Raw genomic sequence first — 288,358 nt, forward strand, 5'->3', positions numbered from 1 at the left:
AGTCTAGCGTGTATAAATACAGTGTATAGTACGGTGTATTATTCAGTTCGAACGTAAACACAAATATGGCTGGCGAAGGAGATGGGGGGAGAAACGAGATATGTTAATGAGTACAATTCCGTCTGTCTGTTCAGTTAAGGAATTGGGCGATTGGTGTGAATGTGATTTATGGGTTGTGATTTCTGAATAAATTGATGAAAACAGACAAGTGAATAATTCAGTAATGTTTCAACTGTGGCAAATTTGCCTCGGTGGCAAGGTGATATGTGTATGTATATTTCATTGCAGTCGATGAATTGAGGAAACATTGTATGTTTCTATGCTTTAATACTCCCACACACTCTAACAGCGAGAATGAACTGCCTTCGGCCTGATAAAGTTTTTCTATTTTATGATTTATAGATCTGTTACACACATCCCATTTGCAGTCCAGCGGTTCACTTCGTGAATTAATTGTGGACAATTTACTGTTCCTTTTTTACTTGACTGACGACTCGAGTAAGAAGATCAAACGAACTGTGGTGAGCGTTCAATGTTTTTAAAATGAAACAGTAAAATTGAAGTTCCGTTCAGTTTAGATAGAGTTGCAGGAAATCGACATTTTTCTGTGACTGATAATTTGCAAGCTCAAGGAAATTGGTTTGGAACTAAGTTATAAAAAAAAGCAACATTGCCTTCTTAGGATCGACTTCAAAACAATGCAATGATGAAGTCTTCGAAATGTTTTGAAGACGTATGCCCTGGAATAAAAGAAATACAAAAATTAGCTGAATTTCTTCTAGAATATCCTCTAATGGAGGAAGTATCTGCTTTCAACAAAAAAGTCAATCGTCTGGAATTTCTGACGAACATATTAAGAGTAATTGATCCTTTACGTAGCCTACATTTAGGCGGAAAATATTCTTTTTTTTTGATGATTTCTCTGAATCAAAATAACATTTTGAAAAAATTAACCGTTTAAGCACGCAAAAAATGGGTTACTTTTACGGAAAAATGGGTTTGTGCGTGATAACTTATCCTACCTGGGGAAACCTGTGCAGATTATGTAAATTTATAACTTATCACCCACAAACCAATTCCTCTAAAAGTAACACATTTTTTTCGCGCTCTAATGGTTTTACTTAAAAAAAAAATTGATTCAGATAAATCATTAAAAAACGAATATTTTTCCGCCTAAATGTAGGCTACAAATTTGCAAAGTGTCCATTGCTCTTGGCATGGACACTCAGCTAAAATTAAAGTCTACATTTGAACGTTTCGTATTAGTATTTTCGCTAATCTTTTCGAAAGAGTTCTTTTTTCGAAAAATGTAAGACGATGCCTTTCAATTCAAAATTGTTTGTGAGGCAGTTTGACCATTTCTGATGAAACATAACAGTTTACCTAAATTTGCATAAAGGTGTGTGTTGTTTTGGGATGTGTTTCTTATTGGAAATTCCTTGGATTATTAACTATAAACTTCCACTAGGTTGGTTCCTAAATTTTGGGATGACAGATGATTCCTCTGGCACTTCCTAACTTCCATCGGGTTTTTTGATGGATTTGGGTTATTTTCGACATGAGAGCGGTGTTCCAGTGTTTGTTCCTAAATCTTGAGATGACAGATGATTCCTCTGGCACTTCCTACCTTCCATCGGTATTTTTGATGGATTTGGGTTATTTTCGACATAAGTCAGGCGTTCCAAGGTTGGTTCCTAAATTTTGGGACGATAGATGATTTGGGTTATTTTCGATATAAGTGAGGTGTTCCAAGATTGGTTTCCAGATTTTAAGACTCAGACTGATTCTCTAGAATTTTTAATTTCCATAAGGTTTTTTGATGTTGTCGAAATTACAAACTTACAAAAGTAGTGATATCAGCAAAAAAAACTCTTATAACGTAAATGTGACGCAAGTCTTTTATCTTACTTACAAAATAACTGACATCGCTGAGAGTGACGCATTGTACGCCGTACACAAAAGTTTTATCAACAAAAAATTGACCCAAGAAATTTATGAAAGAAAATTCTACATAAACAAATTTGCGTCACAAGTGGCAGATGTTGAGGAACCCATTGTTAGGAAAATGGTTGAAAAATCTACTGGAAGAATTGCTGACATCTTTGAAAAATGCGCATGCTGTTAACCTGTCACATTTTCATCTGTTATCGATTACGACGAGACATATAATGAAAAGCTCCTTATGGTTATAATAGCAAAATATATGTTAAGAAAATTGAAGTACAAGATTTGAAATCAACCGAATACTTTGATCGATGGAAGTAATAGACCCGATAATAATACCGGTCATATGCTTGCCGTCTGTAACAGATTAAGAATTGGAAAACAATTGAGTTTCAAACAAAATTTTTAGACCCGTACGAAGTACTGGGGTCTTATGGGTTTACGCATACGTTTGTAACACGTCGAATTGGACTCCCTGAGTAAGGGGAAACCTATTGTGGTTGTCTAGAGATGCCAAATCCGCGAAAAAAAAAATGTCCGTCTGTCCGTCTGTCCGTCTGTCCGTCTGTCTGCACGATAACTTGAGTAAAACGCATCCGATTTTGAAAATTCTTTTTTTTCCCGTTTGGTAATGTCAAAAGACAGGCTAAGTTCGAAGATGAGTGATTTTGGATCGACCCCTCCCGAGCTGTGGCCCAATAAGTGCTTTACGGTTTTTCGAAGATATCTCCGGACATTTAAACGTTAAACTTGTAAGTGATACGTCAAATAAAAGGTATTTACAATACCGATCGACAAAAAAAAAGTTTATGGAAATCGGATGACCGACTCGTGAGTTAGACCCCTTGGTGTGGAACAGGCACAGGGCGGCAAGCAGTTTTTGCTTGTAGGTCGGCCACATTTGAACATATTTCGTCTGTTTTATTAGATAGGTATTGACCGTACCAATCAGGGGAAAAAAAATTTATGAAATTATGTTCTCCGGAGCGTGAGCTAGGTCTCTTGGAGTGAGCTCTTATCTGGCTACTCGGAAGTACAGTGAACGTGGTGTATTTTGACAATATCTCGAGTAAATTTTGACCGAATTTCATGAATTTTTTTTTGTTTGAAAGGTATTAACGAATGTAAAGCGTCGGTACTTTTTCCGGTCTCCTAACAAAATGGCTGCCGGCGGCCATATTGGATTTTAGTAAAATAGAAATATCTTGGGAAAAATGATACTTAGAGAGTTTCTGTTAACATGGAAATAATTTGTTATGTGTGTGGGGTTTCAGGGATTCCATATACGGACATCTATATATACCTATATACAGCTATATTGAGCTATATACAGGCATATAGAGCTATATAATAGCATATATTTATCTGTGAAATGTTTATTTATAGTGAAATATAGTTAAATATAGCGGTATATAGCTGTTTAAATAGGAATTTATGAAATTTGTCTTCGTACGGGGCTGTCTATATTGCCTCCGGCAATTTAGTTGTATATGATAACAAGGCAAAGAGTGGATAATGTAAGTGATTTTAAAGGGAATAGTTTTTCAGCAGAGAAGAAAATGAAGTAAGAGAAATGAAGAGTTTCACATTAAAGGCTTTTGATACGAATAGGTGTTTCGTACGGGTCGGCGTTAGCTATGTTTTTTTATTTTTTATCGATGGAGAACCTAATTATAAGACACTTTGTCTCGTATCATATGCCAAAAAAAGTTTAAACTTTTTTTATAAATCATTTTGAAAGTCACTGATAACACGAAAATTCGAATCGAAATACAAAATTTTTTGATGACATACTGTATTTCTATTCGAATTTTCGTGTTTTTAGTGACTTTCAAAATGATTTATAAAAAAAGTTTAAACTTTTTTTGGCATATGATACGAGACAAAGTGTCTTATAATTAGGTTCTCCATCGATAAAAAATAAAAAAAAATTGTTTGGAACTTAATTGTCTTATGACATTCAGCTAAGAGGGGTTTACAACATAACATTTTGTCCACCCTGATCACCTTTTCTGTGCATAAATGAATGAATAGAGAAAGATACGGGAAAATGTTTTTTTCTTCTGAAAATACAAAATAGTCCCTGATAGTCCTGCTACAAACATCGCCCACAAATTACTCTTTCTCGTCTTAAGTAATAAATTCGAATCTCACTATATTTCTTTTACCAATTCATAATTTCAGCTTATTTAGCAATTTGCAAAAGTTTTTATTGAAGCGGAACGTAGAAATTTATAATAACTTGCCCGATGCATAAAATAAACCGCCAAGAAAGAAAGTTTTTTTTCTTCTTCTGCAACGAAAGTTTTTTTTCTGAGAAGAAACTGTAGTCTGATTTGCACAGCTTTTGACAAGTTTTTTAATAATTTGTACATAGCTTTGCTAGAACTAAAATCAATAGAATCATGAACGACTGGTGGTTGTGGTCTTTCAGACCCGTACGATACCTTTTGACTGATCTCAGTTGTTTGACAGGGTGGTGTGACCCAGTGTCGATTTAGAACATTATGTGGGAAGTACAACAACGAAAATGATAGCGAATGGTTTCTGCGACTGTTTCGATTTGCGAAAAGTACATATTATGCAGTTCACAAATGTCACTGTCTCATCAAGTCATCGCGACAGTCTCGAATAGATGACTAACCTATAAGAAGTAGGTCATACCTTTTTGCATGGAAAAATCCAGCGAATTATAAATCAAATGAAAGTAAACTTCGTCAACCGACATGCGGGTGTCTGTGGTGAGCTACCATAAAGCTGGATTTTGAGAGCAATGGATCTTTTGCAAATTTGTAGCCTACATTTAGGTGGAAAAATATCATTTTTTTGAAGATTTCTACAAACCATTTCTTTTTTTGAAGAAAAAAAAACCATTGCAGCCCGCAAAAATGTGTTACTTTTAAGGGAAAAATTGGTTTGTGGTTGATGACACTTGGAGAAACCTGTGTAGATTGCGTAAAATGTAATCTGCACAGGTTTCTCGGGTCCGAGGTTATGACTGACAAACCAATTTTTCATCCAAAAGTAGCCTATTTTTGCGTGCTTTAATTGTTTCTTTTTCAAAAAAAAGATTTGATTCTGAAAAATAGTCGAAAAACGAAAATTTTTGTCGCCTAAATGTATACTACAAATTTAAAAAAAGAGTCCATTGCTCTTAACCAACAATGAAGCAAAAGTATCAAGCTCAAAACACGCGAGACATCGAAAACGTGTTTCGATCAAAATTTTGTTTTATTCTTAACGAAACTGCAACAATGAGAATTTTGATTGAAACACGTTTTCGATGTCTCGTGTCTTTTGCGCTCCAGTGTTGTGCAATAGCGAATAAAGAATGAAATGTCAAATGCTCACATGCGAGGTGTTTGGTTCTAAATTAGAGACACCGAAATAAATGGTCGAATCTACATCTACCAACATTGAACGAAACGTTATACATCATTTTCGTTATACTTGTCAACGTACTTTAGTTTTCGTTAAGTTGTCACCAACCTCAATCAATTGATATAAACCAAGACTGTATACTTTGGGGAGGTCACGCAGATGCAGATACGCGGGTTACACGTTTCATACAAACAATTCACCACGCCATACAAATTCAATTTTGGTGAATTTGTTTGTATGGAAAAGGTGTGTTCCCGCGTATCTAATAAAATGACGATCTGCGTGACCTCCCCAAAGTATACAGCCTTGATGTAAACTGCGTGCAAATCGCTCGTTCAAATCATGTCTGACAGCTGAGATATCACAATTACGATTGCGACAGGTGTTTGCAGAGAGATGATAATATGGTGTCAATTGGCCTATTATCCTCATTCTGGGTGTTTGGTGACAGCGCCATTGCTTGTGGGCGTTACAATGCGTTGTAACAGAGGAACCTTAAATATGAGCCGGCCTCAGTTTGTGAATAGATTTTACGTGGCTCAGGTTTTTTTCCAGAGAGGTGCTAATATAACGACTGGGTCGTTTCGACATATCGAATGATTTTCAATTTGGTCGAGAGAAGATTTATTGAATTCAAACGAGCCATCAGAACAGTCGGAGCGTTTGCTGCGACTGAGCCCCGTACAAACCCGTATATCTATTGCGTACGTGACCCTAGTGCGTCTGTCACCCTACTTTGACCGTAAGCCTATGCGGTCGTAGTTAAAGTAAAATTATTATGTAATGTGTACATCTTAGAAATTGCGCATAGCGCAATTACGAAGCCCCGTACGGCGTTCCTTTCAAATAAAACAAAAATTTCAAATAGCCCTAAAATTTTAATTTATTGAGTATAAATACACATAGGGCCTAGTATCGGCCTCAGTCCGAGGATCCAATTTTTTTTTTTCAACTACATTCTATTCGGCCTTTGATTACTTTCCAAATGAAACAAAAAATACGGAAAACGGATGAAATTTGCTCGAGTTATATGTAAAATACACATAGGGCCCTAGTAGCGGCCTTAGTCCGAGGACCCAAATTTAATTTTTTTTCAACAACATTCTATTCGGCCTTTGATTACCTTCCAAATGAAACAAAAATTACGAAAAACGGATGAAATTTGCTCGAGTTATATGTAAAATACACATAGGGCCCTAGTAGCGGCCTTAGTCCAAGGACCCAAATTTAATTTTTTTTTCAACAACATTCTATTCGGTGTTCGATTATCTTTCAAATGAAACAAAAATTACGAAAAACGGATGAAATTTACTCGAGTTGTATGTAGAATACGCATAGGGCCCTAGTAGCGGCCTTAGTCCGAGGACCCAAATTTATTTTTTTTTTCAACAACATTCTATTCGGCCTTTGATTACCTTCCAAATGACACACAAATTACGAAAAACGGATGAAATTTACTCGAGTTCAATGTAAAATACACATAGGGCCCTAGTAGTGGCCTTAGTCCAAGGACCCAAATTTAATTTTTTTTGAACAACATTCTATTCGGCCTTTGATTACCTTCCAAATGAAACAAAAATTACGAAAAAAGGATGAAATTTGCTCGAGTTATATGTAAAATACACATAGGGCCCTAGTAGCGGCCTTAGTCCAAGGACCCAAATTTAATTTTTTTTTCAACAACATTCTATTCGGTGTTCGATTATCTTTCAAATGGAACAAAAATTACGAAAAACGGATGAAATTTACTCGAGTTGTATGTAAAATACGCATAGGGCCCTAGTAGCGGCCTTAGTCCGAGGACCCAAATTTATTTTTTTTTCAACAACATTCTATTCGGCCTTTGATTACCTTCCAAATGACACAAAAATTACGAAAAACGAATGAAATTTACTTGAGTTCTATGTAAAATACACATAGGGCCCTAGGAGATGTTCACTTCTAAGGCCCTAACTCACGGTCCACACACCCGATTTAAAAAAACTTTTTTTTCCTGGATTGATATTGACAATACCTATCATTTGCCATGTCATTTACATTTCCATCGTTTATTTTGCCATAAATATCACCAAAAGACCTTAAATCACTTAGGTGGCCCTAACTCACGAAGGGCCGACCCGAATATGCCCATCTTCGAACTTAGCCTCACTATTTTGACTATCTTTCAGGAAAAAAAAAATGAAATCGGATTTGATTTACTCAAGATATCGACGTGACGGACAGACGGCCCAAATTTTTATTGCGGATTCGTCATCTATGAACATAGGCAAACACTTTGCCCTTACCGTCTGCTTCGAATTCCATCAATTACACACGGCATCGTAATCCTATAAGCCCCTTCGTACTTCGTACGGGGCTAAAAACCAGCTGTCGTTCGACATATTCCTTCTATCCGTCGAAACGGCGTCCCAGTCATCATAATATCGTTTCTTTGGTTTTTTCGCTCTTGAAGAGAGTGACAGAAGGAGAAGTTCACACAGAAAAAAAACGGTTCGTCCGGGTCTCTTCAACTTCAGATGCTGTGAAGCTCAACTCTTTTTTTTTCTGCTATACACTTTTGTCGATTCAAAACCAGAATATAAGAGTCAGATCATAATTCTGAACAAACAATAGGATATCCATAAAAAATATCTATAAAGATATTATCCCTTTATTGTTACAGTTTCCACCAACGAGAAATCTCTGCCAAACATAGAAACGGAAGTTTGTGTATAAAAAAACGGAAATAAGATTATACAATAAAAAAAGGGATTTTCATGTGTATGGGAATTATATGGGTAGAGAAGAGGATTCCAACTGTTTGTTGTACTTTGTAAAAAAGGGAATATCGTCGTCATGTTCGAAGGTAAATATTTTCGCTTTATGATTACAATTATGTTCTAGTCGAAATGTTAAATGCCTTACACACATTTAACCTGGGACAAAAGACATATTAAGTATATTAGGAGTGTATTTTATGTTACAAAATCCCGGTAGCAAACTCAGTAAGCTTTATATACATTTGGAAAAAAAGCGGGGAATGGTTGTAAGTAAAACAATTGAAACTTTTATATTTCCTTTGCAATTTCTAAGAGATGGGAAAACCTCGACGAAAAACTTATAAACTTTCTCAAGTATTGTAAATTGTAATTTATGCATTGAACAAGTTCATATAATCCGCATTTCGTTAAAATATTTTATTTCCTTCTTTTGGAAAAGCACTTAGGGAAAGACGTTGGTATAACTTGAAAGAAATTTTTTTTTCTTGTGCCTTGTGACTCTCATTACATTGTCAATCAAATGGCATATTCTGTGCACTAAGTAGTAGTACAATGTTTCCGAAAATGTTCGGACTCAATTTCCAATTTGAAGAGCAATGAACCATTTGAAAATTTGTAGTCTACATTTAGGCGGGAAAATGTTCGTTTCTTGATAATTTCTCTGAACCAAAATCTGGTTTTTAAAAGTGAAACCATAAAAGCCCACAAAAATGTGTTTCTTTTAAAGGAAAAATTGGTTTGACAGTCGTAACCCACTTGGAGAAACCTGTGCAGATTACACAAATTTACTCAGTCTGCTAAGGTTTCTCCAAGTTGTCACCCACAAACCAATTTTTTCTTTCAATTTAACTCATTATTGCGTGCTTTTGGTTTTACTTTTCCAAAAAAAAAAAAAAAGATTTTGAACCAAAGAAATCATCAAAAAATGAATTTTTTCCGCCTATATGTAGGTTGTGACTGCTGGTATCAGTAGTAGGTCTATCACATCTGTCAAATCGTAGATTTTGCTTTAGCTCTATTCCACCAACAGAAATGAGGAAAATTAACGTTTTTTGTGACTAATTCGATTATATGTTTTCAATTGACGTTTAAAACGTCACTTTGACAGATGGGATAGACAACTTTTGATCAGAGTAGTCACAGCTCTTTTCGATCAAAAACGGTCGTGAACACAGTTAACTTTCAGAGGACTACCTGAGCGGCAAAACTTAAGAGCAACGAACCATTTGAAAATGTATAGCCTACATTTCGGCGGAAAAATATTGGTTTTTTGATGATTTCACCGAACCAAAATCTTTTTTTGAAAAAGTTTTATGGTTTTTAGTGCGAAAAAATGTGTTACTTTTAAAGGAAACAATGGTTTGAAGGTAATAACTTATTCCACTTGAATAAACCTGTGGAAATTACACAAATTTACACAATCTGCAAAGGTTAAGTGTTACCAGGTATCACCCACAAACCCATTTTTCCATTAGAAGTAACACATTTTTGCGTGATTTAATGGTTTTACTTTTTCAAAAAAAGATTTTGGTTCACAGAAATCATCAAAAAAACAAATATTTCATATTGGCTTTTGTAAAAAGAAAATTTTCTATTCATTCTGCCTGAATCTGTCTTTCAGTAAACATCACGGTTTGTATAACTGCTTCTGTTCCACACCAAAAATTGGAATTTCTAACAGGTTATGGGCCCTGATAGGGGATAAGGCCGTGTCAAGGTGTGTTTGGGCCGTGTAGACTAGAAGTAAAGAGGAAGAAACAATAAAAAAAGACGACACGACATGAAAACGGATTATGATTTGTAATGTGAAGCAAAAGAAAGAAAGAACGTTGACGACAGGAATGAAAAATGGACCAAAGTTTGAATTGCGATTGAAGCACGAGCAATGATTGAAGAACAAACGATCATATGTTATTTACGGCAACGACCGTTGCAAAGTTTAATTGAAACTGAATTTAAGCAACAGAGCTTGAGCGGAATTTAAAGATTACATGTCGAGTTCCTGCAACATAATTTGAGCAGATGAAGAAGAAGATGATGAACAAGCAGAAAAACATGATAAGAAAGATGAAGAAGAAGGAGATGATGAACAAGAAGAAAAACAAGATAAGAAAAGTGAAGAATAAATGGTTGGTATACAGAAGAAAACGATTATGACGATATTCCAGAGAAAAAGAAGTTGTAGAAGAAGAACAAATACAATAATGAAGAAGAAGACGACATATAAGGTTTCATCGAGTTTTTGTTGTTGCTTTTCAGGAAAACATTTTTATTTTGAGTGCTTGAATCTATGAGAATGAGAAGAAGTGTTGAAGTAGTAGACTTATCATTCTCATAAATTCTAAATGGCTTAAATCAATCACAATGGCTTTTACGAAAAGCATTTTTTTTAAATTCCTTTCTACTGTTTCTAATGATTCTTTTAACCCCGCGTTCCGGCTACGCAGCGAGTTCGGGCTATTATACTACAAAACCCACATGAACTTACCCATTTTCGAAGTTTTCGTTTTCATAGAGAAAAAGTCCAAAATGGCGATTGAATGTGTTTCCTGCAACTTCTTTACCTGAGAAGACGGTATTAGCCACGTATTAGAGTTCCTCTGAAAGCTCCTTGCACCAGAGCTGTTAGAATTAAAGTTCTCCGAAAAATCTCGGCCTCGCACGGACCACAGTCTACTCTCAAATTAGATAGAATGATAACGCAAAAGTTTATGATTTTAAAATGTCATTTTATTATTTTTTTAATTCTTTCTTGTTGTTGTCCATTTTTGGTCGGCCATTTTACTTTGACGGCCAACGCGAGTGATACTTTAACGTTACTAGTAGTGTTAGATTTTGAATATTTACAGATAAATGGATTTTTGGTTGGTTTCTTTTTCTTCTTTTCTTTTGATAATTATTTTCTACATTCATTTCACATGAAAGATTTGTATTTTACAAAATTGATCCTCTTTTTATATAATTTTTCTTAAACAAAATTCGAGTTAAATTTAGTTAATTGTTTGCAAATACGTTTGCGACGAGACGGTGACGGGAAACGATCGGTATGTAAACACAATTTTAAGAAATTTCGAACAGACTTTCAATATTGATGACACTCCACGTGCCACTGTTGTAGGGGCTAACATTTGACAGTTGTCAAAATGTCAGGATTCGGTATAATCCAAGCAAATGCGTTAAGCAAAGTCGCAACTTTTTTTAAAACAATTTTCTTTCATCGATATCTCGCATCTTTTTACATAAATTTAATGTCAACAGAATTTGTGTCTAAGTTTGACGTTTTGCCAGCCGGTCTCACTCACCGTTTATACGTTCTAATGCGAGTTTCATAGTTCTACGAAGTAGCGTGGTACTAGTGAAACCATACAAATTTAAGCATAATTAATGTCATTGAATGAATGAAGCAGCTGATAAAACAGCTGAAACAAATGTAGACACAAAGTCAGTTGACATTACCTGCATTTCGAATGATTTTTTCTGAGATTTAGAAATTTGCCCCTAAGGCTCGTCATAGGGATATGACAGGCCAATTTCCCGAAAATGTATGGAATATTTTATCACAAAAATTCACCGAAAAAATTCAAAGAAACTCACCCATGATGCTTTCCATTGTATTCGTGGATAGTCTCTTCAGGTCGCCAAGGCATATTTTAACACTAAAACACATTTTACTCGATGCAAAAACAAAATTTTGTTTTTTGTTTTGTCGCGACAAAAACACACATTTCGACACAACTGCGACGCTTCGCTATTGTAAGTACTCGGACATTTTATGAAAATCATCAGTTTCCGAGAGCTCAGCGGACATTCTTTCAACGATGGGAGAGCAGTTATTACAATTGTAACCTCTTGTAAGACGGCACTGAGCGTAAATAAATGTTCGTTCAGATTTCACACTTCTTTAGTAAGGTAACAAGGCTAACAAGGTGGGATAATTAGACTTAGCGAAGTCTTGTTAGTGCAGTCTTACGATCGGTTGTAATTTGATTAATTGTTCTCCCATAATATCCGTTGAGCTATCGTAAACCTTTGAAACTGTTCGATGAGCATTATTAAATGTTTACGCTACCCTTTCGAATGAAAATATTTTACCGCCGAACTGAACACTGAAAGTATTCATTCTAGTACTTATAATAGCGGAGTGTCACAGTTATGTCAAAATATGTGTTTTTGTCGCGACAAAAAAAAACGATTGATTTTTGCATCCAGTAAAAAACGTTTTAGTGTTCAAATATGCCTTGGCGACCTAAAGAGACTATGCACAAATACAATGGAAAGCATCAGAGGTGAGTTTCTTTGAATTTTTTCGGTGAATTTTTTTGATAAAATTTTCCATACATTTTCAGCAAACTGTCCTGTCATATCCCTATTACGGGCCGTAAGACCAGGTCAAAGCGGTTTACTATCGCAATGTTTACAATGTTCCTTTAACGTGTGGCCTTATTGTTTTCAAGACTATTTATGAAGCATTGGCCGTTATTTATCATATTGATTGTTTCCCGCAGCTCCTTCGACGGTGTACAGGGATCGGAAAACAGAATTTAACTAGTTTCACTTTTTAATATAACTTTTCCATTTACAGATATATTTTCTTTTCAAGTTTTTTTTTGTTAAATTATTTATTTTTTTAATAAATTTTTATTTGGTTTTTTTTAAATATATTTTCTTTAGTATAACGTGACTAATCGCATATTGTTCTTCTTCTTCCAATTTATTATATGTACACTTTAAGTGAATTTCTTTTAATAATTTACTTCTATATATTTTTCAGTCAGTCTTTTCATTTATCGATCAATATTTTTTTTATTTTTTGCTTTATTTCATTTTCATTTTGACATTTATCTAAGTATATTCTATCCCATATATCATATATATGTACACAACAGTTGCGATGCACTTCAAAAACAACAAAAAAAGGATAAACTTTCCACCGGATAACGGAAAAGATTAAGAGCGCTCACCCCTTGGCAAAATTCTAGCCTACATCTGTGCGCAAAAATTTTGATGATTTCTATGAACGAAAATCTTTTTTTGAAAAAGTAAAACCATTTAAACATGCAAAAATGTGTTACTTTTAAAGGAAAAATTCGTTTGTAAGTCATAACTTTACCCGCTTGGAGAAACCCTTGAAAAATGTGCATTTTACACATTTTGTAAAGGTTTCTCCAAGTGGGATAACTTATCACCCATAAACCAATTTTTCCGTTAAAAGTAACACATTTTTGCATGCTATAATGGTTTTACTTTTTCAAAAAAAGATTTTCGTTCAGAGAAATCATCAAAAAACGAAAATTTTTGCGCACAAATGTAGGCTAGAATTTTGACAAGGGGTGAGCGCTCTTAAGAGCAATGAAACATTTGCAAATTTCTAGCCTACATTTAGGCGAAAAAATATTCGTTTTTCAACGATTTCTCTGAACCAAAATCTTTTTTTTAAAGTAAAACCAGTGTAGTACCCGGACTATAGTTAATGTCAAAGACAGAATAAATCTCTCACTCTCTATCTCTCTCTACATGTTAAGAGGAATCACCACTTGGCTAAATTGTAGCCTACATTTCTGCGTTTTTTATTATTTGATCGGCGATATCTTTAAAAAGAAAATGTTTTTCAAAAATGTGGAACCATTATTTTCTGTAAAAGTATGTTAGCTTTAAAAGAAAAATATTTTTTTAGCTATAGTTTTATGTGCTCCGAGAAAATCGTGCAGATTATGCAAATATGGCTAAAAAAATATTTTTCATTTAAAGCTAACATACTTTTACAGAAAATAATGGTTCCACATTTTTGAAAAACTTTTTCTTTTTAAAGATATCGCCGATCAAATAATAAAAAAACGCAGAAATGTAGGCTACAATTTAGCCAAGTGGTGATTCCTCTTAAACATACTTAGTATACAACTTAAGGTTGAATAAAGATTCATTCATAATTGCACTAAATAAAGCACGCAAAAATGTGTTACTTTTAAAGGAAAAATTGTGGGTGATAACTTAACCTCAATTGCAGATTACATAAATTTACACAATCTGCAAAGGTGTAAGCTCCAAGTGGTAAAAGTTATCACCCCGCAACCAGTTTTTCCCTTGAAAGAAATACATTTTTGCGTGCTCCAATGGCTTTATTTTTTCAAAAAACAGATTTTGGTTCCGAGAAATCAACAAAAAACGAAAAAAAATCACCTAAATGTAGGCTACAAATTTGCAAAGGGACTAACTAGCTTACCACTCGGTTTCGGAATTCTTTATTTAATAAGTTCAATGGGCAGATATTCGTAAATTTCGTTGAAATTTTTTTTTTTTCGAAAAGACAGTTCTCTAAGGATTTCCAAGGATTTTCGCAGGACTTTTTTACTGCTTCAAGGAGGTCTTTCAATTTCAAGGCCAGGTAAAAGTGCCTTCCATCGCATGTAAACATTGCGATAGTAATTCGCTTTAAACTGGCCTTAATGGATTTATTGAGCTTGTTTAAGGATTTTCTATGAATACGCAGATTTTCTATGAATTTGAGGATTTTATTTCATAAAATTTTGAAAGATTTTCTTTTGGCTGACAAAGGATTTTTTTATGATTGTTTGTCCATCGGAAAAGGTAGTGAAGTCCTTGATAGTAATGGACCCTTTTTGCAAATTTGTAGCCTACATTTAGGCGGGAAACTATTTGCTTTTTGATAATTTCTATGAACAAAAATATTTTCTTGAAAAAGTAAAATATATTTAAGCACGCAAAATGGACTAATTTTAAAAGAAAAATGGGTTTGTTTGTGATAACTGGTCCCACTCGGAGATACCTTTGTAGATTGTGTGAATTTACGTAATCTGCACAGGTTTCTCTAAGTTATTACCCACAAACCAATTTTTCTTTTAAAAGAACACATTTTTGCGCGCTTTAATGGTTTCACCTTTTCAGAAAAAGATTTTCGTTCAGACCAGTCATCAAAAAAAGAAATGTAGGCTACAAATTTGGAAAGGGTCCATTGCTATCAACAGTTGTTTAACATTTTACAGCAGCCACACGACTTTTGCTTTTCTATTTCACAAATAGTAGAAAATCCGAATTGATGTCAAAATATATGTCAATTGAGACAAATGAAGGATGGAATTGAGAAATTAAATTTTTGTTAAACGTCCTGAAATGCCTGAAAAATTGAAGAAAAAAAAAATAGAAGAATCGTTTCTTCACGTAATTTATATTGGGACAGTAAATTCGTTGAAAAATTGAGTAAAACATGTTGCTAAACCAACCGTACGTTAGTCTCGCTTTTCATCCCCAAATTTATTGCAAAAAATTGTTTTCGTAAAAATTGAAAACTGGCAACTCTAATAAACGAACAATTAATGGTCAAAATACTGTGCCGTAGTTAAGTCGTTCACAAAACGGATTTCCACAATTATCTGGAAATCAACGTGAAAATAAATTATGAGAAAAAATGACGAATTTTAACCTGAAGGACTAATCACCAAAATTGTTTTTATTTCAATGGAACGTCAAATAGACGAGTTTGTTTTCGAATAGAGACGTGTAATTCACTGACAGATTAAGTTGACATTCAAAGTGAATTTCGATAATTTCGCTGGAAACTTATTCGACTGTTTTGTTTGCTGCGTCCTTTTTTAACGTTACAATTCGTGACGCAAACTTCTTCTTTTTTTCAATAACACATCTGATGTTTATTAGAAATGGTCTGAATATGTCATATTGTCATCGAGACCTTGAACTAAGTTTAATTCTATTCACACGCTGAGAACAGTCTCAATTCACGTCATGTAAAATTAGCTCAATCAATTTATGGAGACCTTGGCAGTAGATGGAACATCGAAGATTTGAAACGCGAAAGAGACCTAATTCAAATTATTCTTTTGTTCTCCTGTCAAGTTTGACAGTAAAACAAAAGGAAAATTTGAATTAGGTCTCTTTCGCGTTGCTATGTGTACCTACAGTTAGAAAGTTGAACATTATCGTTCACCGTTTAACTTCTCAATCGGATGGAAACAAATAAACAAAAATCAGGAGCACAGTTGCATATTTTATGGAAACCACGGCTGACAAAGCAAATTCTCTGTCTGGTTAACATCACAATTCGGTTATTGCATAAAGAACTCTCTCTCTCTCTCTCTCTCAATATAAAATGTCCGGGCAACCGTGAAAATCATTTGAAGTTTTTAACGTTGTTATCGTTCAAATGGAAGCTGAACGAAAATGAGCGCACAATTTAATACGAAAACAGTTAAAAAGTAAATTTTCAAACTTTTACCAACTTCAATCAATCTTCGCTTCGGTTCCGATAAAGATCCATTCCACAGCGATCTTGTTCCCTCCCATTTAATGTTTCGACAACATGAGAGAAATAAACTACACCAGCGACAAGAATTTACTTATATTTTTAGCTTTACGGGATAAATACCATCAGATTTCGGATAATTTCTCGTTTTGTTCGTGAAAGTTTGAACGTTTTGCTATTGAATGAGCAATAAAAGTTTGGGCCCCCTAAAATGCCCAGATATTTAAATTGTGATTTCTAATAAACTGTTGTGTCAAGATGCATCTTGATAATGTCATTGTGTGAAAATAATCTAAATTCGAAATCGAATCGAGCCACGGATTGAATAACAAAACATTTGTAAATTACTGTACTTAACAGTGACACTGTACAGTAACCAGTGTCTTCACAGCCTAACTACATGTAGACAACTTTGAAGCCATTTTCCCTGGCCAATAGGTTTGTTCCAAGGTCATTTCGAAATGTCAAATTTCGTCTCAGCGTAAATTGATCTATAAGGCCCACGATGTGTATTGTGACGCTCAGCCGACGGCTTCGGATCACAATTTACCGACCTAGGAACTACTAAATCACTTTTCACTCTATTATGGGCCCTGTTTCTCGATTGAAACATTTTTGTGACATCCTCATAGTCTTCTATCTTCCCTATCCTAGAACTATTGAACTGCAAGAAGCTAAGCCGTTTCTTTCCGATTCCCTTCTGAATTCTATTCCATTAAGGTGACAGCACGTTAGTTCAAAAGAAAACACCATCGCAAACAACATGGGACAAAGAAAAATCAGATAGGGCGCACGGTGCCAATTTTCGACACAAGAACTTGGACTACATACAACAAAGTTCGACAAAGTTGTTTCCGAATTAAAGAATTACGCTGCAGCATCAAATGTATTCTCGTTTATTCTCTGTAAATATCGCTCAAAAAAAGGGAATCCCCTGTTTTCGTGAGTCTTGGCTACTGATATATAAACCCAATTTCAAAGACGATAGTATCTTTGATTGGTCTAGTCAATATCATTTGACATGTAGAATTTCAAGGATGTGGTACTGAAACTTGACAGTATGTCATACAACTGTAAAACACTGTAAAAAACCATTACTATGAGGTTAAATTTATGAAAATGACAACTTATTTGACATTTCAAACGACATTGGCAATGATCTATACCTTTCATTTGACGTATTGGTCACAAATATTGAATCGCCACTTCATGTACTTCTCTGTTTCCCGTCAGAAAACAGCGGGAAAATTTAAAAGTTTTACATTGTTTACATCTCTTTTGGGTGCCCAAATAACTTTCTGCCGTAAAAATTATCAAAACTCAACGGGAAATGCTACAAAACAGGGCCAGAAGTTTGCAGTCAAGTTTAACAATGTTTTCGCTTTGTTTTACCTGTTTTGTGCCAGCTTTTCAACCAATACATTCAGATGTCAAAAGAAAGGTATTTGACGTGACGAATCAAAATATCCAATTTTTGTAAAATCTGGTTTGTACACAAAAATAGCTATTGTTTCATCTATTAAAACATAGGTGTCGCTGGTAGTTGACATTTTAGAATCTCGATTTTTACTAATGCATGTGACGTATTCAGCATTTTTGGTTATTTCGTAGAGATATATTACGGTCGATAGAGCTGACTAGTTTGAACCAACAGCAGACACTAATGATTTAAGACCAGGAAAACCCCGATGAACTATGTCTCACACGGGAGTCGAACCCGTGACATATCCACGCTCAACCCATTGAGCTACATGGACAACCCAGGATATGTCAAACGATAAATATTGACTAGATGAATCAGAAAAATTTTTGTCTTTGGAAATTGGATTCGTAGCCAGGAATCAGAAAAACAGCGAATTTCCTTTTTCTTGTGGAATTTTCTTCCGTAAATCTTCAGATGCAATAGTTAACTATGTAAAAGTTGGTGTTGTCACAATTTGAGTGTTTAAAAGTCTTTGAAGTGTACACTTTTCCTGTTTTCCCGCATATCCGAGGTCCCCTTGCGAAAGTTAATTATCAAAAGAATTGAGATGCGAGAAAGCAAGCAAAGTAGGAAAATATGCAGTAAAATTAGAGCGAAAACATCCGGAGATTCGCTTGAGAAACTAGTGGAAAACAGGCAAAACAAAATAAAATCTTTGTTTCGGTAAATTGACTTCAAACTTCCTTCGCTGTTTTGAAGCACTTCCCGTTGAGTCACGACGACATGATTACGCTAGAAAATTAGTTAGGCACGCAAAACAGAGGTAAAAAACGTAAAAGTCAAAAAAAGTTGTAAGTTGGGTCTCAAAACTGTCAGCATATATGCCTGTTTCCCCATGTTTTCCGACGGGAAACAGGCAAATACGCCGACTGTTTTGAAACGCAACATTTCAGAAAAATATGAATATGAATATGGTGTTTTGCGTGGCCACCTATCTTTCTAGTGTAGTCACGTTGTCGCGACCCAATGGGAACTGCTTCAAAACGGCGTTGGAAGTTTGAAGTCAAATTCCCAAAACAAAGATTTTGTTTTGTTTTGCCTGTTTTTCACTTGCCTTTGATGTTTCTGGATGTTTTAGCTCAAAAATCGTGTGAAAGGTATTGACGAGACGAGACGAAACAGAAAATCGGGTTTGTATACCAATAGCAAGAGGGTAGAAAGCAAGCCAAACTGCATATTTTCCTACTTTTCCTGTTTTCCCGCATCTCCCCGTAAAATTAACCGAAAATATTCTTCTTGTAATGGTCAAGTTTCGCATGGGGCATACTGCTACGTAATGGTCAACTTTCACGTGGGGTAGGTAATAAAAGCTCATTGTGCCTGACTTCTTAACACAATTACGAAAATTGTGAAAGCGAGTCTCAACCGAAACCGAACGGTGTGCGCGAAGAGAACTGTTCTTCATTTAAACTGAATTAATTCCCTCACCGCCGATTTCCATTTAAAATATTAGATGTAACAATTAGTGCTTGTGATGGGGATTTTACGCAAAAGGGAAAGGGAAAACGAAAACGATTTTTTTTTTCTTTTTTCTTTTTGGTCCTAGAAACACTTGAACACTTACATTTTATGTGTGTAACGGTTACAGTCGTTTACATACGAACCCGATTATACATTTATAAATATATCTTACGTACTTACTGAATATTTTTCCATATTTGTTTGTTTTGTGTGTCTGGGTTGTAGTTGAGTATATAAAATTCTTGTTGTACAAGCTACAAGCTACACCGGGGAGAAGATTGCTAATTTTTTTGTTTTTCTCTTTTTTACATTTTCACGTTCAAAATTCAAACAGTTTTTTGGTTTTCGTCGTTCACTGTCCATTCCAGATTTTCATTCTCTCGCACCGCTCATTTTTCTCTCTCTCTCTCTCAATTTTATTTTTCGTATACACCGCACTCGCATCTCTGCTATCGTCACACACGCAACTCATCCATTGGATTCTGGCACGTCCCCGAATTGTTACTGTTTTTGACACAACTTTTCTTCTGCAACGTACCGCAATTGCCGCCGATAATCTGCAATGCATGGGCCGGATGCAGTTGATTATCGGACATTGGTTTCATGTGTTTTGGCGGTAACGGTGCTCGTTGCGGCATATCGGCGAATTCGGGTGGCGGCATCTGATGATGCTGCAAGGCATGATGATGACCTAATATCGTGGCCGGATCACTTTTCGAGTGTATGGTCAAATTTTCCAGTTCGCCGCAAATGTTGTTCGGCATTTGGCCGTTTTCGTTGCGTTTTTTGACGCCGCGTGGTTCATTTAAACGAGTTTTGTCGCGTTGATAATATACACCGGCAAAGATTAACACATTTAAAATTAGTAAGCTACAACCGATTGCTATTGTTACACTAAGTGCCGTACTGTACGCGGCAAAACCATCTTCTTGATTTTGATTGTTGGCTTGATGGAGTTCGTCATTCTGTTCCGCGTCTAAACTGGACACTTTGTGTTGTTGATTGGATTTAGAGCCATTGTTGGAAGACGACGTTAGATTCAGCAAAGAGAACACTTGCGTTGTGAATATCGACACATTCGAGGACTGCGGTTCCCGTTTCAGTGGTGGATTCAGCGGTTTCACAGTTGCTACAGGTAATGGTGGTTCATCGTCTTCGAGTTGATGGTGTGAACTGGGCACATCATCACTGCCGGGCTTGTGTAGATCAGGAACCAAATTCAACCAAAACGACAGTCGATGGGCGCGATAGTGGTTTTTCAGCTTCGGTTTGGTATCTGTCCGAGAAGTAAAGACATTTTCATTCATTGTAAACAATAGTCGTACGCTGGCAGGGTATCTAATCGGTCAAAAATACATTCAGTGTGCAAACGACTCACCTAAATTCAAATATTTCTTGTGAACACTTTCGTACGGTGTCCACTCGATATTCTTGAAACGATTTCGTTCTTGTCGGCCGCCGTGTTCCGGCTCGGGTGGCTCATTCGGATTTCTGCAATCAATTCGAAATGTTTCAGTGAACATCAGACTTTAGATGTGGTGATGAACTCTCGGCTTACCCGCTTTTGACAAAGTTCGACCAGTACAGCATCACGGCTTCGGACAGCGATATCTCCGACTTTGTGTAGTTTCGCGGAAACTGGTTGAACCCTCCGACTAGTGGCGCACCAAAAACGTAAGGCAAATCCTCGCCGTGAATACATCCTTGACGCTGTACGGTTGGAAATGAATGATTGATTTGAGTTAGTAGTCTGGGGTCTTTGATTCAGTCATTCATTGATTGATTTGGGTTAGTAGTCTGGGGTCTTATGACGAAGAAAAGCGTTCTGCTCGATTTAGAACTTTTTTGATTTTTGACGACGGAATATGATTAAACCATTCAGAGTCTGGTCCAACCATAAAACAATAATCGGTTTTGACGGAGATGTTCCACCTTTAATTTTTACACTAAAGATCGATTTTTACCGTTACTTACCGGTTCAAAACACCCAAGAAAAAAATGCAGTCCGGAAAGTTTCGCCCCCAACCATATCCCATCGACAAAAATCAAAAAAGTTCCGAATCGAACAGGGTGACATAAAAACCCGAACTATAGGGTGACAGTTTCAAAATCGTTTAGACTACGGGCCATACGAACATGGCTGCCAACATATCAACGAAAATAACTGTCAACTCGCTTGCAAAGATTTTGTCGCTGTGTAGTATGTCAGGGACTACTTTCGGGACACTTTTGTAGAAAAAACGGGAAAAGATGAAAAAACCAAAGTAATGTCGCCCTGAGTCTGTTGCAGTAATGACCTAGGTCGTGATGCATCTTCGGTTCGAAATTTCCCGCCAAAGTTGAATAATTTTTCGTTGGTAACAGAATTTTGACTTTGGACGGCCACAAAATTAATTAAAATTAATGTTTTCTTTCAAATTTACAGTTAGAAGCAGTGAAATATCAGCGTGAATTGCTACAGCTTTTTTCCAGCTGATCCACCCATACAATCAAAAACAGCTGTAATAAATTCATGCTGAAATTTCACTGCCTCTGACTGTACGTAGTGTTATACTAAAATAAACTTTTGTCCCAGTCGCTTGAGTTAATGCGCTCGCTTTACGATTTGATTTTTCTTTTCTTTATCTCATATGTTTCACGTGGAAAACTATGGAAAAAATTTCTTCAGTGCGACGTGAACAACCTTATTTTCTACACTCAAATGAGATGAGAAGATGACGTTATGTTGACGCTCTCTCTATCTCTCCCTCTCTCTGACGACAGTTCAGGTAAGAAAATTGTTATTTTCTCACCTCTTGTATCACCCACGGACACCAACAAGAGTTTTTTTTCACCATTTTGTTTTGATTTTCAAAAATAATGAAACAAATTGACAGATAGATGCTAATTTATAACGACTGGGACGTCGTTTCGACGGATAGAGGGAATATATCGAATGACAGTGACAGCTGACCCAGTCGTCACATTACCATCTCTGCAAATTGATGTGTTTGTTTCGAACTTTCGCTCTTTTTCCAATTTCCTATTTTCTCCCCTTGGTAAACAAAGTACCCATTTTATGGAAAAATGATTAGGGTACTCGACCGGTTATGGACAACTGTGTGCTTTTCGGATTAAATTCATTTTTTTAAATTAATCCATCCTGTACACAATAGTTATTGGGAGTGGCGGGAATCGTTAATAATTTTTACGTGGCTCGTCATTACGATTCTGTGAAAGTTCGCCGAAGGAGGAAATTTTGCAGATTTTAGCAGACTTCGGGAACTCAATCATTTTTATTAAATCGAAAAACTGGTTTTATATTGTTTTTAGATCATGCCTAGCATTCCCAGTACTAGTCTGATTAAATTTCTGACTTGCAAAAGAGGACAAATTTTCGGTGGAAACTGAAACTAGTAGCCACTGTTGCGGAATATCCAAAAACGTTTTCACCGTTAAAAGTTTGGAAACTGAACGTGCAACGTAATAGCGACGAAAAAAAAACTTTTTTGAACCAATTTTACAAATGACATAACTTTCACCTCAGTTTTAAAATATCATTTTCAAGAAAATTCGGAAAAATTGCGGGAAAATGGAAAATTCTGCAAATATTTGCACTAAAAAAAACTTTGAGCCTTCAGCTTTCGTTTGAGACCAATATCACCTGTGTAGCTTCGATTGCCGCTACACATAAATTCATCAAAGTGACCTCTTCATCGAAAACTTCAACCGGATGTAGATGGCGCTAGAGGTCACTTTTTCAAAGTCTCCTAATCGTTCCCCAAATGTATATTTGTCAATGGTAAAAAAATTCACGCTTCTATACCAAAATGCACCAAAATACAGCTAGTGAGCCCCAATAATACGACAAGTCCGAAAGAAGTAAATTTTTGTCGAAACTTTCACAGGTGTGAGCACATAAGTTCAGTTTTCATTTCTTAATACCGGCATGGGGGATCGTACCTATCGTTTTAATGACGAGCCACTGTAAAAATTATTAACGATTCCCGCAACTCCCTACTATTCAACGACGATGCTGTTAATGAAAATGTGCTGTACATAAGAAAACATTTTTCAAATGCAACATCATGGACGTCTATATATATAGTTCCGTATTATACATATACACGACCACGTTCTCGATTACTGGCTGCTGCTGCACAGATATTTTCATTTAATTTTCTTAACCCATCTTCATCATCATCATCGTCATTATCATCATTATAGCCGGATTAAACTTTTAAACACCGCATTTAATTGCTAATAAGAGTATACGAACGTGTGTGTATTATTCTCGAGTCACTACAGACCGAAACGAAAGAATAAAGTTTCGCATTCGTATGTTCACCCAGCCCAGACATTGGCTGGAAATGAAGATAAAGCACATTTCGTATTAACGTTTTTATGAAAGTCTCCAGACAAATCATATTAAAACTCATAATTCCTTAGCACTCGTACGCCATATATATTGCACAAAATGGTTCGGACCAAACGTACAGTAATTTCGAAATCTGATACCCTGCACCTAAACTGCAGATTGTTTTCTTGGCAATTTAGTTTTTATTTATTCTTTGCGAGTAATACCAGAGTTATACCGAATGAATATAGTAAATAGGACGAAAAATTTTCGAAGAAAGAAAATGTCTAAGTTAGCACGAGGAGAGTTAATTCAATTATTGTTTATCAACTTAAATATTCAATTGCTAGTCACGCTCCTTCCTACCACCCCCCGAAAAACTCTTATGTGTGCATTTCACGATCAACTTCCTCAATCTGCAGAAATGTTTTTTTTTTGTGCACGACGGGTGCTCCGGGTGGAACGATAAGACGGAAATTATGATAGACTTACCTGAGGAAAATCACCAAACTTTGTTTGATAATCAAAAACGTACAGAAAGGAATTTCTATGATCAGCCGAATGCAGGTCAACTGTCTGTGCAGCCGGTGCGACAACCTGGGCGTCGCTCAACGCTTCCAGTGTTTCATCCCTATAAAATGTAAAGCAAATAATGAATCAGAAAATAGTCGTTTGCGACCGGATGAGCTGTGAGCGAGGGGTAAACCACTAGCCGGAAGAAAGTCCACAAATTTCACGCTAATTTCAAAGTCGAGGTACGAAACAACTTTGCACTATGGACGACTTAATTTGCTATTTCAATTTCAAACGGTTACAGTCACGGTGTCCATGAAATGAGTTTCAATTTTTACATATCGAGTTTGGTAAGAGCAATGAACCCTTTGGAAATTTGTCGCACGTAAACATGTGTTTCTTCTAAACGAAAAATTGGTTTGACCTTGGCGAAACCTGTGCAGATTGTGTAAATTTTTGTAATATGTACAGAATACAATTAAAGATTTTGGTTCTGAGAAGTCATCGAGAAACGAATATTTTTCCGCCCAGATGTAGGCTACAAATTTGCAAAAAGGATCCATTGCTCTTAATGACAACTTTCACTGACAAGACAGTTGTGACTGCTGGTATCAGCAGTAGGTCTATTCCATCTGTCAAAGTGACATTTTAAACGTCAAATGAAAATAAATTTGCGAAATGGTCACCAAATCGAAGATTTTGCTTAAAGTATAGTTTCCACTTAAAAAGAGCACTCCGTTTAGCCTCCGTCTGCATGACAGTTGTAAAATAGAACAAAAGAACTGTCACGCAAACGGAGTGGAAATTGAATTTATTTCAATTTTTTACTCCGTTTACGTGACAGGTCCTTTGTTCTATTTTACAACTGTCATGTAGACGGAGGCTAAACGGAGTGCTCTTTTTAAGTGGAAACTATACTTAACGGTTTTTGTGACTAATTCGAATATCTGTTTTCGTTTGACGATTAATACGTCACTTTGACAGATGGGATAGACAACTTTTGATCAGAGCAGTCACAGCTCTTATCGATCCAAATCGATCGTGAACCTCACCGTTAATTTTCAGAGGACCAACTGAGCGACAAACCTTAAGAGCAATGGACCCTTTGGCTATATTGTAGCCTACATTTTGACGATTTTTTATGATTTCTCTGAAATGTGTTTCTGTTAAAGGAAAAATTAGTTTGTTAGTCATAACTTAACCCCCTTGGAGAAACCTTTGCAGATTCTTATGTAATCTGCACATATTTCTTCAAGTAGGACCAGTTATCACCCAGAAACCAATTTTTCCGTTAAAAGTAACACATTTCTGCGTGCTTCAATGGTTTTAGTTTTTCCAAAAAAGGTTTTCGTTTTGACCAATCATCAAACGAATATTTTTCCGCCTGAATGTAGGCTACAAATTTGCAAAGAGTCCATTGCTCTTAAAAAGACATCGATGCTTTGCTGAAAAGCATACATTTGGGCGTTTTTTTTAAAATACTAGATTTTAATTTACTTCTGATGATATATGGATATCTGGTGGAATAAAAACTTTTTCAAAAATATAGGACCGCAATAACGACCACGAATGTGTTAGCTGTCAACAGAAAATTGAGCTGAGGAGTTTATGAAAATTCTTAGAGCTGGTGCAACAACTACAACCAAAACTAATTTTCATATTTAAAGCTAACACATTCGTGGTCGTTATTGCGGTCGTACATTTCTCAAAAAGGATTCTGATGAAAAGCTATCATCAAAAATGAAATTCAAGACCCACAAATGTAGGCTACAATTTTAGCCAGGTAGCGATGCCTCTTAACAGATTCGGCTTTTTTGGGTCAAAAGAAACAATTTCTTGTGCGTGAACAGCAGGGAGCGTGACGAGCGCTCTTGAAAATTATGATGAAGATGGTTCGTTTATTCGTCAATTTTCAAACATTTCTGCAGGATGCCACAAAATCTTGCAAATGAAGGGTTTTGTATGTGCAATTTGGAGACTCACTGGCCATTTAGAGAGCGACGTACAGTGTCAAAATTGACAGCATTCTTTTGTTCTAATGTCAATTTTGACATTATACGTTGGCCATACGTCGCTCTCTAAATGGCCAGTCAGCATTGATTGACATTACAACAAATGTATGAAAAAGGACTCAGAAATCGCCATCTTCGTCAATATTTTCAAAGGCGCCCGTCGCGCCCTCTACTGTTCGAACGAAAGTTTTTTGTTTTGACACAGAAAATTAAATCCTTTGAGAAATATGTGATTTGCACAAGTTTTCAATTAAATTCCATTCAGAACATCATGAACCGTATCGACCAGCACAATCCTGAGATATCTAATAGTGGTTTCCCCTCAGATTTGTGTAAAAATGTATCTCCAAACGAGATACTTGTAACAAAAAAATGAAAAAAAAAAATTCAAAAGATTATTTCAATCGTACCTAATGTTAATCGGATGCTGAACAGGACGTTCCCAATCTGTGTACTCGTTAACGATGGTAGCCAAAATTTCATTCAAATGATAGCTGTAGGTATTCCGTACGTATGTTTTCAGAATTTTCGATCGTCGTTCGGCTTCGATGCCATACTGAACGTCTTCCGAATTAAATGCAAAATATGCCTCAGCGCGCGTTACACCAACCAAAAAATCGTACCTACACATGACAATTGTTTTTTCGGTTATGTAAGAGGGCATATGAATGAATATACAGAGGTGAAACCCGAAGCGAACGAAAAGGAATAAATTTCCAAATATAAATAAGATAATGTCACGTAGGAATAACGAATTGTTATTGATTTTGTCGGGTCTTTTTAGAGTAAAGAAGACTGTGAAAATTTTCCACACGACAACATTCTCGGTGGATGTAATTTCATAATTTTTTCTTTTCTTTTCTATGTGCGTCTTCTGCGTGCGTAGCGTGGATGAATATGTATAACTTGAAGGAATTATAAATTAAAATTTAAGGAAAAGCAATCATCTTTTTGAAATTCGCGTACAAGGTGGTACTGATAACGTTTGTCTGCTAACTTTAGTTCAAAAATTCATAGTAATATAACAGGTGGCAATTGACACGAATTTTAGTACCTGTCAGTGCTATGTCCATGCTTTTTGCAATGAAAATACATTACACGAGAAATACGTGTCGTAATTCTTCCATTCAACTTTAGGCATGAAAGCCAGATGGGACGAAGACAAGGCCTTAGATTTATAACAACAAATCAACTCACTGCAGCCACACATAGCAACGCAAATGACATCGAAAACCGAAAAATCTGAATTAGGTCTTTTTTGTATTGCAATGTAATCTTCACCGAAACAGACCTAAACATTTCAATTAGGTCTACTTTGCGTTGCAATGTCATTTTCACCGAAAGAGACCTAAACATTTGAATTAGGTCTACTTTGCGTTACGATGTCATTTTCATCGAAATAGACCTAAATATTTGAATTAGGTCTCGTTTGCATTGCAAGGTAATTTTCACCAAAAGAAACCTAAACATTTGAATTAGGTCTCGTATGCATTGCAATAATTTTCACTCAAATAGACCTAAACTTCTGAATTAGGTCTCCTTTGCGTTACAATGTAATTTTCACCGAAAGAGACCTAAACATCTGAATTAGGTCTCCTTTGCGTTGTAATGTAATTTTCGCTGAAATAAACCTAAAAAATCTGAATTAGGTCTCATCTGCGTTGCAATGTAATTTTCACCGAAAAAGACCTAAACATCTGAATCACCTATCCTGTCAAGTTTGAATCAGGTCTCCGACAACAAGACAACGATTTCAGTAGATATTTTGCTTGTGAAAATAGAAATACGTGACCTGCTGCAAAAGCTCTTTAAGTCGTTCATCTTTCCCACATTCTATTTTTCGTTCAAGCAATAAATGAGCGATGTGTATCATATTCAAGTTACCATTTTTGGTTGTCATTGCACTCACGTGTGAGTCGATGTATTATGGGACATTATCTGTGTACGTACCAGTATAAGTACTTATACAAAAGGTATACCCTGTGTGTGTGTTACACACGGATTCTTTTCGTATTATGACTCAGGAGTAATTGGATTTGTATATACAAAACATTTATGTTTGTGCGGTTTGTTTAGATTGGATGATACGATACCAATATTACAATTTGGAGAGTTCGTTATAATGGAAAATTATAAAATTTCGGCTTACCTTGATAATTTATTTATGGAAGTTTTGCGAAGTAGAACGGAATTGATTGTATTTAGGGTATTAAGTGGATGGTGGGTTTGGGTTTTCGGCGTTGGTACACCATAGTCATAGTGTCCGGTATCTTGTGGAACGATTTCGTCTGTATCTGAATAGTGGAAGAAATGTCATTAGTTTAGAAAAATGGAATTTGATACTGATCAAATCTTAGTCTGTGGGACGGATTTTCTCTATGCTTTTTCGAAGTTTTAGAGCTTCAACTCCGCAAGACTTTTTCTCTCAAACCTATGAGCCTAACTGTAGCCAGTTAGAATTATGGTTTATATCTGTAACCATACCATCGTACTGGTATGCCAATCGAAGCAGCTAAAATTTCGAATATTGCCTGCGAGACAGGATCTATTCATTGGAGGGATAAACGATTTGAACAAATCGATATAGAGTTTGGCTATTTCGACCATCGGAGATGATGGGAGAAAAAGTCATCGAGGGGTCTGCATCTACAATTCCCAAGAATTCAAGTTAAATTGATGAGAGAAGGACGTAAGATTCGAGTGTGTGGTTTCGTCTCTTAGTTCGAGAAACAAGATGGGAGTATCACGGATGAGTGTTCAAAATACCATGAATCAAGTAAAATCCTCGAAATATCTCAGTTTTTCGGTTGGGAATCGGAAAGAGTAGTCTGATTCTAGGAACCAACCAACGGTTGTTTCCATAATCCCATTAGAGAGCCACATATGAAGAACGGATTGTAAAATTCGTCAAAACGCCTAAGTTCTTGAGCTGGGAATCGGAAAGAGTAGTCTGATTCTAGGAACCAACCCAAGGTTGTTTACATAATCCCACTAAAGAGCCGCGTGAGAAGAAAGAATTGTTAAATTCCTCGAAATGTCAGAGTCCTTGAGCTGGGAATCGGAAAGAGTTGTCTGATTCTAGGAACCAACCTACAGGTGTTTTCACAATCCCTTCTAAATGTCCACATGAGAAGGAAGAATTGTTAAATTCCTCGAAATGTCAGAGTTCTTGAGCTGTGAGTCGGAAAGAGTAGTCTGATTCTAGGAACCAACCTACAGGTGCTTTCTATCAATCCCACTAAATGTTCACTCGATAAGAAAGAATTGGTAAATTCCACCAAATGTCTGAGTTCTTGAGCTGGGAATCGGAAAAGTAGTCTGATTCTAGGAAGCAACCTACAGGTGTTTTCACAATCCCTTCTAAATGTCCACATGAGAAGGAAGAATTGTTAAATTCCTCGAAATGTCAGAGTTCTTGAGCTGTGAGTCGGAAAGAGTAGTCTGATTCTAGGAACCAACCTACAGGTGTTTTCACAATCCCACTAAAGATCGATATGAGAAGAAAGAATTGCTAAATTCCTTGATACTCCTCAGTTCTTGAGCTGGGAATCGGGAAGAGTGCTTCGCCATAAATCATTGTGGAGAGTGGTCCACCATAAAAACGAGAAGCTAAAAAATCCATAACATCCAATACATACCTATAACAACACCATCCACACTCGGTCCAAACGCGTTACCGAAATCGGGCGGTCGAATGGGAGTGGACAGTAAGGCCTCGAGGGGACGCTCACGCAAACACTTCATAAGATGTGAATATGGCAGTTCCGGCGAACAATTAACATGATGGGAAACAATGGCCGCATAATGAGCTGGATCGCTCACTAATGACCATGGTGCCAGTCCGGATCCCGACATCAGCATAGCACGATGGAACAGCATTCCTGCGTGGGGGTGGTGAAAAGAACCAACGATAAACAACACAATGAAAATGAGCGCAAAATGTATAATATAAATGGAACAATATTATATGCATGCCGGTTCATCCGTTGACCATGTTCTATGCTAATTCGACGTGTGCATAACTACTTCCATAATTATTATCGTAACTGATATTTGGCTTATGGATCGTCATATATGTGTGTATGGATGGTACCAAATGAAGTCCACCGAGAGTGTGCAGTGTGCAATCTCTATATATATATTTGAGTGTATCGCTTCCACACACACATATAATATAATGGTCCTCATAACAAAAATAACAAAACCGTAGATATAGTTGGACAGCGATGAAACATCCATGTGGGAAATATGTGGATGACTTTAACGAAATTGTATTTTGCATGCATTAGATAAACCACAAAACGCTTTTATTATGTATGAATTGTCGTACCAGAGATATAAAATAATATTTAGGGAAAATGTTCCACTGAATGGGCGCAAAATGGGGTCCGGTGCTAGCATTCATGTCCAGAGTTGCTTGTATTTATACACTTATTGTTAGAGTGTAGCAAAGTACCGCACACACAACTTTATATGCTAATAATACACCATGACAATAAGTGTACACTGCCGTAGAGAGACGGGTTAAATTTTTAATCACATCAATTCGTTTGTTTAGTCCTTTTCTGGGAGACATAGTCTCCGTGTGCTGTATGTTATAACTTACTGTTCCATCGAAACGGCGGGAGCTGCGGGAATCTACAGTTCTTACCAGTGAAACTTAAAATATAATTCTATCATAACCCCATTGGTACATCAGTGAGATTCGAAAAATATCTCGCAAAAAAATCTAAACCCACACCATCTGTAACTAAGAAAAGAATGCATCCATTTCTGCCATTGGTGACGAAAGTAAATTGGAATCCAATCGAGGGATGAATTGACAGCTGAGAGCTGTAATAGGTTCGTTTTTGATTAATTTCGTTCAATTTCGTTGAATAAAAAGTGAAAAGTGAACGACAGTCAAAAGCGAACCGATTACAGCTGTCATCTGTCAATTCCAGACGATCTAGTCTTTTTTTCGAACTGAAAAGGTCTATTCTTGTTGTGCATGTTCCCTCTTTTTCGGATTGTAGATTTTTGAATAAATCTTTTAAGAGCCAAAACGCATAGAAACTTTATGTTTCGAAGTGAGAGTTCATTTTTGACATTTGAAAAATTTCGTCATAACCTCAACTGAAAACGTGTACTGTACACAAAACTTGTCCATACACTCGCGGAATTTTGAGAACCGCCACATTTTCTGTTTCGTGGTTTACTGGTTTTTTTGTGAATTTTGCATGTGTTTTTATATGGAGAAATCAGAAACTCAAGTAAAACACAGAAACAGAAAATGTGTCGGTTTTCAAAATTCCGCGAGTGTAAGCAATTAATTTTGGATAATATTACAGTAAAGCGTACAGTTCACGATTTCAGTTGACGTTATGACAAAATTTTTCAAATGTCAAAAATGACAACATCAAAAAAATTTCAATGTCAAAACAGTCACTTCGAAACAGAAAATTTCGATGTAGTTTGGTTCTTAGTTCAAAAAAGACTAGATCGTGTGGATGGATGAATTGACAGCTGACAGCTGTAATCGATTTGTTTTTGAATACTCGAATAGTTCGTTCACTTTCGTTGAATAAAAAGGGAAAAATGAACTGTCAGGTGTCAATTCATCCCTCCAGTCCATCTAGTCTTTTTTCGTTCTGAAAAGGTCTATTTATTTTTGTCCACTGAATTGTTTCTTGATACAACCTTTTTGACCGTAAGGCGTCATCAATTCTCATAATTGTTTGTGAAATTGTCGAAACGAATTGAATAAATTGTGAAAATTCTGTGATTGTTTGTACTTGAGCGTCGAAACACGCAAACACACTTTGTTCAAACATTCCGGAAATGCAGCAAAATGAAGCGACGTTACATTGATTCTTTTAGCAATCAACGAACACTGTTGGGCAGCACTGTTATGATGACAGCACCGAATTACAATAATTTTTGACGTTTTTTGTATTGATTGCCGGAAGGCAAATAGTGTCAAAGAAAGGCCATTTTTATTCATATATTTACAGCACGTTTGTCAAACTACGTTTGCGTGTTTCGACGCGTTCATGTGCACATTATCACAGTTTTATGGTTTTAATAGGTGATACGACGAGCAGATACAAATACTAGAATTTTGAACCCTCACTGCAATCACTAATTGAACATTTAACGATGGCTAAGTTCAAACTGAGACAATAGATCTGTTGCAAGTACTGTCAAACGTCATAATCTCAACGCTTTTCCATACATTTTGTCTTCATTTTGTTTGGGTATGTTGTCTGTGGATGACGTATAACATTTCGTTGTTGCACTTGGAACAGACCTATAAAACGACGAATCTCCATAGAACGTCACAAATGTCAAAAATGGATGTGTTCCATTCTTCATTACAATTGGTTCAAGTTTTGATTTTTGGCGTTTGTTCAATTTTTGAGCATGAGTCAAAAGTTACGTAGAATTCTATTTCAAAATGTAGTTCATTCAATATGTGCGAAACTGTGATTTCCCGCACTTCTCCCGGTATATATTCATTTCGGAGTTTGAGTTTTTTTTTTCTTTCTCAAAACAGTATGGGTCGTTCGGTATGCTCGAAATGTCCTTCACTGCCATACTGGTGCACATATAATATGTTAGTTTAATGAATATTACAATGTCGAACACATGTGGTATTAACTTTTTGATGTTCGACTTAGGTGTATGTTGTAACACACTGTGTTAGGTATATATCTGGTAACACACCTAATATGTCTCGTTTCCATAAAATATCATATTGGATGCTCATGTATAATAAAGTGTCTAAATATTGAAGTTGTAATAGTTTCATGCATAATATATGAAGTGAAATGTGGAAACCCGAAAACCATTTTCACAATCATTTCAACCTCCTTTTCTGTTATGAGTGTGTGCTTGGAAACGACGACAGAAAATTGGTAGTTGGAAAATGCAGCGTAGCATTTCTGCATGTAGTTATCTTCTAATAATGTGATATTAAATGTGCACTGGCATTCCACATCCAATATAACCAGATCTCGTGGAATTTTAGTTCGTATTTGATTTTTAATTTATCCTTGAAGGATCTCATCGACGTTGAGTGAAAATATTTCCTAGTTAGAAGAATGTATCCCAAGATGAGGGGTGGATAAACTAGGTAATCAACTGTCGACCAAAAAAATATAGAAAATTTTGGAAAATCCTTTCATCAGAAGATCTTCAAGAATCCAAAAAATCCTTCGAAATTCAACAAATTCTTACAAATTTAAGATGAAAAAATCCCTAACCATCTACCATCCAGCAAAAAATTGTGAAGAAAATCCCCTAAAATCCTTCAAAATCCCCAGAAGCCTTTTCTTCCGAATCCATTATCAAAAAATGCCCACTTATCAAAGATATTGAATCTATATACCGAGATTAATGTCGACCGAAAAAAATCCTTAGAAAACTTTGGAAAACTAAAATCCTTTCAAGAAAATTCTGTAAATCCGAAAAAATCCTTGGAAATTAATTCTTCAAAATATAAATCGAGAAAAATCCTTAAACATCGATTGAAATCCGTGAAAATCTCGCAAATATGGTGAAGAAAATACTCCGAAAGCGGGCGTGACGCAAGTGACGGGATTTACGGGATTTTTGGGAATTTAGGGAATTTTTGGGAATTTTGTGAATTAATTCCCAAAAATTCCCTAAAATTTCCAAAAAATTTCTTTTCTTTGCATTTTTATAATTAAATGCTTGTAAAAGATCAGGAAAAGTTCAAAAACCTTTAAAAACTATGAACAAGCAAAGAAAAATTGGATTTTTTTTGGAATTTTAGTGAACTTTTGAGAATGGGTTCCCAAATATTATGCTCTGAAGGATATAATTCTTGTCGATGTACTCACACCAGCCAGGGCGTATACTCTACTTGTAGGTCTCTCCAAAGCCGACATTAGTACAACACTACAACAATTTAAGAGCAATCTACACTCCGACCCCCTATGAAATACATTTTTGATGATAACTTTTTATTCGAATTATTTTTGAAAAAAGTGGCCTCATCGTTTGGTGCCAGAACATATAAGGTTTCGATAGCCACTGGAATTGTCCAGATTGATGTAGTGTACTGAGAAAAGACTCAAAACTCCTAAAATTTGTGTTTTTTGTGATATTTTTTGGACTTTTGAGTTTTCTCGGCGTAGACTGCATCAATTTTGACAATAAACCGCGAGCCTCAGTCCATATTATTTTTATTTCAATTAACACATCAAAAACACACTGAAAATGTATATTGATATTGGAAAAGTGGAATTTGAAATTCTCAATTTCAGTTTAAAAAGCCGCTCCAATTTTCAAAAAATCTCGCGCTTGAAAAAAAAAACAATTTCGTGACTTAACAAATTGGGATGTTTTATTTGTTGACAGTTTGTTTTAATTGTGATCACCGAGATAACCAAAAAAAACCAACACTAACAAACAAAATATTCCTATCAGCTGTCAGCTTTTTAATTAATTTCTATAAAAAAACTAAAAAGTTTTTATAACAAAACTAAACTTTTATTAAAAAAGGCTCGCGGTTTATTCTGGTGGCTATCGAAACTTTATATGTTGTGGCACCAAACGATGAAACCACTTTTTTCAAAAAATATTCTAATAAGAAGTTATCATCAATGTTTTTCATAGAAGGTCGGAGTGTAGCCGCAAAAAGGTTTTCACATGACATGCTTTCACCTTTGAACACTTTAACCGAAAATTTAAAAAAATGTTCGAAAAAAATGAAAGATACGATTCTCTAGAATTGAAGACTCCTATCACCTCCTATCACTCCTTAAAATCGGAGACCACTTATTCCGCTATCACCGTCACCTCCAGTTTTGGCGATATGCCGCTTAAGCTCAATTTACTGAATATATTATATTCAATATGTTCTGAAATATTTGTTGTTTTTTTTGGGGAATTTTTGGGAATTTTAGGGAATTTTTGAGAATTTTTGGGAATTTTGGGAATTTAGAGAATTAATTCCCAAATATTAGGCTCTGATAGAGAACCCTTGGAAATCCAACAACTTCCTCAAGATGTTAGTCGGAACAAAATCCTCCTAAAATCTTTAAAAATCCTCAAAGGCTTTTCTTACGATAAAGAAACAAATGTCCAATCTTTCAAGATATTAGATCACTGTAATGAGCCAAATATCCCAAGAAAATAATGAAAAAGTAAAATCGTTTGATCAGAAAATCTAAGAAAATCATCAGGAAACTGAAGAAAATGATGGGAATCCGAGAAAATCCTTGGAAATCCAACAAGTTCCTCAAAATATCAGTCGAACAATCCTTAAACATCGATGAAAGTCCTTGAAAATCTAAACGATTTTCTTCCGATCTTCCAATCTTCCACAATAATAAATCTCGAAAATTCTCATCTGAGCTTAGCTTCCATTCTACCACAGAAAAATACAGCACTGTGTGAGCTCCATTGTTCGTGTGTGCGTAAGTATGTATATGTGTATGTTTCTGACACAGAAAACGTGTGTTAGATGTGGTTTTCGAATTTTCCACAATTCAAATTCCATTTATAAACTTCAATACCGTAACTTTTCCGAAAATTATTTCAATATAATTTTGCATAATTAACTTATATAACGGAAAACCAGACACTCTCTCGCACAACGTACAATCGAAATGTGTCAAGTTATTCTAAAGTGAATTGAAGTGTGGCTAAGTTACGTATATCTATAGATAACGTAATGGTATAGATGAAAATAAATTATCGAGGAAAATTGATATGAAAGTCGATTTGCAATGATTTCAATAGGAAATGACACAAATTGAAATTAAATTGTTCGTCGGGTGGTCCTTTCTGGAAGTTGATGACATTTATTAATTTCGATCCAGAAATGTATATTGCGGATGTATATGCACACACACATGTTGCTGATTTTCTAGAAATTGCGTTAATTCACATTTACACCTCGGTGTGGTGCTATGAGACAGTTCAGCCTGATGTCCAGGCAAAATTTATTACTCTCGCCCCATAATCATTATTTTGGGCTAATAAATATAAAATCGAAGAAAACTGACAGCTCGTTATACAAGAAAAATCTAGCTATTCATTTGTTAATCCACACACAATAACCAACTCTTTGGGTGGGTCAGGTTCGAGAAGAAATTTATGAGATAATTTACTAGCACATTCGGCACGAAATTCTTTATCCTTTTTTTAAGGTCATTGAAATACGTTGGAAAATACCCAAGACAGCGGCATCAATTGCACGGAAATATTTATTTCTGGGAATAATTCAGAGCGGCGCTGTAAGATTCTTCTCCCTTTGTTACAGTGTTTTATCTAAAAAAAAAATAGTGTAAATCCGCTGGAAACTGTCCAAGTAGTCGTGGCATCATGTAGATTTTATTCGACAGAGGACATGGTATTAAGAGACAATTCTTTTGGTATTAGAAAATTCGATCAAAGTGAACACGTAACGCACATGATTCTACGCTGTGAGACCCTCTTTTCCAATAAAATAATTAAAAATCAATGAAAATCGAGGAAAAAGGTGAAGAAAATCCTCCTAAAGTAATACAACATTTGGAATAAGGTTTTCAAAGTCATATCTGTTATCAACTCTCTACCTCGGTTTTTATAAGTTAGTCACTGTCAATTTGGCGAATACGTGACATTTCTACCGTGTGATTATGGTCCCGGACGATTCTATCGCTCAGAAGACGAAAAAATGTATTTCTGAGTAATGTTATCACGAAGAGACAATGTCAACTTCTGTGCGATAAAATCGTCTTTTGGGTGATAATATTAACTTCTATGCGATGATATCATCTTCTCATCGATAATATCATCTTCCGGACGATAATATCATCTTCTGGACGACTATATCGTCTTCTGAGCGATAATATCGTCTTATGGGCGATAATATTGTCTCATGGGCGATAATATTGTCTCATGGGCGATAATATTGTCTCATGGGCGATAATATAAACTTCTATGCGATAATACCAACTTCCAGGCGAGCGCACTAACTTTTAGGCGACAATATGTTCTGGTCTATAAAATTATCTCCTAGGCGATAATATCCTTAAAAATCATGTCCGGAGCGACAGCGGAGGACTTGACGCAGTCTAACTTCCAAAAAAAGAACGAAGGAACGCGGCAACTATATATAGGCGAGAATTTAAGTTTCTTTCCTTTGGCCTGTATCACCACAAATCCTATTCTTTCTTCGCGCTTCAAATACGAGCAAAACGAGCTATCACTCGACTATGTAACTTTAAAATTGCCGGAGATACATCGTTTTGAAGTTGGTCATTTCGATAGAAAATGCACCAAATTAACGTTTTTCAAACAATCAAAATCTTTCAACTTACTCTGTCTGTATGTTTCTATCTATCTGTCTATCTGTCTATCTATCGACGGTCGATCTCGGAAACTAGTCAGCCAATCTCCATGAAATTTTGCAGGAACCTCAGGGTGGGCATAAAAATGAAAATGTGACACGCCATTACCCCAGAAAAAACCAGAATTTTGTTTTATTGGCCTCGAAGTGGTTTCTGAGTGTGGTTTTCGAGGGTCGGGAACGCGTTTTCGGCTGTAGCTTAGCTGTATTGAAACCTACAGAGGCGTGCGACCCATCATATGAAAGGTATTCGTAACACGATTCGAACAAAAAAATAATTAAAAAAATCGGGGCAGATTCGTTTGAGCTAGAGTGATTAGAGTGACCAAATTTTGAGCTACTCGAGCGTAGGATGAAAGGACTAATATTTTTTTGGGTTATGAGAGATAGAGAATTACTTTCTTCGGCAAAGTCTCAGAGTTTTACGAGTAGACCAGAGGGCATATTTGAAAAATGTCGAAAGTTGGAAATGGGTGGGTCAATTGGGGTTTTGGAGATATTTCTTGAATGGTGGCAGATAGAGAATTACTTTCGTTAAATTTTCGATTTTCGCCAAATTTTCTATTTTCGTCAAATTTTCAAATTTCGTCAAATTTTCAAATTTCGTCAAATTTTCAAATTTCGTCAAATTTTCAAATTTCGTCAAATTTTCAAATTTCGTCAAATTTTCAAATTTCGTCAAATTTTCAAATTTCGTCAAATTTTCAAATTTCGTCAAATTTTCAAATTTCGTCAAATTTTCGAATTTTCTTGCTGGTCTGTTCCTGAACATTTTCCACTTTGCGACGCAGATTTTTTTGGTAAAATTTTGGTTGTTTACAGTCTAAATTTTTTTTGGTAAAAATTATTTGGCAGATGATGAGAAAACCTAAGCCAGCTTGTTTGAACTAAAATTGGGTGTAAAATTTAATTTTTGCGTAACGAAGCTGAAAGCGTCAACTCTAGCGATATCATTCATTGTAGAAATTGTATTTCAAAGACTGCGTCACACTTTTCTCGAAGAGATTTTTGTTGGGATTGTCTTATGGGCGATAATATTGTCTTATGGGCGATTATATAAACTTCTAGGCGATAATACCAACTTCCAGACGAGCGCACTAACTTTTAGGCGACAATATGTTCTGGTCTATAAAATTATCTCCTAGGCGATAATATCCTTAAAAATTGTAAAATGCATAATCTAACGCCACGAGTAACATCGTATTTCTATGTTATCATTATTTGTTGCAAGAATAACAATCCAACCGAATTAACTCAATAAAGCCATCTTAACAACAAAATGATTTCCATAAAAAATTATTGCACATCGGAATCGTGACTTTATGCTTCTTAAGAAATCTTTTCGCAAAGTTTTTTCTTCTCCTTTATCGGTCTCCCACTTAGAGAACATAGGTGGGTATATCGATTTTGTCATTTTAATGTTACTTCGATTGTAAAAACCATTATAAAGCAATCGATCATACAATCAACCCGACATATAGATATTGTGCGAAAGCTATGCTCCAGCTCAGTTATTGAATTCATAAAACAACACACAAAAAATCTATATAAGCGAGAATAGAGTCAACAATAGGCGACCGGATCTAATGTACATTTAATGGAATATGCTTGTTACTTTAATGTATTGTACGTACGTATGGAAAATCTGATTTTAAAAATGCTCTGAGTATTTTTCTTTTAAATGTATTTGAATAACAAACCGCACAACAGCCACGGTAAACTGTTGTGTCAGGTGGCAAGATAATGTTATTATAAAAGGGAATTCGAAAATTTAAATTGACTGCGAATAACGGATGCCATAATTAACCGTAAGTGCAAACCATCACCGATATGGTTCGTTTTGTGATGACACTGGTTGCATACTTCGTGTAGCTGTGCAATGTACATTGAACAGTGAAGGTAATATCTCGAACCATCTCTGTTTCCGCATGTATACTCCTAAGTTTAAAAAATTGTAGATTACATTTTGGATGCTGCGAAAGCCATCTTCTTGGCGATAATATCAATTTCAAGGCGATCATAACATCTTCTGGGCCATAATATCAACTTCAAGGCGATAATATCAACTTCTAGACGATAAGGGTAGCTGTCAAAACACTGTCACAGAAGAATTTTTTCTTTTCTTGTGGGAAGTGTCAAATGAAGAAGAAATCTTTTGTGTAAAGTTGAATTCACAGTGATCCGTTTTGCCTCCGTTTTCCAGCCGTTTACTTGACAATTGGAATGAATACAATGTAAAAGTCATCTGAAAAATAGAAACGTCATGTAAACGGAAGGCTTAAAATTTTTAAATAAACGTGTAAGTTAACATCCAGGTTTTTTTCATAAGTGAGTTGGGGGAGGGAAATGCTATTCAAGTAAACAAGTTTTAGCAAAATCCCCTTAGCTGTTCTTGAGAACCAGCACCAACGTCAGCCAGGGCTTGTGGAACAGTGAGGACTTAAGATTTACATTGGAATTGGTAGAGGGACAAATTCTAAGATTTACAGTGTAAAAATTATGGCTCTCGCTAATTGCTTCATTGAGCAATAGTAGCTAAAAGTTAAAATTTCACCATTTTAAAAGACTGATATCTCCTTTGCGAAGCAACCGAGGAAGCCTTTAAATGGTGATCCCAGACTAGTTTTGCAAACCCTATTGAACAACAAAAAAATTATTTTTGAATCAAAGCTTTCTGTTACATTTTCAGAAATTGCACTTTGAGGCTACCCTCGGTGAACTTTGAACGCTTCAATACCTTACTAGTATGAGTATTTTCCGTCATTGTGGTTGCTTATATGGTAGCTTAGAGTCTCAGCTTTACAACGATACCAAATATGGCATACTTTATGCTGCACAATAAATATTGATGAAAAAGTTTTGATCGAGATCGCTCCACTCGCAAATCAGGAGCGATTCATTTCTCGGATGTCAAATAAGTGACCTAACACACTGAATGAAAATGAACTCAAATGAACACTGGCCATAATTCAGATAATTCAGGTTCAAGCGCTTCTGTCTGTATTTACTCTGTCGTGACTTACCCCTGGACTTACCCTGTATAGCTATCCGTTTAAGTGACAGTTTGTTCAAATAATAGAAAAGATGCGGATTTTTCATTGTTTTAAACTAACTGTCAAGTAAACGGAGTGCTACACGGCGAAGTGCGATTACAGCTTAAGTCTTTTGACAGCTCCTGCAAGTTCTTTATTCAAATCAATTTCAAAACATTAGGTTTTTGTATAACTGCTTTTATCTTCATCACCAATTGGAACCTCTAACAGGTTATGGGCCCAGATCGGGAGTAAGGCAGTGGAGAATAGAAAACCGAATGTTTCTAAATTGAAGGAATTACTAGTAATTTCTGTCGGATAAAGAATTGGAAAATGAAAATACCGAATCTGATTCTTACAAAAAATATTTTTTTTGATACCAACATTGAAAATGATACTTTCGCCCCGCATATGAGGGGCGAAAGTAAAAAAATGCATCCCACGGGGAGAAAGTACTTAACGAAGAGCGAACGCAACTGAACGAACAGCGAAAGTGACTGACGTCACAGAAAATGAGAGAAATGAGTCGAGTTGTCAACAAAATCCGCTCATATTATGCAGAATACTTTGATCAAAATTGTAAACACTGTGCGCCAGTGTTCTTATTGAAATTAGCATACAAAGTTGATACTTTTTGTTACTGAATGATTTGTTAGTTATATCTTAATTTTTGTGTGTGTTATTGTTGTGATGGCTAAATTATTAAATTTTTCATATACCCCCGCATTTTCTGGCTAAATGCCTTTTTATTTCAACATTTTGTTGCGATGTTTGCGATACGTATCAATTTTCAATGTTGGTATCAAAAAAAATAGTATGAACGACTCGGGGCAAAAGTAAAACAAGGCATCAGAACAGTCGGAGCGTTTGCTGCGACTTAGCCCCGTACAACCCGTAATCCTATTTCGTCCGCAACCATAATACGTCCGTAGCCCTAATAAGCCCGGAACCCTAATACGTCTACAACCCTCTAATGCGCCTGTTACCAAAATGCAAGTCAAGTTGGGCATGGTCAAATTTACTAAAAGTGTTCATTTTTAAAATTGCGCATAGCGCAATTACGAAAGCCCGTACGAAGTACCTCTCAAATAAAACCAACAATTTACGACAATATTTTAGAAACCCAAAATTTTTTGCCAACTTTCCATTGGGTATTCAATTACCTCTCAAATGAAACAAAAACTAGCAAAATTGGATGAGATTTACTCGATTTATGTGCAAAAAACACTTAGGGCCGAGTAGCGGCCTTAGTGCAAGGGCCCAAATTTGAAACTTTTTTTTGCCATCATTCTATTCGGCATTCAATTATCTCTCAAATGAAACAAAAACTAGCAAAATTGGATGAGATTTACTCGATTTATGTGCAAAAAACACTTAGGGCCGAGTAGCGGCCTTAGTCCAAGGGCCCAAATTTGAAACTTTTTTCGCCACGTTCTTTTCGGTATTCAATTACCTTCCATAAAAAACTAAATCTAGCAAAATCGGATGAGATTTACTCGATTTATGTGCAAAAAACACTTAGGGCCGAGTAACGACCTTTGAGCCCTCCCAACAAGCCCACGTTACATCTTACCCAAAAACAATGTTCAGCAACGTTGTTCTACTCGTCAATACCTTTCATTTGATATATCACAAGCAGCTATTGCGTGCGTATTTCGGTAGATATCGTCGAAAGACTGAAAAACACCTATAGGGCCCTAGCTCTGGAGGGGCCGACCCTACCATGCCCATTTTCGAACTTGACCTTACTTTTGTCGATACCAATCGGGGAAAAAAAGAATTTTGAAAAAAGGTTGTGATTTACTCTAGCTAGAGGGGTCACGGACGGACGGACGGACGGACGGACGGACATTTTTTTTATTGCGGATTCGTCATCTATGAACATAACCAAATGCTTTGCCCTTACTGTCTGCTTCCAATTCGACGTGTTACAAACGGCATATTAATCTTATAAGCCCCCAGTACTTCGTACGGGGCTAAAAATTCAACCGTGTGCGAGAGTTGGAGCCCGCGCCGAAGGCAAGGGCTCTAATCGCACAGGTCATTCAATGTACTATTACGTTCATTCTGATGTTACACGCATCACGTTAGCACTTTATTTCGTTGATATTGGTTGTGTTGAAAATAATTTGGCATCTATTTTTTTGTCAGCAAATTTATTCTTTTTTTCTGCAAATTTATTTTTTTTAGCAGCAAATTTAATCTTTTTTATCAGCAAATTTAGTGTTTTGTATCAGCAAAATTAGTCTTATTTTCAGCAAACTTATTAGTACTCGAACAGCATCTTTATTGCTTTCTGAGCAGCAATATTACTGACTTTAAGCAGCAAAAATAATTCTTTTGCAGCAAATCCCTGGCAGCAAATTTATTACTTTGTAGTCAGCAAATTTATTGTTTTGTAATATGCACTTTTAATGCCTTCGAACAGCAAAATTAATACCTCGAAGTTATTGCTTTTTGTCAGCAAATTTATTAGTGTTTCAATTGCAAATTTATTTTTTTATAAGTAGGAAAATTACTATCTTCAATCAGCATATGTCCCGCAGTAGGACATATAAAATTATATCACTAACACCACTAACACGAAAACGTCAACTCAACAAGCGACGAAAAATAGAACTTTCCGTTGCCTTTATTGCGAAAAACGTTGTACACAACTCGGTGATAGATCTTTTAGGCACACGATGTGTATTGTCACGCTCGACCTGCGGTATCGAGTGACAATCTACACACCTAGTGCCTAAAAAAGCATTTATCCCTCGGTTTGAATGGGGCTTCGTAATTTCGCTATGCGTAATTTCTAGGATGCACACCTTTCATAATAATTTCACTTTAACTAAGTTTACGGACCGCTCGGCGTGTTAAAACGCTCTTTATGGGCAATGAATTACACAGACTAATTATTAGACGATGCGAGAGAAAAAAAATTAACTCCTAAGTTACCGACACCGTTCCGGCGCCCGGCTCGCATTGCGGCCCTCCGCTTCGCTCCGGGGCAATGGGCCGGATCGCTCGGCGTGTTAAAACGCTTTTTAAGTGCAATGAAAATTGGTATCCATTTCGTAAAAAGAAATGAATTGTCCGTGTAGTGTCAATAACTATTTACGTTGACGTAAGACGTGAAATAGTAATTTCTGCAGCTAGTTGCGAAAAGTGGTAGTTTGTGTCACTAGATGTAATGTTATCAAACGTGCGAAGCGAGCGAAGCATGTGACAAAAACTACCACTTTCACAACGTGTTGCATACAACGTTTTCTGCAACCAGCTGCGAAAAATGAACTTTTGAAAATTGTTACACTGCGATTATATATCTCAATAGCCGAATGGTTAGAGGTGTTGCTCGATAAGCATTGGGTTTTGGTGTCCATTTCACCACTAGTGACGAAAAGCATATATGAAAATCCATTTCACCAAAAATAGATAAAAAATAGCTAAAATAAACAATTAATTTTGCTTATGACAAGAAATAAATCTGCTGACAAAAGTAGAATAAATTTGCTGTTGCAAATCAATAGAATTGCTGTTAAAAAATAGCTAAAATAAACAATTAATTTTGCTGATGACGAATAAATAAATTTGTTGACAAAAGTATTAACTTTGCTGATAGAAATGAATAAATTTGCTGCTAAAAAATAGCTAAAAAAATATTTAATTTTGCAGATTGCAAAAAAATAAATGTGCTGACAAAATAAGATTAAATTTGCTGCTTCAAAAAAATAAATTTGCAGACGAAGAATTAAATTTGGTCACAATAGCAATAAATTTGCTGAACTAAAAGAATAAATTTGCTGATAAAAAAAATAATTTTGCTGCAAAAAAAGAATAATTTTGCTGACAAAAAAAGATTTCCCAAAATAATTTACGTTGAAGTTAATTGCGGCTTATCAACTTTCGGCACCCTGGACTTTACTTAAATCGTCGAGGAATGCCTCCAAATAAATTTCTAAAAATCTAGAATTCCGTTTTGGATTTTTAGAAATTTAGAAATGTGTGGTTATGACGGTTTCTATTGGTATCATCGGATTCAATATTTTTACAAATGGCACCAATCTGTCGAAGCGACGTCCAAGTCGCAAACTTTTCATCTCTCTGCATTGTCCACACCGTCCACCCATTCATCTAGTCTTTTTCCATACCATCTAGTCTTTCTTCGAACTAAAAAGTTCTACGTTTCGTCAGGCATTTTTGTGGAAAGTACATCAATTTCGTCGCTTTAAGCCGTTCCATAAAAATATCCATGCTCTTTAAAGTGTAAGCCCCACAAATAACGTTCGTGTAAGCTCAGCTGTACGGTGGGCTGTTTTCTTTCGTATTAATATTGGGTAAGAAAACCAAACAGCCAGCCGACCATCAGACGGGAAACCAGTGTATATAAATGCTGTGTTGGTGTTTATGTTGTGTGATGGCAAAGGTACACAAGAAAATGCTAATTAATTTAATGCAAATTTATGGAGGCAAAAGTATCGTTAACCTCCGGATGATAACCGAAAAAACAAAACTCACATACAGCCTCATCTGTATGCGGTTTAATTTTTCAGAACTCATTTACACATTTTGCAATGTAAAATTTTCGGTATTGTAGTATATACACAATGTACCTACTTGAAACCACTTGCAGTAGTATTACATATTATAAAATGATATAAATATTCTAGTACTACACTACGTTTACGTATACAATATATATACCATCACAGCATTATCAAACAAATACCCCAGGTAATACGTTTTTCCAAACCAAACTAATGCAAATTTGGATACGATAATTTTCGGTTGCGATGTTTTGTGTCTGTGTATTGTATATTTTGTGATGTTGCTTTTCGGAAAATAATGGGTTTTCAGGGCTGATGCGGAAACTAGATTCATTCAATGAACAGAGCGCAAAAAAAAAATGATTTCCTCATGCTTCGTATTTGAATAACCAGTTAATAAATTATGATTGAACCGGCTGGTTGTTATAATTTTATTATAGCTGTTGGCTAAATCCAACAAACTCCCCACAATCCGTCCCACTAGCTGAGAGTAAATGGACAAAAGGATTTACGAACAATCATTACCGAAACGATTAGCCGGTAAATGGAGATTGTATACATTCATTCCAGGAATTTAATCGATGGCTCTATATGTATTGTATTGAGCAATTATCTAATGTTTGAACAAATCTGTGCGTCAGTATTGTCACACAGAGAATTTCATTGTCTCTTGTCTTTATTTGGTCAAAGAACGATTCGTTGAAAGGAGGTAAGAAAAAACGGACTTTTCTACAGACTGTTTCAGTTGGGGGAAAAGACTAGATGAACCGGGTGGTCAATGTCATCATTTGCATACAAAAATATTGCAGTACTGAACCGATTTTTTACTGCGTTCACTTTCGACATATTCTTTGTATGTAAATGATGACATTGACCAACCGGTTCACGTAGTCTTTTTCCCACCTCCTGAAATAAGAAAGTGACAGCAATAGAAGTGACAACAACAAGTAGAAAATTTTGTAAGAAAATGTTAGTCGACTTTCATGCGTCTTTATGGTTAAATCTGTACTCGAACCATGAAAGCTGGAAAAATTTGGTCACTTTTAGAGTATGTTGGGCAGCTGGAAATATTTGGTGACTTTTGGGGTAGCTGATTTTCAACAAATTTTCGATTTTCGTCAAATTTTCTATTTTCGTCAAATTTTCGATTTTCATCAATTTTTCGATTTTAGTCAATTTTTTTTCAAATTATAAAATTTCGTTAAAGTTCGTGAAATTTTGCCAAATTTTGTGAAATTTCGTCATATTTTCGATTTTAGTCAAATTGTTGATCTAAAACTTCCAAGACGAGTGCTACACCAACAAAATCTCTACGAGAAAAGTGCGACAGAGTCTTTGTAGTACAATTTCTAAAATGAATGATATCGCTAGAGTAGACGCTTTCAGCTTCGTTACGCAAAAATTAAATTTTTTAATTGGGTTCAAACAAGCTTCGAAAAGAAAATTGACTGAAAACAACAAACATTTTACCGAAAAAATCTGCGTCTCATGTGACAGAGGATCAGATCTCCAAGAAAATTTATCTTATTTATGATGAGAAAAACTAAGCCAGCTTGTTTGAACTAAAATTGGGTGTAAAATTTAATTTTTGCGTAACGAAGTTGAAAGCGTCAACTCTAGCGATATCATTCATTTTAGAAATTGTACTTCAAAGACTGCGTCACACTTTTCTCGAAGAGATTTTTGTTGGGATATCAGTCGTGTTAAGAGTTTTAGAACACTGCTTTTTATAACAGTTTATAACAGAAAATCGAAAATTTGACGAAAATCGAAAATTTGACGAAATTCGAAAATTTAACGAAATTTAACGAAAGTTGAAAATTTGACGAAATTCGAAAATTTGACGAAATTCGAAAATTTTACGAAAATCGAAAATTTGACGAAATTCGAAAATTTGACGAAATTCGAAAATTTGACGAAATTCGAAAATTTGACGAAATTCGAAAATTTGACGAAGAAAGTAATTCTCTATCTGCCACCATTCAAGAAATATCTCCAAAACCCCAATTGACCCACCCATTTCCAACTTTCGACATTTTTCACAAATGCCCCTCTGTTCTACTCGTAAAACTCTGAGACTTTGCCGAAGAAAGTAACTCTCTATCTCTCATAATCGCAAAAATATTAGTCCTTTCATCCTACGCTCGAGTAGCTCAAAATTTGGTCACTCTAATCACTCTAGCTCAAACGAATCTGACCCGATTTTTTAAATTATTTTTTTGTTCGAATCGTGTTACGAATACCTTTCATTTGATGGGTCGCACGCCTCTGTAGGTTTCAATACAGCTAAGCTACAGCCGAAAACGCGTTCCCGACCCTCGAAAACCACACTCAGAAACCACTTCGAGGTCAATAAAACAAAATTCTGGTTTTTCCTGGGGTAATGGCGTATCACATTTTCATTTTTATGCCCACCCTGAGGTTCCTGCAAAATTTCATGGAGATTGGCTGACTAGTTTCCGAGATCGTCCGTCGATAGATAGATAGAAACATACAGAGTAAGTTGAAAGATTTTGATTGTTTGGGAAAAGTCAATTTGGTGTATTTTGTATGAAAAGTGACCAATTTCAAAACGATGTATCTACGGTAATTTTAAAGCTACATAGTCGAGTGATAGCTCGTTTTGCTCGTATTTGAAGCGCGAATAAGATAGAATAGGATTTGTGGTGATACAGGCCAAAGGAAAGAAACTTAAATTCTCGCCTATATATAGTTGCCGCGTCTCAAAAAATTTTCTTCGTTCTTTTTTTGGAAGTTAGACTGCGTCAAGTCCTCCGCTAACTGCGTCACGCCTTTCTCGTAGAGATTTTGTTGGGTTCATTCTTTGTGCTCTATCTGGTGAAATAATTTCAGTCTGGTAAATAACCATGAAATGTCATTAGTGAAGTTACTTCACCCCAGAACGATCTATTTCGCTGACATAAGTCATTTTATAACGAAATGTGTAGTTTCCAACCAGCTAAACTACGTATCACCAACCGAAATAAAACGCCCTTGCTATAGTAGTAGTAGTAGGACATTATTCGTAATTCGTAATTAGAGACATGAATTGTATGTATAGTAAATTATGCATCGTTACAGCATCACTTTGTAGCACCGATTATACTTTCCGTACAATTATATTAAATTCTAATTAAACTCCTAAGAACGAACCCCCATAAATTCCATTTACGTAATTATAATCAGAGTTCGGGTAAAATGTTCTGATGGTACGCTCTCTCTTCCCGTCTCTGTACACAAATGTGTTACAGTGTCAATATTAAAATATATATTCTCCTAAACGTGCGCCTCTTCCGTTTCCATATCGTTCGTAACACAGAACAACATGTTATATATACATCTCTGGCTGTGTACACAAACAATGTTTTTTTTTTCTTCTGCCGTTACATATCAGTATCTAACGGGTTTCTAAACTTATCTATACGTACACATACACATCCTCAATATACAACTTCATATAAACTGAGCTCATAAAATTTACCTTCTGGCACCGCACTTGATGTAATAAGAAAATGAACACATGCCGAACCGGTCCCATGACCGGCTAATGTTGTTCGTAAAGGATCACCACCAAAAGCTCCGATATTCTCTTGAAGCCAATGTAATGCAGCGATAATGTCCATCAGTCCATAATTGGCTGGAGATTTAGAGTATCGATCGGTGTTTGCGTTCAGGAAACCTGGAGAGAACGAAAAGAAATGTTTCGGTTAGATAAATAATGAACATTTAATGAATATTTAATCCAATTATTTTGCCATTTAAAAGCGTTTGAAATTTATCAAAAAATTTCACATCATCAATTTGTTGGTTGGATTGGAATACTCTCTCTAGCAACCAAAATCTCTTAAAAAAATTGAATTAGGGGGTAAGATAAGTTTGAGAAAATTTGCTTCTTGATATAAGTGAACCGACTCTGCTTGGTTATATGGCTTAAAGTGAACAGACTCGCGAATCGTAAGGAAGTAGCAGCGTTTAACTAGAGTCTTTACCACCTTAATAAATGTAGTTTGTTGCTAGAGAGGGTATTATGGATTGGCAAAAATTATGTGTCAATTGACGCAGAATCTTTTTTTCTTTAAGATAAGTGCGAAGAAGTTGCTTGACACGTGAAAATAAAAATCCGTCTAGTTGTCTGGGCTGCTATGTCAGAAAAAGTCGTCTCGCTCACTAGCAAACTATTTTTTTTTCGCTCTCTCGAACCGGCAATAACCGCTTAAAACCGGTTTTACTGTAGAACTTCAGATATCTCCGTCAAATCGAAATATTTTTTAGTATTCTGAAACTTTGATCCAACACCTAAAACTCATGGAATAATTTTTTTGTCGAAGGACCAGAACTGCCCGGTCTATGAAGGATTCCTTGAAGAGTGACCTTAAAAAACCGCTAAGTTCAAGACTCATTTCCCTGGTCATTTCTTATTCAATTTTGAAGTTTGTTTTTTTGGAAAGGTAATTACATATACATACCCTACCAACGATAGCTGCCCGAACTCTGACGTATCAAAGAATCTGGCGCCACAGCTCTCGGAAGCACAATGACTTTTCACACAAGTTTTTTTTTTCCAAAGAAAATTGTGGGAATTAATAATAAGCGTTTCGAACGATTTTTCCTCAATACAAGACTATGATACATTTCAATGATATGCAACTATACGTCTATGGGTCTGAGTCTTCCAAATGCATCCGAAAGCTAGAACTCAAGAAAAACTAGCATTTCCAGCCGTGTTTTGTTGTTGTCTCCTATGGATTTAAGGAAAGTTTGATGTGTTTGGATGTCAGATCCTAGAATTCTATCACTTCGAAGGGTGACTCTTCTTCCCAGACATAGAACTCTAGGATGATGAGTACTTCCAATGGTTTTTTTGAACTTTCTTCTGGACTTAAGGGAAGGCTGAGATGTGTGGAGGTCAGTTCCTAGAATTCCATCACTACGAAAGATCTATTGTCTTTCCAAAGCTAGAATTTATGGAAAACTAACATTTCCAGCAGTTTTTTCCAGTATCCTCTGGGTTTGAAGAGATATTTGGCGATAAGTAGGCGATGTGAAAATGGCAAGTTATTTCTTTGTTTTTTTGGTTTGTTTGATTTTAAAGTTTGTTAACAATTGTGTCCGACTGTTTTCGCGAGCGATTGTAGTTTTTCCCGAATGAAATTTCGACGGACGGAGACTTAGGCGGTGAAACGGGATGATTACCAACATTGTTTCTCGACAAGTTGCTCAATGGAATTCATGGAACTCATGAATTTGAGGGAAATGCCGAGAAATAGATGCCGAATGCCAATGCGGAAACTAACAGGAGGAATATCGAACGGAGCTGTATCCAGGTCAAGCCGTGGTTGCAAATGCAAATACGGTTTGTCCCGCGTAAATGATACTGAAATACTGAAACCGCAGCACGGTTTGGAGAAAACTCGGACTCCAGTTGAAGCAGATACGGTTTGTATAGGGTAACGGTCTACGGTACGTGCGATGTAACTTGATGAGCGAATGGTTGATGCTTTTCAGTTACCATTCTCTGAATGCGTCATATCTCACGGTTTTGCTTTATCGTTTCTTTATCGTTTCTTGTAAGGAGCATTTACGCTTTTGGTTTGGATATGCCGTTTTACCAGTTTTGGCAAACAGATACTTAACCGATGGTCCTGTGCGATTAGAAGCCTTATTCTTGTTTTCGCTCTTCGTACGTGCACAAGAACAATTTGTTTGCAATTTGTTGTTGTCTAGAGTTTTCTTCTTTCCGTGATGTTGCGCGCTTCGAGTTTCGGCCTGTTGTTGGTTTTAATTGTTGTCGACGTCTGTCAAGTCAAAGTTATGGTTCGTTAGCCTTCAGTTTTTCTCTAACGTTTCTTGAATGGAACGTTTGCCTCGCTTGTAGAAACTACTCTCTCCGTAAAGTTAAAGGGCTTAGCAGCCTCTGAGTTTGAGCGTTTCTTGCACATTCCCTAAGAGGAGCGTATCCTCTACACGTAGGTGTCGCTGTTTACGTGGTGTGGCTACCACATGAGAAGCGTTTTACGAAACGTTGAGAAGAGCATTCCCGTTGCGCGGTGTCTGTCGGAACGGCGATTCCAGTTTTTCTCGGACGTTTGTTGACGGGAGCATTCTCGTTTCTTTGACTAGCGATAGTGTAAACGGTTTTATGTAATAATTTGGCTGTGTTATCTTCTGCTAAAGATATGTATATCTGATCTTAATGTTATCTCTCTCGTTTCACGCGCTAATGGCTTATTGGAGAACGCTTTTTTGAATGATACGAAGATCAAAAGAATGATTACGCACCAACGCTTGAAAATGGTCTTACGATGAAATAACAATGAATCTGAATGAATGGTTTGTATGACGTGTGGTTTGGTAAGTCTCCTGCTGCAGGTAATTTTCTTCACGATACCAATTCTATACAAAAATATTTCCGAGCAATGAAAGAGCTCAGGTGGTTGGTTCATCTCCCCACTGCCGTGTATTTAGTCCGACCACATAGATCGAGCGACGGTGGTTGAGTTAGTTACCTTGGTTCATCCTTGGTATATAAGTCAAAGTAATGCATGTAGTGGCCCCACCACTGACAAAGTTCATCGTACACAAAGTGCCGGAGGCAGAGTGCGAATGTGAATGAGTGTGCTCGACGAGAGGAAGCGCACAATTGTTCTCTGGTGTACAATGAACCGAGTCTAGGAGAGAGAAAAGGGAGGATTAGGACTTGATTTTCATTCGTGATCATTCAAGTCAAAGTCCTCACGTTCAAATAATCTCATGGGTGAGCCCACAGGGACAAGCTTGTTATTACGAAAGTCAAGTCAAGTCAAGTCAAGTCAAGTATCCTCTGGGTTTGAAGAGAGATTGAGGTGTCTGTCAAAGGGTCTATCTACTTCCAAATGCTAGAGCTCTAGAATGACCAGAACTTCCATCAGTTTTTTAGGTTTTTTTTTCTTTATTTAAGAAACGTTTTGGGTCTAACTACATTTCAAATGTCCATTGAATAGAATAATAGAATTCGGGAATTAACTTCAAACGTGGATATTGAGGTATGGCCTTTAAGATTTGAAAGGAATTTTTTCGTAGGCTCGCATGCCTAGAAAGGATACAAATGATAACTAGATGTGGGTGTCGATCTGCGTCGTGTTTTTTGCCTTTATTTGTAATAAAATTTAGGCATAAATCAAGTCCGAGTAACTAAACCCGAACACTGACAGCTACGCTGTCATCCATAGAGAACCCTAGCCTCAACTCTGTGAAAAGTGTAATAGATCAGTGTCAAATAACGGTTTCTTCTCTAAAAAAGTGTCAAATGAGCTGTCAATTTCACAAACAAACAATGACAGTTCCATATGAATTTTTGTAACATTGAGGTTAGCTTTGTGAAAATGACAGCTTATTTGTCATCTAAAACGATATAGATCTATTTTGAGCTGCCGTTAAATTTTGTATTTTGTCCGGATCAACAAAAACATTAAATTGTAATTGTTGCTTGTAGGTCTTAAATGTCACCGTTTAACAAAATGTATACGACCAAAATGAACCTCGATTGTAGAATTTGTCCAACCACTCGCCCTTTCTGCGTTTACCAGTCCAGGTTTCACAACGATTTAGTTGCCGCAGTACTTGACGACCAGAAAATTCTTCCTCGTCCTTCCTGTGTTTACCAATCCAGGTTTCACAACAATCCAGTTGCCACAGAAGCCGACGATCAAACAACTCGTTCTCCGCTTCACCGTTTCACCAAGCACAATGTACCGCTATTCCAGAAAAAATTTCATCCAAACGAAAAATCTCTTGTCCAACGAAACAGGACAAAATTTTGTCTAACCAAACGTAAAAAAATGTAGTCGCAACACTTTCGCTAACTTTAGGTCTTCTAATTTGAAACTTTTTTAACAAAATTTAATTAATTTTCGTGTCTGGGCCCATAACCTGTTGGAATATCGAGAACGGCTACGACGAATAAATGAAACACTTGTGCTTGTTACTGGTCTGAGCAGAGAATGACTTTTTATTCACGAACTGAGATGACATTAGACAGATAACAGTATGGACCAATGGTCCCATATGAACAGTGATGAATGGATACAATTCAATATTCAACAATCTCATTATTTTACAAGAAAACCATGAGAACCATTCAAATATTTCTTTCGATTTTTAAACTTGCTCATTTTCACTGCACATACTTTCAGGTTAGGGTTCTATGTGGATGATACTTGACATTTCGAATAACCTTGGACTCGATCTATATACTGATTTCTGTTCCATAACAAAATGACCGAAAGCTGTCATATTGGATTCCATAATTCGGAAACAATTTGACACTCAAAAAGTCAATCGTGTTTCTTTGAGCCATTTTCTTCTGTAACTTCTTTCCGACCAGAATGCGAAGTAATACTTCGGAAGTATGCAATCGAAGTAAGTTGTAACACACGGGTGACTTTGTGTTGCGAGTATCAAAAGATTGTTTCCTAATTATTACATTACGCAGCAGCCATCCAATGTATTCTAGTTTATTGCCTGTCAGTGACAGTTTAATATCACGTAAAGTGAACACTAAAAAATAATAGCTCATTTCCGGAGAGGGCAAACTGCTGTGTAATGGCTATCTTTCGCAAGGGGCAGGCAATAAACAAAGTCCCTTAAATTGAGATATTTAAAGTGTTGTTTGAAGATACATAACCTACTTCCTATAGGTGCATCCTTCTTGCGCGTCGGTTGTCATTGCTTTTTGCATTTTCTATGTCGGAGACACTGATGATAATTTCCACTTAAATGTCGTAAACCCTAAAGAGTAAACGTTCTTGTTCATTAACGACATTTAACAACGTACATAAACCACTGTTCAAAACTAAATTTAATTTATCCAAAGCGATCACATTGAATGAACGTAATCAAGTGACTGTAAGTAATATTACACTTTAACATTGATTAAATCAACCGAGAAATCAAAGTTACTTAAACGTTTCCAATTAACTTTGCGCCCACCGTCTTTTCTTTTCAAGTAAAAGGTTTTCGAACGGAGACAGAGAGAGAGAAAGAGAGAGCAAAACATTTACTTTTCCCCAAGTATTACACGTCTCCTCTATAGTTGCCGTTTTTCCATATCGTTTCCCTCCCAGCCTCGTCGCACCCACAAAAACCAGAAAAGAAACCATTAAACTGTCGAGTTCAATTTCTTACGAACTGAAATATGAGGAAGCTGATGGGCTTACATTTTAATTTGCATATTTTGCTCATCATCATATAAAAGCCCTAAGAACTTAATAAGTCGAAGAGGTTGGAGTATGAAAATTTATTTTCGGTTATGTGTTTAGATGATGAGATGGATTCACTGAGAGGGTATGCCTCCATTCCACCACCCCATTCCCGTATAATAAAGCTTTTTGTTTATAGATGGTGTGGTGTATTTATATGACATGTCGACTATTACAATATTAAATAAATATGAACATTAACCGTTACACATCCCTCTACGTTCTGCACCGCAGAAAGAAAATAAGGACGCCGAAAATGTTCTACAATATTAACATGGAATTTAATAGATTTATATTTTCGGTTGATGAAGGGAAAAGAAGAAATTACTCAAACACAAATGACATGAACGGCTAGTCCAGATGCTTAGTGAAAAAAAAAATATCGAAAATGACTTGAACCTTTCATAGAGTTAAAAAAAATAATTCCCGACTCGATCTATGTTTCACGCAACAAATGCTCGGAGTGAAGAAATAGTAATTTATACAACCGAATGACAATAGTTGTTTAACTGACAAGGAATAAAAAGTTGAAAAGTCCAGTTTTCGTGTGAAGTTTGTTGATCCGAGGCGAACCCGAGCCCACGTTTTTATAGTTAGTTATTCTAAGTAGCTTCGAACGGAACTCTGAGCATTTTTTATTGTGGATTATTGTGACAAAAGTGTGACCATCTGTCAAAGTGACGTTTTAAACGTCAAATCATAGTTATGTGAAAGAATTTTTTCTTCTCATCTTAACTTAACTCGAGAGTGAAGAAAAAATGAGAGATTTTCTGATCATTTCTTAGGTCCCTTTCGTTTGACAGTTAAAACGTCATTTTTACATATTGAATAGACAGACTTTTGATCGAAACTGATACAAATAATAGGTAAAAAAAGGGTTGGAAATTAGATGATGCTCGCTGCGCTCTAGTGGCCAGAGTCACCATAGAAAATGCCAACCTTTTTCCCGACTTAATCTCTGTTTTACGCAACAAAACAAAAGCTTGAAGTGGAGAAATAGTAATTTATACCACCGAGTGACAATTGTTATTTACATGACAAGGGATAAAAAGTTTAAAAGTCTAGTTTTCGTGTAGATCCGAGACGAGGCCGAGGTCAAAATCACATGAAAACTTGACTTTTTTTACAGAGTTTTATAATGCTTTTTACATGCTATGCATGTTCCATGTGGTCGAAAGTGGCTTATTATGACCCTAGAGATCAAAAGCAAATTGACTTTAACACTTACATTAACCTCAAAAGCATGTAAAATCCATTACACAACTATGTATAAAATGAAAAGTTTTCTTTGGTTTAACGACCTCGGCTACGCCTCGGATCAACAAAATTCACACGAAAACTTTACTTTTGATTTTTTATCCCTAGTCATGTAAAATACTATTTTAGGAACTAGATGGTGTCAACTGTCACTAGATGCTGAAGTTGAATACAAAGTTTTTCTCAATAGAGGCGACAAAGGTTTCACTTTTCGTCACTTTTTCATCTGTGCATGGTGAGAGCAATCCTATTTTCTCCACTCAAATTCGGTGAGAAGATATCGTTTTGCTGACAGTTCTGATGACAGCTCAGGTGAGAAAATTGTCATTTTCTCAACCACTGTTTGCCCACGGGCTTTTCGATCTTTTTTTTTTGTGGAACTTTTGGTAGCCAGTCCGGCCCTAATATTACTTATCGGTAAAATTAACTAGAAGAACCGATTTTGTCCAGCCCAGTAAGATAAAAAAAAAATCGGAAAAACCTTGGAATACATCAAGACCACCCACAGCACCTCGACTATGTGTGTTTAAAGTTCTGCTTAGAAACAGTTGAATGTATGACGACAAACCATATCTTTCATACCAGATTGACTTATTATATTTGCTTAATGAAACATTAAATGAAAGTACATGGCCATTAATTGTCTGTGACAGTTTTACTCGCAGTTTTAAGCAGCCCTAACTAATTTTTGAAGTTGGTATTATTCGATCCTCCGTTCTTTTCTCCCGGTTAGTGGCTGGGTGTAATTAAATTTGACATAAACAAATTGTAACTAATCTTTAAATTCTTAGCATTTAAAATGTGAAATGGCATCGCAGACAAATGGATGATGATGGTGCGGTTGGCTGTTTCGTTTGCGGTTTGCTAATTTTATTTTTTTTGCTGTACAGTTTCTGTTTACTCAAATGATGGTACGCAATTCACAACTCATGATTATGTACGCCTAGTCAGTGTGTGTGGTTTGTGCTGTAGGTCGTAAAATATTTTTTATTTTATGAAGGTGTACGTCGCATGTGTGAAGTGCTGTCGCAATTTCCACTTCATTACAATCAGTTTCACTGTGGAAATAGTTGGGCTAAACACGGTCTGTGCACGCTTAATTTTGTTGATTGAGGTTTCCAAACCTGGGGAACATACACGAAAGCAATAGCTCGGTAACAGGTGAAATTTTGAATCGACAATCCAGCTGCACTCTGATGCTAACATATTCTAACCCCTAACAGTTGAAACTCTTCTCCTGCAAACCTTTACCTTGTTACATAACGTGAATTAAATTCTTATTGGCTTTGGTCACATTTGATGGGTTCAGCCATAAGAGCTACAGCTCAGGATTGTTTGTATTGTATGTTTAACTCACACAACGAAACAGGTCATCTATCATCACAAAAGAAACTGTGATTTCTCTTCTTGGTTGGTTCCTGAAATTCCATTATTCCCAACCCAACAAAAATCTCTTCGAGAAAAGTGTGACGCAGTCTTTGAAATACAATTTCTAAAATGAATGATATCGCTAGAGTTGACGCTTTCAGCTTCGTTACGCAAAAATTAAATTTTACACCCAATTTTAGTTCAAACAAGCTGGCTTAGGTTTTCTCATCATCTGCCAAATAATTTTTACCAAAAAAATTTGCGTCGCAAAGGTAAACAACCAAAATTTTACCAAAAAAATCTGCGTCGCAAAGTGGCAAATGTTCAGGAACAGACCAGCAAGAAAATTTATCTGCCACATGCGACGCAGATTTTTTTGGTAAAATTTTTTTAAAAACTTTTCTCGAAGAGATTTTTGTTGGGATATCAGTCGTTTTAGAAGTGTAGTCAACACTGCTTTTTATAACAGTTTAGTTTTAATTCAAAAATTTTACGAAAATCGAAAATTTGACGAAATTCGAAAATTTGACGAAATTTGACGAAATTCGAAAATTTGACGAAATTTGACGAAATTCGGAAATTTGACGAAATTCGAAAATTTGAAAATTTGACGAAAATCGAAAATTTGAAAATTTGACGAAAATCGAAAATTTGACGAAATTCCAAAATCTGACGAAATTCAGAAAATTTGACGAAAATCGAAAATTTGACGAAGAAAGTAATTCTCTATCTGCCACCATTCAAGAAATATCTCCAAAACACCAATTGACCCACCTATTTCCAACTTTCGACATTTTTCACATATGCCCCTCTGTTCTACTCGTAAAACTCTGAGTAGAAAAAAATATTAGTCCTTTCATCCTACGCTCGAGTAGCTCAAAATTTGGTCACTCTAATCACTCTAGCACAAACGAATCTGACCCGATTTTTTTAAATTATTTTTTTTGTTCGAATCGTGTTACAAATACCTTTCATTTGATGGGTCGCACGCCTCTGTAGGTTTCAATACAGCTAAGCTACAGCCGAAAACGCGTTCCCGACCCTCGAAAACTTCACTCAGAAACCACTTCGAAACAAAATTCTGGTTTTTCCTGGGGTAATGACGTATCACATTTTCATCTTTATGCCCACCCTGAGGTTCCTGCAAAATTTCATGGAGATTGGCTGACTAGTTTCCGAGATCGACCGTCGATAGACAGACAGACAGATAGATAGACAGATAGATAGAAACATACAGAGTAAGTTGAAAGATTTTGATTGTTTGGAAAACGTTAATTTGGTGCATTTTCTATCAAAATGACCAACTTCAAAACGATGTATCTCCGGCAATTTTAAACCTATATAGTCGAGTGATAGCTCGTTTTGCTCGTATTTGAAGCGCGAATAAGATAAAATAGGATTTGTGGTGATACAGACCAAAGGAAAGAAACTTAAATTCTCTCCTATATATAGTTGCCGCGTCTCAAGAAAATTTCTTCGTTCTTTTTTTGGAAGTTAGACTGCGTCAAGTCCTCCGCTATCGCTCCGGACATGATGGCTCCGTATCCTCCCAAATCAAGTTCAGCATTTTCCGGGATCTGAGTTCTTGATTTGAGAGGATACTGAACCATTGGGAATAATGGACTTTCAGGAACCAACCAACTACTATCAAAATCATCCTTTTAGTCCCAGAGTTCTAGAATTGGGAAAATGTTGGATCATGTGGAGTGATTGAATTCTAGGAACTAGTACACTACCAGGTCAATAATCCTAAAAGTAGTGAAGAAAATCCAAAAAATGCTAGGAAGCCATACACAAAGACTAATGATCTATGTACACACACCACACATACACTACACTACACATTCTGTTCGAAATATCAGAAGATCAAAGCAAGCAATTGAATTGTAACGGATCGTAGGATCCAGTCGAATAGAAAAGAAGATTAAACTCGAACGTTAAAGTCGCCAAGTTAATCCGGAATTTGAACGCCTACAAAATTCCAGTGGGGCCTCCATGTTCGGAATTTTGTAGGCGTTCAAATTCCGGATTAACTTGGCTCAATTGCATTGAGAGAGAAAAACACAACATTTCGGGCGTGTTGCCCTTTCAACGTTCGAGTTTAATCTACTTTTCTATTCGACTGGATCCTACGATCCGTTACAATTCAATTGCTTGCTTTGATCTTCTGATATTTCGAACACTCCCACCAGTTTCTGGATCTTGAAGAAACTCCAATGAGAAATATTTCGAACACCCCCACCAGTTTCCCACTGATGAGGAATCCTCAAAAATTTACTTTTCCTTCGTTGTTGCGTCCAATGACCAACCAATTGTGAAATTACGCTACCATGACCGATGTTCTTTTGTATCGTTTCTGGATTAACAACGACCTTCATTGTGTTGACCACCAAATGACTCGACCTACCAGATTCGTTAACACCACGACCAATGTTACGCATTCGTTTGTTGCCAATGAGTTTCGAATGACCACGTCCTCGTTGCTAGTGACCAATCGCTCCGCCAATGACTTTCGGATGACCACTTTTCTTTGCCAGTGACCAATTATTTGTTCTGCCACTACTTTCGAATGATCACGTCCTCTTTGCTAGTGACCAATCGCTCCGCCAATGACTTTCTCGTTGGCAATGTTTACGTCAGCAACTTTCCAACGCCAAAGACTTTCTTCGTCCATGACTTGCTGCTGACCAATCGTTACGTCGATGACCATTTTCGTTCGTTGACGGACTTATACATTACCACATCCAACGATGTTCACGGAGCCATCTTCGTTCTTTCATTGTCAATGACTAATTCATTTCTTTCCCATCGAACTCGGCTTGACCAACCAGATCAATTACGACGACCACCGATCTCTCAATACTCCGATGCTGACGATCAATCTTTATTGTCCTTCGACCATCCAATTCGATTCAACCAAACCGATCAATCAGTGGCTAATTTTGCTGCTAGTAACCGACTTCACTTGGGCGTTACGACGATCACCGAATTTGAAGGTTGACTCGCACCATCATTAGAGTAACGCAAACGTTACGACTTTCGATACAACTAAACCGAATTTCGTTTACCATCAACTCGCAATTGAACCATCTCGACTGAATTCTGAATTCTGTTTGTTATTCAGCCAGAGGACTCTCCTTATCGTGCTCAGTCCTTCAGCTTTCCACTAGAGATCTACTGTCTTTTATTTTAGATGCAAACTCAATCGTGTTACAATGGGAAGCAGTTTTTTTATTCACCAAATTATACAAAGCTTCAACGCCCACTATTCGTTTTTATAATTCAATTCGCCACCCGTTTACTTCAATGAAAGTGTAAAACAGGTATGGTCTATTGTCCTCCCGGAGGATATAAAAATTTGATTTTCGTAATTAAACGCACTCATTTTCATATTATTTTGACATAAAATGTGAGTGCGTTTAAGACGAATTCGGCGATCGACCATACCTGTTCTCTACTTTCATTGGTTTACTTAAATGAAAAATCAAGAGTTATTTTTCTGAACACATTCAATCTGGCATGCTATACAACATAAAGGCGTTCGAAGTAATTATCATTTTGTCTGATACCGTGGCTTTGGCGCTAGAGCTCTCGACTCATAAGCGAGAGGTGACGTGTTCAAATCCGCGGCTGGGCAAGATGATTTTTCCTTCAATTGCTTTCTATGTAACACCTACTCGTAGATATTCTAATAGTCCTTTTCAAAAAAAAGATTCTGGTTCGGTGAAATCATAAAAAAAGAACATCTTTCCGCCTAATGTGGACTACAACAAATATGCGAACCAAGTGGTCAAGTGTACCAAGTGTACTCACATAAATGAAATGAAATGTAAATCTGAAGGATTTACGTTTAATTCGCTGAAACTCTTGGTTATATACCAATTAGTGACTCAGTTGTCAACCGAAATGTTGCAACAACAAAAATTTATTATCCCCAACAACTGGGTAAATATGAACATGTACGCATACCCCGAATGCATGATTATAAATGTTGTCTATGTTTTTGTGTACTTTAACCGAAATTCTAATCCAGTCTAAATCTCCTGTCTCGACCCAACTCGAAATCGGTCAATTGATTGTTTAAATATACACAAAACTGAGACTCAATTATTTACCATGCCATTCACTCTCCGTGCCGAAGTTTATTTATAACACATAGTTATACGCACATAAAGCATTACTAATTGAATTTATGCCAGACAAAATTTGTCTTACGTAAACGATAATTAATTGTAACAACTAATATCTGTCTATGCGAGATTGTTATGAGATTTTTCATCCACCAAACCCCCGCATATTTCTATACCACGTCATCAATAATGGTTTGATAAATATACTTTTTGTGCGGAAACAAATACAGCGAACGTCAGGGAAATTTTGCTACGAATTTGCTTCAGCTGATTTTCCACTGGTCCAGGACTATTGAAGTAGTTGAACGGAGTCTGGCAACACTACAGACAAGGTTAGATGCGTTTTTACAGTTCTCAAAGTCTTACAGCTAATTTTGGAATTACTTTTGCAATTTGTTCAACCAAAAAAATTCATCCTTTTTTCAAGTGACCAGAACTGCCCGGTCTGTGGAGGATTCCCGGAAAAGTGACCAAAAAAAACCGTTAAGTAATATATACATATGTGCGATATATCGGACCATAACCTGGCCTTTTAAGGCCAGGTTATGCGTCCTGACATATGTGCGATATATCGGACCATAACCTGGCCTTCTTTAAGGCCAGGTTATGCGTCCTGACATATGTGCGATATATCGGACCATAACCTGTCCTTTTTTAAGGCCAGGTTATGCGTCCTGACATATGTGCGATATATCGGACCATAACCTGTCCTTTTTTAAGGCCAGGTTATGCGTCCTGACATATGTGCGATATATCGGACCATAACCTGTCCTTTTTTAAGGCCAGGTTATGCGTCCTGACATATGTGCGATATATCGGACCATAACCTGTCCTTTTTTAAGGCCAGGTTATGCGTCCTGACATATGTGCGATATATCGGACCATAACCTGGCCTTAACTTTAAAACAGATTTCCGTGACCTTTTCTTAATCAATTTGGACGATCGGAGGTGTTTTGGAAAGCTGATCTCACACCCTATCAACGATAGCGGGCCGAGCTCTGACATGTAAAAAGATCGGAAGCCTCAGCTCTAGGAAGCATCTGTTCTTTACTATCTTCAAGAAAATGTCATAATTGAATGACGCTTCGAAAGATTTCAACTAATTTTATTCTCAAAATCACAAGACTACGATGCCTTTGAATGATCTGCAACTATACGACTATGTTGAGTCTTTCCACACACATCCCAAAGCCAGAACTCAAGAAAAACTAGTATTTCCATCAGGTTTTTGAACTCTCTTCTGGACTTGGGGAAAGATTAAGGTGTCTAGAGGTCAGTTCCTAGAATTCCATCACTCCAGAAGGTCCACTTTCTTCCCAGATCTGAAATTCAAAGATAGCAAGCATTTCCATCAAATTTTTCGAACTTCCTCCTAGACTTCCCAGCTCTAGAACTCAAGGATAACGTGTATTCTTATCAGTTTTTTTTGAGCTCTCTTCTGAATTTGGGGAAAGATAGGTGTCTAAAGGTCAGTTCACAGAATTCCATCACTCCAGAAAGTCTATCTTTTTTCTAGTTGTAGATCTCAGAGATGACAGGATTTAGGAACTTTTTATGTTCTCTAGAGGCTAGCTCCTAGAATTCCACCATTCATAAGGATCCCTCCTATCTTCTTCCCTCTTCTAGAACTCAAGGACAACAAGGATACAAGAAAGGCGTAAAGTCTTATGAAAGTATTAAAGAGCGGGAATAATTTGAATTCAAAACTACGCGTCCTGATTTAATGATAAATTGATGATAAAAGACGAAATAATTATGATTTGGGTAAGACCAAACCATAGATCTGTCTTTAAAAATAAACAGTTAGCTTCGGTGATACTGAGAGTATTGATTGAAGTAACATTTTCAACATTATTCAATCAATAACATGGAAATCTTAGTTTTAGATGTAACGTTATTGACATTAAACACACTCACCTAAAATTCCCAGCCGATAGTTTAACGTAACAACGATAATTTGACCATAAGAAGCTAGAACACTTCCATCTAAAGATAATTGAGAGAGAGAGAGAGAGAAAGAGAAACATTTTATTAAATTAATAAATTGAAATATCGATAAAAATACAACAAAAAACGACAATGCGTCTACTAACCGTATGGATTTCCACTGTTGTATTCATAGGATTCGCCATGCACAAAAACCATTACCGGATATTTCGTCGGACCATTCGCACTGTCTCTCGAACCAACTGTAAAATATTGAATGAATGAAAAAAACGGGTTAAAGCCGAAGTCGAATGATTTATTGAATTAATCACATTCCATTTGAAAAGGATTTATTGGATTTCATTTATCACTATTGCATAGTTAAGTTTATTGTTTATTGTATGTTACTGGATGTTTGTTCGTCCCCCATTGTGGATGGGCGGAATCGAAAAAGGGGGTCTCTATTACAACTCAGTAGATTTGTTTACAATAGATGTTTTATCGTCATTCCATTCCGATAATATATTATTCATAGACAGAGTGAGTGAGTGAGTAAGTGAATGAACGACGGAAGAAGGAGTTATAACGTCGAGTTTGTGAATATACCGAGGGGTAAACCACAAGTGGAACAAGTGGGACACAGACTAGTATGCATAGAAATAATGATGAGTTATAGTAGCTACACAGAGACTCTGTGTCACAGAGCGACGCGAAGGATACCTAATCCAAATTTGTATTTTGTTTTTCTGTCAGTTTTGACAGTACAACAAAAGAAAAATTTGAATTAGGTCTCCTTCGCGTCGCTCTGTGTAGCTTGAGTAAGAACCTAGGTTACAGAAAATCTTATCTCAGGTCACTGTGATAACGAATGGAACGAGCTTTTCATTCTATGGAAAAATGTTGAATCAATTTTTGGCTCACGTGTTAACTCAGACAGAAACATTCTGTCTCTGACAGAGCATTGCAGACGAATGCAAAACAAACTTCACTCTAGAGGTAAGTTGGAAAAATGACTATATGGATCGGGGATATGAATGTCATCGTCTGCAAACAAAAATATTGCAGAAGTGAACGCAACATAAAATCCGTTCACTTCTGCAATACTTTTGTATGAAAGCTATGAAAGCTGGCACCTATGGGAGAGAATTCGGATGAAATTCTCTCGCATACTCTTACATAGGGGCCAGCTGTCATTCACATGTTCCTTCTATCTCGCCACAGGAATACCAAATTATCATTTCTCTGCTGCGAAATGATGACATTGTCCCATTGTCAACCTGGCTCAACTAGTCTTTTTTTCAACTTAAACAGTCTACTTCCTGCAGCGATAGACCATTATGACGGGGAAGTGTTTTGAGTGGGAAATTTCATTTGAATAAAAAACTTGTGTGAACTGTCAAACGTTGACACAAAAGAATTTTTCCTTGACTTGATACTTCCTGCAAGTTTGAACAAAAGACGATTACCCTGTCATAAGAGTCTATAGAATAATCCATTCGCCTGCAGAGGCGCTACATTTTCATTTAGTATTTTATTCTTTGCGCTCTAGCTTCTGGTGAAACAACTTCACTCTAGAGCCGTTTTAAGTTGATAAAAAATGCTAGATGAGCGGTGGATGAGTTGACTGTTTAAGTTGGGGAAAAAGACTAGATGACAAAACGTATTGGAAATGTACTAGAATTATATATTTGAGCTTTAGTTCACAACCACCAAAGATTTTTCGTTGTTCGGCTAGTGTTTTCCCCCCTCGGTGTATTTTAAGTAAAAGAGACGTATTAATCAATTGGCAGTGATTATGTTGTATACGTTTTGTATAAATACCTCAACAATACGCACCAGTTACGTGTGATTTATATTGGATGTTTTTAACTGAATTTAAATGCCATCAATTCTTTGCACAAAAAGGCGCCCGCATCATTCACATTTTCAATGGCTTACAAGCGTTGAGCAATGAATTTAATTAATAATTTATACTAAATAGGGAAATAAATTGACAATGTTGTACACAATCAGGGCGGGAGGGAAATATTCCGTTTCGTAGAAGAAAACAAAAAATCGTTTAACGCTTACAAGAATAGAAATGGTTGCGATTCTGAGTAAAACATTTAAATGGAACTGAAATAGAGGATGTTTATGTCACATGGAACACGGCAGAGTAAGACCAGACAGGAGCACTTGACTTGCCTAGGGACCTCAATTATCTCGTAGAATTATACTTTTCGAATGAAATTAATTCAATTTTAGGTCAGTCCTCATTTAAGTCCCTTGTTGTTGTCATGGCCCTACGTTAGTGAAGAGCCGCGATGCAAATCTGTTTACTCTAAAAAATGTGAAAAATAATCCGTAGGACTGAGTAACACGACTCTGTTTACTTTTCCCCCTCCACTCCTACTACTCCCCACTTATTTTATTCGTAATCTGGGCGTCCATACGAGATATCGCACGCCACATAAGGTTAAAATTTAGTCGAGATATTAAATTTCAAAACTTGGAAATTTGTATGAAGAAATGGATTTTCATACGTTTTGAAATTGATAAATTTTACCAACGTTTGTTACTTTGTCACTTTGTCCTTCTGTTACAACGAAACTTTCGGTTCATCGGTTCGCATTCGGTTAGTGTTCGGTTCATTTTGTTCGACGAAACCGTTGCTTGGAAGAAATCTGTATGACAACGGGGTCGTTTAGAGGTAATATGTCGAATGATTTTGAATTTGGTCGAGAGAAAATGTTTTGAATTCTCTCTCAAATAACCAGCTGTCATTCGACATTCGAAACGACGTTCCATTCGTCATTTTAGCATCTTTCTGACCTATAGAAGAATATAGTGTTTAAAAAGAGAATGTCAAAAAGATAATGTCTCCCATCGAACTCAGTTAAATCATACAAATGTTAAACGTTGGCAAATCACCCATCAAAACCAATGTTTCATTTTCTTTTTTCTCTCTTTTTTCGCTCTTTTCCTCTATATTTCTCCTCCTAAAAAACCAATTCTTTCGCATCACTTTCGGCACTTGGTTTTCTCTATTATTCTTGTCGGTCTGATTGTTTTATGTCCTAATTGATTCAAATTCGAGACGAGAAGACATTGCATGCAGCGGTTTAGCATTCAACGGTATGAAAACAATAGAAATTTCATCACTTTAGCCAAGTCAGCGCACTTCGAATTTCTCTTACATTTAAAATTGAAATTTCGAAAGCACATTGTTCCATCGGTGTAATACAAATTCTATTAATTTTCAATTCAACATCAACATTGCGATTTGCATGAAGATTTTTTTTGTTTTTCGAATGAATGAATGCAAGCTCTATTCTATCTGCCACAGTTTTACAGTTTACTGTAGACACTAGTATTGTATGCAACGCCGTACCTCAGAACAATTTATAGTCATTGTCAGTAAGAAAACCTATGCACCGAAAAAAAACCGCATCCCAACATCCTTTTCAAAAACATCAACGATTGGAGTAGCACAAAAACATAGCTAACGCCGACCCGTACGAAACACCTATTCGTATCAAAAGCCTTTAATGAGGAACTCTTCATTTCTCTTACTGCATTTTCTTCTCCACTGAAAAGCTGTTCGCCATTTAAAATCACTTACATTATCCACTCTTTGCCTTGCTATCACCAACAAATAAATTGCCGGAGCCCCGTACAAAGTCAAATTTCGTAAATTCCTATTTAAACAGCTATATACCGCTATATTTACCTATATTTCACTATAAATAAACATCTCACAGATGAATACGCTATTATATAGCTCTATATGCCTGAATATAGTTCATTATAGCTGTATATAGGTATATATAGATGTCCATATATGGGATGCCGAAAACGACTAAAACAATAAAATCCAATATGGCCACCGGCAGCCATTTTGTTAGGAGACCGGAAATTTTACCGACGCTTTGCATTCGTTAATACCTTTCAAACAAAAAAAAATTCATGAAATTCGGTCAAAATTTACTCGAGATATTGACTTTGACAAAATACTCCACGTTCACTGTACGGCCGAGTAGCCAGATAAGAGCTCACTCCAAGAGACCTAGCTCACGCTCCGGAGAACATAATTTCAAAAACTTTCCCTGATTGGTACGGTCAATACCTACCTATCTATAAAGCTAAAACGAACGAAATATGTTCAAATTTGGCCGACCTACAAGCAAAAACTGCTTGCCGCCCTGTGCCTGTTTCACACCAAGTGGTGTAACTCACGAGTCGGTCATCCGATTTCCATAAACATTTTGTTTTGTCGATCGGTATTGTAAATACCTTTAATTTGACGTATCAGTTACAAGTGTAACGTTTGAATGTCCGGAGATATCTTCGAAAAACCGTCAAGCACTTATTGGGCCACAGCTCCGAAGAGATCGATCCGAAATCACCCGTCTTCGAACTTAGCCTGTCTTTTGACATTACCAAACGAGGAAAAAAAGAATTTTCAAAATCGGATGCGTTTTACTCAAGTTAGAGAACCCACAGATTTGGCATCTCTATACAACGTGTTACAAACGTATGCGTAAACCTATAAGACCCCAGTACTTCGCACGGGTCAAAAAAATTTCGCCTTGAATCATTTCATACACTAAATCGTTGAGGACATAACCAATGCTTTTTCATGTTGCATGAAAATGTAACAATTGTAAATTTGAAATGAAAAATGACTTGACGATTTTCTTTTATATTATTTTTCGGTATTGTTCTGCCGGCACGTTGTGTGTTATACACATTTCGCTGTTGTTGGGTTAATGTTTGTGTGCGAGAGGAAAAACGCTCGTCAAGCAATTGTTCAGTTTATTTCGTTAATGTTTGTGCAGTTGGCTTTTGGTTCACACATCGAGAAAATACCGACTAGTATCGGGGAGGTGCGGGAATGCAGAGATCAGAAACTTAAAATATGATTCCAATTATAACTCCTTTAGAAAAGCGCCACAATTCAAAATAAATACCACCAAAAAACAAAAATCGCACCATCTGTCACTGAAAAACGAACGCATCCGTTTCTGGCATTGGTGATAAAAGTGAATTGGAATACAATCTCGGAGGATTCAATTTCTGTTTGTTATAGACCCTTTACATTCGAAATAAGACTAGATCGTCTGGAGGGAAGAATTGACAGCTGACAGCTGTAATCGGTTCGTTTTTGATTGCTTTCGTTCACTTTGGTTGAATGAAAAGTAAAAAGTGATCAAAAGCGAACGGATTACAGCTGCCAGCTGTCAATTAATTCCTCGAGACCATCTAGTCGTTTTTCGAACTCCTAAACGGTCTATCGACCATTTATGACGGGGAACCGTTTTGAAGGGAAAATTTGATTTGAACAAAGAATTTGCGGGAACTGTCAAACTCTTACACAAAAGAATTTCTACTTCATTTGACACTTCCATAGAAATGATAACAGATGGCGCTACTGCCGCCTCACCGGCGCTCTGGACACTTACAGCAACTTCAATTTTTAAAACAAAAATTAATTAAACGAAAACGTTAACAGAAATCACCAACTGAGACAATAGATCTGTTCCAAGTGTGCAGCTTACTGTCAAACGTCATCCACAGAGCCATAGCCACAACGCTTTTCCATACATTTTGTCAACATTTTGTTTGGTTGTCCATAGACTGTTTTGGCGGGGAAATCCTCTTTTGTTCAAACTTGCGGGAAGTGTCAAATGAAGGAGAAATTCTTTCGTGTCAACCTTTGACAGTTCCCGCAAGTTCTTTGTTCAAATCAAACTTCTCCTTCAAAACACTTCCCCCTCATAATGGATGACGTTTGCCATTTCGATGTTGCACTTGGAACAGACCTATAATACGACGAATCTTCATTGAACGTCGAAAATGTCATAAATGGGTGTGTTCACTTCTTCATTACAATTGGCGCAAGTTTTGTTTATTGGCGTTTGTTTAATTTTTGGGATGTGACAAATGTTACGTAGAATTCTATTTCAAAATGTAGGTCATTCAATATGTGCGAAACTGTTATTTCCCGCACTTCCCCCGGAGATCAGAGCCTGAACAACATTTTGTTGTAATATTTTGTGGCCCATAAAAAAACATTTTTTTACAGAGTTTAATCTAAAGTCAAATCGCAGAGTAAATGTTGCTGTAACACACGATTGTATGTTTTGCTAGATAAAAAAAAACGGGAGCACCGAACAGCTTTATAAAATCAACCGCGTGATAAATTGGCCTGTCTGAGTTAGTTGTTGTTTTCTCGACATGAAGACAGATTTTTCGTTTATTAAGCATAGCAAATATTTCCCAGTTCTTTTTTCATGTTAAACAATTCGACGAACCAAACATCACACACACACACACATAGTATGTCGGCGGTAGCGATTTTTCTCTATAAATTTTCGCCAAACTAAATATCCACACAATATCAGAGGCTGTGTGTATGGATCTCGGTGAAGCATAAAAAAAGAAGAAGAAGAAAACAGCAAACTTTGGCAGTAATTGATTTTTGATTGATTATTTACTTGTCTTTGTTTTCTTGTTAATATCCGCCGAACCATGGTACAAAATACCATAACGAAATTATTAATGTGCCCCGTCGCATATTATTGCCTCGTGTGCTGCTGTTCACTTTCAACTGAAGTCAGACGATTCAACGAGATTATAATTGAACATCGGAAAAACGTTGTGTGTGTGTGTGTGTGTGCGTTTTTTTCCCTTGGCTCACATTCTTTTTCATTGTTGAAAAATATGATAAGGATTTTCAACAGACAGATTAATCAAAATTTATGATGAACAGGCAGAGCATTTGAGGAAAGCATATTTTCTTTGCAAAGGGAAAATTTGCCTCAGACTTTTTTTTTTGTTTCTTCTCTCGCTGCCGTTCGGTTCACAATGTAGAAAATTTATTATTTATGTCTTGTTACACCAACGGTTAACGATGGATGAAAAATATTTTGCAAGTATTTATAGCTAAGCTGCTGCTAATGAGTAATTACTCTCACATGGAAATTTGTTGAATTTTCCATTCTAATCTTTTAACCTGTTGTCTTAATAAATTGCTATTATAATATTAATGGGTTTGTTGTATGACTTTATGAAAAATTAATTTTCATTATGAAAGTAATTGTTACCCCGAATAGAAGAAAAACCGGGAGTATACCCCGGGCTATATATACTGCAATATACAATGGAAAACAATCACTTACAATTAAAAGCCCTTTCAGTATGCCGTACAGAAATTCGCTGACTTAAAAGCAGCAAACCAATTATTTTTCATCTATTTAACGGTCGAAGTCGGGTAAAACCCAAATTGACAATTGTGTCAGATTGGATCTTGGATCATCTGTCAAAGTGACGTTTTAAACGTCAAACGAAAAAAAGTATTCGAAATAGTCAGAAAATGGTTTATTATTCCTCAAATCTGTTTCTATCTTAAGTTGAATTCATAGTCATCCGTTTTGTCTCCGTTTTGCATCCGTGCACATGACAGTGAATACTTCAAACAATAGGTCTAACCATGTGCTCGACGGAGACCACACTCAATTTGCAACTGTTTTACAACTCTTTTTTTCTGCGATTATCAATATATTTTTTGTTTGACGTTTAAAACATCACGTTGACAGATGGAAAAGAACAACTTTTGATCCAACCTGCCACGATGAACTAATCGACAAACGGATGCAACCAAATCTTTTACTTTTACTTCGACGATATATGGAAAATCCCAGATCTATTCAAAAACTTGAAAAAAAGTCAGTGAAAGTCAAAGTCCTGGCCGCCATTTTTCGAAGTAGTTTCCCCTCTGACTTTTCATTGTTAATAAATGCACTGTGTTGAATCCAAGCAATGTTACTCTGTTCGAACAGTTTGGTGATCCAGAGAGATGCTAATATGACGACTGGGTCGTCGTTTCGAAGGATAGAGGGAATATGTCGAATGACAGCTGATTTTTGAGAGATAATTCAATATAGCGTTAAAAGAGAGTAGAAATTTTGACGTATTACTCATCGAGATCAGTTAAATTAACTGGTTTTCTCCACTGTTTTTTTCGCTCTCTTAACACAGTATACATTTGCTCTGGACCAAATTCTCTCCGTTATGATCTGATGCTGAATTATATCATAAAAACGGCTGGCTAAATTGTTTAAAAAATAACTCCGAATCATTTCACGTAATGTAAACAACTATCTTCTTCGACTTCCTACACTGTTATGCGGTTGGAGAAGCACAAAACTGAGATTAAAATGTTTAGCAAAGTCTTTCTTTTTTTTCAGATGTTTCCATTTTAATTGGAAGATTTAGAAGTGAAAAACTTTCCATAATTCACTTTTTGCTAATTTCTTTAACCTTTTTTCCGGCCAAAATTAATTTTCATTAAAGATCTAACTTTATCTGCTATTTATGTAAATGTGGAGTCAGCGTGCGGTGGCAATGGGAAAAATATTTTGTTCAACCGGCCAAGCTGTTCCAATTTTCGTTCGGGTTTTTTTTTGGAAACGGGTAACAGATTTTTGCTGTTCTATGAATTATACCGTCAATACGACCATGACCGACAATGTTTCAATATAGCAATCAATTTCATTTCGTTTCAGACTTATTTTGATTTGATTGAAGCAAAGTAAAATGTTGAAATTTAAGAAGTCTTTGCAGGACGTACGCGTTAAAAATTGCACCCACCAGAATGGTTACATTGAAGATATAGAATGTGGGTGGTAAAAGAAAATCTCAACTCCCTTTGAGCCCTTTAAAAGGCAGTGGGTTCAAAATTTGTGTCTTTTTTTATGACCTGACTTGATTTCCAAGTGGTGCAAAATGTAGAATGAAAACGAAATATGTTATTTACATGCTCCAGGGTTGAAAGTGGCTTATTACACACCTAGGGAAAAGTAGAAGATTGGTTTAGGTTTCAAAACAAAGGATAAAAAGTTGAAAAGTAGAGCTTTTGTGTGAATTTTGTTGATCCGAGGCGAAGCCGATGTCAATAAATACGCGAAAACGATACTTTTCAACTTTTATACCGAATTATGTAATGGATTTTCGACCCTAGGGAAAACAAAAGCATGTAAAATCCATTCCATAACTCGGAATAGAAAGTTGCAAAGTCTCGTTTTCTTGTGTTTATTGACCTCGGCTTTGCCTCAGATCAACAAATTCACACGAAAAATTTACATTGCAACTTTTTACTTCTTTTTATGGAAATAACTAGGAAAAACTTGTCGCTTTGGAGACATTGAAAAAACAAAAGCTGCAGTTCACGAAAATTTGCATACAAATTTCGTTCTTCATTTGACACCAATATATTCATTTTGGCGATAATTTGAATTTTCTAAGATTTGTGACGGCTATCTTAGCTATCTTACACAAAGACTACTCTCATCGGGTCTTTTCTATATGGCTCAAAAATAAACGCTGTCGAACAATAGTTATTTGCATCGCTTGGTTTAAAACCACGAAATTACACTATATGTGTGAAGTCGTTTATCGAGACTTCGACTTCGTCTCGGCGAACGCTGGCTGGACATTTACACACCGTCAATATCGTCCAAAAAAAACGATATTATCGTCCAAAAATTTTTCATCCAGGACGATAATATCGTCCACAATAACGATAAAATTGTTCAGAAATAGAAAATAACGATAATATCGTCCAGCGGATATTTTCATCCAGGACGATATTATCGTCAAAAAAACGATATTATCGTTTTTTGAACGATAATATCGTTTTTTAGACGATAGTATCATCTAAAAAACGATAGTATCGTCCAAAAAAACGATATTATCGTTTAAAAACAATAGTATCGTTTTTTTAAACGATAATATCGTCCAGAAAACGATAATATCGTCCTGAAAATATTTTAGAATTTATAATTTTAGACGATATTATCGTCCTGGATGAAAATTTTTGGGACGATAATATCGTTTTTTTGGACGATAGTATCGTCTAAAAAACGATATTCGTTCCTGACGATATTGACCGTGTAGTTATGTCACCTCTCCCGGCGAACATACATATGCAAAAAAATTTTACAAAAAAAAATCTGCGTCGCAGATTTTTTTGTCTGTTCCTGAACATCTGCCACTTTGCGACGCAGATTTTTTTGGTAAAATTTTTGTTGCTTTCAGTCAATTTTTTTGGTAAAAATTATTTGGCAGATGATGACGAAAACTGAGCCAGCTTGTTTAAACTAAAATTGGGTGTACAATTTAATTTTTGCGTAACGAAGCTGAAAGCGTCAACTCGAGCGATATCATTAATTTTAGAAATTGTACTACGAAGAATGCGACAGATTTTGTGGAAGTATTAGGTCAAAAATTTGACGATAATCGAAAATTTGACGAAAATCAAGGCGAAAATCGAAAATTTGACGAAAATCGAAAATTTAACGAAATTCGAAAATTTGGTGAAAATCAGCTACATCGAAAGATACCAAATTACCCCAAATGTGACCAAATTTTTCTAATTGCTCACCATGTAAACCGTAATATTCAAAAACTGTGAATTTTGAAATCTCTACCAAATTACAACTAACTTCACAACAATCAAGCCGAAAATGCGCAATACAAAGCCGAATAACTTAAATAGCCAGAGGAAATGCCACTGTTAAGTAAAACATCGTTCCCATTCCTGTTTACAAGATCTGCTGAGAGAGAACTAAAAAAGAGTGGTTTCACAAAATAACATAAAACAACCAAAGAAACGATTCGTTTGTTTTTTTCTCGATATTTTTAACGTTGCGAATTGGCAACGGCCACATATAACATGCCAAAGGTACAAAACTTTATTTTACCTGGAAAATATACTAATTCCAGGGGGTGGCGCCATCTAATATGCAAAATTACTTCTCTTGATCAAGTGAAGCAAAACAAACAGAGCAAAAATACTCTTCCCTTTCCCATGGCTCGCGTGAAGCGAATAAAAAGACAAAAATCCTGTTTCGACCTCCGGATCCAGTGGCGGTCAGAGGTTAGCGTGGTCTAACCATCTTCAGTCGTTTCCACTGGTCCGTTACACGAGACAGCCGTAAATTGTAATCGACCAATGGTACAAAACTTTATTTTACCTGGAAGCCAGACTAACTCCAGGGGTGGCGTTATCTATTATGCAGGACAATCACCAAAACAAACAAACAAACAGAGCACAATTACTCTTCCCTTTCCCTGAAGACTGAAGATGGTTAGACCACGCTAACCTCTGACCGCCACTGGTTCCGGAGGTCGAAACAGCATTTTATCTCCACTTTCGCTTCACGCGATCCATGGGAAAGGGAAGAGTAATTGTGCTCTGTTTGTTTGTTTGCTTTGGTGATTGTTCTGCATATTAGATAACGCCACCCCTGGAGTTAGTCTGGCTTCCAGGTAAAATAAAGTTTTGTACCATGGGTCGATTGGACACCGAAAGTGACCAAATTTTTCCATCTGCCCAACATACCCCGAAAGTGACCAAATTTTTCTAATTGCCCACCATTGAAACCATAATATTCAAAAACTTTGAATTTAGAAATTTCGACCAAATTACAACAAATTACAAAAATTCTGATTTTTCCTGGGATAATGATGAATGAAACATACGTTCTAATGGCCTGACTAAGGTTCCGGCAAAGTTTCATAGAGATTGGCTGCGGATTTTCAGAGATCGATAGATAGACAGACAGAAACATAGATACAGTGAACGACATCTCAAATGTCTCATTGTCATTTTTTTCAGAGAATGTCATTGTGAATTTGCAATGACACAATAAAATTCTCAGAAAAATTTGACAGTGAGACATTTGAGATGTCGCTCACCGTAGTAAGTTGAAAGATTTTCATTGTTTGGAGAAAGCCATTTTTCATGTATTTCACTTGTAATCGACTTGGAAAACGCAATATCTCCGGTTCCTGAGCACTTTGGTAGGCGATAGCTCATTTTCTTTGTATTTCAAGTGAGAATATTTTAAAAATAATTTGGTTTCGATATTGGACACTTTGGCGAAAGTAGAACACTCGCCTATACATAGTTGCCGCGTCTAAAATGGTTATTTGTGTACCTGTTTTGGACGATTGATTTTAGGCAATTTCGCGGATTGTAGGCCGAACGAAGTGAGGCTTACAAGCGAAAGTGCCGTAAATCAACCGTCTCAAACAGGTGCACAAATAACCATTTTAGACGCGGCAACTATGTATAGGCGAGTGTTCTACTTTCGGCCCCGAAGCATGAAAAAATTGTTTTCTTCCTTTTTTGAGGGGTTAGACTGCGTCAAGTCCTCCGCTATCGCTTCGGATCTCCACATGATGAAATTGATCAAAAATATATTGAGAAAATTGCCAGTCAAGGGATCTGACCCGCCGAAAATGTGGGACCTAGTCCAATGGACATTTTGGCGAAAGTAGAATTCATCTAGATTTCTTCTTTTTTTTTGGATGTTAGACTGCGTCAAGTCCTCCGCTATCGCTCCGGACATGATACCTCTACTAGCATCTACTATTCGCATGACAGACGTTAACGAAATAAATTGTAATTTCTTTATTAATGCTGGGAACAGTGCTAGGCCCCAATGCTCTTCAATGTGAAATAAAGTTTAAAAAAATCAAATAGGAAAATACGAAATATTTTGTCTCCAAAACGTTTTTGCCACGATAAATCATAGTGCGGATTTTCCCAGCACAGATCGACGTTTTAATTTGTGAATAATGGATAAAAATTAATTTCAGACTTATGGATGCCACGCTGTGTAAAGTCGCAGGTGACGTTATACCTTAGTAATGTTTACTTCGACAACATCATCTAATGACAGGGATAAGGAAGAATTTCCAATCCCATTCTTCCGCCCATTTTTTTCCGGTTTTCTTTTCAATATTTGTTTTTATTCGGTTCTCCAGAAACGATTTAAATAAAATGAAATAAAATTCAATTGGATTTCAAGTCTCTCTTTATGAAAGCGGAAATATATACAAAGTAAGAATCAGATATAGAAATAACCCTGCCAGCGGCTAAATAAAACCTTTATATATGCACATGATAAATCAAATCTTCACATAAAAAAATTTGTTACTTTTGTTTGTTAAAACAAAAAAAAAAGCAAAACACACAACGGGAACGATGGAAATGATGGCGTTTTTCATATGATTTTTATGTATTGTTTTTGTTTTATAAATGGCATAAAACAGATATCAACTTTTTGACAACCAATTTTTGACAATGTTATGGATTGTAAATATACCTCAAAATACCGACAGGCATGTACATTGGAGAGGGAGGAAACGACAAAGAAATAATACCCTTACAACACAAACATGATCACACACATTTATTATATATATGCGAATAAGGGGGCAAACAAGTTCCCGCAGAAAATTGTCCGAAAGAATTGTAGGTGTTTGAGTGGTACGGAAAATATTTTCATGTGCATTTCTGTTTTCTTGAGTGTTCAAACAATTCCAATTCCAATTGAAATTCCATTATTTCCACTAAATTCTGAAAATCCGATTCAATTGCAAAAACCCTGAAAATTGCATTTAATTCAGTAAAATTCTAATCGAATCCAGAAGTTGCATTTAATCCCGTAAATTCCAATCAACTCCGAAAATTGCATTTAATTCTATCAATTCAATTCGTCTTGAAAATGCCAATCAACTTCGAAAATTCCATTCAACTCCGAAAATTCCGATCAACTTTGTGAATTCCTCTCAACTACGAAAATTCCATTCAACTCCGAAAATTCCAATCAACTCCGAAAATTCCGATCAACTTTGAGAATTCCTCTCAACTACGAAAATTCCATTCAACTCCGAAAATTCCAATCAACTCCGAAAATTTTGATCAACTTTGAGAATTCCTCTCAACTACGAAAATTCCATTTAACACCGAAAATTCCAATCAACTCCGAAAATTCCAATCAACTCCGAAAATTCCGATCAACTTTGTGAATTCCTCTCAACTACGAAAATTCCATTCAACTCCGAAAATTCCAATCAACTCCGAAAATTCCATTCAACTTTGTGAACTACAAACATTTAATTCAACTCCGAAAATTCCGATCAACTACAAAAATTCAATTCAACTCCGAAAATTCCAATCAACTCCGAAAAGTCAGATCAACTCCGAAAATTCAGATCAACTCCGAAAAGTCAGATCAACTCCGAAAATTCAGATCAACTCCGAAAAGTCAGATCAACTCCGAAAATTCAGTTCAACTCCGAAAATTGCAGTTAATTCATATGGAAAATTCAGATCAACTCCGAAAGTAACATCAACACAAAAATACATTCTTGAACACTAAAAAACTAAGTTAAAGTGGAGTCACAACAATCCCAAATATCCAATTCAATTTCTACTCTAAATTCCAATATTTCCATTCGAAATTCCAAATATTCCATCCAATTATCCTTCGGAATTTCCTAAGTTATCAGAAACTTCTCAAAGTTTTCGTCAAGAGATTTTTTTGAAGATTTATTTTCATTCTGTCGAGAGATTTTGATGGATTTGCTTTCAAGATTTCAAGAGACACAAGAGCAACTCCTTTACCTGAAGTTTGAACATCAATAGAAGCTCAGGTAAATCTGGGTATTTTTCAGTTATACCTGAATTCTGACCTGATTTTCTTTTGTTTTTCAGACTTTGGGATAATACAAGTCAGGTCACTTCACACTCAGACATTTTCAGTGACTGGTTCGACAGCCGGGTGTTACACTGAGTAACTACCAGCTAGTGTGAATTAACCACACTAGGGACCACATGCCTAACATGAATTCCGAACCACGCCTTCAAGTATTGAAAGTAGAAGAATTTGTTTTGTTGCGCGCAGGTACATCTGGCAACACCTAGAAGCGCATCGAACCGGCTCGAATCACAACTCAACCAGTAATTAGTTGACGTTCTAATTACTTTTTTTTGATGCGGTTGGATTTTGAACCCGCGAGATCTCGGCCAGAGTTTTTAGTTGAAAGAAACTGTGGTAACCACTGAGCTACTCAGCCATCAAAGTGTTGCTACACCTCTGGAATGGAGAGATGTTCTTAGACAATTCATTTTGTTTACAAAGTACTACCCTAAATCGACCCAGTTTTTTGTTAGCCGCCTAAAATGTGCGTGAGGACAAACAAAAAAGTTTTTGCTTAGAATTCTGCTGTACGTCGATCCCCCGTTATCCAAATATGGAACAGATTTTCACTGACTTTTCCGAGCATTATGCCAGAATTTCCCGACACTGTTCAACCCCTCGCATGGAAATGTAAACAATGTTGACCTATTTTCGAAGCAGAAAAAAAATTAATTCTTCGAAACTAGATAAATTTTTTGTTGTAAACTCGTGCACACTGTTCAAATGGTGAATTTGTGTCGTATATTTATACAGATACTTTTCCCATACATCCAGTTTAACCTCGAGTTTAACCCTCAAGAAAATATTATATATCTTCGTTGGTAATCCCTGGCATGTGAACATTATTCAAAACACAATTATTATACACATAAATAGATCTTGCATAGAGATATATATGAGTGAGACTTCTTAAGTTCTCTGGCTGTTAAGTAAATACTTTGTATTAATATGAAACAATGAGAATTTTTCCTCTGCCATGAGAATAATTTAAATTTTCTCGCATTAGACATGATACGGCGAACTGGAAAACATTTTTTTTTCCCTAAAAAACATAATTTTTGTTTTAAGACAGAAACATTATTCAATTTCATTAAGAAGTTTAAAAGATTTAAACATGAAATATAGCGAATGGAGTTGAAATATCAGTGGGTGTGTGGGTATATATGTCGCACATTGTCTACAAGAGGAACGGAAGAAGGAAAGTGGATTTACACTTTTTTTTAGATTTTTTTTTGAAAATTGGATTACATTCTGAGATGAGCTTATCTGGCGCGAGAGAAAGACAATTTTTTTACACAAACGAAGCATTTTATACGCTAACCTTCCATTCGAATAACATTCCATCAAAATATAAATAGTCGAGGTTCTTATGTCGAAAAAAAAACCGTTTTGCGCGCTGAGGAAATTATCGATCATTTGACAATGGGATATAGGAGTCAAAGTGGTGGAACTAATTTTTTTTTTGTGGTTTTCGCGAAACGGTAATATCGGTAAAAAAACCGGTTGAGTTTAAAACTAAAATCTTGAATATCTCAGTTAAAAAGCAGCATTTTCTAAATTTAGTTTACTCAAAAGCCTGATTCATTGCCGTCATTTTATGTTCACTTCCATCAATTCCATCGCTCTACCCTGTTCTCAATCCTAGAACTAACAGATTATGTTCGCTTCCATCAATTTTTCTTGGTTTTCTACTGGATTCGTACCGTTTTTGAGGTGAACAGAGCTAAGTTCTTATGATTCGACTATTACTGAACCCTATTCCCAATTCTAGAAATTACAGATTACGTTCACTTTCATCAAGTTTTCTTGGTTTTCTACTGGATTTATAGCATCTTCACGGATTATGTTCGCTTCCATCAAATTTTCTTGGTTTTCTACTGGATATGTAGCATGTTCATAATAACAGCTAAGTTTATATGATTCGACTATTCCTGACTGATCTACCCTGTTCCCTATTCTAGAACTAACTTCACTTCCATCAATTTTTTTTTGTTTTCCACTGAATTTGTAGCGTTTTTGAGGTGAACGGAGCTAAGTTCCTATGACTCCACGATTTCCGATTGCTTCGTTCTATTCCCAATCCTAGAACTCACGGATTACATTCACTTCCATCAAATTTTCTTGGTTTTCTACTGGATTTATAGCATCTTCGAGGTGAGTAGAGGTAAGTTCCTATGATTCCAATATTCCTGAATGCTCCGCTCTATTCCCAATCCTAGAACTAACAGATTACGTTCGTTTCCATTTTGTTTGGTTTTCTACTGGATTTGTAGCATTTTTCAGGAGAGAACAGGTAAGTTCCTATGATTCCACTTATTTCCTGAACGCTCCAACGTAATCCGTAAGTTTTAGGATTGGGAACAGGATGTGTTTAGTTTTACACTAAACCGGTTATTTTACCGGTTCGCGACACGCACAATAAAAAAATTACTTCCACAACTTTGACCTCTTTATGATATCCTATTGTCAAATTTTCGATAAGTTCCCCATCCCCAACGACCGGATTGACATAAGAACCATGACTAAAAGTTCAATGTTTCTTCGTCGTAGGAAGTTAATGCGGAGCGGGCGCTTAAATGCTTCGTCTAACTCGGATATAAAAACTTTCGCTGAAGTAAACAAACATTTTACGATGCCATCAGCAAAGAGGGATGACCCTAATAATCAATTTGTTTGTAATTACCTTTTGTGAAATTTGATGACAGAAAGTTTACAGCAGGTACACGCTAATGGGTTATCTAACACAGTTTGTAAACATTTTTGTTTTGCTCACAATTTGGAGATTTAAATTTATTTCAGGGAAAAAACGCGAATTAAAGATGTTGATTCAGTTTGATTTAGTTAAAATTTGAACCGATTGAAACGCCTTAATGTATATTTGCTCGCGTTCGTTGAATGAAAAGTGAAAAGTGAACGAAAGTGATCAAAAGCAAACAGATTACAGCTGTCAGTTCATACCCCCAGGCTGGGCCTATTTTTAATTCATTAATTCATCAAAATTCATCAAAATTCACGAAAATTCATTAAAATTCATTAATTTCAAATTTAATGAATTTAATGAATTTTAATGAATTTTGATCAATTAACGAATTAAAAATAGGCCCTGCCCCCAGCTGAATAATTCTGAACACATTATAACGCTAGCAGAGTTTACGGAGTTTACTCGATTCAAGCAATCACTGACATTTTGTCCATATGAGAAACGTCAGTATATCGAAGTCATTTCGTATATTATTATGATGTGTTGTGCATTTTCCCGCAGACCATCTTGTCTTTTTCCGAATCTGGTAAAGTGACGTTTTAAACGTCAAACAAAAATAAATCTTCCAAGTTCTCACAAAATCGTTAATTTGTCTTTAATTCAATTTCACTGATAGAATTGAGTAAAATCAAACTATATTGTGATTAATCAGCATATATATCTTAGTTTGACGTTTCAAACTTCACTTTGAGAGATGGAGTAGACAGACTTTTGATTCCATAAGTCACATTTTGTTTCAATCGGATCGTGTTCATCGTATATCAATTTTTCAAAGCTGTTCTTGTATAAACTGGTGAATAACTCAAAATAGATAGGCTGCTATCAACTATCTACTTGATAGGAGGAAAAAAGTTCAATTTGCAATGTTATTTGCGCCCTTTTTCCACATAATTTTTTATAGAACATGAAGTTAGCAATAAGGCCATATCGCAAAAAATTTGGGGTTTCATCACAAATTTTCCGATAATCTCACAAGTTTAAAGATTATATCACAAATCTTGTGATTTATTGGCATGGCATGGGAAACGTCAATTATCTCTAGAAAGTTGTCGTTAATTTGAAAATTTCTTTTTCGGAGGAAACCATAGCACTGCTCCTAGCATGAAAATAGAAAATATTCCGAGGCTGATGAAGCCACAGTGGGCACTGCTTTTCATTTGCAAGTGTAGATGACCGGTTTTCGTTAAAACGTACAATATTAAGCGGTAGCTCATATCACTAACGCCTCCCAATTTGACGCTTGTCAATTAAGTGTTCATGCGGAAACGCATTTATTTGAATATGTGAGCACTTCCACCGAAGTAAATTAATTTTTTAGAACCCAGTAGGTTTGTTCCAAGGTCATTTCGAAATGTCAAATTTCCTTAACATAACCTCAACTTTCAGGTTGACGAAAATTTTAACGAAAAATTTACAAAGAAATTTGTTGATGAAATCGTTGTCGTTCGTGTTGTCATAGTTCGGGTTTACAGTTAATTGGAACAGACCTGTAGTGATAGATTTGTTCCAAGTGAATGTAAACACGAATTTTCACTGGCCAAACGAACATGATTTCATATCCACAGAGAACGGTTTTCATATAAATATTGATCCCAACAAAATCTCTATGAGAAAAGTGTGACGCTTCGTTACGCAAAAATTTACCCAATTAGTTCAAAATTAGTTTTAAACAAAAAAACCAATTAGTTCAAACAAGCTGGCTTAGTTTTCCTCATCATCAAAAAAAAATTTGACTAAAAACAACGAAAATTTTACTAAAAAAATCTGCGTCGAATGTGGCAGATAAATTTTTTTGTAGATCTGTTCCTCTGTCACTTTGCGACGAAAATCGAAAATTTGACGAAAATCTAAAATTTGACGAAATTCGAAAATTTGTCGAAAATCGAAAATTTGTCGAAAATCGAAAATTTGTCGAAAATCGAAAATTTGTCGAAAATCGAAAATTTGTCGAAAATCCAAAATTTGTCGAAAATTGATGATTCATCGGTTGAGGAAATTTTCAAAAAAATTCGCAAAATTCAATCGGTTTCAGGGGCGGTCGAGTGAAACTAGCAATAAAACCAAGGTTTCAAAGTTAAAGTCAAGATGAGTCGGTTGTATTGAGGGACCGTCCCTAGTCTCTAGCTTATTTGGCTTAAAGTAGCCAATTATACAATTAGCGCGATAAAATCCCGCATCAGTCAAAAGATTAAATGACAGCCATGACAGCGTTCATTCCTTCCTTTCTTCGGATTTCCCGTCTAAATGTTAGCGCCCACCACTGCCCGTTCATAACAATCACTATTCATTCATATAAGCTCTATTCATCGGTCTTATCCAAATTAAATAAAATGGAAAATTTTTACCGAACAAATTCCATCGTAAATCCTTCAACACTGTAATCCGTAACTCTTAGAGCCGGGCAAAAGTGTAGTGTATATATACGATGGGAAGATAATGTACCATGACATTCACTTTTTTTTTGGTCGTTGTTGTTGTGCTCTCACACCTCACATAAAGTAGTCATGTCGTACTGTTTAGCTTGATGTAATAAAGTATTTCGTATTATGCTCTTATAAAGTTATAATCTTGTTTTGTTCCTCGTAATAGTGTCGCCTTCAATCTTCCTATTTTATATATTTCTCGCTTTTTTAATAAATTCCTCGACAGCTTTTTTTATTTATTATATTTTTGCGTTCTTTATTTCATTTTTCTTTGTGTGGAGGTACCACCAGGACCGCATCTATTACGGCGCTTTCGCATGCGGAAGCATCCAAAAGTTTTTCAACAAATATTTCTGAGTAAAGATTCATCCGTCACATACGGCTATTCATCTGTTATCGATAACGACGACAAACATAATGATGACAAGCTCTGGGTAATATGGTCCTTTATATAGTAAAATGCATGTTACAAAAATGAAGTACAAGATTGGAGACAAACCGATTAAAATACTTTGATCTATGGAAATAATAGACCTGATAAAGAGTGTAAGGATCGACCGTTGCAGATTTTCGTCGGCGCTGCAGTGAACATTGAATTTTTTTTATTATTTCACCAGCAAGTAAAAGAAATCAAAAAGATCCTGAAATGAAATTGTAACAGACATAGATCAAGTCCTTTGTTATTCGAAATGTCACAAATCATCCACAGAGAACATAACCTGAAAATATGTGAAAAGCTGGCGCCGTTTGATAATAGATCCAAGATTTATGGTTCTTTTCATGGTTTCCTTGTAAAATAAAGTGCAAAAACACTTTCGCCATACAAGAAACGGCAAGTTGCTGCAACTCAATGTTTCAATTTTGATTACAAAATTGAGGTTAGGGTTCAATAGCGCAGTGGATAAGTCGAGACGTCACATTGAATTGCCAGTCTTGGGTTCGAAATTCAACTGCAACACATGTTATTCTATTCATCAGATTGTCGTCCACAATAACAACATTTGATTGAATTTGATTTGCGTCTCGATAACGATAACGTACTGCATGAAGTCTTGTTTGTAAATGTCATTCAATCAGCTGGACGAAAGTCTGTGACGGTGTGGTTTTGTCCTTCTCTGCGCAGAGAAATGATAATTTGGTATGCCTGTGGCGAGATAGAGGGAATATGTGAATGACAGTTGGCTCCTATGTGAGGAGAATGTAAGAGAATTTGTATGCAATTTCTATGTCTATGTGTCTTTAGTCTTTCTGTCATTCTTTTCGCTAGCAGTTAAATAGATCATTGTCAATGTCGTCTGAAACGTCAAATAAGCTGTCATTTTCATAATTCTAAACACAAAGATAAATGTTAAGTTGGTACCCATGGGGCGAGATGGATGGAACATGTGAATGACAGCTGTCACCTATGATAAAAAGTCTAACCAATTTTATATGAAATTCAATCGGATGCTTCTCGCATTATATTCCATAGGTGACAGCTGTCTTTCACATGTTATCTCGCCGCATGCATACCAACTTAACATTTTACTGTAAATAAGATGTCAAAAAAATCGTTTTTTGAGGTTAGCTTTGCAAAATTGACAGCTTATTTGAGAGAACAAACCGCTTTTTGACATTTATTTATATTGACAGAAAGTCCATGCATTTTCTGTCAAAACGGTTAACTGTTCACTTAGCTTCATTGTGGAAATAAGTTTGTTCACTTAAGTTTCCTCGTACACCCTATGCAGTGGATACGTCCCTGGTATGCCATTTTTATGGCATGTTGTATATATATACGTACTCGGCGGAAAACGAGTGTGGCTAAAATTGTCTTATGCTCGTAATAAATAAAAAGCTGTTTTAATAAACTTAAGTGTTGGTAATATGTTTAAAAATTGGATTTTTATTAGAAAATATTATATCTTAAACGAAAATATGTTTTTTTTTGTTTTTGCGAGAAGGATACGTTGACGCCAGGATATTGTAAATGTAGTCGCAGGGTGACTTTTATTATCAGCATAATAATTATGTACTTTTAACATCGTCATTCAGCTGTTATGTTTTGGTAATTCAATTAGAAGATTCATTGAAATTTACTGAGTTCTCGGTGGGTTAATAGAACTCAAATAAAAGTGTAATGTCAAGTGGAAAAACTTGACTTTTGTATTAACAAGAAAAAGTAGTTTAGTTGGCTACTCTCTCTAGCAAACAAACTCTCAGCTCAGAGTGTCAGATTCACACCCTATTCTACAAACACTATTCTACATTTTGACTGACTACGCTGTAATTTACATGTAAATTGAAATGGCTACTTGACACTTTCACCACATTAAAAAAAGTAGTTTGATTGCTAGAGAGAGAGTATTGGTTCAGCATTTTATCTATATCATACTCTAACAAATCTTGAACATACCGCACCTAACTATTTACTAATTCACCCGAAAAGTAAAATTTTGTTTAACTAATGACGATCTAGATTCTGTATTTTAGTAATTCGTTGCATATCGATTCTACATTTCAGACATTTACTTTCTGCATCGATGCTAGATGCTAGACACACACAACTTGCATCGAAATACTAAAATATGGAATCTAGATGTTCATTTGTTAGACTAAATTGAACGGAAATAATTATAAACCAAATCATAAAACACGTTTATTGCATGGCCCATGCAAAACTTGAATATTTATAGCTGTCATTATTAAGGAAAACATCGTTTCCCGCGGAGCCCAAAAGCTAAAAGGCGCGTCCTAGGATAATTTCTAAGTTAGTAGGATCAGGCGTAATCAATCGGTAAAGTGTCAGTTGATTGACAATAGAATTGTATCGAGCAGAGAGAAGCACAGCTCATTCTGATTTGGTTCGTTGTTAAAGTTACACGTTTTGCAATTCAATAAAAATATTTAATTTTAATCCAAAACGTTGGATGTTTTATTAAGACGAATATCTCGTCAAAACCTACATGGGGGCTCAACCGGGATGCAACTTTTGTAGCTTGTTATTTAGTGTTTTCGTGTTATGTCTTCGGGTTATTCGAAATAATCTTTAGTGGCAACGACGACTGTTTTTGAAGAAAAGTCTCGAAAAGTTATCTCTCCAAATTTATCCAAGTATCTTCACCAGACCTATACAGTGGATATTGTATACGTACGAATCCATACACAGATACAGATTACATGAAGATATTTTTCATTTCAGTTAATTTAGCGAAGGGGGAAGGAAACTACTTCAAAAAACGGGGGCATTTGACTTTCCGGATAGATGTGCCTTCGTTCGGCCATAGGCCACGACTATCCGGAGCTATTCATAGTCGGAACTTTGTGTATTTTTTGACAAACTTGCTTCGGTAACTCTTTTTAGTTCATCTAGTACGCATTTAGCTGAAAAATCACACGAGTGTATCCGGACGAGAAAGACCAAAAGGTATAAGGTACCGACTGCATATAGTAGCAAAAGCGATAATAGTAGATTAATGAACATATCTTCTAACAGACTCATAATATAAACGTTTGTCTCATACACAATAATACAAATGAAACAAAAATTATATTCCAAGCGCTAGCGATAAAGATTGTTGATGTTGAAAACTGAAGAGTACATTTCAGCATTAACATTTGCTTCACTCATACGAAACATTTAGATTGGTACACTATCGTTGACCTCTTTTGTGGAAAATAAAAGACGATTTTATTAACGCAAGAACAGACAAACATTGGGATATGTAGCTCACATGCTATGCGCTTCATCTTTATTCCATAAAATGTAAAACTGCAATACGTTCACTTCGTTTCATTTGAATTCCGTATAACATTCAGTCCAAAAGAGATTGTAAATATATGCATGCACTCAGACGGATGCAAATTAAAACCAAATAAACCGTGCCAATGTCATTACAATGAGGAACAAAGTACCTAGAACATGGAAGTCTTATTTTTTGGGGGGAGAAAAGGAGGATGGGGGACACACACAAAAACCTCAACATAATGTTGAACAAAATGTTTGAACCATAAAAGTTTTCTCTATTTTGTTGTATGCACATTTTCCTCCGAAACCATGTTGTTTTAAATCTATATTTTACAGACATTGCATTCGAAAAAAAAGAAGAAGAAAAACTGAGAGAAGATATCTAGACCGTCATACAAAAGCATTATTGTATACGGTCTGTGCATATATACATTCATACCTATATAAAGGACATATAAGAAGTCTCAATACACCATAAACTGAAAATCCACATAGAAGTAAAGCTTACATTGCCAAGTCATACGAAAACTAATGGATTATTAGATATCTGTGTATGGATACGTATACAATATACAGTAAGAACATCAGGGAAAGAGCTGCAGGAAAATAAAATTGGCATAAGGATCCACTGTAAAGGTCTGGTGCATACACTTGGTGAAATTTAAAGAGATAACTTTTCGAGATCCTTCTTCAAAAACAGTCGACATTGTCTAGAGATTGCTGAATCTAGATGTTGCCACTAAAGATTATTTCAAATAACACGGAGCCATATCACGAAAACACTGAATGTCAAGCTACAAAAGTTGTATTCGGGTTGAGCCCCCATGTAGGTTTTGACTAGATATTCGTCTTAATAACACATCCAACTTTTCGGATTAAAATTATTTTTTTTTATTGAATTGCAAAACGTATTTAGTTACTTTAACAACGAACGAAACCAGAGTGATCTGTGCTTATCTCAACCCGATACAATTCTATTGTCAATCAACTGACCGAATAATTATGTTTACTTTACCGATTACGCCGATCCTACTAACGTCGAAACTATCCTAGGACGCGCCCTTTAGCTTTTGGTCGACACGGGAAACGATGTTTTCCTGAATAATGGCATCGCAAAAATACAAGCGAGTCAGTCATAAGTGACGTATGAGAACTGAGTTCAAAATCTTGGTTTTTCTTACACATCTTAAACGGTCGATAGAGCTGACTAGCCTTAACTAACAGACTTATCATTTAGGATTAGGAAAAACCTTATGAGTTATTTATGACTGACATTGGAGCCGAACTTGTGACATATAGGGCTTGACTCTTTGGTCATTTTGCAGTAATAAGCAGTTCAAAAATATCATTTCTTATCAGGTCATGGCAAGTACCATACAATGCGGAACAACATATCAATTTGCACACGAACAAGTCTAGCGAATCATAATCGAAATGAAGTTCCAATTAATCACTATCACTGCAGACTCGTGCCGGTTTGTGGTTGATCAAAAAAAATTCACAACTTGCGCCTGAGTGATTAACAGTCTCTGTCTGGATGGAAAAAAATCGTGAAAAATCAATTTCACTGAGTTTGGCCTGACGCGAAAAATGTGTTTTCCTTTGAAAATTGTGAAAGAACAACTGTGGTAACAGTGATATACATTGATAGAATCTGTTATTGGCTTCCCGATTTTATTAAATAGACTTCAATGTCGTGCAAAGACTTCAATTTGGAGCAAAGACTTCAATGTTGAGCAAAGACTTCAATGTTGAGCAAAGACTTCAATGTTGAGCAAAGACTTCAATGTTGAGCAAAGACTTCAATGTCGAGCGAAAATTTCAATGTCGAGCGAAAACTTCAATGTCGAGCGAAGAATTAAATATGGAGCAAAGACTTCAACGACGAACAAAGACTTTAATGTCGAGCGAAAACTTCAATGTCCAGCAAAGACTTCGATGTCGACTGAAGACCTCAATGTCGAGCGAAGTCGAGCACTTCAATGTCGAGCAAAGACTTCAATATCAAGCAAAGACTTCAATGTCGAGCGAATACTTCAATATCAAGCGAAGCCTTAAATATGGAGCAAAGACTTCAATGTCGAGCAACGACTTTAATGTCGAGCAAAGACTTCAATGTTGAGCAAAGACTTCAATGTCGAGCGAAAACTTCAATGTCGAGCGATGACTTCAATTTCAAGCGAAGACTTAAATATGGAGCAAAGACTTAAATAACGAGCAAATACTTCAATGTGTAGCATAGCCTTCAATGTCCAGCATAAACATTGATGTCGAGTTATATATTTCGATGCCGCAATGCTGACGTAATGGATTTCGACGAGCTTTTACTGAACTACTATTGTGAGCATTGAAAGGAACGAATTGAAAGAAGAAAAAATAAGTTAAAAAAAGGGTAGTAGCTGTAGTGTCGTAGTAAGCTATGCTTATAACGTCAATAAATGATGATCAGTTCTACTGTTCAATTCCTACAGTTTAGATGGTTTTATTTAGTATCTTGTACGATATTACATGCCGGAACTTCCCGCATCTTTCTCGACCATAACCGTATATGAATGGGCACATCGCATATATACATAGTTAGCGATGTGTATATTGTTCGACGATATGCACATAATAATCATAATAATACTACAAAAACGAAATGTTTCTAAAATTCGCAAAATTGGTGTGTAGCTTTGGAAAAAACAATAAGCAGCAGAGAAATCAGTTATAAAAGGGATTTTCATTTAGAAAATGAGAACACATAAATGCGGGCCTCCTGCCAAAAATACCATATAATTTACGGTGTTCTTCTGATGGATTTTATGGAGCATGGCTTGGTGATATGTATATATACCATCTCCGTACAATAAGCGATGAAACAGAGAGTTTACTTATCATGGCAATGAAATGCATTATCTAATCGTAAATGTTGTTGACTCGTTGGGATACACATGTATATTATTGGAACGATACGAAAAATTAGTATTCACGACCATGTTACGTGCAAAAGTAAATAAACGTTATAATATGACACAGAGAGTCTATAAATTTAAATATTGTGTCAACACAATATTGAGAGTATCCTCTTCGCATATCGTCGTATTATACCTTTTCTTTGCAAACACCCGAAAAATAAACATCTTATCCGTACCGAGGCTCTTGTATTATGTACGCAGCTATACAATACAGTTTGGTACAGTACTACAGTTCGCACCGACGGGAGTCTAGGGTTAAAAATTTAATCTTGGGGAGCCAAAATTTTTTATATTTTGTAAATCCCAGTGTGAATGTGGGTGGAATAGGACTAGCACACATTCAATCGCGTGGTTATGAACCACCAAATGCCCAAATTATGTATAATACTTTATCATATAGTCCGAGAAGGTTGAAAGAAAACTTGGTGGCAAGGATGTGAAATCGGCTAACTGTCATAATAGAAATGTCAGAGCATTTTATTGCTTACCCCATGGGAAAGTTGACCATTAAGTAGCAGTTTTCCTCCTATGAAAACGATCGATTGCATGAGGAACTTATTGTTTTAACATCGAGTAAAAATTGTTTTAGTGTTCAAATGTGCCTTGGCGACGTAAAGAGACTATGTACGAATGCAAAGGAAAGCATAAGAGGTGAGTTTTTGTGATAAAATATTCTACACATTTTCGGGAAATTGTCCTGTCATATCGCTATGGCGAGCCTTGTTGAGATTTGTGTTTTCATCAACATCACAGCACTTTGTTAACGTAAATGGTAAAGTCAATGTACATATGTAAGAGTTTTTGTTATTTAGATATGTGACTTCCTCACATCAGTCTTGTATAGAAACTCATCGAATACGCTTGTCAATAAATACTTTAATTGTCTTGTCTACCAAGTCTCGCTGTTTCATTATACGCCAAAAGTTGTAGAACTCAAGGGGTTTCAATGAGTGTGTTAGAAGACATGTTCAATAATCTACTTTTCACCGAAATCAGTCAAAAAACCCTTAAAGGGAAAATGTGACGCAAGTCCTTTATCTGGCTTACAAAATAACTGATATCGCTAAGGGTGCGCCGTACGAGAAAGTTTTATCAAGAAAAAATTGACAAAAAAAAAATAAAAGAAAATTTTATGAAAAGAAATTTGCGTCACAAGTGGCAGATGATTTGGGGTTCTTCCGTTTAAATTCTTTGAGTACATTGTTTAACCATTTTCCTAACAATAGGTTTCTCAACATCTGCCACTTGTGACGCAAATTTCTTTAAGTAAAACTTTATTTTAGAAATTTTTTGGGTCAATTTTTTCTTGATAGAACTTTTGCGTAGTGTGGCGCACAAGGTGTCACACTCAGCGATATCAGTTATTTTGTAAGTATGGTAATGGACTCGCGTCACATTCTACCCTGTAAGAGTTCTTCGACTGATCAATCACCACTTTTGTAAGTGTGTTATGTCGACAACATCAAAAAACCTTATGGAAATTAAAAGATTCTACAGAAATCAGTCTGAATCCCAAAATCTAGAAACCAATCTTGGAACACCTCACTCATGTCGAAAATAACCCAAATCCATAAAAAAAATCAGATGGAAGTTAGGAAGTGCCAGAGGCATCATATGTCATCCCAAAATTTAGGAACCAACCTTGGAACACCTCAATCATGTCGAAAATAACCCAAATCCATAAAAAAAACAGATGGAAGTTAGGAAGTGCCAGAGGTATCATATGTCATCCCAAAATTTAGGAACCAACCTTGGAACACCGGACTAATGTCGAAAATAACCCAAACTCATCAAAAAATCCGATGGAAGTTAGGAAGTGCCAGAGGCATCATATGTCATCCCAAAATTTAGGAACCAACCTTGGAACACCGCACTCATGTCGAAAATTACCCAAGTTTATCAAAAAATCCGATGGAAGTTAGGAAGTGCCAGAGGCATCATATGTCATCCCAAAATTTAGGAACCAACCTCGGAACACCGCACTTATGTCGAAAATAACCCAAATTCATCAAAAAATCCGATGGAAGTTAGGAAGTGCCAGAGGCATCATGTGTCATCCCAAAACTTAGGAACCAACCTTGGAACACCGCACTCTTGTCGAAAATAACCCAAATCCATCAAAAAAATCCTATAGGAGTTAGGGAGTGCCAGAGGAATCATCTGTCATCCCAAATTTTAGGAACCAATCTAGTGGAAATTTATACTTAATGATCCACGCAATTTCCAACAAGAAACACATCCCAAAACAACACTCACCTTTCACCAGATGACCACTCATTTCATGCACCAAAATATGCAACACACACACACACACACATACAAATTGGCTTTTATATGGCATTTGTGTGGAGACTTTGGAGAGCTCCAGCTGCCAAGTTATGGGTTTTGAAAATTCCATTCTTATTTTTGGGCCATTCTTGGTCCTATAACAAAAATTTCAGGAAAATCTATAGAAACGTTTGGGAGTAGCTGGATCTACTTTTCCATAGGAAGTTCCTATTAGGAAACGGATTAGGATTAACGTAGGCGATTTGCATTATCTGAAAAAAGGAAATTTTCCTTATTTTCATACAAAAAGCAAAATTTTGAAATTCAATACCTCAGCCAGATCGTAAGCTACTGTAATGTGTGATAGCTCGTTGAACTCGTATGGATGACTAGATTCGAAATATCTAAGTTTAGGAGTCGTTCGAGTTAGGGGGGAGTCAAAAAGTTACCTAAATGTCCAGACCACTCAATATGAAAAGCTGAGAATAATCCCCGATTTTCCTCGGTGTCTTTCAAACGATCCCAGTAACTTACATTTCATCATAAACATAAATACATATTATATTCATACGATTTTTTTCTCTCCCCAGGTTTTATGTACATTATCCCAATTTGAAAAAATTTAAATAATATACGCACGTACTTTACATAAAAAGGTGTATGCATGTCACAAGGAAAACCCACATGAATGACTACCTCAAGTATGTATGAATGTCATGTTGAAATATATATCCATACATTATCCGCTACTGTTACTCGGTTGTGTTATAAAGTATCCCAACATAATACGAGTATTTCATATATCGTTCTGCCAGCAACGTAATATCATATGTAAGTTTATCAAAGAGGGACCACACCGGGTTCCTTGCGACTCCTTGCTCGCTCGTACTCCAAAAAGAAAATGTGTGTTGTGTACCTACGCATAAATTTTGTACACACAAAAAGTATAACATTTTCTGACAAAATATTAGATGTTTTTGGCAACACACTTCATAAATAAAGTCAGCAATATGTCTTCCTACCCTTGTCATATATTTATATTATCTTATTCTTCTCTGTCGCTGGGTGTATCGTTGAAAATTGCTGACACATCACAATTTTACAATAGCTTGTTGTGTCGGCGGACTTTTACGTATCATCGTATTTATTTCGAATAAAAAAAGAAGTTTTCGTTTTAAAGAGAAAAGAAAATTCACTGTCTGTGTGTATGTGTTTGGACTTGAGGTATTTTGCCATGTCAGTTAAAATACTTAAACTGTTGGATCCATGAGTGTACAATTTTTACTCTTCCTTTTCATTCTTCACGATTTTAGTTGCATGAGAAAATTTAATAAATTTTGCAATGATGAATGGGAAAAGTCGGTTGATTCTTTCTTTTGCTTTACAAAATTGTAAAAAGACGAAACTATTGATAGGATAAGTAAAACCATTTTTAATAAATACAGATCAATATTCCAAAACCATTTGTTACGGATTATCCGCTTTGTTATCCGTCTCGTAATCGCGCAATCGATTGTTTTGTTTCACTGCTTATATCTATCGTCTGAACTCTATATCTGTCGCTTAATCTTTAGCGAACTATCGTCAGTCTACCTTCCATTTTTTCAATGTATCGATGATTGATTCAATAGCTACTACTACATCTCGAACGCTCAGTATTTTCACTTTGAGTGATTCTTGAGGGAAGACCCTATTTGCCACCAATCAGTCAAAAACACTCAAAAGAGTAAAAGTGACGCAAGTCCCTGTGCATACTTCCAAAACAACTGATATCGCTGGAGGTGACACATTCTGCGCTTGTACGCAAAAACTGTAACAGCAAAAATTTGACCAAAGAAATTCTAGAAACAAAATTTTACCAAAAAAAAATTTGCGTCACAAAGTGGCAGATGGTTCGGACGTATTAGGACATATTCTTGCCTATTTTAAAAAATTTCTTAAAAGTACTTTCCTCAACATCTGCCACTTGTGACGCAAATTTTTTTTGGTAAAATTTTGTTTCTAGAATTTCTTTGGTCAAATTTTTGCTGTTACAGTTTTTGCGTACAAGCGCAGAATGCGTCACCTCCAGCGATATCAGATGTTTTGGAAGTATGCACAGCGACTTGCGTCACTTTTACTCTTTTGAGTGTTTTTGACTGATATCAGTTCTTTTGGAAGAATTAGTATTGAAAAAATTTAAAAAATTTAAAAAAATTTAAAAAATTTTGAAAAATTTAAAAAATTTGAAAAAATTAAAAAAATTTGAAAAATTTGAAAAATTTACAAAATTTTGAAAAATTTTAAAAATACTAAATTTAGGAAAAAAAATTGAGGCGAGCAGAGCTTACCAAATACCAAAAGCGAACAAATTTGTTCTACCATACCCATCCACACACCCACATTTAAAGGTGTTATTTATATGGGGCCTATATGGGAACTTCGAGGAGCCCTAGCTCCGAAACGAGGCCGGCTCCCCCCAATTTTTTTTTTCCTGGAATGTCTTAGAATGACGACAAGAATCTACTCCCAAAATTTCAACAAAATCTAAAGAAGACTTTAGAAGATAGTAAACACGGACGGACGGACGGACTAACAAAGTAACGTAGGATTTTCTCATTTCGTTTAAAGTACTGAAATTGACCAAAATGTATGGAAATGGGGCTTCTTGGAAGATTTTTTGCGTGGCCAAATTTTAAGCTGCAAGAACGTGTGATAGCTCGTTGAACTCGTACGGACGCTTAGTTTTTTTTAATGGTAATTTGGAGTCATTTGTCTTTGAATTGTAGAACTTCAATATTTGCTGTATATATGGTTCTGCAGTCTACGACAAAAAAAAATTTTTGAAATTTTTTCTAGTAATAGGACTTGCGTCACGGGCGCTATGCTAACGCCATGATTACCTTTCTAATGACTCCCCCACACGATCATGTTAGTGCAGGTCGATGTGTAATTCCGTACGATTTACGTTATTCAGACATTTTCTTTGTCTCGTCTCGTTTGCTACGAAAACTTGTTAAACAAAAAAAAATCAGGAAAATGGAAAATCGTTTTCCGGGCGGAAAAGCCATTTATATGAAAACCTTCAAAGTCTAATATTTTCGAAAATATCTTTTTGAAAAGTTTCTTTCGTTCTGGTAAGTATGACTCCTTACAGATATTTCATGGAAGAACTTTTTTTCTGGAGGAAATGAAGTCTGTATTAGGGTTCCCACAAAAATTCATCAACTTTGAAGCCATTTTCCCCGGCCATTTCCTTTTTTTTCATAAACGTGGTGTCATTCGAAAGAGCTACATTCCAGTACTTCTCATTTCAGCAGGCCGGCCATGCTCAATGTTCAGGTGCCTGAGATATTTCCTGAGAAAGTCATGTATGCCTTTTACTGATTTTTTAAGTTATTTCTAGATCAATAAAAAATACGTAGACTTTTCATGGAGCGACTCATCCAAAATATTGTCGAGTTCTGACATTCCTCCCACTTCCTTGTTCTAGACACTTGCCATTTCTTATGTTTTTGACCATTTTTTCGGCTAACATTTGAACTTTTAACAAGTTTGAAGTCACCAAACGTCAATTCTTAAAATTAAGTGACGACTTCTTGGTCCACTGTCTTTCCTATCCCAGAACTATAGTTCTGCAGGGAATTCTGTCGATTTTTCTGAATTTAGTCGATGGTTAAGGTAGGCCAATTCATAAGAAGAAACCAGGAGGGAGCCAGAAAAATCGTCAGAATTCCCTGCATATCTATAGTTCTAGGATAAGGAAGACAGTGGACCAAGAAGACGTCACTTATTTTTAGGAACTGACCTCTGGTGGCTTCAGCTTTGGTAAAAGTCGAAATATTAGCTGCAAAAATGGCCAAAAAACGTACGAAATGTCTTGTGCCTAGAACAAAGAAGTGCTATAAACGTAAGGACTTTATTTTGGATGTGTTACTCCGTAAACAGTCACAAAAATAATTTCAGCGAGGAGTTGGACCAGAAAAATAGTGGTTTGTCACACGGAAAAGCTTTCATAAAAGTAAATTCAAATTTTCAAAGGGAAAATCGTCAATAACGTCCCAAAAATGGAACTTTCCATAATCGTTGAACCGAAATCAAGGAGAGAGTAGCTTAGCTGTATTGAAACCTACAGAGGCGTGCGACCCATCAAATGAAAGGTATTCGTAACACGATTCGAACAAAAAAATAATTAAAAAAATCGGGTCAGATTCGTTTGAGCTAGAGTGATTAGAGTGACCAAATTTTGAGCTACTCGAGCGTAGGATGAAAGGACTAATATTTTTTGGGTTATGAAAGATAGAGAGTTACTTTCTTCGGCAAAGTCTCAGAGTTTTACGAGTAGAACATAGGGGCATATGTGAAAAATGTAGAAAGTTGGAAATGGGTGGGTCAATTATGTTTTTAGAGGTATTTCTTGAATGGTGGCAGATAGAGAGTTACTTTTTTCGGCAAAGTCTCAGAGTTTTACGAGTAGAAAAGAAGGGCATTTGTGAAAAATCTCGACAGTTGGAAATGGGTGGGTCAATTGGGGTTTTGGAGATATTTCTTGAATGGTGGCAGATAGAGAATTACTTTCTTCGTCAAATTTTCGATTTTCGTCAAATTTTCGATTTTCGTCAAATTTTCTATTTTCGTTAAATTTTCGATTTTCGTAAAATTTTCGAATTTCGTCAAATTTTCGAATTTCGTCAAATTTTCGAATTTCGTCAAATTTTCTATTTTCGTTAAATTTTCGAATTTCGTCGAATTTTCGAATTTCATCAAATTTTCGAATTTCGCCAAATTTTCTAACAAGCTGGCTTAGTTTTTCTCATCATCTGCCAAATAATTTTTACAAAAAAAAAATTGACTGGAAACAACCAAAATTTTACCAAAAAAATCTGCGTCGCAAAGTGGCAAATTTCAGGAACAGACCAGCAAGAAAATTTATCTGCCACATGCGACGCAGATTTTTTTTGTAAAATTTTGGTTGTTTCCAGTCAAATTTTTTTTTGGTAAAAATTATTTGGCAGATGATGAGAAAACCTAAGGCAGCTTGTTTAAACTAATTGGGTGTAAAATTTAATTTTTGCGTAACGAAGCTGAAAGCGTCAACTCTAGCGATATCATTCATTTTAGAAATTGTACTTCAAAGACTGCGTCACACTTTTCTCGAAGAGATTTTTGTTGGGATACAATAATTATGCAATCAGCTGGAATTCGTTTCAACTGTTTTTCAGCTGGGCCGCTCATACAAACCCAAGTCCACAAATTTAACGTTGACGTAAAGAGATGTCGGCTCAGTTAAAACTAACTGAATTTAGGGGGATAGGGTGTTTACCAGCATCAAAATTAGTACTTCTTAAATTTACCGTCGTCACTATACTCTAAGAGACGTCCTTTTGTATAGCGTAACACAGCTTTTCGAATGCTTAGTTTAAAAACTACGACATGAACTTCTTCCACTTTTATTTGATTAGATTCCAACATAGTTTCTACTTCGATAAAACTCTCAACGTATGTAACTCAGTCTGAAGGAGAGCTAATGCAATTATTCAAATTTCAGGTAGACAATAAGGTACATTGAAAACTGTTTGCGACGAAATGGCAGCTCATTCATTGTGATATATATCCCAATTCTTGAGACAATGTTCTGCACAAACTTTTCCCATCCCGAAATTGCACACTTTCTTAGATTATCTATTGTATGGGTATGGGAAAGTGTCGTAAAAGTTTCATCAGCAAAGGTACAACCATCCGAAATATGATGTGGGGAATTAATATGATTTTCTTGGAAGAAGCGTACGAAAATGAATGTATAGATGTTCATGTATGCGCTCTGGCTTATGACGGTTTTTGGGGATATCATTTTGTGAGGGAATTCATTCAACTTGGATAGAGAATTCCGAAACTGGTGAAAAGGTCATAACATCAAAGAACATTCGGATTGTTCTCATAATTATTTGCTATAAATTTCACATCTAAAATTTGAATAAATTATTTGCCTTTGTTTTGTTTGATGCTGTTTTTGTGCTGAAGTAGAATGCTAATATCACTATGGTAGTGGAATTTTATGGTTTGTTATGTTTGATTGCATCTTAGAGCAAACAAATTAATGTCGAAAAAGGGGGTCATGTCATCAGCCTCATCCGGAATATATGATCAAGTGATATTAGGTCTGAGAGTAGAACCAAATATAATTCGGACCAGTTATATTTTAACTTGTCTCAGGAGGTGTATAGAATGTTTAAGGATAGAGGAAACCATTTACATTTAACTTGCCCCGGGGTCAGCTGTCAGAAATTATTGAATGAGAAAATTAAAAGTTCGGCTCAGTTTAAATTTACCTCATTTTGATGCGTGTCCCCGGGACCAGTTCAATTCAACTTTCAACTGATCAAAAAATGTGCTCTTATTAAATACTCTATAACATTCGATGATAACATTCTATCACAACTTGATCTGCACTGTAGAGAGCGGCTCTTTTCTATGAAAAAACAATGATCACATTTCTCTGTCTCTCATTTTTCCATATATTTTCAACGTATCGTGATCTTTGCTAATCGTGTTGCCGAGACGAGTCTAGGGAAAAAAACTATACAAATCGACTAAGTTGGAAATCGGCGAGTTTTATGGCTCGTTAAATTTTCGAATTTCGTCAAATTTTCAAGTTTCGTCAAATTTTCAAGTTTCGTCAAATTTTCGTCAAAGTTCCGAATTTCGTTAAATTTTCGAATTTCGTTAAATTTTCGAATTTCGTTAAATTTTCTAATTCGTTTTTTCGATTTTAGTCAAATTTTTAAGTTTTGTCAAACTTTCAAGTTTCATCAAATTTTCAAGTTTCGTCAAATTTTTGAATTTCGTCAAAATTCCAAATTCCGTCTTTTTGAATTTCGTTAAATTTTCGAATTTCGTCAAAATTTCGAATTTCCAAAACGAGCGATATTCCAACAGGATCTGAATTACCTGCCAATTGTGTTTCGCTAATTTTTTTACATGATTATGAAGTCAACGCTCTGTGCGAAGAGATGAAAGCGACACCTCCAGCGATATCATTCATTTTAGAAGTTACATAAGCCAAGGGTCAAATTTGTCTCTCTAGAGGTTTTTGTTGGGATAGAAATATATGGAAAATGAGATAGCAACTTGTGATCTTTGCTGGTGCTCTTTTTTTTTAAATAGAAAAGTGACGCCCTCTACAGTGCTTCACAAGTGTCAATAATTTCCGCCTAAATTTATGATGTCGGAACTCTTACATTTAGTTAAAGAGCAACGTTTAAATAAGTAAAAAAATGTTTCGAGTTAGCTGCACGAATGAATTTTTTTTTTCAAATTTTGTTATTGTATCTGGAACGACATCGATTTCGATGAACGTGGTCTTGAAGTACTCCAATTCTAACGAAATGTAGTCGATCAAAGTGTAACAAATATTCACATATTTTACAAAACTTGTGAAATATGTGAATTCTGAAATGCAGAAAGACATGTTACGTTAGCGAATTATAAGAAAAATGAATGAGATGCTAGGTCAAGTCCATACATCACTTTTTCTTTTCAATCAATAGTCCCAAACACATCATACTTACATTGAGTGACTTTAAGAAGCAAAAATATTTAATTTTAATTTTTCTTACAGTTACCCAATTGAGTTACAAACAAGTTTTTTTTTAATTTTTTATCGATGGAGAACCTAATTATAAGACACTTTGTCTCGTATCATATGCCAAAAAAAGTTAAAACTTTTTTTATAAATCATTTTGAAAGTCACTGAAAACACGAAAATTCGAATCGAAATACAAAAATTTTTGATGACATACTGTATTTCTATTCGAATTTTCGTGTTTTTAGTGACTTTCAAAATGATTTATAAAAAAAGTTTTAACTTTTTTTGGCATATGATACGAGACAAAGTGTCTTATAATTAGGTTCTCCATCGATAAAAAAAAAATTGTTTGTAACTCAATTATATTATGACTATGGTTGTGGGATTCATTACTTTTACATGCTACACACTTCCCACATTCAATTGAACCAACGAATTCAATTTTGATTTGCTCGATTGGCACCATTGACATACAAGTGGTTAGTTCGGTTAGTTCTCATTATCTGCTTGTGGTGGCACCATATACTTTGCGTGTCCAAGCAGTTAAAGAAGTACCAGGTAGCGTCAATCAAAATTCTGAAAGGACAGTTTAGATCACATCTGAGTTGATCGCAAAGGCAGTAAGCAATTTAGAAGGTTTTTTTTGTGTGTACTATATGCATTTTACATGCTACATGCGTCGAAAACGGTACTTAACATGTTTCACGCACTAATTTCGACTCCCATAGCATGTAAAATCCACTCGGGAAGATAAAATGTCTCGTTTTCCTGTGTTTATTGACCTCGGCTGCGCCTCGGATCAACAAAATTCACACGAAAACCATACTTTTCATCTTTTTATCCCAAGTCATGTAAAATACTAATGCTTTTCTGATCTTTCAAACATGAGAAGGAAATTCGTGTGAAATGGGAGAATTGAAAGACGAATCCAACGATCTATCACTCATTTGAATTGGAGAATCCCAAAGTTAATGAAATAACCTGCAGTTTTTGCGATATCACGAAAAGCTTAAAAATACACTGAAATGTCACTTCGCAATCTGTTGACAAATGAACAATGAAAATGTTATGAAAAGAATCTTGCATATGTCATGTACCAAGAAGGCGGATATCAAAAACGGTGGAGGTACAGCCGATCGTCATTTTGTTGCACAACATCTTATGATTAGAATTTTGCTCTTTTGTCCAATTTAAACTCAACAATCAACACACGTTTTTAACGGTTTTGTTCATGTAATTCATTCCATTCATTCTACATGTATTTCATTAGGGTTTTACATTTCTCCCATTTCACACGAATTTCCTTCTGATGTTTGAAAGATCAGAAAAGATCATTAGTATTTTACATGACTTGGGATAAAAAGATGAAAAGTATGGTTTTCGTGTGAATTTTGTTGATCCGAGGCGTAGCCGAAGTCAATAAACACGCGAAAACGAGACATTTCATCTTTTTATCCCGAGTGGTTTTTGCATGCCTTGGAAGTCGAAAGTAGTGCGTGAAACATGAAAAGTACCGTTTTCGACGCATGTAACATGTAAAATACATATAGTAAACAAAAAAAACCTTCTAAATTGCTTACTGCCTTTGCGATCAACTCAGATGTGATCTAAACTGTCCTTTCAGAATTTTGATTGACGCTACCTGGTACTTCTTTAACTGCTTGGACACGCAAAGTATATGGTGCCACCACAAGCAGATAATGAGAACTAACCACTTGTATGTCAATGGTGCCAATCGACAAAATCAAAAATGAAATTGAATTCGTTGGATTCGTTGGTTCAATTGAATGTGGGAAGTGTGTAGGATGTAAAAGTAATGCATCCTACAATCCCATAGTCATAATATAATTGAGTGCCTGTACAATTCACTAACGTAACGCACCTCTTCAATGTAGATTTGTCGGCTGTATGTAGTAAATCAACGTTAAATTTTAACGAGTCTTGGCAAGTCCTTAATCAGTCTTCTTTCCTCACAATTTAATTACCAGCTCAAGCTATCACATGAATTCTATGTATAGATTTCAGCTGCGGTACGATATAGTGCTACATAAGCTTCTCAAAGCTTTTTCAAAGCCACACAAATAACGATGTTGGATAAGTTTCCTTTTTTTTTGTGCAAGTGAAAAGTTTTGCAATGCTAGTGGCTTCGTAGTTTTGGTTGTCAAGAAACAGCCAAACAAATCTTACGGTGCAACTTTATTTGTTTATAGAGGTTGTGCTCGAGAACGTATATATATTATTGTAGAAGTTCGAGCATTGCATTCACATACGGTATAAGCAAAGAACGTTCTGTATAAGTTTCCTTTTTTTTTATACCATACATTAAGTTAGATATTGCTGCAAGTTAGATTTAAGCTGACCCTATACTAGAAAACTTCCTGAATTGATATCAAAGTAGCGTTTGTGTTGGCTTAAAATATTATTATCACAACGCAGGCGGGAAAATAGTCATTTTCTCATCTAAGGTTAAATTTCTGGAGCCATAGTTGTGAAAACTACGCAAGGTCGATTCCCGTGTCAGACAATTCCACGATGAAGACGATGAATTTTGTAGGCTAGACACATTTAGGCGAGATATTCATTATAATTAACACCTAATTTTCCTCACCGAGTATTTGCATACTATGAGGCGTGGTTTGTAAGTCGCGTTAAGAGCAATGTACCTTTTTTGCTTTGTATCCTACATTTATGCCGAAAAATATTCGGTTTTTGATGATTTTGCTGAACCGAAATCTGTTTTTAAGAAAACCATTAAAGCACGCAAAAATGTGTTAATTTTAAAGGAAAAATTTGCACAATCTGCAAAGGTTACTCTAAGTGGATCACCAACAAACCAATTTTTTCTTTCTTTTGGGTGCTTTGATGAAAAAAGATTTTGGTTCAGGGAAATCATAAAAAAACGAATATTTTTCCGCCTAAATGTAGGCTATAATTCTGCAGAATGGGTCCATTGCTCTTAATGTGACTTCCAAACCACGCCTCAAAGTATGCAAATCATACGTGAGTAAAGTTTCATAGAAATATCAAAAATGTACGAACGCCTAAATGTATGCTACAAATTTGCAAAAGGGACCAATTGATCCTAAAGTTCCCTCAAGCTTCATAATTTGAGTAGTTGCCGTGTGTTTGGTGGCTGTAATGGTGTACACCGACACACACTGAGTGACTCGTTTGACGTGATGAATTTGTGTTCATAAAGGCTATATTGAGGCGTTATATCAATTATAATTAGCTCCTAACTTTTCTCAGATAGTATTGGGAAATTTCGAGGCGTGGTTACGTTAAGCCGGTGTTCAAGGCTGCACTTGTTATTGGGCGTAAAAAGCTGTTCGTAAGGTCTCTAAACAAATCAAATACTTTGCAGTGTCATAAAGTATGTCCAAGGTCATTAATTTGTGCCAGGTGAAGTCGTTTTCACCAGGCAGACTACGTAATATTCCTGTATAAAAAAGCTTGAGGTAACGAGTAAAAAACCAAAATCACAACTCACTTGAAACCGTGAGGGACATAAAACGAAAATATTTTTCCTGTTATGCCGCATAGCGGGTCATTTTAACACTTAGTTTTTGACATTTATTATATGAGGTCAGCGTTATTTGGTCCAACTGTCAGTTGAAAATGTTTAAATTTCTGGTCTTCTATTCACTACATAGTTAACTTTCGCATGGGGCAGGCCATAGATCCACAATTCGATACATTGTTGCAGTACTATACAGTCGTTCGTCTTCTATTTTCATAATGATGTCCGAAGCGATAGCGGAGGACTTGACGCAGTCTAACCTCCAACGTATAGCCAAACATTTTAGTTTCTACCCTTTGGTCTATTTAACCACAAAAGCTATTATATCATAATCTCGCTTTAAATACGAACAAAACGAGCTTTCACTCGACTACGTAGGTTTAAAATTACTGGAGATACATCGTTTTGAAATTGGTCACTTTTCATACAAAATACACCAAATTGACTTTTCCCAAACAATCAAAATCTTTCAACTTACTCTGTATGTTTCTATCTATCTGTCTATCTGTCTATCTATCTATCTATCGACGGTCGATCTCGGAAACTAGTCAGCCAATCTCCATGAAATTTTGCAGGAACCTCAGGGTGGGCATAAAAATGAAAATGTGATACGCCATTACCCCAGGAAAAACCAGAATTTTGTTTTATTGGCCTCGAAGTGGTTTCTGAGTGTGGTTTTCGAGGGTCGGGAACGCGTTTTCGGCTGTAGCTTAGCTGTATTGAAACCTACAGAGGCGTGCGACCCATCAAATGACAGGTATTCGTAACACGATTCGAACAAAAAAATAGTTTAAAAAATCGGGTCAGATTCGTTTGAGCTAGAGTGATTAGAGTGACCAAATTTTGAGCTACTCGAGTGTAGGATGAAAGGACTATAATTGTAAATCGATGAGCGTATTTTAAATATTTGTAGAGAAAATCGGTATCGCTCAATTTGTTCCAAAATCAATTTATTTTTGCCAAATTAATTTCGACATCAAATAGATGCCATCATCAGTGGCTGAAATTAATGTTTTCAGCCACTGATGATGGCATCTATTTGATGTCGAAATTAATTTGGCAAAAATAAATTGATTTTGGAACAAATTGAGCGATACCGATTTTCTCTACAAAGATGAAAGGACTAATATTTTTTGGGTTATGAAAGATAGAGAGTTACTTTCTTCGGCAAAGTCTCAGAGTTTTACGAGTAGAACAGAGGGGCATTTGTGAAAAATGTCGAGAGTTGGAAATGGGTGGGTCAATTGGGGTTTTGGAGATATTTCTTGAATGGTGGCAGATAGAGAATTACTTTCTTCGTCAAATTTTCGAATTTCGTCCAATTTTCGATTTTCGTCAAATTTTCGATTTTCGTCAAATTTTCGATTTTCGTCAAATTTTCGATTTTCGTCAAATTTTCGAATTTCGTCAAATTTTCAAATTTCGTCAAATTTTCTATTTTCGTCAAATTTTCGATTTTCGTCAATGTATCAATCTATTGGTCGATCTCTGAAAAACCGCAGCCAATCTCCATGAAACTTTGCAGGAACCTTAGTCAGGCCATTAGAACTTAATTTTCATTCATCATTATCCCAGGAAAACTCAGAATTTTGTGGACATAATTAATTAAAGTCTAAGCATTATAATTTGATCGATTCTATTCATTTTTAAATAATTGTAGATTTTCAAGAAATCATTTCAAAAACATTACAGTATAAAAGCTTACACATGCGCATTAGAGCTGTTTACTTATAAAAGCTTACACATGCGCATTAGAGCTGTTTACTCGCGGGTAATCCGTTCAAATGCACGTGTCTAAGCTTTTATACTGTAATGTTTTCGAAATGATTTCTTCGAAAACTACAATAATTTAAAAATGAATTAAATGAGTAGAATTGATCAAATTATAATGCTCCGACTTTAATTAATTTTCGGAACAATTTCTATCATTTTGTGAGAGTGTTGTGATGATTGTTGTGAAGTTGGTTGTAATTTGGAGGAAATTTCAAAATTTAAAGTTTTTGAATATTTTGGTTTACATGGTGGGCAATTAGAAAAATTGGGTCACTTTCGGGTTATGTTGGGCAGCTGGAAAAATTTGGTCACTTTGAGTGTATTTTCAAATTTAGCGTGGTCAAATTTTGTGAAATTTCGTAAAATTTTTGATTTTCGTCAAATTTTCGAATTTCGTCAAGTTTCGTCAAATTATTTGGCAGATGATGAGGAAAACTAAGCCAGCTCGAGTGAACTAATTGGGTGCACAATTTAATTTTTGCGTAACGAAGCTGAAATCGTCAACCCATGCGCGATATCATTCATTTTAGAAATTGTGCTACAAAGACTGCGTCACACTTTTCTCGTAGAGATTTTGTTGGGATAATAAAACGAATTGAAACGCCAACGTGTCAGAGACGAGAAAAGCGTTAAACCTTTGATACAAGCCGCGGTACGATTTGATGCTTTATCCAACAAGAAACACTTTTGCTTCCTCATCGACACTCTTCAGATTGTGAACCATTTTCGTTCGCCCAAAAAAACTTCTTCACTTTTCGCTGTGTCGTGCATTACACAAAATTTATGAAATATTCTGGCAAAATGGTTTATGTATTTATAATATTCCATTATTAAATGTTAAAATGAAGGGAAAAAATATGTGTGTGCTCAATAATAGTGCCGAGGGAAATACAAGTACCGTGTACACATAGCCTACACATACTCAGTACGGGTATATAATACATAAATAATATGAGAAATGCACTCTTATTGTATATACCGGAAACGTTGGAAAATTTCCAAAACTTACACACTGTGTTTTATTTATTCTCTCCGCTCTTTTTTGCATTTAAATAAAATTTAAAATTCTGATTTTAGGAAGCTATGATATATACTCGAAGATGGTATATTGTTCAGTAAATAGCTATTCACGCAGCCATCTTCGTATAATGGTTTTTTACTTCCTACTTTGTGATTTAGAAAGAAATATATTTTATCGGCTGCCCCATGCGAAAGTTAACCATTAGATGGCAGTTTGCCATCTGCGAAAATAATCAATTACACGACTGGAACCGGCAGAAACAATAAACCAGGATATACATTGGATGCTGATACGTAATTCATGAGATCGGAAACTGACTCGTGCGTTTTCGAGCAACTCGCCTTCGGCTCGGATACACAAAATTTACACCAGTCAAAAAGACAGTTACCGAAGCCTGCTGCTCAAACAACACACATGTGAGTTTGCTTTGTGATCATTTAAGTTCGCAACATCCAATGTAATCTACCTACAGGGAAGGGCAATCAAATTGAATTCAGTTGATTTTCAGATGAATCATACTCACAAAACTGGCGAGACATGTTTATGCGGTTCTGCTACGCGAATGCGTGTACTGTTAGGTCCGTATAAAAACTCATAATCAGTTTTGTTTGCATGAGTGAACCAGCTGAAAATCAGCTGATGCAAACTTAGGCTGAAATTTGATTGCCCTTACCTGTATGAATGAAATGATGAAAAATTGAAATTTCGGAATCAAAGTGCAAAGAATATTTGATGAGAAAATACGTTTCCATTTAGCCGAATGGGACATGGATCTTGTTGACCCTTTTCGCCACTTGTTAGCAAATTTCCGGTAGCGGATCTAGTTTTCCGGATAAAAGTTCAAGAAACGACCGTATAGACCGTTTAAGTTCGAAAAAAGGCTACTTTGTCTGAAGGGACAAATTGACAGCTGACAGCTGTAATCGGTTCGCTTTTGACTACTTTCGTTCACTTTTCGAATGAAAAGTAAAAAGTGATCAAAGGCTGAACCTGAAAACAACAAAAGAGACATCATTGTTGTCATAGCTGAATAGACCAGAGAAATGTTAAGTTGGTTTACATGAGGCGAGATGGAACAAATGAATGGCAGATGGCACCTATTGGAAAGAATGCGAGAGAATTTCATACAAATTCTCCACCATAGGTGACAGCTGTCATTCACATGTTCCTTTTATCTCGCCGCATGTGTACTAACTTATCATTTCTCTGCATTCTCTCCCATATATGCTAGCTGTCATTCCAATGTTCCTTCTATCTCGCCGCATGTGTACCAACTTAACGTTTCTCTGATGACAGAAGATCTTTCCATAATTTCATCAGATGACGTACAGAGTGTACAGAATGAAAACATAATTTTAGATTTATCCATACAAATGATAAGTTGGTATGCCTGTGGCGAGATAGAAGGAACATGTGAATGACAGTTGGCTCCTATGGAAGAGAATGGTACCAATTTTGTATGCAATTTTCTCATATTCTCTTCCATATGAGCCAACTGTCATTCCTTCTACCTTGCCACAAGCATACCAACTTATCATTTCTATGGATTTATCATAGTTTTAAAAGTCATGGATGTTTCCAGTCAATTAAGTGCTTAGCCGTCAATGATATTTTGGCCCGAAATTTGAATTCGCTTAGGCGTTTTCAAATTTTGCGCCAAAATATCATTGACTGGAAATATCGATAACTTTTGAAGCTCTTAAAAATGTGTTTTTTTTTAGAATGGACTAACTGTAGCGCCGTACGATGAGAATTATGTCCCCCAATTACGAAAAACTAAATCATAGTCAAACTTTTAATTGTATGAAAAAAAAACATTTTAAAACTTTAGAACATCGTACAATGATGCATTATTTACCAGCGAGCGAAAGGTGCATGGAGCAAAAAATGAGTCATGTTCGCATTTTAATAAAATATCGACATGAAAAGGAGGTAAGTGGCTGTAGAATCTACAGTGCAGATACCATTTTTTTGTGTGTGTTTAAACAATTTTAAAATTTTCAGACAAGTAAGCAAATACAATTTAATTAAATAGTTCCATAATTCGATGGAATGAAAACCAAATTATCAGCACGTCTCCATTCAATTTCAAGCTGGAAAAGTTTATTTTCCAATTTAAACTTTTTGTTGAATGAATATTCTATTCCAGCGATTCGTGTCTTCGATTTTATTTTTTGTATATTTCAATTATCAGCATTCACCGATAAGTATTCAACGAACTGACATTTCTTAAGTAGACTTTTCTCTACTTAAATCATCAGTTTTTTTATGAAAACATTTCTTTACGTCTGAATGGAACATTACTGACAGACAAAATGTAAATCGAAAATTACGATTCGCTGATAATTGTTGGAATTGTAATTGTTGCTACCTGTTGGAATGTAGATGTTCGAGAACATTCTTTCCCCAAATTTTCTTAGTTTTCGCGAAACTTCTTGAAAATTGATCATTTCGAGAACATTTTACAAGAAAATAGGACCACCTAGATTATACTGGCAAATGGCTAGACTTGAGCGATAATCAATGCAATTTACGTATTTTCATCAGGTTATGGGCCCAGACACATTGAACTGTCAATTCACGTGTGCTATGGCGTTTTGTCAACAATGGCAACTCTATAACGTACACAAGAAAAGAGTTTACAATATATCACACATATGGTGGAGTGCGTCCACTTACATGACATATTGCTCTAAAGAAATCGACGACACGAGAAACGACGAATTTCTGAAGAAACTGCGAATTTCTGAAAAAGAGGTGAGTAGTCCCTTCTACAAAATGTCAAAAAACGGCGATTTCCTTAAGAAAACGCGAATTCTTGATGAATCGGCGCCTACTCACCACTTCTTCAGGAACGGACCGTCGGTTTTTCTGTGCAATAGAATTTTAAGAATTTCAATTTTTGTTGAGACATTGAACGCTATCCAAAATTCCAACATTACCATTTTTCCAACAACATTAAATAGTTTATCAAAGAAAATCCATATTCAAAGTTTTAATACAATGGATAATATATTGGGGCAAATTGAAAAAGTTTACAAAGGATCTGAAAATAGCCCCAAGACCTACAAATAAGGTGGCCAGCATTTTCTCCAATATGAAACACAAACTCAGACCAGGTCAATGTTCGAATGTGGTGTATAACATTCCTTGTCGGAACTGCCCCAGAAGCTACGTAGGATGCACGTGTCGCCGGCTCGATGACAGGGATGTAGAACATAAGAAAGACGTGGAAAACATGGCCAAGAACAACAAAAAAACTGCACTGGTCTACCATGTGTCCACCAAGAAACATCAATTTGATTTTGCGAACAAAGAAATTCTGAAAAAAGTCCGGTCAAAACGAACGATCAAAATACATGAAGCGAACAAAATCATTCTTAAAGGAAATTCAGCTGTGAACTTCAGAAAAGATGCAGCTCATGTATCGCCAATGTTCTACAATCTGATCGTGAATAGTGGAAAACGCCGCCATGTGAACCCCCCTCGAAGACGGAATGATGAAATGAATCTGCAACAGATGTTTGAGTGACAGGTGAAATTGTCAAGTGACAAACATAAACAAACGAGACTGTAAGCAAGTGATAAGGAAAAACCAAGAAATTGATTAAGTTTGTTTACAACCTAGTAGTAAGCGTAAGTTTACGAAAATAAATTATAATTGTTCATAGCTCTAAGTGATTAAGTGCCAAATAAAATTTTTTCAGCCTTGAAGATGACTGGTCACACAGTCGAAAGCTAGGCTAAAATTTGGTCACATCAACTTTTGGAGTTTTAATTTTGTCGAATCCAGGCGATACAACGCAATATCCAATTACAAAGATAAATTTTTTTAAATAATTTATGCATGGAAAAGACTTACGAATCTATTCTATTAGTGCAGTACATTGTGTCAATCTAATGAGAGATGCTAATATTACGACTGGAACATCGTTTCGCCGGAGAATATGTCGAATGACAGCTGGTTTTTTGAGAGAGAATTCAATACATTTTCTCACGACCAAATTCAAAATCATTCGACATCTGAAGTCAGTGCCTTTCGCATAATGTCTGGCAATAAGGAATGATGAATTGTGATGGAATGGGCTCTATTTACTTTAAAAAGGACATAAATAACAAAACAAAACTCTGATAAAAAATGCGTAAAATCAATAGGTTCCCGAGCTGGGAAGACGTTGGAACGTCAGGAAGAGCGCTTCACTAATGAATTGTTAATTGTGCATAAATGTTGTATTATAAAACGTTTGCTGTGGACGGGCATCCACAGCATCCAGAGCTATGTTTGTGGCCAGAAATCAAGCCAAAAATGTTGATGGCCGACTATTCTACAAATCTACTCAGGAAATATTAATCTCCTGTCGCTATTCGGCCCAAGGTTAGAGCCAAACCACATCTAAGACAAGGTTCTGGAAGAAAAGGTTAAGACAACTCTGAGTTGAACTCGAAAGCGCTGACACACAAATTGAGTTCAACGGCTATGAAAATTATATGGAAAAGGCAACTTAACAAAAATTAAATTCCGAATTTTCCTAAAAAACATTTTCTTCGAGTTGATTTCACACACAATCTGAGTGCGTTTGTCGATTTCGGTGTCATCCGTCTTCGTGGCTGTCTTTTAGAACTTTGATCTTAACTTTCTGTCGAGAAGTGACAGTTTTGACATTGACATTTTTGACGTTGTCAGTTTTTACATCTGAAAAATTTCGTCATAACCTCAATTGAAAACGTGAACTGCACACAAAACTTGCCTTTAAGCAATTAATTTTGTACCACTCGACAGATGGCATGGTGGCGCTGTCATTTCTAAACATGTCTGGGTGCCCATGTAATTTTTGGGTGCCGATTAGCATCAGCGCCACCATGCCACCTCTCGAGTGTAACTCTATGTTTTGAACTCTATTACAGTGTCATCGTTGTCTTAATGTAATATTTACGGTAATACTGTAATATTATTCAAAATTAATTATTTACAGACAAGTTTTGTGTGTAGTTCACATTTTCAACTGAGGTTATGACGAAATTGATCTAACGTCAAAAATGTCAATGTCAAAACTGTCACTTCGAAACAAAAAGTTTCGATGTGGTTCGGCTCTAAGCTCAGAAAAATAACAGAAAATCTGACTTCTAGGAAGCGTGGAAATCCTAACCTATATCTCAACATCCAGGTAACAGCGTAAAGTCCTCCAGGCACCATTCGAAAATCACTGACTTCGGCTTTCCAAAAAAGAGTCCTTACTTGCAGAAATCGATTTCGAATTGCTGATGTAAGATTACCGCAAAGTTTAGGGATTTTTCGGATCACTTTTTCCGGAAAATCCCTTAATCGACGCCATTTTGTTTCGCTCAAAAAACAAAATTTTTCCAAGAAATGTTGGTACTTGATCAGTCTTTCAAGGAAAAAAAGGAATTTTCCAAAAATCTTGTCTCATTCAGGAGATTTTTTAATTTTAATTGTTTCATATGAATCCAAAAAAAGGCATTTGTTCCATGAGTTTTCATGCCCAATCATTTGAGATAAAAAATGTACAAAACGTAAAGCGATTGGAGCCACTTTTTCTGACACAGGGGACTGGACTATAAATTGTGAATAGACCGAGAGAATAAAAACACGCTTCGGAAAATGTAAATTTTTGTTTCCGAGTCTAAAAATATCGAATGGTGTATGGATACCGCTGTACCACGTATAAATGGATAATATACATGCCACCAGTATATACATATCGACGATATACGTGCATACGTACGTACATTCTGTGTAGTGTACTATCGTAATATCGTATCAGTTTAAGTCGCTTTTGACTATAAACTATAAATGGAAATAAAAAAAAGGCAAATGTATAACAAATTTATGTGCTCAGTATAATGTTTGGATTGAAATGACACAAATAAAATATTTATTTCAATAATGTTTCAAAGTTCTATAATGTATCAAGTCGATAAAGTAAAATGTCGACCAGGATAGCAAAGAAGAAAAAAAAAACGAAATTTTTTGTACACGAGAAGAACTTTCTATAACTGAAAAGAAATCGAATTTGAGGGTTTAACTGTTACAGTGTAATAGCGATGAGAAGTGACACATATTCGATTATAAAATTGTGCAATTGGCTGTGAATATAAATTCGTTTGTGGAAATGACTGTAGATATCCCGTTTGAAACTGACAAAATCAAGTTTCGGAATTTCGTTTGTTTTTTTTTCATTTCGTTTATTTGACGAAAATGTTTTTCGAATTGTTTTCGTTTGACCCATTTTTATGATCAGTCATATATACCTATAAATTCGTTAAATGTATAAACTGAAGCCATACTTTGTTTCCACTGACTGCAATGACATTATCACAAAATGTTTTCTGATTTGAGATACGATTCTCGAATTGACTGAACTCTAAAGAGTAATGTAACAGGGGAGTTTATGTCAAACACAGAAGTCATATTATGAAGCGAGCATACACAGAGAATAATTTTGGGTGATCCAAACCGAACTACTATTGTAGGGAGAACTTCAAGTTGATAATATAAGCTACGATCTGAGGACTCATTGAAAAATAGTTTGTGTACGCTACTACCGGACAACGCATAACAATCTTAGATAAGCGAATTTGTGAGAGAAAATTTATGAAATTCTCTCACAAATTCGCCTCTCTAATGCTCGATTTTTTTCCATTTTTTCTTTGTTTTTTTCACAACTCGCACTCTCACGGAGTACTTTTTGTTGAGTGGAAACCATACTTAAGTGTCCATTCCACTCACCAAAAAGTACTCCGTGAGAGAGCCGTGACAGATCAAGCTGTCAAATAAACAAAGAAAAAATTCAATTTTGCCTCTCACACTGAGTACTATTTTGGTAAGAGGAACCTAATGCTTGATTTCCTCTTACTCCGTTTACGCTCCGTTTACTCTTGAAACAATAAAAAAGAGGCGTGGTTTAGCTAAACGAAGCGTAAACGGAGTAAGAGGAAATCAAGCATAAGGTTTTCATGTGTTGTACTGTAGGCTAGGAAAGGCAAGAATAATAGATTACATCAGAGAGATGCTAATATGACGCCTGGGACGTCGCGTCGCGTCGCTTTGACAGATAGAGGGAATATGTCGAATAATTGGTCGATAGAAAATGTATTGAATTTCCTCTCAAAAAACCAGCTGTCTGATGGAGAATCAAAGTAACATGATCGATGTAATTGAATCGTGAAAAAACTTAGTAAACTCTTGTGAAAATAGATAATCAAAATTCTTTGTTCATTCAATAAAACTATTTCCACCGATCAACATCTGGCGCCATTCATTCCGCAGTCTCTAACACTGTCTCTCGGGTAGAATACTTATGTGACTGACAGGGGTTCTATAGGAGAGAATGCGAATTAAACAAAATTGGTTCCATTATATTCCACTGGACCCAGCTGTCACTCACATGCGCATTCCACCGACCACAGGCGTGCCAACTTGACATTTCTCTGATGTAGGCTGATCATTACAGCGAATCAACATTCTTCATGAATTTTTCATGAAGTACTAGATTTAGATGAATGTGTTGCGTCACGCGCATGCATCGTTCTAAATAAGTGTCAAATCTTGTACTTAAACGTTTGATAACTGATTAACTGAAAACGCTCAGAAATAAATCGAAAATGTTCGAATCATACCCGAGATTTTCCGCAGTGGGTATACTGCATGTGTAGACGTTAAATCGGAATATATTCTTTTCTGATATAATAAACCAGGAGAGAGCTACAATAAAGTACATTTATTTATATGGAAGCAAAGAAATATTACGCAAATAATAAAAATAATAATTCTATAAATCAAGAATAAAAGCAAAAAGAATTTCATTTCCAGCAAAAATATTTGCCCATTCAATTTGTGAAAATAAAGACAATTTTCCAATAATACATGAGACATATTTGGAAATTCCGGAACGAAAATATTATTATTTTTTTCGCCGTTCTTTCGTCTAGCATGTGCCTGGGTTATATTGTGCCTCAAATGGGAAGTATTTTAAGGATAAGTTATAAATATGCACACACGATCGTATGTATATAGTCGGTATAATTTCTCTACTTTTTTCATATTGAATATTTGTCTATGTGTCGTTTTATTTTTCCCTCTGCTCCTTCAGCGTTCAGACTCGTGCGACCAGTTACAATCTCTTAGATTAAAATGTCATTGTGCAACAGAACAGTAGAACAGTTAAGGAAACTAAAGATCAAATTTAATAGATTTTTGAATGATTCTAGTACATTTCGTCATAAAATCAGAGAATTGATAAGTTGGTACGTCTGTGGCTAGAATGAACATGTGAATGACAGCTCGTACCTATAAGCTTGTTCCAATATACTTTTTAAGTTGAAAAAAAAGACTGGATGATCTGGAGGGATGAATTGACAGCTGCCAACTGAATCGGTTCACTTTTAATAAAAAAAATGTAAAAAGTGAACGAAAGTGATCAAAAGGGAACCGATTACAGATGTCAGCTGTCATTTCATACCTCCAGATCATCTAGTCTTTTTTCGAACTTAAAAGGTCTATCTTATTTGGAAATCTCAAATTTCATACACAGAAGACAACTTAACCTCAACTTTCAGGTTGACGAAAAGTGTGACGAAAAATGTACAAAGAAATTTGTTGACGTTCAGGTTATGTTCATCTCTGATGAAATCGTTGTCAAAGTTTGGGTTTACAGTTAATTGGAACAAACCTATGGGAGACAAAATGTTGCAGAAGTGAACGGATTTTATGATGCGCTCACCTTTTAAATGCTTCTAAATGCAAAATGATGACATTATTCATCCGGTTCATCTAGTCTTTTCTACCAACTTAAACAGTTTATATACATTATAAGTTCAAAAATGACAGCTGTTTAAATAAAAGATGGTAAAAGGGAACGCACTCGTTTTTTTAAATGAAAACTTTCATCCCACCAGACCATCTAGTCTTTTTTCGAGCTGAAATTGTTTTGTTTTTTCCAAGTCATTCGAATAGACCTGTTAAGTTGTTAAAAAGACTAGATGGTCTGGAGGGATGAATTGACAGCTGACAGCTGCAATCGGTTCGCTTTTCATTACTTGTGTTCACTTTCGATAATAAAAAGTGAAAAATGACCAAAAGCAAACCGATCACAGCTGTCAATTCATCCCTCCAGACTATCTAGTTTTTTTTTTCAACTTAAAAGGTCTATTGTCAAATTAGTGTCAACTTTCATCCATAGAGACATAACCTCATCAATATTTAATATGAAAACCGATCTCTGTGGATGAAATCATCTTCGTTCAGCCAGTCAAACTTCGTGTTTACAAACCTATTACTTTATTAAGAAACACTTTCGTGTGAGTCTAATTGAAACGCAGCAGCGGCATGTTCCACTTCAATGCTTTATTTCCTTTGCACATACCGAGCATACACTCTCTCTACCAATCTCCCTCTCTCAGAATGAGACAACGAAAAATGTATGTACACGAATTCCGTAAAACTGTTATTGCCACAAATGATCGATTACTAAGCACAGTTGGACTATTTTCGTGCTTTGCCAATTTGAATGGAAATGGATATTATTTAAGATATATCATCTACATATGGTTTGCTTGTATCATAAATTATTCCCAGGAGGTTACACATTATGTACGCTTAAAAGGAAAGATGAAATAAATAATATTTTGGACTGTTTTTTTTCCTTCTTATTCATTCTTTTTGTGTGTTCGGTGGATATTATTTTGTGCCATTGTTAGGAGGTCATTGCAAATATACATAAACATGTGTGTATCATCACAATGGACATTGTTAGAGAGGTACACAAACGAACAATAGGTCAGTTGGAGCTTTTTCTTGGTAGATGTTTCTATGGCTTCAAGGGTATTCAGTTCATCAGCATCTGAAAGGGGCAGGTCCAATTTAGGATTCACGAATCTTAAACTTGCATAACCATTATGCTTTAAAATAAATGAGACTAAGTTGGACTAGATTCGTTAAGAAGGGGGAACAAAATTTCGTCATTAAGAGTCACGGATACTCAGCGGAAATTAGAGTAAACATTTGGGCGTTTCTCATCGTATTTTCGCTGATATCTTTTTACAAAAAAGTAAGACGACAATAACCACCAAAAATGTGTTAACAACCTTTCAATAAAAAATAGAATTGTTTGTGACAGCTTGACCAGTTCTGCTGGAAGTCGACAGTTTTGGGTTAATGTGCATAAACTGCTGAGTGTTCTCAGAGATGTCCAATGGATTTTTGTAAAAATATATCCGCGAAATCAGGGACTACTTTTGGGAAAAAGTCTAAACATCCATTCATCTTAAGAGATGACCAGACATTGAAGTCTACCTACATTTGGGCGTATTTTAGATATAATTTTAAGAAAATTTCTTTCTGAGCTTAGACAGAAATCAACAATTCACCGAATTATTCATAAACTGTTCACTTTTTCCAGTTCCAGTCAAACTGCCACGTTAACACAAACAGTTATACTTTTGAGTGAAAGCTAACGAAAATACAACAAAAAACGCACAAATGATTGTTCTGAAATAATGCCCTACATGATTCAATGACATTGACTGTATCAATAACATTATTAGGAACTCTGTCGCCGTGAGAGATTGTATCTTCATCAGCCATTTTTGCACTCATCTCTCGTGTCTACCTCGAGTCTGTCAAGTATTTATGCTGAGAACGAATTCGATGAATTCTCTTCCAAAATACGTCACTTTGAGAGCAATGGACCGTTTACAAATTTGCAGCCTACATTCTGCAATTTTAGACTTTTCACTGAGGAAAAAGAGCTGAAAATCTCACCTGTGGCTGGTAATTTTGGCTCCAGGTAATCTACAATTGCTATGACAGCTTTTCATTTTGTATGCGGTGCTACAGCTGTGGCAGCTATTATAGATTACCTGGAGCCAAAATTACCAGCTATAGGAGAGATTTTCAACTCTTTTTCCTCAGTGTTTTTTAGCTCTTTTTATTTTCTCGTGTAGCTCTTTAGTTCTATTCCACTAATAGAAGTGAAGAAAATTATCGATTTTGGGACTGACTAATTTGCATATCTATTTTCGTTTGACGTTAAAAACGTCACTTTGACAGATGGTATAGTCAATTTTTGATCAGTACAGTCACAGATATTCTCGATCAAAATCGGTCTTGAACTTCAGATTTAACTTTCAGAGGACTAAATGGGCGACAAAACTTAAAAGCAATGATTCATTTGCAAATTTGTAGTCTACATTTAGGCGAAAAAATATTGGTTTTTTGATGATTTCTCTGAGCCAAAATCTTTTTTCGAAAAAGTGAAACTATTGGTTTCTGGGTGATAACTTATTCCACTTGGAGAAACCCGAGAAACCTTTGCATATTGTGTAAATTTATGTAATCTGCACAAGTCTCTCCAAGTGGGACCAGTTATCACCCACAAACCAATTTTTCCATTAAAGGATAAAGGTAACACATTTTTGCGCGCTTTGATGGTTTTGCTTTTTCAATAAAAGATTTTTGTGCAGAGAAATCATCAAAAAACGAATATTTTTCGCCTAAATGTAGACTACAAATTCGCAAACGGTTCATTGCTCTGAACTAGTACGTCATTTCATGCCCTATGTGTCACTCGACACTACGCATTCTAGTCCGGTGCTTATCATTTCTCACTTTATTACGGTTTCATATTCATTTTACCCACATTTAACGAGAGTGACGAAGTTCAGTAAGCACTAAAAAGTCGTATACGTTTGTTGTCATCGTCATCTCGGTTCTAATTACATTAATAATCGAGATCACTGTCCAGAAACGAACAGAGAAAGAGATAAGGACTAAGAACAAAAAAAATTAATAAAAACAAATCGTGAACGTATTGTGGGCGAGATGAGAAATAAAATAAATATTTTTCTATTGCATCTCGGTAGTGTTGATGATGATGATGATTAGTTTTCCGTCCGAAAATACGACAAACTACTTAAACGAAATTGCAAAACTTTATTTGATAGAACCTTTATATTGCACACACACTTTCTTTAATGTTTTGCGTTTTTTTTTTCTTGTGCGTGTTCTTCTTCTTAGAAGCAGACCCCCCATTCCTTCTCGTCTTTGTCAGAGATCCAACCAACCACACATGATCCACAATATGATATTATGTGGTGTGTTTCAGTTCAAAACCAGTTCGTTTATGTTTTGGCATGTTTTTCTCATATGGCACACAGGCCCCATCAAGTATATATCAAGTTTAACATTCTTAATTTTGTGGAGATAAAAGGGATTTAATGGCTTGAATTTTGTATACATCTATAGGACGAAGGGTTCTGATATGTATAAATTGTATCAAAAAGGGAAGCGAATATAATATACGAAAAAGGCGAGTATTTCGAACCTATTACGTACACTTATTATTATAGTACGCTTTCGGTTCATTTGTTATACAGATCTATATAATCACTATGTGTAGCATTTTGCTACATTTCGGATATTATATTAAACTCTCGCTGGATCTGAATTTATTGCAAAGTTTGCGGGTCAAATTTGTTGTGGTAGTGCGATTTAATCGAAAAGAGTTTTCGGAGGTTTTGTTTTTTTAATTTAATTTCTGATATGAAGTGATGCGAAACGTTTTAATTGAATGGAGAGATAAATGCATGCCGAACATGATGTTGTGGACGGAAAAATAAAGTTGGAGGCTGTTATAGTTGGGTGTAAACATGAAGGTGTTTTCGAGAACTTTAGGACCTTCCACTTCCTCCAAGACACCGGTACCAGTACTAAATTATTGAAAGATTCCTGGAATAAAATTTCGATTTTTTAAAGAATTCTATCGAACCATGACCACACGTTAATAAGCGTGTGTGGCGCAAGTCCACTACAAATTTTTTTTTTTACGAGGGAACATATTTGCATTAACTTTTTGATTTTTCCCCCTTGGCTCTTCAACGATCCCCAAACTTGGATATCTGGCATCCATACGAGTTCAACGAGCTATCACACGTCAAAGTTGATTACGATTTGGCTGAGCTATTGAATTTCAAAATTTTGCTTTTTTTATGAAAATTTTGAATTTTCAGATAACTGAACTGCCTACGTTAGTTACTTATTAAGTTAGTCAGTTCCTATGAAAAAGTGAATCCAGAAACTCTTAAACACAGAATTGATTTTCCTGAAATTTTGGTTATAGGCTAATAATGACCCAAAGATAAGAATGGAATTTTCAAAAGTTGGAAAAAACTCATATCTTGGAAGCTGGAGCTCCCCAAAGTCTCCATACAAATGCAAATATAAAAGCCATTCTGTATGTATATTTTGGTGGTGAAAGGTGTGTGTTGTTGTTCTTAGATGGATGGCGTTCTTGTTGGAAATTGTGGGGATTATTAATTAGTATAGACTTCCACTAGGTTTGTTGCTAAATTTTGGGATGACAGATGATTCCTCTGGCACTTTCTACCTTCCATCAGATTTTTTGATGGATTTGGGTTATTTTCGACATAAGTGTGGTGTTCCGAGGTTGGTTCTTAAATTTTGGGATGAGGGACGATTCCTCTGGCACTACCTAACTTCCATCGGATTTTTTGATGGATTTGGGTTATTTTCGACATGAGTAAGATATTCCAAGGTTGGTTCCTAAATTTTGGGATGACAGATGATTCCTCTGGCACTTTCTAGCTTCTATCAGATTTTTTGATGGATTTCGGTTATTTTCGACATAAGTGTGGTGTTCCGAGGTTGGTTCCTAAATTTTGGGATTGCAGATGATTCCTCTGGCGCTACCTATTTTCGATATAAGTGAGGTGCTCAAAGATTGGTTCCTACATTTTCGACTTGATTGGTCTCCAGATTTTGGGTTTTAGAATGATTTTTCTAGAAATTTTTTAATTTCCACAAGGTTTTTTGATGCTGTCGATATGACATACTTCAAAAGTGGTGATATCAGCCAAAAAAGCCCTTGAAGGGTAAATGTGACGCAAGTCCTTTATCTTACTTACAAAAAAACTGATATCGGTGAGGGTGACGCATTCTGCCTGACGCCTGTACGCACAAGTTTTATCAATAAAAAATTTTAAAAAGAAAATTTCACAACAAGAAATTTGCCACTTGTGACGGAAATTTCTTTTTTCCTTCAGGGACATCAGTTATTTTCTAAGTAAGATAAAGGACTTGCGTCACATTTACCCTTCAAGGATTATTTGATTGATTGTTGCTAGTAGAGTCCATCCGGTGTTCCGCTCGCTTTACGTTTTATAAATTTTTTCTTTATTGCTGGGCATGGAAAAAAATATTTTTTGGAAAATGGAAAGTCGCTTTTCAGGCCGAAAAAGCCGTTCATATGAGAAAATTCAAATATCAATTGAATAAGAGAATTGAATCAAGGAACAAGATATCAAGGAATAACTTTTTTATTGAACGAAACAAAATGGCGTCGATATAGGGATTTTCCTAAAAAGTGATCGGGCAAATCAAGCGGATTGACACAGGAGACTGTAAAAGACCAGGCGAGAAGAAATATTCTATGATATCAACAACATCGAATTACATCGTCTGGGCTTCGCAGCATAAACATTTTTATGAAAGATTAGTCATCAGAGTTCCCTTAAATCAGTTCTGGATATACAAATAAAACGGGTCGATTTTTGCAACACTTATTTGTAGAAAAAAAAACTTCACAACAGCCCCCATCGCCTGCAGACGAGAGCCAGGTGCTGTTAACGTTTTAACTTTTAATTTATTTAGAGCATGACAACAAACGAAATTATGTAGACAACAGTGTAACACCCTAAAAAATGACAAGTCAATTCAGTTGAGATTACATACGCTTATATCTTATACCAGTGGAGTACGCCCAATGACAAAATATTTAAATAATTTCCAAAAACAATGTTTTTAGGCGTCCAGAAAATGTACACGCATGGAATGACGAACTAGTTCAGAGCAATGGACCCTTTGCGAATTTGTAGCCTACATTTTGGCGGGAAAATATTCGTTTTTTGATGATTTCTTTGAACAAAAAATCTTTTTTGAAAATGTAAGACAAATGAATTACTTTTAAAAGAATTTTTTTTCTGGTTGATCACTTATCGCACTTGGAGAAACCATTGCAGATTGTGTAAATTTGTGTAATCTGCACAGGTTTCTCCAAGTGCGACAAACCTATTTTTCCTTTAAAAGTAACACATTTTTGCTTCAATGTTTCAACTTTTTCAAAAAAAGATTTTGGTTCAAAGAAATCATTAAAAAAACGAAAAAAAATGCGCCTAAATGTGGTCTACCAATTTGAAAAGGGTACATTGCTCCTAAAAGTCGATGAACGACAGCATTTTAGCAACATAAATTCATGGCCAATTTTGTTTTCCATTTCAGAAATCCTATTGTCGTTGAACGGTTAAAATTTCGATTTGTCTGAGCTGCGACTATAATAAATTCCGATCATTTTCATGTGTGTAAACACACTCTGCCCGACGTACAGACATATAGGCGTCGTTGAGAATTTTTGTTTTCTCTAATGTAACTTAAATTACTGATAATCGGTCAAATGTTTGATGATAAAATAAGTAATCTGAAGTTCGTTAATCATTTAAGTATTTTGGAGGTGGAGTAGACGGTGTATCGTCTGTATATAATCGCTATATGAAGCTAAGACTAGATGAACTCGTAACAAATTTAATTTGGAATGAAATAAAACACTTCCCTACCGCCAGCACGTCCATTGGCTGACGAAGCGGGAGGAAAATTGTAGTGATTTATGTCAAAAACATTGTGTATACCTTGGAGGATTCATTCATTAGCCACGCTACGGAAAAATAGATGTAGTAAAATAAAGCCATTAAAAGTATATTGAAGTTTTGTTGTTCTTTGTGTTGGTTCATATTAATTGTATATATAACATCGCTACGCTACTTACTTAGCAATGTGTATAACGAAGACACGTAAATTTCATTAGTCTGAATAGCAGTCAGCCGGAAGATTCCATAGAGAGATGGTTATGTTCAAAGGAAATGGTAAAATGTAACAGAAGAGTTTCAATCAGTATGCAGATTTATGCCATTTTGAAACGTACACACATTTAGCGAGAAACAATTTCTTTGTATGATTCCTTTGTGTCGATGGTTTCTCTCGTGACTGCATCAAGTGTTTAACTGTAAGAGCAATGGACCGATTGCAAATTTGTAGCCTACATTAGGGCGGGAAAATATTCGTTTTTACTTTTTTTTAAAAAGATTTTGTTTCAGAGAAATCATCAAAAAATAAATTATTTTCCGCCTAAATGAAGGCTACAAAATCGCAAAGGGTCAATTGTTCTTAATGTGTCTTCGAAACCACGCCTAAAAGTATATGCTCTTTAAGGAAAGTTAGGTGCTAATTATAATTGATATCTCGCCTAATTGTAGGCTAGACATATGAACACAAATTCATTGTATTTTGGTTACATCATACGAGCCATTTAGTGTGTACGTGTACATCATTGCAGCCACCATTGAAACCAAATACACTGCAACTACTCAAATTATGAATCTTGAGTGAACTTTTATAGTAATTGACCTGTTTTGCTAATTTTTAGCCTACATTACAGGCGGAAAATATTCGATTTGATGAATTCACTGAACTAAAATCTTTTTTTTTAATTAAAACCATTAGAGCGCGAAAAAATGTGCTGTTTTTACAGGAAAAATTGGTCGGTGAGTCCCACTTGGAGAGACCTTTGCAAATTGTGAAAATTTATGTAATCCGCACAGGTTTCTCCAAGTGGAGTTATCACTCACAAACAAGTTTTTCCTTTAAAAGTAACACATTTTTATGGTCTAATTTTTTCAAAAAAAGATTTTTGCTCACAGAAATCATAAAAAACGAATATTTTCACTCCTAAATGTAGGCTACAAATTTACAAAAGGTTCTCTGCTCTTAAAATCGATCTGAATTTCTAGAGCCGTTACACAGGTTGGTTGGTCAATCGCAACTCAGCACTGAGACCATCCTTTGTTGGGCCTATTTTGTTTTTCGTCAACCAGTTCATGCATGAGATGTATCACAACTTAAAGATACACTGGCAGGTCATTTGTGTGACCTGTTTGTCGGACCACATGTTTACAATGAATTCCGAATGACGCCTAAAGGTTAGCAAGCCTTCAGGATTTCTTCTGGTGCTGATTATAGATCATCCTAAATGTATACTCAGATATTTAATAATTCTGAATGGGTTACTGTGACAGTTACGACATGTGACGTATCGTTGGAAAGGTAACTGCAGTCCTTTTCCGAACAGACTAATTAAGCTTCTCAAAATTATCAACAATTCTTGATTTGAGTTCATGAATTATGTATGTATTCAATAAAAGTTATTTGGATGCATCTTCAGTCCGAGCAATATTTCGTTGGGAACAAAATTTGAAACTTTATACGGCCGTTAAGTTCACAATAGTTACTTTAATGCCTTGGGCAAAAATTTCGAAATTTTTCTCGTAATTTAGGCTCCATGAAAAGTTAGTTAGTTAGTTAGTTAGTTAGTTTATTTCATGTCATAATATGAGTAAGGCCTTTCGGCCTTTTAAATTACATATTATTTGCGCAGAAGAAAAGTCGTTATATAAACCAAATGAGAACAGTTCAGTCATTACGGTGAAAAGAAAACGTAAACAATCTTAGGTCAAGGACGTCGATCTTGGTTTCAGTGGTGCAGAACCAATACAGCCTAATCCACTGGTATCGATGAAAATAATAGTAAGGCCAGTTGACGATTTGAATTAAACTATAAGTGGCGTAGGTTGTAGAGATCCACAATCGAAAAAGACATCCGAGAATGCTGGTTGCATTTGAGTCTGAGGTAGAAGCGAACAACATTAATCGGCTGTAGAATTGACTCCATTTGTGACCCGATCAGATGCTGTATTTGAGGTGTACACCCTGAGAGATGATTGGCGCCAGTGCAATATTTACATCTTATTCCGTCCGTCCAAGTTGCCCACAGCGAGATTAACCGTTTTTACGATGCTTGATCAGCATTTGTCGATGTCATCAGACGTTTTTCGATTCAAAACAGTAATGGTGGCTTGCTGTCGAACAAAGATGAATCGAATGATGAAAATTTATTCGTGAATAATGACGACGACGGTAATTGACGATGAAAATTCTCGTATCAAACATTCATCGTTCCACAGCACCAAATTGGATCCATAATCGATAAACAATCGACAAACAATCGAAAAATAAACTTTGCTATCCAGAATGTTCGACAAAATGAGAAGAACGGACACCAACACAACACACGTCCGCACTGCTCGGATGACTGAACTGAACTGAAGTTGGATACGCATCAGTTGTGGCCCGTCGACATTTTATGACCAAGATCATCGTACCGTACCCATCGGAAAAGGTCCTTAAAACTTAACATTAAAAAAATATTTTGTCGGACAATGAGCAGGAGACTCGGCCGGTCATGGAACACTACATACTTTTTGGATCAAAATTAAAACCGACCCACCCTTCACTGTAAAAATTCACTTGAATCGCCTACTAACCAACAAGAATAGACAACCAACTTTGTTCAATAAGACGCACAATTCCAACCACATAACTGAAATTCCGCGGGTTAATATAGGGAAAAAAAACAATTCCTAACCAAATTCTAACTTAAGAAACAAGTCTTTGGTTGGTAGTTTTCCGTTCAATAATTCAGTTAGAATCCATTAAACCACATTGTACTTTCGTTGATTGATTTTCGTATTATATTTAAAGAAAAAAGAAAATTTAATGAAAATCTTAAAATTCATCACCCAACCAAGCATTACCGAGGGATGACAAAATAAATTAATTAAATTTTCATTTTACCGCGTCATGCTGAGACTAGAAATTTTATTTTTATTCAAAGCCATTTTCAAGTGCCATACATTCATTGTTCATCTACTGTAATGTCAAAATATTCATAATTGGTAACAACTGTTTCAGTATCCAAATGAAGTAGATTAGGACGCTGACAGATCCGTCGTAGTAGATGTTACTATTGTAGTGGATGCTGCACATATCAATACGTAAATTGACAGGGGCGTGAGCAATTCATAGAGTTTTGACATTGACATTTTTGGCGTTGTCATTTTTGACATTTAAAAAATTTCGTCATAACTTCAACTGTCAAAAATGTCAAAGTCACAACTGCCACTTCGAAAGAGAAATTTTCGATGTGGTTTGGCTCTAATACAGTCGGGCAAAAAGACTAGATGAACCAAGTAAACAATGTGATTATTTTCATACAGAGAAATAATAAGTTGGTACGCCTGTGGCGAGGTTAGAAGGAACCAGTGAATGACAGTTGGCTCCTATGGGAAAGAATGTGAGAGAATTTGTGTGCAACTCTCTCACATTCTCTCTATCCGTAGAAACGACATCCCAGTCGTCATATTAGCATTTTTCTGTTGTCCACCCGTCTCATCTAGTCTTTTTCCCAACTTAAACAGTCTATACACGCACGTATTTTATTGTAGTAGATGCTACCTGAATGTGTTAGTTATGGCTGACGATGTGTTGTTGCATCAAAATTATGAATATTTTGACTAAAATTGTTGTTAATTTGTGATGATTTTATCATTACAGAAGACAATAGCTATTTTGCTACTAGTAAGTAAATGGGTTTTTTTTTTGCTCAGATGTAAGATTGCCGAGACGTGATCGTCAACATATCATGTGCGCAAAACCCCCATGTACTAACGTTAACACCGTATCTAACGTAACAGGAGGTTATCTACTGTAATGTCAAAATCAACAAAAAATTAACGCAATTTTAGTCAAGAGATTCATTATTTTCATATAAAAATACAAAAATTAATCACCAGCCATAACTAGTACATATACTACACATACATGACGCACAATATTAAAATATCAAGAGAATCCGTGCGTCAATATTACATAGCATCTATTTCTTAGGGATATGTCAGTGAGTAAATCTACTACACTTCAAAGGATATGTCAATGTCTAAATATGCTCTAATTTCAATGGATCTGTTAGTGTGTAAATCAAGTGATCTGTCAGTGTGTAGTGTAGATGTACTACAACTTCAATGGATCTGTCAGTGAGTAAACCTACTCCACTTCTCGGGATCTGTCAGTATGTAAATATACTACAACTTCAATGGATCTGTCAGTGTGTAAATCTACTCCACTTCAAGGGATCAGTCAATGTGTAAATCTACTACAGCTTCAATGGATATGCCGGTGTGTAAATCTACTCCAACTTCAAGGGATCTTTCAGTGAGTAAATCTACTCCACTGCAAGGAATCTGTCAATGTGTAAATCTACTACAACTTCAATGGATCTGTCAGTGTGTAAATCTACTCAACTTCAAGTGATCTGTCAGTGTGTAAATCTACTCCAACTTCAAGTGATCTCTTAGTGTGTAAATCTACTTCATTCAGAAACGGAAACGTAGTAAATGTTGTTGTGTCGCGCCTGTAATGTGTGAATCTCACATCTTGTGCGCAAAACAACCCCATTTACCAACAAGTTAGCAAAATAGCTATTTCTATTTGAAAAGATGACGGGGAAAAAACTCATAAGAATAAGACGTCCAAAGCCGGGAATTATTTTCGGTTGATAGATACGAAAGTATTATTTTCTTTGCGTTTTATTTAACGTAAGGACTGATATTTTTTTATATATATATATAAGCACAATGAACCATCCCCCCCACCACACACACATACCTTGTATCGGCGCGTATATATTCAAGTAGAGACAGTCTTCCGATTGATTTTGCAGGAAAGGAAATAATCTACGTAGATATTCTAATCTACCCTTTGGCATTTTGTCGAGGGCTGCGGTTTCATTTGATATATTTGGTAGTCGCTGCGGGCATACGGGACCAAATCTGAAATGGAAAATTAAATTTTGTGACATTTGTGGCTTAAAAATAAATTGGAAAAATGATTTATTTACTTTAAACGAATTTAAAAGTAAAATATTTCACTTTCTCAGCCCCCATCACTGCTGACAGAATCGAGTGGTAATTACAGATGCTGTAAAATCGTGCGGCTGGGCTTGTGTTTTCAGAAAACCGTTTTCTAAATGATTTTCAATCAAAACGAATTTTTACGAATTTCTCAAAGCAAAAACCAAGCCAATCTCCCCATCTATGCCTTTACAGTCGTGTTTAACTCATAGCAGCGCGTTTGGGCTTATGCAGTTTTAAGACCGTATTTTCTGACAATACAGACCGTCACTTTAAGTCAAGGAAACTCAGTCATACTCGTCAACGTAACCTTACTTAATTTATCGTCAAGTAGTCCCTAACCTCAATTAATTGACGTTAACTGCGTTCAATTTACTGGTTTTTACATGAAAATTATTTTGTCCAATTCATTTGATATTTTTCGACATGTCTGACAGACAGCATCAACAGAGCCATAACCTCGACGCTTTTGCGAACCATTTTTCAACAATAACCTTGGAACAGATCTATTGGTAATGTAAGTAATGTAACTGTAAACACGAATTTTCATTGGCCGAACGAACACGCTTTCATCCATAAAGATCGGTTTTCATAGAAATATTGATGAGGTTATGTCTCTATGGATGAAATTTGACAATTCATGTGACACAAACCTATAAACCATCATGACGAAACAATATTTTGAAGGGGAAATTTGCTTTTAGCAAAGAACTCACGGGAAGTGTCAAACTCTATACAAAAGAATTTCTTCTTCATTTGACACTTTCTGCAAGTTCGAACAAAAGAAGATTTTCCCGTGATAATAGTCTATAGAAAACGCAGCTAAATAGGACATGGGACGACGTACTAGTTTATCAGTCAAAAAACCCTTCAAGGGTAAATGTGACGCAAGTCCATCTTACTTACAAAATAACTGATATAGCTGAGGGTGACGCATTGTGCGTTAAGGGTTTTTTGACTGATATCACAACATTTTTTTAAGTATGTCATTTCGACAATATCAAAAAACCTAATGGAAGTTAAAAAATTCCCCAAAACAATTTTTAAAAACATTTTTGATAGTGCACTTGCGTCACGCCCGCTTACTAACGTGAGGGGATTATTTTGTAAGCTACAAAAGACATCCATGTTGAACATGTTCGTTTATTGCAGTATTATCCGCCATATCCAAAGGTAGAGTCGCACTAGACCTGTCAAAATTTTCACAGTGAACTTCACCGGACATTACTGTTGGAATTTCACGGATTCCAATCCGGACTACTAATAAAACGACATGTTTACACTTTGACCGTTTATTAGTGAGTGACTTGTTCTATGAACAAAGAATCGTATTTATACCTGATTCTAAGTCTACTACGTTGATATTCATTTCATTAGGCTACTATTCTAGTGTTCGACTTGAACGAGTTATATTAATTGTATAACTCCAACACTCCCACTCAATTTATATAACTCGTACATGAATCCTATACTCCCACTTAACTTTCATGTTGTCGGCTCCCACTGAATTCGTAATGTGGACCATTGTCTTTATTTCACCATCGACTCGACCATTGACTATCGACTCGACCATAGACCATTGTACCGCATCGACCATTGTACCGCATCGACCATTTGTACTGAATCGACCATTTGTACTGAATCGACCCTTGTACCGCATCGACCATTGTACCGCATCGACCGTTGTACCGCATCGACCATTGTACCGCATCGACCATTGTATTGCTTGTGAGATTGAACTGCTCACCCAGTCTTGGCTGACCACTCAGCTCCTTGTGAGATTGGACTGCCCACCCAGTTGTGACTAGCTCCGCAGACGAAATCCACGTCATACTTGGAATTTACCGCCACTGAGGGATATACTGCCCACTCAGTCATTCGCTGTTGCTACCAATGAATTCTCTGTTGCTACCCATCATTGACCTCATGCAACCATGTGAGATTTGACTGCTCACCCAGTTTGCCAGTGACCCTCTCCTCAGACGAAACGATGCCATATTAACCGCCATACTTGGAGTTTACTTCCACCACACTGCGACTGCCTCCTCAGACGAAACGACATACTAACCGCCATACTTGGAATTTTACTCCGCCACCGGTCTTGTAGCATAGCTACATTTGCTTGCACTTAACAGTGCCACAACTTCCACAGATCACATACCAACCACAATTCAATCGTACAGCGAGTGTTATTGACACCGCTTCCAGTGCAAACTGACGCTGCAGATTAATTGCCACAGTTCAATGTGTCTGGGCCCCATAACCTGTTGGAATTTCACGGATTCCAATCCGGACTTCTAATAAAACTAAGATGTTCACACTTTGAACGTTTATTAGAGAGTGCCCTGTTCTATGAACAAAGCCTCATATTTATACCTAATTCTAAGTCTACTACGTTGATATCCATTTCATTAGGCTACTATTCTAGTGTTCGACTTGAACGAGTTATATTAATTGTATAACTCCAACAATTACTGTACGCGCTCCAAGTCAATGGACTTTTTTTTAAATAATTTCAAACTGAGATCATGGTGCAAAGGGAAATTAAACTGATGGGACGGTCACGTGGATAATGTTCAGAAAAACTGTCAGTCTGAAGCTTTGATGGTTACACTAACCAAACCAGTACGTATTTGATTCGGTAAGAGAAAATCGTTTTTCAAACTGGTTACGCACGAAACAAGTACAAAGGCGGAAAACCTTTAAATACTCCATTGAATATCTTTTATGTTTTTTTACATTCTATAGCGAGGAAAAAAGGTTTATTTTACAAAAGTCCAATAATTCATCGGACTTAATACTTTTATCTTATACTTCAGAAAGCATTTGGTTTTGGTAGTCGGTTATATTTATTAGTATTTCCAGAGCTATAATAGAGATAACATTAAGGGCACTTCGGAAAATAAATTAAAAATTCAATGGAGCGAATAATAATTTTTTTCTTTCTGTTTAAAATGAAATGAGCATTTTCTTTCGTTTCACTGAAACCTTTTAATAGGATTTAGTTAAGTAAAAGGGTCTATTAAATAAGCGTGATTATTAACATCAGTTGAAAATTAGCTCTTGTTGTAACAGAAAAAAAGATTCTTTGAAAAGTAAAGTAAAAAATAAATAACAAAAAAGCCGGGCAAATAGCGATCCCCCGACAAAGTAAATTATCTTTTCAAACAGAAACATTAGAATGTTTCCAGCATTCATTCGGTTCGAATTGAAATATGCCGTTGCCACATTAACAGAATAGTCATTTGCTTACAGAGGGGAGAAAATAGGAAAATCGAGATCGGATGAATTGCAGCAATTTCTTCGCTCGTGTTGTAATTTCTAGAGAACACAAACATATTTCGTGATTGTAAATAAGAAAACTTCTCACAGTAAATCATGTGGGTGGATGGAAAACCTCAGTTCGCCAGTAGAGGCGCCAATTTTGTTCATTCCTTCAGCTCTATTTTCAGGTGATATAACTTCACTCTGGTAAAATATCCCTGAAATGTCATGGCTGTGAAGGCGGCTCACAAAATAATAGAGAGCGCCGACACTAGTTTAATTGCAAAAAGTACTAGAAATGTAATAGAATTATACGAAAATCTATTACATTTGAGCTGTAGTCCAAGGTTCCAAGGTTATTTGAGCTATCAAATCGTTATCTATAGAGCCATAGCCAAAAAATTTTTGTTGACAAATGGTTCGCAAAAGCGTTGAGGTAATGCCTCTGTGGATGCTCTCGTTTTGGCTTGTATCGTTTTACCGTACGTTATAACAAACATATTTCCCTAAAAGTGATCGAAGCAAAAATTGAACACGATTCAATTTTGCGTCCGTTCAGTTGACACCAGAGAAATGATAAGTTGGTACGCCTGTGGCGAGATAGAAGGATCATGTGAATGACAGTTGGCTGGAGAGAATGTGAGAAAATTGGTATGTAATTCTCTCACATTCTTACCCATAGGAGCCAACTGTCATTCACATGTTCCTTCTATTTGGTCACAGGCGTACCAACTTATCATTTCTCTGGTTGACATTTACTGCAGCTACATTATAGCAACGCTATTTTGACATAAAGTTCTTTTCTTTTCAGGCCTTCTCCAATTGTTTTTAAGTGTCAAAGCTACCCAATTTGGTCGATTGATTCATTTCAAATAATTGAACGAAACTTAGGTTACGTCTCAATTCATTTTGATTTTTCTGGGCTTTTGTTTAACTGTCATGTAAACGGAAGGAACAGTTTTCAAAACGAAGTGTCAAAACACGAGTTTTCTCTTTGCAAGCATGAAAAGACATTATCCAACCGGCTAAATTTACAATTTTAATTTGGTTTTCATCCACAAAACTCCCTCGTAAATCCTTCGTCTAGACTCATTCATATTATAACATGCCCGTGTGCGTTGCAATGTTACACGGTAGGTGTATCCAAGTAAATAATAGTAGCCAACCAATCTGAACCGGAGATTTCGTTTGATAACATCCGGATGCTTCTATTTTATCGATCGCTTTTCCTTTGTGCTGGAACAGTTTTTATGCTTTAAATTGACGAGAGGTCACCAAAGTGCACAGTAGCCGTGTTAGCATTGTCGCGTATATTGAATATCGAAGCACCTTTTGCATAGTAAGATATTTGGTGTGTCCAAATACCAGTCTATTTGATGTCATCGATACCATTGACATCATTGTGAGTAATACAATTAGTTGTACTAGTGGTATTGATGGTACTAGTGGTATTGATGGTACTAGTGGTATTGATGGCGCTAGTGGTATTGATGGCGCTAGTGGTATTGATGGTACTAGTGGTATTGATGGCGCTAGTGGTATTGATGGTACTAGTGGTATTGATGGCGCTAGCGGTATTGATGGCGCTAGTGGTATTGATGGCGCTAGTGGTATTGATGGTACTAGTGGTATTGATGGTACTAGTGGTATTGATGGCGCTAGTGGTATTGATGGTACTAGTTGCATTGATGGTAGTTGCATTGATGGTACTAAATAAACTAAAATATTTTGCCTCACCAAAGGGTCCTAGGTAGTTTGATACAAGTGTTTTCACACGGAAATCGTTTTTTCGATTACTGTTTTCCAATTCTAAGTTTTCACACCAATATTGACGGACATAATGAACAATGAACATGTACTCTAGTTTACTGAGCTGAACTGGAGATGAAGTACTAACGAGTGTTTTTAGAAATGACCGGCATACTGTTCTAACTAAACGGACAAAGCGGGATACGTTTAACATAAATCAACGTACAGTTTGTTGTTTCTCCCAGTCCAAATATATGAATTTTCGTCCGACCAAAGAAGTAGAAATTTGTTGTCTATGCCAAAGTTCTACTCCATTGCATTTATGCGGCCGGGTTAACAATGGAATTCCTGAAATTTTTGAATTGAAATTCTTGAAATTGACGATGCATGAAGCGGGATATGGGCCGGGCAGAAGAACCAGTACATGAATAACATGCTAAAATGGTTTCCGCAAACAAAATTTTATTCCGAACTTATGCGTTACATAATTTAACTTTAAAAACTTCGCCGAACATAATTATTCATCAAAGAGCAATGCACTTGACGAAAAATTAAGGCAAAACGGTTTTTTAACAGAGGAAAGGTAAACCCGGCCAACACATTCAACAGAACGTAATACCTTCATGGCATAAAGTTATTTTGAGTCGTTGCATAAATTATGAGGGAGATACGGGAAAAAGTAGTAGAACATGCAGTTTTGCTTGCATTCTCGTTTATTAAGAGTGTCAGTTTGCTACTGTTGAACAAACCCGATTTTCTGTTTCGTCTCGTCAATACCTTTCATTTGACTCATCGCACACGATTTTTTAGCAAAAACATTCAGAGATATACTTCAAAAACCAGTAAAAAACAGGCACATAAATAACAAAACTAAATCTCTGTGTACTAAACTTGACTCCAAACTTTCGTCGCTGCTTTGAACAACTTTCAGTTGAGTCACAACAACGTGATTACGCTTTAAAGTTAGGTGGGCACACAAAACATGTTTTCCTACTTTTTCTGTTTTCCCGCATCTCCCGCATCATGTGTATGTCTGCAATAGTTGTATACAATAAAGTTAATAGGTGTCGCGTGCCGTAATTAGCAAAACTTTAACCAATTAATGGTTTTTGTTTGAAATATTGGCGTAAATGTTGGTCCTTTGTTCAGAGTTAAATTGACCCGTTTACAAGTCTCATTTCGCGTACAACAAACAAATCAAAAACTTGTGGCCTTTGTAACACACGATATAAGTTTTGTCTTCGTTCTTTTGTCGTCTTGCTGTGAAAGTTATATCACTCACTTGTCTATGTGCTAATAATCGTAACATTTTTTTTGTGCGGAATTTATACTTTATCATCGGGGATATTATGTGCTTGCCTTCATATAATAACACCACGATGAAAGGGGAAAAAATGGAATGTTGAGATAGAAACGATATTATCTTATAATATCGATAAACGAACGAACCGGTGCTGAAAGATAGATGATGCTCGCACGTTAGTAAACGTGCGTGACGCAGGTCCACTACTACAAAAGAGAAACTAGGGACCACTGACCGTATTTACAGTAACTTTTTGAATTTCTGGATTCGAAACTTCCATCAGGATTTTTGATGAGTTCGGGTTATTCTTGACATAACTAACGTGAAAAATGACGAGCTCGATAGCATCACAGATCCAAGTTTTTGTCAATAAATGTCTAAGACGAATTCTGAAGATCTTTTGGCAGAACGTCATGTCAAACGAAGATTTGTGGCGCATAACCGGTGTTGAGAACATGTCATTAATGATCAGGAGAAGAAAGTGGAATTGGATAGGACACACTCTACGTAGACCCAGTGAAGACATAGCGAAAGCTGCGCTGGATTGGAATCCACAAAGAAACAGGAAGAGGGGTCGTCCAAAGATTACGTGGAAAAAGACAATCATCGAAGAAGCCAAGGACCAAGGAAAGACTTGGAACGAAGTGAAAGCCTTGGCGCTGAATCGTGTGCGATGGAGGCAATTTGTTGTTGCCTTATGCTCCCCCGCGGAATAAGACAAGATGATGATGATGATGATGGTTCCCTGATTTTAGGATTCGAAATGATTTCTCTAGCATTTGTCAACTTCCATCAAGGTCTTTAATTAAATCGGGTTGTTCTTGACATAACCAATCTACTCCCATGATGGTTCCCTGATTTTGGGATTCGAAGTGATTCCTCTAGCATTTGTCAACTTCCAACAGGTTTTGCGATGAATTCAGATTGTTCTCGATATAAAAAACCCTCTGAAATGTGGTTCGTAGATTTTGGGATTCAAAGTGATTTTTCTAGCATTTCTGACCTTCCATCAGGGTTCTTGATAAATTCGGGTTGGTCTTGACATTAATGACTGGTCCCATTTGGAGATTTCCGGATCCGAAGTGATTCCTCCAGCATTTCTCAACTTCCATCAGGGTTTTCGATGAAATCGAGTTGTTCTTGACGTAAACAACCTGCTCACATGATTGTTCCCAGATTTCAGGATTCGAAGTGATTTCTCTAGCATTTCTAAACTTCCATCAGGGTTTTTGATGGAATTGGGGTATTATTGACATAACAATCCTGATCTCATGATGGTTCCCAGATTTTGGGATTCGAAGTGATTTCTCCAGCATTTCTCAACTTCCATCAGGTTTTTCTATGAAATCTGGTTGTTCTTGACATAAACAACCTGCTCACATGATGGTCCCCAGATGTTGGGATTCTAAGTGATTTTTCTAGCGTTTCTCAACTTCCATCAGGGCTTTCGATGAAATCGAGTTGTTCTTGACATAACTAACCTGATACCATGATGGTTTCCAGATTTCAGGATTCGAAGTGATTTCTCTAGCGTTTCGCAACTCCCATCAGGGTTTTTGATGGAATTCGGCTATTTTTGACATAACAATGGGTTCCCGGATTTTGGGACTCAAAGTGATTTTTATAGAATTTCTGAACTTCCATCAGGGTTCTTGATGAAATCGGGTTATTCTTGACACAGCCAACCTATTTCCATGTTGGTTCCCTAGCAAAATAATCCGGCTGTTTTAAGAGATATCAATTATTTTGTAAGTAACGACACAGGGACTTGCATCACCTTGACCATATAAGCGTGTTTTTTTGACTGATACATATATATGACATCGAACACAAAACAACTAATGTGCAATGTGTATTCATGTGAAAGTATAACGAAAAGTAGTGTTATAAAACTCGACAAAAAATCACATTTCCGTTCAGATTTTCCAGAGATAATCGATATAGCTTTTCTGTATGTAATAGAAACCTATTTCACACACAAAATTCTTTCTTTTCATTTTTTTTTCTGTATTCACTGATATGGTTTTGTTTGCGACTATACGTGTGACTCTCTAGGCATTGTTCGATATGAGACGAACATGCGTAGAAAATGAGGGTTTAATTGGAAGTGAAAAGATGGATTTATATCAAAACCGAAAATGTCTCCCAGTATTTACGCTTCCATATTATATGACAAATAATGGGTATTTGACTTTGACATTCGTATCCATTTTCACATCCCCGAAAAACTTTTATATTTTTGTCCGCTCCCAATGCCTATAAATTTTGATAAATTTTGGTGTAATTTCGAGTGTAATTTACTTAATGGTCAGTAGAACATTTATATAAATTTGCTTTTCGGTGGACCACAATTTTTTCCCCGTATCCGATAGTATAACTCAATATTATCCGATTTTTATTGCGGTATATCTGCCATAAATTCGTAAAAAAAGGAAGATAAAAATAGAGAGAAAGTGTCGAAAATGAAAACCAATCGCCAAAAACAAAAACAATTTCGAGAAATTAATTCATTTTCACTTTAGTTAAATTAAGTTTTTTTTAGACCCGTACGAAGTACTGGGGTCTTATGCGTTTACGCATACGTCCGTAACACGTCGAATTGGACTCCCTGAGTAAGGGGAAACCTCTTGTGGTTGTCTAGAGATGCCAAATCACTGAAAAAAAAATGTCCGTCTGTCCGTCTGTCCGTCTGCACGATAACATGAGTAAAACGCATCTGATTTTGAAAATTCTTTTATTTCCCGTTTGGTAATGTCAAAAGACAGGCTAAGTTCGAAGATGAGTGATTTTGGATCGACCCTTCCCGAGCTGTGGCCCAATAAGTGCTTTACGGTTTTTCGAAGATATCTCCGGACATTCAAACGTTACACTTGTAAGTGATACGTCAAATAAAAGGTATTTACAATACCGATCGACAACAAAAAAGTTTATGGAAATCGGATGACCGACTCGTGAGTTAGACCCCTTGGTGTGGAACAGGCACAGGGCGGCAAGCAGTTTTTGCTTGTAGGTCGGCCACATTTGAACATATTTCGTCTGTTTTAGCTTTATTAGATAGGTATTGACCGTACCAATCAGGGAAAAAAAAGTTTATGAAATTATGTTCTCCGGAGCGTGAGCTAGGTCTCTTGGAGTGAGCTCTTATCTGGCTACTCGGCCGTACAGTGAACGTGGAGTATTTTGTCAATATCTCGTGAAAATTTTGACCGAATTTAATGAATTTTTTTTTGTTTGAAAGGTACTAACGAATGTAAAGCGTCGGTAAAATTTCCGGTCTCCTAACAAAATGGCTGCCGGTGGCCATATTGGATTTTAATAAAAGTGATATAAAGTGGGAAAAATGATACTTAGAGAGTTTCTGTTAACATGGAAATAATTGGTTATGTGTGTGGGGTGTTTCAGGCATTCCATATATGGACATCTATATATACCCATATACAGCTATATTGAGCTATATACAGGCATATAGAGCTATATAATAGCATATTCATCTGTGAAATGTTTATTTATAGGAGAATATAGGTAAATATAGCGGTATATAGCTGTTTAAATAGGAATTTATGAAAGTTGACTTCGTACGGGGCTGTCTATATTGCCTCCGGCAATTTATTTGTATATGCTAACAAGGCAAAGAAAGATAATGTAAGTGATTTTAAAGGGCGAATAGCTTTTCAGTAGAGAATGAAGTAAAAGAAATGAAGAGTTTCACAGTAAAGGCTTTTGATACGAATAGGTGTTTCGTACGGGTCTGCGTTAGCTATGTTTTGTATGTCATTTTGCGGTTAACGACGATACAGAGCCGCAGATAGTCAGTGAGGCATGGTCTTGAATGTGGTAGGGGAAACCTTTTTCAGAATTGTTGCCAGTAATTATCGGAAAAATAGAGTTGCACTCAAAGGCTAGTTCACAGTTCATGGAGATGCGGGAAAACATGAAAAGTAGGAAATTATGCAGTTTTGCTTGTTTTCTCGCCTATAACTAATATTATACAATACAGTCCCGATTTTCTGTTTTGATCTCGTCAATACATTTCTTTTGACACATCGCACACGATTTTTGAGCAAAAACATTCAGAGAATATACTTGAAAAACCAGTGAAAAACAGGCAAAACAAAACGAAATCTCTGTTCCGGGAACTGGACTTCAAACCTCCGTCGCTGCTTTGAAGCACTTTCCATTCAGTCGCAACAACGTGATTACGCTAGAAAGTTAGATGGGTGCGCAAAACAGAGGTAAGCAGCGTAAGAGTCATATTTTTTTTGAAATCGCGGGTCTCAAAACAGTCAGCGTATATGCCTGTTTCCCCCTGTTTTCCGACGGGAAACAGGCAAATACGCCGACTGTTTTGTACAACAGTAGCGATAGGCGAGAAAGCAAGCAAAACTGCATATCTTCCTGTTTTCCCGCATCTCCAGAGGAAAATATTGACAGAAAATGTATGGGTTATCTGTCAAATATTTTGCAAGCCCGATGTAGACCTGTAGAACTGTGTACTCAACGTTTAAGTATAGGTCAAATGTAAACCGGATGTTTACACACTTGCTAAATATTGGACATTTGTCTTATACATTTCCTGGCAGATTTTGCACAGTTCGTGAGACCATGCAGAATTCATGAACATTACCTGAAAAATTGCCTGAAGAAATCCGTTAAACACAGAGAAATGATAAGTGGCGAGATAGAAGGAACATTGGAATGACAGTTTAGAAGGAACATTGGAATGTCAGTTGGCTCCAATGGGAAAGAATGTGATAGAATAGATCGTTGCACAGAGAGGATTCGCTCAGTTTCGCTGTAAATTTAATTTTGCACACTGTACGGTATTGTTTAAATTTCCATTTAACACAATGGAAAAGAATGGAACTCACGCATATTATTTTTGCCGTACATCGGCAAACACGCATACATCTTTACGAAAATAGCTCTCTTTGCATCTGTCTATTGCATTAAAAATTCTCTCACATTCTCTCACATTCTCTCTTATAGGAGCCAACTGTCATTCCAATATTCCTTCTATCTCGGCACAGGCGTACCAACTTATCATTTCTCTGGTTAAACGACCAGTAAAATTACAGAAGATTAATATCGTTTGTTTAGACATTACAAGCTAGACGTCATGCCACACACATCGCTTTACGATAAACACATCAAGAGTCAAGAGGTAACATGAAATCACCAGCAACCTTCAACTGTTTTGTATAAAACATACAGCGACGCAACCCCGTACAAATTCAAAAGATCATGCAATTTGTAGATGTAGATGCTTACGTTAAACAATTTGTAAAACATTGAATTACATACACAGAACTTCCTTATCCTTGACAACCGCACAATATACATGAATTTTCTCATAGAACATTGTGTGCTTGCGTCGTAATGGAAAATATGAAAATGGAACCGGGGTAAATAAAATACTTCTGCAATTCTTCACGAAATATCATAGCGAAAACGTTTGATTAAAACTTTTCTTTGTTCTCGTTGCGTTCTTGGTTTTAGATATATATATTTCCGTCTAATTCCATCCGAACACACACACACACTCACATGGCCCATATATCAGGACACAATTTTAGCGCGTTCCTTCATAATCACGGATGAATATCCATTTTATATTTATGTTCTGTGTTATCCTTGCCGCAAACGTACTTGTGCTTAATCGTGTCAAGTTATGCTGTAATGTAATCCGAAACTCTTGGCACACGAACTTAAATTAATGGAAATCTTAAATTCAATTTGTACATTAAAAACATATCAAGAGCGATGGAAATTTCACAGTTTGAGCGAAGTTTTTTTGAGGATAATTTTCTATTGTATGGCATTGATGGAGCAATGCCGGAATATTTTTCGTGTAATGTTATACCAGGGAAAATATAATGTAACAAGGATTTACGGAAAGAAAATCGTTTTTGTGAAAGCTTAAGGATTTTTTTTCTTCCCTTTAAGATTAAGTGTATCGAAAGCGGTTGGAAACCAGAGTAAGGGTACCATTACAATGGATCCGTACGTATACATTGTGTTATTTTCATTATAGTTATAAGTTTTATGGCCAAGTCGGTTTAACAATTTAGGAAGTGTTGGGTGAGGATTTTTTGCCCCATAGTTTCGTTGACAACGTTGATGTAGGTTACACTGTGAAATTGTAACTCTGGTTAATTCCAGAGTTTAGATATAGAAAATGGTTAGTAAAGATATGGAAACAAAGAAAACGAGTTGATTGACGCAAGGCAGGCCTCAGAAAGCCTTCGGATATCGTTTAAAGATGCTGTGAAGTTGAATACCAATCAGACAAACTTCTATAAATCGTTTATACCATTGGTTTCAGGCGAGTACGCAGGGGAACGATTCCTAATTTAGCCTGCTACAGACGATACCAATAATAAACGACAGGCTCTGACTAATGAGGTCTTATATAGCAAAAAGCATGTTCAAAACAAATGAAATAAAAGATGACTGACAGGTTAAGAATTCGTGTCCCGACAGATGTCACCTTAAGTTACGAATATTAAGTACCACTCTTACCATTAAGAAAGGAACTGTCAAGTTACGAATTCTAAAATTCACGAGAAGTACTTGAAAAAAGTCATCGAAAAGAATGAAAAATCATGTCCGCACGTTAGTAAGCGGGTGTGACGCAAGTCCACTAACAAAACATAGCTAACGCCGACCCGTACGAAACACCTATTCGTATCAAAAGCCTTTAATGTGAAACTCTTCATTTCTCTTACTTCATTTTCTTCTCTGCTGAAAAACTATTCTCCCTTTAAAATCACTTACATTATCCACTCTTTGCCTTGTTATCATATACAACTAAATTGCCGGAGGTATAGGTATAGGTATAGGTATAGGTATATATAGATGTCCGTATATGGAATCCCTGAAACCCCACACACATAACAAATTATTTCCATGTTAACAGAAACTCTCTAAGTGTCATTTTTCCCAAGATATTTCTATTTTACTAAAATCCAATATGGCCGCCGGCAGCCATTTTGTTAGGAGACCGGAAATAGTACCGACGCTTTACATTCGTTAATACCTTTCAAACAAAAAAAAATTCATGAAATTCGGTCAAAATTTACTCGAGATATTGTCAAAATACACCACGTTCACTGTACTTCCGAGTAGCCAGATAAGAGCTCACTCCAAGAGACCTAGCTCACGCTCCGGAGAACATAATTTCATAAATTTTTTTTCCCTGATTGGTACGGTCAATACCTATCTAATAAAGCTAAAACAGACGAAATATGTTCAAATGTGGCCGACCTACAAGCAAAAACTGCTTGCCGCCCTGTGCCTGTTCCACACCAAGGGGTCTAACTCACGAGTCGGTCATCCGATTTCCATAAACTTTTTTTTGTCGATCGGTATTGTAAATACCTTTTATTTGACGTATCACTTACAAGTTTAACGTTTAAATGTCCGGAGATATCTTCGAAAAACCGTAAAGCACTTATTGGGCCACAGCTCGGGAGGGGTCGATCCAAAATCACTCATCTTCGAACTTAGCCTGTCTTTTGACATTACCAAACGGGAAAAAAAAGAATTTTCAAAATCGGATGCGTTTTACTCAAGTTATCGTGCAGACAGACGGACAGACGGACAGACGGACATTTTTTTTTTCGCGGATTTGGCATCTCTAGACAACCACAATAGGTTTCCCCTTACTCAGGGAGTCCAATTCGACGTGTTACAAACGTATGCGTAAACCCATAAGACCCCAGTACTTCGTACGGGTCTAAAAAGATATTTTTTTTGTGACAGCGGAGCATGTTTCAGCAACTTTTTGACTTATCCCCTTGCCTCCAATGGCCTTGAATATCTAGAATCTAGGAATCCATATGAGTTCAACGAGCTATATCACATTATTACAGCTTCAAAATTGGCCGAGATATTAAACTTCGAAATATTATATGGAAAAGTGGATGCAGCAACCCCCAAAAGTTTCTATAGATTTTCCTGAAATTTTGATTTTTGGCTAATAATGGCCCAAAAATAAGAATGGAATTTTTGAAAGTTGGAAAAAATCCATAGTTTGGGAGCTGGAGCTCCACAAAGTCTCCATACAAATGCCATATAAAAGCCAATTTGTATGTGTGTTGTATATTATGGTGCATGATATGGCTGGTAATGTGGTGAAAGGTGTGTGTTGTTTTGGGATGTGTTTCTTGTTGGAAATTCCTGGGATTATTAAGTATAAACTGCCACGAGGTTAGTTCTCAAATTTTGGGATGACAGATGATTACTCTGGCACTTCCTAACTTCTATCGGATCTTTTTGATGGATTTGGGTTATTTTCGACATGAGTGAGATGTTCCAAGATTGGTTTCTAGGTTATGGGATTCAGACTAATTTCTCTAGAATTTTTTGACTTCCATAAGGTTTTTTGATGTTGTCGAAAAGACTTACTTACAAAAACCCTTAAAAAGGGTAAATGTGGCGCAAGTCCTTTATCTTACTTACAAAATAACTGATATCGCTGAGGGTGACGCATTGTGCGCAGTACGCAAAAGTTTTATTAACAAATAATTAGCCCAAAAATTTGTGAAAGAAAATTTTACAAGAAGTAATCTGCGTCACAGGTGGCAGAATCTGATGTTGAGGAACCTATTGTTAGGAAAATGGTTGAAAAATGTGCTGAAAGAATTTAAACGGAAGAAAACCGAATCAACTGCCACTTGTGACGCAAATTTCTTTTTGTAAAATTTCTCAAATTTTTTGATAATAAAACTGTTGCGTACGGCGCACAATTCGTCACCCTCCTCGATATCAGTTATTTTGTAAGTAAACTTAAGGGGCTTTTGACTGATCAGAGTTTACATCAGGTTTACACGAATGAAAAGAAAGCGTTCGTCTCTCACATTTTCTGTCAAAATTTATGTAATCAACTTTAAGACATAGTATGAGCTGAGCACATCATGAGCCCATGCTAGACGCATGAAAATTATCGACAGAAAAACCTGATGTAAACGTTAATTTTTCAGGTAATGTACATGCCATGCATCTTGCATGGTCTTACGAACTGTACAGTGTATCGTTAGGAATCGAACAATTTTTTGGCGAAGCGGGGAATATTGATTGAAAAGGATTGAACACAACATCATCATCATTTTCTAAACCAAAATTTGCTGTTTATCCAACGCACTTCCAAGCATGAGTGATCATAGTGGTCAACTGTAGAAAGTACACTACTTTACACGAAAAATTTTTACGTTTGTATGATACACTGTCCAGTTTCACTTCAGTACTCTATTTAGATTACCACTCATGCTTGAGTGCCTTGGTTTATCGTAATCGCTCACGGGCGAATAGTGCATGACAGAAGACAAAATTGACAGATGTGTGCATATTATGCACTCCAGAAACACCTAAATTGTGCATGTATCAAGCCATATTACAATGTTCGCACCAGTTCAATAATTTGTTCCGTTTCCCGCACCTTCCACTGAGACGTCTTCGTAGGTTGTTCAAAATAATGGTAAAAGTATTGAAGATATAGACCGATGAGTGTGTCTCATTCTTTTCCATATTGCGTTAAATTTGATCAGTCAAAAACACTCAAAAGAGTAAAAGTGACGCAAGTCCCTGTGCATACTTCCAAAACAACTCATATCGCTGGAGGTGACGCATTCTGCACTTGTACGCAAAAACGGTAACAGCAAAAATTTGACCAAAGAAATTCTAGAAACAAAATTTTACCACAAAAATTTTGCGTCACAAAGTAGCAGATGATTCGGACGTTTTAGGACGTATTCTTGCCTATTTTAAAAAATTTCTAAAAAGTACTTTCCTCAATATCTGCCACTTGTGACGCAAAATTTTTTTGATAAAATTTTGTTTCTAGAATTTCTTTGGTCAAATTTTTGCTGTTACCGTTTTTGCGTACAAGTGCAGAATGCGTCACCTCCAGCGATATCAGTTGTTTTGGAAGTATGCACAGGGACTTGCGTCACTTTTACTCTTTTGAGTGTTTTTGACTGATATCAGTTCTTTTGGAAGAATTAGTAGATTGAAAAATTTAAAAAATTTGAAAAATTTGAAAAATTTAAAATATTTTGAAAAATTTAAAAAAATTTGAAAAATTTAAAATATTTTGAAAAATTTAAAAAAATTTGAAAATTCAAAAATTTTGAAAAATTTTAAAAATTTAAAAATTTTGAAAAATTTTGAAAAATTTTAAAAATTTTAAAATTTTAAAAATACTAAATTTAGGAAAAAAAATTGAGGCGAGCAGAGCTTACCAAATACCAAAAGCGAACTAATTTGTTCTACCATACCCATCCAGACACAAACACTTAAAGGTGTTCTTATATGGGGCCTATATGGGAACTTCGAGGAGCCCTAGCTCCGAAACGAGGCCGGTTCCCCCCAAATTTTTTTTTCTGGAATGTCTTAGAATGACGACTAGAATCTACTCCCAAAATTTCAACAAAATCTAAAGAAGACTTTAGAAGATAGTAAACACGGACGGACGGACGGACGGACTAACAAAGTAACGTAGGATTTTTTCATTTCGTTTAAAGTACTGAAATTGACCAAAATGTATGGAAATGGGGCTTCTTGGAAGATTTTTTGCGCGGCCAAATTTTAAGCTGCAAGAACGTGTGATAGCTCGTTGAACTCGTACGGACGCCTAGTTTTTTTTAATGGTAACTTGGAGTCATTTGTCTTTGAATTGTAGAACTTCAATATTTGCTGTATATATGGTTCTGCAGTCTACGACAAAATTTTTTTTAAATTTTTTTTCTAGTAATAGGACTTGCGTCACGGGCGCTATGCTAACGCGCGCCCATGAACAATGCCGTACAGCGACAAAAAAAATATGCTGCGGAACTGAGCGAATCCTCTCTCTTTTAATCGATCTATTGTGTTGGTCTATTGTGTCAAAACAGTCTACCAATTACTTGAGTGATTCTTTTGTTATTTCCACAAATAAAGCACAAAAGCGCATCGATATAACGTTAACTCCGAAAAAGAGACTCAATCGCTGCAAATCTTCGCAAATTTTATAAATCGGCTCAGTGCATAGCTTGGCAATTGTGACAAATTGAATGGGGGTTGGGGATAACAAATTTGTCTATTTTCAAGCACTTTATCGCTCCGACTCAAATTAGCGCAATCTACGCGGTATAATATCAGATCCGAATGAAAGCTTACGTACACTGGCACGAGAGCTGCTCTATTCTTTAAATGCAAATGAGAATTGCAATTAAAAGAAACTTCCTAAACGAATTCTGAAAAGAAAACTATTTTCATTTATAAAAGGATTTCGTAATTAATTACTTCGTTGTCTCGTTAACACAAAATGGAAAGCGCAATATAATACTTTGTTCCGACTTGCACAGGCGTTTGTCGGAGATATTCTTATTTTTTTCTTCTTTCAAGTGAATTCTTTACGAACAGAAAGGAGACCGGTAACTCCCTTCCTTGGGTACGGAGTGCGATACATCTCTTTCAAATATTAAAATGTTTGTCGCCGTGTCTTACAAAATTGGCGAATGTTAAATTCATATATATTAGACATGGCGACATAAATTGTTCTGCACATAAAACACACATCATTCTGACGTGTATTTATTATTCACACAAAAAAGCAGCAACTTTATTTCCACTGACAATTAATTGCAAAAACCTTTAAACACATTCAATGTACCGTGTAGAATAGGGTTCCCATCTCACAAAATTTGAAAAGAGGACATTTCGATATCGGAAAAGTGAACAAAAGAGGACGATTTTAAGGTGTAAAAAAGAGGACAAAAGAGGACATTTTGAACATGAAAAATTGGACAAAATTTCGACCTTACCTATATCTTAACTAGACCCCAAAAGTGCAACAGTTTCCATTTTTCGTAAATAAAAAAATTGTGTCACAGTAAGCCCTAAATATCTGAATATTTATTCGGTTACGTTGATGTTGAACAAACAGTTAAACTAAAAAATCACAAGTCCTTATTTCTACGTTCGTAAAAATATTTTTCTTTGCTTTTTACTTTGAATAAAACATCTTTTTTTTCACGTATGCTTTCAAAAAAATCTAAGCAATCAAGATCCTTAAAATTATATTTCACTATCATTATTTGTTTGATGCTTTCAATTAAAAGCCGATTTCTTTCATCGGTCCATTGAAATCCCATCAAACTAAAAATACGTTCTACGTTCGCGTTGTGCGCGGGAATCGCAAAAAAATATTCGCAAATAATTGAAAATTCTGAATATTGTTCGAATGAACGATACTTGTCGAAAAAACTCACCCATTTCTCGTGAGCTAATTTTTTGACAGATTCGTCGCTGTCTTTTACATCCGCGATGAATTGTTTCAATTTGGCGAATTGATCGAAGCATTTATCTTCACTTATATCGACATTTTTTTGACGAAGGTATGCGATACACGCCTGAATCTCTTCGAACTCGGGCACTTCCTCCAGGTTCATCCATGTGAATACTTCAAACTCCCTGAATTGTTCGGTCCACATGTCAATATAATCTAATGCGTCTGAGTACATTTTCAAAAGTTGGCCTTTCAAATTTTTACACTCCTCAGTATCATTCGCAGCGAATATGGTTCTAACGGCAAATGGTATGAACTTCCCGTCTTTTCTTCCAGTCAGTGTCTGGAACAAGAGAAAAGGAACTTAGATTTTCAAAAGCGAGCTCATAATCGATTTTTCAACAAACATTTTTTACAGAGCGGAAGATTTTCATAGTTTCCAAAATAGACCCCTTCTCCTTTTCCATTTTCGCTGCATTGCAATGAAATATGGAGGCGAAAGAATGAATGAAGAATAGAACAGCTTCGCTCAAAGGATTTTCGAAAAATTCAGCTATGGCCACTGGTGGAGCAGCTATTGATAGAAAGTATTCTTTCAAAGGCTGATACATTTTTAAGATCCGTTCAACTCCAGGCATTATCGATAAAAAGCGCGTTTTTGTAGAGCTTAACAAGTTTTGAAAGTTGATATCAGCATCATCACAGAATTCTTTCAAAGATTCCACTCTGACTGTGTAAATCGAAAAATGTTTGTGGATTTTGAACACAATTGAATCGATATCCACACCGAATAATTCAAGCGCGTGATGTGCTGCGTTGTTTAGGATATGATCACCACAGCCAATGCCAGTTATGTTGCGCTTGAGAGCGATCTGCAGTTTCGTGTAAATATTGTCTCCAGGATTCCTATTTATGCCTCCAAAATTCGTGTTTGTATTGTCAGCTCCAAAAGCGATGCATTTTTCATTTAATTCAAAATCATTTAAATTTTGCATAATGAAGTCACTAATTGTGCCGGATTTTTCATTTTTTAATGTCGTCACATCTATTAATTTGTGCTGAATTCCTTTTTTCTTGTCGAAGTATTGAATCAAGGTCGGAAAAACTTTTTTGTTTCCAAAATTACTTCCATCGGTAGAAACACCAACAAATTTAATTCCGCTTAAAATGTCATGGACAGTTTCCAATGAATATGGAGCTAATACATTATCCACAATGGCCTGTGTCTTCGTTTTTCCACACTGAACTTTAGTCGCAATTTTCGAGTCGTCGAACAACTTTGAAAGTAATTGGTGCGTACAATCAGTTGAATTATAGCTTAAATGATGGTAGACGGTGTGGTAAGCTAATGTAGCTTCGATGGCAGAAATCAGATCACTTTCTTCAGATTTAGTTAATTTAAAAGTGTCAACTAGCGGAACGGTTTTGGTCGCGCTTCTAATGTTTTTTTTATGTTTTTCACTGGCAATATGTTGCACTAAATCATGTCGGCCTTTGTTGCTGATATTGATTTTCGCGTTATTACATATGACGCACTCAACTTCGTACTCTAATTTTGTCTTAACAAACGTCGGAAATTCTTTTTCCAAATCACGTGTAAACTTGCATTTTCTTGATGGCATTTTGTTTTCGGTCGCTCACGGGACGAGCAGTAATTCTGTTGAAAATTTTTAATAATCCGGTATTACTTGAATTATCATGAATGGTTTTTTAATTTTCAACCTACCTTTACAGACAAAATGAAAATTCTCAATTGAAAAAGGCACAAATTCACATAAAATGGCTAGAACTGACGATTGTTTTGAAATTTTCTCGGTAATCCCGTTACATTTTGACATGCGATAAATAACAGTACCAGATTTTTTTAGATATGTATATGTCATAGAAGAAAATACATCAAAGATTTAAAATTATGCCGCGCAGCGATATTTTTACGGTTTTTTGGCAGAAATCGACTGTTGTTTGTTTTAACGACTGTATAAGGCTAAAAAAGAGGACAAAAGAGTAAACTTTGACTAAAAAGAGAGGTTCTAGAGTCTGGCAGTGAAAAGAAGAATTTAAGCGAAAAAGAGGACATGTCCTCTTTAAAAGTGACATATGGGAACCCTAGTGTAGAAGCACCGAGTGAAAAACATTTCATTTTCCTTTCGCTAAACAATTAATAAAACCGAAAAAGAAGAGAGAACGCAGGGAGAAAGAGAGAGAGAGAGAAAGAGAGATAATACGCCAATGCCAACGCAACGACTTAAAAACTAAACAACACCATAAATAAAACATTAAATTAATTTCACCTGTCTGCCTTTTTCACTCCGCTCCACAGTGCTCCCGTTACGGGCGGCATAAATCGTAACGAACCAACCGGCGGTGATGCATACGGTATTCCTTTGAATGCTTCCACCGGATCCAAATTCCGTCCCTCTAAATGCACAATAACACCTGAGACAGCACCATATTTCGTATGTACAACACGTGATGCTAATGGTGTCACATCACTATTGCCCCATGTTATCGGGATGAAAAATGGTAGCAAAATTAATATTGCTATTACCATTATGTGCGTTGTTAATTACTAACGACACACTTTAATTAGCACTGAATACGATTCACACTGCCACATTATTTACACACACACACGGCCCAGATTATTATTCATTTAAAATTCGGAGGTGACGCACAAAACAGAAACGTGATTCGATTCGGGACTTTTTTTTTCTTCTTCTTCTCTTTGTGTGGCTCGTTAAATTATTCGATGCACAGGCTCTTTCGCAAACAAGATTTCATGATTGTTGCATCGATACATTTTACCGACAAGTGATGAAATATTTCGCTTATCTGTCCGCGCAGTTTTGCAGCTCGCCTGTAAGAAAAAAAAAAAACATTTTTATTCAATTTGTAAATGATGCCCGCACGGGCGTAACGCAACACCGCTTCTACAAAAAAAAACTTTCAAAATTGTTTAACGGACTAACGAACATATTCGCAGCAACTGCTCGACTTCCCCGTGGCCAAATTTTGGATAATTACAATCTGCCTACCCGTACGAGTTCAGCACGTCAAAATCGGTTAAGATTTGGTCGAAATATTGAATTTCAAAAATTTTGTTTTTTGTATGAAAACAAGCAACCCACTTCAAGCAAAAGTACATAGTCTACATCTGCCAAATACCGTAGCTTTGTTCCAAGTAACTGTAAACACGAATTTTCACTGGCCGAGCATCTATATGGCGGTCATCTTGCCGGGATGACAAAAAAATTGTATCGCCCAATTTCCAATTTATTTGTTCATACAACACCATCATCATGAACGCCTAAACAACAAAACCTACGAAAAACACTCATCGCAAAAGAAACGATCAAATTTCATTTTCGATCACAGTAGCATTGACTTTTTAGACCCGTACGAAGTACTGGGGTCTTATGGGTTTACGCATACGTTTGTAACACGTCGAATTGGACTCCCTGAGTAAGGGGAAACCTATTGTGGTTGTCTAGAGATGCCAAATCCGCGAAAAAAAAATGTCCGTCTGTCCGTCTGTCTGCACGATAACTTGAGTAAAACGCATCCGATTTTGAAAATTCTTTTTTTTCCCGTTTGGTAATGTCAAAAGACAGGCTAAGTTCGAAGATGAGTGATTTTGGATCGACCCCTCCCGAGCTGTGGCCCAATAAGTGCTTTACGGTTTTTCGAAGATATCTCCGGACATTTAAACGTTAAAGTTGTAAGTGATACGTCAAATAAAAGGTATTTACAATACCGATCGACAAAAAAAAAGTTTATGGAAATCGGATGACCGACTCGTGAGTTAGACCCCTTGGTGTGGAACAGGCACAGGGCGGCAAGCAGTTTTTGCTTGTAGGTCGGCCACATTTGAACATATTTCGTCTGTTTTAGCTTTATTAGATAGGTATTGACCGTACCAATCAGGGAAAAAATTTTTTATGAAATTATGTTCTCCGGAGCGTGAGCTAGGTCTCTTGGAGTGAGCTCTTATCTGGCTACTCGGAAGTACAGTGAACGTGGTGTATTTTGACAATATCTCGAGTAAATTTTGACCGAATTTCATGAATTTTTTTTTGTTTGAAAGGTATTAACGAATGTAAAGAGTCGGTACTATTTCCGGTCTCCTAACAAAATGGCTGCCGGCGGCCATATTGGATTTTAGTAAAATAGAAATATCTTGGGAAAAATGATACTTAGAGAGTTTCTGTTAACATGGAAATAATTTGTTATGTGTGTGGGGTTTCAGGGATTCCATATACGGACATCTATATATACCTATAGACAGCTATATTGAGCTATATACAGGCATATATTTATCTGTGAAATGTTTATTTATAGTGAAATATAGTTAAATATAGCGGTATATAGCTGTTTAAATAGGAATTTATGAAATTTGTCTTCGTACGGGGCTGTCTATATTGCCTCCGGCAATTTAGTTGTATATGATAACAAGGCAAAGAGTGGATAATGTAAGTGATTTTAAAGGGAGAATAGTTTTTCAGCAGAGAAGAAAATGAAGTAAGAGAAATGAAGAGTTTCACATTAAAGGCTTTTGATACGAATATAGGTGTTTCGTACGGGTCGGCGTTAGCTATGTTTGTGTATATGACCGATACACAATCACTTTTGTCTCAGTTGCATTCAGAAACTCAGAGAAGAAGGACGTGCGCTTGTTTTTTTTCTGATCTGTGACGCCGCTATCATTATGCTCTTCAAGCCAAAGAATTCAGTTGCATTCGGCAACTGATGCGCAATAGACGTGAAGGTTCGAAATTGATAATTAAAGTAAAACTGCTTTCGGGTCAGCATTTCTGATTCTTTTGATTACATTCAATCGTTTCAGCGATATCGTAAAACTTTGGCTAGCACTTTATTGCGTCTTTCGCAACTCCCTTTAGTTCCAAAGGCATCGCGTTTATATACCATGAAACGGTAAGACGTAGACGATGCGCGTGTTGTGGTCACATGCACTCATTGAATGGGGCGACTGCATTCACACTTTGGTCTGACTGTGACAACCTTTTCGCATTAATGTTGATCATTGCAATTACGAAGCGATTGAATGTACGGTTTTTGGAATTTGTAATTTCTCCTTCGGGGAACTTAATCTGTTCTACGGTGGAGTTCATTTAAAACACATCCAGGGACTCCACGCAAAATTTAACATGAGTGAGGTGTTCCAAGGTTGGTTCCTAACTTTTTGGATGACAGATGATTCCTCTGGTACTTCCTAACTTCCATCGGATTTTTTGATGGATTTGGGTTTTTGGGTTCGGACGTTTGTTCCTAAATTTTGGGATGACAGATTATTCCTCTGGCACTTCCCAACTTCCACCGGATTTTTCGATGGATTTGGGCTATTTTCGACATGAGTGAGGTGTTCCAAAGTTGGTTCCTAAATTTCCGGATGACAACTGATTCCTCCTGGCACTTCCTAACTTCCATCGAATTTTTTGATGGATTTGGATAATTTTCGACATGATTGAGGTGTTCCAAGGTTGGCTCCTAAATTTTGGGATGACAGATGATTCCTCTGGCACTTTCGATCGATTTATCGATTTATGGATTTGGGTTATTTTCGATATAAGTGAGGTGTACCACGATTGGTTTTTGGGATTCAAACTGATTTCTCTAGAATTTCTTAACTTTAACAAGGTTTTTTGATGCTGCCGACATGACATACTTACAAAAGTGGTGATATCAGTCAAAAAAACCCTTAGGATAAATTTGACGCAAGTCCTTTATCTTGCTTACAAAAGATTTAACTGATATCGCTGAGGGTGACGCATTGTGACGCCGTACGCGAAAGTTTTATCAACAAAAAATTGACCCAAAAAAATTTGTGAAACAAAATTTTACGAGAGTAAATTTGTGTCACAGACCGATGTTGAGGACCCAATTATTAGGAAAATTTTTAAAAAATGTACTGAAAGAATTTAAACGGAAGAAAACCGAATGCAGATGCCATTAGGCACAGTGTTGGATATCGAACGGTAGTTTCTACTCGGTAATAGTTGCAAATCAGAGTCGTCGTGGAAAGAGAAGATCGAATTGGCACTGATTTGTGCAAGAAAATTACTTTTCAAGCAGAATAAACATATAAGTGAAAAGGGCAACACGTCCGAATTAAAGTGTTTAATTCTCCGCCCCAAAGTCCACAATTCTAAAGATCTGACAGGTAGCCAGATCGTCTGTTGAAGATTCAACACACAGTATAATAAAGAGACTATTGGCTCCCGGTGCCAACAGCATTTTCCATAATTATTTTCCAAACGAATGGTAAAATGCTTTTTTAGCTAATGAGAGGTTTCGAATCGAATTGAGGAATCAAATTCGCTAAAAAAGCCTTTCAGCATAAGTTAGGAACAACGCTTTTCCTAAACGACGTGGGAAATAAACGACGAAGTCGCGATATTTCAACAATAGTTGGAAAAACAGTCTTGATTGTATGCGTGGATTAGCTGAAAAACAGGTGAAGGCAATGAAATTTGGAATTTGCATCGTAGATCGTAACAAACCTCCGTAAGACTCTACTTCCTCTGAAATAACACCCCAGAGATATAACACCTCGACAAATGTTTGTAAGAAAAGTGCATGTTTTCGGTTCATGATCACCTCACACTATGCACACAAGCTTCGAAGAATTTTTTTGAAAGTGGTTTTGGCTTCCTCTGGAAAATGCGTCCGATTTCGGTCGGCAGTTTTTCAAAAGAATCCCTCCATACAATCCTCATATAAGGTAACAAAAACAACTTGAGAAATACATTTTTAACGATGACAGCCAAATCATCAGCCATTTCTGCCGAAGCCACAAGGACCTGCGTCACCTTCACCATTCAAGGACATTTTTGACTGATCTAGTTCACAGAATTTTGATCTGTTAGGTGCGGATACTCGGGGGGTGGTAATAGACAAATTGAAATGCTACGGATTAATGTAGCACATAAGTATAACCATAACATTACACATTCCACATGCAAAGTCATATACCTTGTGTAAGTGTACCCTTATATCACCGAACACACAACCACTATGTTTTATCGATTTTACATTTTCGACAAGAAAATTTACACAAATATGGATTTATGTTTGCTGATGATTCGGAATAGGTAATACGCTATACATGTACAATGTAAAAGGTAGACGAATCTCTACAGCTCTGAATCGGTTGTGTGATTGAATAATATGTTCCAACATTGTGTGCATGCATTGCATATATACCGAGTGTATAACATGAAAGCTTTTGAAATTGATGATTCGATTTGTTGTGTATGTAATACGATAAAAGCATATGGAAAATGCAATAAACACGTCGATAATCTTCTTCATGCCTGCATTATCACTGCATTAGAAGATCCTGGATGCCCCCCTCGCGAAGTGTTTATACTGACTGTATATCGCGTATCTATATCAACACACGCGGGTGATTTTAATATTCTTGTCATGCAATCAGTCTATAGCAACGGTTAGCCAAGTTGGAAAGCAATTTTTAGATTTTGGTTTTTAGCGGAAATACAGTCGAAGGCAGTCAATTTTCAGCATAAATTAGCTTCAGCTGTTTTTCAGCTGATCCATACAAACAATCACAACCGTTTATACGTCTTTATACGGTTTTACCACTATCATGCGCGTGCGTGTAGCAGCTTCAACCATATGAACAAGGAAAACCAGTTTTGATTGAATCAGCTGAAAAACAGCTGAAGCAAATTTATGCTAAAAATTGACTGCCTTTGACTGTAGTTATTTGTTCAGGGAGTGGAAAAAAGTTGGAAATTGCATTTCGAGAGTGTTGTTTGTGGCCACAAGTCACAACGTTTTTCGAAGTATCTGCGTAGTATAGGGGCGAAAATGACTATTTTCTCGCCTGCGTTGTGGAAAACTGTTTCTCACGCTAGCCATGGAAAAATCACTATTTTTTTCCTATGAAGCGGAAATTTCATGCTGATTTTAGTGTAACCATATTCAATTTCACCGTTCAAGGCCCACAGATATGTCAGGGAAAAGTAAGAAAAAAGAGGTGAGAAAACCACAACTTTCTCCCCTGAACTGTCATCAGAGAGAGCGTCAACAAAACGCCATCTTCTCGCAGCATTTGGAACAACGTGGAAATGGTATTACGGCCGTCATTCTCTAAAGGCCGGTCAAGAGAGAGTATTCGTTCAGTTTCCCTTTAACACAGCGACACAGAATGAGACAAACTCACATTTGTTACCCATATGCCTCTTGATGCAGTTGTGACAAAGAGAATAGATTGTTAAAGAGAGTCGAAATTTGGACGCATCACCCATCGAGCTCAGTTAAATTAACTAGTTTTTTTCACCGATTTTTACGCTCTTTTAACGCTCTATAGAGAATGACTGCCATAATACTGATAATGACTCCTGCGAATGCAACTTTTGAATAAGTAGTTGGTTCTGTCTATAGATATTGTTAGAACTTTAGACTATTTCTAACAGGCAAGAAATACCGCTCCTAATCAATTTGTAAAAATGGACCATTTTCTCAGCAGCGCTCGGTCCACCCGGTCTGGCTATGTGGGTGTCTTGGAAAATTCTATTTCATTCATTTAACGACGTCAGCGTTATCTTGACCAACTGTCAACCTACATTTCACAAGAGCGTGTTGTGGTAACCAGCCCAGCCCTGTGATTTGGTCTCTAAGTCCATTTTACCTTATATTCTCTCTCAACCTTTTTTTCTAAAGGAACACATCCTACGTTTCTTTGCGACATGATGACAAGATGGGAATTGTTTATATTATGTGTAACGAGATGAACGTCGAATACAGTTTGGATCAACAAATTTCACCAGCGAGGCTGGGATTGCCGTAGTTTTGTCTCACAGATACATATACGCAATCTGCTATTTTTATCATTTTCAATTCAAGTCTGCAAAGCTTTGAGAGATAATCTAAAGCTTTTCCTTTGTCACCGGTTTGAAAATGCCAAGTGCACCTGTCGTGGCTTACAGTTTTTTTTCCTATTATTATTTCCTTCCCATATTTATACTATGGCTACAATCTACACAAAATAAAATGTAAACTGAAAATTGGTTATGAAAGAGACCCACCTATGTGGTCGAGGTATTCATATGTATTTATAGAGCGACTAAAGTACTATGACGACAAAAGACGACTTTTTATTACATAGAACGTTACGACGCCTCGGTCTCAAGGTTTGTAGCAATTTTTAAAATATTTTGTTGTGGAATTTTTCACAGACGGCAATCTTATCACCAGTTTTACTCTCTGATCTATTACTTCATTTGATCAAAATTTGTTTCAAATCTTTTACTTCATTTTTTAAAACATTTTAGTTTATTCGCAATAGCCGTCCATGATATGTTAAGCAATGATTTACATCCATTTTCCCTAATGGCGATGCTGGAAAACAAGAAAAGTGTGAAAATATGCAGTTTTGAGACTCAACTTACAAAAATTTATGATTCTTACATTGTTTATGGACGAGACAAACTTTTCTTGTGTTCTTGCACCTCCCTGTCAATGTGATATTCGACTGTCCACAAATCACTAAACAGTAAACAAAGACACGAACGAGTGTTTTGCAATAAAGAACGAAGAAAGACACTTCGATCATGTCTCGCATATGACTGCATGGCTAGTGATGAAGTGGAAGAAAAGTGTACCTTCATTTTGCTTGTGATTCGCTAGACTTGTACTACATGCAACAGGCTTGTACTTGTGGTTAGTTGTTTCCTTGCCACTGTTGCTGTCGTCTTATTTGGCAAAAATAATTCTTTAAAAGTTTTGAGGAGTTCAAAAGTCTCAGATCGAAACAGTGTCAGAAACCACAGTCGCTAAGACAAATTCCTCTGTTAACTATTCTTCACGACGATGCCATTCAAACCAGGGACGATTTTTTCCCATAAAGTTTTGGAAAATTTCAAAAGAATGTAGACAATTTCATAAAAGTGTGTGGAAATTTATTTGATTATGGGCGCGCGTTAGCATAGCGCCCGTGACGCAAGTCCTATTACTAGAAAAAATTTCAAAAAATTTTTTTGTCGTAGACTGCAGAACCATATATACAGCAAATATTGAAGTTCTACAATTCAAAGACAAATGACTCCAAATTACCATTAAAAAAAAACTAGGCGTCCGTACGAGTTCAACGAGCTATCACACGTTCTTGCAGCTTAAAATTTGGCCACGCAAAAAATCTTCCAAGAAGCCCCATTTCCATACATTTTGGTCAATTTCAGTACTTTAAACGAAATGGAAAAATCCTACGTTACTTTGTTAGTCCGTCCGTCCGTCCGTGTTCACTATCTTCTAAAGTCTTCTTTAGATTTTGTTGAAATTTTGGGAGTAGATTCTTGTCGTCATTCTAAGACATTCCAGGAAAAAAAAATTTGGGGGGAACCGGCCTCGTTTCGGAGCTAGGGCTAATCGAAGTTCCCATATAGGCCCCATATAAGAACACCTTTAAGTGTGTGTGTCTGGATGGGTATGGTAGAACAAATTTGTTCGCTTTTGGTATTTGGTAAGCTCTGTTCGCCTCAATTTTTGTCCCTAAATTTAGTATTTTTTAAATTTTTAAATTTTTCAAATTTTTTTACATTTTTCAAATTTTTTTTAAATTTTTCAAATTTTTTTAAATTTTTCAAATTTTTTTAAATTTTTCAAATTTTTCAAAATTTTTAAATTTTTCAAAATTTTTAAAATTTTAAATTTTTCAAAAACTTTTAAATTTTTCATTTTTTTTTTATTTTTCAAAATTTTTCAAAATTTTTCAAAATTTTCAAATTTTTTAAATTTTTTTAATCTTCTAATTCTTTCAAAAGAACTGATATCAGTCAAAAACACTCAAAAGAGTAAAAGTGACGCAAGTCCCTGTGCTTCCAAAACAACTGATATCGCTGGAGGTGACGCATTCTGCGCTTGTACGCAAAAACTTTAACAGCAAAAATTTGACCAAAGAAATTCTAGAAACAAAATTTTACCAAAAAAATTTTGCGTCACAAGTGGCAGATGTTGAGGAAAGTACTGTTAAGAATTTTTTTAAAATAGGCAAGAATATGTCCTAATACGTCCGAATCATCTGCCACTTTGTGACGCAAAATGTTTTTGGTAAAATTTTGTTTCTAGAATTTCTTTGGTCAAATTTTTGCTGTTACAGTTTTTGCGTACAAGCGCAGAATACGTCACCTCCAGCGATATCAGTTGTTTTGGAAGCACAGGGACTTGCGTCACTTTTACTCTTTTGAGTGTTTTTGACTGATATCTCTAACTCTAACTCTAACATCTATGCTGTCGCAAAATTAGAAAAATCTAAAGATTGATAAGCTCCTACAAACGGCAAACATATGGCCACATATAAGCGAAATCTACTACTTCTTTTTCTCTGAACATTAAGTGACGTTTGTTTATCAAATCTTGCACTTCTTTAGTTTTACTATCTGTTTTCTTTTATATAGAATAAGAGAACTGTAGAATCATCGTGGGTATTGTTGGTGTCGCTGTTAATAACAGATTATTCATCTAGCATGTCTGGAGCATCCTATCTCTTTTACAACGCGTAACAATTTCGAATGATGAACGTAACATTATTGGGAAAAGTTGGTTAATATTGTGAAGTAAAATTAACTCATCACACAGTGACTGCAATAATTTTAATAAACATTGAATGAAGTCAAACGAACAGCCACTTACTTTAAGATGAAGAATGGGACCCCACTCCGCTATTACACATACACACTTCGCAGAACAGTTATTACATTGAACAACCAATTTCATCTAATTGAATAAAAATTGACTTCCGAGAAACCTACTTGAATACGCTTTAAAGAAGAAGAAAAGTAATAAACAAAATGAGAGGGCAAAATAAGGAAAGAAAGAAAATTCTTTTAGCAATTTGTTTATCCCACTTCGTCGGTTTATCTCCGCTGTTATTCAGACAAATTATTTCGTCATAACTAATTAAGACGTAAACGCAATCGATTATGCTTAGGAACGATTTGACACTGGAACGATTGTACTGCTTCTCCAATCACCAGAAAAACGTTAATCTATTTTCGAAACGATGAAACGAGGGCGTACTAAAACGTGTTACATCGTATTTCGTTTAGCGCCAGAATATACTGCTAGCAGTCGAGGAATGAACATTTTTCTTTGGGGGGGCTGCAACAATCGCACTACCTTTCTACTCGACTAACTTCCATTCGTAAGATGTTTCATTTAAAAGAGAAAATTGTACACAAAGGGCATAGTTATCCGTAAAGGTAATATGATCTCGTACATCTTAAAGGAAAATGGCTCACAAGCACGCACATTTAGTGAATACTTGGGACATGTAAAGGTGTCTAATTACTGAATGTACATTTTGTGTTACGAGTGTCGAGTGTTACGAGCGACTTGTGTGTCTGTCGATTTACATTTTATAATAGTGTGTCGCAGGACCTCATTTAAATTTATCAAAAAGTAAGCTTTAGTAATCGTGCAAAAACCACTTACAGCGGAAGTGTGACGCAAGTCCTGTCAGAAATGTGAGATGGTGAGAAAGGTGAAAACAACGAGGTAAACAATTGATTGAAAAATTGATTAGTGAAAACCGTATCAGTTCTTTTGGAAGTGGATAAAAGGATTTGCGTCACACTTCCACTGTTAGTGGGTTTTGGGCAATAACACTTCTTTTGTAAGTAGGTCAATAGCTATAAACGATGGTAGTTCGACATTATTGACTTTTGATCTTTGGCCTACACTGAAAATGTCAACAGAATAGTTCATAAGTGTCAAACAGAGAAACAAAGGCAAGTAAGTTTCGAAAATTGGCCCTGGAGGTGGAGAGACAGTTCGATACAAAGAATTTCAAATCCTATTTTAGTAGTAGTTTTTCAACTTTATAGGAATGGTGAAAACACACACCATCACACTATAATTGATACCTTTGAGGTGACAGATGCTTCCTTTTAATTCAAGTAAAAGTAAAGGTGGCCTCACAGTCATTTCCGTTTTGACTCCGTTTTGCCTTTTTGTACATGACAGGTGACATTTCAAACAAAAGGTACAGCATGTGCTCAATTATTTGAAATGTCATATGTAACAAACAGTGAGGCAAAACGGTTGACAGTGAATTCAGACTAATTTGTAAAAGAATTTTTGTTTTCCAAAGCTAATTCCTAATGCCTGAAAACGGCAACCGAAACATTATTTTTGTTGGTGCATTAACCACCGCAAATACGAAACTGATTTTAGAAAGGTTTTTGTTCATTTAATAAAAAAGGTTTGTGGGTTACAACTAAACGTTAAACAGTTTCGCTTAATACACCACCGAAAAATGCTGACCGAAGCCAATGGAACTCTGTCATTATAAAGCTGCCTTACGGTTTTGGATGAATAAGACAAATGATACAAAAAAGTTCCGAGGGGGATATTAATTGGCAATATGTGTAGCAACAAACGTTGGATTTTTAAAGCCATGCAAAAAAAATGTACAGTTCAGGGTGTAGATTCTCGTAGCGTTAGTAACTTTAAGAATTCGTATTTTGATAGTTCTTATCGGATTTTATACACACAACTGTCAAGTTACGAAAATACGAAAATCGTCGACCAGAATACTAAATGATCTTCGCTGAAGGAGCTGCGGGAAACGATCGGTCTGTAAAAGTATTTCCGCCTAATAAAGTAGAATAGAATATTCATTAAAAGGTCGGAAACTATTTAACAAACCGATTGTTTCCCGCAGCTCCCTCAAGAAAGATCGTTTCTTCATTTTGCGGACTGCCAGTGCGAACAGGAACCACCGCAGGCGTTATATTTTCTTATTTCAAATAAACGCTTCAGCTCCGGCCTGATGGGCCTAATTCACACTTACAAGAGCATTTCTCAACACATTTCATTACACAAATATTTTTACAGTTTCCACAACTCCTTCTGTGATAGTACACCGAGGTATAATAATATCACTTAGAGAAAACATTTATTTCGTTTCATCTCTCTGAAAGTTTTTACTCGTTTGAAAATGTAAGAAAATCTATTAATCTTTCGGGATACAGCCCCATCCATGTATACTATGCCATACATATATGGATTGTGCTTGTGGCTATAGACATGAGTATAATCAAGATGTTGAAACCTTTAAGGCCTTTTTATACAAATTTTTCGTCTTTGTATTTGCATTGAATAAATATTCTTATTAAAATAAACATTTTTCTATGATTTTAATGAGGCATGTTTTTGCATTCAATAAATCTGTTTCAAGAAAATGTGATACTTTGTATTGACACACAAAATATTTATAATTTTCCATTCATAACTATCAATGGTTTCCAACCACACTATTTGACTCTAGGACAATTTTTTTAACCCTCGGCAAATTTGTAGCCTACATTTAGGCGGATTTTTTTTGATCATTTTATGATGTGTTACTTTTAAAGGAAAAATTGGTTTATGGGTGAGAAACCTGTGCAGATTACATAAACTTACAAAGGTTTCTCCAAGTGGGTTAAGTTATGACTCACAAACTAATTTTGCCTTTAAAAGTAACTCAATTTTGTGTATTTTAATGGTTCTACTTCTTCAAAACAAGTTTTCGGTTCAAAGAAACCATCAAAAAAACGAATGTTTTTCCGCTTAAATGTAGGCTACAATTTGCAAAGCGTCCATTTCTCTTAAGTTTTGTCGCTCAGTTAGTCATCTGAAAGTTAACTGTGAAGTTCAAGACCGTTTTTGATCTAGAAGAGCTGTGACTGCTCTAATCAAAAGGTTGTCTTACCATCTGTCAAAGTGACGTTTTAAACGTCAAATGAAAACATATATGCGAATTACTCACAAAATCGTTAATTTTCCTCACTTCTATTAGTGGAATAGAGCTTTAGCAAAATCTACGATCTGGTGACTATTTCGCAAATTTATTTTTGTTTGGCGCTTAAAATGGCACTTTTACAGATGGACAGACCTACTACTGATCCCAGCAGTCACAACGTCAGTTAAAAATGTGATTAAGAGTAATGGACACTTTTTGTAAATTTGTAGCCTATACATCTGGGCGGAAAAATATTCGTTTTTTGATGATTTCGTTAAACCAAAATATTTTTGTTTAAATCAAAACCATTGGAGATTCTCCAATGGAGAAACCTTTGGAGATTACACAATTTTGTTGGAAAATTTCATAAAAATGGGGAAAAAGGTCCAATAATCGTTAGACCAACTAAAGTTTTCCTTTTCCACTCAGATTATTGTTTTTTTACTACAACACAGGCGAGAATTTTCTCACCTCATCTAAAACGTCGGGAGCCTTTGCTAAGAAAAACGTTGTGTCTACCTCGGAAAAAATAGGAAATTTCATTTTCTAGTGTGACTTGTGGACAGATCGTAGCGACAAACGACATCATCGAATGAAATTTCCAACTTTTTTCATTTGGTAAACTTTTTCTCAACTCAGTGACGAAAATTGAAACTTTCGTTGACTCTATTGAGAAAAACGTTGTATGCAGCTCAGCTTTATCGACTGTAATGTCAAAATATTCATAATTGTTAATCACCCCTGTTACAGTATCTAAATGGAGTAAATACACACTAACAGATTCAATGTAGTAAACGTTACATATTGTAGTAGATGCTACACATGTCAGTGTGTAAATTGACAGGCCCGGTGACGAAAGGTAGAACTTTCGTTGCCTTGAACCACACGAAAAACGTTGTGTCCACATCGAAAAAAATACGTAATTGTAGCACGAACGATTAACCGTACTCGCTGCGCTTTTGTTGGAATTTCCTATTTTCTCTTCTCGTTAAACAAGTAGCAACTTTTAGACACAAGATGTGCATTATTACACGCTATTTGGACGTTCGTTTGAATTGGTCGACGATTTCGCCAATTCACTCTTCATCATTCCACTAATCATAAACGAAGTAATTCTTTTCATTTGTTGAGCCCCCATGTGGGATCCACGTGGAATCCCTGAGTTTCTAATAAAGCGTTGACTGACAACGAAACCTCTCCGGCGTTTTATTATACTCAGGGATACTTAGTATATCCCACCCACACATTTATCACAAAAATGTTGAGAATTGTTCCTAATTGAATCCGATAACTGATTAATCATTTCGACGATGGAGAACAGTGTAAAAAATAAAAATCTAATTCGCAAAAAAATCGGTTACGTACAAAATGAACTTATAGTTAATGGACTTCCATTGACTTATATTGAATTTGTGCAATATATATAATCGCCCATCGTGTATGCGGTTTCATAATACATTATGTTATAGTAAAACTCGTCGGAAAAGTTTTGAAATTACATTTTTAACGTAAATTGTATTTTCCACTAAGCACACCATCGCAACAGCGGTATAAATATATTGAAAATAACGCGATAAATAAAGCAAAAAAAAAAGTTCAATTAATTGAATTGATTTTATACTATGCATTGAGATTGAATTACGGTACACACATTTTGCTGGTCGGATTGTATTAATACAATCGCGGATAAAAATGTTGTTGATAAAGTGTTACGTTCTAATTCCGAACAGGGATTATTGTTCGGAATTTCAATTCTTAAATTATTAAATTCTTAAAGTTCAGAATTCGGAATCAGGGCTTACTTTTCGGAAATTTTTAAAAATGTTAAGGATTTTTAGGAATTTCAGAGAATAATGAGCTTTGACACGGCCTATAATTTGGTAATTCTGAAGAATTTTAGGGATTTTCTTTGGAATTTTTCAGATTTCTTACAAATCACCAATATTATTCTAACAATTTTAAGAAAATCTTAAAGTTCCTTAAGGCCAGGTTATGTGCGCTTACATCTTTGCGACATATGCGACCATAAACTGACCTTAAGAGTGATGGACCATTTGCAAATTTGTAGCCTACATTTAGGCGGAAAAATATATCAGAGTCAACGATTCGTTGAATTCCATTTAATTCAGATTTAGTCATGTAGGCGATTGTCAATGGATTTTATTCTCAATAAATATCTTGTTTTGTGTGGACGTGTTTGAGTCAGTAGAAGGCAGTATCGCTCCCCCAGAAGATCATCATACACCACTGCTAACAGGTTATGGGCAAACCAGCAAATGTTTGGGAAATTCAGAGAAATTATGCGTGTAATTCAGAGAAATGTACCAACGTTCAAGTAATAGTGAATTCAGAGAAACAAGAAATTCACCAGCAATAGTCAGTTAGAACTACATGCAACATTGGGTGAATTCAGAGAAATTTCAAGAAGTTCAGAGAAATTCACCAACACACGTAGTCAGTTAGTAACAATCAGGGAATTGAGTAGAAATTCGCCAACATCATTACCTCTTAAACGTTCAATATTCTAGCAGGAAACGACGTTTCCAGGGAAGAGCTGAATTTCACAGGAAATTCAAAAAGACTTTCGAGTAACGAAATTCATTCGGTTCCTTGATTAGAGCAATGGACCTATATTTTTAGCCTACATTGAGGCGGAAAAACATTCATATGTCGAGTGTGTGTTGCTTTATATCTCATGTATTCAAAATTACGGATGAGTTGGTTCAGTTTTAAACAATAACGCCAGGTTTCAAATTCAAATCCGCGATATTGACAATTTCGCATGAGACTTTTCTCCAACATATAGCATAAGGGCACATCCAAGGGTCATAATTTGGGTAGTTGGAGTGGTTGGTGCCGCCACGAGTTCAGTCATAAGTGATTATCATAGGTAGTGTTTCCTGTCTCTATCTCGAGTTAATCTTAGCCGATTTTCTTGTTTTATTATTTGTTAAAGAGGGAATGAAAACGTTGACGCAACGTTGCTGAGATCGACAATTAATGCACCGTTTTCCACTATAATCGGATTTGAAACGTACGTCAAACAATTGAGAACGCTACGTTATTGTCGATCTCAGCAACGCAAAATTGCTCGTACGGAACAATCGCAACATCGGTGACAACAGTAACTATTGGCTCTTTACGGTTTTCATCTTTTTTTTCCTTTTCAAAGAGACTGTATATCTGACGTGTCGCTGCTGTACTCTCACTTGTTTGACATTTAATGCTGCAGGATACAATATAACACCAAAATACACACACTTTTGACACACCCCATCCATAATAGCATTAAGATACATATATATGTACCGATATGGTATTACTCCCACATTATCATAGGAAACCTTAAATAATGAAAACAGAAAGTAAATATCAGAAGTTTGAATATTTTGATTGTTTAAATTGTGTGTGCTTTTCATTATCGGAGTGAGTGTGTGCCTTCGTGTATATTGTATATGTTTTACTAAAACCGAACCCGTCTCTGTCTGATTAGTCGAGGTGCTTATGTGACCGAACGTGGCTTTTGTGGGACTAAAATTTATTTCTACAAAAATAGCGTACGAAAAATAATGGAACTAGTTATTGAAGTTGGTCTATTCCATCTGTCAAAGTGACATTTTAAACGTCAAACAAAAATAAATTTGCGAAATGGTCACCAAATCGTAGATTTTCCTTTGGCTCTAATAAAAGTGAGGAAAATTAACGATTTTTGTGACTAATTCGAAAATCTGTTTTCGCCTGACGTTTAAAACGTCACTTTGATAGATGGGTTAGACAACTTTTAATCAGAACAGTCACAGCTCAACAAAAATCTTTTTTTTTAAGTAAAACCATTAGCACGCACAAATGGGCTAATTTTGAAGGAAAAATTGGTTTGTGGGTGATAACTTATCCCACTTGGAGAAACCTGGGCAGATTATGTAAATTTACACAATCTGCAATGGTTCAGCCACAAACCAATTTTTCCTTCAAAATTAGCCCATTTGTGCGTGCTTCAATGGTTTTACTTTAAAAAAAAGATTTTTGTTCAAAGAAATCATAAAAACGAATATTTTTCACCAAGATGTAGGCTACAAATTTGCAAAGTATGGTTTCCACCCAACAAAAGGACTTTGTGAGATATCAAGCTGTCAAGTAAACAAAGCAAAAATTAAAAAAAAATCTTTTTGTTTAGTGGAAATCATATTTTAGAGCAAATGACCTTTTGCAAATTTATTTACTAAATTTGCGCGGAGAAATATTCTTTTTTTCGAAAATTTCTTTGAACGAAAATCTTTTTTTGAAAAAGAAAAACCGTTAAAGCACGCAAAAACGTGTTACCTTTAAAGGAAAAATTGGCTTGTCGGTGATGACTGGTCCCATTTGGAGAAACCTTTGCATGTTATGTACATTTATGTAATCTGCACAGGTATATCCAAACCAATTTTTTAAAAGTAGCACATGTTTGCGAGCTTTAATGGTTTTACTTTTTAAAAAATTTGGTTCAGAGAGATCATCAAAAAATGTATGTTTTTCCGCCTAAATGTAGGCTACAAATTTGCAAAAAAGGTCCATTGTTCTTAATGACAACTGTCACTATCAAGAAAGTTGTGAATCCTGGGATCAGTAGTAGGTGTATTCCATCTGTCAAATTGACATTTCAAATGTCAAACAAAAATAAATTTGCGAAATGGTGACCAAATCGTAGATTTTTCATTAGATATATTCTACTAATAGAAGTGAGTAAAATTTGACGTTTAAAACGTCACTTTAAAAGATGGGATAGACCAATTTTCGATCCAAATAGTCGCAACTCTTTCCAATCAAAATCGGTCGTGAGCCTCACAGTTAACTTTGAGAGGACTAATTGAGCGACAAAACTTAACGCCAGTGAATGAAGCAGAATTCTTCTACGCGATCTTCCAATTAAATGACACAAGCACCCGGACTAGATGTACAATTATATATGTGTACGAAGCGTTACATTTTCAATATTATCCATGTGATATGCGGCAAGATATGTAATATTGTACGTAATGAATATCACTCCGTGCAAATTACACAATCTCGATATGATGGCAAATACCCAACACACAACACACACTGGATAGGATTACATATTTCCTGTTATTAGTTCGGAAGTTTGAAAGACAAAGTGTATACACCAAGGCAAATTTTCCCAAAATATTATGATCTCTGGGAATGGTGGGAATCGTATGTATAATCTTATTGATTTTCATTTTGTCACTTTATTTGCTCCTCTCAAACTATGAACTCTCTCGATACGTGGATTCGGTTTATTTATTGTATTTGTTCTACCTAATCTTATTCGGGGATGTAGGTCTATTACCGAACACATTTTGCATCGCATACACAGTGTTTAAGACTCGGTTTCTATAGTGCTATGACCGCTTGAAGGGGTTACGTAACTATTTAGCATTCAGATATATCTTTCGGATTTGTGTTTCGTGGCATGGTGTTTAGGTTAAGTATACACCAACGTATCGCTTGTGGAAATGTAATATGATTATGTAAATTGAACAAATGAACAAGAAATGAATGGGTCGTGATAAGTTAAATTTGAATATTTCATGCGTTTTCTGTTTCTTGTGTATACAATAATGTTTTACGTAGCCATATATACGAACTCTACGTCAACGATTGTGTATACCCCAACAACTCACTGTTTCGAATGAAAAAAAAAACGGATTTCAATCTTCTCGTTTCCATTCTCACTTCTAAAAATTAAAATGCTTCAAGATATCAAACTGTTCAAAAGCTTGAGGACTTCTCAGATTTCATTCTCGAAACTGGAACGTGTTCGGTAAGAAGAAGAAAATATGGGGGAGACCGTATTGGTCGTGTTTTTGATATCATTTGTATGTACTTCATGTTACTAAATTGTCTTTAACCAAAGTATCTAAACACTCACGAGTACTTAGCGGATCAGAGTTATTTTAGATCCTTTTTATCAGGTGAATTCATTTTTGTAATGTTGCCATCGTCATATTTTCTTGTGACTAATGTTGTTGCACCTGCTAAGTTTGTATGGAATCGAATTTCATTTTTCCATTTTTCAACCATTTTCTAAACAATACGTTTACTCAACATCTGCCACTTGTGACGCAAATTTCTTTTTGTAAATTTTTTTTTCGCAAATTTTTTGGGTCAATTTTTTGTTGATAAAATTTTTGTGTACGACGCACAATGCGTCACCCTCAGCGATATCAGTTATTTTGAAAGTAAGATAAAGGACTTGCGTCACATTTACCCTTTAAGGTTTTTTTGACTGATATCACCACTTTTGTACGTATATAATTTCGACAACATCAAAAAACCTTATAAAAATTAAAAAATTCTAGAGAAATCAGTCTGAATATCAAAATTTAGGAACCAACATGGAACACCTCACTTATGTCGAAAATAACCCAAACGCTTCAAAAAATCCGATGGAAGTTAGGAAGTGCCAGAGGAATCATCTGTCATCCCAAAATTTAGGAACCACTCTTGGAACACCTCACTAATGTCGAATATAACTCAAATCCATCAAAAAATCCGATGGAAGTTAGGAAGTGCCAGAGGAATCATCTGTCATCCCAAAATTTAGGAACCAACCTTGGAACAACTCATTAATGTCGAATATAACCCAAATCCATCAAAAAAATCCGATGGAAGTTAGGTAGTGCCAGAGGAATCATCTGTCATCCCAAATTTTAGGAATCAACCTTGGAACATCTCACTCATGTCGAAAATAATCCAAATCCATCAAAAAATCCGATGGAAGTTAGGTAGTGCCAGAGGAATCATCTGTCATCCCAAATTTTAGGAATCAACCTTGGAACATCTCACTCATGTCGAAAATAATCCAAATCCATCAAAAAATCCGATGGAAGTTAGGTAGTGCCAGAGGAATCATCTGTCATCCCAAATTTTAGGAACCAACCTTGGAACATCTCACTCATGTCGAAAACAATCCAAATCCATCAAAAAATCCGATGGAAGTAGCCCGAATCCATCGGAAAAACCGATGGAATTTAGGAATCAACCTTGGAATACGTTACACATCATCTTAATCTTGACGTTGCTGTAAATATGCTTCACCGTCCCAAAAAAAAATGGAAAATTTTGTAGCAGATGACTTGCGTCACGCCCGCTTACTAACGAACGGGCATGATCTTCTCTTTCAGATGAAATTCATTTTTCTAATGTTGCCATCGTCATATTTTCTTTTGATTAATGTTGGTTCCACCTGCTGAGCTGTTGCCTAGAACTCGTCCAGACCTTTCACTCTGTGTCTACTGCGGAATCTAAATTCAAAAAATTACATCCGCGTTTTTCAGTGCTGCCAGCAGATTTGAATCACTAATAACTCGCTAAATATGCGTTCTGGTGAGTCATGTGTACGTTCTACCCCCAATTAGGAGATGTGAAGGAAGAACACATATTTGACTCACGAAAATGCATATTTATCGAGTTATTAGTGATTCAAATCTGCTGGCAGCACTGAAAAAAGCAGACGTCATTTTTATGAATGATCCCTTAAATTCTTGAATTTATCATTTTGTTTACAAATTTTAAGAATCCAAGCAATTCTTACAAAATTGGATAATCCTAAAAGCTCCCAAAAATTGTTAAGATCCCTGAGAATTCTTTTCAAAAAATGCGAATAATAATCCCTGATCCGAAATGGTCATTAAAGCAATTTTCACATGATTTCGTAATCAAAGAACAAAAATTAAATTAAATTTGGCTAATAACAAAGTGCGTAATCGACTGGCCAAACCAATTAATCAACTTATTCAGTGTGTAAACTTAATGAAATGAAATTAGCCAATTGTGACGTTCGTTGTTGGTTAGTTAATCCACCCTCCAGAGAGACGATTCGAACGCATAAATCTGATTAATTTGCGGCAATTTCGTTATTTATACCATGTTATGGGGCTCGTTTAAATAGAAAATTAAATATTCCGAATAGCCTGAGACGTTCCTGAATCCTAAATATTATGCATAAAATAAACATTATTACCAACCATCAAAAGCTAATTAAATGATTTACTCTTCATTGTTGGTAGTTTTCCAGCTAATTATTAATTTGTGAATTAACTTTCATTTGGCATGCCACTAATCTCAATTTTCTCGGGGGCTGCTTGTGGCTTTAAATAATAATAATAATTTATGCCGTGTTGTATAGTCATCGCTTGCACGCAACACAATTTTTTTTTGTGGTGTGAAACTGTTAAGTCGAATTTATTTTAGTCGATGATTTATTAGCTGGGTTTCTCGTTCAGAATCCCATTGAAATTCCCTTGACAACAGATTCAACTTATATATATTTGAATCAACATACTGTTCGTATTTTAAAATGTATAAGAATAGGGTGGTCCAAAAAAAACGCTTTTCTTGATTTCTTGGTTTTCCCTTAGTTCTAATGGTTCAAAAATCAGGATTCACAATGCTAAATTTAGGATCATTCACAGCACGGTGCGGCTGAACAACCCTATTTCAGCCGCACCATGATAGATGATGTCCGCTTTTTTCAGTGCTGCCAGCAGATCTAAATCATTTATAACTCAATAAATATGTATTTTCGTGAGTCAAATATGTGTCCTACCCCCAAATAGATCCTGTTTCATTCAATGGCGTTAAGTTTTGTCGCTCAGTTAGTCCTCTGAAAGTAAACTGTGAGGTTCACGACCGATTTTGATCGATAAGAGCTGTAAGTGTTCTGATCAAAAGTTGTATATCCCATCTGTCAAAGTGACGTTTTAATTAATCATAAAAACCGTTAATTTTCCTCACTTCTATTAGTAGAATAGAGCTAAAGGCAAATCTACGATTTGGTGACCATTTCGCAAATTTATTTTTGTTTGACGTTTAAAATGTCACTCTGACAGATGGAATAGACCTACTACTGATCCAAACAGTCACAACAATCTTGTCAGTGAAAGTTGTCATTAATAACAATTGACCCTTTTTGCAAATTTGTAGCCTACATCAGGGCGGAAAAATATTCGTTTTTTGTTGACAGCAAGCGGACTTTCTCATATTTTTTTGTCAATCTTTTATTTCTCGTCAAGGACTTTCAGGGACTTCGCTAGGGGAACCCAAAAAAGTAATCTCCAAACTTTTTTCATACAAATTTGGACCACCCTAATGTAAGACGAATATGTGTAGCATGTAATGTATACAATCTCGCTTTACTGTTCACTTTGTGGTATATAGAGAAAAAGCACTCTCAGTGGGCGGCATTCGGTTTTCCAATTGAATAAATTGCGATGGCAAACATTCTTCCGAAGTCGTGCATGTGTCGAAAAATTTTAAAGAAAAAAAAATTCGCCGGCACAAGATAAATAGAAATATTTATTTCTCCGACAACATATACCAAAATTTACATTATTATTTCTCTGACGGAAAACGTTTTTACTGGTGAAAAAAGCGCCGAAGAACAACAAGAAGAATGGTTTCTGTCGACGAAATGTCCAAGAAATAAATGTTGTAAATGTTGCTTGATTTCATACTCAAAGGATTTTATTAAGGAGAAGGACCGACTGGGAAAATGCTTAAAGATAAAGGTAACCAGATTTCGCTTTTAAGTTCAAAGGATTGAAACATAATCATGAACGGGATGGCTCAGTGGTTTCACGGACTGGTTTTCCACCAAATCGATTCGAGTTCGATTCCCGTAGTAGACAAATTTCGAAATGGAATTTTTCTAGCGATTATACATCATTCGTAATGTCACTCATTCAAATTCACTCAAACTTTATAATTTCGATAGCTGTGGTGTGTTTGGTGGCTACACGATGTACATTCTAAATTTGGGCGCATATCAAGCCTATATTTAGGCGAGACATCAATTACACATCAATTATTTGCATACTTTGAGGTGTCGTCTCTACGCTTCCATTAGAATTTTTAATCCACTAGTTATTCACGCAGCAATTTGGTTTATTCGGTAGTAAATGATGTTGTGATTGTGTTCAAAATTAACGTAAAGTTGAACGTCAGGCGCGTCGTCGTTAAGAATAGGAAAAAGAATTTTTGACATGCATTTTCCAGAGAGAGATAATATGGCGACTGGGACGTTGCAACATTATCATCTCTCTGCTGGAATTGTTGGATTCATTTCTTCCACTGTTTTGTTGAAAATTGTAGAAAAGTCAAACTCATTTATGCGGAATACAACTTCTGTTGCGCACTTATGACGTGAATAAATTGAATTCCCGCTCGTCGTGATGGACAAGAAACTTCCAATCAAAATTTACATCTGTTTAACACCAGACAATATAAGAAATTTTAGTTTTTCGATAATTTTGACAGTTCCTTAGTAGTATCCTGTCAGCGATGCTACATTTACAAACTGTCAGTTAAATTTATCCGATGAAAACGTCAAAGCGCATTATTTAACACGGTTGTCCTGTCACATTTGTGTAAACAGGTCAACCAATTGACATTTGACATTTCAAACACTGTGAACATCAAAAAACATTGAAATTCCATACAGCCAGTGGCTGATTGTAGAATGTTAGTCACTCTAGTTTTTCCTTCATATTTATTCTGTGTTATATGCTGTGCTCACAACATGATATATATTTTGAATGTCTTATCGCTCTTATTCATATTGCATCCCAGCGACTTAGCATAAAGTTGTAAATTTTTTTCGTTTCTTCTTTTTCTTTTTGTACGCTACCGCGATTCAATAAATTCCTTAAATCCACATGATAAATTCGCATAAGAAGTGGGCCAAAAATAGTCGACATGTCAACGATATATATACACATGCACAACACATAACATATACGAGTTCAAGCACACTGAGCAGGGAGGTGCGGGAAAACAGGAAAAGTAGGAACATATGCAGTTGTGTTTGCTTTTTCACCTATATCACCATTTTTTAGCGAAAATAGGCAAAACAAAACAAAATCTCTGTTTAGGGAACACGTCTCCAAACTTTCGTCGCTGTTTTGGAACACTTCCCGTTGAGTCGCAACGACGTGATTTCGCTAGAAAGTTAGGTAAGTTCGCAAAACAGAGGTAATCAACGTATAAGTCATATATTTTTGAAATGTTAGGTCTCAAAACAGTCGGCGTATCTGCCGGTTTCCCGTCGGAAAACAGGCATTTACGCTGACTGTTTTGAGACCCAACATACAACTTTTTGACTTTTACGTTGTTTACCTTTGTTATGGGACGGGTGGCTCATTGGTGAACGCACTGCCACCAAAATGACCCGGGTTCGATCCCCGGTGTTGGCATAGTAGGAATTTTTCTCTAACGAAATAGTACATTGTACAACGTCCCTAAGTCCACCCAAGCTTCTTGAAATTGGGTAGTCGCTGTGGAGCGACGAAAACGTATCAGGAGAAAATTGTTCATAATGTGACGTCACAAGCATATGACATTCCTGTATACAAACACGCATACAATGCATCGCATATAATGCATGCCAACGGCGACAAGACAGAAATGTCAAGCAATAAATGGATGGGAAAAAACGTTGGCACAATCCCCACTACTCCCCCATAGATGGCGCTGTACTGGACATACATCACATTTGAAAAATATGGCGGGACAACGAACATGGTGTGAACGATGATGGCCATTCTCAATGGATCGCACAAAATGGACAACATCATCACTTTGGCTTATCGGACCTGTTACGACGTAACCTCCCGATGAAGTGCTCATCGTAAATATCAACAGAACAAACAGAATACATAACTTAGACATAAGACATTGTAATAAGAATAGAAAATGTTAGATACTAGATGACATAACATGTAACCATACGATTAATAATAAACCTTTGTTTCGCGTGCCCACCTGACTTTCCGACGTAAATCACGTTCCCGGAACAGTGTTTTTGTTTTGTTTTGTCTGTTTTGTACCAGTTTATCCATCATATCTCTGGATGTTTTCGCTCAAAAATGGTGTGCTATATGTCAAATGAAAGGTATTGACGAGACGAAACAGAAAATCTGGTTTGTACAGCAGTAGTTATAGACGAGAGACCAAGCAAAACTGCATATTTTCCTGTTTTCCCGCATCTCTATCAGGATACGTATGCATGCATATACATACAATCGAAAACAGCAGAAGAAAATATATTTATCAGGATTTGCCAATCTAACGAAAAACTTTATTTAGAGCTTTTCCTGTTTTATGTCTTTCCATAAGTTTTAAAGCTTTTATTGAGCTTTATTCAATTCACTAAATAAAAACTCAATATAATTTATTGAACAAATAATATTAGGAAGACAGACCAACAATGGCATGTAATGTCGAACAACACGATTCGACTGGAGTTTATAACGGAAAACTTTTTCCCCAAAATGAAACTAATAAAATTTGATATGAGATGGGACAGAAGTCATCGTAAAATTATTTCCAAAAATAAATTTGTTCGGGCTGAACTTTGACACACATTACAGTATATATACCAATTGTAAGTTGAACAGTTCATTACAGTGGATCTGTGAATGGTATTGAAAAACACGACCTATTAAGTCGTCATCAATATTTCAAACTTTAAAAACTCATAACAATTTACAAATTGAACAGTCACTTGTTTTCATGAAATTTTCGAGCTAGGAAACGTGTATAATGTCATGGCGCCACGGTAATAAGGCGCCGTGCAGCATGTCCTATACTGCAAACAATTTCAAAATTGTTTCTAGGAACTAAAGGGCATATTTAGAGCGCGTACCAGAATTCGCTAACTTTTGTCGCTCAGTTAATCCTGTCAAAGCAGCTGTCAATTCACATGTTCGTTCTATCTTGCCGCATGTGTACCACCTTAACCTTTCTCTTTGTTAAAGTTAATTGTTAGGGGTTATATTCGCCTCGACCGATTTTGGAGCACAGAAAATCTTGATTTTCGTTGCGCAGTGAATGCGCTGAGTTAATGAAACTAAATTTTGACAACTCTTTGAGCTCGATATTTATCGATTGAAAACTGATTATTTTTGATAAAAACTAAAACTCAAACTAATTGCCATCTTATGGCAGCGAAGTAATTTGATATTTCGAGCCACGCTGTGTCATATCGCTCGCTGGCGAGTTTTGAAGTATTTTGACTGCAGTACTTGGGATCAAAGTTTCCGAGCTAAATTTTTATTCTTGGCACTCACGAACCGGCCTCTAACTTTGAGACTCACTTACCTGGCCATTTCTTATTCAATTTTGACATGTGGCGGCTTTTTCGAAAGGACTTGAGTGAAGTCTGAAATGTGTGGAGGTCATTTCCTAGAATTCCATCACTCCGAAGGTTCACCTTTCTTCCCAGTTCTAGAACTCTAGGATGGTAAGTACTTCCATCGGTTCTTTTGAACTTTCTTCTGGACTTGAGGAAAGTCTGAGATGTCTGGAGAATTCCATCAAGCTAATGGGTCTAGCTTTTCCCAAAGCTATAACTCAAGGAAAACTAGCAATTTGTTCGTTGTCTCCTCTAGATTTGGGGAAATATTAATGTGTTTGGATGTCAGTTCCTAGATTTCGTTTACTCTGAATGGTCACACTTCTTCCCAGTGCTAGAACTCTAGTGAGAACTTCCATCGGTTTTTTCGAACTTTCTTCTATACTTGAGGGAAGTTTGAGATGTCTGGAGGTCAGTTCCTAAAATTCCATCACTGCTCATGGTCTATCTTATTCCCAAAGCTAGAACTCAAGGAAAAGTAACATTTCCAGCAGTTTTTTCCTGTCTCCTCTGGTTTTAAGGAAAGATTGAGGTGTCTGGAGGTCAGTTCCTAGAATTAACTGTATTAACTTAGCGTGTTCACTGGGCGACAAAAACATAGAAACCATGTCAAAAAAAAGTTTTGAATAGCAGATGTTCCACTCTGAAACAGACGTCAAAATTACGCAGAGTCAAACAGCCGAAAATTTTCATTTGAAAATATCTCGTTGGTAATCGTTTTTTTTTTCAAGTGAACACTGAATGACTTGCATCACATTTACCCTTTATAATACTTTGCTCGTAGACGGCATTCCGTCGAAAAATCAGAAACAATTTTAGAATTATAAATTTATTTCTATCTCGATAGAACTTCTACGTTGATGAGCTTCCGTACTTTTAAAATTAATAATGTAAATGAAGGACGAAAATGAGCTTTGAAAAAAATATTATACCCCACAGTGTGTACCCGTCACCTTTTTACCACGCTTCAGGCCAGATGTATAAAGAACTCTATGAAAGTTTTTCGAATTATGTGCAGGGCAAACTAATTGGATTAAATATAAATTGACCTGACGGAAATTCGCTGCTTGAGAAAAGGAGTTACAAATCGAGGAGAATAGTTTAACTACCGATTTGTGTATAGAATTTTTGTTGTTTAGTCATATTGATCGGTCGGTGACATTTCGTTTGTGTCATAAAGACAAAATTTTTATTGGCCAATGTTAAAAACCACACGGGATTTTATCTACAGTAAATGTCAAAATAATCATAATTGGCACCCCTGTTTCAGTATCTAAATGCAGTAAATGTACACACTGACAGATCCGTTGTAGTAGGCTTTACATATTGCAGTGAAGACTTCACATATCAGTTAGGTCAATGCGTAAATTGACTGGTCAAATCGTAACTTGACAGTAAGTGTGTTAATTGACAGGTCAATGCGTAAATTGACAGGTCAATGCGTAAATTGACATGTCAATGCGTAAATTGATAGGTCAATGCGTAAATTGACAGGTCAATGCGTAAATTGACAAGTCAATGCGTAAATTGACAAGTCAATGCGTAAATTGACAGGTCAATGCGTAAATTGACAGGTCAATGCGTAAATTGACAGATCAATGCGTAAATTGACAAGTCAATGCGTAAATTGACAGGTCAATGCGTAAATTGACAGATCAATGCGTAAATTGACAGGTCAATGCAAGTACTTGGAAAGACCATCGTATCCTATCCTAAACGAAAGAACTAACAGATTTAAATCTTATTTAATTTCTATAAGGTTATGCTCGGTTATTGATCATATAATTTTGGCGCAATGCCGCTTTAAAATCAGTCTCGTCTAAAACTTGTAATCTTGGTTAAACGGAAACTTTTACAGCAATCTCTTACCAAACATGTTAATGCAGTTTGCTTTGCTATTTATATGAGGGAATATTTGTAGCCTTCATTATCGTTCTTTTTATTTTAAATTTTTACTCAACCAACATTTGAAGAAAGAAAAAAAAAATTGTAATTACACACCGTTGCTGTAAAACTATTTTCTGCTATTAAGTGTTTGTGCAGACTGAATGTAATATGAGTACACAGCCCAATTACGTTTATGTTGCTGCAGATTTATACTTCTAACGATCTCTTTTTGGAAAATTAAATTGAACTTTGTTGTACAAAGTTCGTTGCTAGCTCATTAATAATCCAGTTTACTTTTCGGAAAGTTTTCATCATTTTTCTTTTCTTATTACAAAAAACGTATTTTATATCTGGGTGTGTGTATTGTATACCTATAGTGAAACTAATGGATGGACATTTGTCTGCTGCTATATCCGTTTTTCGTTTAAAACAACGAGACTGTAATATATAGATACTTTACACCGCTCGTCCACGACTCGGACTACTTATTATGTTAAATTTCATGACCAAAAATCAGTTCAGTAGGCTTTGACAGTAAAACACAGAGAGGTGCGGGAAAACAGGAAAAGTATGAAAATAAGCAGTTTTTCTTGTTTTCTCGCCAGTAGCTGCTGTTGTATGTACAGACCCGATTTTCTGAAAAATTAAATATTTTGTAGTGTCTCGTCAATACCTTTCATTTGACATATCGCACACGATTTTTAAGCAAAAACATTCAGAGATATACTTGGAAGACCAGTGAAAAACAGGTAAAACAAAACTAAATCTCTGTTTCGGGAACTTGACTTTAAACTTCCGGCGCTGTTTTGGAACACTTCCCGTTGAGTCGCAACGACGTGATTTCGCTAGAAAGTTAGGTGGGTACGAAAAACAGAGGTAAGCAGCGCAAAAGTCATATTTTTTTGAAATGTTGGGTCTCAAAACAGACAGCGTATATACCTGTTTCCTACCGCTTTTGGACGGGAAACAGCGAAATACGTCGACTGCTCCAAGACCCATAATAACAAATTTATGAGTTTTACGTTGTTTACCCATATTTTGCGTGTCCACCTAACTTTCTAGCGTAAAAACGTTGTCACGACTCAACGGTAAGTGTTCCAAAACAGCGACAGAAGTTTGGAGTCAAGTTTCCGAAACAGAGATTCGGTTTTGTTTTGCCTGTTTTTCACTAGTTTTTTCAGCAAATCTCTGGACGTTTTCTATCAAAAATCCTGTGCGATATGTCAAATGAAATTTATGGACGAGACGAAACAAAGTCTGAAATTTTTATGAAAATCGGGTTTCTCGACCAGTGGTGGTGGGAAAACAACAAAAACTGCATATTCTCCTACTTTTCCTGTTTTCCCGCACCTCAGGGTATACGCATTTTGTGTATGGGTCTTAAAATTTTTCTAGCGAATTCGATTGCAGAACTCGCTATATTACTAGCAATTACATAACTATCGAGGAACAGTCCACTCCCAAATTATGTGTTGTATCTTACGTGCTGAGGCAGTGTTTCAGTTTTCCCTTCGTAAATTGCCAACAAAAAGTCACACAGATCCATGCCGTCGTGTCCTATTATCACTTGATTACATAAATAGCTAAACGCGGAAAAGTGTGACAATTTACTAATTTCAATTCATTCGCTTTTCAAAGGAAATCTTCTTTCACCAAGTACCATCTGCAGTGCTCAATTGAGATTGTAAGTACACTTACTTACACAGTAAAAAAATCCAATTAGAAAGCGAGACATTAAAACAGTTTAAAATTGTCAAAGTAAAAACAAAGTGAAAGCCACACTTCATTCCTAAGAAGTATTTCAGGTTTCAGGTGTATTTAGATTTTCAAAAGATAACCTTTTACAACACAAAATAAAATCTTTTCGATTAAGTATTTCGCTCTCTATTAGATTCTGATCCCAATGAACATGTGGAACAAATACAGATACATTGCACCCAATCAAACCACCGTCGTCACATACATGAAAGTTTGAAAAAACTTTCCTTAGTTCACATCGTATGAGACACAAAAGCCAGAAATTTGTTTAGCTTTTGTGGTGACTCAACCACAGACCGCCACGAGTATGCAAGGATTATGATGAATCGAAATTTCATTTCGATTATGATTCGCTAAACTTGTTCGTGTGCAAATTGATATAGTGTTCCACTGTATCAAGTGCCACTGTCGCCATGGTGTGATGAGAAATGGTTTTTTTGAACTGCATAAGACGAAGACGAAGTTAAATTTTCTCTCAGATCGAAACAGTGGTCGAATGTCCTACTACGGTCTTAAACCTACGTCACATCGTCACATCGTCCTTTACATAACAAGAGACAAAAAGATGAAACTCAGCATTTTCGTGTGAATTTTGTTGATCCGATGTCAATAAACGCACAAAAACTCTATTTTTCATCTTTTTATCCCTAGTAGAAACAACTGCATAAAGTATATAATGACACATGTACGTACACGATAGTTTGCCCAAGTGGTAGTACATTTCGAGTCTTCTGCATTACATTTTACAATACACTATACACGCGAGTTGGTGCGAACGGTAACTAATATTCATTCCTTGTTATGTATCCCCGAAATGTACTACAATTGTAATAGAATTGTGACAGTTACAGAGAAATGTTTAGTTGGTACACATGCAGCGAGAACGAAGAAACATGTGAATGACAGCTTGCACCTTTTGGAGAGAATTCATATGAAATTCTCTTGCATTCCTTCGTTCTCGCCGCATGTGTACCAATTTAACATTTCTCTGTAACTGTCACAATTCTATTACATTTGTAGTACATTTCGTACATAAGTTCGTACGTAAGTGACAGTGACAGTTAAGATCAAAAGTCGGTCTATTCCATCTGTCAAAGTGGCGTGCTAAACGTCAAACAGAAATCTGTATGCAAAATGATTCATTTTTCCTCAATTATATTAGGGAAACTACGGATTATGTTAATATTTCATCAGAGAAATGATAAGTTAGTCGTAGTTAGCCGTGGCGAGATAGAAGGAACATTGGAATGACAGTTAACTACTATGGGAGATAATGTGAGAGAATTGCAAACACTTTAAAAATTTGTTACGTTTTCGGCCATTTTTTCGACTTACATTTGGATTTTTAACAAGTTTGAACAACAGAGGTCAATTCCTAAAAATAAGTGACGTCTTTATGCTTTAAGTGACGTCCTTATGCTAGAGCTATCAAACTGCAGTGAATTCAAAACATTTGTTAGGTTCCTTTCTGAATTCAGAAATAACGCTCCATACTTTAAGGCCAACACCCACTAGCATCTAGTGTCATCGGGAGTACGACATTTCTATTGTTTAAATCAGCTAAGATCGGTTAAAGCCGGTTTTAACAATAGAAATATCATATTCCCAGCTGACACTAGATGCTAGTGTGTGTTGGCCTTTACAGAAAAATTTTTTCACAAAGATATTGCAGTTTCAGAGATATTCGATTTTGAAGGTTTTCATATGAATGGGGTTTCGGGCTGGAAAATTTTATTATCCATTTTTCGGACAAAAATTTGGTTCCCCAACTTTTCGTGCCCAACAACGTGGAACAACGTAAAATCTTAAACGTAAAAGAACCGAAGATGCACGGGCTCCGTGCACAAAGACCTGGACTATTAAAGCAACGCTTCACGCTCAAAAACAATAGGGCTAGAAAGTGTTAGAACATACAATATGTTAATGGCTAAATGCAGAAAGGGCACGTGTCACATTAGCGAATTATAAGAGAAATGAAATGAAATTCGTTTCGAAAACTTTTACAATGTAATACGCTTCTTTCGATTGCAGTATTCAAACCTAGTCAAAAATCGGAAAAACATTAAAACTGCTTCAGCTTAACGTGACAGAACCCAGAATCCGCACAAGTATCCGACACGACATAAATAATAAATAAATTCCGTTGTACCACCTCGTAGATTTTGTTTCTTTTTTTTTCTTATTTCTTCGAAAAGCTATCATAAATTCAAAGTGCCCCATTCATAAAAGCTTGAAACGCATCAAAAATTCTATTAAATAAATATTTATTAAACAAACGACAAGATAAAAATTGGCTCTTACCAACGGCCCATTATTATATAACATAACATCTAACACAAACACCCATTCTCCGAATGTGTAGACATTTTGTTGTTGCTTGCGTCTTCTGTGTAGCAACTTTATAGTGCAACATGGCACATAAAATATAGACGAGTAAAAGAATATGAAAAACCGCATGACCTATAGTACTCTTGGGACAAATATCGTAGACAGCATGGACCATATTTATTCAATGTAAGTTTCGGAGATACGAAAAACGGTATAATACAAGAGGAAAAAGGAAAAAATATTTTCTATTTTATTTTGTGAATATTTCAGAATACTTTTATCAACCTTAGAACCCTTTAATAAACTGTATAGTGCGGGCTTCTATGTCGTTCCTTAAATCGAGAAAAAAATCTTTTAAAAAAACTGATGGAATTACTGGTCATTATTGAGTTATGGGAAGTAGATGGACCCTTTGGAGTGATGGAATTCTAGGAACTGACCTCCAGACACGTCAATCTTTCCTCAAATCCAGAGGAGACTGGAAAAAACCTGCTGGAAATGTTAGTTTTCTTTGACTTATAGCTTTGGGAAGAAGTTAGGCCCTTTAGCTTGAGAGAATTCTAGGAACTGACCTCCAGACATCTCAGCCTTCCCTTAAGTCCAGAAGAAAGTTCAAAAGAACCGATGGAAGTACTCATCATCCTAGAGTTCTAGCACTGGGAAGAAGGACGACCCTTCGGAGTGATGGAAATTTAGGAACTGACATCTAAACACATCTTTCCCCAAATCTAGAGGAGACAACAAAAAAACTGCTGGAAATGCTAGTTTTCCTTGAGTTCTAGCTTAAGCGTGAATTTAGGAAGACACAGACCCAGTCATATAGTTGCATATCATTCAAAGGTTTCATAATCTTGTAATTTCTTAAGCTTATTAATTCCCACAATTTTCTTTGAAAACAAACTTGTGAGAAAAGTGCTTGTGCTTCCTAGAGCTGAGGCACCCAATTCTTTGACAATGTCAGAAATCGGCCAGCTATCGTTGGTAGGATATGAAATTACCTTTCCAGAAAGCCCCCACACGTCAAAATTGAATAATAAATGACCAGGGAAACGAGTCTTGAAGTTAGCGGGTTTTTTTTGGGCCACTTTTCCGGGAATCCGACATAGATCGGGCAGTTCTGTTCCATTGACAAAAAAGTTGCACTACGAGTTTTAGATATGGGATCAAAGTTTCCGAAACCGTTAAGGTCACTAAAAAATATTTCGATTCGACGGAGATATCCAAATTTTAAGTTTTACTGTAAAACCGGTTTCAACCGGTTATTACCGGCTCGTGAGTGCAAGAAAAAAAAATTTAGTTCGGAAACTTTGACCCCTTAATCATATACTGCAGTCAAAATACTTTAAAAGTCACCAGCAAGCGAGACGACTTTTTCTGACATAGCAGCCCAGACTAGTACTCTACGTGTATGTCCTAACGTCTTATTCAAGTTGAACGGATGAACATTTTCTCGTTTCATTTTTATTTTTTAAGTTAACTTAGGTATGTGATCAATGGTAACCTATTAAATATTTTCGAAAAAAATCTCCCTTCTACACCGACAGCACCGGCATCCATAATACAATATGAAGGACTAGAATCTGCTAGATGAATTGGAACAAACATATTCGAATGGCGAAAAAGGTGTATGAAATGGATCACTTTTGGGATTGAATGAAATATTGGTGAACATAAAATAAATGGCAATAATGAGAATAGCACGCAGCCCTTAGGTTTTCCAATAAAAAGGAAAAGGCAATGGACTATATTGCCCTATGTTATGTATGGAGATATGCTTTCCGAAGTTATGTGTAAATGGGTATGAATCGGTAGTGTGTTCTTCACTTCGGTCTCGTATTAAAATTTCTCCAATTCAAAGCATTGTAGTTTAGTGTATTATGTACAACAATGACGGGAGGATGAGATATGATTGTTGGAAATATTTTCGTCACGTATGAAATATCTGTCTGGGATGCGAGGCGTTGTAATTTCGGTTCGGAAAATTATTGGTATTTGAATTTGTGATGCTTATTAGAATATAGAAATCACGATGGTTTGAACCTAATGTAAGGAAATGATAGTTTGAATTGGAAACTAAGGCTCAAACGTAATAGGTTTTTACTGTACTAGTGAAGCAGTGAGGCTTTTCTCTCACTCGTAAAGTGAAGTAAAATAGCATAATTTAACAGTGAAGAAACTTGACATCTCGTATCACGGTGACTGAAGGTACCTCGGGCGGAAGGCTTAAATTTTACTCATCTCGATACGAGATATCCCATTACTTCACTGATATAGTAATCTACCATTATTTAGACAATTGTGACAGTTGAGACCAAAATTCTGTCGACTCCATCCGTCAAAGTGACGTTTTAAACGTCAAAACAAAAAACAAAATTCTGTGAGTTACTCCATTAAATTGTCAATTTTTTACTGGAAAGATGGAAATGTTATGAAAGACTTGCCGTGATAATTTCAGATTGAACCAGGTACTATTTTTGTGAAAATATTTTTCAGAATTTTCCGACATTTTTTAATTAAAATTAAGAAAAATATGGGAAATAGCAAGAAACCAACTCGCAAGCCTTATTCTGAGCACTCGTAGCTGTCAAATTAAACTAGTTTTCTATTCTGACTCGAAATCGATGCAACTGTCAATGAAAAGTAGGACCAAAACGTGTCTTCGATGTATCGTCCGTTTTCAGCATTTGGTGCCATTCATAAATTACGGATAAAACTGCTTCATTTTCTCTATACAATTTGGCATATGTGGCTCAAAAAGTCAAAAGTCAATGAAAAGTCAAAATACAACGAAAAGTCAAAGGTTAACGAAAATGGCCTAATATGTTATCGTTTGCTTTCCAATATTCGATTGAGTTGTCAGTGTCGGTGGTTCGAGCCTCAACCAGGTCAGAAAAAAATCGGTTGTCAGACGTGTACACAAATACACAGATGGTTGAATCGATTCATAAAAATATGGTATGGTTGTGTGTGTAGAGCTTCCACACGGCTTACCGGTTAAGACATTGTTGGAAGCTGCCGGTATTCTACTCCTACTGCGCTTTAGTGGGTTGTTTAGCACTGCTATAGGTACTAAGGCGCAATATTCAAAAATCCTTCAGAGTGTAAAATACTTAGAAGGCGTGGTTCGGAATTCGCGTTAAGCATGTGGTCCCTAGTATTAGGTCATTACAATACCTGAAATGTCAACGAAAAGTCAAAAGTAAACGAAAAGTGAAATTTCAACAAAAGTCAACGAAAAGTCAAAAGTCAACGAAACGTCAAAGTTCGACGAAAAATCAAAAGTTCAACGAAACGTCAAAGTTCAACGAAAAGTCAAAAGTAAACGAAAAGTGAAATTTCAACAAAAGTCAACGAAAAGTCAAAAGTCAACGAAACGTCAAAGTTCAACGAAAAGTCAAAAGTTCAACGAAACGTCAAAGTTCAACGAAAAGTCAAAAGTAAACGAAAAGTGAAATTTCAACAAAAGTCAACGAAAAGTCAAAAGTCAACGAAACGTCAAAGTTCAACGAAAAGTCAAAAGTTCAACGAAACGTCAAAGTTCAACGAAAAGTCAAAAGTCAACGAAAAGTCAAAAGTCAACGAAAAGTCAAAAGTCAACGAAAAGTCAAAAGTCAACAAAACGTCAAAGTTCAACGAAAAGTCAAAAGTCAACGAAACGTCAAAGTTCAACGAAAAGTCAAAAGTCAACGAAAAGTCAAAAGTCAACGAAAAGTCAAAAGTCACAATAAATTTCGTTTCACAATACAACAATATTCAAAATGAAGAGACTTGTAAGGAAAATCCGGTATCCGGTAAATCCATTATAGATTAAGAAAGTTGCGAAGTTCAAAAAAGTCACTAAAAGCCAAAGTCGGTTTTCGAAACAGTTTTTCCTTCGACTCACTCGTATGTTTTTGAGTTAAGGTGTCTTTTCAACGAGTGGTAGAGTGTATTCCCGAACAAAAGACATTTATCAAAGCTTGTTGAGCTTGGCTTTATCGCAAAATTTTTACCTCATGTAACGAATTATTTTCGGAGCACCCAATATGTAATCTACTATTCTTGGTGCATATCCGATCTGAATATCCCTTTTGAATGATTATTATCCAAGCCCGAAAAATATTTTAAATTTTAACAGAACACGTGTGACGATCTGCTGTTATGTATACAGCAAATTAAACCAACGAAAAAAATTTAAATGGCAGCCCCTCTTTACATAAATGGTATTATTATGCGATAACATATGTGAAATTTTGCGCAAAAATGTTTACAAAATTATTATTAAAATACAAGCGGAAAAAAGACGCAACCGCTCAACACACATATAAGAATATGTCAATTTTTGTGAGATTCAACATCAAAATTTATTCCAATCGATCATCTTCCTATCGTTATACACTTATTGAATAATACGTTTTAACAGCAGACGCATAACTTACATTATGGATATACCGAGAGAAAGAGATCTATATGAGTGTATTAGGGTGGTCCACAAAAAATTATTGTGAAATGTCGTGACGAGAAACGAACATCGACATTAACCAAATCGAGAATAAGCCGCTTGTTGGGCTAGCGTAAAATCAGAGACCATAATTGACCTAAAATACAAAGTATTTATATACAGTGAATGTGGTGGAAAGGCGCAGTTACGCAAAGATCCTGACGTTCAGGTGAATTTAGTTTCCTTGTGTTGCACACATATTGAACTCGTTTACGTCAAGCGAGGTGAATTCGATTCCACACAAATTTAGCAGGTGCAACAACATTAGTCCCAAGAAAAAATGATGATGGCAACATTAAGAAAATGAATTCACCTCAAAGTCGGGGTTCGAAATTTCTCTGATCCGATGAGGGTTTGCATTATTTTCAGTGTGATTCTGTTCTAAAATGCATCCCGAAATCGGCTCCAAATTGGACGGTAATTTTAACTTTTCTTTTCTTAAATGGTTTTAATTTATGCACAAGAGTTAGTCAATCTAGTTAGAAAAAAACTAAATTTGTTCATTCTGTTTCGAGCTCCTTTTCAACAAACATCTAAATTACTTTTGGCTAAGTTTCATTTCTTTTATTCTTCTTAATTCCAAGGACTTTCAACAGGTTATGGGCCCAGTAGTCGGGAGAATAAGGAAACGAATTTGTGGTTATGTGAAATTTGGAATTTCGTACCGAATCAATCGGCGAACGGTAAACGAAACAATTTTCTGATTTGAAAAGTGTGGGCAGTCGAGGAAAAGTGTGGGCGAACGGAGAAACAAAACGATTTTCTTGTGTGGAAATTGTGGGCAGTCGAAAAGAGGTTTAAATCAATTGGCGTCATGCTGGACCGAAACGTTTTCTTAAATAATAGAGTTTGTCAAGAGCTATAAATTAGGACAGAGGTCCATTTTTTTCGATAAAGAGTTTTACCTGAAACGATTTTACCAGAATTAAACATGAATCTAACCGAAGATTCTTAATTTTTTTTGAGACATTGAAAACCAGTAAAAAAGCAATTTTGCCTACAAGCTCCGATCATGGACGAAGGTGTAGCGTCAAATTTTCAATTTTCGTCAAATTTTCAATTTTCGTCAAATTTTCAATTTTCGTCAAATTTTCAATTTTTGTCAAATTTTCCAACTTTGTCAAATTTTTGAATTTCATTAAATTTTCAAATTTCGTTAAATTTTCTACTTTTGTCAAATTTTGGATTTTCGTCAAATTTTTGAATTTCGTCAAGTTTTATACTTACAACCGACTTCCAAAACGAGTGATAACCCATTAAAAACCTCCAAAGAGAAAAGTTTGACGCTATCCCTGAACTTCTCAAATGAATGATATCGCTGGAGGTGTCGCTTTCAGCTCTACGGGCAAATAGTTGACTTCATGTAGAGAATCATGTTAAAAAATTAGCGACACAAAATTGATAGATAATTCTGCCTGTAATTCTGACGATATCGTTCTTAGAAGATAAGTGAACGAGCTCTGCATCATCAGCCAATTGTATGTCGCTAATTTCGGGTTTTCGAGGTTTTGGTTGAGATTTTTTTAAGTCGAGCTTCCTCATGACCTTTACAATTGCAAAGATGACCTGAACCAGCCACCATCAAAAATGTCATAAAAATTTAGACCACCCTAATGTGTGAATGGCTTCTGTAGACTGTAAATATACACCCGGCAAAAAATAAGAAGATATTCGCAATTTTGTATAAACATTTCCCCAAACGGGAATTAATTTAAGATTGAGATGAGCCTCATAACTTATTCGACGCTCAATTCCCATCTGGCAAAGTTTTCTAAATTGCCAATTTATTTTAACCGAAATGTAATTTTAAGTTTACCTCTCATTTGGTTTATATTTTATTTGGAAACAATCTGACATAGCTGATCCATCTCTCAACATTTATATTTTGTACCATACACACACACATGCAACCCGGTGGTATAATCGCATCGTAACCAATTTTCAAATACATTTTCTGTGTACACTTAACATATACATGCACACATACATATATATACCGCATCCATCCACCCGTTCGAAAGCGATTTTTTTTTAAAGAAAAAGGAATATTTTCTCTGATCTAGAGGAACCATAATTCAATTTGAATGGTTATAATATTAGAACCCGTAGGTTACATGAATGATTTTAATAAAATGTTTAAAATATTAGAAAGATACGATGTTACGAAAAGATATACCATGTCATCCTCGTCTTGTATAAGTCGTTCAATATCAGCACAAAAAGGTTTTTTTATTGGAAAAGCGGGTACAGAAAAAAAATAGAATGTCAAATGCTTTAAGCGAAAGGATGTTTTCCATTATAAGTCCCTGACTCTAGATAGATATTTTCTCGATTATTTTCTTCTTCTTCCTTTTTTTTTGGTTCTCTCTTAAAACATTACTCTTCCTTTTTTCGCTTGTTTTTCCCTAAGACTATCACAGCAATTCAGATTAAAATCTAAATTCTCATTCATTTTTGAATGGTTGAAAGAAAAATTACGATTTCTTTATACATAAATATACAATAACCGATGGCTCTGTTCCTGCAAAAAAGATTTATAATCCACCAAATGTATATATTGCTACCCATCCATTGCCGTTGCTTTCATAAAATCTCGCACAAAAATAATTACCTCAACACGATTTATAAGAACAAAACCATTTTCATTTTCATTCAAAAACCATGAATCTACCTCTGAATCCGCAATAAATGTGCTGTGCCTTTGTCTTAAAAACCATTTTTTTGAGGAGAATAATTCAATGAAAATTTAAATGGTAGTCCAGTCCATTGTGTCGGGAGAAGTAGCTCCGCTCGCTTGACGTCTTTTGAATTTGTTTCTTTTTCTCATATGATTGGACATTGGAATAGTTATTTGTTTACCGAGGGGAAAAAATAGGACATTCTGACAAGAGTAATGTTTACGGCCAGAGCGAAGCGAGAGCTGGAATTTCGCACTAGTTGGAATCCCAACAAAAATCTCTTCGAGAAAAGTGTGACGCAGTCTTTGAAATACAATTTCTAAAATTAATGATATCGCTAGAGTTGACGCTTTCAGCTTCGTTACGAAAAAATTAAATTTTACACCCAATTTTAGTTCAAACAAGCTGGCTTAGTTTTTCTCATCATCTGCCAAATAATTTTTACCAAAAAAAATTTGACTGGAAACAACCAAAATTTTACCAAAAAAATCTGCGTCGCATGTGGCAGATGTTCAGGAACAGACCAGCAAGAAAATTTATCTGCCACATCCGACGCAGATTTTTTTGGTAAAATTTTGGTTGTTTCCAGTCAAATTTTTTTTGGTAAAAATTATTTGGCAGATGATGAGAAAAACTAAGCCAGCTTGTTTGAACTAAAATTGGGTGTAAAATTTAATTTTTGCGTAACGAAGCTGAAAGCGTCAACTCTAGCGATATCATTCATTTTAGAAATTGTACTTCAAAGACTGCGTCACACTTTTCTCGAAGAGATTTTTGTTAGGATATCAGTCGTTTTAGAAGTGTAGTCAACACTGCTTTTTATAACAGTTTACAGTTTTAATTCAAAAATTTTACGAAAATCGAAAATTTGACGAAATTCGAAAATTTGACGAAATTCGAAAATTTGACGAAATTCGAAAATTTGACGAAATTCGAAAATTTGACGAAATTTGAAAATTTGACGAAATTTGAAAATTTGATGAAATTCGAAAATTTGACGAAATTTGACGAAATTCGAAAATTTGACGAAAATCGAAAATTTGACAAAATTCCAAAATCTGACGAAATTCAGAAAATTTGACGAAAATCGAAAATTTGACGAAAAACGAAAATTTGACAAAATTCGAAAATTTGACGAAGAAAGTAATTCTCTATCTGCCACCATTCAAGAAATATCTCCAAAACCCCAATTGACCCACCCATTTCCAACTTTCGACATTTTTCAAAATTTGGTCACTCTAATCACTCTAGCTCAAACGAATCTGCCCCGATATTTTAAATTATTTTTTTGTTCGAATCGTGTTACGAATACCTTTCATTTGATGGGTCGCACGCCTCTGTAGGTTTCAATACAGCTAAGTTACAGCCGAAAACGCGTTCCCGACCCTCGAAAATCACACTCAGAAACCACTTCGAGGCCAATAAAACAAAATTCTGGATTTTCCTGGGGTAATGGCGTATCACATTTTCATTTTTATGCCCACCCTGAGACTCCTGCAAAATTTCATGGAGATTGGCTGACTGGTTTCCGAGATCGACCGTCGATAGATAGATAGATAGATAGACAGATAGAAACATACAGAGTAAGTTGAAAGATTTTGATTGTTTGGAAAACGTTAATTTGGTGCATTTTCTATCAAAATGACCAACTTCAAAACGATGTATTTCCGGCAATTTTAAAGTTACATAGTCGAGTGATAGCTCGTTTTGCTCGTTGAAGCGCGAATAAGATAGAATAGGATTTGTGGTGATACAGGCCAAAGGAAAGAAACTTAAATTCTCGCCTATATATAGTTGCCGCGTCTCAAAAAAATTTCTTCGTTCTTTTTTTGGAAGTTAGACAGTGTCAAGTCCTCCGCTAACGCTCCGGACATGATTTCTAATTTCTCCCAGATGTAAAACCAACGTCTCTCATCCCTACATGTTGTGCTTTGCCGTTTTTCACTACGAAACGAAAACAGTCGCCATCGCCCAAAACCACTTACAGTGAAGGAGTGACACAAGTCCTATTATCCACTTACAAAAGAACTGATATCGGTGGTGGTGACGCTTAAAGCTTCGACTCGCAAAAAATGTTACCAAAAAAAAATTGCGTCACAAAGTTGCTGTTAATTCGATTCTTTTCTGTTTTTCCTTAGTTTCAAAATGGTGTCACAGGGGTTTTCCTAAAAAATTGAATCTTTGTCACAAAAATAGCTCTGGATGCTGTGAATGTCCGTCAATAGCAAAATTTGCATAGCACAACACTATGATTGCTATTATTGCACCAAAATGGTTTGAATCCAATGTTTTAAAGCCGAAACATCTTTAACAATCCATTAGTGTAACACGGTAACACCCCTTTCGACATTCCACCGTCTTCCGAGCTCTAGATTTTTATCTGAGTTTTTTGGTTCTTTATCGAAAAAATGTCATTCTTGAGGTTTTTCCTTAATTTTCATCATTCCTTGTTGGTCCATTAACTTCCGGGTCATGCCCAATCATATGAGATAAAGACAAAATTTATAAAACTTAAAGCGAATGGAACCACTTTTTCTGACACAAAGGACTAGACTATGGGTTGTTATGGAAGATTTCATGCAAACTGTGTCGATTTTACAGTAATAGTCAGAGAGGAAAGTATTACCAATCTCTGTTTGTGGTTACAATTCCGTTGACTTAAAATCAGTGCCTATATTTGCGAAAATATTTTCACGAATTTTCTCAAATTTTCGCGATTTTCCCAAATTTTCACAAAAAACTTTTTGTGAAAATTCATGAAAATGTGAGAAATTCGTGAAAATTTGAGAAAATTCGTGAAAATATTTTCGCGAATATAGGCACTGCTTAAAATCATGGTCTTACAGATGCAAATCACACCCGAACATGTTTGTCACAAAATTTTCATCATAAATTACGTAACACAAAACGCAAAATATATGAGAATTGTCACACAAAAAATTTATGGAACACCACGCAATCCTCACATCCCCTCTCTGTTAGAAATTTTTTCTGTGTTCGACGAGGAATTGTATTCACAAATGAATTTTTCTCGCTACTCTCATAAAAGAGAAAATTTCTACGAAAATGAACTTTCCGGAAAGAGCGAAGCGAGAGCAGTATAAGCGAGAGAGTCAGTATCTATTCAGCGCTCGACCTCAGCATCGTTCGCTTGGACATTTAAGTCAGATATTTGTTTAATGAAACTGAGATTCAAATTGATGAATCATTGAAATTGCGAAAATCTATTGAGAAATTCAGTCAGTCAAAGGAGCTAACATACCCAAACGAGGTGCCACCGTTATGTATACAAAATATAACGAAAAGGAAGAGTCAAAATTTCATGATTTTCTGTACGTTTCGTAGACAGTGCCTAACGTTAAAAATTGCAAACATTTTCCTTTTCCATCGTTTCGTTCGAAACCTAACACCATTTTATCGAAAATATTTTCGAATCTCTGTGGTCCGGTTCAGTATTATAATACCGCCACAGGAAGTATAAGTAGGATGTAACATAGAAATATCCAATATTTATCTTCTTAACATTTACTGAGAAATTACATAACAAAACATCCAAGTTGCAAGCTTTGCCAAGCTTGGTTGCAAGCTATAATACATTTGATCAATTTTTCTATTTTGCTGCTCTACTCTGTATCCGCATGAGAATATTGGAAAATGGGCCAGATGCTTTACATTCGTCTCAATAGTAAACAAACAGTTGAAATCAACCAAATTTGTATCGAAATTTGTTGAGCCAGCTGTAGAATCGGTTCGTTTTTCATTACTTTCCACTCAACAAAAAGTACTCCGTGAGAGAGCCGTGAGAGAGCGAGCTGTCAAATAAACAAAGAAAAAATTGAAAAAAAAAATTAATTTTGTCTCTCACACGGAGCACTTTTTGGTAAGTGGAAATCAAGACATTCAAAAGAGAGTAGAAATTTTGACGTATCACCCGTCGAGCACAGTTAAGTCCTTGATCTGAAATCGGTGTCATTCGATGCCCACGGACCCCAATGAGCAAAAAAACGATCGCCAGACAAAATTCAGTGTGAACTGTCAGCTGTCAGGCAAAATGAATAGTCCAAAATTGTCAGTTTTGATCGTGATATGCCCTTGGCGCCAAACGTATGACAGAAATCCCAATTAATGAAAAACACTCGCCAGACAAAAATTTAATGAGAACTGTGAGCCGCCAGACAAAATGAAAACTGGAAAATTGTCTTGATAATCACTCGACCTCAATGAATAGAACAACACCGCCAGACAAAATTCAATGAGAACTATGAGCTGCCAGACGAAATACACTAAAACTGTGAGCCATCAGACGAAAAGAAAACATTGTTTTTGTCTGGCAGCTCACAGTTCTCATTGAATTTTGTCTGGCGGTTGTTTTTCTATTCATTGGGGTCTGTCTGCATCAAATGACACCAATTTCGGGTGGAGCGCTTATCACGATAAATGGTGACCATTTTCGAGTTTTATTTTTGTCTGGCGACTCAGAGATCTTAGTGAATTTTGTCTGGCGATTTTTTTTGTCTGCTCATTGTAGTCCGTGGGCATCGAATGACACCAATTTCAGATCAAGGGCTTATCAGTGGCTATTTTCCGATTTCCCTTTTGTCTGGCATATCCCAATATGCATTTTCCAGGAAGAGAGCACCGTGAAGGATTTCTATTCGTTGAAATTCGTCTCTCTCATTTTTTAACCAATAAAAAACCTTCGCGAGACACTCTTACGACGAAAGTTTTGAAGTGGAAATCAAGTCTCACTCGTTGTGTTTTCGAGCAACTTGCTTCGATAACTGTTTTTCGAGCAGTGCAGTTGCATGTCTCGCCAAACTCTACATTTCCAATTTACGATTCCATTTTCACATTTTTTGTTTCTCTCATATTCAATGTTGATATATTCAATGGTATCAATTACCTGGAATAGGACCAGAAGCAACTTTCTGGTTTGAAATCACAGCATACCAAAGTTGAGAGGTTGCCATGACTTTCGGGTAGGATTTGACAAAAAAAAAACAGCGAAAAAAAACGAAATTCAATCCATCAAATATTGTGTGCGGAATGCATTGAATGATTGTATTTTCAAAATGAATAATGATTGCGCGAGTGAGAACTGGGAAAAAAACAGAGTTTTTTTAATGACATTCCCCCCGGCTATAAAATATCCTTCTAACTACACGGGTGGTGGAAAAAATATATTCTCCACAGCTCTGAAACAAATTCTACCATCGACACCAGTTTCTGATTTCATAACGCAGTCCATACTGCCCCCGACATAAATATATGTATTTGCATAGCGACAAATTATAATGGGAGAGAGAGAGAGAGAGAGAAGTTCATTAAACGGGAAACAACAAAATTAATTTCGAAATGATATTCTAACACGCAACCCGTTTCTCGGAATTAATTAGCAATAAATTCATTCCGAATATCATGTCATTTCTGATTGGCTAAATGTTCTCGAAGTCCCCAAAAATAATTTAATTTCATTTTGGTGCCAAAAAACGACGAAGAAGAAAGATTGGGGAGTGGTCGCTCGTTTAACGGCAAATTAAACGATCAAAAAGGAATCGCTTTTTCAACATTTCTTTTTTAATGGTACCACTAATAGTGACACACTATGCATACCATTTCCAAAACTGTCGTCATCCACTCCACGGATATAATTTACATCATCAGCGGTATTGTTGTAGGAAATGTGTGTGTGCGGTACTGAACATGAGAGTATAATATTGTCGGAATGGCATTGATATCAAACCGAAAACTTAAGTTTTTCGGTGGTGTTATCCAGTCCCCCATACACCAATTTGAGCAAAAACTTTTCGAGTTCGAATCTCTTAGCGAAAATAACTTATATTCTCGGGGGATAAATATACAAATTTTGTCAACGTATTTTCCAACGAGTCGATAAATTTTGCTTAAATTATATGTGCCTCATTCGGCGATAACGATAAGTAAGGAATGAATGAATTCCCAAGTGTAGAATGAATATTCCCAAGTGTGGTTGTGTGTGTGTGTGTACACTAATAGCTTTTCGCCAAGTTGATTCAATTTCCGTAAACCGCAAACAGAAAGTTTCAGATGACAATTACAATTAATTTTATTTGTAGAAAACGTCGTGTGCATTTAACTATACTTGCTTCGGACCGCATTCGCCTTTGAATTTTCGGGATCGAATGCAACCAACTAACAATGATGTCATGAAATGTTAGAGACACATGATTGTGCAGCAGTTTTACTACGATAGTTAACATAGAATTGATAGCTTTGTTTGTGCCGTTTCAATGCATACAATTTCATAATATTGCACATTTGGAGGAAATTACAATCAAAAAGCGGTTGGTTGACTTTGACTTTATGCGATTGACCGGAACAGTGAACTTAGACGCTTAGTTGTTTACATTCCAACTGAGCAGCAAAATAGAGTCAAAGTTCAGAAAAAGCGAAAGAATAATCCCAACAAAAATCTCTACGAGAAAAGTGTGACGCAGTCTTTGTAGTACAATTTTCTAAAATGAATGATATCCCTATCATCTGCCAAATAATTTTGAACAAAAAAATGACTAAAAACAACAAAAATTTTACCAAAAAAATCTGCGTCGCAAAGTGGCAGATGTTCAGGAACAGACCTACAAGGAAATTTATCTGCCACATGGGACGCAGATTTTTTTGGTAAAATTTTTGTTGTTTTCAGTCAAGTTTTTTTTGGACCATTTGCAAAGGTGTAGCCTACATTTAGGCGGAAAAATATTCGTTTTTTTGATGATTTCTATTTAAAAATTTGGCAGATGATGAGAAAACCTAAGCCAGCTTGTTTGAACTAAAATTGGGTGTAAAATTTAATTTTTGCGTAACGAAGCTGAAAGCGTCAACTCTAGCGATATCATTAATTTTAGAAATTGTACTACAAAGACTGCGTCACACTTTTCTCGTAGAGATTTTGTTGGGATATCACACGTTTTGGAAGTTTTAGGTCAACAATTTAACGAAATTCAAAAATCGAAAAATTGATGAAAATCGAAAATTTGACGAAAATTGAAAATTTGACGAAAATCGAAAATTTGACGAAAATCCACTCCCAGACACTTCGACATAAAATATATGTGAATAGCGTGTGAAAATCGAAAATTTTACGAAATTCGAAAATTTGGTAATAATCAGCTACCCCGAAAGTGACCAAATATTTCCAGCTGCCCAACATACCCCGAAATTGACCAAATTTTTATAATTACCAACCATGTAAACCGTAATATTCAAAAACTTTGAATTCTGATATTTCGACCAAATTACAACCAACTTCACAACAATCATCACAACACTATCAACTCAAAATGGCTGTATGTTTCTACAATGATTTCTTAATTCTTAATTAATTCCGCAAAATTCTGATTTGTCCTGGGATAATGATGAATGAAACTTAATTGTGAAAAACACACACTGTCAGAGTTTCAGATAGTTTTCCAATGTCACTAATAGGTTTACACCATCCGTAACGCATTAAAATTGAGTGTTTACATCAGGTTTACATCAAGCATTAAAGAAATTTGACATTTTATGTCAACATTTTCCAGATATTTTCTACGCACGACATGCTCATTATAAAAACTAGACAGATCGTGCAGATCGGTCCATGTAAAATATGACAGAAAATATATGAGCTATCTGTCAAATATTTTGAAAGCTCTGTGTAAACCTCAGGTGTAAACCACCAAGCTTGCAAAATATTTGACAGATAGCTCATATATTTTCTGACATATTTTGTATGGGCCCATTTTTTACGATCTATGCACTAGCCTTAACAGTTGAAATTAGACCGAAATCAAAACTAAAAAAAGTCACTCGACGAATGCAACATCACTCGTTACGTTATGTACGGTCTATGTAACTTACAGGTTTTAAAACATGCACAATTAGGGAAAACAGCCACCTACTGTTTGCAAAATATTTTTCAATTTCAACACGACGCGAGAACTTCGAAGTTCGTACACAAATTTGAATGAAATGTAAAAGTTCATTCTTCTTGCGATTGAAAGACATTTCATTTGATTGCGATTCGTTTTATTCTCTTACGAGCATCCGTGCATTCCTTGCCTCCGAACGTCGAATGCCTTGATAACAAACAAGGCATCAGAACAGTCGGAGCGTTTGCTGCGACTTAGCCCCGTACGATCCGTAATCCTATTTCGTCCGTAACCATAATACGTCCGTAGCCGTAATACGCCCGGAACCCTAATACGTCTACAACCCTCTAATGCGTCTGTTACCAAAATGCAAGTCAAGTTGGGCATGGTCAAATTTACTGAAAGTGTTCATTTTTAAAATTGCGCATAGCGCAATTACGAAAGCCCGTACGAAGTACCTCTCAAATAAAACCAACAATTTACGACATTATTTTATAAACCCAAATTTTTTTGCCAACTTTCCATTGGGTATTCAATTACCTCTCAAATAAAACAAAAACAAGCAAAATCGGTTGAGATTTACTCGATTTATGTGCAAAAAGCACTTAGGGCCGAGTAGCGGCCTTAGTCCAAGGGCGCAAATTTGAAACTTTCTTTGCCATCATTCTATTCGGCATTCAACTATCTCTCAAATAAAACAAAATCTAGCAAAATCGGATGAGATTTACTCGATTTATGTGCAAAAAACACTTAGGGCCGAGTAGCGGCCTTAGTCCAAGGGCCCAAATTTGAAACTTTCTTTGCCATCATTCTATTCGGCATTCAACTATCTCTCAAATAAAACAAAATCTAGCAAAATCGGATGAGATTTACTCGATTTATGTGCAAAAAACACTTAGGGCCGAGTAGCGGCCTTAGTCCAAGGGCCCAAATTTGAAACTTTTTTTGCCATCATTCTATTCGGCATTCAACTATCTCTCAAATAAAACAAAATCTAGCAAAATCGGATGAGATTTACTCGATTTATGTGCAAAAAACACTTAGGGCCGAGTAGCGGCCTTAGTCCAAGGGCCCAAATTTGAAACTTTCTTTGCCATCATTCTATTCGGCATTCAACTATCTCTCAAATAAAACAAAATCTAGCAAAATCGGATGAGATTTACTCGATTTATGTGCAAAAAACACTTAGGGCCGAGTAGCGGCCTTAGTCCAAGGGCCCAAATTTGAAACTTTCTTTGCCATCATTCTATTCGGCATTCAACTATCTCTCAAATAAAACAAAATCTAGCAAAATCGGATGAGATTTACTCGATTTATGTGCAAAAAACACTTAGGGCCGAGTAGCGGCCTTAGTCCAAGGGCCCAAATTTGAAACTTTTTTTGCCATCATTCTATTCGGCATTCAACTATCTCTCAAATGAAACAAAATCTAGCAAAATCGGATGAGATTTACTCGATTTATGTGCAAAAAACACTTAGGGCCGAGTAGCGGCCTTAGTCCAAGGGCCCAAATTTGAAACTTTCTTTGCCATCATTCTATTCGGCATTCAACTATCTCTCAAATAAAACAAAATCTAGCAAAATCGGATGAGATTTACTCGATTTATGTGCAAAAAACACTTAGGGCCGAGTAGCGGCCTTAGTCCAAGGGCCCAAATTTGAAACTTTTTTTGCCATCATTCTATTCGGCATTCAACTATCTCTCAAATGAAACAAAATCTAGCAAAATCGGATGAGATTTACTCGATTTATGTGCAAAAAACACTTAGGGCCGAGTAGCGGCCTTAGTCCAAGGGCCCAAATTTGAAACTTTTTTCGCCACGTTCTTTTCGGTATTCAATTACCTTCCATAAAAAACTAAATCTGGCAAAATCGGATGAGATTTACTCGATTTATGTGGAAAAAACACTTAGGGCCGAGTAACGACCTTTGAGCCCTCCCAACAAGCTCGCGTTGCATCCTACACAAAAACAATGTTCAGCAACTTTGTTCTACTCGTCAATACCTTTCATTTGATATATCACAAGCAGCTATTACGTGCGTATTTCGGTAGATATCGTCGAAAGATGAAAAACACCTATAGGGCCCTAGCTCTGGAAGGGTCGACCCTACCATGCCCATTTTCGAACTTGACCTTACTTTTGTCGATACCAATCGGGGAAAAAAAGAATTTTGAAAAAAGGTTGTGATTTGCTCAAGCTAGAGGGGTCACGGACGGACGGACGGACGGACGGACGGACGGACATTTTTTTTATTGCGGATTCGTCATCTATGAACATAACCAAAAGCTTTGCCCTTACTGTCTGCTTCCAATTCGACGTGTTACAAACGGCATATTAATCTTATAAGCCCCCAGTACTTCGTACGGGGCTAAAAATGGTATAAAAATGTATATTGCACGGAACGAACTGGGCGAACTGAAAACCTGGTGAGATATTTTCAGAAATATTCCGTCCTCATTGTGTGTCGAATTATTTAAATGTGAACCAACTTCACTGTGTACATTGATTCATATTCAAATCAGGAAACAGGAAATATCGGTATAATGCACAGCGATGCTAATATGACGACTGGGACGTCGTTTCGACGGATAGAGGGAATATGTTAACTGACAGCTGGTTTTTTGAGAAAAAGAGATTTTAATACATTTTCTCTCGACCAAATTCAAAATCATTCGACCCAGTCGTCATATTAGCATCTTTATGCGTCTAAGTTTGCATAGAATCCAGAGAAACGTTAAGTTGTGACGAGATAGAAGGAAGGTGTGAATGACAGCTGGCACCTATGTTAGAGAATGCGAGAGTATTTCATGCAAAATTGGTTAAATTCTCTCCCATAGGTGCCAGCATGTGTATGTACCAACTTAAGATTTCTCTGTTGGCGAGTCAGTCGTCATATTCGCATCTATCTGCTATAAGGGTGCAATCGTACTTCACCGTTTTGGGTCTTCGTTTCGATATTGCGCATGCGCACAGATAGAATTCTATCTCTGCGCATGTGCATTGTCTAAACGGAGACCAAAAACGGAGGAGTGCAATTGCAGCTTAACGATGGTGATGCCTGCAACGGATTAGGTATTCACTGTCAGTGAAATATTTGTATTTTAGCCAAAACTAGAACATTATCAAGGGATGCAAACGAGCGGTATTGGCGCAAATCAATATTCAGCCGTTTCGCTGGTAATGTTACACATGAGACTCGGAGTTCGAGAAAATTTCGAGCATTTCTATACCACATACTCATAGCTGCTGAATGAACTATTCAACAACTCTGTGAACTATTTCCCATCGGCAAAGTTTCATAAACTTTCATTTGTTGTGAAATTCGCAACATGTTTTCGTAAACTATGTCTACGCAATCATTGGTTGAACGCTATATTTTGGCGAAACTATTTTTAATTAGCCTCAATGCCATTACTCTTTAACTAAAGTCGGCATCTACACGTTTGCACAGCTAAAATTAAATTTTTCCATTCAAGTCGCCAAGATTAATTTAGTATAAAAACCGGTAGAAGCATAAATTTCCCCAACTCTCAGCCCACTGTCTGCAGTTGGATTTTATTACATTTACCGCTTTGTCTCTCTTTCTCTCACAAACAAAACCATCAACGATTTTCGCTTAATGAAAATGCGAGCTTAGAATAACGGATTAGCACCGCAAAAGCTTGCTAAACCGGAAATTTGGTTATGTTTCACAATTTACCGTTTAATCGACGTTTGAAAGTTAACGTCAATCGCACAGAAAACATTTATTGTGAAGATCGATTCATTTTGTGCAAAGGCCGTCGGAACGATTTCCGTTTCGTATGAAACATTTTCTTCTTCTTCTTCTTCTTCTTCTTTTTCACTTTATTATCGCAAATGAATTCATTGAGTTGAGGGCGAAAGGAAGCACAAGTGTATCCTTTCTGGGCTGTGCTTCCTCTAACGTACTCGCCCATTCGAACAACAAAAACCGTACACTTAATGACTCCAGAAAATCTTATTTTATTCAAACCAGCGGATAAAATGGCACAATATTTCACATATTATTCACAAAGTTTAAGCGAAATTTATTGATTCTCATCATAAATATTTCCATTTGCCTGAACACGAAGGCATATACGACACACACATAATATTTAGATACGAGCCCGTCGGTTATTACGTTGTCGTTTTTAGTAGAAAATGTATGGAAAATACACATTTCCCATCAATATCATGTTATCATGCCCATATGTTAGGAAGCGGGCGTGACGCAAGTCCTCTACTACAAAATTTTCCAATTCATTTTTATGGACTAGGCAACATGTTTGCAGCAATTTTTTGGCTTTCCAATTGACGTTTGGCTCCACTGACCCCCATGAATTGAATAATCAATCCGTACGAGTTCAACTAACTATCAAACGTCAAAATCGGTTAAGGTTTCGTCGAGATATTAAAATTCAAAGTTTTGATAGTCAGTTAGTTCCCGGTCTGTGCGTTGATGTTTGAGTGGTAAGTATTGAACAGTTGATAAAAAGTGTTTCAATTTTGGATTTTCAGAAGGAAAGTGAAATTTCGCGGTGCAATTTTTAGAAGTGAAAGGCTACTCGACCCTAAGTGTATTTTGCATATAACTTGAGTAAATTTCATCCAATTTTGCTTGTTTTTGTCGTATATAGAAGTTAATTGAATACCGAACAGAATGTGTTGAGAAAAACGTTTCGAATTTGGGTCCTAGGACTAAGGCCACTACTCGGCCCTTATTCCATTTTGCAAATAACTCGAGCAAATTTGATCCGTTTTTTCTATTTTTTGTTTCATTTGGAAGGTAATCAGCAGAACAAACGCTACGACTGTTCTGATGGCTCGTTTATTACAGATTCGGATAGAGAACCTTTTGAGAACTTTGAGAAAACACTTTTCCAGAAAAACTTTGTTCGCGAAGTAGTTGTCAAAATTAGTACCATTAAACAGAGTAAAAAGTGACGCAAGTCCCTGTGTACACTTCGAAAACAACTGATATCGTTTACTGTGACCACAGTTCTGCTTCTAGCATCAACATAAGACATTCGCAAAATGCGTCAACCTCAGCAATTTCATCGGTAAGCAGACACAAGAACTTGCGTCACTTTTACCCTTTAGGGGTTTTTTTGACTTATGGTATATATACACCATCCGTATGTTATGTTATATCTACCAATAATGTCTCATTCCATATTGCTACACAAAACACAAACCAGCCAACGACTTCGTGAATTATGTTTGACTTGGCTGAACAATATCCCCGTCTATTCTATTGTATATTATGTAAGTAACAAATTTATGTATTATGTCAGTGACGTGTCGTCATTTTGATATGCACACAATTTTTTTGTTGTTCGAAAAGAGGAAGATATGAAAAGTGTCTCTTCTATTTCAACTTTTCTGTTTTTTTCGTTTATTATTTAGAAAATGATAAAAGAGTCGCTTTCAATATACAAAACATCCATATGTATACGTAACAATGTATACACGTAGAACAAGAGTTGTATGCCACATCATCATCGTGGAGGAAAAGATATCTACCACAAACCGAGGAGTGGGGGGGGAGAAGGAAAAAAATGTTAAACACTCTGCGTTTCTTCTTCATTGTTCGGGATAAAAAATGATGTTAATTTGACTGCTTGGTGCTGTACGCATATCTGTACAGAGATATTTTAATATGGAATTGAAATGGTTTTACATTTTCGGAAAATGAGATACAATTTTAATTTGTTCTTCTTCTTCTTTGTGTTATCTACAAATAGTCAGCATGCACACGCCTTATGTCGTGTCGTGTCTTTGTGTGGATGGTATACGCGTAATGAGGAAAATTTTATCTTTAATTACAATGGACACTTTTTGCAAATTTGTAGCCTACATTTAGGCGGGAAAATATTCGTTTTTTGATGATTTCTCTGAACCAAAATCTTTTTCTGAAAAAGTGAAACCATTGCGTCCTCCAAAAATGGGTTAATTTTAAAGGAAAAATTGGTTCGTGGGTGATAACTTAGGTTGTAGGTCAGATGTAGGCCACAAATTTGCAAAAAGGGTCAATTGGTCTTAAGTTTTGTCAGTTAGTCCTCTGAACGTTATCTGTGAGGTTTATGACTGATTTTGATCGATAAGACTGCAACTGTTCTGATCAAAAGTTGTCTATCCAATCTGTCAAAGTGACGTTTTAAACGTCAAATGAAAATAGATATTTGAATTAGCCATAAAAACCGTTAATTTTCCTCACTTCTTTTAGAGCTAAAGAAAAATCTTCGATTTGGTGACCATTTCGCAAATTTATTTTTGTTTGACGTTTTAAATGTCACTTTGACAGATGGAATAGACCTACTATTCATCCCGGCAGTCACAACTGACTTGTCAGTGAAAGTAGTCATTAAGAGCAATGGACCCTTTTTGCAAATTTCTCTGAACCAAAATCTTTTTCTGAAAAAGTGAAACCATTGCGTCCTCCAAAAATGGGTTAGATTTAAAGGAAAAATTGGTTCGTGGGTGACAAGGCTGTATACTTTGGGGAGGTCACGCAGATCCAGATACGCGGGTTACACACCACGTTTCATACAAAAAATTCACCACGCCATACAAATTCAATTTTGGTGAATTTGTTTGTATGGAAAAGGTGTGTTCCCGCGTATCTAATAAAATGGCGATCTGCGTGACCTCCCCAAAGTATACAGCCTTGCGTGGGTGATATCTTAGATTGTGGGTCAGATGTAGGCTACAAATTTGCAAAACGGGTCAATTGGTCTTACTGTTTGTCAGTTACTCCTCTGAACGTTATCTGTGAGGTCTACGACTGATTTTGATCGATAAGACTGCAACTGTTCTGATCAAAAGTTGTCTATCCAATCTGTCAAAGTGACGTTTTAAACGTCAAATGAAAATTGATATTTGAATTAGCCATAAAAACCGGTAATTTTCCTCACTTCTTTTAGTCTAATAGAGCTAAAGAAAAATCTTCGATTTGGTGACCATTTCGCAAATTTATTTTTGTTTGACGTTTTAAATGTCACTTTGACAGATGGAATAAACCTACTATTCATCCCGGCAGTCACAACTGACTTGTCAGTGAAAGTAGTCATTACGAGCTATGGACCCTTTTTGCAAATTTGCAGCCTACATCTGGACGGAAAAATATTTGTTTTTTGATGATTTATTTCAACCAAAATCTTTTGGTTTGTTAGTGGCAACTTATCAAATATTTACAATAAATAAAAATCATCAACTTTATGACGTCCCAAAGTCCTCAAAATGCAACTAGCGTTTCTCCGTTTATGTAAATTTATGTAATGTGCACAGGTTTCTTCAAGTGGGACCAGTTATCACCTACAAACCAATTTTTCCTTTCAGAATAACACATTTTTGCGAGTTCCAATGGTTTTAGTTTTCAAAAAAAAAAAAAGATTTTGGTTCAGAGGAATCATCAAAAAAAACGACCATTTGTCCGTCTCAATGTAGGCTACAAATATTCAATGTCCATTGCTCTTAAGAGCTGCAATTGGAGTCTACATTTGGGTGCATCGTGTTCGTATTAAATATTGTTCCTCATCAGATCGTTATTGTCGGAAAATACCCTAAGACTGTACCCTAAGACTGTACCCTAAGACTGTACCCTAAGACTGTACCCTAAGACTGTACCTGGGTTTCACTTTCACAGGAAAAGTAAGCAACGTTCAACGTTGCTGGCTAAGTATGTCAATTTAGTGCTGGCTCAAATCTATCGACATTCCACGAATATAAATAAAAATCTGTAAAAATTTCGACTTACTCTAACTGTTGGGAAATTACGTCCCGCATGACGTAATTTAAAAGTCGTTTGATATGATTAAAAAACGTGAAACGTGTACACACCGTATTCATCTGGGTCCACTTTTAAATCAACCTCGTCGCTCGCACCATTTTAAAAGAGAATTCAGAGAAAAGGGTCAAGTTTTGCCGATTTTATTTTTCTCCCACCATTCGATTAACCATTTCGAAAATATAAATCCCACATCCTCAGCAAAGGTTCTTTTTTTTCCTTACCCCGTAACAAAGGACAACCGAGCGATATTGACAAAAATGCCATTTCCGATTAAATAAATTTTTCCGTTTGAGAAAAGTGTGTCTCTAAAATAAACATTCAAAATCAATCAATTTTCGCTTAGAAAAGGAAGAAGAAGAAGAAAAAAACCGGAGAGAAAACCATGAACTTAAGCAAACCGCCCCCGCCCATATACCATACGTGTATATATATATAGGTGTGTATGGAACGAATATATAAATAAAAATCAAACAAAAATCCCCAAATAAAAAACAACACCTTTTTTGATGTCGATGTCAATCCGTCTTAACGCAAACAAAGTTTCGCATGAAAATTGAATAACATTCACCTGTCAGCCAATAATATTTTCGGGCTTTGCAATCTTTTTTTTCGTTTTCATTGCCTGTTAGTCTGGTACGTAAGTGGGTAAAAGAAAACCTTTCTTGTGCTAGTAAATCTGATTATAATAAATTGTAGAGATTCAGTTTGTTGCCGCTACACGACTTCTTGATCAAACGTACAATGGTTGAGAATTATTAAAAGGAACAAATTCCGTTTAGAAAATAGAAAATAGTTCTTTCGTTCGCATGACAGTTAAATAAAAACCAGAGAAATGTTTAGTTTGTACGCCTGTGGCGAGATAGATGGAACACGTGAATGCCAGCTGGCACCTATGGGAGAGAATGCGAGAGAATTTCATACGAATTCTCTCCCATACGTGACAGCTGCCATGCACATGTTAGATGCCAGCTGGCATCTATGGGAGAGAATGCGAGAGAATTTCATACGAATTCTCTCCCATAGGTGACAGCTGTCATTCACATGTTCCTTCTAACATCTAACATGTTCCCTCTATCTCGCCGCATCAGTACCAACATACCATTTCTCGGATAAAAGCCCTTGAATCAAAATCAATTTTTGATAGAGAACTGTCAACTAAATGGCGACCACTCTCAAGTAAATATACACAAAAATTGGATCGTTTTCTGATATTCACTTACAAAAAATCCACTCCGCTTTGCCTCCCTGTAAACGAAGAGAAAGCGGGGTGCTCTTTTCCTATGTGGAAATCAAGACTAAACGTAGGCAAAACGAAAGGAAAGAACTTTTTTTTTGTAAATGTAGCCTCGTGCCTAACAAATCAGACAAGAAATTATTTTTAGTTATTTATCACTTCGAGTGCAAAGCACTTTATTAGACAGTAGATCGTATACTATCTGAAGCACTTTGCACCGAATTTCATACAACATTTTGATGCTGAATTGCTTAAATCATTCGTGACAAATACGATCAAAAGTAAGTCTATTCCATCTGTCAAAGTGACGTTTTAAACGTCAACCAGTTTTCTTAGCAGCTGTCATTCACCACCGCATGGGTACCAACTTAACATTTCTCTGGTAAAACTAAGCAAATTTATGACTATTGCATCTGTATTTTCTTTTGACGTTTAAAACGTCACTTTGACAGATTAAACAGACTGATCCCAACAGTCACATTTAACATTTCAGGTGATTTCGTTGGATTTTCTTTCCATATAGAAAACTTCTTGGTAATTGGTGTAGCTTGTTCTGTGTCCACTTCTAAGTCGATGGAGGACCAGCTCGAAATTTTTCTCGACCGATGTAAACAAAATCTGGTACTTCATTACTTTGAACATATTGTCAGAAATCTGGCTATTTCTTATCGATATTTCTCGTCCCCTATACGAACTGGACTACATGTGGTATAGGAGTCAAATCATATGCATAATTTTGAATGACTACCTTCGAACCCCAACTCAAATAAACGTAAACACGATTCCAGTACGTATATCTACCGGACAAATCTTCAGATTAAGGTTTGCTGAATATATTTTTAATTGGCCAGGAAGGTAGAGCATTAAAAAATGTTTTTTTTTTCACGGTAAATTTTGCCAGAAACAACGGCACCGAACTGAAAGTAATGAACAATTTAGATTGTTTTCCATTTAGATAACGAAAGGTCCCATTATCTAAATGTGTTTTTTGCAGGTTTTTTTTCGTGTTCGTTCCTTGAGTGGTACACCAGTCCACCTACCGAAAACCTTTTTTGTTTCGTTCGTAAAGGTGATTTTGCCAGATACGATTCTCGGTGAATCAAACAGTTGAGTGATTTTTATGCTAAACTGAACCCATTTATTAGCTACACCCGTATTATACGAGTGGATATAAGGTCGTATCACATATTTTCGAATCGAAATAAAAATATTTATTTTACAATTCAAACCGTTTCTGCGAATCTGTGGGCTGCTGTGGTAGTATGAATTTCTCGGGAATTTTATTGAACGAAAATGCGACTCTATTTTGGTGTATCGTTCGTGAAAGTTTATATATTTTTAGAAAAATGGGATAATAGGGAACGTCAGATTGTTCGAGCATAAACGGAACGTCCAACACAAACGGAAACACAAACCAGAGGCGCCGACTTTAAATTCGTTCATGGGTGGCTCATGGGGGGCAAAGAGCACAAAATGATAAAAAATTGTTGAAAACCCTAGGAATTTAAAGAATTTTTGCATTGTCATGGGGGGGGATCGCCCCCCTCGCCCCCGTATACTCGGCGCCACTGACACAAACAATTTTTCTTTGGGACAATGTAGCTTTGCCAAAGAAAAATAGTTTGTGTTTCCGGTTGTGTTGGACATTCCGTTTCTGTTCGAACAATCTGACGTTCCCTAATACAATCAACGGAACGGAACTGTTGCAAATTGAAACGGTTAATCAGAGTAAGTTCAATTGATCAACCGATGACAAGTGACGGATAGAGTGAAAGGTTAATTGAAATTTCAAATTGGAAAATAATTGGATTCGTTTAATGCAAATTGGGCGGGTGAATTATTTAACGGACGAGTTATATGGATGCATTTACTGAAAGTGAATTTCCGAAAAGCAGTTGCGTAACAATAAAAATAGTTTCTGAATTCGGAGCTGTTCTAGGGGTTCAAATGTTTCAAAAAAGGCAGAAAACTTTTCTGAAGAATTTAATTTTCAAACTGTCAAGTGGTTTATAAGCCCGGTGCACGGATCGACGACTGCAGATGTTGTGACAGCCTGCTATGTTTTTATAAACTAAGATTCGGTTGAGATTGTTTACACCTGATTTCGGATAAGCTCGATGTATGGAGACAATGTGCCTGACCGAGCGATATTGACAGCTCTAACGGGAAAGGTGACATTGCTAGACTTGTCGATATGCATGAAGACTATGAGGTCTCTGTAGTTATTGAACAGAGGTTTATTCCAATTAACTGTAAACCCGAACTTTGACAACACGAACGACAATGATTTCATCCACAGAGTTGAACATAACCTCAACGTCGACAAATTTCTTTGTAAATTTTTCGTTACAATTTTCGGCAACCTGAAAGTTGAGGTTAAGTTGCCTTCTGTGGATGAAATTTGACATTTCGAAACGAACGCATCAATAGACCTTTTAAGTTCGAAAAAAGACTAGATAATCTGCAGGGATGAATTGCCAGCTGACAGTTGTAATTGCTTAGCTTTTGATCACTTTCGTTCACTTTTTACTTTTTATTCCACTAAAGTGAACGAAAATAATTAAAAGCGAACCAATTACAGCTGTCAGCTGTCAATAGACCTTTTTAGTTCGAAAAAAGACTAGATGGTCTGGAGGAACAAATTGAGAGCTGACAGATGTTATTAGTTCGCTTTTAATTATTTTCGTTCACTTTAGTTGAATACAGAGTAAAAAGTGAATCAAAGTGATTAAAAGCGAACCGATTACAGCTGCCAACTGTCGATCAGAGAGATGCTAATATGACAATTGGGTCGTTTCGACGGATAGAGGGATTATGTCGAATGATTTTGAAATTGGTTGAGCGAAAATGTATTGAATTCTTTCTCAAAAACCCAACTCGTCATATTAGCAACTCTCTGCTGTCGATTCGTCCCTCCAGACAATCTAGTCTTTTTTCGAACTTAAAAGGTCTATTGATGGTGACAACTTTGTCACAGCAAAAACAAAGTGACAGTTCAGATGAGAAATTGTTATTTATTCAACGAGAGAAGAATTTTTGAAATTTGCATTTCAAGGGTGTTGTTTGTGGCCAGAGCGCATCAGAGAAAATTCAATTTCCAACCTTTTCCCCGTTTCACAACAAAGAACAAAGGCTTCCGAAAATTTCAGCTATTTTCTCGGCTGAGATGTGAAAAAAGGTTTTTCATATGTGCGGTATGAGAAAATAATGTTTTGTTGACAACGACAATTCGGAACAGAAATTGTCTTTTTTTTAGCCCCCCTTTGTTTTGACAAGGGAGATAATAGACCTTTTTTTCTCCCGAACTGTCAATTTTTTTTAATGTTTCACGTAGAAAAGCTAGAAATATTACTGACCCTGCAGAGCGGCACTGGTCGCAAAACTGGTTGGAATATCCCATTTTCTTCCCTTGGTAAACGAAAAATCGAATCCCAAACCTTGCCATTTATCCCATAAAACCTCAGTAGAAAGTGTAAGCGAAAACTCGAACTTCTAAATATTTTTGTTCTTGCTTCCGTAAAGATTTATTGCAATGGAAGTCGGAGCCATCTTCCACCTCAATTCAAAACACCGTTCGGTAAAGATGTTGAATTGACAAATTGTAGTTGTAAAGAAATAATTCATTTCGCTTGAGGGCTGCACCTAATTTTCTTCAACATATTCGAAATGGCTGTCACACGGGAAAGTTTTCAAATTAAACACCGATGGGTAAATATCACCTGAAGCGATTCTACGAATAGTTTTACACAAAGTTAGATACCGGCAACTGACATTGGCTTTTGTGTGTTCCAGTAAACTATTTGAGTCAATAAGAATTTGGCTTCAATGAGAACAAAATCATTGGGTAAACGGGTCAGTTCCCACCCTCCTTTTTTAGTTACAAGACACTGGTTTTATACCTTTCAAGACCATAATTTTTGTGACTCTGTTTTCTCTTTCTGTGCTCGTAACTGACAGAGGACTCGTTGCTATAACCTTTCTTTACCCAGCAAAAGCGGCAAATCGATTGTCGAAAAACCAAATTTGTGGTTTAGTCAAACGAAAACCGCATTTTTGTTATCAAAACAAAATCCGAAAATCCAATTAGAACGACGGTATGACTCTTTCTTCGGAACTTACAGGTAACAAATGTTCTTCATCACCGCATAGCTAACGGTAGAAGACAAGAAAAATGTGCGGAAATTTATTCAAAAGTACATTAAGAAAGGTGACAGGATTTTTTTTGGTGAAAGACTGAACGTGAGATGTTTGCGGATGGATATTTGTTTTTGGTGGAAGAGCGCCACCGTTTCATATCTGTGACAAAGGCATTTTGAGACGTTAGAACTAGGAGTTAGTCGGTTTTTCGTTGAATTGTTTTTTTTTTTCGTTGTAAACTCTGAGTTTACTTTCGGTGGAAAATATAAAATTCGATTTAGTGTGATTTGATTGGCTGCAAACTTTGCTTAGACTGCAACCTTCACTTTGGCTGAAAACTTTTGTCAGACTGTAAACTTCAACCTGCCTGAAAACTTCACTCTTGCTGCAAACTTTGCTCTGACTGAAAACTTCACTTTGACTGCAAACTTTGCTCTGACTGAAGAAACTGCACTTTAGCTGAAAACTTTGTTCTGTCTGAAAACTTCACTCTGGCTTCAAAGTTTCCTCAGACTGAAGACCACCTCTAGCTGCAAACTTTTCTCAGACTCTAAAATTCACTCAACATGATAACTTCACTCTGACTGCAAACTTTGTCACGACTGAAAACTTCACTTCGTGTTAAAACTTCACTCTGGCTACAAACTTTGCTATGACTGTGTGGCAACATCGAATCACTCGGCAATTCAATGACTCCTAATTGATCGTTTACTTTTATCAACCATGTTTATCACACGTTCATTGACAAAATTGTATTAGAAATACGGAACGTTTTTGCTGAATAAATCCACTATTTCTTGTGGTTTCAAACAATAAACAGCTCGTTTCAATATTGTTTCCACACAACTGAAAGCGGCACTTTGGCTGCAAACTTTGATTTGTATGAAAACTTCACTCTGGCTTCAAACTTTTCTCAGACTGGAAACTTTACTTTTACTGCAAACTTGGTTCTGACTGAAAACTTTACTCAATACTTTTATCAGGCTGTAAACTTTACCCTTCATGAAAACTTCACACTTGCTGCAAACTTTTTTCTGACTGAAAACTTCATTCATTTCATTTCATTTATTTTTCATAATAATAAAACATAACAAGTGACCTGCGTAGCTCCAATTTGTTGACAATTCTGGCTTCAGCTCTGCCTGCAAACTTCTCTCTGTCTGAAACCTTCAATAGACCTGAAAACTTAACTCTGTCTGAAAACGTAGCTCTTACTGCAAACTTTCCTCACACTGCGAAATTCACTCTTGCCGCATACATTTATCAGACTACAGCCTTCACTCCACTGGCAAACTTAACTCCAGCTGCAAAGTTAACTGTGGCTGCAAACTTCTATCTGACTGGAAACTTTGCTCAGACTGCACAATTCTTAGCTCTTGTTTGAAATTCCTATTTTCTACCCACGGTAAACATTCAACTACAGCCCAATTATGTCGAGCAGATGCAATCACACCCCTTTACCGTAATTTTCTGATCCAACTCAGTCATAACTTTAATAAAAAAATTGTAAGAAAATTACGAGAATTGGATTCTGCTCTTATTTTAGAACGAATACAAATCTCACATTCACATAAATATTCTGGCTGATAATCCACACCGAACGATTTTTCCTTCAAAAAATAAATCTTTTCAGATCGACTTTAAGGCAATTTTTTTTTCATTCAATTCGTTCAACGAAATTTCCACTTCAATAAATTCCGGTCATAGAAAAGGTGACAATAATAATGATTCAATCCAATAATAAAAAGAAACGAAGATCAATTGTATACCAACACCGAAATGTGAGCCTTATAAATGAGTGCTAAACGTACCTGTGTAAATCTAAACCCTCTTGGAAAGTCACCGTTCTTTTCCGTACACCAGATTAACGTAAAAAGAAACGAAAAAGTAATCCAATTATGCGTTTATCCAAATTGTTTGAGTTTTTTTTTGTTTATTCCATTATATATCCGGCACGAACGATAATTTTTCCGTCTTAAATTCACAGCACACAATGCGTACCAGCCTCATTAATCATTATCTCATTTAAGATTTTCTATACTTAAAAATTAATAAATTCATATAAGTGTCGGCTCACAGAGTGTTTCGCACTTTATATCTATATAGAAATGTGCACATTAGATGTGTGTGTGTGTGTGTGTGTGTTAATTTCCACAATTCATCATACAATACTCATGCTGTCATAGCCGTAACATTATATTACACTTTCACAAAGCCCACATCAGCAATAATAATATTCCATCAACCCCCCCACAAAAAATACATTCACCAAATGATTAACGGTAAAATCTGTTTTCTTTTTTCATCCGAGTTTTCCACTATTTTGACACATTCACGTTTCACTCATTAGTCGGAACGGAAATTAACGAAACGCGCGCGTGATTTCAATAAATAAAAAAGCGAATTTTCCGTTCCCCGAATAATACTACTTGTTCCACGGAAAAAAATCTGGTTTAATTCAAAATTAATCTGCCATTGTGGCAAATTTTGTCGGTGCGATCCAACACTTTCACGGCAAATTTTATACTTCGACTGTTTGATGTCAAAGAACAGTGGTATCCTCACGGACACAATCGGATTTATGTCCTTTGTCGACTGAAGCGCCACAGTAAGAAGTGCTTTTCTCTCGCAGAAGAGAGAACGAGAGCTTTTACAATTGCGCCTGTGTCATGCTGTGCGGGGGGTTGGTACACACATGTACGGAGTTGATTGTACCGAATGCTGGAATTTTTTTTATTAATTTGAAATGGAATTCTTAGTCTGAATTCAAAGTCATCCGTTTTCATTCCGGTTTGCCTCCGTGTAGATGACAGTTTTGGCATTTCATACAATACAGCAAATTGTTTGAAATGACATCTGTCACGTACACGGAGGCAAAATCAAGGTTTTGAAAGAGCAGGTAAAGGCCAAGGTTCTGAAAGAACAGGTTGTTAAGACACACACGATTGTTAAGACACACACGAAGGCGAGTGACACCGAAATCGATAAACGCACTCAGTACAGATTGTGTCTGAAATCAACTTGAAGAAAATGTTTTTTAGGAAAATTCGGAATTTTGTTTTTGTTACGTTGCCTTTTTCATATAAACTTCGTAGCCGCAGAACTCAATTTGTGTGTCACCACAGTCATCGCCTTCAACTCAGAGTTTTCTTGACCTGTTCTTTTAGAACCTTAGGCAAAACGGAATGACAAGGGATGACTGTGAGGCCTTTATATTAAAGTAAAAAAAAATGAAAATTTGAAATCGAGCGGGACTGTTTTTTAAATGGATATGAATTTACAGCACAATTCTTTACATTTCTCAATTATGGTAGTGTCTGACCCCTCCGTTCTATGAGAATATTCTGTGAAAATATCCCTGTACACGTTTCGAAGGGTAATTTTATTGAGTAGAGCAAAAGCATACGGCAAAGAGACCAGTTGGTATTATACCATTCCGAGTTGAAATAATCTGCTCGCAAGTAAATGAATAGTTTACGGATTGCGTGAATCAAAGTTAATGTCAATACCGTCTGTTATGTATGTGAGCTTTACGGCCAGCGGTGGGTATATACTTATGTCGATTGGAGATACTATTTCGATCCATTTCGGTTTACGGTACACATTTTTCTATTTCGTTATTATAGTCGATAGTTGTCCTGTTGTTACTTACTCTGCCAATAAAAGCACTCTGCGGAATGTGTAAAGCACTTACGGGTGGAACGTAATTGAATTAAACATTCCCAAGTGGCTGAAGGTTTTTGTTTTAAAGAAACATTTAGTCGCAAGGAAACGATGAACACAGATTTCGTTGCATCGTTTGCATTGTTGTGGGTCGTTTCTGGCGAGACAGAGAAGTTAGAAGAATTGACAAAGGTTTTCTTGTGGATAGATGAATAAGTATTCTTATCAATAGAAAATTGTTGGAGCGGAATGACGAGCCATTCAAAGTATCTGAACTACTATGAAGGCAATGCAAATTTTGGTGGATCACAAAAACACACGGAATGCGAATTTCGGGTGAATTTAAGTGCAGCGTCACATTTCGCTCGGTATAGCGCTAACGATTTCTAATGAGTGCGTGTTTTGTATATTTTGGTGCATGATATGGATGGTAATGTGGTGAAAGGTGTATGTTGTTTTGGGATGTGTTTCTTGTTGGAAATTGTGGGATCATTAAATATTACCTTCCACCAGGTTGGTTCCTAAAATTTGGGATGACAGATGATTCCTCTGGCACTTTCTAACTTCCATCGGATTTTTTGATTGATTTGGGTTATTTTTGACATGAGTGAGGTGTTCGAAGATTGGTTCCTAAATTTTGGGATGACAGATGTTTCCTCTGGCACTTCCTAACTTCCATCGGTTTTTTTGATGTACTTGGGTTATTTTCGATATAAGAGAGGCGTTCCAAGGTTGGTTCCTAAATTTTGGGATGACAGATGATTCCTCTGGCACTTCCTCACTTCCATGGGATTTTTTGATGGATTTGGATTATTTTCGATATAAGTGAGGCGTTCCAAGGTTGGTTCCTAAATTTTGGGATGACAGATGATTCCTCTGCCACTTTCTAACTTCCATCGGATTTTTTGATTGATTTGGGTTATTTTCGACATGAGTGAGGTGTTCGAAGATTGGTTCCTAAATTTTGGGATGAGAGATGTTTCCTCTGGCACTTCCTAACTTCCATGGGATTTTTTGATGGATTTGGATTATTTTCGATATAAGTGAGGCGTTCCAAGGTTGGTTCCTAAATTTTGGGATGACAGATGATTCCTCTGGCACTTTCTAACTTCCATCGGATTTTTTGATTGATTTGGGTTATTTTCGACATGAGTGAGGTGTTCGAAGATTGGTTCCTAAATTTTGGGATGACAGATGATTCCCCTGGCACTACCTAACTTCCATGGGATTTTTCGAAGGATTTGGGTTATTTTCGATATAAGTGAGGCGTTCCAAGGTTGGTTCCTAAATTTTGGGATGACAGATGATTCCTCTGGCACTTCCTCACTTCCATGGGATTTTTTGATGGATTTGGATTATTTTCGATATAAGTGAGGCGTTCCAAGGTTGGTTCCTAAATTTTGGGATGACAGATGATTCCTCTGGCACTTTCTAACTTCCATCGGATTTTTTGATTGATTTGGGTTATTTTCGACATGAGTGAGGTGTTCGAAGATTGGTTCCTAAATTTTGGGATGACAGATGTTTCCTCTGGCACTTCCTAACTTCCATCGGTTTTTTCGATGGATTTGGGTTATTTTCGATATAAGAGAGGCGTTCCAAGGTTGGTTCCTAAATTTTGGTATGAGAGATGACTCCTCTGGAACTACCTAACTTGCATGGATTTTTGTGATGGATTTGGGTTTTTTTCGACATTAGTGAGGTGTTCCAAGGTTAGTTCCTAAATTTTGGGATGACAGATTTTCAGAATGACAGAATCTCACAAAAAATTGACACAAAAATGTTTTGAAAGAAAGTTTTACAAAAAGAAATTTGCGTCACAAGTGGGAGATGTTGAGGAACCTATTGTTAGGAAAATGGTTAAAAAATGTGCTGAAAGAACTTCTGATTCTGAAGAAAACCGAATCATCTGCCGATGTGACACAAATAATTTCTATTTTAAATTTTCTTCCTCAAATTTTTTGGGTCAATTTTTTGTTGAAGAAAACTTTTTCGTACGGCGCACAATGCGTCACCCTCATCAGTATCAGTTTTTTTTTAAAAGACAAAGGGTTTTTTGACTGATAAGGTATTTCAGCTCGTTAAGTATGGTTTTCCGTGAGAGGGCGAGCTGTCAAGTAAACATAGCAAAAACTGAAAAAATTCAATTTTGTCTCTCACACGGAGTACTTTTTACTCCGGTAAGCGGAAATCAAGCCTTATAACACTAACAGAAACGACGAACGAATTTTATTGTCTGCGGGTACGAAAACTGTAATTCTCTTTACTGTAGCCCTGTGAAGACTCGCGTCTATTCAAATTACATATGAAAAATCTGTTTTTATTGAACATCAAAATTACAAAGTCAAACAAAATCTCAAACTAACAAACTCATTTACGAATGCGTTGCTCAATGCCATTGACTGCAATTGCGAAATTTCTTGGTTGCTTTGAAACTTCAACCACTTCAACTCTACACCAAACCATCGTTGTAGGGCTTACTAACTGAACAAAAGAAATTTTTTCGTGAATTTTGGTAAAAAAACGAGAATTTCTTTACAATGGATAAATATTCATTTGGGGATTCCAAAACGATTACGAGACTTTGAAAAAGTGACCTCTAGCGCCATCTCTATCTGGTTGAAGTTTTCGAAGCTGAGGTATCTTTGATGAATTTTTGTGAATCGTCCATCGAAGCTATGTAGGTGGTATTGGACTCAAATGAAAGCTGAAGGTTCAAAGTTTTTTGATTGCCCAAAATTTTTTCAGAATTTTCCGTTTTTCTCTTAGTTTTTTCGTCAAAAAAAAATTTTAGACTGGAAACAACCAAAATTTTACCAAAAAAAATTTGCGTCGCATGTGGCAGATAAATTTTCTTGCTGGTCTGTTCCTGAACATTTGCCACTTTGCGACGCAGATTTTTTTGGTAAAATTTTGGTTGTTTCCAGTCAATTTTTTTTTGGTAAAAATTATTTGGCAGATGATGAGAAAAACTGAGCCAGCTTGTTTGACCTAAAATTGGGTGTAAAATTTAATTTTTGCGTAACGAAGCTGAAAGCGTCAACTCTAGCGATATCATTCATTTTAGAAATTGTACTTCAAAGACTGCGTCACACTTTTCTCGAAGAGATTTTTGTTGGGATATCAGTCGTTTTAGAAGTTTTAGAACACTGCTTTTTATAACAATTTATAACAGAAATTCGGAAATTTGGCGAAATTTGAAAATTTGACGAAATTTGAAAATTTGACGAAAATCGAAAATTTGACGAAATTAGAAAATTTGACGAAATTCGAAATTTGACGAAATTCGAAAATTGGACGAAATTCCAAAATTTGACGAAGAAAGTAATTCTCTATCTGCCACCATTCAAGAAATATCTCCAAAACCCCAATTGACCCACCCATTTCCAACTTTCGAAATTTTTCACATATGCCCCTCTGTTCTACTCGTAAAACTCTGAGACTTTGCCGAAGAATGTAACTCTCTATCTCTCATAATCGCAAAAATATTAGTCCTTTCATCCTACGCTCGAGTAGCTCAAAATTTGGTCACTCTAATCACTCTAGCTCAAACGAATCTGCCCCGATTTTTTAAACTATTTTTTTGTTCGAATCGTGTTACGAATACCTTTCATTTGATGGGTCGCACGCCTCTGTAGGTTTCAATACAGCTAAGCTACAGCCGAAAACGCGTTCCCGACCCTCGAAAACAACACTCAGAAACCAATTCGAGGCCAATAAAACAAAATTCTGGTTTTTCCTGGGGTAATGGCGTATCACATTTTCATTTTTATGCCCACCCTGAGGTTCCTGCAAAATTTCATGGAGATTGGCTGACTAGTTTCCGAGATCGACCGTCGATAGATAGATAGAAACATACAGAGTAAGTTGAAAGATTTTGATTGTTTGGGAAAAGTCAATTTGGTGTATTTTGTATAAAAAGTGACCAATTTCAAAACGATGTATCTCCGGCAATTTTAAACCTACATAGTCGAGTGATAGCTCGTTTTGCTCGCATTTGAAGCGAGAATATGATAGAATATGTTTTGTAATGATATAAACCAAAGGGTAGAAACTGAAATGTTTGGCTATATATAGTTGTCGCGTCTCAAAAAAAATTCTTCGTTCTTTTTTTGGAAGTTAGACTGCGTCAAGTCCTCCGCTATCGCTCCGGACATGATTCTCTCTCAAGACAATTGATGATATCGATAACCCCCTCTTAACGAAACATTTGCCCTCAAATGTATTTCATCGCTATATGTTGCCATGTGTTCGAAATTGTTGTCCTTAATGCATCGCCTTGATTCGCATGACCTTTGTTCCAATGTGTGATTTCTTGCGACACAAATACACACTGTCCCGTTAATTTCGCTTCAGCCATTTTGACGCTTAATTCGTCCATTCATTCCGAATTGTTCTCGTTCTTTTCTTCTTTGATTCCACGTGTGTTGCCGTAAAGAAATTTCTTGAAGTCTTTGCCAATCTTTTCGTTTTTTGTCCAACGTAAATCCAATCAGTTTTTACTTGAACTCTTTGCGGTTTGTTCAGCACTATTTTACAACGTAGCCTGAACTCTTTAAAGTCTTGTTTACCGTTAATTCGTCGTATCAACCTAAACACTTAACGATACTTTATTTCAGCCCAATCCTTTAGAAATATCGCTTTGCAAACTTTAAACTACTTTCCTCTGCATCCTCTAAAGATTCAAACACGGTTAAGAGCCCCCATATAGGAAACGTATGAGAAACCATTGGGCTTTCGAACGAATTTCTCGCTAATGAACAAATTTTATTTTATTTACTTGATTCACCAACGGGGTTCGCCTACGATTCCTTTTAACAAACAAATCGATTCTCTCTCAACACAATCGATGATATCGTTTGACAACATGATTTTTCAGAATACAATTGACGTTACCGATTATACCATTCCCACATATACATGGCAAAAAAGGCACGCTTTTATACCAAAATGCACGAAAATACAGCTAGCGAACCCTAGTTGTTAATGAGAATGGGATTGTGAAAATTCTGAATTATTTCCAGTTGACGAATTCTGGTCGGTAAAACTCGTTTCATTAGTTTTCTCCACAAAAATTTCAATTTCTTCCAAAATATTTCGACAATCAACAGAACAGCACTGCCAATCCATCCGTAAACGATGAATATCGGCACGGAAAACGATTCGACGTCCCATTCGGATCGATTCGATAAATGCGCTAAATTTGTTAACACATCACTCTCCAGCTTTCTGTATCCCAATCGAAGCCACTGCTGATACAATCCTGCACTTTTCATTCGCGAAACAATGTCATTCATCCGTTCCATAAACGGAAAACTTACGTTCAACCTGTAGCCGATATTTTGATTGTTTACGAATGTGTTGGTGATGTGATAGCCTCTAACATTCAATCGTTTTTGCGTTCTCACCAAAGTCCGTACCGTATCGAGTGTCCACAGAAATATGATCGATGAGTTAAACTTATCGATCTGCGGATCCAGTTCGTCGATGCTAATCACTTGAATCTTATCGGACCAGTCTCTGTACGCGGACTTGTTTTGAAATGCTTCGATCAATTTCGTTTTCCAATACGGAGCAAAAGTAAAGACTTTCAAGTTCGACCTGTAGATCTCCTCAACGCTGTCCATTTCCGGCTGAAAAATCGGTCTGGTGAGATAGCTCTTCAAGTTGGACAGTAATCCGTTGACAACAATTAATCCAGCGAATGTTAATGGAACGATGATGCACACTTCGACACGAGCCAATCGTTGATAGTTAATCGAACCGTTGTCGTTCATCAGCAGGTTAATTATGTCCGCCAAGGTTTGTAACAGTAAGAATTTCTTCCGTTTGATGAATCGCATGGCGGTCAACACAGCCGTAACAGCGAGGAATGTAAACGAAGAGAAACCGAAAAATTCCGTTGATAACATGCTCAACAGATAGGCGGTAAATCCGGAATATGGCAAAGACTTCGGGACCACAATCACTTCACTGTCCATTTGCATCGGGTACATGTGTTCGATGTTCGCGCTGGTCAAGTAATAAAATTGCGGCCAGATCTCTCTCGGACTCGTTGAATTGACTTTCACAGCGGACGCGTTAATTTTCTCCAATAGAACCGCCCACAAAATTCTGTCTCGCATTCGTTCAATAGAAGTTGCCAAGCGCAGCGGATATCGTTGAAAGTTGCAATTTTGATTGAGAAAGAAATCGTGGAACGATCCGGTTCCAGTAACATTGCTTACTCGAAACATTCCGAACGGATTGTAGGTGAAAGTATGGAGTGAACCGGTCCCCTCATCAATTGGGTGCATCGCTGCAAAAATGGTAATAATGCCTCGTTCCCAGCACCAGCCGAACAATTTTTTCAAATCATTTTGGCCAACGAATTCCTGGAAAAATATTCCAATTTTCATAGTGAGACGACGGCCCTGCTGCAGATTTGTGACCCGTCGTAGTAGGTTCACATTGCTAAGAAATTCGGTAGTGTGTGGCACAACTGCAACGAAGGGATCTTTACTCGAAATTTTTGTAGAATTGTCCAGTCCGGCTGCATCGTCATCAACAACGAATATAGTTTTGGGCGTACAATCCATCTTCAGGTCGTTGTTGCTGATAAAACGATTGATCTCAGCAGCCGTACCATCCAATATGAATACATTGTGGTCAAAATTGAAGAAACTGTTCAATTTAGTGATCAACACAAGTTCTTGCTGCTCTGGCTGAATTATGGGCAGTAGGCTCACTATTGTCGAAATTACTTTGTAACTCATTATAGAGCATAAGTGAAACTATCAGTTCTTATGAGGACTGGTCCAGTCCAGTTATTAAAGCCGTAAGCATACGCCAAAAATTTTAATATTTCCAGCTGACAGTTGCACAAAATAACGCTGACGTCATATAATAAATGTCAAAAACTAAGCGTTAAAATGACTTTCGTTATGTGCTGTGCTTTGAAATAGAAGGCACACTAGTAATTGGGCAATTGGGTAATTGGGTAACAAAGAATTTAATTAGCAGAAATATCGATTGAGTAAATGCACACCCGCTTTTCAACGCAATTCCTCCGGTAAGTTTTATAGCCGAGACTTTCTTATTCCTTCAACAGTCCCAAGAGTACTAAACAATAAACCAACGATTAAAAGACTAAAGCTTCTAAGTTGATTACCATACAGCAATTAATCTAATCGATTACATAATTACGCATAATTATCACATTTACAGTTAGAGGCAGTGAACTTTCGGCATTTATTTGCTTCAGTTATCCACACAAACAGTCAAGTGTTTATACGACTTTATACAGTTTTACCATTACTACGCCTGTGCCTGTAGCCGCTTCAACCGTATAAATAGTTCTGATTCCATGTGTGGATCAGCAGCAATTTCACCAATGAAAGTAAATAGATAGGTATGGCCAAACGTTCAAATTTGTTCTAGCCGGAGCACATACGGATTTGCATGGCGCCACCTCAAACGAACTCATTTCTAGTGCAAATTTCCACTAGAAATGAGTTCGTTTGAGGTGGCGCCATGCAAATCCGTATGGTCTCCGACTTGTATGGACTTGTATGCACCTACTTATCTACTTTCATTGAATTTCACTGCCTCTGACTGTAATGACATTGATTTTCATGAAAATGGAAAAATTGTAGCAACAGTTTTAGTCCAGAGGCTTGTGGGCGCCTTAAATTCTTTAACATTTTTCTTTGTTCCATGTTGTTTGCCACGAAAAGTTGTGGAATCAATTTTTTTTCCAGAAAATGGATAAATCGTTTTTCCGGCCGGAAAAGCCATTCATATGAAAAACCTTCAAAGTCGAACATCTCCGAAAAAACGATATCTTTTTGAAAAATTTCTTCTGTTCTGGAAAGTATGACTCCTTACCAGTATTTCATGGAAGAACTTTTTTTTTTGAGGAGTCGGAATGAGTAGTCAGTATTGGGGTGCCCCCAAAAAGTGTTCCGGAAAATTCATCGACTTTGAAGCCATTTTTCATAAAAGTGGTGTCATTCAAAAGAACTACATTTAAGTACTCCTGATTCCAGCCGGCCGGCCATGATTCATGTTCAGGAGCCTGAGGTATGGCGTGGGAAAGTCATGTATTTCCTAATAAAGATTTTTTAAAGTTTTTTCTAGGTCAATTGAAGACACGTAGCTATAATTTAAGATACTAATTCCAGTGTTTCTTGCATTTACCTTTCGTCACTAATTAACCTCTCCTTGATTACGGTTCAAGGATTATGGACAGTTCCATATTTGGGATGTTATTGATGATTTTCCCTATGAAAATCGCAATTTACTTTTACGAAAGCTTTTTCGTATGACAAACAACTATTTAATTGGGCCCGCTCTCCGATAAAATAATTTTTGTGATTATTAATGGAGTAACGCGTCCAAAATAGTGTCGAATCCTAACGTTTCTAGCACTTCTTTGTTCTAGACACTAGACATTTCTTCCGTTTTTGGCCAATTTTTCGGCTAAAATTTGGACTTTTAACAAATTTGAAGTCACCAGAGGTCACTTCCAAAAAATAAGTGACGTCTTCATGGTCCACTGTCTTCCCGATCCTAGAACTATCGAACTGCAGGGAATTCAGACGATTTTTCTGGCTCTTTTCTGAATTCTCTCTATGAAAAATTCGACACAAGGACCTGGACTATTTAGTTAATTAATTATTTAATGAGCGGAAGTCTAATTTGGAACTAATTTGCTGATAAACAAAATACTGGTACGCCCTTGAATTTCCAAAAAATATTACCTGTCACGTACGGCAAGCGCATATTAATCGTATAATTATCGAATATGTTATCTTTTTGACCGTCGATGACGTGATCACCGTCAGAGGTGGTATGACGTCATAGGCGTACACGGACAAAAATTGTCTTTTTTTATCCGTTCTTCTCAAGGATCTGAAATGGGAATAGGTTAAGACAACTCTGAGTTGATCACGAAGGCGGTGACACACAAATTGAGTCAACGGCAACGAATTTTATATGAAAGGCAATCTAACAAAAAGAAAATTCCAAATTTTCCTAAAAAAACATTTTCTTCAAGTTTGTTGCTGAGTGCGTTTATCAATCGACATAAGTATGATGTTCAAAGGTTGGTTTCTTAATTTTGGGATGACAGATGATTCCTCTGGCACTTCCTAACTTCCATCGGATTTTTCGATGGATTCGAGTTATTTTCGACATGAGTGAGGTGTTCCACGATTGGTTTTTAAGATTCAGGCTAATTTCTCTTGAATTTTTTAACTTCCACAAGGTTTTTTGATGTTTTTGACGTGACTACTTACATAAGTGGTGATATACGGAATAAGGAACATATATTGGGAAAGAATATGAAAAAGAAATTAAGGAAAATTGTGATACGGTTGCAGGAATGTTTAAAGTAATCAAGGAAGTCACAGTAATTACAAATGAGGAAATCACGGAATATGGAATTCATAACTTGAAATATGAAAAGTCGAATACGGAACGTGTAATACGGAACACAAATCATGTAATATGTAACGTGGACCATGGAACGTGGAGTACGGAGCATGGAATACGGAACGCGAAATACGGAACGTGAAATACGGAACATGGAATACGGAACATGGAATATGGAACGTGGAATATGGAACGTGGAATACGGAACATGGAATACGTGAAATACGGAAAGTGAAATCAATGAAAGTGTAAAACAGATATGGTCTATTGTCCGCCCGGAGGACATAAAAATTTGATTTTCGTACTTAAACGCACTCATTTTCATATTATTTTGACATAAAATGTGAGTGCGTTTAAGACGAATTCGCCGATCGACCATACCTGTTCTAGACTTTCATTGCTTTCATTGAGTGAAATGTGGAACGTAAAATAAGGAACATGAAATACGAAACGTTGAATATGGAACACGTAATATGTAACATATAATACGGAACATGGAACGTGGAATACGGAACATGAAATGCAGAACGTGAAATTCGAAACGTAAAATAAGGAAATACGGAACGTGGAATACGGAACTTGGATTTCGAAACATGGAACACGGAACAAGTAATGCTGAACATTGAACATGGAAAAAGAATTTAACGACACCAGAGGAGTCGCTTATGCTATACTCCAGCTGATAACTGATGCTCTTCGATCTAAAATAGCTATGAGAAAGTAGATCTGTAAGTTAAATCGGAGGCTATGTTGTTGCGTTGGTGGAGGATTCAGCTCGATTCGATTTGGAAGGTTTATGTTGAATTCAAGTGGTCAAGGAGGTACGAAGGTAAAGTCTTATTTATTGATTCAATTGAGGAGGTGTGTTGGATTCCCAATTGCATGATCTGATCCAGTAGACCTATGTTACAGGCTAGTATGTGTTAAAATTGGATAGTTCATTTACATTAGTCAAACTATTCGGACTATTAAATTGACTTGAGTCTCTCTATTTACCGCGCGGGGAATCGGATCGGGAATTCACCAAATGAACCAAATGAAAAGGCCAAAAAGGTCGTCATAGTCTCTTTAAAGTTTATTTATAAAAAATGTGGATTGTTAAACTAAGAAATGTTTGCCTCTCCCTTTGGCCTAGACTAAATCCTAAAAAATTTGTTTCACTGTTCCCGTCGTACTCGACGACGTCTCCGATGAAGATGAATCCGATGTGGAACGATCGTTGCTTAGCTTTCGTTTTGGAATTTTCGATGCGCCAACTGGTGGTACTGTGGAAGCATCCTGTGGCGCTTGAACCCTTGTTATATTCGAGTTCTGGTTTTTGCGATCGGCTGAATTTTGTCGTGTCACCGTTGGTTTGATTATAATTTTCGGTGCCGTCTTTTTGTCGCTTTGCGTTTGGACATTGGACATTTTGAAGCCGGACGGAGGTTTGATGCCAGACGGTTTGGCCTGGTCGGTTGTCTCGTCGGGCATTTGGTTGTCAGCCTGCGAAATGTTTTCCATAATTATGCAGTTTTCGAAACTGAAACTCTTGTTCTGGTCGGGAGTGGATGGTTTTTTCCGTAGGGCTGAATACAGACTCTCGTTGCTCTTTGGAATCAGTGGACCGACATGCAACATATTGCATGTGATTTCCGGTTCTTCTTCGACGGGCGGCTCTTCTGCTTTCATTATCGGCGAAGTAGTGAGGGTTTTGCTGTCACGTCGATCGGATGGTCGGCGGCCGAGAGTGGATGTAGTTCGAGGCGGTGGAGCTGGGGCCATTTTGAATGAATTCATGGAAAAATACTGTGGGGGTAAAGATCGCCGTTTCATTGACGACGACACGTAGTCTGTTGAGTCTTGTGGATATTTTGGTAATACTTTCGGATAGTTTCGCAGTTGTATCGCTTTGAGAGCAGCTTCTGGTGAAAGTAATTCCCGTTCGCCCGGTTCATCCCGTGACGTTACATTGACATCGTCGTCGTCTTCGATAAAAACTGTGATGTCCTCGTCTTGCTTAAAACTGTAATATGTTTGCACCGGGTCGGATCGCGAATGTCTGTGATCAATTTTGATGATATCGACCGGATCGCCTAACGATGAAATCGAGTTTCTCCGGCTGTTGCCTGATTTTGATTCTCTCAAATTGACTGCGTTAATCAATGACGCATCAACGTCCACCTCTTCGCAAATGATGACGTCCTTGTTGTCATAGTTGAAAGACTGTTGAAGCAATTCGGCTGGCTCCTGGCGCAAAACACTAGCAGTTCGTGTGCACGGCGTAGCATCCACAGCCACACTAACCTTTCCGCTTCTTCGGAAAAAGCTTCGGCTCCGCGTTGAGAAGCTTGGTGACGACCCTTTTGCCTTCATTCCCTTTTTCGTTATTTCGTGCGACATCCAGTCTTGGACTTTGGTGTGAGCATCGACCGTACTCGTGCTCAGTTCCCTCGACAGCAAATATCCGTTTATTGGAGAGCGATTTCGATTCACCGGCTCGTAATCGTTCTTCTTTCGCACCACGTCCAGAATGAAACTTTCGTCGCAATCGTTGAATTTTGAACGTTTCAGATCGTCGTCCGTTGTTCCATCCAGTGACAGGACATCCAATTTTCGTTTGAGTGTTTTATCGTAGTAATTTCTCTTGATTACGTACGCAAACAGAATGACAACGTTCACCAGCAGGAATAGAATTACGATCGCAATGAGAATGCCTGAAAGTGGAATAACATGAACCTGAACCAGCGAGATTCATAATCTCCTCTCACCAGAGAAATGTCAAGTTGCTACGCATGCGGCGATACAGAAGGAACATATGTGAATGAGAGCTGGCACCTATGGGAGAGAATGCGAGAGAATTTCATACGAATTCTCTCCCATATAGGTGGCAGCTGTCATTCACATTTCCTTCTACCGCACCTCATGTGTACCAACTTAACATTTCTCTGTCCTCTCACTTACCCAACGTTGCATCGGCTTTGACGACAATCTCATTTTCTGACTCAGTATGTTGCACTGGTTCACCATCAGCACTAAGCGTTGAGGTGGTGGTGAGAACCGTTGACTGGGTGTTGTACATGTCCGTTCTGTTTAAATTCGGCCTATTCAACAGTAGTTTCAGTGTACGCAGTGGATCTTCTGTCGTCTTTTCGGGATAATAATTGACACGGGACCCAAACGGCGATACTGTAGTTCCGCGTGTGTACACAGTCAGCGATGGTGCATATAAGTCAGGGTAGTTGTGCGAAGATTTTGATGAGTAAATGGTTCGATTCAGTTCTTCGGGAAGATATTGATTCCAAAAGGTCATGTACTTCTGTTTGTAGTTTTGATTGACCACCGGCGGTATGCCAATGTTCAGGTAGTTCAAATTGGCCGCATTGAATTCCGGCCAATCAATGTCGTATGCTTCCCAAGCCTTCTGTTCAAGATTCAAAAAGCTGTCGCGCCACGGAGCTTTGGGATTGCTAAATACGGTGTGAGAATGAGAAACAACAGCACTTCCGTTTGGTGAGACGGGGAAAATCTTACCCGGTTTTCGCAAAGTTAGTCCAGTACACCATAATAGCTTCTGATAGGAGACGTTCTTCAGGACTGTAATGTGATTGAAATGGACCCACTGCAGCCAATGGTGCGCCGAATACATAGGGTAGGTCTTCACCGACTATGGATTGGGGTAACTGGCGAAAAGTTAAAATTAGTTTTTGCTTGGGAATGCTCATTCAATAAGTAACAATTTGGGCTAATTTGCACGGCGATAGTAATTCATGCATCAAATTTCGTAAGCACCAGATATTATGCAGCATAAAACAAATCCACGAAATGTCAATTTGTAATGGATCATTTTCACAGTGGGCAAACTGCAATGTAACGGTCAACTTTCGCATGGCGCATTCGATAATCTTCATCTTTATATTAATCAATTGAGCACGTGTGCTCGACATGCATGTGAATGGACAATCGGATATCGTATGGGTCGTCAAACTTTCGTTTCAGGGGCAGTTATTTTGGGCTAACATGTCCGAAAAAGTCCTCCGGCTCGCGAGTTTTAATGAATTTTGACTAAAGGGGTCAAAATTTGCAAACTAAATTTTTCCGTTGGGCTCCGGAAATCGGCAGAAAATCTGAATAATTCCGTCAAACGAACTCATGAAAAAGAAGCATTTCCTGCAGTTTTTTGTAGTCTCCTCTGGATTTGACGAAATAATGAGGTTTCTAGAGGTCAGTTCCTAAAATTCCATCACTCCAATAGGTCAATCTTTTTCACAGTTCAAGAACTTGAGGATGACAAGTTCTTCAATTAGGAAGAAAATTTAGGAGTTATGGGACTCTTGGAACTGACCTCTAAACACCTTAATCTTTCCTCAAGTCCTGAAAAAATTCAATAACTCTGATGGAAGTACTTGTCATTTAAGAGTTCTAGCAAAGGGAAGATCATTGACCTTTTGGAGCGATGGAATTTTAGGAACTGACCTATAGACACCTCAACCTAGCCTCAAATCCAGAAAATAGGTCACAAAAGCTGCTGCAAATCCTTGTCATTCTTGATTTCTAACACTGGGAAGAAGGTGGACCTTTTGGGTAATGGAATTCTGAGAACTGAGCCAAAACCAAAATATTTCCTCAAAACCAGGGGAGACTACAAAAAATGGAAACGTTTGTTTTTCTTGAGTTCTAGCTTTGGGATGAACGTGGGAAGACTCTGGAATAGTCACATAATTGCAGATCATTCAACGAAAGCATGTGATCTTTCGAGTGCTAGAAATCGTTCGAAGCGCTCATTTATCATTATTTATGAAAAAATTAATAAGAAAACTACTGACACTTCCTAGGGCTGCGGCTCCTAATACTTAGATATGTCAAAGCTCAAAACTATCGTTGATAAATGAGATTACCACGCCAAAAAGCCCCTGCTCGTCAAAATTAATTAAGAAATGGACAGGGAAATGAGTCTCAAAGTTAGCGGTTTTTTCTGGAATCCCCCATAGCCCGGACTATTCTGGTCACTTGACTAAAAGCTGTTCCATAAGTTTTAAAAATTGGATCAACCTTTCATAAACCGTCCAGATCATGAAAAAATATTCAGATTTGACGGAGATATTCAAGTTTTTAGGTTTTCCAGTAAAACCGGTTTTTACCGGTTTCTACCGATTCTCGGAGCCAAAGAAAAATCATTTTGCTCGGCAACTTTCACCCCTTTACGACATCCAGTAGTCAAAGTTCATTAACACTCGAGAGCGGGATGACACAGTGTGAGATGCGAGAAAACAGGAAAAGTAGGAAAATATGCAGTTTTGCTTGCTCTATCGCCTATAGTTACTGTTGTACAAACCTAATCTTCTGTTTCGTCTCGTCAATACCTTTCATTTGACATATCTCACACTGTTCCAGGAACTTGACTCCAAATTTCCGTCGATGTTTTGTTGCACTTCCCGTTGAGTCACGACAGCGTGTTTACGCTAGAAAGATAGGTGAGCACTCAAAACAGAGGTAAACAACGTAAAAGTCAAAAAAAGTTGTATGTTGGGTCTCAAAACAGTCAGCGTATATGACTGTTTGCACCTGTTTTCCGACGGGAAACATGCAAATACGCCGACTGTTTTGAGACCCAAAATTTAAAGAAAATGACTTTTGCGTTGTTTACCTATGTTTTGCGTGCCCTACTAACTTCCTAGCGTAATCATGATGTCGCGACTCAACGGAAAGTGCTTCAAAACGGCGTTGGAAGTTTGGAGTCAAGTTCCCGAAACAGAGGTTTTGGTTTGCTAGTTTTTCACTGGTTTTTCCAGCTTATCTCTGCATATTTTCGCTCAAAAATCGTGTGCGATATGTCAAACGAAAGGTATTGACGAAATGAATTAGAAAATAGCCGTACAGGCGAGAAAGCAACCAAAACAACATAATTTCCTACTTTTCCTATTTTTCCGCATCTCCCAGACTAAATGTAAAATGAGCAATATTTCGTTTGTATTTGTACTGAAGTCGATGGTTCGATTTGTGGTGCAAGATTTTTCGTTGGCCTGTCATAGGGAAATGACAGGACAGTTTGCCGAAAATGTATGGAAAATTGTATCACAAAAGTTCACCGAAAAAATTCAAAGAAACTCACCTCTTATGCTTTCCATTGTAGTCGTGCATAGTCTCTTTAGGTCGCCAAGGCATATTTGAGCGCTAAAACACTTTTTACTCGATGCAAAAACAAATTTTTTTTTTTTGTTCTGTCTCGACAAAAACGCAAAAAATATTTCGACACAACTGTGACACTCCGCTACTATAAGTACTAGAATGAGTGTTTGCTGTGTTCACTTTGGCGGTAAAATATCTTCATTCAAAAAAGTGTCGGAAAAATTCAATTTCCACTCCGTTTGCGTGACATTTCTTTTGTTCTATTTTACAACTGTCATGTAGACGGAGGCTAAACGGAGTGCTCTTTTTAAGTGGAAACTATACTTAAAGCTTTAAAAAATGGTCGATGAGCATAATTGAATGTATACGCTATCCTTTGTCAACTGTTTCATGATTTTTATAAAATGTCCGACACTTTTTTGAATGAAAATATTACCGCCGAAGTGAACACAGCAAACATTCATTCTAGTACTTATAATAGCGGAGTGTCACAGTTGTGTCGAAATATTTTCTGTGTTTTTGTAGCGACAAAACAAAAAAAACTTTTTATTTTTGCATCGAGTAGAAAGTGTTTTAGCGTTCAAATATGCCTTGGCGACCTAAAGAGACTATGCCCGAATACAATGGAAAGCATCAGAGGTGAGTTTCTTTGAACTTTTGTGACACAATTTTCCATACATTTTCGGCAAACTGTCCTGTCATTTCCCAATGACGGGCCTTAAGCAGAAACGTTAATTACACAACATTGTCAAAGGGAAACTTGAATTGTGTCAATAGTAGACACCTCTTTGCTTCCCCCAAACACGGAAGTATTTGTAACATCCCGTAGAAATGGTCGTAGAACGATTTTTCATTGTTCCATTCAACATGTACACGCGGGGGCATATTATAGGCGGTTATGTCTTCAATTCATTTATATTTTAATGAGATCGTACGACACATTAAGACATAAATCCACCGAAAAGAGTATAAATAAACACTTCTTCACTCCCAAACATAACACACACAAAATGTTCCCCGAGCAACGACACAAGCACGTATTTACTTACATTAGCAAATTCTCCGGCTTTACTGTTGTGCCCAAAAACGTACATATAACTTCGGGGATTAACTTTAGAATGATATAAACCTGTTTGAATTAATGGCGAAGCAACTCTGGCATCTGATAATATTTCCAGAACCGTATCTCGGTGCTCTTCAGCCAACGGTCGTTCCGGATTATTGTAAATGTCCGTATATCTTATGGGGCATGGCAGAGATAAATTAGATTTTAACGTTAAAACACACGGTACATTATGTCTTGAGTTGTAGGGTCGATGATGATATATGTGTATACGTACTCTTGTAGCGTCAGGGCCATTGCAATATCGGGACGAATTTCGAATCGATTTTGCATGTAAAACCGTAAGTAGCTGTCCCGTTCACTCTCCAACAATCCGTGCGATAAGCCAACTGCATTCCTTGAAGCAAACGATAGACGGTTACAATTGCGAAATGGAATTTGCATTTTTTTTGCAGGAGATAAGCAAATTTATTGGATGCACAATTTAATGCTCAGCAGTTAGTCACATTGGACTGTTATGCTAACGAGAACAGATACCGAAAATCGCTCAGTTATTTCGCTCGATGTCATCGTCATCCAATCATCATTACCAACCTTCGGATGTAGGATTTGAAATAGATTGTCGTTTTGGATGTAAAATACTTCAATCCATTTTAGTTATATATAGGTCATATCCACAGAAGCAAACATAGTCGCAACATAAACAAAGTCTTTCGTTAAAACTTGGGAGACTGGGGTTGTGTTGGCTTCTCTGTGGATTACGATTGACATTTTCAACGACCTTGGAACATATACATTTCATTGTAGTTTACATCACGACAGGTGTTATTACTACTATCTACTATCTACAGACCGCCACGAGTGAATTTGATGAAATTGAATTTCATTCCGATTATGATTCGCTATACTTGTTCGTGTGAAAATTGATGTGACTAGAGCATTGTATCAAGTACCACTGTCGCCATGGACTGATGAGAAATGGTATTTTTGAACTGCATATTAATGCAAAGCGTCGAAAGACGTATTTAATTTTCTCTCAGATCGAAACAGTGGTCACAACGTCCTACTACTATCTTCCTACTTGAACTACAAAATCTATTAGTAGCATAGGAAAATGTAGGAAAATGTTACGTACATCTCGCAAGGCAAGTTTAAACAGCTATTGCTAGGTATATTTCCTTTTTGTCCATACTAACAGTCTATTAAAATCGTTAGTGCTGCAATAAAGTGAACTTGCACTCGAATTCTACCGACTCTTGGGTTCTGTGTGTTTTCGAGAATGTCGAGGGGTGGATCACTGGCAGGAAATTTGTCCATATAACTCCAATTACACTATTCAATTTCAAGAATTCCATTCAATTCGAAGAATTCTAAGAATTCAATTCAATTCCAATAATTCCATTCAATTCCAAGAATTCCGTTCATTTCGAAGAATTTAATTCGATTCCAAGAATTTCATTCAATTCTAAGAATTCCAAGTATTACAAGTAAAAATTTTAATTTCAAGAATTCCTAGCAATTCAAGAATTCCAAACATTCTAAGAATTCCATTCAATTCGAAGAATTTAAAGAATTCAATTCGATTCCAAGAATTCCAATCATTCCAAGAATTTCATTCAATTCCAAGAATTCCAAGCATTCCAAGAAATCATTTTAATTTAAAAAATTCCAAGCAATTCAAGAATTCCAAACATTCCAATAATTCCATTCAATTCGAAGAATTCCAAGAATTCAATTCGATTCCAAGAATTCAAATCGATTCCAAGAATTCCAGTCATTCCAAGCAATTCAAGAATTCCAAACATTCCAAGAATTCCATTCAATTCGAAGAATTCCAAGAATTCAATTCGATTCCAAGAATTCAATTCGATTCCAAGAATTCAATTCGATTCCAAGAATTCAATTCGATTCCAAGAATTCCAATCATTCCAAAAATTTCATTCAATTCCAAGAATTCCAAAAAATCATTTTAATTTCAAAAATTCCAAGTAATTCAAGAATTCCAAACATTCCAAGAATTCCATTCAATTCGAAGAATTCCAATCATTCCAAGAATTCCATTCAATTCTAAGAATTCCAAGAATTCAATTCCATTCCAAGAGTTTCATTCAATTCTAAGAATTCCAAGTATTATAAGAAAAAATTTTAATTTCAAGAATTCCTAGCAATTCAAGAACTCCAAGCAATTCAAGAATTCCAAACATTCTAAGAATTCCATTCAATTCGAAGAATTTCAAGAATTCAATTCGATTCCAAGAATTCCAATCATTCCAAGAATTTCATTCAATTCCAAGAATTCCAAGCATTCCAAGAAATGATTTTAATTTCAAAAATTCCAAGCAATTCAAGAATTCCAAACATTCCAAGAATTCCATTCAATTCGAAGAATTTCAAGAATTCAATTCGATTCCATTCAATTCGAAGAATTTCAAGAATTCCAGTCATTACAAAAATTTCATTCAATTCCAAGAATTCCAAGAAATCATTTTAATTTCACAAATTCCAAGCATTCCAAGAATTCCAAGCATTCCAAGAATTCCAATCATTCCAAGAATTCCAATCATTCCAAGAATTCCAAGAATTCCAAGAATTCCAATCATTCCAAGAATTCCAATCATTCCAAGAATTCCATTCAATTCTAAGAATTCCAAGAATTCAATTCCATTCCAAGAATTTCATTCAATTCTAAGAATTCCAAGTATTATAAGAAAAAATTTTATTTCAAGAATTCCTAGCAATTCAAGAATTTCAAACATTCTAAGAATTCCGTTCAATTCGAAGAATTTCAAGAATTCAATTCGATTCCAAGAATTCCAATCATTCCAAGAATTTCATTCAATTCCAAGAATTCCAAGCATTCCAAGAAATGATTTTAATTTCAAAAATTCCAAGCAATTCAAGAATTCCAAACATTCCAAGAATTCCATTCAATTCGAAGAATTTCAAGAATTCAATTCGATTAACTCGATATGGGTGATATGGGCCTGTGCCGGTAATATATTTCTTCTATATTATCTTGAAACGACCCTACACACATTGTGTCACAAAATAACGAAAACTGAAAACTAAATTATGATCCAAGAACACCCCTTATATGGGCCAAATGAATCGTTTGCTACACTAAATCTTCCTGGCTTAATTCCAACCTCTAATTGTAGAAGCTACAATAAAATCGAATCCCATTTTAGTGTACACACAGGCACATCCATACAAAAGAAATTAGAACAACAAACGAATGGAATTAGAAATTAATTCAATGATACTTACAAAGTGTGGTACGATTCAATTTCAGTTAATCCGAAAAGCATGTCGTACCTAAAGTATTATATTAAATCGTACAAATTTTATAGCAAATTTATGCTAAATACCCCCAAAAGCCATATACGTATAATTGTGGCTAATGGAAGCAAATACCTACCGGCTAAACACATCATTATATTGAGACATCACTTTTGCTGGTATATTTGGTACAACAAGATTGTCTACAACCGGCCCAAATTTGGTTGAAAACTCCGGAGTGGCTATTTGAGTTTTTATTATTTCCTGATACCTGTGGGTGTGTGGTTGTGCATGTGAGGACATTAGGTGTGAATGAATTTATTGCCAAATTAATGTGCGGATGCTAGAAATATGTGCGTACCTTTTCTTGCGCAAACAGACCAGCATTTCTTCGTTGTCTTCTCTTAGCGGACAATTCAACGATTGAATTACTTGCATTGTCGCTTGTAGTGGGTGATTGGCAATCGCCCAATCTGACAACGCTGAACCGGACATGATGATAGCACGATGGAATAAGCCTGGAAAATGACACAACTCGTGAAATTTATCGAAACTTTGCAAGGTTTAGTGAGATTTGTGAAATTTAACGAAACTTTGGGAAATCTGTGGATTTAACGAAACTTTTCGAAATTTGTGAAATTTAACGAAACTGTCAGAGATTTAACGAAATTTGTCAATTTTGTGAAATTTAACGAAACTTTTCGAAATTTGTGAAATTTAACGAAACTTTTCGAAATTTGTGAAATTTATCGAAACTTTTAATTTCATAAATGTCACAAATTCACTAATTATGATGAATAGCTCGAACATTTGGTAAAGCATTTCCACTTAGAAAATTTTATTGCGAGTGCTGCAATCAAATCACCCAAAAGGAAAATTCTGAGCTTTTTTGGGTACTTGTACATTACCTTCAATGCCACGGGCGATTGGAGAAAGCATAAGCAGATTTACACAAGCAGCGCCAGTACCATGACCCATTAACGTTACCGCCCTGTTATCGCCATGGAATGCTCCAATATTGTCTTTTACCTTAACGACGGATCAATCAATTTATTTAATCAGCTGAACAACTTGGTAATATACCCATTGCAATGCAGCTATTTGATCCAATAATCCGAAATTGCTGACTGTGTGGTCACTGGTTCCCGGCTTCAAGAAACCTGTATGTGGAAATGCGAACATGACTTTAGACAAAAAGATTATACGAAGCCAATGCACGACAATCAAAAGTTTTAGAATCGATAAAATCTTAAAACGTGTTCAATGTAAGAAAAGTGCTGGTTTACTGGTGTGTTAAATGGGATGTGTTTTACTTGAAACACTTCGCCTGTGATACGTATAGAATATCGAATATGTTTCGGTTGTGATAAGCATAATTTAATGGTAAATTATCACTCGAATTGGAAATGAGAAACCCCTTTAATAATCGGCCGTTTTAAGAAGACTGCAGGTAGAAAAAAAATTAGCCACCATTCGCATGTTGACGAGTCTTTATGCCATCACTTATCGTAAAAGATAGATAAACACTGAATGCAACCTTTCAGCAGATCACAAACGGGACCATACTTTCGGCTGAACAGAGAAGTGTATCAGGGCTTATTATTTGTGTTTAACGAAATTTGTAAAATTTAACGAAAAAAATTTAACGAAATTTGTAAAATTTAACGAAAAAAATTTAACGAAATTTGTAAAATTTAACGAAATTTGTGAAATTTAACGAAATTTGTGAAATTTAACGAAACTTTGCGAAATTTGTGAAATTTAACGAAATTTGTGAAATTTAACGAACCTTTGGGAAATTTGTGAAATCTAACGAAACTTTACGAAATTTAACGAAATTTGTAAAATTTAACGAAACCTTGGGAAATTTGTGAAATTTAACGAAATTTGGACAAATTTAACAAAATTTGGACAAATTTAACAAAATTTAGACAAATTTTACGAAATTTAGTCAAATTTAACGATTTTCTCAAATTATATGCCTTGTCGTGTAGCCTGTAGCCTGTGATGGAATGTCATTAATATGGGGCTCGAACATTGGAAAAGCATTTCTTAGGAAATTTTATTGTGAGTGTTGCAATCAAATTCATGAAATTGCTCAACAAAAGATTTTTACGAACGAAACTTGAACGATGCATTTAAGATAGTGATACAGTTGCTGGACCAACTGAATATTTTTTTTAACGTTACACAAAGTGATCACTTTGGATAGTTTAAATATTTACTCTTTTTTTTAGGAGGAAAAATATTCGTTTTTTAATGATTTCACTGAACCAAAATCTTTTAAAAATTTAAACCATCGGAGCAAGGAAAAAAGTGTTACTTTTAAAGGAAAAATTGGTTTGTGGGTGATAACTTGGAGAAACCTTTGCAGGCTGTGTAATCTGAACCGGTTTTTCGAAGTGGGTGAAGTTATTACCAACAAACCATTTTTAAAGGTAATTGTTACAGATAAATCATCAAAAAACAAATGTTTTTCCGCCTAAATGTAGACTAAAAATTTGCAAAGGGTCCATTGTTCTTAACTTTTGTAGCTCAATTAGTCATCTGAAAGTTAATTGTGAGGTTCACGACCGATTTTGATCTAGAAGAGCTGTAACTGTTCTGATTAAAAGTTGTCTATACCATCTGTCAAAGTGACGTTTCAAATGTCAAACGAAAACAGATATTCGAATTAGTCCTAAAACACGTGATTTTCTTCATTTCTATCAGTGGAATAGAGCTAAAGAAAAATCTACGATTTGGTGACCATTTCACAAATTTATTTTTGATTGACGTTTAAAATGTCACTTTGACAGATGGAATAGACCTACTGCTGATCTCAGCATTCACAACTGTTTTGTCAGTGAAAGTTGTCATTAAGCGCAACGGACCCTTTTTGCAAATTTGTAGACTACATCTTAGCGGAAAAATATTCGTTCTTTGATGATTTCTCTGAATCAAAATCTTTTTTTTCGAAAAGTAAAACCATTGGAGCACGCAAAAATGTGTTACTTTTAAAAGAAAAAATTGATTTGTGGGTCATAACTTGTCCAACTGGGAGAAACCTGTGCAGATTGTGTAAAGTTATGTAATACGCACAGGTTTCTCCAAGTGGAGTTGTCACCCACAAACCAATTTTTCCATTTAAAGTAACACATTTTTGCGTGCTCCAATGGTTTTCTTTTTCAAAAAAAGATTTTGGTTCAGAGCAATCATCAAAAAAAACGAATATTTTTGAGCCGAAATGTAGGCTACAAATTTGCAAAAAGTGTCCATTGCCCTTAAAATGGAGTTCAACTTTCCTCCAGTCTAACTGTTGGATCAATGCTCTTTCCATCGAACGGTAGGCTAATTACCTTTGCATAAATCCCATAGTATGATTAGCGAGATATGTAGCAAAAATAATAAAAGAAAATAACTTGAATTGACTGGGGAAAAATAAATTTCTGTGGAAAATTTATGTTCAAGCCATCAAGCATAAATCAAAGCATTACAAACATACACGGTGAATTCTATATTATTATATATCGTTAAAATAGTTGCCGTACACATCGAAATGTCTTCTCGTATGTTTGCTGTAATATTTTATAGCAAAATATTTATGGAGCATAAGTTTTCCAACATTCACAATTACATGAAACTTTCCGAAGCAAAAACGCGGATTAGCATTACGATAAAGATAAACTTTAGAGGAAAATTGTTGGTAAATAGCATCATTTTCTTGTGTTGTTACCAGCCAGCATTTGAATATAATCGTAATAAGTAACCTTTATATCGTAAAATCGAGCATAACATGTAGTGCAGACTATTTTATACATTACCTAATACACCCAGGCGGTAGTTTAAAGTAACAACGATTACTTGACCATATGCAGCTAGAACACTTCCATCTGACGGTAGAGAAAAGAAAAATAAAATAATTTCGCTCGCTCGTGAGTTTTAATGAATTTTGACGGAGAGGCGTCATTTTTGCACGGTCAATATCGTCAAGAACGGTATAATCGTTCTAAAAACCATGTTATCGTTTTTTGAACGACTCTATCCTATGGACGAAAATATCGTTCTTTGAACGAAAATATCGTTCCTGACGATAATGACCGTGTAGAATTGTTCTATTAGGAATCATTCATAAATAACGTCCGTTTTTTTGTCAGTGCTGACAGCAGATTTGAATCATTAATAACTCGCTAAATATGTGTTCTGGTGAGTCTTGTGTGTGTTCTACCTCCAATTAGGGGATCTATTTAGGGGTACAACACATATTTGACGAAAATTTCATATTTTTCGAGTTAATAATGATTTAGATCTGCTGGCAGCACTTAAAAAAAGCAGACGTCACTGATGAATGATACTTTAGTGCCACACTATTTAAATAAATCTACAGATTTCGGGCCTCTCAGGCTAAACATTGATATTGACTGTATAGGTCAGACCCACCTTTAATCTGTCGCTCAGATTAGAGCACTCTATAAGCCAATTGAATAAATTTTCGGTAGCCCGGAGGTCGGAAAATAACCGAAAATCTGGAAATAACCGAAAATCTGGAAATAACCGGAAATCTAGAACCGGAAGTTGGAAAATAACCATAAATAGAGAAATAACCGGAAATATGGAAATAACCGGAAATAGTGAAATAACCGTAAGTCGGAAAATAAGAGAAAATCTGGAAATAACCGGAAATCTAGAACCGGAAGTTGGAAAATAACCAGAAATAGGGAAATAACCGGAAATAGTGATATAACCGGAGGTCGAAAAATAATAGAAAATCTGGAAATGACCGGAAATCTGGAAATAACCGAAAGTTTCGAAATAACCGGAAGTTGGAAAATAACCATAAATAGTGAAATAACCGGAAATATGGAAAGAACCGGAAATAGTGAAATAAACGTAAGTCGGAAAATAAGAGAAAATCTGGAAATAACCGGAAATCTAGAACCGGAAGTTGGAAAATAACCAGAAATAGGGAAATAACCGGAAATAGTGATATAACCGGAGGTCGGAAAATAACAGAAAATCTGGAAATGACCGGAAATCTGGAAATAACCGGAAGTTTCGAAATAACAGGAAGCCGAAAATCTGGAAATAAGAGAGGGGTAACAACTATTTTTTTCGTCTGATTTTTTTTTTTTTGATTTTTCTTGATTTTTTTATTTTTTTGTGATTTTTTTTGTAGTTGTTACTTCATTGGAAATAACCGGAAATCTAGAATCGGAAGTGGGATAATAACCAGAAATAGTGAAATAACCGGAAATCGGGAAATAACCGGAAATCGGGAAATAACCGGAATTCTGGAAATAACCGTAAGTTGGGAATTATCCAGAAATCGGGAAATGTCCAGAACAGAAACACAACATAATTTACCGTATGGATTTCCACTGTTCCACTCATACGATTCACCATGAATGTAAATTATCACCGGATACTTTGGCTGCGGTCCATGATTTTCTACAGTCATGAAAAAAGGAAAATCAATTTGAAAATTTCAACAATTCGGTGTCGGCGTTCTCATCACTTCTATTTACCCCATTTTGGCACGTACAAATTCAAAAATAAACAATCTTCACTTTCATCGCGCAGATAGGGTAAAAGCCGTTTTAGCTGGTCGTATCGACCGCCCGATATATAGTTTTGAGTGGTATTCAATAGTGGAAGATTTTGCGGACACACCGGTGAAAGCGTTGTAGTTACTTTCACTCCCAGCCATGGTTGCGGTGCAGCTATATATGAGTAAAATGAGCAATATATTACAAAATGCTCGAAATTTTACATTTAATTTAAATTGTAAATCTATTTAAGGTTAGAGCAATCTGTTCCAGCAAGGTTATGCATCGTATGTATAGGTCTACGTCTATGTTATATATATTCTATAGGTTATTACATAAGCGACGACGTTTTTGTACACATACCTGGAGGCATAAAACGTTGTGCAGCAGCATACGGAATTCCTGTAATTTATTTGAAAAGTTACAAGAAATTGTTTTCGGATTGATTGATTCAATTTCCGTTGTGGTCAGAATGCCTTTCACATACGATTTTAAGAAATGAGAAAATTAATCGGATTTTGAATTGATTTGTTCAGATTTGTTCGTTTTTCAGATGATTAAGATATTTTATCGAGTCGAACGAGTGTCAGCAGCGGCAGGAGTTCTTGTTCATGACAAGAAATTGAATGAATTTTCTGATCTGAAAAGTTTGATGTTTGTTTCTTTGTACCTCAGACGAAAAGTCCAAGAGCCTTGAAATTTGGCGAACAGACATTTTCGTGCATAAATGATATGAGGGATTTTCCTCACGAGTGCTTTATATGGTTGCCTTGGTCCCTAGATCTACTAGACCCGATTAGAGAGAAGTGAATACAATTCGGACCAGTTATTTTAACTTGTCGAAAGTTATATGATTTTATTCAATGACAAGTACCTCCGGACAAGTTATAATTAACTGGTCTGCGGTATTCTCAGTATAATAACTAAAGTTGGTATTCAACAGAGAATTTGCATTATGTCTTTATAGATAAGTTGAAATTTGTGAAAAGTACCTCAAGACAAGTTATCATTAAGTGGTCCGCTGTATTCTCGGTATAATCACAAAAGACTGTATTCAACAGATAATGTGCAATTTGTCTTGAGGGATGTGTCGAAATTTGTACTAAAATATTCAATGACAAGTATCTCGAGGCAAGTTATAATTAACTGGTCTTCGGTATTCCCTGTCTAATCACAAAAGTCTGTTTTCAACAGAGAATGTGCAATCTGTATTAAAAGAGATAAGTTCAAAATGAAAACAATGAATGACAGGTACCTCAAGACAAGTTATAATTAACTGGTCTGCGGTATTCTCGGTTTAGCCACAAAAGTCTGTATTCAACAGGGAATGTACAATCTGTCTTGAGGGATGTGTAGAAATTTGTATGAAAACATTCAATCACAAGTACCTCAAGACAAGGTGTAATTAACTGGTCCGTTCCATTCTGGGTCTTTTCACGAAAATCTGTATTGAACAGAGAATATGAAATCTGTTTGAAGTAATGTGTCAAAATTTGCATGAAAACAGGTACTTCAAGGCAAGTTATAATTAACTGGTCTGCGGTATTCCCTGTCTAATCACAAAAATCTGTATTCAACAGGAAATGGACAATCGGTCTTGAGGATGTGTAGAAATTTGTATGAAAACATTGAATGACAAGTACCTCAAGTCAAGGTGTAGTTAACTGGTCCGTTCCATTCTTGGTCCTTTCACGAAAATCTGTATTGAACAGAGAATATGAAATCTGTTTGAAGTAATGTGTCAAAGTTTGTATGAAAACAGGTACTTCAAGGCAAGTTATAATTAACTGGTCTGCGGTATTCTAGATCCTTTCACAAAAGTCTGTACTCATCAGAGAATGTTGAACCTTCCAATATAAGAAGCTTGAATTTGTCAACAGGTCAACATCCACAGAAAGTACGATTTAATCGTCATCTCTACCTTTCATTAAAAAGATGTGTCATTAGCATCGAACATATGTGCTATACTGCGCGTCTGAATGGCATTACCTTCCAACTATATGTAACTATTTTTCAAAATATTTCTTTTTATTTCTCAGACATTACCGGACTATCATAACGCAATTACAGTTTCCACCCACCTAGATACTGATCAACATTCCGCAATCCACTCTGAGCGTGCATTCGGCGCACCAAACCCTTTAAACGACCCTGTTTGATGACAACCTCCTTCGTATATTCCACATTTGGATCGTCCCGATGCTGGCCACTTTTTTGCCTATCGAACTGCTGATGGTGTGGCTGCTTCCGCACGCTACCATACGAATAGGGAAATCGCCTATCCGATGGTTGATCATTTTGGCTGCGTTCGTTATCTTCGACAACGTAATCGTCGTCATTCTGATAATTTTCATCGCACAACATTTGAATGTTGTTGCCGTTAGTTTCCGGCGTTGATGCACCGATTCCATTCGTTTGATGCTGTTGTGCATCTGTTGCAAATTTATCACACGGTTTCTTTGTTTCGGTTAAAGGAGCTGTGTGTGTGCGACACTCGTGCACGGTGCCGAAACATAGCAGTGCAACGTAGAAGAAAAAACGTGATGCGTCCCACTTCATGTTTTTTGTAGTTTTTAATTCTCGTTTCGGTTCTTTTTTTTTTGGTGTAATTACATTTTTTATTTACATTTAATTCAATTTAGTTGCGTATTATGTGTACACACACAGGCGTTTCAACAACAGCAACGGAAAAAAGGTACCAACAACAGCGGCTGTTATAAAAATAAATGTTTTTTATGTTTTTAATGCCGTTGCGGAATTGAAAATAATTAAAACAACACAGCGTTCACTCATCGCACAGTTATTTTAAAATGTTTTTGGTGACACAGATGACCCATGTGTCAGATAAAATACAACAAAAAAAAATCGTTGAAGTAATATGGATGTACCATGTACCAGTGTGTATACCGTAATATATATTGCATAGGATGTCAATTAATACGCGTAACATGTTTTTCCTCGTCACATGAAAATGATGTTATGTTGTCAATACGGTTAAAGAGATTTTTTTCCCTCTCTCTCTCTTCAAACAATGTTGTTACACAAAAAATGCCAATACTAAAATTAGAATTGACTGTAAAATAGACTTATGTCGACAGACCCTGCTATTTTTTCGCTTTTCATAACTATTATCTACTGTAATGTCAAAATATTCATAATTGGTACGTCTAAGTGCTAAACGGGGGAAATTTACACACTGACAGATCCGTTATAGCAGACGCGTGTGCAAATAATGTTTTATTCGCGGTATCCAAATCCCATTTTTCTCTGTTAAGATTTTCCAGTAAAAATGTTTTTGGATTTTCTCGGTATTAATGTCGCGGTTTCCAGGTAAAAATGTTGTAATTTCTCGGTAAAAGCGTTCTGTGATTTCCAGGTAAGAATATTGGAATTTTCCGGTAACTTTTTTTGAAAAAATGATTTACAGGTTAAAATGTTGAAATTTTTAGGTAAAAATGTTGAAATTTCCACTGGAAATTTTCCAGGTAAAAATGTTGGAATTTCTCGGTAAAAGTGTTCTGTGGTTTCCAGGTAAGAATATTGGAATTTTCCGGTAAGTTTTTTTTGAATTTCTATGTAAAATTGTTTTCTGAGTAAAAATGTTTGAATTTACAGTTAAAAATGTTTTGTGGTTTCCAGGTAAAAATGTTAAAATTTCCAGGTAAAAATATTTTGGGATTTACCGGTGAAAATGTTTTGGGATTTACCGGTGAAAATGTTGGAATATCGCGGTAAAAATGTTTTGGGATTTCACGGAAAAAAATATTTATTTTCAATCTTACTGAAGCAACAAACCTATGTAAATCCTATTTAAGGTCACTGAACTCATACGGCATCATTTCTTCATAATTTTTTGACAAACAATGCCTTTCTTAATATCAGACCCAGACGCGAAAGCGGAGCGAGCGAAAAATTATGTGAGGGATGAATGAAAATTTTCCTTCACATAGTACAGAGGAAACCGGAAAAAGTAGAATTGGATAAAGCTACATTATTTCGACGTTTACGGAATGAAGGAAATCTAAGAGAAAATCGATTGTTTAACACATGAAATCTCGAGCGAAGCGAGTGTAACTTTTCGTTTGATCACTATTAGAGTTCAATGACAAGGCTCTCTTTTCTATTTTTCTACAGAAGAACTCGACTCTAATCATTTTCCTGTTCGTTTCCCACTCATTTCGCTATTTTTACGATTTTCGAGGTTTTCAATTCTCTAGATCAAAGAATTGCAAAGACCGATTTTTCGATTTTGGTTAAAGTCGGAGCATTATAATTTGATCGATTCTACTCATTTAATTCATTTTTAAATAATTGTAGTTTTTGCTGTTTACTCGCGGTCTATCTGCGGGTAATCCGTTCAAATGCACGTGTCTAAGCTTTTATACTGTAATGTTTTCGAAATGATTTCTTCGAAAACTACAATTATTAAAAAATGAATTAAATGAGTAGAATCGATCGAATTATAATGCTCCGACTTTAATTTCCCGATTTTGTCATTTCCCGACTTTTTGCCACGATTTCTGGTCATTTCCCGATTTCCGGCCATTTCCCGATTTCCGGCAATTTCCCGATTTCCAATCATTTTCCCATTTCTTTTCTCCTTTTCATTATTTCTTCCCGCTGGCTACCCGGCATTAATGAAAGAATAAGAATTTCCCGGCAGCCGGTTTTTTGACAGGTCCATGTGCAAATCTAATATTTATACGCATGGATTCTATTGCTATTGTGGTGGGTGCTTCATGTGTGTGTAGTGTGGGCTACTTATGGCTGACGATGTGCATCAAAATAATGAATCCTCCGACTAGAATTTGTGGTGATTTTGACATTACAGCAGATACAATCTTGTTGCTAACACATCAGTAAATAGGAGTTTTGCACCCATAACGTGTTGATCAACTCGCTTCGCTCGTCAATGTAGTGCGCAAAACAACCCCCATCGACTAACTAGTTAGTAAAATAGCTACATGTCGACAGACTCTGCTATTTTCTTCATTTTTTCTCTTTTCATAATAACTTTTTTCACAAGAAAATATTTTTAACTTTCCGTACCTCCGCATAAATTTATAATTCACATTTTAATTCCGTTTCGACACGGGTGTCGAGATGATATTTTGATAAAATATTCACACACAAAAATCACACGGAAAGAATCGTACTCCTTATATATCGAAAATAGATTGGATGGACGAACCAATGGTATTTCATTGGAATATGGGCATAGTCACAAGTTTCCCCTTAAGCGAAACACTTTTTAACATTAACATCTTCACAGTACACTGTAATTAAATGCAGCTCTCAATATTTTCGCAATATTTGGCACGCGATTAAAAAATAAGAACGAAAAAACCGACCAAAACGAAACGTTCGTTTTTTTTGTTGTTGCTTCTTTTGATTTTGATTTAATCGGGACGCGGAGATCATGTGTGTGTGTCTTGACGCGTTCACGAATTCCGGTGTACTAAAATACTAACCGATTTAAATATAGAAAATGCCAAAGATTTCTGCATTAGTAAATAGAAGTGAAAATTCAAGTCTTTTCGGATGTGTTTTAGTGTATACGATGGAATTATTTACATTCTTTGTTATGGTGTTATGGCGCGAGGCGCTTGGACTATACCGATCAAAATATTTATTTCGTCAGAATGTTAGGATGATGCATTGGTGATGAGTTGACGAAATGGGTTGACCGGATGTCCGTTCATTTGTAATAACTTTCAACTTGTACATATAGTTTTCATAAAACGTTCTATGAAACGGAAAAAAAAATTGCGGACGGAGGATCATAGATTTGGCCGAGATATCGCAAATCGCCTACGTTAGTTAGTTAGTTACTTAGTTAGTTCCTATGGAAAAGCGGATCCAGCAATTCCTAAAAGTTTCTATAGATTTTCGTGAAATAGCCCAAAAATAAGAATGGAACTTTCAAAAGTTGGCTATCCAAAGTCTTCATACAAATTCCATATAAAAGCCACTTTGTATGTGTGTGTGTGTGTTGTATATTTTGATGCATGCTGTGGATGGTAATGTGGTTAAAAGTGTGTGATGTTTTGGGATGTGTTTCTTGTCGGAAATTGTAGGGATCTTTAAGTGATTCCTCTGGCACTACCTAACTTCCATCGGATTTTTCGATGGATTTGGATTATTTTCGACATGAATGAGGTAGTCCAAGATTGGTTCCTAAATTTTGGGATGACAGATGATTCCTCTGGCACTACCTAACTTCCATCGGATTTTTTGATGAATTTGGGTTATTTTCGACATAAGTGAGGTGGTCCAAGATTGGTTCCTAAATTTTGACATTCCAGATGTTTCCTCTGGCACTTCCTAACTTTCATCGGATTTTTTGATGGATTTGGGTTATTTTTGACATGAGTGAGGTGGTTCAAAGTTGGTTCCTAAATTTTGAGATGACAGATGATTCCTCTGGCACTACCTAACTTCCATCGGATTTTTTGATGAATTTGGGTTATTTTCGACATGAGTGAGGTGGTTCAAGGTTGGTTCCTAAATTTTGACATCCTAGATGTTTCCTCTGGCACTTCCTAACTTTCATCGGATTTTTTGATGGATTTGGGTTATTTTCGACATAAGTGAGTTGGTCCAAGATTGGTTCCTAAATTTTGACATCCCAGATGTTTCCTCTGGCACTTCCTAACTTTCATCGGATTTTTTGATAGATTTGGGTTATTTTTGACATGAGTGAGGTGGTTCAAGGTTGGTTCCTAAATTTTGAGATGACAGATGATTCCTCTGGCACTACCTAACTTCCATCGGATTTGGGCTATTTTGAACATGAGTGAGGTGTTCCAAGATTGGTTTCTAGGTTTTTCGATTCAGACTGACTTCTCTAGGATTTTTTAATTTCCATAATGTTTTTTGATGTTGTCGACATGACATACTTACAAAAGTGGTGATATCAGTCAAAAAACCTTTAAATTACAAAGAACGTTGTATGTATCACGGTTCACATAAAGGCGTTTTCTTGCACACGATGCTTTGTCAACCTCGGCGTCGTCTTTGGTTAACAATCGACAATCGACATCGAAAATGATGATTATTCATGAACCATAAATCGTATAAATGTATATCATCGCAATAGATGTCGATGGCCAACCAGCGGCGAAGCCATCATGTCATAATTGCACATCTAGAGCTTAATAACATATTTTGCACTCGATGTCATAAATAGCCATTATGTACTGCAATCAAAGTAGTGCGTAAATGGATTTGCATTTTACGCACTAGTGCGTAAAAGTGACGTTTGTAAAAATTTGGATCTATCAACAAATTTATCGAAAATGTTCCTTGTGTTATACGTAGGTCATGACCTTCTTTTCACCTTCATATCACCTTTCACAATATGATTAAGCATAAAATTCTGTTATGGCTGAGAAAAAATTTTTTGGTTCAATATCTCCACGACTTCGTTACTTGCCTACTAAAAACGTAAAATCCCCATAAAAAATATATTTCATTTTATCAAAATAGCCAATTTCTCCAATAATTATTGTTTTCCACTGTTTGACCCTTTCAACGGATCATTGAATTTTCACGCCGTGAAAAGAATCTACAATAAATTTTAAGGTCCCATTACCGACTCATATAATAGAGAAGAGAAAAAAATAAACTGTTAAATACATAACGACATTTATACGTCCAAATACAAGACAACAAGAACACAGAGCTATATAGCACGAGCATCAGAGTTCAAATAATAAACCATATAGACTTTATAGCTGAGGGAACGAAGCATATGTTTGTCAGATTTTCAGTTTATAAATAAAGTTTTCTAAATAACATGAATTCTATTTTCTTCTTATTCGTATGCACACTTTTTTTTCGTTCGTTGTAAATGGCAGAAGTGCATTAAATAGAAACTGTGATGCATTAGAAGTTGTATACGATTTACAACAACATTCTCACAGAAATCTTAAACGTTGGGGATATGCAAATTGCAAATACTTTAGGTTGAAAGACATAAAAGTTCTCTTTAATAAGTGTAAGATCGTACCATATATTGCTATAGACAACTATGTTCATATTTTCAGTTTTTTTAATGAATCCCCTATGCAATTCTGTGACGGAACTGTTTCTTACCTCTGTAATGAGGGATATTATGAGGTGTGCAAGAAAAATGTGCAATCGTAATTTTGAAGTACTAGATCAAAACAAAATGCTAACCCTTGCCACGTCTCAACACAGCGATAGTGACATTTAGGGTATTCCGAGTATCGAGCATGCATTCGAGTATATTGAGTGTAAATCGTGTAAATGACATCTGTCAACCGAAAAATAATTAAATTTTGACTCGACGGATTTTCGTCAAACATTATGTCATTGTGTAGCGCACGATATCGGGAGTCCGGTGAAGCAATTAGTTTTTCAATCGAACGAATATCTGCCGAGTGATAAGACTTTGAAAACATGAGGTGGTCGACATGTAAAAGAAACGTATTTTCCAAGTCTTATCACTCAGCAATTGGTCCGATTGAAAAACTAATTAGGGTAGTCGTGAGATCGTGCGCTACACACTGGCATTTTGTTTGACGAAAATCCGTCGAGTCAAAATTTATTTATTTTTCTGTGGACAGTTCGTGAAAAATCCATGTAAAATCGACCGCTGCAAAATGCTTCCAAAATATGACAGAAAATATATGATCCAAATGTCAAATATTTTGTAAACATTAGGTTTGCACCGAGCTTGCCAGATATTTCACATTTGGCTAAACCTTTTCTGTCATATTTTGCATGGGTCCGTTTATCACAATCTGTGTACTAGTACTACACGATTTAAAGTCAATATACGCGAAGTACTCAATATACTCGAATATAAACCCCGAGACTTGGAATACCCTTATTAGTTTGACGCATGTCCAGCTTCAGCAAAATGTTTTCTTCCGATTTCCCGATTGTACCTTCATACAATATGCTTGTTGCATAATAATCGTATGACGGTATTTTATAGCACTAGATGTCGACTTTGTCTCGGGTTGACTAGACATCGAGTGCGATAAAATATCAGCATAAAATTTCGGATTTCATAAACCGTTCAAAAGAATAAGAAGAACTGCTGCCGGAGGTGTAGCTGTGAAGAAATTTGTATGAAAAATTGCTGCTGGAGGCATAGCTGTCAAGAAATTTTCCCACAAATTCATTTGTAAATTCTTGACAACTTCACATATGTCAACTCCAAGGTCAACTCTATGGTTATTAAAAAAAATTGAAGCAAATAAAATTGAAAATAGAATAAAATAAAAAATTACGTTCGTTACACAAGTTGACGCTTGACATAGTGAAGGTATCAACAATTGCACTCTCACATATACTTCGAAAAGAGATGCGGGTGAATAGCCTGTGATAAAAATGCAACTATTTTCTCCAGTTAAACGGCATGGGACAACGGACGACTAACTAGTTTACATTGAAAACTGCAAAAGCGCCATCTTTGTTTTCATAGCTGAATACATTTGTTTTGCGAAGTTTTACGGTGCAAACTACAAAAACGCTATATTCAACTGAACAAAATTTGCTAACAATTGGCGAAAACGTCAACAAGATCCATGCCCTATTCAGTCATACATTTTTCCTCCACACGAGCTGAGAATGTTGACAGATGACCCATACATTTTGTGTCAAAATACTTGGCTTAAAAACTGAAAAAATCTGCAACTAAAAATGTCATTTACTATTAAAGGACTTGTTACAATAGAATATGTGATTATGATTCTGAGTGCAAATGCCTGTTGTGATCAGAGCGAGAAAACTGAAGACCAGTTAATTATACCTTACCTTGTCATTGAAATTTCCAAGGCAAGTTAAAATAACTGAATTTTATTTCCTTCTCTCTTATCATAACACTCTAAAAAAACGCAGTGAAATTCTCTCTGGTGCGATAAAATGCCTTCATATGACATTCATATGACACACAGATGGCCTAAGTATCGAATTCGCTCACTGAATTGCATAAATAACTATGACGAATGCTAGGAGGGATTATGGAAACCTCAGCGATCAAAATATTTTATTATATTGAGTGAAATAATTGCATTGTAGTTGGACCGGGATCAATTAAATACATAGAAGAGACACTGGATCATTTACAACAAGGTTGTAACACACTGTGTGTGTTTATACGATACACCAAATTAAAATGAATTTAATGATTAAAAAATCGAAATAAAATTGAGTTGCTCTTAAGTGGGCCATAAAAGTTTTATTCATTTGTATTCTGAATGAGATGTTAAATAGTATCTTTGTGAGGAAAATAAACAATGTTGAAGGAAGGAACATTAATTTTTGCAGACCTCTAAGAGATGATATTTAGTTACTGTGGTGTTGTGGGGTTTCTCCATTTAATTTTGATAAGCATTTTGTATAACTGTTTAGAAAACATTCCCATCAGTTTCCATTCGCGTTCCAAGCATGTGGGACTTATTCACTGCACACTTTTCAAAAAGGGATTTTTAGTAAGAAAGTTGGATTTTTATGGATTATATTTTTAGTAGTAGATAAGGATTTTAAGGGGTTAATTGGGATATTTAAGGGTTAAGTGGAATTTGTTAGGGTTAAGGCCAAGTGAAGTTGTTTACAATTTTTGCGATAGTAAAAACCTGGCCTTAAGTGAGATCGGAGTGAGGTCGGAATGTAGTGGGATTTTTAAGGATTAGGTTTTGTTCTTATGATAATATAACGATTTTTAAGGTTTAAGTGGGATTTTTGAAATATATTGTGATTTTATGGCATTCTTAGGAGTAGGTATCGATTTTCAATGTTTAAGTGGGATATTTAAGAGTTAAGTGAGATTTTTGGAGTGCATTGAGATTTTAGGAATTATATGGTATTCTTCGGACTAGAAAGAGATTTTTAAAGGTTTAGTGAGATTTTTGAAGTGAAATAGGATTTTTAGAGATTCGATATTGTTGTTAGGAATATGTAGAGATTTAAGGGTTAAATTGGATTTGTAAGACTTAAAAGTAGGATTTTTCAGACTTAAAAGTTGGATTTTTAAGGACCTGTCATAGAAAAATGACAGGACAGTTTACCGAAAATGTATGGAATATTTTATCACAAAAATTCACCGAAAAAATTCAAAGAAACTCACCTCTTATGGTTTCCATTGTATTCGGGCATAGTCTCTTTATGTCCCCAAGGCATATTTGAACACTAAACACTTTTTACTCGATGCAAAAACAAAAAGTTTTTTTTTTTGTTTTTTCGCGACAAAAACACAGAAAATATTTCGACACAACTGTGACACTCCGCTATTATAAGTACTAGAATGAATGTTTGCTGTGTTCACTTCGGCGGTAAAATATCTTCATTCAAAAAAGTGTCGGACATTTCAACGATGGTAGACATCTATCAAAATTGTAACCTCTCCCACTTCTTTAGTAAGTTAACAAGACTTCGGTGAGGCTAATTATGTCACCTCTTTCAATGAAAATATCGGCTCAGGTCGAATATTTCTCCGCTGAGTTTTGACAAACCTACGCTGAGCTTTGACAAACTTCTAATGAGCTCTAATAATTCTCCGCTGGGCTTCAGTAAGAGTCCGTCGGGCCTAAGCACGTTGTACTAAGGCAATGAATCTAAGCGAACACTCAATAAGCATCAGCGGATACCTAATAAGTGTTCGCTATGATTTAATAAAACTCCATTTAGCTGTGGTAGATCTCCCCTGTTAATTGAGTCTCCGGTTAGCTCCATTTACCCTTACTACAACTTGCTGAAACCTAACGGACACTTCCTAAAGCTGAAAACCAACGAGGCATTCAAAACATGTTTTGGTCCTTGTTTTCATGACGAAATTGTCGCAAACGTCAAATAAAGTTAGAAATTTATCTCTCGAAAATTACGATTGCTGCATTTGTCAATGAAAACTAGGACCAAAACACGTTTTCAATGTCTCGTTTGTTTTCAGCATAAAGCCAAGGGGAGAATTATTAGAGCTCAGCTGCTCAGCGCAGGTTTGTTAAAGCTCACAGGAGAACTCAGCCGATATTTTTATTCAAAGAGGTGGCATAATTAGACTTAGCGAATTCTTGTTAGCTTACTAAAGAAGTGTGAAATCTGAACGAACATTTATTTACGCTCAGTGCAGTCTTACGAGAGGTCACAATTGTAATAAATGCTCTCCCATTGTTGAAGGAATGTCCGCTGAGCTCTCGTAAAAACAGTCGATGAACATTATTAAACGTATACGCTATCCTTTGTCAACGGTTTGATGAATTTTATAAAATGTCCGACACTTTTTTGAAAGGAAATATTTTACCGGCGAAGTGAACACAGCAAACATTCATTCTAGCGGAGTGTCACAGTTGTGTCGAAATATTTTCTGTGTTTGTGTCGCGACAAAACAAAAAAAAACACATAAAGAGACTATGCCCGAATACAATGGAAAGTATGAGAGGTGAGTTTCTTTGAATTTTTTCGGTGAATTTTTGTGATAAAATTTTTAATACATTTTCGGCAAACTGTCCTGTCCTTTACCTATGACGGGCCTAAAGGGTTAAGTATGAATTTTAACGGTTAACTGGGATTTTTAAGGATTAGATGTTGTTCTAAGGAGTAGAAAAAGATTTTTAATTGTTAAGTGAGTTTTTCAATTGCTAAGTAGGATTTTTGATTGTTAAGTTGATTTTTATGTATTATATGGTATTCATAGCAGTAGATATGGATTTTTAAGAGTTTGGGATGTATAAGGGCTAAGTGGGATTTTTAAGGGTTAACTAGGACTTTTAACGACTAAGTGAAACTTTTAAAGTTTAGGTGAAGGTTTTCTTAATAGGAGGCATGTGGCAGATAAATTTTCTTGCTGGTCTGTTCGTGAACATTTGCCACTTTGCGACGCAGATTTTTTTGGTAAAATTTTGGTTGTTTCCAGTCAAATTTTTCTTGGTAAAAATTATTTGGCAGATGATGACAAAACCTAAGCCAGCTTGTTTGAACTAAAATTGGGTGTAAAATTTAATTTTTGCGTAACGAAGCTGAAAGCGTCAACTCTAGCGATATCATTCATTTTAGAAAATGTATTTCAAAGACTGCGTCACACTTTTCTCGAAAAGATTTTTGTTGGGATATCAGTCGTTTTAGAAGTTTTAGAACACTGCTTTTAATAACAGTTTATAACAGAAATTCGAAAATTTGACGAAATTCGAAAATTTGACGAAATTCGAAAATTTGACCAAAATCGAAAATTTGACAAAATTCGAAAATTTGACGAAAATCAAAAATTTGACGAAATTCGAAAATTTGACGAAATTCGAAAATTTGACGAATTTCGAAAATTTGACAAAGAAAGTAATTCTCTATATGACACCATTCAAGAAATATCTCCAAGAAATATGCCCCTCTGTTCTACAGCCGAAGAAATTTAGTTTTCGGGTTTTCCAAAGGTATTAATCTTATTTAACCCACACTTTATCCCACAACATTGGAATCCACAAATTTAAATTTAGTTAACTCAGCGGTCGCAATGACGGCGCTACAGTCACGATTTCAAAATGTGATATAGGGTGGATAAACTAAATTTTGGTTTTGGTTACATTTTCTCTTGGTTTTTAATTATTATATTAGGCTTCTAAATTAAGAGTACCTTTATGCAATATAAACCGTTTGAGTTTGAAAAAAGATGTTTTGTATCAGTGAACGATATAGGAAAGCGTTCAGTACGTCTTAACATACAAAAGAACGTAAAATATAATTGTACATTTAGCCACCCTACGTCCGTCATCGCTTCTATTGTCTTCAAAAACATATTGCGTGCTTGTCATGATATGTATCAGACGTTTGTTTATTTATGTGTCTCATCTAAAATGCTGGCCAGCAAAATTTTGATCATTAAATTCAACGGCAAAATTGATCTAAATGTTAAAATAATTGTGAATAATAGTGAAGTTAATGTGGTTTTGTTTTCTCTTCATAAAGGAATTTGCACCAGTTCGATGTAAAGTGCGGAGCACCATTAGAAAAAAAAACTTGTCGCTGAAGAATGATCAAAAAGTTGCTGGACGCAATAGCTTCAACTAATGCTTTGCAGGATATAGAATCAAAATTAGATTTATTTATTTATTTAGCGTATGGTGATTACACACTCAATTACATAAGTCATTATAGCGAAATCGAACAATTAAAACTAAGACATAAATTCACAACCAAATATCACATACGAAAAAAAGGTATCACAGTACGTTAGATTGTCTTCACAGGTTCAACTTTCCGAGCCAGTTCAAAGCTTCCGTGGACAAAGCGATAATCATTTCAATGTCACCGTCGAACTTTAAGATTGGACAGTCGTACAGTATATGGGTCATCGTCTGTCGTTCATATCCACATTGGCAACTGGGGCGAGGGGATACTCGCTTTAGTAGCTTGCAAAAATCCGAAAAATCTCTATGGGAATTTTGAGATTTTTAGGACAAAGATTTTATGAAGTTTTTTTTTTAAATCTTCAAAAGTAAAAATACCTCGAACTGGGGTCGTTGTTGATGTTCCATTTGAAAAGCATGTCATTGCAACGTCCATGTCCCGTTAGAAAATTAGTCATGTCAAAATTAGAGAAACACCAAGAGCCGTCCATTTGAAATCTTCACAATCATCATTTCAACTAAAGGCTTTTTTTTAAACGAAACGCAGATTCGGAACATTCTTTTTCGCCAAATTACAATTTGGCATAGGAAATAAATTCAACTCTTTGTATAAGTGAAGCTCAAGATTGAGCTCAATCATGAAAACAGAATCTGGTCAGGAATAAGATAAGAATATAAATATATGACGAACTTCAAAGTTCCTGATTTATAATCCTGAGATGCCTGCTCATGCAATTATGCGATTTACGATTTCCAAAGAATTTTAATATCAACTTTTAGACAAAATAACAATTTCCAAGTCTGTTTTCTATTTGATTTATTTGATTTCCGACCTCGTTCTAGGGTAATAAAATTTTCTGTGGATTATTTGTAACTTCATGAAAATATTAAGATGGAAAACCTCAGAAACATTCACATAAAAATTATGCTTTCCTAACTAATGTTGAAATAGCCTTTTTGCACTCATTAGGAACTTAGGAAAATAATTACTGGGCAGTCGAGACGGTTTACTTGTAGTCCGAAATTATATTTTGGCTTCGTAGAACACAGATAAACACAAGAGAGAGGAATTATATGATAAGCAGTGCATACTGTCCCGTACAATCTTTTTCTAAATAAAAGTTATAGTCAAATCGACAATATTGTATTTGTCATATTTTGGAGTTTCTTCACACTTTGGCGATTTTTCTTGACAATTCATCATATTTAGTTGATTTGTTAAATCATCAAGAAAAGTCTCAGAAGTGTGAAGAAACGCCATAAAGACAAATTTTCAATTCTCTATGATCCTTGGAGTTTCTTTACTCTTTGGCGATATTTCTTGGTTTTTCTTCACATTATGGCGATTTTTCTTGTTGATTTAACAAATCAACCATAATGATGAATTGCCAAGAAAAATCGATAGAGTGTGAAGAGAAGAAGAGAAAAATCGCCAGAGTGTGAGGAAACGCCAAAGTGTAAAAATACGTTTTTGAAATGTCTCTACATTATCTTTCGTAAAATGATAGTGTCCTCGGGATCTTTCGTTAAAGTATGAATTCCCTGGGATCGAACAAGATGCCGTTACCTGACGTAAAATAAGAGTTTCCTTAGGATCAAACCAGGCAGCATTTCGTAACTTTTATAAAAGGATAGATTCACTAGCTTCGAACAAATAACGCCTTTTAGATAAATTTCGTAAAAGGATAAATTTCCAAGGATTTGTTTAATCACCACGAAGAATCGCCAAAGTGTGAAGAAACGCAACAAAGACAAATTTATCATTCTTTGTTTTTGCCGGCGTTTCTTCATCCCTTGCCAACTTTTTATTTTTGGCGATTCTTCATGGGAATCATGATTAATGACGGCTACGAGCTTTAGCGAAAACGAATGAGATGTTCCGATCCGAATCTGCGAGCGAACTTCCGTTTCGTTAAAAAAAACCTTTAGTTGAAATGATGATGATGAAGATTTCAAATGGACGGCTCTTGGTGTTTCTCTAATTTTGATTCTATATCCTGCAAAGCATTAGTTGAAGCTATTGCGTCCAGCAACTTTTTGATCATTCTTCAGCGACAAGTTTTTTTTCTAATGGTGCTCCGCACTCTACATCGAACTGATGCAAATTCCTTTATGAAGAGAAAACAAAACCACATTAACTTCACTATTATTCACAATTATTTTAACATTTAGATCAATTTTGCCGTTGAATTTAATGATCAAAATTTTGCTGGCCAGCATTTTAGATGAGACACATAAATAAACAAACGTCTGATACATATCATGACAAGCACACAATATGTTTTTGAAGACAATAGAAGCGATGACGGACGTAGGGTGGCTAAATGTACAATTATATTTTACGTTCTTTTGTATGTTGAGACGTACTGAACGCTTTCCTATATCGTTCACTGATACAAAACATCTTTTTTCAAACTCAAACGGTTTATATTGCATAAAGGTACTCTTAATTTAGAAGCCTAATATAATAATTAAAAACCAAGAGAAAATGTAGCTAAAACCAAAATTTAATTAGCCACCCTATATCACATTTTGAAATCGTGACTGCAGCGCCGTCATTGTGACCGTTGTGTTAACTAAATTTAAATTTGTGGATTCCATTGTTGTGGGATAAAGTGTGGGTTAAATAAGATTAATACCTTTGGAAAACCCGAAATCTAAATTTCCTCGACTGTACTCGTAAAACTCTGAGACTTTGCCGAAGAAAGTAACTCTCTATCTCTCATAATCGCAAAAATATTAGTCCTTTCATCCTACGCTCGAGTAGCTCAAAATTTGGTCACTCTAATCGCTCTAGCTCAAACGAATCTGCCCCGATTTTTGAAATTATTTTTTTGTTCGAATACCTTTCATTTGATGGGTCGCACGCCTCTGTAGGTTTCAATACAGCTAAGCTACAGCCGAAAACGCGTTCCCGACCCTCGAAAACCACACTCAGAAACCACTTCGAGGCCAATAAAACAAAATTCTGGTTTTTCCTGGGGTTTTGGCGTATCACATATCCTTTTTTATGCCCACCCTGAGACTCCTGCAAAATTTCATGGAGATTGGCTGACTGGTTTCCGAGATCGACCGTCGATAGATAGATAGATAGAAACATACAGAGTAAGTTGAAAGATTTTGATTGTTTGGGAAATGTCAATTTGGTGTATTTTGTATGAAAAGTGACCAATTTCAAAACGATGTATCTCCGGCAATTTTAAAACTACATAGTCGAGTGATAGCTCGTTTTGCTCGTATTTGAAGCGAGAATATAATAGATTATGTTTTGTGGTGATATAAACCAAAGGGTAGAAACAGAAATGTTCGGCTATATAGTTGCCGCGTCTCAAAAAATTTTCTTCGTTCTTTTTTTGGAAGTTAGACTCCGCTATCGCTCCGGACATGATATTTAGGCATGATTGAATCATTCTTTAAATGAGTTGGTATCGTCGGCATTCAATGGTCGATATCTTCTAGCTACGGCCCTGCTTTTTCAGCCAATGTAGTCGGTATTAAGAAGGAAGCAAAAATATAACAATATAATCATAAATCGACCCCCACCCGATTATATAACTAAAGAACTTAATTGTCATTTTATTTAACGATCATCGATCCAATCCATTGCACCAAAATATTTACGTTCGTCTGTTTCAGCGGAATATGTTCAGCAAACATTCAGCTAATTACTTGAATGAAATGTTCTTCAAAGTTTCGATAATTTTCGCTGTACATAAACACAAATTAAATTTTATATTGTAATTCTATTTGAGTATACATTGCATAAATACATAAATGTAACAGCATTGTATATGAGAGTATACACAAAGTATAAGTACGCCGTAAATGTTATGACAGAAACTCAAACGTTCTCAAAGTCTTATATCAATAATTAATGAGTGGCAACTCTTTCAGTTAAATAATACTAGAGTGGTCCAAAATTGTACATTCGACAAGTAAATGATCGTATAGTCTGGGTCGCAGACCAACGGACACAGTCTGCTAATGGAAAGCGTCCATAGGTCCAGACTATATCGAAAGAGGCTCTCAGAGGTCGTTGAAGTTAAACATTTACCAAATTTGAAATGGACCTGAGACTAACTGGAGTTTTAATATGGACACAAAAATGCATATGATTTAAGGTTAACCAGTCAAAATATACGACCTTATCCATTATTCGATGAATCAATAAGATGATATTTATGGCACCTGGGACGGCGCTTCATTATTGAATCCAACACAAAAATCGATATGATTAACTGTTAACCAAACCAAATATCAAGACCAGATCCATTACTAGATGAAGATACAGGTCGAAATCAGAGATATGACAATTATGGCGCCTGGAACGGTTCTTTGTCATTGATTACGCGACATAAAATTTCACATGATTAGCAGTTAACCACTCAAGACATCAAGACCAGATCCATTAACTAGATCAAGACAAAGGTCTTAATTAGATGTATACGACACAAAAATCGATATAATTAACGGTTAACCGCTCAATATATCAAGACCAGATCCATTATTAGTAAGATAAAGGTCTAAATCAGAGAGATGATATTTATTGCACCTGGGACGACGCTTCGTCATTTAAACCAACACAAAAGTCGATTTAATTAACCGTTAACTGCTCAAAATATCAAGACCAGATACATTACTATCTGAAGGCAAATGTCTTAATTAGAAAGATGGTAATTATTCCATCTGGGACGGCGTTTCGTCGTTGAATATGACACAAAAACCGAAATGATTAACAGTTAACCACTAAAGATATCAATACTACATCCATTACTTGATGAACATAAAGGTCTTAATCAGAGAGATGACAATTATTGCTCCTGGGACGATACTTCGTTCTTGAACATAGCACAAAATTGAATATGATTAACGGATAATCACACAAAATATCACGACCAGATCCATTACTCGATGAAGACAAATGTCTGAATTAGATAGATGGTAATTATGGCACTTGGGACGTCGTTGAATAAGACACAAAAATCGATATGATTAACAGTTAACAAATCAAAATATCAAGACCTTATCCATTACTACATGAAGACCAAGGTCTTAATAAGATATATGATAAAAATGGCGCCTGGGACAACGTTTCGTCATTCAATAACATTTTGTCGATATGATTAACTGCTAACCACTCGAGATATCAATACATCATCCATTACTAGATGAAGATAAAAGCAGAAAAATGTTAAGTTGGTGAGATAGAAGTAACATGTGATGGCACCTATGGGAGAGAATGCGATAAGTATGAGAGAGAATTTCTTACAAAATTGGTTAAATTCTCTCTAATAGGTGCCACCTGTCATTCAAATTTTCCTTCTAAGCCACATACATATCAACTTAGCATTTCTCTGCATAAAAGTCTAAATCAGCGACATTGTCATTGTAGGGTCCCAGGCGCCACAATTATCATCTATCTGGTCTAATTGGATCTTCGATCCATGAACACGTTTCACAACGAAGTCATTTAGAACCGTTTCATTTCCCGGATTTCCCCACAGTTTTCGTCAGGTTAGTTCCTTGGCCCACCCTATATAAGCATAGCCTGTGTGGATATGTAAATGAAAAAGTTTGTGTATTTTTAGAGTAGGTCTTGTCGAATGTCGAACGAAAATTAGTGCCAAAGTTAATTTTGTTTATCAAGTTTTTATTGGGATGTGTGTTGAGTGTGAGTCTGTGTGTGTCTTCGTATGTTGTTTATTTATCGCATTTCCTATATGAACAAGCGTCAATGCATTGTATTTTTGAAGTTTTCCGACAAAGTTACGAACATCTCTTTATTGAACGATACAAACGGCATTGGAATCATCATCAAAACATCAAACTTCGAACCGTTTTCACAGTTTTGTATGAAAAATAATGGCTTTTTTGAAGTTAATTTAATTTTACTATACAAGACGGTGTATTTATAAGTGAGTAGGATGGTACAGTATATAATGTAACAGTAAATAAGTTAAACCAGCTGCTTTGGATGGCTGCCAAAAATTTGAAATACAACATTGGAGACATCGAACTCACCGAACGAAACCGTGAAAATGTTGTAGCTCTCCGAAAAATGTTTCCATTCAGGCGTTTGTTTAATTCCACCAGCCGCCCGATTCAATCACGTCACCTTATACCACATATAATAATTGGCAATGTTATATGGAATGTGTATTTATATATGCTATCATTATCGCCATAATGTAAACCATTTCCATTAAAAACACCGAACACACTTAGAACAGTAGTAAATTCTGGGCAAATAACACAATTTTAAAACGAATTTTCTATTACAAAGTTTTGAAATTTATACGAGTTCAGAGAGTTATAGAGATGGAATTGATATGTAAGTGGTTTGAGTGAGAGCTGCAACCCCCGAATCAATTGACGTGTCTAGACAGTGAAGACTTTAATATAAAACGTATATGTGATCCATAATATGCGCTCCGTTCATAATCTTTATATAGATTATAGTCAAAAATAGAATTCAAAATTGAATAACACCTTGGAAGTGAATTCTAAAATATTGAATATTGAATGCCCTCAATAGTCCGGATATTTATGCAATTTTGTTGGATTTATTTTACTTTACTTAAATTCTGTTAAATGGAACCGAATCGTCAAACATGAGTCTACTACTTCCTTTGTTAAAATTATCGCCTACATGTTCGATACATTGGATCGAGGTGGAAATTACTATTTTGTGATGAAAATAGTTAATCAGTTAAGAGCAATGGACCCTTTGCAAGTTTGTAGCCCACATTAAGGCGATTTTTTTCTAGTTTTTTGATGATTTCTCTGAACCAAAATCTTTTTTTTAAGTAAAACTATTGGACCACGCAAAGATGTGTTATACAATTAAAAGGATTTTTTTTGTCGGTGATAACTTATCCCACTTGAAGAGACCTGTACAGATTACATAACTTTACAAAATCTACACAGGTTTCTCCCCGTGTGTTAAGTTATCACCAGCAAACCATTGTTTCCTTTAAAAGTAACACATTTTTGCATGCTTTAATGGTTCTACTTCTTTAAACCAAGATTTTAGTTCGGAGAAATCATCAAAAAACGAATATTTTTCCGCCAAAAAGGGTCAATTGCTCTTAAGTTTTGTCGCTCAGTTAGTCCTCTGAAAGTTAACTGTGAGGTTCACGACCGATTTTGATCTAGAAGAGCTGTAACTGTTCTCATCAAAAGTTGTCTATACCATCTGTCAAAGTGACGTTTTAAATGTCAAACGAAAACAGCTATTCAAATTAGTCATAAAAACCGTTAATTTTTCTGATTTCTATTAGTGGAAAGAAATCTCCGATTTGGTGATAATTTCGCAAATTTATTTTTGTTTGACATTTCACATGTCAGATGACAGATGGAATAGACCTACTGCTGATCACAGAAGTTACAACTATATTGTCAGTGAAAGGGCAATGGCCACTTTTTGCAAATTTGTAGCCTACATTTAGGCGGAAAAATGATTGTTTTTTGATGGTTTTCCTAAACCAAACGCTTTTTTTTTGAAAGAGTAAATCCATTTGAACACTCAGAAACACTTTTAAACGAAAAATTGGTTTGTTGGTGATAACTGGTCCAACCTGTAGAATCCTTTGTATATTGTGTAGATATACGTAGTCTGCACACATTTCTCCAAGTAGGACCAGTTATCACACACAAACCAATTTTTCCGTTAAAAGTAACACATTGAAATTAATTGCGGCTTGCCAATTCTAGATTTTTAGAAATTTATTTGGAGGCATTCCTCGATTATTTAAGTAAAGTCCATGTTGCCGAAAGTTGACAAGCCGCAATGTGAATGTGTTAGTGGTGCTACTTCTTAAAAACAAGATTTTAGTGAAAAATCATGAAAAAAAACGAATATTTTTCCGCCTAAATGTAGGCTAAACATATGCAAAAGATACATTGCACTTAAATGAAACCGAATCGTCATACAAACACTAAGTCTACTACTTCCTTTGTTAAAATTATCGCCTAGATGTTCGATGCATTGGATGCTGAGATGGTAATTCATTACTTGAGGCAAACATCCGAGTCGGAGGCAAGGTAAACAACTATTCTTGTCGAAAAAGCAGTTTAGTTATATCTAAGCAAGTTATCAAAAAGCACACGAATAAGCTTATCAGAAGCTGTATCAGAATTAATGAATAACGTAGGAACAGCCAATGTATTGTGGTTGTAATTCATGAAGCTGTATCAGAATTAATGAATTACGTAGGAACGGAACAGCCAATGTATTCTGGTTGTAATTCATGTAAAAATGAACCGTTAATATTCGTCACGTAATGGATCATTTTTGCAGCAAACAAACTGCTGTGTATTGGTCAACTTTCGCTTGATACAGACAATAAAATCTGTTACTTCATAAGATTTAACATTGAACTTACTATCATGAGATAACACCTTTTCATGTATTTAACTCATAAGTCGTCGAAGTTCTAAGGAAACAATCTATCGTCGGTTCTGCCAGTAAAAAAACATTTTATTTTGGACATGTTATTGTCGACTATTTTTTAGAAGAAAAAAATGGAAATCCTGCGGGACAACACTTCAGCATCTGGACTGTTACGTTCATGATAAAGAAAATATTGATTTTGGTTTTTAAACAGAAAAAAGACAAATGTTCAAGAAAAAAAGCGTCGACCGTGCTTTCTCACGAAACTTATGTATACAAATTGAAGGGTTTAATTTTGATATTATGTACGTTATATTTGACCGAACCATCAAGCAACAGATGTAAGTGAAGTTTTGTTTCAATTTGAAATTCGTTTCCCATTCCAATAGATTTCGTTTTTATTGTAAATATTTAACTTCCTTTTCATTTTCCACACAATTTTTTGGATGGAAAAAAGTTCATTTTGGATTTTTAAAGAAAACTTTTCTGTCGAGAGATTTTCTTTCAAAGTATATGTCGTTGAATGAAAGTAACTTTTATTTTATTTTTTTGTTGTACGACAATATGACATTTTAGCCTTTTTCTTTTCTATTTCCGAGCGTTAGGTAAGATGTTGCCATTTTCAGCTGACATATTGATTTTTCTGTGAATAGCAGCCATCATTTATTTTGGTCTATTGACATAACGTCACAACAACGATTAATTTGTAATGCTACTCTCAGAACCACAAATTTAAAGTTACGTTACACCAGTAACGTTATTTGTAACTTTATGTAAAAATGACCCGAAAATGACGGTACCAGCATACTGAACGATTTTTAGAAATAGAGTTCAAAGGTGATGGGAACGTGCTTGATGCTTTAGGATTCGTTCCGTCATGAGTAATCTGCTCTCATGGTGGTTCCTAGATTTTAAGATTCGAAGCGATTTCAATAGCATTTCTCAACTTCTTTCGTTTTTTTTTTGATGTTTTCTGATTAGTTCCGACATGAGTAATCTGTTCCCATGGTGGTTCCTATATTTTGGGATTCAAGGTGATTTCTCTGGCATTTCTCAACTTCTTTCGGGTTTTTCGATGTTTTCTGATTAGTTCCGTCAGGAGCAACTTGTTCCCATGGTGGTTCCTACATTTTGGGATTCGAGGTTATTTCTCTGGCATTTCTCAACTTGAATCAGGGTTTTGCATATTTTCGAATTTGTTTTGATCTGAGTAACCTGTTCCCATGGTGGTTCCTACATTTTGGGATTCGAGGTGATTTCTCTGGTATTTCTCAACTTCTTTCGGGATTTTCGATGCTTTCGGATTGGTTCCGACATGAGAAACCTGTTTCCTTGGTGGTTCCTAGATTTTAGGACCTTAGGTGATGTCTCCGGTTTGTCATCTAAAACTAGTGATATAAGAACAAAAAACTCTAAAGACAAAAAAGTGGCGCAACCCTTGTGTTTCAACTTCTAAAATACCGCAAGGACTGCGTCAATTTTTTCTCTTTAAAGGTTTTTGTTGGGATAGTGCTTGCGAAGAAGTCTACATTGTAATTTGAACTTGGAATTAAAATTTTTATTAAAAAGTCAAATTTGAAAAGTTTTTCTTCAACAAAAACCGAATCACTTTTTCATCGGTGATGGGTGTATTTATACATACATATGTGTATCCAAGCGGAAAATGTTTAAATAAAACAAATTCAGAAAGAACCTTCTCTCCTCTCTCTCGAAAAGAACACACAAACTATTTGAAAAGTTTTTAAATTGAACTACGATCTCGGGCACATCTTTCAAGAAGAGTCAATAAGTTTAGTCGCTTTTGTTCGTGTTTTTTTCCCATTCAAAGCCATTTTCTTTTGTAATTCGGAGGAAAAATCAAAACCAGCATAAGTAATTAAACGGGAGAAGAAGAAAGAAAGAAATAAAAAGTCGGTGTGCGGAATTGTTCATCTAGAAAAAATGAGTTTTTAAACCCTCCCATCAAAAAATCATTAGCCTATAGATACACACATAATCAAATGAAGCTTTCTGGCAGAAATATTTTTTTTTCTGTTTTCTGTATTTGACATTTGATTGATTGATTGATTTGTGCACTTGGTGATGAAAAATTTCAAATGGATTTCTTGTGCTTACATCTGTGGCTTGTGGCATAATATTGAATATTTTTGTCAATAAAAGAGCTCTCCGTATATATATATGAATCAGACGAAAGAAATTGACAGAATTTGAATACTCCAGCCAATGGAGCATAATTCAAAAGAAGAGAAAAATCAAAAGAAATCATTGTAACAAGTTCTTTGAATGTCTGATAAGCCATAAAACTTTAATCGTCAGTGTTCAATGACTCATGATAGTTTTTCATTTGGAAGAATTTTGCTCTGTTTTATATCTGTCTGAAGTTTACATCGAATGATTTGAATGTGAAATTACTCTGCAAGGCGAATGATGATTGTTCATTCAATTATTTAACGTTTCATCAGCAACTATCAAGAGCAACGACAAACATAAGCGATACCGTACGGTCTTTCTCGTAAAATTAATGTTAAAGCAAATGAAGTAAAAGATTATCGAAATGGTTTCTACCACTGTTTCGACTGAGAGACGACAGTGCAATGCAATTTCATAATTCCTCAAAAGTTTTAAAGAATGATTTTTGCCAATATCTCAGCGAGCCATGCCAACAGTGGCAAGGAAACAACTAACCAAGTGGCTGGTCATATCCTGTAGCATGTACAAGTCTAGCGAACCATAAGCAAAATGAAAATTGAAAGTAAACTTCACATGCGAGACATGTGAAATAGCTATAACAAGGCTGGTAAATACCAACAAAAACACGTGCAAGAACGAACGAAGAACGAAAGTTCGAACCAACAATGTAGAAATATTTCGGTGTTAGAACCAAACACTCACACTCACATGTACTTGTGTGAGCGTTCGTGCGGGACCGACGAGTCAATTTGAATACAGATTGTTATTGTAACGGATAGAGGGACTAATTCGAAGCTAATTCGTGTTAAAATGTCTTCCCTCGACAACCTGACCACGTAGCCACAGCCAGATAAAGTCGAAGTTTCGACATTTTTAATTCGTGATATGTCCAAGATGAAGAGAGTTTGAAACTCTTTGAATGGCGGTATACGTGAGTTTCTAATTTCTAATTTTACTAACATTTCGGATTCAACTAAACTTTGCACTTAAATCAAAAATGGATAGTTCGCAGCGATGTGCACATATTTGTATTCGCCAGCAAACTCTCTTTATGAAATACTTAAAAACCCATTCACCCATAAATTTTCATCGATAAAGAGTAATAGTTAGACACACTTAAAACTCTCGCTCTCCTCGACAATAGGCAAGTTTTGTGAGAAAATTCAACTGAAACTTTATCGTCGTCAGTTTTATGGTGGTGTTAGGGTGGTGTTTGCATGTAAGAAAAACTAAATTGAAAGAATTTTCATTTCGGTGTATGGTAAGATAATTATTTACAAATTTCAGCACCAGTAATTTTCGTAAGAGTTCGTACTTAAAAGTTACAAAACTTTGGCTGGGTATGAATGCAAAAATTGTACTAGAACTAAATAATTGAAACTGCAATAAATCGCAAAGTTTTCTAATTTTAATTTTCATCGAAATGATTTTGTTTTCCGATTTTACATTCAACCAATATGCATCTGTGTCTCTGTCTTATACCTATTTTTAATGCAGTTTACCATCGCTATTATCCATTTTTCGTATGAGAATATATGGTAAAATGCAAATGGCTTATCTCTGCCGAGAGTTAACGAATTATGGTTCAAATCAACCGTAGGAGTTACAGTGTCATGAACTGGGAGAAGAAAGTTTCGAAGAACATCACCTGCGGCTAACAACATCTTGTAGAAATAATTGTCAGAGGGTGAGTCATATTGTTCTTGCAAAAAGTTGAGTATGGGAAAGAATAAAAAGAGGAAACAAGCTATCCACTTAAGCCGCAAATGTGCCTATTACCAATATTTCAGAGATATTATACAATTGTCAATTGAAAATCTTATGATTGATCTATTAGAACATAGGTGGCGCTAGTAATTGACATGATTTTTAATGATTTCTCTCAAATTATTTTTTTTAAAGTAAACCCATCTAGAGGCATCGGTATTTAGCTAAAATTGTAGCCTACGTTTGTATGCCTCGTACTTCATTTTTGTTATCATCATCCCTGGTCGGAATTGCGGTCGTACATTTTTCAAAAAGGATGCTGATGGAAAGATATCATTAAAAGTAGACTAAAATCCAGTATTTAAAAATCGCCCTAATGTATGCTTTTCAGCAAAGGACCGATGCGTCTAGCACGCAATTCGTATAAATTTACGCAATCTGCACAGGTTTCTCCGAGTGGGTTAAGTTATCACCCACTAACCAATTTTTCCTTTAAAAGTAGCCAATTTTTCGTGCTGCTTTACTGTGTTTTACTTTTTCAAAAAAAGATTGTCAGAGAAATCATCAAAAAACGAATTTTTTCCGCCTAAATATAGGCTACAAATTTGCAAACGGTTCATTGCTGAAAATTTCACCGTTTTTTTTTTGATGACTTCAATTTTTAAATTTGCAAATTTGTCGCAAAAGTCGAAATTATTCAGTTGCTCTCATTTACGATAAACTAAATTTCCAAAATGTAATTAAGTTTGTCTGGAGTTATTTCGAAAACAACTTACACACAAAGTTGAATAAAACTTTTCCCTCAGTCATCAAACTGATGCTTAAATGAGATTAAGGTTGTGCAACCACATAAAGAGAATATGAACTGTGAAATAGTGTGCATACGCAAAATGATTTTATTTAAATACAAATTCTTCTCTCTTCACTGGAACATTTATGTGATGATTGAATTTGAATACGGTGACGTGGTAAACGTTTTATCCGAACGTTTGCCGTTTTCGTTTCACTGTCAGTTGTATACTCATCGAATGTGATAAATGTTTAGGTCTTTATGTAGAGATGGACGTGCGTGGGCGTAAAGAGACTAGACTCAGTAAATGTTCCTGATTAAATGAAAAGCAAAAGGACTTCGACAGCTTGCTCTATTAGTGTCTCAGTACTCAGTCCCACATTAAGGGTGGATCAGGTCCCTTGATTAATGAACTTATCAAAAGACGTTGAAACATTCTTTTATTTAAATTTAAAAGGTTAGGATATACAGTGCCACCTTTTCCGTATGGGAACTTTGGGCAAGCACCCGTGGCGCCCGAAGAAAAACTGAAGCGCCCAAAATTACAAGAATTTTTTTTTTTTTTTAAAGTGCCCATGGCACCGTAAAGGTAAAAAGCGGCACTGAGCAAACAGTGTGATCACCTTCAGAAAACACAATTTTAGATTTGTCAGAGAGCCGAAGTTTTAAAAGTCGTCAATGTCACAAGTGAACAATATTTTGGCGCAAAATTTGAATTCCCAAAAGTAGCCTGGAAACACATTATTGACTAGGAACATCGATGACTTGTAAAACTCTGAAGAATGTCAAATATGTTCAGAACTAAAAAAAAACACAGGAAGTGGGTAAACATCCCGAATGACCAAGAGGTGGGGCGTAGTTAAACTAGTATGTGAGTAAGTTTGGAATGAGAATGCCCGTTGCAGTAATGATCAATCGGGATATTGCATTCTTCGTCGGTTGGAACAAAGTTTTGGTAAAAAAGGTTCAGAATTTCTGTTGTTTTCGGTCATCACATATTCAGGGCACTTTCCGAAAAAAAAAACTCCCTGAACAGTGGATAGATTAAGATTTTGTTCATTTGTAGATTGATTCGTCAATGATGGAAACAAAAATTTCGAAACTCGGTTCAGCACTAACCTATCGTCCAATCTAGAAAATAGGCAAACATCCATTAGGAAAAACTCAGCTACTAGCTTGACAAAAAATTCAGAGAAATGATAAGTTTGCGTTCAACGTTCAACTTATGGTCAAATCGTCAATGTAAAAATCTTAAGAGCAATTTATCATTTGCAAATTTGTAGCCTACCAAAATCCTTTCTTGAAATAAGATTTTGGTTCAGAAAAATCATCAAAAAAACGAATAATTTCCCGCCTGAATGTAGGCTACTAAATTTGCAAATGGTCCATTTTCTCTTAACGTAACTTCCGAACCCCGAACCCAGCCTCGAAGCTATTTGCATCCCTCAGGAAAGTTAGACATTATGCACAAAAACTTATCATATTTTGGTCAGTGTGGGTTTCACAAATCGGCTTCATACAAAATTAAAAGTTATATGTCCGCTAAGGCCATTTCCTTTAGAGAAAATGAGAAAAATGGCCTTAGCGGACATACACTGAGAAAAAAGATTACGTCGGACACGTATAAAGTGTGGTAAGGAATTTATACGCCAGACACGTATGCGTGCTAACGTACGACACGTATTGTTATACATACGTCTTGTATAAAATACGAGTGGCATGTTTCTTACCTTAGTCATTGTATATTATACAGTGACTATGTATGGAAATACGTGTCGTGTGTAAGTACGCATACGTGACTATGGTGTATAACTACCTTACCACACTTTATACGTGTCAGACGTAATCTTTTTTCTCAGTGTATAACTTTTAATTTTGTATGAAGCCGATCGCTGAAACCTTCAAAAAGTTAATCCTCTAGTTGATATCTAATGGATTGCCGAAGATACTACAGCTCTAAGACATCATCTACACCTCAAGCCGAGGCTTTCACCGACTTAAAAAAAAAGGGTCGGCTCTCACGACTGATTTGGGTTACGTCATACGAGTAACTCACCAAACACACTGCATCTACTCAAATTATGAAACTTTGAGTGAACTTTAGGACGCTACCAATACGACGCAATCGCTAGAAAAATTCCATGTGTCTGCTACGGGAATCGAACCCGGATCATTTTGGTGGCAGGCTAGTACGTAACCACTCAGCCATCCTGTTCGTAAGTGCACGTAATGAACGTAAGACGTATTTTCTGCCGTACGACCCTTGACTTAATACTCAAAGGAATAATTCGTCTAAGATACTAATTCAAATGTTTGTTGACTTTCCCTGTACGCTCCGCTTGACCAGACAACGTTACACGTTTTACTATATTGATGCAACATGAAGAAATGTTCCAAAGTGAAAAATGTTTAGTTTGCTCGAGTCACATCAAATAAACACTCATCCCTAATGATATCAAATTAATAAGTATCATCAATCTTGTTACATTCAAGCTAAAAACCATGATAAATTACAGCTTTAAAATTAAACTGTTTAAGTTTATGTTCTTTTACAGTATGTATATGTATATGTATGCATAGGGTAGCAAACAAGTCAATTTATACAACCCGAACACATCGCTTTCCAGATAAGGGTATTTATGTATAGGAAATAGGCATTTTTCCAAGGTGATTTTTCTGCTCTCTCGATGTACAATTTTTTTTTCTGGTGTGCCGTTCTCGGGATGTATAAACCGGGCGAGAAAAAAGGGAACCCTTGTATTACGTCAATAATTTTCTGATAAGATGGATTTTAAAAACAGTAAGCTTTGTCATTACAATATAGAGTTCCGATTCGGTTAACACAAATTTTGGGATTTTATGTAAATTCATCCCCTCCTGAACAGAGTGTCGTTCGAATTTTATTTTACGTTTTTTTTTTCACTCCTTCAATGTGTATCCCGAATTTTCTTCGCATTTTTTTCCACTCTCTCTCCATAAATACACATTTTCCGTCTAGAAAAGGTATCGATTTATTTGTTGTGTTCTAAATGTTACGTTCCATAAAATTACAGAGATAATAAATGAGGGATTAAAGTTCTTTCGTTTTCTCGCTGTTGGGAAACAGGAAAAGGTTTAATCATCCAATCGAGAGAAAAAATGGTGCGAAAATTTAATGATTTTCGTTTTGGCTTTTTTTTTCATCCGCTGAAGAAAATTGTTATTTATCTGGCAAGTAACTAGTATGGCTAGTATGGTTAGCAGTTTTGTTGCAATATATAAGCAACTAGAATGCATTGTACGCAAGGGGCGGATAAACTAGAAACTCCTCTGAGGGATTTTTTTGAAAGTGGACCAGGCTCCGTCGGAGCTATTTTTTGGCGACACTTTGTTTACATGCCCAGATAGCCCTTGGCCCCAATGGTCTAAAAACGCAGTCGTTTAATTTTAATATTCTTTCATTGGCTGGGGAACTTCCACCAAAAGTGGAAAATTGGTGTTTTTTGTACGTGATTAACTGCCGCTACAGCATATGGACATACATGTGTGGGAGTTCGTTTGATAGGTATTGTCCAGGAGATACGGGGCAAGCACAGATATCTTCCATGTCCCGTACCATTGTTCGAAAAGAACAAAAATAATGTTTCAGTGAACGGCCGGAAATTTTGATTTTGAATCGACGCAGATTTTTTTGGTAAAATTTTTGTTGTTTCCAGTCAATTTTTTTTTGGTAAAAATTATTTGGCAGATGATGAGAAAAACTAAGGCAGCTTGTTTGAACTAAAATTGTGTGTAAAATTTAATTTTTGCGTAACGAAGCTGAAAGCGTCAACTCTAGCGATATCATTCATTTTAGAAATTGTACTTCAAAGACTGCGTCACACTTTTCTCGAAGAGATTTTTGTTGGGATATCAGTCGTTTTAGAAGTTTTAGAACACTGCTTTTTATAGCGTTTATAACAGAAATTCGGAAATTTGGCAAAATTTGAAAATTTGACGAAATTCGAAAATTTGACTCAATTCGAAAATTTGACGAAAATCAAAAATTTGACGAAATTTGAAAATTTGACGAAAATAGAAAATTTGGCGAAAATCGAAAATTTAACGAAATTTGAAAATTTGACGAAAATCGAAAATTTGACGAAAATCGAAAATTTGACGAAAATTGAAAATTTGACGGAGAAAGTAATTCTCTATCTGCCACCATTCAAGAAATATCTCCAAACCCCCAATTGACCCACCCATTTCTAACTTTCGACATTTTTCACAAATGCCCTTCTTTTCTACTCGTAAAACTCTGAGACTTTGCCGAAGAAAGTAATTCTCTATCTTTCATAACCCAAAAAAATATTAGTCCTTTCATCCTACGCTCGAGTAGCTCAAAATTTGGTCACTCTAATCACTCTAGCCCAAACGAATCTGCCCCGATTTTTTTAATTATTTTTTTGTTCGAATCGTGTTACGAATACCTTTCATTTGATGGGTCGCACGCCTCTGTAGGTTTCAATACAGCTAAGCTACAGCCGAAAACGCGTTCCCGACCCTCGAAAACCACACTCAGAAACCACTTCGAGGCCAATAAAACAAAATTCTGGTTTTTCCTGGGGTAATGGCGTATCACATTTTCATTTTTATGCCCACCCTGAGGTTCCTGCCAAATTTCATGGAGATTGGCTGACTGGTTTCCGAGATCGTCCGTCGATAGATAGATAGATAGAAACATACAGAGTAAGTTGAAAGATTTTGATTGTTTGGGAAAAGTCAATTTGGTGTATTTTCTATGAAAAGTGCCAATTTCAAAACGATGTATCTCCGGTAATTTTAAAGCTACATGGTCGAGTGATAGCTCGTTTTGCTCGTATTTGAAGCGCGAATATGATATATTATGTTTTGTGGTGATATAAACCAGAGGGCAGAAACTGAAATTCTCGCCTATATATAGTTGCCGCGTCTCAAAAAATTTTCTTCGTTCTTTTTTGGAAGTTAGACTGCGTCAAGTCCTCCGCTAACGCTCCGGACATGATCAGATATTTGGCTCTGAAGCAGGCTTGTTATGAACTGGAAAATACTTAGAACTGTTCAAACATGTGCCCTGTTCCTTTTCGAAATGTATTTGCATGTGAATTTGAAGTGACTTCAGGAATGAACGACAAGATCTAAATGTTTTCTGATCGAGGGTCTTATACAGAAAAATTACATTTTTTAAACCAATGAAGTAAAAGATTTGTAATCAATATCTTGAAAATACTTAGATTGATTGAAGTAATAGATTCGACAGTAAAAATAGTGATTTTCTTGCCGTCTGAGAAAGGTTAATAAATGTAATTGATAATAGTCGGCCTCTTACTCAGCATCCATCTAAATAGTATGTAAAATTGGAAAAAGCAAAGATGATGATTACGTCTCGGCATTGCAACGAGAAAAAAAATGTTTAAATTTATGAAGGTACAGAAATTTAAGCATTCAAGCAAATCATTTTCCGTTTATAATCTACCTAATTTCCATCGAATTTGACGAGCATTACTTTCCTGGGTGGTAATTCTACTCAATTACGTTAATTTATTGTTCGGATTGTAATTCTTATTAACGACAAATCTAATTCCTTTCACGGAATATTTAGCGATTGAATCGTTGTAAGTTTCACATTTGCAGAAAGACGAGTAATGGAATTCGAATGTAGAATGCTGTAGAGTTCTGCACGATAAAATGCAGTAAGATTCTCAATTAAAATCATCAAACATCGGAATAGAATGAGAATTTTCGTACCATTTCAAAATAACAAATAAAATCGGACATTCATGAACACCTAAAAGTGCCCGACTTATTACATTAATCTCTTATTAGTTGAGTCCATTTTATCCCCCGTTTGGAACAAAGTGCACTAATAAAAATAAGAGATAAAAAACCGGCCACTTTTTTTCGGTGTCCATGCCTGTACCGACTTCATTGCGCAATTGTTCATGAACAGTCAGATAAATTTTTGTTTGTCGTAATATCTCGTTGAGGACCCTTTCAAAAGCGGTACAATAATCTTTTACTACTTTTGATTAGCGGGACGTCTAGTATTTTAAGAGCAGTGTACTGTGTGCATTGTCTAGTCTACATTTAGGCGGGAAAATATTGGTTTTTTGAAGATTTCTCGAACCTAAAATCTTTTTTTGAAAAAGTAAAACCATTACAGCGCGCAAAAAAGTGTTGTTTTTAAAGAAATAATGGTTTTCTGAGTCATATCTTATCCTACTTGGAGAAACCCGTACAGATTACATACATTTACACAGGTCTACTGCTCTTAATACAAAATCTTTTACTTCGTTTGTTTTCGCATTCATTTTGCAACATAGATTTGTTCCAATTAACTGTAACCTACAAGTTGAGGTTAAGTTGCCTTCTGTGGATGAAATTTGACATTTCGAAATGACCTTGGAACAAACCTACAACAAGACACTATTTCGACACAACAGTTAAAGTACATTGCAGACGTGACGCAAGTTCTCTACTAATAAAAAAATTTGGAAAGGCGACATTTCTACACTGTCAATATCGGTATGAACGATAATATATTAAAATCAGTCAAGTCCTTTAAATTACTTACAAAATAACTGACATCGCTGAGGCTGACGCATTGTGCGCCGTTCGCAAAGGTTTTATGAAAAAAAATTGTGGAAGAAAATTGTGCAAAGAGAAATTTTAGTCACAAGTGGCAGATGATTTTGTTTTCTTCCGTGTACATTTTCCTAACAATGGGTTTCTCAACATCTGACACTTGTGATGCAAATTTCTCTTTGTAAAATTTTCTTTGAAACAAATTTTTGGCTCAATTTTTTGTTGATATAACGTTTGCGTACGGCGCACAATGCGTCACCATCAGTAATATCAGTTATTTTGTAAGTAAGATCATGGGCGCGCGTTAGCATAGCGCCCGTGACGCAAGTCCTATTACTAGAAAAAATTTAAAAATTTTTTTTTGTCGTAGACTGCAGAACCATATATACAGCAAATATTGAAGTTCTACAATTCAAATCCAAATGACTCCAAATTAGCTTCAAAAAAAACTAGGCGTCCGTACGAGTTCAACGAGCTATCACACTCTTGTAGCTTAAAATTTGGCCACGCAATAAATCTTCCAAGAAGCCACTATCCCATACATTTTGGTCTATTACAGTACTTTAAACGAAATGAAAAAATCCTACGTTACTTTGTGGTTTGTCCGTCCGTCCGTCCGTCCGTCCGTCCGTCCGTCCGTCCGTGTTTCCAGTTATAGCCTATCTCCTAAAGTCTTCTTTAGAATTTCTTGAAATTTTGGGAGTAGATTCTAGTCGTCATTCTAAGACATTAAAGAAAAAAAAATTGGGGGGGAACGGGCCTCGTTTGGGAGCTAGCGCTCCTTGAAGTTCCCATATAAGTCCCATATAAAAACACCTTTAAGTGTGTGTGTGGATTTTTTGAGTGTGAAAATTTGAAAAAAAAATTTTAATGTTGGGCAGTAGGAAAAATTAAATTTGGTGTATGGTTGGGCAGCTGGAAAAATTTGATCACTTTCGGTGTATGGTTGGGCAGCTGGAAAAATTTGATCACTTTTGGTGTATGTTGGGCAGCGGGAAAAATTTGGTCACTTTTGGTGTATGTTGGGCAGCGGGAAAAATTTGATCACTTTTGGTGTATGTTGGGCGGCGGGAAAAATTTGGTCACTTTCGGTGAATGTTGCTATATTTACCTATATATAGTTAGTATATAGCTCATTGACCTATATATAGCTATATTGACCTATATATAGCTATATTGACCTATATATAGTTAGTATATCGCTATATTGACCTATATATAGATTTACCTATATAGCTATATTTACCTATATATAGTTATTATATGACTATATTGACATATATATAGCTATATTGACCTATATATAGCTATATCATGCCCGCACGTTAGTTAGCGGGCGTGACGCAAGTCCACTACCAAAAATGTTTTTAAAAAACATTTTTGGGAACGGCGGAGCATATTTACAGCAACTTTTTGACTTCTCCACCTTAACTCCAACGACCCCCAAACTAGGATATCTGGAATCTAGGAATCCATACGAGTTCAACGAGCTATCACACGTTACTGCAGCTTCAAAATTGGCCGAGATATTGAACTTCAAAATATTGATGTTTGTATGAAAATAAGCAAAATTTCGTTTTTTCAGATAACTGAAATCGCCTACGTTAGTTAGTTAGTTACTTAGTTAGTTAGTTAGTTCCAGGATTCCGGGATCCAGGAACTCCTAAACGTTTCTATAGATTTTCCTGAAATTTTGGTTACAGGCTAATAATGGCCCAAAAATAAGAATGGAATTTTCGAAAGTTGGAAAAAGCTCATATCTTGAGAGCTGGAGCTCCTCAAAGTCTCCATATACAAATGTCATATAAAAACCAATTTGTATGTGTGTGTGTGTGTTTTGTATATTTTAGTGCATGATATGGATGGTAATGTGGTGAAAGGTGTGTGTTGTTTTTGGATGTGTTTCTTGTTGGAAATTGTGTGGATTATTAAATATTAATTTACACCAGGTCGGTTCCCAAATTTTGGGATGACAGATGATTCCTCTGGCACTTCCTACCTTCCATTGGATTTTTTGATGGATTTGGGTTATTTTCGACATAAGTGAGGTGTTCCAAGGTTGGTTCCTAAATTTTGGGACGACAGATGATTCCTCTGGCCCTTCCTAACTTCCATCGGTTTTTTTGATGGATTCGGGTTATTTTCGACATTAGTGAGGTGTTCCAAGGTTGGCTCCTAAATTTTGGGATGACAGATGATTCCTCTAGCACTTCCTAACTTCCATCGGAGTTTTTGATGGTTTTGGGTTATTTTCGACATAAGTGAGGCGTTCCAAGGTAGGTTCCTAAATTTTGGGATGACAGATGATTCCTCTGGCCCTTCCTAACTTCCATCGGTTTTTTTGATGGATTCGGGTTTTTTTCGACATAAGTGAGGTGTTCCAAGGTTGGTTCCTATATTTTGGGATGACAGATGATTCCTCAAGCACTTCCTAACTTCCATCGGATTTTTTGATGGATTCAGGTTATTTTCGACATAAGTGAGGTGTTCCAAGGTTGGTTCCTAAATTTTGGGATGACAGATGATTCCTCTGGCACTTCCTAACTTCCATCGGATTTTTTGATGGTTTTGGGTTATTTTCGACATAAGTGAGGTGTTCCAAGGTTGGTTCCTAAATTTTGGGACGACAGATGATTCCTCTGGCCCTTCCTAACTTCCATCGGTTTTTTTTGATGGATTCTGGTTATTTTCGACATTAGTGAGGTGTTCCAAGGTTGGCTCCTAAATTTTGGGATGACAGATGATTCCTCTAGCACTTCCTAACTTCCATGGGATTTCTCGATGGATTAGGGTTATTTTCGATATAAGAGAGGTGTTCCAAGGTTGGTTCCTAAATTTTGGGATGACAGATGATTCCCCTAGCACTTCCTAACTTCCATCGGATTTTTTGATGGATTCGGGTTATTTTCGACATAAGTGAGGTGTTCCAAGGTTGGTTCCTAAATTTTGGGATGACAGATGATTCCTCTGGCACTTCCTAACTTCCATTGGATTTTTTGATGGATTCGGGTTATTTTCGACATAAGTGAGGTGTTCCAAGGTTGGTTCCTATATTTTGGGATGACAGATGATTCATCTGGCACTTCCTACCTTCCATCCGATTTTTTGATGGATTTGGGTTATTTTCGACATAAGTGAGGTGTTCCAAGGTTGGTTCCTATATTTTGGGATGACAGATGATTCCTCTGGCACTTTCTAACTTCCATGGGATTTCTCGATGGATTAGGGTTATTTTCGATATAACTAAACTTCCAAAAGAACTGATATCCCCCAAAAAACCCAGAAGGGTAAATGTGACGCAAGTCCTTTATCTTACTTACAAAATAACTGATATCGCTGAGGGTGACGCATTCTGCGCCTGTACGTAAACTTTTTATAAACCGAAAAGTGACCCAAAAAGTTTCAGAAAGAAAATTTGACAAAAAAAAATTGCGTCACAAAGTGGCAGATGATTCGGCCTTCTTCCATTTAAATTCCATTATTTCACGACGGATTTTGTCCTATTTTCATAGCCATGGTTACCTCAACATCTGCCACTTTGTGACGCAATTTTTTTTGTCAAATTTTCTTTCTGAAACTTTTTGGGTCAATTTTCGGTTGATAAAAAGTTTACGTACAGGCGCAGAATGCGTCACCCTCAGCGATATCAGTTATTTTGTAAGTAAGATAAAGGACTTGCGTCACATTTACCCTTCTGGGTTTTTTGGGGGATAAAGGATTACGTCACATTTACCCTTTAAGGGTTTTTTGATTGATATCAGTTCTTTTGTAAGAGTGTCATTTCGACAACATCAAAAAACCTTATGGAAATTAAAAAATTCTAGGTAAATCAGTCTGAGTCTCAAAATCTAGAAACCAACCTTGGAAAACCTACTTACATCGAAAATAACCCAAATTCATCTCTGTGTATGTTCTAGGAAGTGCCAGAGGAATCATTTGTTCATCCGACTGTTCTGACGGCTAGTTTACTTTAAATTTTACGTGAAATCCTTGGATGTGTTAAATGGGGCTTACAACCGTAGAACTAAAAGGTTCAAAATTAAAATATTGAGAATTAACTGTAAACTATTACAAATTAAGTTCCCCGAAGAAGACTACTGTTTGTAATTGAAAGCTTTGCTCAAAAATGATAAAATTTTACAAATTCCAAAAACCGTACATTCAATCGCTTCGTAATTGCAATGATCAACTAGGCAACATTAATGCGAAAAGGTTGTCACAGTCAGACCAAAGTGTGAATGCAGTCGCCCCATTCAATGAGTGCATGTGACCACAACACGCGCATCGTCTACGTCTTACCGTTTCACGGTATATAGACGCGATGCCTTCGGAACTAAAGGGAGTTGCGAAAGACGCAATAAAGTGCTAGCCAAAGTTTTACGATATCGCTGAAACGATTGAATGTAATCAAAAGTATCAGAAATGCTGACCCGACGCGAGTGAAAAGAAAGCAGTTTTACTTCAATCTTAATTATCAATTTTGAACCTTAACGTCTTTTGCGCATCAGTTGCCGTTTGAATCGTTTGGCTTGAAGAGCACAATGATAGCGGCGTCAGAGATCAGAAAAAAACGAGCGCACGTCCTTCTTCTCTGAGTTGTTGCATGCTACTGAGATAAAAGTGATTTGGCGCTTAGTCATATCGTTCATATACACCAAATGTCAATGCTACTGTGATCGAAAATGAAATTTGATTGTTTTTTGCGATGAGTGTTTTTCGTTGTTTAGGGTTCATGATGATGGTGTTATATGAACATGTAACATGTAGGGACTTGGAATAAATTGGAAATTGGCCGATACAGTTTTTTTGTCATCCAGGCAATGCCATACGGAATTTGACATTTTCGTAAAATTTGTAAATAGACTCGCACGATACAAAGTAATTCGTGAGAGTGTCTCTGTTTTCCCACTGTAGTGTAAGTAAGCGAAATAAAATCGAAAAAGACCGATATCGTGGTGGGCAATTATTATCAGGATGACAAGAGTAGATTGAAGCGGCAGGCGCGTTAGCAATAGACTCGCACGCTCCTAAACTACATTTTTCGCATTGTGCGCCGTACGCAAAAGTTTTATCAACAAAAAATTGACCCAAAAAATTTGTGAAAGAAAATTTTACAAAAAAAAAAAAATTGTGTCACAAGTGGCAGATAAGTTATTTTACGGTAATTTGTGATAGATTTTGCTAATGTTATTAGAGTTGTTAGAATTCTACCTTTCTGTTTTGTTACAGCCTGAAGAAGCTCTCAATAAATGAGCGAAATATTGCGACAATAACTTTAAAATAAAAATACCAACAATTTCATTGGACGGCAAAGTAAATTACCAAATATTTTCCTAACAATAGGTTCCTCAGCATCTGACACTTGTGACTTTCAGTTATCTGGAAAAAAAACGGAATTTTGCTTATTTTCATACAAAAACCAAAGTTTTTGTCAAGATCTCAGCCAAATCGTAAGCTACTGTAAATATCTAAGTTTGGGAGTCGTTGGAGTTAAGGAGGAAGTCAGACAGTTGCTGTAAATATTCTTCGCCGTCCACAAATTTTTTAAAAACATTGTTTGTAGTGGACTTGCGTCACGCCCGCTTACTAACGTGCGGGCACGATCGATAATACCGCTCCTGAAGATATTGATATTGATATTGTCCAGCCACCAAACAATTTGCGACTAAATAACTTTACAGCAACTTTTTGACTTCTTGGCTTCAAAACAGTCAAAGGCATTGAAATTCCAGCATGAATTTGCTTCAGCTGATCCACACGTACAATAGACTGTTAGTTTATAGTGTTGAAGCTGCTACACGCCCGCGCTGGTAAAATTGTATAAACAGTTTTGATTGTTTGTGTGGATCAGCCGAGGGATCAGCTGCAAAACAGCTGAAGCAAATTCATGCTGAAATCACACTGATTCTAGCTGACAACTATATCAGTCATTCTTTAAGTAGACACACAAGAACTTGCGTCACTTTTGCCCTTACAGTTGACTGATAGGTTTATATTACAGTAACAAAATTTAGTCCTCGGCAAGACCAGCTATCGTTCCCCAAAAAAAGAAAAGAAATTTGTTTAAAAGTCGTAAAGTGAAATATTTGTCATTGAATCTTTAGACGAGATTACATTAATGTAACACATAAACTTTCAGTTACACATCCCCTAATCACTACCGGCCCCGAAACATAATAAAATGAAATCTCTACGAACGTCCTAAGTAAATACAATTTCGAGCCGGTTACATTCCCATTTATACAAACACATTTTATAGTAAAATGTGTTTGCCTGTTTGGTTAATCTTATTCGGCCTTTGTTCTGCTTATCAGAAAATACTCGAAAAGCTTTTCTATGTTTTTAAGTACCTGCTTCACGGCTGAACTTTGAAGTGACTATTTACATGTGATCCAACAGAAAAAAACGTCCATATTTACCTCTCTCGTATTTAAATGTTTACGCATTATTGTGAACTTAAATGGGAGAGCATTACATGTTCAAGTAAAAATTTGTATTTTAAATTGTAATTCTGGGATGATGTTGTCGAGCTATGTTATAGTGGCTTTGTGTAAGATATTACCCATTAGTTTTCCATGCCATTTTGTGACGAACAACAATCATGTTTTTCCCAACAATATACATGACAACCGCCTGTTTTTGGCCAGGCATGTGATTGGGACACTTACAAGTACAGTATATGGCACTGGAAACGTTATATACTCATATATGTAGCATTCGTGTGACACGCATCAGTTAGAGTTTGTGGAAGTAATTAGGAAGAAAAACCGTGATAATTATCTGGTATTCTGTGATAATGAACAACGTAATAGCAGAACATCCTACCACAATATATTCGTTTCTATCATAATAATAACGGTCTGACATGATCAGATTGCGGAGAATTTAGTTGCAGTAGAGATACCTTTTGAACACAAAAATTTTACAAAATATATGGAAAGTGGCAGAAACTAGTCTATGGAGTCAAGCTTGACCAAACTGCATGAAAAGTGGCAGAAACTAGTCTATGGAGTCAAGCTTGACCAAACTGCATGAAAAGTGGCTGAAACTAGTCTATGGAGTCTAACTTGACCAAAATATATGGAAAGTGGCAGAAACTAGTCTATGGAGTCTAACTTGACCAAACTACATGAAAAGTGGTAGAAACTAGTCAATGGAGTCAAACTTGATAAAAATGCATGGAAAGTGGCAGAGATCGGTCTATTGGAGTCTAACTTAACCAAAATATGTGGAAAGTGACAAAAACTAGTCCAGTTGACTTAAATACATGGAAAGTGGTAGAAACTAGTCTTTGGAGTCTAACTTGACCAAAATATATAGAAAGTGGCTGAAACTAGTCTATGGAGTCTAACTTGACCAAACTACATGAAAAGTGGCAGAAACTAGTCTATGGAGTCAAGCTTGACCAAACTACATGAAAAGTGGCAGAAACTAGTCTATGAAGTCAAACTTGACCAAACTACATGAAAAGTGGCAGAAACTAGTCTATGGAGTCAAACTTGACCAAACTACATGAAAAGTGGCAGAAACTAGTCTATGGAGTCAAACTTGACCAAACTACATGGAAAGTAGCAGAAACTAGTCTATGGAGTCAAACTTGACCAAACTACATGGAAAGTGGCAGAAACTAGTCTATGGAGTCAAGCTTGACCAAACTGCATGAAAAGTGGCTGAAACTAGTCTATGGAGTCTAACTTGACCAAAATATATGGAAAGTGGCAGAAACTAGTCTATGGAGTCTAACTTGACCAAACTACATGAAAAGTGGTAGAAACTAGTCAATGGAGTCAAACTTGATAAAAATGCATGGAAAGTGGCAGAGATCGGTCTATTGGAGTCTAACTTAACCAAAATATGTGGAAAGTGACAAAAACTAGTCCAGTTGACTTAAATACATGGAAAGTGGTAGAAACTAGTCTTTGGAGTCTAACTTGACCAAAATATATAGAAAGTGGCTGAAACTAGTCTATGGAGTCTAACTTGACCAAACTACATGAAAAGTGGCAGAAACTAGTCTATGGAGTCAAGCTTGACCAAACTACATGAAAAGTGGCAGAAACTAGTCTATGAAGTCAAACTTGACCAAACTACATGAAAAGTGGCAGAAACTAGTCTATGGAGTCAAACTTGACCAAACTACATGAAAAGTGGCAGAAACTAGTCTATGGAGTCAAACTTGACCAAACTACATGGAAAGTAGCAGAAACTAGTCTATGGAGTCAAACTTGACCAAACTACATGGAAAGTGGCAGAAACTAGTCTATGGAGTCAAGCTTGACCAAACTGCATGAAAAGTGGCTGAAACTAGTCTATGGAGTCTAACTTGACCAAACTACATGAAAAGTGGTAGAAACTAGTCAATGGACTCAAACTTGATAAAAATGCATGGAAAGTGGCAGAGATCGGTCTATTGGAGTCTAACTTAACCAAAATATGTGGAAAGTGACAAAAACTAGTCCAGTTGACTTAAATACATGGAAAGTGGTAGAAACTAGTCTTTGGAGTCTAACTTGACCAAAATATATAGAAAGTGGCTGAAACTAGTCTATGGAGTCTAACTTGACCAAACTACATGAAAAGTGGCAGAAACTAGTCTATGGAGTCAAGCTTGACCAAACTACATGAAAAGTGGCAGAAACTAGTCTATGAAGTCAAACTTGACCAAACTACATGAAAAGTGGCAGAAACTAGTCTATGGAGTCAAACTTGACCAAACTACATGAAAAGTAGCAGAAACTAGTCTATGGAGTCAAACTTGACCAAACTACATGAAAAGTAGCAGAAACTAGTCTATGGAGTCAAACTTGACCAAACTACATGGAAAGTGGCAGAAACTAGTCTATGGAGTCAAGCTTGACCAAACTACATGAAAAGTGGCAGAAACTAGTCTATGAAGTCAAACTTGACCAAACTACATGAAAAGTGGCAGAAACTAGTCTATGAAGTCAAACTTGACCAAACTACATGAAAAGTGGCAGAAACTAGTCTATGGAGTCAAACTTGACCAAACTACATGAAAAGTAGCAGAAACTAGTCTATGGAGTCAAACTTGACCAAACTACATGGAAAGTGGCAGAAACTAGTCTATGGAGTCAAACTTGACCAAACTACATGAAAAGTGGCAGAAACTAGTCTATGAAGTCAAACTTGACCAAACTACATGAAAAGTGGCAGAAACTAGTCTATGGAGTCAAACTTGACCAAACTACATGGAAAGTAGCAGAAACTAGTCTATGGAGTCAAACTTGACCAAACTACATGGAAAGTGGCAGAAACTAGTCTATGGAGTCAAACTTGACCAAACTACATGAAAAGTGGCAGAAACTAGTCTTTGGAGTCTAACTTGACCAAAATATATGGAAAGTGGTAGAAACTAGTCTTTGTAGTCTAACTTGACCAAAATACATGGAAAATGGTAGAAACTAGTCTTTGGAGTATATCTTGACCAAACTACATGAAAAGTGGCAGAAACTAGTCTATGGAGTCAAACTTGACCAAACTACATGGAAAGTGGCAGAAACTAGTCTATGGAGTCAAACTTGACCAAACTACATGGAAAGTGGCAGAAACTAGTCTATGGAGTCAAACTTGACCAAACTACATGAAAAGTGGCAGAAACTAGTCTATGGAGTCAAGCTTGACCAAACTACATGAAAAGTGGCAGAAACTAGTCTATGGAGTCAAACTTGACCAAACTACATGAAAAGTGGCAGAAACTAGTCTATGGAGTCAAACTTGACCAAACTACATGGAAAGTGGCAGAAACTATTCTATGGAGTCAAGCTTGACCAAACTACATGAAAAGTGGCAGAAACTAGTCTATGGAGTCTAAATTGACCAAAATACATGGAAAGTGGTAGAAACTAGTCTTTGGAGTCCAACTTGACCAAACTACATGAAAAGTGGCAGAAACTAGTCTATGGAGTCTAACTTGACCAAACTACATGAAAAGTGCCAGAAACTAGTCTATGGAGTCTAACTTAACCAAAATATGTGGAAAGTGACAAAAACTAGTCCAGTTGACTCAAATATATGGAAAGTGGTAGAAACTAGTCTTTGGAGTCTAACTTGACCAAAATATATGGAAAGTGGCTGAAACTAGTCTATGAAGTCTAACTTGACCAAAATACATGGAAAGTGGTAGAAACTAGTCTTTGGAGTCCAACTTGACCAAACTACATGAAAAGTGGCAGAAACTAGTCTATGGAGTCTAACTTGACCAAACTACATGAAAAGTGGCAGAAACTATTCTATGGAGTCAAGCTTGACCAAACTACATGAAAAGTGGCAGAAACTAGTCTATGGAGTCTAACTTGACCAAACTACATGAAAAGTGGCAGAAACTAGTCTATGAAGTCAAACTTGACCAAACTACATGAAAAGTGGCAGAAACTAGTCTATGGAGTCAAACTTGACCAAACTACATGAAAAGTGGCAGAAACTAGTCTATGGAGTCAAACTTGACCAAACTACATGGAAAGTAGCAGAAACTAGTCTATGGAGTCAAACTTGACCAAACTACATGAAAAGTGGCAGAAACTAGTCTATGGAGTCAAACTTGACCAAACTACATGAAAAGTGGCAGAAACTAGTCTATGGAGTCAAACTTGACCAAACTACATGGAAAGTAGCAGAAACTAGTCTATGGAGTCAAACTTGACCAAACTACATGGAAAGTGGCAGAAACTAGTCTATGGAGTCAAACTTGACCAAACTACATGAAAAGTGGCAGAAACTAGTCTTTGGAGTCTAACTTGACCAAAATACATGGAAAGTGGTAGAAACTAGTCTTTGGAGTCTATCTTGACCAAACTACATGAAAAGTGGCAGAAAGTAGTCTATGGAGTCAAACTTGACCAAACTACATGGAAAGTGGCAGAAACTAGTCTATGGAGTCAAACTTGACCAAACTACATGGAAAGTGGCAGAAACTAGTCTATGGAGTCAAACTTGACCAAACTACATGAAAAGTGGCAGAAACTAGTCTATGGAGTCAAGCTTGACCAAACTACATGAAAAGTGGCAGAAACTAGTCTATGGAGTCAAGCTTGACCAAACTACATGAAAAGTGGCAGAAACTAGTCTATGGAGTCTAACTTGACTAAACAACATGAAAAGTGGTAGAAACTAGTCTATGGAGTCAAACTTGATAAAAATGCATGGAAAGTGGCAGAGATCGGTCTATGGAGTCTAACTTAACGAAATATGTGGAAAGTGACAAAAACTAGTCCAGTTGACTTAAATATATGGAAAGTGGTAGAAAACTAGTCTATGGAGTCTAACTTGATACATGGAAAGTGGCAGAGACTAGATTAAAATGGACCAAGAAACTCTTCGTATTTTGTATATATTCAGAACACATATGTTCAGATATTTTTTTTCGAAATCATTTTAGCAGAAGTCGAGTAGAAGTATTCATTGTGCAAACATATGTGCAATGAATAGATTCTACATGGTGTACGTGTAAACATGTGTGTACCTTATAACCAGGTGCGGTTGGGCTATGTTTTGCTTTCATCTTTGAGAAGAGCTTCAAAGCTCAAACGAAAATACTTTTTATTTGGAATATGTAAATTGTATTTTCCGTTTATGCAAGTGGTTCTTACCACGGTGCATAAAGTTAAGCACTGTTAGTACTAATTTAATGTTTTTACTGTCGATTCGTTTTTACCGCATGCAATGGAGAAGCTTAGGTAAGTTAGTTAGGTCGGAAAAACATTCAACAATGTGAAGTAACAGATATTATTTTGATTGTTTACAGAACAATGGGTTTTGTAAATATACGAAGGGTTTGCAGATCCGCTGTTTGGTCAAATCCATCTCATTTGGCTGAAACTAGTCTATGAAATGTGATTTAGCCTAAACATATGGAAAGTGGCTGAAATTATTCTTACGTAACCACTGATTTGATACAAAATCTTTTACTTCATTTGTTTTAGCGTATACCATTATGTTACACACTGGACCACAATCATTCAGTTTGGTCGTCGCTGTCGATAACATGCCGTTTCCCGAACTGCTTGTGATTTATACGCAAAATTACAAGAGTTGATTATAATTTATGCACCTCATCAAGCCAATTAATGAACATAATCAGAGTGTGTATCCATCGCCCCCGGTGGCAAAAATTGAATGTTGCCAAACTAATTTATTTTGCTGAATCGTTGATTCAATGACAATGTAAAGAAATGTTTAAAGACACTCTCCTGAATTATGTTCTCTGTTTATTTCACCCGATAAATAAGTACGCGAGGACATTTATTTAGATTAAAAATGAAAATGTTTTGTGTTTCTGGTGTACCAAATTTATCAGCCAGCAAGTAATACAATACACATCGGTCTGGGGTATAACAATGAACGTCTCGCCCGACTCAGAGGTTGAAGAGGGAATGGGGTTCATTTTGCATATTCTTGCACATTATTTTGCTTATACATGAGGGTACATTGGTTGGAATATATATATATAAGACGGTAAGCCCTTCTTTTACTCCAGAGAGTTTTCCGGCGCGGTTCTGATTAATTATTGATATATTAATTTTCGGTGATTTAAGTTGTGTATTCAATGGAGAACGTTGTATTCCATTCTAGATTTCAACATCATCATAAAACATACACATCGTTTCGATGATAATGGTGAGTGTGATAATAATATGGGTGCCCTTCGGTTTTGGTATTTAATGGCAGTACTTAATGGTTTGTTTAACTACAACAAGACGTTATTGTTTGGGCTGCGCTAATTTGATTTGGGGTTCCGGATTATTATATGCTGTTGTTTAATTACAAACACTTTCACTAATGGAACTTTTATTCAATTTAATTGGTATTGTCTAGCGTTGGGAAGAGTCTGCTCCGGATGGACAAGACAAGGCTAAGAAATTGATATGCATCAGAGAAAATATGATTCATCTTCTTATTCCTTTTTTTCAGCCTGTTTATGTCCACGTACGAGTCTATTGCTAACGCGCCTGCCGCGCCGCTTCAATCTCCTCTTGTCATCCTGATAATAATTGCCCACCACGATATCGGTCTTTTTCGATTTTATTTCGCTTACTTACACGACAGTGGGCAAAACAGAGACACTCTCACGAATTACTTTGTATCGTGCGAGTCTAATTACAAATTTTACGAAAATGTCAAATTCCGTATGGCGGCCATATTGCCGGGATGACAAAAAAACTGTATCGGCCAATTTCAAATTTATTCCAAGTCCCTACATGTTACATGTTCATATAACACCATCATCATGAACCCTAAACAACGAAAAACACTCATCGCAAAAAACGATCAATTTTCGATCACAGTAGCATTGACATTTGGTGTACCGATTACGCACAATTACTTTTGTCTCAGTTGCATTCAGCAACTCAGAGAAGAAGGACGTGCGCGCGTTTTTAGCCCCGTACGAAGTACTGGGGGCTTATAAGATTAATATGCCGTTTGTAACACGTCGAATTGGAAGCAGACAGTAAGGGCAAAGCATTTGGTTATGTTCATAGATGACGAATCCGCAACAAAAACAAGGCATCAGAACAGTCGGAGCGTTTGCTGCGACTTAGCCCCGTACAACCCGTAATCCTATTTCGTCCGCAACCATAATACGTCCGTAGCCCTAATAAGCCCGGAACCCTAATACGTCTACAACCCTCTAATGCGTCTGTTACCAAAATGCAAGTCAAGTTGGGCATTGTCAAATTTACTGAAAGTGTTCATTTTTAAAATTGCGCATAGCGCAATTACGAAAGCCCGTACGAAGTACCTCTCAAATAAAACCAACAATTTACGACAATATTTTAGAAACCCAAAATTTTTTGCCAACTTTCCATTGGGTATTCAATTACCTCTCAAATGAAACAAAAACTAGCAAAATCGTTTGAGATTTACTCGATTTATGTGCAAAAAGCACTTAGGGCCGAGTAGCGGCCTTAGTGCAAGGGCCCAAATTTGAAACTTTTTTTTGCCATCATTCTATTCGGCATTCAATTATCTCTCAAATGAAACAAAAACTAGCAAAATCGGATGAGATTTACTCGATTTATGTGCAAAAAGCACTTAGGGCCGAGTAGCGGCCTTAGTCCAAGGGCCCAAATTTGAAACTTTTTTCGCCACGTTCTTTTCGGTATTCAATTACCTTCCATAAAAAACTAAATCTAGCAAAATCGGATGAGATTTACTCGATTTATGTGCAAAAAACACTTAGGGCCGAGTAACGGCCTTAGTCCAAGGACCCAAATTTGAAACTTTTTTCGTCACGTTCTTTTCGGTATTCAATTACCTTCCATAAAAAACTAAATCTTGCAAAATCGGATGAGATTTACTCGATTTATGTGCAAAAAACACTTAGGGCCGAGTAGCGACCTTAGTCCAAGGGCTCAAATTTGAAACTTTTTTCGCCACGTTCTTTTCGGTATTCAATTACCTTCCATAAAAAACTAAATCTTGCAAAATCGGATGAGATTTACTCGATTTATGTGCAAAAAACACTTAGGGCCGAGTAACGACCTTTGAGCCCTCCCAACAAGCCCACGTTACATCTTACCCAAAAACAATGTTCAGCAACTTTGTTCTACTCGTCAATACCTTTCATTTGATATATCACAAGCAGCTATTGCGTGCGTATTTCGGTAGATATCGTCGAAAGACTGAAAAACACCTATAGGGCCCTAGCTCTGAAAGGGCCGACCCTACCATGCCCATTTTCGAACTTGACCTTACTTTTGTCGATACCAATCGGGGAAAAAAAGAATTTTGAAAAAAGGTTTTGATTTACTCTAGCTAGAGGGGTCACGGACGGACGGACGGACGGACGGACGGACGGACGGACGGACGGACGGACGGACATTTTTTTTATTGCGGATTCGTCATCTATGAACATAACCAAATGCTTTGCCCTTACTGTCTGCTTCCAATTCGACGTGTTACAAACGGCATATTAATCTTATAAGCCCCCAGTACTTCGTACGGGGCTAAAAATGTCCGTCCGTCCGTCCGTCCGTCCGTGACCCCTCTAGCTAGAGTAAATCACAACCTTTTTTCAAAATTCTTTTTTTCCCCGATTGGTATCGACAAAAGTAAGGTCAAGTTCGAAAATGGGCATGGTAGGGTCGGCCCTTCCAGAGCTAGGGCCCTATAGGTGTTTTTCAGTCTTTCGACGATATCTACCGAAATACGCACGCAATAGCTGCTTGTGATATATCAAATGAAAGGTATTGACGAGTAGAACAACGTTGCTGAACATTGTTTTTGGGTAAGATGCAACGTGGGCTTGTTGGGAGGGCTCAAAGGTCGTTACTCGGCCCTAAGTGTTTTTTGCACATAAATCGAGTAAATCTCATCCGATTTTGCTAGTTTTAGTTTTTTTATGGAAGGTAATTGAATACCGAAAAGAACGTGACGAAAAAAGTTTCAAATTAGGGCCCTTGGACTAAGGCCGCTACTCGGCCCTAAGTGTTTTTTGCACATAAATCGAGTAAATCTCATCCGATTTTGCTAGATTTTGATTTTTATGGAGTCTAATTGAATACCGAAAAGAACGTGGCGAAAAAAGTTTCAAATTTGGGCCCTTGGACTAAGGCCGCTACTCGGCCCTAAGTGTTTTTTGCACATAAATCGAGTAAATCTCATCCGATTTTGCTAGATTTTGATTTTTATGGAGTCTAATTGAATACCGAAAAGAACGTGGCGAAAAAAGTTTCAAATTTGGGCCCTTGGACTAAGGCCGCTACTCGGCCCTAAGTGCTTTTTGCACATAAATCGAGTAAATCTCAACCGATTTTGCTTGTTTTTGTTTCATTTGAGAGGTAATTGAATACCCAATGGAAAGTTGGCAAAAAAATTTTGGGTTTCTAAAATAATGTCGTAAATTGTTGGTTTTATTTGAAAGGTACTTCGTACGGGCTTTCGTAATTGCGCTATGCGCAATTTTAAAAATGAACAGTTTCAGTAAATTTGACAATGCGCAACTTGACTTGCATTTTGGTAACATACGCATTAGAGGGTTGTAGACGTATTAGGGTTCCGGGCTTATTAGGGCTACGGACGTATAATGGTTGCGGACGAAATTGGATTACGGGTTGTACGGGGCTAAGTCGCAGCAAACGCTCCGACTGTTCTGATGCCTTGTTTTTCTGATCTGTGACGCCGCTATCATTATGCTCTTCAAGCCAAACGATTCAAACGGCAACTGATGCGCAAAAGGTGTAAAGGTTCAAAATTGATAATTGAGAAGAAGAAGATTAAAGTAACTGCTTTCGGGTCAGCATTTCTGATGATTCTTTTGATGACATTCAATCGTTTGAGCGATATCGTAAAACTAGCACTTTATTGCGTCTTGCGCAACTCCCTTTAGTTCCAAAGGCATCGCGTCTATATACCGTGAAACGGTAAGACGTAGACGAAGCACGTGTTGTGGTCACATGCACTCATTGAATGGGGCGACTGCATTCACACTTTGGTCTGACTGTGACAACCTTTTCGCATTACTGTTGACTAGTTGATCGTTGCAATTACGAAGCGATTGAATGTACGGGTTTTTGTAAAATTCATTTTTGAAATTTTAATTTCCAAGCTCCGATTATTCATATCAAGTGAAAGTTTTGAAATTTTCGACATTCCAATCTAGTGATAGATACAGAAGTCCGTCGCATTTCAATTCTCGGTGGCAATCTGTTTGTGAAAAATTCAAAACTATGTGTTGCTATGGAATCATGCCCGCACGTTTATCAACTTTCTTCTGCCCCTTGGGTCCAATGGCCCCTAAACCATTTTCGACACTAGGGAAATCAAAGGCATTGATAAAAATTAAAAGTGGTTTTGTTCTCTCTGTGGTAGTTTTGCTGTAGACTGACCATGAGTCAGAGCCGATTTTAAGGGAATTAATTCCCAAAAATTTCCATAATTTTTTAACCATTTTTTTATACCTATTTACTTCCAAGGCCACATATTGAACAACCTATGGATTTTCTAGCTGTTTTCGATCATGTGTAAGCCAGTCGAACAATTTTGAATGACCATTCTTGAGATTCTCGAACAAATAAAATTTGTGAATTTTCGGAAATTTTCAGGAATTTAGGAATTTTTGATTCACTAAAATAGGCCCTGCCATAAGTTAGCAAGAAATTTCATTTCTACTATGATTCGCTAGACTTATTCGTTTGCAAATTGGTATAGTGTTCTTAGAGCATTGTATCAAGTACAACTGTCGTCATGGCCTGATGAGAAATGGTATTTTTGAACTGCATATTAATGCTAAACGTCGAAAAGCATATTTAATTTCCTCTCACATAGAAACAGTGGTCGATTATCTTGTCAATGAAAAGTCACGTTTTCGTATGATCACTGTCCTCGGATTCGCCTCATATCAACAACCATCAGACGAAAAGTGGACTTTTCAAGTGTTCATCCCTATTAATGTAAGTTACTATCATAACCGCACGTTAGTAAGCGGGCGTGACGCAAATCCTCTACCAAAAAAGGTTGAAAAATTCTTTTTTTGTGACGGCGGAAAAAAACAGAATTACCGACTACATACAAGGTGTAAAAAAGTAAAGCTTTCGTTAAAAAGACAGAAATATTTACAGCAACTTTTTGACTTCCCCCCTTAACTCCAACGACCATCAAACTAGGATATCTGCAACTTAGGAATCCATACGAGGCCAACGAGCTATCACACGTTGCTGCAGCTTCAAAATTGGCCGAGATATTGAACTTCGAAATATTGATGTTTGTATGAAAATAAGCAAAATGGAAAAGTGGATCCAGGAACTCCTAAACGTTTCTATAGATTTTCCTGAAATATTGGTTATAGGCTAATAATGACCCAAAAATAAGAATAGAATTTTCAAAAGTTGGAAAAAATCCATATTTTGGGAGCTGGAGCTCTCCAAAGTCTCCATAGAAAAGCCATATAAAAGCCAATCCAAACAAAAATCTCTTCGAGAAAAGTGTGACGCAGTCTTTGAAATACAATTTATAAAATGAATGATATCGCTAGAGTTGACGCTTTCAGCTTCGTTACGCAAAAATTAAATTTTACACCCAATTAGTTCAAACAAGCTGGCTTAGGTTTTCTCATCATCTGCCAAATAATTTTTACCAAAAAAAAATTTGACCGGAAACAACCAAAATTTTACCAAAAAAATCTGCGTCGCAAAGTGGCAGATGTTCAGGAATAGACCAGCAAGAAAATGTATCTGCCACATGCGACTCAGATTTTTTTGGTAAAATTTTGGTTGTTTCCAGTCAAATTTTTTTTTGGTAAAAATTATTTGGCAGATGATGAGAAAACCTAAACCAGCTTGTTTGAACTAAAATTGGGTGTAAAATTTAATTTTTGCGTAACGAAGCTGAAAGCGTCAACTCTAGCGATATCATTCATTTTATAAATTGTACTTCAAAGACTGCGTCACACTTTTCTCGAAGAGATTTTTGTTGGGAT

General features: G+C 36.2%; 2 protein-coding genes and 5 long non-coding RNA genes across 9 annotated transcripts in view; 2 read left to right on the forward strand and 5 right to left on the reverse strand.

Moving 5' to 3' along the window:
* LOC119075834 overlaps positions 1–2,318 on the reverse strand; it is a 17,780-nt gene extending 15,462 nt beyond the window's left edge. Inside the window, exons 1-2 of the long non-coding RNA XR_005087475.1 lie at positions 2,309–2,318; positions 483–486 (exon numbers count right to left, since the gene is read on the reverse strand). This is a non-coding gene — a long non-coding RNA (uncharacterized LOC119075834). The remainder of the gene's footprint in view (positions 1–482; positions 487–2,308) is intronic.
* A 15,151-nt stretch (positions 2,319–17,469) lies between these two features.
* Positions 17,470–209,670, reverse strand: LOC119075776 (neuroligin-4, Y-linked). The gene is made up of 13 exons (XM_037182331.1): positions 208,937–209,670; positions 147,300–147,865; positions 126,183–126,346; positions 63,158–63,253; positions 62,982–63,050; positions 48,554–48,751; positions 29,803–30,045; positions 28,314–28,458; positions 26,575–26,787; positions 24,132–24,270; positions 20,862–21,013; positions 20,682–20,794; positions 17,470–20,579 (listed from the first exon to the last, which is right to left on the reverse strand). Exons 2-13 carry the CDS (start codon positions 147,557–147,559, stop codon positions 19,759–19,761), a joined length of 2,613 nt encoding a protein of 870 aa, XP_037038226.1. The 5' UTR covers positions 147,560–147,865; positions 208,937–209,670; the 3' UTR covers positions 17,470–19,758.
* LOC119075835 lies at positions 93,199–110,419 on the reverse strand. The gene is made up of 4 exons (XR_005087477.1): positions 110,309–110,419; positions 110,077–110,081; positions 95,024–95,041; positions 93,199–93,210 (listed from the first exon to the last, which is right to left on the reverse strand). It is a non-coding gene; the product is annotated as an uncharacterized LOC119075835 (long non-coding RNA).
* Positions 108,588–110,164, forward strand: LOC119075827. Its single transcript, XR_005087468.1, has 2 exons — positions 108,588–109,174; positions 109,246–110,164. It is a non-coding gene; the product is annotated as an uncharacterized LOC119075827 (long non-coding RNA).
* LOC119075824 lies at positions 126,724–130,071 on the forward strand. The gene is made up of 3 exons (XR_005087464.1): positions 126,724–126,827; positions 128,668–128,675; positions 130,033–130,071. It is a non-coding gene; the product is annotated as an uncharacterized LOC119075824 (long non-coding RNA).
* An 11,590-nt stretch (positions 209,671–221,260) lies between the features above and the next one.
* Positions 221,261–241,625, reverse strand: LOC119075773. 3 transcript variants are annotated; one of them, XM_037182326.1, is made up of 16 exons: positions 241,334–241,625; positions 238,259–238,888; positions 236,541–236,579; positions 236,157–236,351; positions 235,996–236,079; positions 234,456–234,524; positions 231,736–231,812; positions 231,561–231,681; positions 231,014–231,170; positions 230,792–230,923; positions 230,641–230,688; positions 227,651–227,770; positions 227,360–227,549; positions 223,716–223,864; positions 223,146–223,651; positions 221,261–222,898 (listed from the first exon to the last, which is right to left on the reverse strand). In XM_037182326.1, the coding sequence occupies exons 2-16, from the start codon at positions 238,734–238,736 to the stop codon at positions 221,346–221,348; spliced, it is 3,918 nt and encodes a 1,305-aa protein (XP_037038221.1). In that variant the 5' UTR covers positions 238,737–238,888; positions 241,334–241,625; the 3' UTR covers positions 221,261–221,345. The 3 variants fall into 3 exon arrangements, with proteins under 3 accessions (XP_037038221.1, XP_037038220.1, XP_037038219.1); XM_037182325.1 differs by lacking the exon at positions 241,334–241,625 and adding an exon at positions 241,227–241,307; XM_037182324.1 differs by lacking the exon at positions 241,334–241,625 and adding an exon at positions 239,085–239,445.
* An 8,563-nt stretch (positions 241,626–250,188) lies between these two features.
* LOC119075826 lies at positions 250,189–265,148 on the reverse strand. Its single transcript, XR_005087467.1, has 3 exons — positions 264,934–265,148; positions 254,240–254,242; positions 250,189–250,201 (listed from the first exon to the last, which is right to left on the reverse strand). It is a non-coding gene; the product is annotated as an uncharacterized LOC119075826 (long non-coding RNA).
* Positions 265,149–288,358: the final 23,210 nt, after the last annotated feature.

This window comes from Bradysia coprophila, unplaced genomic scaffold (genome assembly GCF_014529535.1).
Source record: "Bradysia coprophila strain Holo2 unplaced genomic scaffold, BU_Bcop_v1 contig_232, whole genome shotgun sequence".
NCBI lineage: Eukaryota > Metazoa > Arthropoda > Insecta > Diptera > Sciaridae > Bradysia > Bradysia coprophila.

Excerpts from the sequence above, each read along its gene's own strand:
- LOC119075776 (XM_037182331.1), bottom strand. The coding sequence starts at position 147,559 with ATGGTAATAGCAATATTAATTTTGCTACCATTTTTCATCCCGATAACA. Across the intron at positions 28,459-29,802 it reads TGTGGATGGTGTTGTTATAG|ATACAGACGAAATCGTTCCA; the intron begins GTATGTATTGGA and ends TCCACTATTCAG. Across the intron at positions 26,788-28,313 it reads TCCATAAATAAATTATCAAG|GTACGATTTTTTGGTTGGTG; the intron begins GTAAGCCGAAAT and ends TGTCATGTGTAG.
- LOC119075773 (XM_037182326.1), bottom strand. The coding sequence starts at position 238,736 with ATGAAGTGGGACGCATCACGTTTTTTCTTCTACGTTGCACTGCTATGT. Across the intron at positions 231,813-234,455 it reads CTACCGCCTGGGTGTATTAG|GTTTCTTGAAGCCGGGAACC; the intron begins GTAATGTATAAA and ends TTCCACATACAG. Across the intron at positions 227,771-230,640 it reads ATTGAATCGTACCACACTTT|GAATGCAGTTGGCTTATCGC; the intron begins GTAAGTATCATT and ends GTTTGCTTCAAG.